This window comes from Pantherophis guttatus, chromosome 3, assembly GCF_059756535.1.
Source record: "Pantherophis guttatus breed Tessera chromosome 3, ASM5975653v1, whole genome shotgun sequence".
Lineage (NCBI taxonomy): Eukaryota > Metazoa > Chordata > Lepidosauria > Squamata > Colubridae > Pantherophis > Pantherophis guttatus.
Genome location: NC_142065.1, coordinates 101,663,413 through 101,951,770, shown reverse-complemented (window position 1 = coordinate 101,951,770; position 288,358 = coordinate 101,663,413). Strand labels below are relative to the sequence as shown.

Sequence of the window (288,358 nt, the reverse complement as noted above, 5' to 3'; positions counted from 1 at the left end):
ATTTGGGAAGCACTGGCTTGGGGGAATCGCACGAGAAGTTCCCATTATTTTGGCACCCCACCTCTTCCTCATGATATTGCTCAAAAAGGTTTTGAGAAAGTTAATTAGTAAGCTTTAAAATTAAATCAGTATATGTATTCATACATATATCTGCTGCTTTTTGCTCATAACATAGGGTTTAGAGTAATTCACAACATATTTTCTTCAATTGGATGTAGAGCAAGACTGAACAAATCCTTTGAAAGAGATGCTTTGGAACATATGGAAGAAAAATGAAGTGGGGTGGATGTGCATGAGCACATTTTTGATGCAACTACGCAAATATGGGGGGGAGGGGAAATGCTGCTTTAATGTTTGAAAAAAGCCATGCTTTGGATTCTGGCCAATTTAGCTTCTTTAAGAATATTCAAGTCATTCTGTATTATTTAAGAATGGAGGTAAAAGCTAGTATCCTTAAATGCTCTTCAAATAGTAAACTAGCCTAAGTCAGAAGAAATAATTCAATTTAAGTGAGTATGCATTTAAATAGATTAAGTGCTCCAAATCATGCTTGAATGGGAATCATTATCTTGCAAAATGATACTATTCTTTTTGCACCCAGTGAACCCAAACCTAAAACTAGGCCATATCAGTGGAAAAACACTTTGCAGTGCAGAACACCAGAGACCTGTTTGTAATGCCACCTTCTTAGGCAATGCAGTAGAGCAGTGATTGAGGAAGAATAATTTTTATGTGAATTAATAAATAAACAACAGGTAGGTTATATAGAATAGACCAGGGGTTCCCAACCCCCAGATTGTGGCCCACTACCTGGCTAGCCTGTTCAGAACCAGGCTGCGCAAGCGGTGGGTGAGTGCATGCGCTTGCGTGCAAAACTCCCATCACACGAGTAGTGGCCATCTTGTGCTTGCGTGCGAAGTTCCCCTCGTGCGAGCGGCAGCCATCTTGCGCTTACCCCCCTCTTGCCACTCGCAAGGAACTATCCCTTCTCCCTCCCCACCAGGCTGCCAAACCCGAAAGATTAGGGACCTGCTGGAATAGATTTAAGAATCTTCATCCATTTTTTTTTAAATTTATGGATATTTTTCTGTATTAACTGGACTCTTTGTACTGTAGCACCAATGGTTAAGGACTAGCATTGTTTGTGAACTTCCAGAGCTTGCAAACAGCGGGGTGAAGTCTGCTGCACCAAGAAGAACATTTCTTTGGGGAGTACACTTCCTTTGTAACTTAATGAGTGTTCAGATATGGTGATCAACGTGCGTTCCATTGGTCCCTGCTACTGGGTTTAGAATCATGGGTTATATATTTGGCAGTGTAATATTGCAACAAAAATGTTCATCTGAAGTAGCAGCTTGAAATACTTAAAGCATGTGTGAGGGCGGGTAACATTACAGGAGCGATGTCATTCACTTTAAGTAAATACAGTATTAGAAACAAAGAATTTCTAAAAATTGCTTGCTAATTTTGTCCTGTTCTGTAGGCCTTCTGTAGATCACAATGTCAGTTGGCCACATGCTACTATGCTCCAAGTATTACTCACAACATATTTGTTATATTAGCTTTTTATTGCTTAGATTTATGTAAAAATGAAATTTTAGCATTTTACTCATAGATATGGGCAATGGTGGGATTCAAATTATTTAACAACCAGTTATGTGGGCGTGGCTTGGGGGTGTGGCTTGGTGGTCATGTGATTGGGTGGGCATGGCCAGGTGGTCATGTGACTGGGTGGGTGTGGCCAACTCGACATCAATCATGTCAAGGGGCTCTTTGCCCAGTCCCTCCCCTCCCAGCCCCTCCCAGCCACTCTTTGTCACCCCCGGCCTCAACATATCTATAGTTCTGTAAAATGATGTTCACTTTTTTCGACTTTATTATCTGCATCTACATACTATAGAGGTACTTTCATGGACCACTGAAAGGAGGAAATGGCTCACATGCTTTGCCCAAGAGTGTGATAGGCAACAGGCTTTTAAGGGGCTGCCACAAAGAAGGGGGGGCAATGTATTTTCCAAAGCAGCAGAAGGCAAAACAAGAAGCAATGGATGGAAACTGAACAAAGAGAGAAGCAACCTAAAACTAAGAAGAAATTTCCTGACAGTGAGAACAATTAACCAATGGAATGCTTGTCTTCAGAAGTTCTGGGCGCTCCAATGCTGGAGGTTTTCAAGAAGAGACTGGACAGCCATTTCTCTGAAATGGTATAGGGTCCCCTCCAAGCCACATCTCTCTCCCTCTCCCTCTCTCTCTCTCTCTCTCTCACACACACACACACGGGTTGGATTGGATATCTCTCTCCCACCCTCCTTCCCTCTCTGCTTTAGGCTTAGAAAGTCTGCCAGTGCTGCTCCTCATTTGGCAATGCTTAAGGAGAATTAGGGGCTAGAGACAGTCTCTGCTACAGGTGAGGCTCTCAGAAAGATTTTTTGGCAGGCACGCAATGCTCTACTGCCCAGGGGAGGCAAAGCATCTCATTTTGTACAAACCATTTGCTGCCGGCGGATACGTGCTATGGGTGACGGGCGGGTCCATCCAGGGCACGGAAGTTCTGCTGCTAGCCTGGCAGCCTGGCTCGAGCCATGGGGTTTTTTAAAAAAAATATTTTCCCTATGGGGGCCTACCGAAATGGGAAGCTTGCCTCTGCCTACATAACTAGGGGGAGACTCTCCAAAGACTCTCCACTTCGCAAAAACCAATGCCTTGAAAGCGGCTCCTCTGCCACCCCCATTCCCCCGCTGCCTTCCCCAAACACCTCTAGGAAAAGCCTGGAAGGCAATAAAGCCCACCAATTCACTTCCTGCTGGCAGGCTGGCTAATGGGGTGAGAGGAGGGTGCCTTTCGGAGCCCTCCGAAAGAAGGGGGCTGAGGGAAAGTGCATGTGCTACAGCATGCTGCGGATGCCCTCGCTCGCCCTTTGCCTGCCTTCCCTCCTCCCACGGTCTCCTCAGTGCTTGCTCGTGTTCCCCCCCCTACTCTAGCTTGATTGCAGGTGGAGCCACATTGCCTTTTGCAAGCCTGCTGTCGGAGAAGCTGGGTGTCAGTGAGAGCTGGCTTTTTGCCTAGCTTTGTCCGGCTGTCGGGGGGGTATGGCTTCCTCCCCAGGCCCCCATCCGTCCCCCCCCCCAACAGCCAGACAAAGCTAAGCAAAAAACCAGCCCTCACCAGCACCCAGCTTCACTGACAGCAGGCTTGGAAAGGTCAATGTGATCTTCTACCTGCGTCAACCTAGACTGGGGAGGGAGAGAGCGCGAGCGAGCCAGAGGCCCTTCGCTCCAGCCTTTGCCCAAAGCCCTGCGCCGCACCAGGAGGCTGAAGTTTGCATTTCTTCCCCACTCCATCCCACGCATACCTTGGCAATGGGACTGTTTCTCTCTGCCCCCTTTTCCAGCTGCTGGATCAGAGGAATGAACCTAGCTTTGCTGCCCATTGCAGCTAGGAATCTCAAAGCCTAGCTTTGAGAATGAACGTTTGTGCTACAACCACCCCCTAGATTGGCCTCCTGAAAATTCTGTCTCTCGAGGAGCCTGGCTGAACTTTTGCGTGCCACTTGCTGAGGCGGAGGGTGGGGCTGGAGCTAATAGGTAGCCAAACTAAGTGCCCAAAGGACCCCATCCCGTCATCAGGAGTCCTGGTGCCTCACTGCCTCGGCCGGGCTCCTCGGAAGACCACGGAGTTTGCAGGCTACCTGCCTAGCTAGCGCCCAGATTGGCTACAATACAAGCATTCATTCTCGGCTTTATTTGAGATTCCTAGCTGCGATGGATAGAAAAGCTAGGACTGACCTCGGTAGCTTTCTCATTTAGGGAGCCTCTGCTGATTGGGAGGGCCGCGCGGCAAGAGAAAAAACATTACATATCAGCCTCATCCGAGGCGAGGAGGGGCAAGGGGCGTGGCCGGGTGTGGTTAGCTACCAGTTTGGGCGAACCGGCTGAATCCCACCACTGGATATGGGTGGCTATATAATGGTCCCAGGAGACAAAGGTTAGTGATTCCATTATTTTTCCAGATCTCCGTTTCTATCCACATTTACTTTTGGTTCTGTGTTCATTCAGTATTTGAAAATAATAAGTAATTCATAGCTCTTTCAAGGACATTCTTTGATCTCATCTACTCTTCTTATCCATTGTTTTCCACTTCCTTCAGTCTTGCTAAACATATACTGTAATCCTTTTCTCTGGTACATTATCTGGAACATTATCTGCTTGCATTAGGCCTCTAAAGTAGCAATTTTTGTTTACTAAGCAAACAAGAAGGAAAAATCAGCCTTGATTTGGCCCAGGACTCACAAATTGGCCCTTCTTGAAGCGCCTGGTGTTTATAGTTATTGTCTTCAAATCTGTAATTGGACAGCATCTGTCTTATTTCAAGGGTTTTTTATTTTTTAGTGGCCAGCTTTCCCAGCCATACATTACTGAGAAAATATTGAATTAAGCATTCAGATTTTTTACTGACATGGAAATAGCCTTACCCTTTATGATCCGAAGTACCGGTATGTCATTGCTTTCCTTCCAAGGCTTAATTTCTTGATTAAGTTCTCCATTGTTCTCTAATTTTAATTGTTGTTAAACCCAAGAAAACAAAACTATCTTCCATTTCCTTTTCTTCTCTATCAAGTAAGGAAAGATACTATTTTTTAGTTCTTAATATTGTGCTTAATGTTTATTTTTCACTTTCCAGTTTGTCTTCATAACAAACTCTTCGAAATCTTTACTCTTGGCTTGAAAAGTGCTGTTGTCTGCATGTTTCACCTCCACTTTTCTTTTGATGTCATCTCTTCCAGTCCTGCAATTCTTATGTTGTGTTCATTCGAGATGTAAACAGGTATCAGGACAACCCTATCTTCTTTCCCTACCCTGAACTTCAGTTTCTCTAAATTTGGTTCTGACAAATCATAAAGGTTTGTCCAGAGAAGATCAGTAGTGCAGACTAACAGATTTTGTTAAAAGGCACAGGTTTTCATGAACTACATAAAAAATTATGCCTTTTCAGAAAATATGTTGGTCTGAAAAATTGCTTCCAAACTCCTGGTTGCCACCACAGGTTAATAGGGTCCTCCTCCTACAATGTCCCCAAAGCAGCAGCAGTTATGAATAGTTTTGGCACTCAATTTTCCTATTATGGAGTTTGTATGAGAAAGAGATAGCAAAGAATTAAAAACTCTTGGCAGAATTAGGTCTGGCATGTTAAAAAAAAAACCAGATGAAATAAATATTTATTCAAATAGTAACTGAGAAAATCAAACAAACTTCAATTACTTCCAGAATTCTATTCTCTCCTTTTCACAAAAAATTGGCACAGTGAGTAGCAGCTTGTAAGGAATGATTAGAGAAGAAGAAACAGAAGGTCTAAGCTGACTGAAGAGAGCCAGTTTGGTATAGTGATCAGAAATGGGGAGGCCATAAGCTCCAGTCCTGCCTTAAGAGACAAAGCCAGCTGGGTGACCTTGGGCCAGTCACTCTCTCACTCATCCCTAGGTAGAAGGAAAAGGCAAATCACTTCTGAAATGCGGCCGATAAAACTGTGCATTTGGCCATACAGTTGCCAGGAGTCAACCCTGATTCAGAGGTACCCTACACACACACCCCAAACACAAAAAGCACTGCCTGAAAGTTGATGAAGTTTGACACTTGCCCGTATTTGTGTTTTGAACTCATGTAAAATTGCATCAAACTCCTGCTTCCACTATCCAATTCCACTAGGCATGCTTTGAGGTTGCATTTTCTTGTTTATGGATCATATAAACAAGAGGAAGAATAGAGGAAAGAAGAGGAAAATAAAAGACTCCATAGGTAGATCTCACTTAATGATCACAATTGGGACCAGCAACTCTGTTGTGAAGTGACAGAGTTGTTAAACGAAACATCATGTGATTGTGTTGGACTCATGGCCTCACTTCTGCTGTGGTCATTGAGTAAATCACCCACAGCCATTAAAAATGATGTCACATGATTGCAACTTGCAGTTTTTCTGCTGACTTCTTTATAGACTCTACTTGTTTTGAAGCCTACTTCACTACTTGTGATCACATAACCATGAAGTGCTGTGACAGTCATAAATGCCCATGGTTGCAAATCCCACATGGCTGCGGGGACTGTGGCAGTCATATGTGCGAGGACCGGTTGCAAAATTACTTTTACAGCGGCATCATAACTTTGAATGGTTTCTAAACAGGGAAGTAAATTATATCTGTATAGAACTGCATTCTCCAGTCCATCCAAGGGGTCAGCCTCAGAGAAACAGGACTGACCGCTAGATGGGCTGGAGAGCAAGTAGCTTCATCTCCTGCATTGCAGTTTAAAAGGTCAGCTGTTGCATCTCTAAAAATATTTTAAACTTCAACGGGTAGTTGATAAATTTGGCCCACACAGTCAGATAATCTGGGCTGTTGCTTAAGTGCTTTAGGAAAGAAAGACTAAAGCATTTAAATTTGTTTCATTAACTTGTTCAGTACATTTTCAGAAATCTGGGTTTTGTTACTTCCCACAACCCCAATGATGGAGTTGACCCTTCCACTTAAGTTTGCTCTGCTTCAGGCTTGGATAGATCCTGCCCAGATATCATCTTGCCGCTTAAATGCAGTGGGTTTTTGTTTTTTGTTTTTGCTGGAGACACTATCCCATAACGTTCTGCTGAGTAGTGAGAAAGTGATCATGAGATAGTTTTGCATCTTATATACATCCTAACTTAAAGGTTAGGCTGTGAATGTGCCTGTTTATCTTTAAAATGAATCCAGAATGCTTTGTTTGGGAAATGTCTGCTAAAGACAGGATGCTTAAAAGATGTTGTTTGCATCAGTCTGAATGCCACAAATTGTTTAATAAAGTGACTTCATTCATTGCTCAAATATAATCATTATGTCTAATTAATAAAAAAAGAGAGCTCTGCTAGCATTTGTAATAATCTGTACTTACCAGCACAGGATTATAGTATCTTCCACTATATCTACATCCAGAGGCAGATGCTCCTAAAATTACATTTCTTAGTAAACTGTTTCAGTTGCTTCTGTTAAAATGGTAGTATTCATTATGTGGTACATGAAATGTGTTATGCAATCTGTTAAACATTGCCTTGTGGTTTGTGGCCTGCATAATGAATATATTCATGGTTTGGGAAGAAAGAGGAAACTGAAATGAAGAGGTCCTAACTGGGAAGTAAAGCAGATGGTTAGAATGAAGATGCTTCCAGGTAAAAGTCCTTTGCCTGTCATGAAAGCGATCCTAAGTATTAGGATTGCAGAATGATCTGTCCTGGACATATGCAGAGCAAATATTGCTGATTTCTCTGTAATATCCCAGGAAACAGAAAGCTGCTAAACATGGATCCCAAACATGGCTATGATGAAGAAAAAGACTGGGATCCTGTAAGAAAGCTGCCAGAATCAGGAATAGGGAACATATTAGTATGGAAAATAAGACACCCAGAACCGCAACAAAGTCTGCATTAGGAATCTTCATTGGAAGAGACCTTTATTATAATTTCTAGGTTCTACCATATCTCATGACCTAAAATGGACACCTAACATTAAAAACATCATCAAAACAGCAAAACAAAGAATGTTCTTTCTGCGCCAACTCAGAAAGCTCAAACTGCCCAAGGAGCTGCTGATACAGTTCTACAGAGGAATTATTGAGTTTGTCATCTGCACCTCTATAACTGTCTGGTTTGGTTCTGCAACCCAACAATTCAGATCTTCAGAGGATAATTAGAATTGCAGAAAAAACAATTGCTACCAACCTGCCTTCCATTGAGGACTTGTATACTGCACGAGTCAAAAAGAGGGCTGTGAAAATATTTACAGACCCCTCGCATCCTGGACATAAACTGTTTCAACTCCTACCCTCCAAACAACGCTATAGAGTACTGCACCCCACAACTAGACACAAGAACAGTTTTTTCCTGAACGCCATCACTCTGCTAAACAATTCCCTCAACACTGTCAAACTAGTTACTAAGTCTGCATTACTATTAATCTTCTCATCATTCCTATCACCCATCTCCTCCCACTTATGACTGTATGACTGTAACCTTGTTGCTGGTATCCTTAAGATTTATATTGATTGTATTCTAATATGATTTTATTGCTTATTTGTTCCCTATGACTATCAATAAGTGTTGTACCTTATGATTCTTGACAAATGTATCTTTTCTTTTATGTACACCGAGAGCATATGCACTAAGACAAATTCTTTGTGTGTCCAATCACACTTGGCTAATAAAGAATTCTATTCTATTCTATTCTATTCTATTCTATTCTATTCTATTCTATTCTATTCTATTCTATTCTATTCTATTGAAATGGATCAGTGACTCAACACTCTCTTCTGATAGTGGGTAGTTCAAAGAAATGGCTGGAGTAGTTTCATTAAGTTTCATCTTAAAGTAAACATCTTTTAGGGCTGTTGAGGTAACAGACGTAATAGGATGAGCTGTTATGACATTGCTCATTCCAGAGGGAAAGATCATCCTAACTTTGAGGCTGGTTCTCAGAGACTGCTGGCACATAAGGTTTACATCTAGTCTGCCTTTTTTTGGTCTTTGTTTGGAACAAGACCCAGTTCTGTTTTATTTGTGGTTCTCTATGGTTTTCTGCTTGCAAAAATATTAGTCCTGGACAAACTATTCTGCAGCTGGACATGTATTCACATCTTTAATTGTTTTGCATTATTCTTTAATTGCTGGTTACGTTTCTCAGTTCCTCCCCCTTAATATTTTGTTCTCGAGGGTAGCAGCAAAGACTACAGTGATGCTTTAACTGCAGTTTTAAATATGTTTAATCAGGTTCAATCATATAAATTAAATGGAGCTTCTTGATTTGGTTTGCATACATATGTGTAATTTAAGTATTTGTTTAGAAAGTTGGGCTGTTAAGAAGTACAACTGGGATAAAAACTAGACATTCTACCTCATTCCCTATTATGTCTAAACTGAATTTGCTTAAACTTTAAAGCACATAACACAAGGTAGCAATTTTTAAAATGTTTTTAAAACTGTTAGGTGTTTGTTTAAATGGACACATGTTTTTCTTGTCTGGTAAATGGCCTGCTGACTTTGGAATCTGAATTAATACTTCCATGCCAAGAGGTAGCTTCCTCTCTCCTTCCCTTCCCTGCAGTGTTCCTTGGGAGTTCAGATCTTCTTTGATTTAGGATATTTGAGTTCAGGAGTAGGGATCTGTACTGTTTTGCAATATGGACATGTGGCCATTTATTTGAGTTATGGAGGACAATGATCCATACTTTCCATGGTGTTCTGTAGCCCAGTTACCCATTGGGATTTCTACAGAGAGATTGTTTTTTAGCTGCAGCTGTGGTATTCTAAAAAACAGAGGAAAATAAACCACACCAAAGAAGCAAAGTAAAATAACAGGACAAAATGTGCTTTGTCAAATGTTTAGACACTGGGCCAGTGAACAGATGTAGCAGATCTACTAAAAGTATGAAGTTGGCAGTCCTCCTGGTGACCATTCCCACCTGCAAAGATGAAGGATGTATCGTTTTCAAGATCATTGTTCAATGATCTTGGCTGGAATTTCAGCCTTAACTTTGCAGACCCTTTTGCTATCTTGAATATTTTGAGTTAGTAAAGGTTTCCTTTTCGACCTTACTAAAATTTGTAGCTTTAATTCAGATGTAAAGGGTTGGTATAAACTGTCCAACTGAATGGGCTACTTCTTGAACTAGGTATAATTTTTGAGGAAAGTGGGAGCAAGCCAGGAGCTGCCTTTGAGATATGAATGTTCGCATACATTTTTTTCCTCTTAAATTCAACTCCTGAAGCATCTGAGAAGCTCCACAAACCCAGTGTCTTCCATCCTCCTCCATTGATCATGCTCCTAGCTAGAATTCACCCTTGAGGATAAAAATCAAAGTTACGAACCAACCAAATGCTTATTACTTAATGCAATCCTGAGTTCTGCTACTTGGTCATACTTGATGGACAAAACCTGGAGAGGGTTTGTTTGTTTGTTTGTTTGTTTTGCTTTCTTTGATTTTAATTATATGAAATGTTGCTCAGACCAATAATATCTGTTTGCAAGTAGAAAAATAGGGACCACCTTTGGTGGGAAGGTAACAGCGTTCTGTGCGCCTTTGCCGTTTAGTCATTCCGGCCATATGACCATGGAGACGTCTTCGGACAGTGCTGGCTCCTCGGCTTTGAAACGGAGATGAGCACCGCCCCCTAGAGTCGGGAATGACTAGCACATATGTGCAAAGGGAACCTTTACCTTTTACTTTTACCTGCCTTATAAATGAGATAGACAGCCCAGTCTTGAAGGATTTGAATTAACAGGAGCTGCAGCATATTTTCAAAATATATTTAAATTCATTCAAATTGGTAGGATAATTTCTGTCATATATCATCATCATCATCCCACCACAATAAAAAAAACCCCTACTCTAACCTAGCCATTGGCCAGGGTTCACAAACATTGTTTACTGCCCAGATTCTTTGTGTTTGTCAAGAAAATTTCTTCAACTCTCTTGACACATTTATGGACCTAGGAAAAGCCAGGTTTTCTAATTTGTACAATCTGTCCTGCTATTTTTAACCTCCTCCAAAGTTAAGAACAAGCAATGTGAGTTTCACTAAAGGCCAAGAGAGCATTTGCTCCTTGCAAGCTGGTGAATATTTGGATGCCTGCCAGCAAATCTGGTCTAGTGACTGACTAACAAAAGTGAAGAATAAGTAGAGACTTTCTTCTAAAAAGTCATCAGAACTAAGCATCAGTTATAAACTGAAATTGCTTGCCAAGAATATAATATAGGAGATTCTTGGATATTTTTGTCTTGGGAAAAGAATTATACATTTAAAAAATGGTCTTGGATGAAAATGGCTATAATTCATATTTTTGTATGGGAAAAAATATAGTATCACATCAGCTGCATGACATTACAAGCTATTATTTTGTTGGCAGCATTCTGATTGCCCAATTCCTTTAAGTCACTTAAATTGTTAAAATTGTTTATCAGTTGTGATTGACAAACAGTTGTCCAGATATTGAACCATTGATGTGATTAGAATAAGGTTTTTTGTTTCATAGTATCTCTTGTACTAGGAATCATCTGCTTTTGGCATATAGCTCAGATTGATAAATTGAATACTCTTTTTAAAGGCTATTTAACAGGTATATGTTAGCATCAAGGGAAATAATTTACTGAATATTTATACCTAATATATTATTGATATCACTGTGTCTGTGATTACATTTGTGGCCAAGAACAATGCAAAAGAAAGTTTTGTAGGCTTAGTAGAGAAGAAAAATATGTCAGGCTGTATGTAATAATTCTTAATACTTGCATGCAGCATTGCATAAACCACCTGCATAAACCCGCACTCTAAAATAATGTAGAAAAATATGCGAAGTTTAACAAGGCTAGAGAAAAATGATTTCCAAAACGTCCTAAGTGAAACAAATAAACCTTGAAAAACTCACTTAAGTATTGTGGAAGATTCAGTAGTTCAAACACTGAAGGACAGTATTTCCAGTGAAAGAAAAGCAGAGGCTGGAAATAGATGGGAACCAGGTGAAAATGTAAGCAAAAAGAAATAAAGCCAAATAATAGAAAATAAGTCATCTTGTATTTAAATGAAAGAGATCTCATTTGAGGCTACAGAAGGCATACTATAAAGCATGGATGGCAAAAAACTGATCTACAAACTGGCTATCAAACCAAAAAGCAATTTTGGCAATTCTCTCAATTTTAATTAGTGATTGTAAAAACATCTGTAGATAATCTGATATGTCTATAATCTTTTGGCCCTTGGTTGAATATAGACACATGCATTTGTGGTAAGACACTATTCTACATTGAATCCTATGTTCAGTTGATCAGAGATAATCAGTTTTTCTGGGCAATCCTGAGAAAAATTTATCAGTCTTGGGTAATCCATTCAATGTGAATGATTCAGGATATTTGTTTTTGGCAATTATTTAGTCAGTGTATGGAAAACATTTGAAGCATTCAGTGGAAGATTTCGCACAATTATTTAATAAAACATGGACTTTCTGTTGAATACTGCTTAACACCCTGATTAAGTGAGTAAGAGAGAAAGATGGAAAGATGGCAACTGGGACCCATGTTACAGCTAAAGTTGTTGAATTCGTTAATTTTATGTTTTCTGGTAAATGCAGAAAACGTAATCTGTATACTCCAGATTTTAAACATCAAGATTTTTGAACTGCAAAGGACACTTATTTGTATAAATACCCTCTATTTCTGAAACTGCAGTACTGTTGTGACTCATAGTTGCCAAAATGGTGTAGCAATTCTTCTCTTTTAGCAGAAGTTATTCTAGAACAGTCATAGACTTTTCCCAGGTGACATATTAAGATGGGGTTATTTCAGTGCACTGTATTGTGGCTGCTGGCCAACGACTCTGTCAGGAGTTGGAAGAGTGTAAAGATGTGGCAGCTTGTGCAGCTTTGAGACATGCAAGCTCTCTCTAAATTCAGTCAAGATAGCATAGCCCTTTTACCTGCTTCCCCAGAGGCAAACTCTTAAACACAGCTGAGTTTAAAATAAAAAGAAGTACCTGTGGGTCGTTGGTCTTCAACTTTAACTCAGGATTGTAGCCAAGAGGGTTTTCTAACATTTGCTATTGATGACCTCATATCATTTCCAATAACGCTGTTTTTATTTCAGGTGTGGTCAGCAACCAAGTAGGGTGCCTTTCAACTAAATCTCATTGTGTTTGCATTAGAATAGCATAATTGTTTCCTTATCTTTCAGGAAAAGTTTACCTTGAATTGCAGCAGTCTCCAGCTGCATTAAACAAGGCTTAGATAATGTAAATGCCACCAGTGCTGGGAAACCCATCAAAGGAAGGAATTGCAATATTTATTTCCCTGCTCACTGGAACATCAGTGGTGAACAGGCTGGCTGATTAAAGTTTGCATCTACTTTTCAAAACTTACAGGGCTCTCTCGCCATCTGCAATGTTTGGCTTTGCAGGAGCCTGATAACATGTCTTGTAATAGATAAAATTAGCAGTTTTAAGTTTTGTTGTCCCAGCTGAAATTATGATCCTTTCATTATTGAGGTGTTCATCTAATACCATGCACTCCATGTTTCTCTCAGTTAATTGCCTTCAATATATGTGCACAGGTAGTCCTTGCCTTACAACGGTTCATTCAACCGTTGTAAGTTTGAAGTTACAACAGCACTGAAAAAAGTGACTTATGACCATTTTTCACACTTATGAACATTGCAGCATCCCCATGGTCGCATGATTTATATTTGGATGCATTTCCTGGGGTCATGTGATCACCTTTTGCAACCTTCTGACCAGTAAAGTCAATGGGGAAACCAGATTCACTTTAACAACTGTGTGACTAATTTAACAGCTGCAGTTAACAAATGTGGCAAGAAAAGTCGTAAAATGGAGCAAAACTTAGTTAACAAATTTCTCACTTAGCAATATAAATTTTGGGCTCAAGAGCTATGTACAATTAGGTCCCCAAAATGGTGCCAGTGATGTTGGCATGCCACAAAATCTTCCTGTTCTCATATTTTCTTCCCCACTTGCATTTCTATCTATTAAAAATGTCCTCAAAAACTCAATACAACAACAGAAGAGGAGAAGCTGGCATGTTCTGAAGCTAGGCAACAATCTTAAGCATCATCTTTGCTTTCTGAAATGTATTTATATTCCCAAATAAGTCCATAAGCTGTTTTTAGGAAATAAAGCTGAAGAGCTCAGTACCTTGTTTGGAGGTCACCCACCTATATGGAAAAGTGGCAAGGATAAGATTAAAGAATGCAGCAGGGGATAGAGAAAATAAAAGTTGGTCTTTTGGTAAATTGGTACTTGGTAACTGCTCACTACAGCATCTATTTTGAATGAGCAGCCTGCCGTTAAAGAGCTAAACATATGCTCATTCTTCCAGGTGGTTATTGTTGTTGTTAGTTGTGAAGTCGTGTCCGACCCATCGCGACCCCATGGAAACAGGCCTTCCTGCCCTCTAACATCTTCTGGAGTCCATTTAAGCTCACGCCTACTGCTTTAGTGACTCCTTCCAGCCACCTCATTCTCTATCGTCCTGTTCTTCTTTTGCCCTCAATCTTTCCCATCTCTAAAAGAGCCAGCATTAGGCTCTTTTCCAGTGAGTCCTTCCTTCTCATCTATGAAGAGCCTTGGTGGCGCAGCAGACTAAACTGCTGTTAAGTAGCACCAGCTGCCTGCAATTACTGCAAGTTCAAATCTCATCAGGCTCAAGGCTCAGCCTTCCATCCTTTCGAGGTAGGTAAAATGAGGACCTGGATTGTGGGGGCAATAAACTGACTTCGTATAAAAAAGAACACCGCTTAGGGGGGCCCGAAAGCCCTACTAAGCAAGTATATACAAAAGTATGAAGGCTATTGCTTAAAGCATTGTAAGCCGCCCTGAGTCTCCGGAGAAGGGCGGCATATAAATCGAACCAATAAATAAATCAATTAGGTGGCCAAAGTATTTTGAGTTTCATCTTCAGGCTCTGACTTTCTAAAGAGCAGTCAGGGTTGATCTCCTCTAGGACTGACCGCTTTGATTGCCTTGCAGTCCAAGGGACTCGCAGGAGTCTTCTCCAGCACCATAGTTCAAAGACCTCAATTCTTTGGCACTCAGCCTTTCTTATGGTCCAGCTTTCGCAGCCATACATTGCAACTGGAACACCATAGCACACTTTTGTTGGCAGGGTGATATCTCTGCGCTTTAGAATACTGTCTATATTTCCTATATTTCCATAGTTTTCTGTCCCAGGAACAAGCATCTTTTAATTTCTTGGCTGCAGTCCCCATCTGCAGTGATCTTGGAGCCCAGGAAAATAAAATCTGTCACTACCTTCATTTCTTCGCCATCTATTTGACAGGAATTGAGGGGGCCAGATACCATGATCTTAGTTTTCTTAATGTTGAGTTTCAACCCAAATTTTGCACTCTCCTTCTTCACCTGCATCAGGAGGCTCTTTAGTTCCTCTTCACTTTCTGCCGTTAGAGTGGTATCATCTGCATATCTGAGGTTGTTGATATTTCCTGGCAATCTTAACTCCAACTTCTCCATTGAGAGTGGAGACAGCAGCCAGCGTGGGTAGTGCCCATCCAATCAGCTTGAAGGACTGAGCCTGCCAATTATTCTTAGTCCCGCCTCTGTTGCCGGGCAGGCCAGCTTTTGGCTCAGTCCTTCAGCGCTGGCTGGTGTGTGGGACTGCTCTCTGCTAAAAATTTTCCTTTTACCTCTTTCGTGTTGGATTTCCTTCGGTTTTTCTTGACTTGGACTGTTTGGCTATTCTTTGGTGATTCGATTGGGCTTTTTCTGCATTTTTCGGCTGACCTGGACTGTGCTGACATCGAGTTGGAAGGTTTTGTGAGTACGATAACAGGCCTCGTTAACATCGGCCTCCCCTGGCCTTGCCAGGGGCGTGGGATTCCTCTCCCTCCGTCCTCTCAAGGAAGATTCTGTTGTCCGTTAATCTGATCTTCGAGGGACAGTCTACCTATTAGGATCTCCTCCTTCCCCTTGTTCAATTCCGTTCCTCGCTTCCCTTTCGTGATCGGCAGTTTTGGCGGGCTTGCAATCAGTGGCGCCCGCCATTTTGAATTACTAATTTCAAACCGTTGGGGGGGAGAGCACCAGTTTTGCGGCCTGCCAGCCTCATTTCCTGCCGAAACGCTCCTTTTGCGGCCGAATTGATTTAAATATTTAAGAGTGGCGGGCCTGTTTATTCTGCTGAGGAGCCTCGCGCCCCCACCTCTGCGCTACTGCGGCTGGCATCTGCGGCTAATTGAATTTACCTCGTGGCCACTCTGCGCAATTTAATCGGATTGCTGGCTGCGCTCTGCAGCTGAGGGGCTTCGCGCCCCCCTCCCCCCCCCTTTTTGTTCTACAGAGACCCTGGTTCGGAGGCCTTCAATTCTGCCCAGTGGGGCTTTACGCCCCCTTCTTATTGCAGCCATTGTGGTTTGGGGCGCTGTCTGCCATAACAGATTAGTGGAGCTTCGCGCCCCCGCTTGTGTTCTTGTTTTATAACGGTCACAAGACTGTGGCCTTGATTGGTCTATTGGCTGGATTGATTGATTTCTTCCTCCTGAGACGTTTCTACAGGCCCCTCTCCCCTCCCACACACTTCCAGACTGTGGAGTTGCTACGCTCCCATTTGATTTCTCTGGCCTTGGTTTATAATAATTAGTTACAGCTTATTCGAGGCTTCCTCGTGTGGAGTTCCTCTCGCTCCCTCTTATCTATTCAGAGTTGATAAGTGAGACACAGTCTGGTGTGTGAGGGGTTACATTTCCTATCCTTTTTGGCTACCATGCCTAAGGCCCTTTCTAAGTCTAAGCACGGCCGTAAGGCCAGTGCAGGTAAAGTTGGCCAATCAGACTCCACGTCTGTTACCCAGCATTCTGCCATGGAAGATTCCAGATCTCATTCTAGAACTTCTCAATCCTCACGTTCTCATCACAAGTCGTCCACTCGTGACGTGTCATCCTCTTCTTCTAAAGTGGAAAAACGTAGAGACAAAGTTTTGACCAGGTTATGTGACAAGGCATGTGCCCAGTTGTCTCCATCCACTCTTCAACCTCCTGCCTCTTCTAATCAACCTCCAGTCGCCGTTCATTCGCCTTCTCCTGACCAGCTTTCCCTGCAAGATTGTCCAGTGACTATTTCCGAGGAAAATTTGTGGGGCCCTGACTCAGTTTCTCAACAACCGGTTCCTGATCCAGCAATAGTACAGGAGGCTCCTTCATCTGACCCTGTTCCTGCCCGATCCTTGGATCCTTCCCTTTTTCCAGATCAGCTGCAACAAATGATCGAGGCGGCGGTTCAACGGTCCTTGGCCGCCCGTTCGGGCCTATCCAGTCGACATGGTTCGGTGAGAGAGACTTCCCCCTTTTCGGCTGGCCGCAGTGAGGAAGGATGTTCACGGTCTGTTCGCTCCGTTTCTCCTACTTCTTCCCATTACAGCCATCCTTCAGCCTTCATCGACGAAGGAGATCCTGATTCTGACCTGTCGGAGGATGAGAACCTTCCCCCGGATCAGCCGGCTTTCACAGGTCTTTTTCCTCAAGCCTTGTTCAAATCGTTGCTCTTCAAGGCCGTCAATACGGCCCGTTTATCCTCTCCGAATGCGGATCCGGTACCTCCCTCGTCTTCCTCTGGATCTCTGGACCCGATGTTCGCGGAACCAGCTAGGCCTATAACATCCGTTCCTACCCCTCCTCTCTTTCTGGACGTCGTAAAACGACAGTGGGAATCTCCGGCTTCTGCTCCCCTACCTTCGGCTAATGACAAGAGAAATTTTCAAGTTTCCTCGGATCTGGAGGCTCTTCTTCAAATTCCTTCAGTGGATGCCCCGGTTGCTGCTCTTCTTCCTAACTCCAATGTTCCGGGTGAGCCGGACGAAGGTCTCCGTCCTGATGAACGCAGATCTGATCAAGTTCTTCAAAAGGCCTTTCAAAGCTCCTCCTGGGCGATTAAAGCTACCACTACAGCATCCTTCTTTAATCGAACAACGTTGCTTTGGCTGCGTCAGTTACAAGATAAGCTTGCCCCCGGAGATGCTCGTATCAGACAAGACCTGAATAAAATCGTAGCTGCCGTCCAATTTTCAGCCGATTCTACTCTGAACGCTGCCAGGTTTTCAGCGAAAGCTCTAGCTTCGACAGTCACGGCTAGGCGTTTGTTGTATCTCCGTCACTGGCAGGCTGATGCCAGACATAAGTGGCGTTTGGCCTCGGTCCCCTTTAAAGGCACGAAGCTCTTCGGGGATGCTTTAGATCCTTTCCTCACAGAAACCAGGGACAAAAAGAAGGTTTTAGCTGCTGTTTTCCGGAGAGGAGCGCCCCGTTTCTCACCCTACCCTTCTCGTTCTTACTCAAGAGGTGCGGATGGCGGGTCCTCCTCTTCTTCTCCCTTTCCCACTTTTAGGAGAGATGGGTCTTTCAGCAGGCAGAGGGGTTCCTCCGATAGATCATTCAGAGGACGCCCCTTTAACTTTAAGCGGCCCTTTCGAGGGGGAGGAGGTCGTTTCGCCCGTCGCCGTCGCTGATTGCCCTTTGGATCCTCCCATTGGCGGTAGGTTGGGTCTCTTTGCTGCTATCTGGGAAGAATCCACCTCGGACAAGTGGGTCCACGCCACCTTAAGATCCGGCTTGGCCATTGAATTTGTTGCCCCCCCCCTCACACCTTTGTCCGCTGTCCGATTTCTCGTAATCCAGTCAAGAAGTCCCTTATGGACTCATCGGTTCAGCATCTCCTGACCATCAGGGCTATCCAACCTGTGCCTCCCGGTCAAGAGGGTTTGGGATTCTATTCAAGGGTGTTTCTAGTCCCTAAGTCATCGGGGGGGTGGCGTCCCATTCTGGACCTCAAACGTTTAAACAGATACGTTGTGTACCGAAAATTTAAAATGCAATCATTAAAATCAATTCTGGACGGTGTTCGGAGGGGCGATCTCCTCTCCTCCATTGACCTAACCGAGGCCTACCTTCATATCCCTATCCTCCCTTCCCATAGACGGTTCTTAAGGTTTTGTTATGACGGGGCTCACTACCAATATAGGGCTCTCCCATTTGGCCTTTCTTCGGCCCCCCGCACCTTTACGAAGGTGTTGGCTTCCTTGGCGGCCCAACTCCGTATCCGTTCAGTTCGTCTCCTGTGTTACTTAGATGATATTCTTTTGTTGTCCCCTTCTGTACAGCAAGCTGTTTTAGATATTCGTCTGACGGTTGAGACACTGGCGGCTCACGGATTTTCTGTTAATTTGGAAAAGAGCCATCTCTCTCCCTCCACTAGATTAGTACATTTGGGTGCCCTGATTGACTCTGTTCAGGGCAAAGTTTTTCTTTCTCCCGACAGACAAGCTAGTCTGAGGCAGTTGGTTTCCCGGGTTGAGGGGAGTCGGGTGGTTTCTCCCTATGTTTTGTCTCAACTCTTAGGTAAGATGATATCTGCGATAGCTATTGTTCCCTGGGCTCAACTGCACGCCAGGGAACTCCAATGGTTTCTCTTACCCTTGCAGAAGGCCGGCAGAGGCACTTCATCGAAGCCGATCCCTCTCCCTCCTGCGGTACGAAGATCCCTTCGGTGGTGGCGCTCCCCCGCTCTCTCGGCAGGTTGCTTCTTCCTCGAGCCCGCGAGGGTGGTGGTGATGACAGATGCCAGTCTCCTGGGCTGGGGAGCCCATTGCCAGGGTCAACTGGCTCAAGGGACTTGGAACCCCTCGGAAGCTCGACATCCCATCAATTGGCTGGAACTGAAGGCTGTCTTCTTGGCTCTAAAGTCGTTCCGCAGTCTGGTCTCCGGAGCTCACGTCCTCGTCCTTACGGACAATGTCGCCGCAAAGGCTCATTTGAACAAACTGGGGGGCACCAGATCGAAGTCTCTTCTGACCCTGGCAGTCGCGTTGGGTATCTGGTCCGAGCGTCACCTGTGTTCCCTTCGGGCGGAACACATCTCCGGGGTGCAGAATGTTCAAGCGGACTGGTTGAGTCGCCGTCAGATAGACAATGCGGAATGGCGTCTCCTTCCGCTCCTCTTCCAGGAGCTGTCTCTCCGCTTCGGCCATCCTGTGATCGACCTGTTCGCGACTCACGAGAACTCCCAACTTCCGCTGTTCTTCTCGCGATACCCTCATCCTCGAGCAGCCGGTGTCGACGCTCTTCGAACTCCATGGCCGTCGGGCCTTCTGTACGCATTTCCCCCGACGGCTCTCCTTCCCAGGGTCATACGCAAGATTCTATCCGAGCGAGCGGAAGTGATCCTTGTGGCTCCTCATTGGCCTCGGAGACCCTGGTTTGCGGACCTCGTGTCCCTATCGGTGACCCCATCGTGGCGCATTCCTCTCTCGGACAATATTCTCTCGCAAGGCGCCCTGAAGCACCCAGACCCGGCCTGGCTCAATCTAACCGCTTGGAGGTTGAGCAGTGCACTTTGAGGGAAGTTCAAGTTCCGGCAGACGTTGTGCATACCTTGCTTTCCTCCCGATGGCCTTCTACGGAACGCATTTACTCTGCCACCTGGCGGAGTTTCTACAGCTGGTGTAGTCAGGTCGGTGTCTCGCCTTTACAACCGTCTATTATACATATTCTGATGTTTTTGCAGAAGGGTCTCTCCCAGGGTCTCTCCCCCAACACTCTCCGCCGACACATTGCGGCTTTATCTTCAGTACTTACCTGCGGCTCCTTGCCGTCTCTGGCTCACCACCCTTTGATCCGGCGTTTTCTCCGGGGAGCAAAGAACTTATGCCCTCCTGTTCTGCATCGCTACCCGACCTGGGATCTCCCTCTGGTCTTACAGTCTCTTACGAGTCCTCCGTACGAACCACTTCGGACTACCAGTCTCAGACTTCTCACCTGCAAGGTTGCTTTCCTAGTGGCCATCACTTCGGCTCGCCGTATATCCGAGCTCGCCGCTTTGTCCACTCGTTCGGACCTTTGTGTTTTCCACGCAGATCGAGTGGTACTCCGTTTGGACCCGACATTCGTGCCGAAGGTGAACTCCGTCTTTCATCGTGCACAGGAGCTGGTCTTGCCAAATTTCTGCCCCCGGCCTTCTCACCCTCGGGAACGTCGTTGGCACTCCCTTGATGTCCGGCGGGCTCTGCGAATTTATCTAAAGAGGACAGCCCCTTTCCGTTGTTCGGAGTCACTTTTTGTCTCCTTCTTACCTACATCTCAAGGCAGTAAGGTCTCGTCTTCAACTATCGGTCGTTGGATTCGCCAGACGATTGCCACAGCCTATGACATTAGATCCCTTCCGCGTCCTTCAGGTTTGACAGCTCATTCCACCCGAAGCGCAGCTACGACGGCAGCTTGGGCAACACAGGCTCCCTTGCTAGAAATTTGTAGGGCAGCCACGTGGACTTCTCCTAGCCCTTTCATCCGGCACTACAAACTCGACCAGTTTGCGTCGGCCGAAGCCTCTTTTGGTCGCCGGGTTCTACAACGGGTTGTTGCCGGGGAGGACAATGCGGTCCAGCGTGATCCCCCCCTGACATCGGGACAGTGAACTTGGGTACGTCCCACGCTGGCTGCTGTCTCCACTCTCAATGGAGAAGGATCGTTGGTCTTACCTGATACGTTCCTTCTCGTTGAGTGGAGACAGCAGCCAGACCCTTCCCCTTTTGTTCCTTTGAGCTGGACTCGGCATGTTTCTGTCTTTCTATCTTGGTTTCTTCTTTGTCCCACACACCGAGTCTGTCTTCCAGTCTTCGCCAAAGCTGGCCTGCCCGGCAACAGAGGCGGGACTAAGAATAATTGGCAGGCTCAGTCCTTCAAGCTGATTGGATGGGCACTACCCACGCTGGCTGCTGTCTCCACTCAACGAGAAGGAACGTATCAGGTAAGACCAACGATCCTTTCGATTCATCTAAATGAATTTCATGATCTGCTCTGCATATAAGTTAAATAGGCAAGGTGACAATATTCTTCCAAGTAAAATCCCCCAATCCAAAAGAGGTTGGAGAACCTGATATAGAATTCTCAGTTAGGCTAGTGGACAGCCATGTGGCATGACAACAGTTTTTGTATTGTTAACTCATTTGGCAAATGGTTTAACTCTTCCAGGCTTCCAAAGATCAGAAATATGTTCTCTATCAATCACATGAAGCCCCTAAAGCCAGAATGGTAAAACAAGTCTAAATCCTGATTCTAACCCTGATTTGGATGGCCTTGTGCAAATAACAAGTTTCCTCTTGGATTTATTTGATGTATATCATGTCTTTTCATTCAGGAGCTTAAAGCAGCATATGCAGCTTTCCCATCTACTTTTCCCCACAACAATCCTATGTGGAGGATTGGCTGAGGAGAAGGATCTGAGTGAATTTTCATGGTTGAGGGTAGCCTAAATCCTCAGTTTCTGGGCTTTTATCCCAGCACTTTAACTGTACCATCACACTGGCTTATAATGTTGGATGTAAAAATAAAACATCCTCAATAAAATCAGAAAGTAACCTTACTAAATAAACAGAACATCAAACGGGAAGTGATAAGGCATCCCCACACAGGCATTTGTTCTTTGTGTTCCAAGCAATTGTCTGGGGCTGATTTTATGCTGCATTTGATCTACGGAATTATTTTTCTATTTGACTTCCTTTTCTCTTGCAAGTAGCTTTACTGTTACTGAGTGGCATGTAACATTTATTTCTGGTCTGATTGTTTTAAGTGTAAGCAATAGGGCTGTGCAGCACTTCGGGTTCAAAGGCAAAAATGTGTTTCAGGGGCTGAAACAGTTTCAAGGAGTTTCAAGGAGTTTCAAACAGGAATCCCTGTTTGAAACTCCTTGAACTAATCGTGCCTTTTTCTGGAATCACACAGTAGCAGTAGAGACCGGTTTTGTGATACCCAGGAAAAGACTAAGCTGCTTTAAAGACATGCAAACATGTGCTACATTCACACCACCATTTACCCCAACCACTCTTTTACTTCTGAATCATTTGCAAAGAAGTTTAGAATCTGGTGCTGGTTCTTCCCTTTGTATTCCTGCCTTCAAGACTACTTCAAAGGTACCAGGTATTTTTTGGGGGGGGGGGAAGACAATCAACATATAAAAGCTTGTAAGCTGTAGTTAGAAGAATATACATCTATAGGCAGTCCTCGACTTACGACCACAATTGAACCCAAAACTTCTGTTGCTAAGTGAGACACTTGTTAAGTGAATTTTGCCCCATTTTATGACCTTTCTTGCCACAGTTGTTAAGTGAATCACTGCAGTTGTTAAGTTAGTAACACAGTTGTTAAGGGAATTTGGCTTCCCCATTGGCTTTGCTTGTCAGAAGGTTGCAAAAGGTGATCACTGGGATACTGCAACCATCATCAATATGAGTCATTTGCCAAGCATCTGAATTTTGATCGCATGACCATGGGGATGCTGCAACGGTCATAAGAGTGAAAAAAAATTAATGAGTCACTTTTTTCAGTGCTGTAGCTTCAAATGGTCACTAAACAAACTGTTGTAAGTTGAGGACTACCTGTATTGTTTTCCAGAGACACATGTTGCAAAGTAGATTTGATACTTGTCTGACTTTATTCTCATTAAATGTATAGCTTTGGAAATAAATTTCCATTATCCTCTCCTCTCTTTTCCCCCACCACACCCCATATTCCAGATTTCTGATTGATTTCCATCAAGTTATGGGCCCAATAACTTATGGATCCCTGTTGATTAAGAATATCCTGTGTTGCTTTCCTAAGCATGAGTAGCTTGTAGTTTCCTCTCCTCTGAATTGGATTTTAAGATTTTAGAAGCAAAATGCGTAAGAAAAAAAAATTGGAACTTTCTGCTTTTTAAATACCACTGTTGTGTCTGCGGATGTGAGAAAGAAAGTGTGCGTGTGTGAAAGAGAGTGAGAGAACACTTTTCTCTGAATGGACCAAGGCAAAAGGCAGCTGCTTCCTAGCGTAACAGAGCGAGCAACAATTATAAGAAAAATTGACTTGAATCAAGAGCTCAGTCTTACACCAGATTGTCACAGAATAATGTGTTAGACAGCTCTATGCTGTCTCAGGCCGCCTACATGCCAAACTCAATGGGCTCTTTGTTCCAGACCACATTAAAAGAATGCATGAGCTAATGGGGTGGTGGGAGTTTTAATGTAGCTTTAGTATCCTGAAGGTCTTGCTAAATTTCCCAGCGGGTCCCACTATTTCCTGTATCCCTTCCTGCTTAAAGATGGAACTTTGTAGATAGCACAGATTTGTTTCCAAATGGCAAGAATGGCCTTCTTTAAATGAATGGGATGGTCTCCCCCTCCCACCTTCTTTACTGCATTACAACAGCCAGTTTTGGTCTTCAAAGCTTGGTGACAGTATTGTTATACACAGTGGGCTTTGTGCTGGAAATGCTTCAAATGGTACTAGCATCTAGAACTCTAAATTATCAATAATGACAATAGGTTTTTTCCTCTCCCCCCCCCAACTAAAAAGCTCTTAGGTCACCAGCGTTTAAGAAGTTTGTGGAAGAATGTAATAATGAATTTGCAACAACAGCTGGTGATTCCTGCCAGGAATTAAAGTCCCAAACACCCAGAGGGCCCACAGTTGTCTATCTATGGTGTACAGAAACAAAAGAAAAGTTTGTGTGGCATTGAAAAAACATCACTGTTGACATCAAGTAAACTGCCCTGGAGAGACAGAGCAGTGATCCCTCCTTTTAAGGGTGGGACAACACCATCAAAAGGTCTTAAAGCCAGACCCCTCCTGTGGCTTCTGAAAAAGAAGGGAGGGAGAGGGAGCCTCAAAGGGGGATTTAATCCTGGATGAGCATGGGCCTGACTCACAAGAGACCATGGTGAGAAGTCAATCTTGCTACGCTTTGCCCATTCAGGTGCTCCACAAAATAACAGGGAAACTTGATGTGTGTGTTTGTGTGTGTGCATGTGCATGTGCAGACATGCACATAGACGTGCTGAGGTGTAGAATTACAGTGGTATACTTTGACACTGTGTTCCTAGCTAGGAACTACATTGTACATGGTCTGCCAGGTTTGAATATTGCATTTGAAGATAGGTATAAGGTTCTGGTTCATTACCACAGTAGGATTCTTGGGGGACAGGACTTCATGCATAGGTACGTTATGTGTTCCATCAGCTTAATATTTGCCCATTTCATACCTTAGATTTAGCTTCTGCTGAAAAGGAGTTTTTTTTAATTTCTTTGAAAAAATGTCCATGTTTTTTTTTTGTCTTCTTCTCTGAACAGAATTAATGTTCATTTAAAATAAGCCTTCAATACTGAGTCAATTAAGTTTGATTAACTTTTCAAGTTAAGTTTATTATCTTCTCAGTCAAATAAGTGCCTTTGATTCAGTAGCTGTTTAGTAGTTTATCCTTTTGAATCTTTGATATTATTTACAAATTCACAGGTGGCTAACATGGTCTCTTTTTTGATACTATATACATGCTATGACATATGCTTTCTTTTAAAAAGCTCGTCTTAATTTTTCTTCTTCACACCTTATATATAATTCTTTAATCATGTTACAGTATTTTGAAAATAACAAATCAGTTTTATGAAATATAGATGCCAGGCTAATCTCCAAGATAACATTAAGACAAATTTTTTAAAAAATAAAATTTTAAATAATTTTTATTTTGAACCTGAGGGGGCTAATCCTAGTAGATGTGTGGATATTGTATATATTATAATATATCCAATCTTGAAATTGATAGTGCATAAACTGAGCCAGTTTATGAGAGTTCCAGTGGTACGGGACAGCTAAGGATGTGGTCACAAGTGAGGGCTGGGGGTGAGGAGAAATGTTGAGCTTAAACATATTACCCTGAGCCAAGAAAAACATCAATGAAAAAAGCAAATAATATAAAAATGTAGAAGTAAAATAAAGTGAAAATTTAAAGATAGGTAGGAAAGAATGAGAATAAAAGTAACCAGTTTAAGGAATAATATAAAACGAAATGCTGTGCAAGAGAAGTGAGATGGATGCTACAAATGAGGTAGAAAAAGATGGAGATCAGAAATTAGGAAGATCCAGAGAAACATTAGCGTGACCAGCTTGAAAAGTGCTAAGGCACCAGTGTGTGTACCATGCTTATTAATGGGGTGTCTCCCTCCCTCCCTGCTTCTGCAATGTGTAATCATTGCTCCAATTCTGTAATTCTGTAAAAAGGGAGATGTACCTAGGTTTATGGGACTAGTGGCTTACTCTGATTATTGTGTATGTTCATGGCAAATTCAGAGGAGAGCTATTAGCCACTAGGATACATTAGACCCGTGATGGCGAACCTATGGCACACGTGCCACAGGTGGCACGCAGAGCTATATCTGTGGGCACACGAGCGTTGCTCTAGCTGAGCAGTGCACATGTGCGCGCTGACCAGCTGATTTTTTTGGGCCTTCCGGTCCCACCGGAAGTTGGGAAACGAGCCATTTCGGGCCTCCCGGGGGGGGGGGGTAGGGAAAGCCGTTTTCGCCCTCCCCAGACTCCTAGACAGCCTCTGGAGCCTGGGGAGGGCGGAAAATGGGCCTACTGGGCCCACTGTGCCATTGCACACCACAAGTGTGGGGAGCATGGGGGGGGTCATGTGTGCATGCGTGGGGGTGCAGGGTGGGGGAGCACTGAAATATGGGTGTGGGCACACACGTGAGCCCCCCACGCTCCCCACACTTTTGGCGCGCGACGGCAAAAAGGTTAGCCATCACTGCATTAAGACTATGTAAACTTTAGAGAAGCTGTATTATTAATGATTAAAATGTGTTCACGCTTCATTCATTCTTGCTTTTGAAACCAGAAGGAAGATTTACAAGTTCTTGGTACTGGATGTAATTGTATAGCAGTGGTTGTGACTCTTAAGTGTACATAGTTGGGTATGGCTTAAAAAACCCAGTCTCCTTTCTGAACCATGTCTGTACTTTTGTGTTATTCTTCATTTCCCAAATGGCTCCAATTTCCAAAAAGATTCCTGCGTGCATGGGTGAATACTTTAGGGCTGTTAGCAGAAGACGAAAAGAAAAGAGGAAAAATACTTTCAGAAAATAAGGATAGAAAAAGTAAAATACTTTCTATAGCCATGGTCAAGTATAAAAATGTTCATGAGGACTGTTAGAAGTAGGGACAATTCTCTTGGGTGAAAAGGGTATGGCTGTGACTTTTGAATCCACTCATACTGGAGTGCAGCCCTATTAATAGTGTTATAGCCAAACATTATGGCAGCATTGCAAAACATTTCCAGAAAATAGCTACCACTTCTTCCTCTGCTCATCTGAGATTTATTTTTTTCTGCCCCCTTCCCTGTTCTGCTTCCTCTCTTCCAGTGCCTCCACAACATATGGAGAACTAGCACTAAAATCTTAGAAAGCTCTTGTTTTCAGGCTCAAACAAGGAGAATGGATAAAATGAAACCACATGCATCTTTGTGGTAAATGTATGTTTTCCCAGTAGAGTAAGTCAAAAGAATAAGGGGGTAAAGAGAAGTCTGATTTCATGTGAAAAAGTGAGAAAAGGTTTAAACCTTTTTCTTGCCTATGCTTGCTCCATGCCAAATTGCCTTCTCCACTATTGTTTTCCCCAATTTTGTTCTGAGATAAGAAAAAAAATATTGGAGTAAAAGAGTTTTAGGACTTCCGTTGTTTGCCTCTTGCCTTAATCATCCTCACTTACTTGACACGATCAACGCACTAACAGGTAAATTGTGTTTTCATTTAGGCTTTCTAATCAAAATTGATGTTTTTTGTATAGATTTATCCAGAAATTACCCTCCCCAGGATGTTTTTAAATTGGTACACTAACTTCACTAGGATTTCTGTAAGAAGATTCAGCATGCCAGCACACTATGTTGGACTCGGCTGGGAGCCATTGCACCGATGGGTGTTAAAAGTGTTCCACACTTTGCACAGATAAAATGTTTCCATTGTGCTTAATCTGAAAGGACCAAATGGAACAGAACATCCCATGTGTGGTCATAGCCCTGTGTTCAAGCTGCATGCCAAACTTCTTATGTCTCACTCTGTACTTTGAAAGAGCTAGCAGATAAAGAAAATGAGGTTTTGGATGGCTGGTTGAGAAACCTTTATTTTCCTTTTATTCTACGGGGAAAATACAGCTTTCTGGCTGCTGTATTCTAAATTAGGATTGTATGTTCACTTGTTATCGTGGACTTTTTTGACGCAGAAATATACTGACACTGTACTCCTTGTTGCAGATGAGTTTCTGTCTACAAGGGTAGGGAGGTAAACTTTTGGAGTATAGATTTGTGTGTCTGAATGGAAGTTGGGATAGATTATTTTAGGGATTAAATGTGCTCAGGCCATCCAATAGTTACAAACAGAAATCAGACTGCAATTCAAGATAGTTCTTAGTACTGCTGATAATCAGAACAAGAGATTGGAAGGGCAGTATAGATAATGAAAATTATATGGTTGATTTTTTGGGTATCTGTTGACAAGAGAGAATTTGTGGCTGTTTTCAGAAGATTGTTATTGTTGGTTGTGGCAGTGCAGCTTGGCAGCAACAAGCTCTTCCCTGACTGTTTTCTTGCTCAAGTAGCATTTTCTCCCCACACACATATATATTTTCCCAAATTTCCTTTTGGCCCCAGATTAGCAGTGGTATTAAGTAATTTGGGCTGGGTATTGGGAAATAGTGCCAAAAATTCAAGCAACAGAGGGAAGAACATAAGACTAGGAGAATTTCAATTCATGCTTATCTTATGAAGGCAATCCTCACAATCTGTCATTTGTAGTAGGCATGCCAGCTGGCAGGGATAGTTTGTGATATAAATTATCCATCCGTTCTGAAGAGCAAGGGAACAAGAGAGCTTTGTGCTTTGAAGACACGAAAGGGGCTTTCTTCCTTTATTCACTTAAACATGGCATCTTTACTTACTTTTTCCTTTCTCTGTATTAATAATAGATTCCAAGGCTACAGCACTTCCTTTAATGTTTGTGTAAAGGCATGAATCTGCCTTGAAACCTCTCTCCCCTCTGGAAGTCATTTCCGTCTGTCAGCCTTTGGTGGACTTTAATATTATTTTAGAAAATCAACCTAATGGCAAAACAGGTAAAAGGCAAACTGGATTCACAAGGTAGTTCTGCATTAAAGCTCTCTAGATTAGTACTGCTTTTTTCAGTCCAATACAATCGCCACAACAATTTGAAAATGATGAGCTGTCTTTTTCCTAATTATTTTTACTGTATTACCATATAGATCTCTACCATAGTTAACTTATTCTGTCCTAAATTATGTTTTTAGGAAACTAGAGAAGAACTAATGTTAAAGTGCTGATTTATGGACCAAGGAATGAGAAATCTATCCCTTGCTGCAGTTCCCAATATAGGTAGCCCTACCCTATAGGTAGTTCCTTTAGTGACAGTTCCAAGTTACAACAGCACAAGAAAAAGGTGACTTATGGCCATTTTTCACAGTTACGACCTTCGCAGATTCTCCATGATCATGTGATCAAAATTCAGATGCTTGGCAACTGACTCACACTTATGACCATTGCTATTTCCCAAGGTCATGTGATCCCCTTTTGACAAGCAAAGTCAATGGGGAAGCCAGATTCACTTAACAACCGAGTTGCTAACTTATCAAGTGATTTGCTTAACAACCGAGGCAAGAAAGGGTCATAAAATGGGGCAAAACGCACTTAAGAAATGTTTCACTTAAGAACAGAAATTTTGGGCTCAATTGTGGTCATAAGTCGTGGACTACCTGTAATGCCAGGAATGATTTTTAAAAAAAACCTTGAAGTGTAGATTTCCCAGGACGTCCATAGACCATCTCTCTCCGTCTCTCTTTCTCCTTTCTGTTTCCCTCCCCCCCACTCTCCCCCCCCCCATGGCTGTCCATTTCATAAACAAGTAGGTCTGGGTGTCTTACAACAAATAGCTCTTTTTATCAAGATCTTGACCTAACTTGTGAAGCATGATAAAAACAAATACCAGTCAGATTTACTTCTAAGCCAATTTTGGTATAGTGGCTACAAACCAGAAACTTGTGAGTTCCAATTCTATCTTGGACATAAAACCAGCTGGGTGACTTTGAGCTAGTTACTCTCTCTCGCTCTCAGCCCTAGGAGGAAGGCAAAGGCAAACTTCTGAAATTTTGCCAAGAAAACTAAAGGGACATGTCCAGGCAGTTGTCAGGAGTTAACACTGACTCAAAGGCAGAGAGAACAGGGAGAGGGAGATGCTTCAAAAGTGTTTAATCCAAACTTAGTTTTTCATTGCATTTATATAGTACCGTATATTTTCTGCCCAATCAGTAGAATTCAGCTAAGCACAGAAGTTACAGGCAAACATAGGTTTGGTAAGCAACTTTTTAAAAGATTTCTTGAATTTGCTTCAGTTCTGGGCTTAACATGTCCAAAGCAGCCTTGTCTTGGGTCTGTAACTAATTTAGTCAGAGACATACTCTAAAAATCTCAGAGCCTCAAGGCCTGTCCTCAAGTGATATGATTGTAGCTATTGTGTCTTCCACTTCCCTTTCTAAGTGGACCAGATTTCATCCAGGGGCTGCCTATGGTCTGGTTGATTCATCACTTGCTATTGACCACAAGGTGCAGCGGGGCAAGTATCACTGATTACCACAGAGCCTACAACTCTCCTATAATTTTCTCCTAATTTAGGGATAGCTGATATTCTCTCTACTAAGTGTTTGGTTGGGAAGACTTTGGAAAGATGCTCCGCCTTCATAAGGTGAATTATAGGAACACCTCATTTATCAAATCAAATATCTTTATTACAGACTATGACCAGACTTAATCTTCATTTAGTGACTGTTTGCAGTTAGAACAGTGATTTAAAAAAAGTAACTTTACAACCAACCCTCTCATTTGTGGTCTTTGCAAGTCTATAAAGGAAAAGGAAAGTTGAAGTAAACTCATAAGTAGTGGCTTCACTTAGTAACAGCTTCGTTTAACAACCAATTTGCTGCTGCTAGTTGCTAAATGAGGGCTACCTGTAATGTTGAGACTGCGATAGCTGGACTGTTTTCATGTATTTTTTGCTATCTTTATAAGTGATGATGAATGTCCTTTGTGGAAAACATTTGAAGTGCTACTTCTACTGTTCAGTGCGTGCATATTTGTGAAATAAAATATTCTAGCTATTAACTAGGGAGGTTAAATACCTTTTGATTAAATGTAAACTACAGCACGTAGGACTCTCGTGTTGGATGAAGCTAATCCTTTTTGCTTCGGAAAGCAGTATTTTCATTTTTAGCAGAAAGCCCATCCTTTGCCCAGCCTTAATATTTTTGGCATTGAATAAAGGCAAAAATTGGGATTGGCCCAATAGTCAATTGGTGTAAGGGCTTTTCACAGGCTGGAGTGATTGAGGAGCTGTTTGTTTTCTCTTTCAAATGCACCCAGTCAGATCCAAGTTTATTTCCCCATGAATTTTTAGTTAAAACCACCAGCATGGAAGCCAACGAGAAGTGAGACGTTTCCCTAAGAAGAACATTAGCCAGTGGTTAAAGGGACTGAAACAAAGTTATACAGCATGCCTGAAAAAAATCAAAAGAGGGATCATTGATCTCTCTGAGCTTGGTTGCTTTCTTGCAGATGTTTCATTCCCCAAACTAGGACTGGCACTGATGATGTTACCTAGTTTGGGGAATGAAACGTCTGCAAGAAAACACCCAAGCACAGAGAGCACCAAGGACCCCTCATTTCAGCCCTGAGCTACTAATATTCTCCTTATCAAAAGAATTCTGGAATGCACTAGAGAGCAGTCTCCATTTGCACCCACTACACTGTTTGAATTGTGAAGCATAGAAAGCGAACAGCCGATTTCATTGAGGGTGGAATCCATGAGGAAGTATTGTTTGAACGATCAAGCCCTGCCATTTGCCACAAAGAAGGGAAACAAAATAAGTTTTGAGTTAATAACACTGAATGTTAGATTTATAGATAGCAGAAGTGATTTGAAATCAAATAAGGGAAGATTATTTTTAGATCCTACAACTTTGGATTTCAGCCGCGCTTCTCATATAATTCCTTGAGATATTATAAATATTATATTTCCCACTTTATTTTTCAATGCACAGTAGTAAAGTTTCAAAGATACAGTCCAGTTATGGAAATGGGGTTCTATTAAAGCCAAATGTCTATTAAAACCAAATTTAATGATCTGTGTAATTTTACATTCATTATGTAGTTACACATAATTTTTACATAAATGTAAGGGCGCTGTCCACACTGATTTGCCAAGCAGTGGCTTTTTGTTTGGCAAAGAAGTCCAAACTCAGATTTTGCTCATTGTTTCTGTGGTCCATTGAATGTGGATCCATAAACTTAAGATTTCACTGTAATACAATGCAATACATTATAATATAGATGAGATGAGCCGCGGTGGCGCAGTGGTTAGAGTTCAGTACTGCCGGCTACTTCTGCTGATCACCAGCTGTCAGCAGTTTGGCAGATCGAATCTCACCAGGCTCAAGGTTGACCTTGAGCCTTCCATCCTTCTGAGGTCAGTAAAATGAGGACCAATAGATTGTTGGGGCCAATATGCTGACTCTAAACCGCTTAGAGAGGGCTGTAAAGCACTATGAAGTGGTATATAAGTCTAATTGCTATAAGTAAGACTCAATGCAAGCTGAAGCATTTAATCAAGTTACACTTGATATTCCCAGTTCTCTAATCTACAGTATCTATTGGCATTTGCACACTTTCAAACAACTAGGTGGACAGGAGCTGGAGCAAGTAATGGCAGCTCACCCTGTCACGTAGTGCTTAGGTCTCGAACTGCCAACCTTCCATTTAACAAGCCCAACGTCTTGGAAATATTGGGAGAGTACTGGCTTGGATATCCTGTGCCTCAGGAGTAGAACCTAAGAGCAGGCAGGAAGGGAAGAAGATATTGGGAAGATTGGCGGGTGAGCCAGTGCATAACTAATACAGGAGCATGCAGAGGCGGAAGGGAGAACTGAATGAGGCATATAAGCCTGGCCAGCTTGCTCTGTCAGATCTTCCTATTTTGTTTTGTTTTGTTTACCTTAACCTGCAACTATCTAAACATTGAGTTTCCGCTCCACTGAACCATCGTCACCCCTAAACAGTTCAAAAGAAACTGTGAACCATTCTGTGTTTATTTTGAGCCCAAACCAAAACCCATTTCCCATTTCAGCCCCCCTGGTAACTCTCCGTGATAATGGAAAATATTGTAAGAAGGAAGAAGCTGAGGAGAATATCTCTTAATAAATTTTGTGTGGATAGTCCAAGAGATTATTCAGCAAGAAAACCAACAGAAGATAACAGTACTACTTATTCAAGAGCCAAGCTGAATTTGCAACACACTGGAGTGAATTCTCATTCCAACAAGGTCTCTTCTCAGCTATAAGAAATATACAATGCAGAAGGAAGGGACAAAATTTGGGTACAGCAACGAGGAGAAGGAATCCAGCATTCACTTAAGCAGACAAAACCAATGTCACTAATTCTACAAAAGTCCACTGATATAGCATGAAGATTTTTAGAGCTTTAGGATCTATGCACAAAAACATCCCTCCCTCTAAAAGGAAGTTTAAGAAAGTCAAGGAAAAAAACCACACACAGGCAAGACACACCCTTTTCTGAACTGTAAATAAAACAAGCATTCCTAAGCTTTGCTGTTCAAGAACACTGGCACGTCTGTTAAAGAAACACTTTCAGAAATTTTCAGCAATGCGGTGACAGCCTTCTATTGCATAGTAGCGAGAAAGGACAGTGCTTATTGTTTCCAAGCTTTGCCATGATGGAAGCTCGGCTGGCTGCCTGGATGGACAACTAGGAAACATTTTTAGTCAATCAAAGACAAAAGAAGTCTGAGCTATTCACAACATGGTAGACCATCCACTACAGCATAGGCTGAATCCTAGGGACATAAGGAAAAATGAACTTGTAAAGCAGTTAAGAACAACGGGAGAAGGGCCCCTGGGGAGTCAGAAATGTTTAACAAGAATTACAACAGTGGAAAGGGCTATAAAAATGCTTCAGAAAAACCACCTTCAATCTCAATCTTTCTTGTCTATGAGAAAATTTCCCAGAAAAAGGTATACAGTTGCACACCAGCTGTTACTATTTCACAACAGGCAGGGCAGATTGCATGCATGCATGTCTGCATACACACACTTATATCCAACCAAATGACTTCTGCAACCACGCAACAGAGAGAGGGGGGAAGGAGAGGGAGATGGGAGGGAGGGAGGGAGAGGGAGAGAGAGAGTGCCCTGTGCCTTAAACCATAGTGGCATTATTTTGCTATATATGCTGTTCAAACGTAACAGAATTACCAATCATACCTGATTTTAATAACACAAATGATCAAACTAGGATCAACCAATAAATCCAACTCCTTACCCAGAACAGGAATTCTAATTCATTAAAGAATCTATGAGAAATAGCTGTTTTAAGCCAACATTTTAATATAGCCAATGCAATGGAGCCATCACTTCCCTAACATAGATATTTGCACTTGGCATGAAATGATTTATTTGTGCATTGTAATATTATTACACAAGCTTCATCTTTTCATATTTACACAGTGATGCTGGCACACAAACATAACAATTAACATATATAATACACGTATCCCTTGACCAGTTTTGGGCATCTGAGTTTCCTGATACTAACAAGATTTTTTTACCCTAAAAAGGGTTTTAGCAAAACACCGAGGATTCCTTAAAAAAGAACTACCACAGCAAGTGTTCATATGCAAAACCCCAATTCACATGGAGATGTGCTTTGCATGCAGTGTGATACAGCACACCCTAGCATGATGGGAGATCCATCGAAAGAAGGCCATCCATCTGGAAGCAGTTCCCAGAATTCCCTGCCAGCATTGCCCAGTTATTTAACTTGCAGATTTGCAATAGGGAAAGAGGGGAGATGCTACAGTTTTCCACCTGTAACTCTATCTACAGGTATTTCGGGTTCATGTGAGGATCTTGTAGCTGGATATAATAATTAGTGCAAACTTCACTAACCCGTTAGCAGTGTTCTGAACTTCCTGACAGTTTACCAGTAATACAATATGCAAAGGAAAGTCAATTTTACACATATCTTCCTTTCCCTCCCTTTACAGCGGCAGCAAAATAAGCTGACACTTCAAATACCATGACACAATAACCAGGGTATGCGTACAAATTATATTCATATTTTGGGGTGGGTTTTTTTTTTTACATAAAGGTACAAATATTTGAGCCCATAGGCAATTGGATGAAAAACTCGAGTGGTTTCTTAGCAAAAGAGCAGCATAACTGCAATAGCAGTTCATGACTGCCTAATGGTTACTGAATGCAGTACTAGCTGCACTGTGATGATGGTAGTTATAACAATAAAATTGTTGTAATTTAAATCCATTTGATATCAGTGGAAAGTACAGGGAGTCTTCATTTAATGACCACAATCGAGCCTGGAATTTCGGTTATGAGTCATTGTGGTCATTAAACAGGTCCTCACTCAATTTTACTACTGTTTTTACAACAATCATTAAGTGAATGATATGAATCCATTCTCTCAAATGGGTGTTTTTTTCTGGAAACCAGCAAAAAAGTCACAAATCATAATGGCTTATGACTGGTTGCAGTGTCCAGTGACTACAGGATACTGCAACCAATCATAAATGTGAGCCAGTTGCCAAGGTGCCCATAATGTGATTGTATAACCATAGTGTGTGTGTGTGTGTGTGTGTGTGTGAGTGTGTGTGTGTGTGCCTGCCTGCACATACATGGCAGTTGTGACTTTCAGAATGAGTCATAAGTAACTTTTGGGGTCATTCATAATTTCAAATGATTGTTAAGTGATCAGTTGTTATATGTGTGGACTACCTGTAAGAGCAAATTACTCATTCTAGATTAACCTCTTTGTGTAATATATACCACAATGTGTAGAAGATACTAATTACATTCTCCTAATACTAAAGCTTGTGTTTGTAGGTGCATGTTGGGTGTGTGCATGTACACATGAATGCACTCCTTTGAGTCACTATTGACTCACATGACCGCTGGAGCAAGTCCCTGCAGTTTTCTTGGCAAGATTTTGGAAATGGTTTGCCATTGCCTCCTTCCTAGGGCTGAAAGAGCATGACTGGTCCAAGGTCACTCAGCTAGCTTCATGCCTAATGCAGGACTAGAATTCAGGGTTGCCCAGTTTCTACCCCGATGCTTTAATCACCATACCAAACCAGCTCTCCGTTAAAGGAAGACACAAAACTGTGGTTTAAGGCTTATAACAGGCACAGGATCATCAAATCAAACATTACATTATTTATTTTTGTTTACTTCATTTTTATGCTGCCAATTCCTGAAGGCCCTGGGCAGATAACAATTGTACCACAAAATTAAACAACATGCACAAACAAGAACTAGACAGAAAGAAATAACAAAAACATTAAAACCAGAAAATAAGAAAGGCTCGTGTTCACAAACTCCATCTTCAATCACAACATAATTTCCTCCTGGACTAGAGAGAACAGATACCTTTCTGACAGCCTAGAAGGGGCAAAGATGACAGAACCATCACAGGGAGGGAGCTCCAAATTTAAGAGCAGATATTGAAAAGGGTTCATATTTAGAGTGTAAGACTTGGTGCAACTATAGGTTACTTAAGTGTACAAGCCAATATTTTCCAATCAGCCTTCCCCAAGCTCCTATCATCTCTAGCCAGCACTACTTACCTTTCAACACAAACTAAGGGAATAATAGTCTGGGTGTGAAAAAAACCATTCAACTACAGTGTAGGTCCAAAATAAGGACTTTGTACAGAATTATACATGGACTAGCTATAGGAAACAAAGTCTGAAAGCAAAAATACCTAAGTTTTGATATGAAAAATAAATAAAAATTATAAAACATTTTGAAAAGTTGTGCGATGCCAACTGAACTGAACACAAATCACAACAGGTTACTAAAATGAATTAAGAATCTAAGAATTCATAGATGATTTTTCTGCCTCTTTTTCCAATAGTAGCCTCAGGCTGCAGCTAAAAACCTATCCCCAAATATTGGCTGGCCTCCGGAGGAACAAAACTTCAGAATCCAAAAAACAAACAAACAAATAAGCAAACTATGAAACCCACTGGAAGTTGCAAGAGTAGAGAAAAGAAATCAGATTAATAATAAGAACCTCTTTATGACTTCTCCTTCCTCGATCAGGATAAAATTGATGCCCCTTAAGCAAAGAAAAGTAAGAGAATCCCCACCAACTCATCCTATTAAGCTTTTTTCTGTAGTAAAGACCTGCAGCCTGTAATGAGATTGACTCTAGTTTCCTGTCTTGCTTTAAAAATCTTCCCAAAAGGCCTATTAGAGACCTTCTGGATGAATCTTTTCTCCCACTGGTTGTATTAATTTAGTTAACCTTAGTTAACCTCAGATTTTGACAATGACCACCATGTGGTGGCTCAAATGAAATAGTTTTCTTTGGCACTTAAGCATGGAAGTAATTAATTTTAGAACACTGAATAGGAATTAATTTTACTGAAGGATCAGTTATTTGGATAAAACTTTCCCCAGTTTTAGGCTCCTAGTTACAGTACTGAGCAATGAAACTTGCAGAATTCCAAGCCAATCTGAAGTGATAACCAATTAATAATAGCCGATCAATTTGTAGATACATACTTTATATCCAGGATTATGTCTATTCTGTACCAAAAGAATAGAAATATTTAATGAATGCACATTCTTTTCAGAAGAAGATCTATAAGGAAAGTATATTTTCTATATAACCCACTTGCCAGATGTCTTGGTCAAACTCTTACATTTTGCCTCCCTTGTATTTGCCTGTTCCTCTTCTGCCTTCCATATTTGAATTGTGTGAGATTTGGGTAGGAGTGCAAAGCAGGCTCTTCTCATCAGTGAAGGCTGAAGAACAGACTTCAAAGCATTCTAGCATCATTAATTTTGTTCACTTTTTCCCAAGGTCCTGTTGTGCATATAGGAAAAGAAAACCACTTTCTCAATGTCCTTCCCTGCAGTCCTTCAGCAACACAGCACAGTTGGGAGCTTTCATGTTACCCAGCTTCCATGGTTGACATACAAAACAATAATGTGTCAGGGTAATTTTTAAGATACTTTGCAAATCTTTCTATGCTTTGCTTTTAACCATGGAAAACATCTATGCTTAGCAGGTCATTTACATTTCATATTAGGGTGAACAGTTTTGCAGAATGAAATAAGCATGGTTGGTATTCAGATTGTTTTGGTAACATCAATCATAATTAGCATATTTCAAGAATAAGCTGTTAGTATTTCAAGGAGTTTACAATGTAGAAATCATGATAGGAAATAGAGAAAGTGAAGGAAGGGATAAAGCCAGGAATAATATTAATATATATATATAAAGAATTGTCCTAAAAATGCGAGTTCCAGGTATAGTTATAGAAGAGGCGATAGACATCACAATCTCCGGACGAAGTCGGTAGGGGCCGACGAAAGCTTAACACAAGTTTTAAAATAAAAAATTTTAAACTTTTAAACGTTCCAGAGATCGTGATGTCTATCGCCTCTTTTATATATATATGTGTGTGTGTTTGTGTGTGTGTGTGTGTATAATGCAAGTTTTGGTGTATTCGGGTCTTTTCCCGTGTAAGATTGAGAGTATCTTGGTGACGTTTTGACGAGGTCCCACTCATCATCTTCAGGCCGGTGTCTTCGGCTTCGTGCTTGTGCAAGGAAAGTGTGATCGGAGCTGCTGTCTCTCCAAGCCAACACCCCACACCTTCCCACCAGTATTTATAGAGAGATGGCAGCTCCGGTCATGCTTTCCTCGCACAAGTACGAAGCCGAAGATACCAGCCTGAAGATGACGAATGGGACCTTGTCGAAACGTCGCCAAGATACTCTCAATCTTACATGGGAAAAGACCCGAATACACCAAAACTTGCATACCTCTACCCGTGAAAATCTACGAAAATAAATAACAGGGTATATATATATATACCCTGTTTTCCCCAAAATAAGACATCCCCTGATAATAAGCCCAATCGGGCTTTTGAGTGCATGGCAATAAGGCCAAGCGCTTATTTCAGGGTTCAAAATAAAAATAAAAATAAGACAGGGTCTTATTTTCAGGGAAACATGGTATATATTTTAGTTACACTTAGTCATACCAGTAAGAAATGGGTCCAAAATCACTTTTGTCAGGGCTTCATGGAAATGGTAATATTTGAAGAGGGATTGGAGAAAAGACTGAATTCTCTCCTTGTTCCTGATATCAAAATTCCCATTTTTCATGACAGCACAGATTTGCAGAATAAGAAGAGAAGATGAAACCACAATAACGTTATATACAAAAGGAAAAATTAGTACCAACCCTTTACTAAAAAAGTATTGATTTCACCTAAGATGCTTTGAAATAGACTTAACTTCTAAACTATGATCAATCCATTACAAATAGCAAAGGGTTATACATTAGCAGTATTATGACATGGGACCAGATTACTTTTGGGACTGTCTACTGTTCTGCCCGGTTCGACAGGAGGAACCATCAGCTAAGAAGTATTGCTGGTAGGGACCAAGAAAAGACCCTTTTCAGACTTAAGTGCCTGGAATTTCACTGCCTCTGAAATTAGCTTAGTTCCTAGTCTACTGGCCTTTTACCTCGGGTCCTGGGTGTACGATAAAGCCCAACTTTTGGCTTGCTTTATGATGCTCACCTGCTATGTATTTTTATTTCTATGTTACTGTATGTAATGTGTCTTTTTTATTGTAAATCATATAGAGTCATGTATATGAGGTGGATTATAAAAATCAAATATAATTAATAAGTAACTTTTTTTCAGAAATTACCTCACAGATGGTGAAGCTGAAAGAAGGCAAGATTCACATAGAGACTTTTAAAGAATAATAATAATAAAGTCATTTTACCCTCAATGATTTTGCCTAGAAACATTGTTTCTGTCTGGAAAGCCTAACTGGACATTTGTCATCCATGTTTCACCGTGCATGCTTGATAGTTAGTTATGCGGATGGAGAATGTCCTTGAAGAATGAAACTTTAAGGCCAGGCTAATTTCCTGCTTATGTACAGTATGTGCGAGTACAGAATGTTGCTGGCAGCAAGGGCCTGACTAAGATGTCCCACTATTATACAATAAATAGGTGCTAAAACAATCAACACCTACCCTTTTTCACAATACAAATTTTCTACAAAGCAAGAAATTGGTTTCATAGAGTCAGCAAAACTGGAAGCATGGGGAAGAGATCTGGAGAGATGTTGACATCTTATACTAATCAGCAAATTGATGATCACTGGGCTTCCAGGCAAAGACGATGTCCTATAAGAAAAATATTTTACTTGCTATAGGGAAAGATTCTTTCCAAGAAAGATCTCGGTAACTATTCATCAACATATACATTAGATAGCAAAATAGATGGAGAAACCAGGATGAATCAGTGATAAGGTACATTCTAGGCATGTGCAAAACTCCCTGATTTATGAAATATTCTAGAGAATGCCAGAATATGATGGTTTCAGTTGTCCCAGACAGCAATCCAGATGGAAAACTCCTGTTTAGGCAGTGGTGAAATCCACATTTTTTTTACTACCGCTTCTGTGAGAGTGGCTTGGTGGGCATGGCAGGGGAAGGATACTGCAAAATCTCCGTTCCCACCCCACTCTGGGGCCAGCCAGAGGTGGCATTTGCTGGTTCTCTCAACTACTCAAAATTTCTGCTACCAGTTCTCCGAACTACTCAAAATTTCCACTACCGGTCCTCCAGAACCTGCTGGTTTTCATCCCTGTGTTTAGGTATTAGATTATCCCTGGAATACTTTGAACCATCTCTGGAATATATTGAAGCAGAACATTTTCTTTAGAAACTACGGAACAGTCCCCGGAAATGCAGGGCCTGGACAAGGTATAATAAGTTTCAATAGGGGAGAAGAATATTTTGGAGTCCTCAGGAACATTCCATTGCCCAGCTAGTGAATATTGTACATTCTTGACATCCTGTGATAAAGTCAATTAAATTTGTGTATTAGAGAATGGGACAGAACTTGGAATATAAGGTACCTGGAAGACTATAGTAGAGGAATATTCAAAGATACACTCTGTCTCTCATGGCAAGAAAGGAGGCATCTTCATGCAGGACTGAAGGACATGCAGGACTACAATCTAGAAGTGGTCTGCACCCCATGATTACAGAGGGAAGGAGGTAGAACAGGTATTGTGGGTTAACTATGGTGTTGTATAGGCTTATCAGTCATCCCAATGAACAGCAACTATACTTAAATAGATAACCATGATGCTTGAATGGAAGAGGATGAAAAAGAATATATGAAGCTAATGATCAAAGCACATAATGGTCAGTATTATGCTTCATGCGCAATTTTGGGAGCATATGGGAATTATCCAGACCATGAAAAGACTGATGACAAGAGGCTCAATATTCAAACCTTAGAAAAGATTTATGGCTCATATGAGGGTGCAGAGTGGAAGGAAACCAGAGAAAAGCATTCTCCAAAGGCAGAATGGTTGCTAGGGAGCTTGTTCTGGTCCAATAATCACAATCCTGAGCGCAGAGAGATAGTAAGGAGAACAATCTATTATGTGTTCTTGTCTCTAAAACTGAGTCTCAGGTTTGAGGAGATTCAGATAAGAATATATAGTCCAAATCTTACTGGTAAGAATCAAAGATGGGAGTAATTGCTATGATCAACAACTGCAATTGGAGTAATTGCTATGATCAACAACTACAGATGTGGTTCAGAGGACAGCTGGTTCAGAGAAACATCCTTCTGTCTCTTTTTCTTCTGATTAGAACTGATTATGAGGGGTTTTTTAAAGATGATTTGGGTTGGGTAAGAGATTTCCTTGGTGCCAGGAGTTTAGAACCTGAAATGTGGTTGAAATAAGGCTCCTATCAACTTTTATGACACAGCAAAATATTTTGGGTGAAGATGAAGGTTGGAACTTCAGGTGAGGATAAATTTCAGACTCTGCAGCTCTAAAAGCTTACTTCATAGTGACCTGAAAAAGAGAAGAGCTATTGCATCAAATGTGTTTGATAAATGCCTGCCAATGCTTAAGACAGTCTATTGTGTGAGCTTCCTCAAACCACAAGAGACAATAGTTTTGTCCATTTGAGGAAAGAAATTTGTTACTATAGGACTAGCATTTACAGAATGGGACCTTCAAAGCCAGAAGGGTGCAAGAATTGGATAAGGGTAATTTGCCCCCAGCTTCCCTCATACCCCACACAGGCAGTAAGTCAAGTAATGAAATATTATGCACATGAAGTACATTAAAACTAAGTTAAATAGAACAAAATGGAGAAAAGAATAGTCTTTCAAAAGAATAATCACATTTCTGAGAACTATCATACTTCAATGTGATGGCCCAAAACAAACTGGATAGATAAAGCAAAAGATGTGCCTAGTCATGGATGTTATGCAGAAGGCAGGACTACTATAAAAGTCTGCAAATATATAGATGTTTATGTGAACCTCCAAAGAACACAATGAAGGTCTTATAAGTAGAATTGTACAATATTTCAATAAGTATGTCAAGGGTGCACTTATGTAAGTGTATAAAAATGAGAGTAAAAGTACTGTATACTTGCATGTATGTTTAATTTTTTCCCCATTATCCAATTTTCCCCATTATCCAGTTATCCAAAGGTTTGAACCAAGGCTGAAATGCTACCGGTTCGCTCTGGTTCAGGCGAACCGGTAGTGATAAAAACTGCCGGTTTGGGCGAACCTGTAGTTTAAAAAAAGCTACCGGTTCCTTGGAACCGGTATTTCTGACGATCAGCTGTGCTGTGCGGTTTAGGTTTGCTAAATCAGCACAGCTGATCCCCCCCCTCGCTGTTCTACTTACCTTCCCAAGCCTCCGTTTGGTGTGTGCTGCATGCGCGCATATGCGCAATATGAACCAAAAGGAGGCTTGGGAAGGTAAGTAGAAACGAAGGGGGATCAGATATGCTGTGTGATTTAGCTTTGCTAGAAAGCAGTATTTCCTGCAATACTGTATTCCTGCAATACTTTAGATTTCTAGCAAATCTAAACCTCATGGCACAGCTGATCCCCCCCCCTCACTGTTCTACTTATCTTCCCAAGCCTCCTTTTGGCATGCAGCGCGCATGCACAGCCAACAAACTGGTAGCAAACCAGTTCAGATTTCACCACTGGTTTGAACACTTAATATCTTTATACAATAGTGGCCAAAATGAAAACCTTTTGGGAAAAGTGTATTTTTGAGGTTTGATGGCTAATAACACCACTTTTTTTTAGAGTAGTACCATAAAATTATATATTTATGGTATTTATGGAAATTTACTAGAAACATTAAACACAATGTTTTGGTATTTTAAAATATTTGTAAACAGAGACAAATATACTTTCTGGGAAAGATAAACTTTATGTTTTGTTTGTGATGGACCCCCCAAAATATTTGACAGAACGACTGGTGCCCTTTAAGATATAAAAACTTGAGAACCTCCCTTTTACACACATTCTCAATTCATGTGAGTGACCATTGTACATTAAGCCAGCATTTGTCCTAGAATAGGCTTTAAAAAGAGCTTTTCTTCTGATTTCTTAGATTAGATAAGAATTGTATACATTTGGTCAAGTAAGAACATTTTTTAAAAAATTACGAAACAGTAGGTGGAAATTTCAGACAACTTTTAAACTCTGTGGAGTAATAGTTGTAGTTTTGGGGGCTTGCAAGAATTTCCCAAAAACTTAGATTAAAATGGAAGAAGGGAATGCAGATACTTGGGAGTGCAATTCTTATTTGTACTAGTTGGTTTTGCTAATGATCAATGATTACAGGAGCTGTAAATCTCAAACAGCTGAGGAATGCCAGGTTGCTTCTTGGATAATCTTCATAGTTCCGGAATTTGTTACACAATATACAGAAAAATTTATCAGAAGGAGAACATTGAATAAACCATTTGATTAAAGAAAGTTTTGAAGTGACGCACATTCCCTGGAAAGAGACTCTCTCATAATAGTTTATGTGACATTTATTAGCTATATTTGGAGATATGCCAGCAACTGAAAGAATCCAGAGTGGTGGCAATGGAAATTTTTTACATCACTATGGGAAAGAAGTGGGGTGCATACTCATATTTTATGTCTTAATAAGGCTTGTAAACCCCATGCTATTATTTATTTCATTATCCACGAAGACATAATGTCAAAGGAGCTTCCTCTGCTTTTTCCTTCCTAGGATAGTTAGGTATTAGCTTGTTAAAATATTTCCTTGATCTCTTCAATACAATGACATGAAATGAGGAAGTGACTGAAATGCCAGTTGGAACACTAGGAGGCTGATAGCACCATTTCTCTGGCTCAGCTTCAGCATTTTTCATATCATCCGTGGACTGTGGGGAAAGTGAAAGAGGGAGTACCATATATAACCTCCTATGGAGGATCTACATTAGAGGAGAGTAAATTTTATTCTTCTAATGTCAGCAGCATTGCGTTCACTTGTACAGGAGTTGAGTTTGTGAGAACCTTCTTCCCCCCCCCCCCCTTAAAGTAAACTGGAAAGTAGCATTTAAATAATCAAAGTGTTCACAAATATTATCTTGACAGTTTTTTACAGTGCCTGCTTTAAATAAATAAATATCAAGCCCATGAGATATATAGATATAAAACTGATAGATTAGCAATAGCAATAGCACTTAGATTTATATATCACTTCATAGTGCTTTTACAGCCCTCTCTAAGCGGTTTATAGAGTCAGCATATTGCCCCCAACAATCTGGGTCCTCATTTTACCCACCTCGGAAGGATGGAAGGCGGAGTCAACCTTCAGCCTGGTGAGATTTGAACTGCTGAACTGCAGCTAGCAGTCAGCTGAAATAGCCTGCAGTACTGCACTCTAACCACTGCGCCACCTCGGCTCGGATTAGTTAGATTAGGACAACATACAATTTAAGATTGAAATGAAGCTTGAACAAGAATTTCCACCTGAGGTTCTCTCAGGCCGCATGCATATTGTGCCACACCAAAAGTTTAAAAAAAAATGCAGTGCAAGAATACCCATTCTTATCTAGGTACTACAACATTTGTGCTTGCCTGCTTGTTTTATTTTCAAAATGTTCTAATTGCTTATTTGCCTGTAAGGTTTCCAAGATAATAGCAATAAAAGAAAGGAGGGCAAATTAACAGTAGTAAAATTTACAACAAAACCATATATTACAATCAAGCAAAAATGTTAACAGCTTTGACTGCATTTGACTGCAATATCTTTTTTTGTTTTCTTCTTTGTAGGAAAGGCCTTTGATATCACCTATGTACGCCTAAAGTTCCATACCAGCCGTCCAGAGAGCTTTGCCATTTACAAGCGCACTCGGGAAGATGGTCCATGGGTGCCCTACCAATATTACAGTGGCTCCTGTGAGAAAACATATCACAAACCCAATCGAGGTTTTGTCAAGAGTTGGGAAGATGAACAGCAGGCCGTTTGTACAGATGAGTTCAGTGACATTTCACCACTCACCGGTGGCAATGTGGCCTTCTCAACGCTGGAGGGAAGGCCCAGCGCTTATAACTTTGATAACAGTCCTGTCTTGCAGGTAAGAAAACTTGGAATCGGGTCAAAGACCAAGACTGACGTGTTTCATGTCTTAACTTCCATATCATCCCAAAATCTCATCATTCTCTTTTTTCCTAGGGAACCTGACCCCTTTCATTCTTTTCAGAGTGGGCCCTATACAAACTATTGGCATGCTTATTTAATATGTGGTCAGCCAGGAGATAATATCAAGAGATCTTTAGTGGCACCCACAAACTCACTTTCTTCCCATTTTTGCCAACTGTCATGGCTTAGATTAGGAATGTGAGGAGAGGGATCATACTTCCTTGCTATCCCTCCCTATAAATCCTTTCCCAAAACCTACTTAACATGGTTGCCAAAGATAATATACTGTACATAGGGTGGAAATCAAGATGGAGGAGGAAGCATTAACTTCCTTCTCTCTGTATGCAGGTTCCTATTTATTCAGTCAGGTCCTCAATTTAAGAGAGACACCTCTGAAAAGGTACTTATGACACGGATTTGAAGTGCCAGTGGCCTCCCCCCATCTTTCCGCAGTCACATGACCACATTTTGGACACTCAGCAACCAGCCCGTATTTACAGCCATTTGCAGCACCTCACAGTCATGTGATCACAATTTACTGTTATTTACTTCTGCTCTCCAACAAAAATTCCCCAGAGCAAATAATGGGTTCATTTAATGACCACAGCATTCGCTTAATGACTTCAGCATTTGCTATATGACATACATTCATATAAGAGTATGTGTATGAAGAGTGGAGAGGTTATTTATATCAATGGGGAAGACTGCGCCCAGGTAGGCAAGAAAAGTATAAAGAATGCTGCCTTCAGAAGTTTCTGTAAAGCAACTTTTAACATGTAACAAAAGATTTTGGATTACGAACAGACCAGTCTGGGCTAGAGGTCACAATTCCTTACTTGTACTAGGCAGTGAGTGCATATATTTACGTGTATACTGAATTCAGAACAAGACTAGTAAAACTAGGATAATGTTTTGATTGCTCTTCTGGTCCATAGTCCAGTTTGTAGCATTTTGGTGGGAGAAAACCAGTGCCAACTTCTAGCTAGTTAAATTTAATAATGATTCACACCTCTAATGAGAAAACCAGAGTTTCCCTTTTAAGGGAAAAAAGTTTTGCACTGAATTGTTATGATGTTTGTTTTCTCTCATGGGATCCATTAACTTCCTTTTCAAGTTATTGTTAACATAATTTTAAATCTATTCTACATGAAATGAACAGGAAGAGTGTGAGATACTGTGAGCACGAATGCTGTTATGCAGTGAATTGTTCAGTTTTACTAAAAGCATGTTACAATAGTTGTTTTTTGTTCTGAGAAACAGCAGAAGTTCAAGCTGGACATCCATTTGGAACAACGATGTCTTAAGCTTGCATTGGCTAGCAAACGAACCATGGCAAAGATAACGAGACTGAGCAAGGAATAAAAATTATACATCAACGCAGCACACAATGTAACCTGTTGTATTTATAGTGTATTTTGGACATTCTATGTGTATATTTGTGGAAAAGCAAAACCCAGTACTTATCTATGTATTTACATTCTTTTATTTTCTCCCCCAATTTTTGGATTGAGAATCGGGAAGCATTCCAGATGGTTTGGAACAGAGGGCAGGGAAGGTGTGGCACAGAGCTAAATTCCACAGTATCCTCACATTCATAGGGATATAACTTGATTATAATGAAGGTAGTGAGATGGCTCCAGTGTAATTCTAGACAGTGACTGGTGGTTCTTTGCACCATGCTTCCATGCTGTCTGTTTTGCTCTCCCTTATATGTGGCAATCCTTGCTTCAAGCAAACGTAACATTTTATTTTGCCCAAGATAAAGAAATATGGAGTTGAAAAAAATTAGAGAAACATGGAGCAAAAAAACCATATAAAGACCTGAGGTTGGAACTAAGCCACCCAGCTTGATTAAATGTCCACTAAATGACACACTGTATCAGCCTCCCTATTGCACCTTGCCGAAGAACCATAATCCCCATCTATGGGTGGAAGGCACCAATTGGGGAGGTTGCTCTACAGTTAAGCTGTTTGCTTTTGCATAATTACAAACAAATGGAACTGCAAAACATTTGTGACTGGGAATATAATGGTTGAGCTTTGTTAGCTGCAAAATGGTGCTAAAATAGTTTGCAAAAATAATGGCAGCCATCTTTACATTTGCTTAGTAGATGATTCTGTATTGATTCGGGTCTTTAAATATAGGCAAGATGCAGTCCTGGAAGATTGTGACTCACAAGATTGACAAAGTCACAGCCCTAGCCATTAGGATTTTCATTGACATACCTTTGCCAGCTCTTCCACTCTGTAGGACAATTAGCTTGCCCTGAACATCAAGAGCTTGATAATATAATGAACAAACTGGACAAGACTTCTATTGACTACAGATACTATCCTAGAGAGTGCCCATTTCTCAGTTAGAAGCTTGGTGGCCAATATGTCCACTAGGAGGAACTCTGGCTGAAGAATTAGAATGTGGACTTGAAATAAAAATTGGTAACATTAAGGTCATTCAAGGGAAACAAACTGAATTTCTTAATTGAGACTAAGGATAAAAGAAAGCCATAATTTAACCAAGAAAAGAAAAGAGCACATGATCAAGTTACTGTAAGTCCCACATTACATCAATCTTGTGGGTTCCAAAGCCTAGCTCAATGGATTATGCCAGAGATTTCAACAGCCATATTAGTCCATGACATCTCCAAGATAAAAGTCAATCCTTCTTTCTGCCCTCATTCTAAAATCTAACTAGAAAAGAATTGGTCCAAACACAACATCATTCAAGCCATCAATATCTACTGAAAGACGAGGAGAGTTTTGAATCTAGACTGTCTCCTAGTTCCTTTTTATAGCATCATTTGGGCTGCAAAGCCTTTCCATTCGTGGTCACCAGGAGGAACAAGGCCTCTATTCCTTTAAGAGACAGAAAATAAGCATGCTCCATGGGGAATTTTGTCCTGTTCCATTAGAAACCCAACCATCTCTGTCTCCTTTAACAGACTCTGGGAAACATCTGCAAGGCTGTCACATGGTCCTCCATGTTCTCCCTTATTAAACTCTACCAGCTTAGTTCCTGCACCTCCACTAAAGCATCTTTCAACAAGAGGATGCTGCAGAAAATAGTTCCTAACAAGAATTAAAGTCTCTTCAAGGATAGATTTGGAATGTCCATATCACTGCTATAAAATATGTGCCTTCATGGGACTTCCAAGAAATCATTCATTCTGCACAGAATGAAAAAAAAAGTGAATATCAGAGTGGGCTCGAGCCTGGGATTTTCTCTCTCTATTTCCCAGTTAGTCTGAAGTCCACTTTATAGGATGTGAGATCCCATATTCAAATAATCCAGTATGTTCACAAGCTTCAGACTTGCATGAAAATAGTAGTAACATAATTTAAATTGGCAATCCACTTTTCACTTTTATATCAATGCAACATAGAGGAAAGTTTTGAAGCATGAGCCACCTAAATTTTAAGATTCTGCTTGTTGAGCTGGGCAATTACTTCTAAGTAATCGTTTGGAGCTCAGAGGATCTGTGCTATGCCTTCTGAAGTCCAGCTTGTAAATTATTAAAATTAACACTGTATACAGGCTAATAATTTTCTCTTCCTTTTATTTCATAGAAACCATGCTCAGTGTCCCTTGTTTGATTTTTCCCAGAAAGTGAAAAGTGGACAAAATTGGGTTTTGAGCATAGAAAATACGGTATATATGTACTGTCATAATCATGTTTTCAAAATTGATAGCAAGTCAACCTTTCAAGATGTTCTAATATTCCAAATATGCAGAGGCTTTCCATTTTGTTATGTACAGAGTCCAATTGATCTTTCTGCTGCTAATCCTTTAAAGTCCAGATAATATCACAAATCTTCACTGAAAATAATTTTTCCAAAAATGTGTAGACATGTTTCCTCCCACACACATAGCATGCATTTCTGATGAATTAATTCATGTTACATGATATTTCAAAATAGCAGTTTTAGGCTGGGGTGTCTCTGTCTCTTTATGTCTGTGTGTATATAGAAACATTTCATATAGTAAACAGAGGGGTTGTTGGCTGACAGCACTAAGTATTTTAGAACCCTTGCAATAATAGTAGTACAGGGAAGCGGGTATCATATTCTTTACAAAATAATTATAAATAGTAATTAATAAACAATTATTAGAATGCACTGAACTAATATTCAAAAATGTAGGGATGCTTGGAGTATTGAATGTCAGTGGAAGTTTGGATTCTGAGATCTATGTGCTGTACTTATATGGATTTAAAATTACTAAAGAGTATTTACAGTGCATTGTATATTTATGCAACTTGTACTAATAAAGGAGAATATTTGTAGCTTGGGGTTGAACTTGTATTAAGGAATTGATGGTCTGGATAATTGTTGGAGATCTGATACATTGCAGCAAAAGTTTGAATGATGTGGTCTCATGCTATAATGACTTTCTTTTGAACAAACCTTATTTCATAACACAATATTAGCTTTATTTTGGAAGATGCACTGATTATTGAAGATGCTCAATTATGCATCAGAGATTTGGAAACCAGCAGGAAGACAATAAAAATGGCTATTGCTTGCTTTTATGATCTCACACAGACACAAAAAAGGGATATCTGTTTTTTGTTAGTTATATCATTGGTCAGAAGAGATGATACTTCTTTATTTAAGTAACTGTTTAACCCAAGAGCCCTATTAGAAAAACTGATGAGAACCATGGACTATGTATGTTAGATTACGGATTTAATTTTGCATTGTTTCCTAATTAAGTAAACTTAAACATGTTAAATTATGCAATACAGTACATCAAAAGCAAAAGTCTGCTCTGGGGACTGTAGAATAAAGAAGGGTGCATGCTATTTGCTTATTTCAGTTTCAACCTACCATATTTTTCAGAGTGCAAGATGCACTTTTTCCCCCCACTAAAAGAGGGTGGAAATGTTGGTGCATCTTATATACTGAATACAGCCATTTTTGGCCTCCCAAAGCCCTGCCCTGTTCGTCCCATTTTTGCAAAAAATGGGCCCATTTTTTGCAAAAACAGGGTGTGCAGAGGGTCTGGGAGGCCTGCAGAATGCTCTTGGGGGTTGAGGGAAGGCAAAAACACCCCCATTTTTGTGAAAAACACCCATTTTTCACCCTTTTTTTGCAAAAACGGGGGCTTTTTTGCCCTCCCTCAGCCCTCAGGAGCACTCTGCAGGCCTCCCAAACCCTCTGTGTGCCCCGTTTTTTGAAAAAATGGCCCTGTTTTTGTGAAAAATGGGGCACACAGAGGGTTTGGGAGGCCTGCAGAGTGTTCCTGGGGACCAGGGAGGGCAAAAACATTTTTTTTCTTACTTACTTCTTTGAAATCTTGGTGCATCTTAAACACCGGTGCATCTTATAGTCTGAAAAATACGGTATTTCATGGCAAATTTGGATTCTTTGGGGAAAAGATACCAGTACTTTTTGGCTGTAGGTGATGTCATATAAAGTTTGAGTCTCCAATAGTATCTTTTACTAAAAAGGAATTAATCTAGTACTTTTAAACTCTATTTAAAAAGATCTTTCTCTGTTTTGTCTTTAGTAAGTGTCCTTTTCTTCCTCATTCTAACCCAGATTTTAGTTCCTTTTCCATCTCTTCTCCACCTCCACTACCCCATATTTGTGGCTCTTAATTTTATTTCCTCCCACTTCCTTTAAATCAGTGTTACTTAACCTCAGCAACTCTAAGATGTATGAGTGTATACACAACTCAGAAGTTGCTAAGGTTGAGAAAGAATGATTTAAATGACCTTGGTTTCTTCATGTTTGGAAAGCAGTGGCTTTTGTGTGTATTAAGCTTTTCCTGTGGTTTTCTTGGTCATAACTGATTTAGATTATGTAGTTTAACTTCTATTTTCTCTTGTAGGAGTGGGTCACAGCTACAGATATCAGAGTAAGCCTCAATCGCCTGAATACTTTTGGAGACGAAGTATTTAATGACCCCAAGGTTCTCAAATCCTATTATTATGCAATTTCTGATTTTGCTGTGGGTGGCCGGTAAGTAATAAATCCCAAATGATTCTCTTTCTAATAGTTTAAATAATTGCTTGCTTAGGGCAGTCTTTCTCAAACTCTCATGAAGGATAGGGTTTTCTGGGAGTTAAAATCCACACATCTTAAAATTGCTGAGGTTTGAAAAACACTATTTTAGGGCTTTGGCGTGATTTCAGCCTCTCTCTGAGACAGGTTTTTTTTAAAAACCCATGTACATTTAAAGAATTGTGATATAATAAACATGTTACTATAGCTTTACATTAATATTTAACTGATCCAGAAATTACTTTTTTATCCATAAGGCGTTTTTGAACTTTATTCACACTAAATTTCATCTCAGTTTGGATGTTTATGAAAATAAATATCTTGCTTTTAACTGTTACATGCTGACCATGGTAAAAGTACAGTCCCTGATTTAAGTACAGTATGTGTCCTAATGTGACTAATATAATCATCACATAGAAGAAATGTCTTTCGTTATTTCACTGTGGTATTTTCCATTAATTACAACTCCTTCTCTACCTTCTGTCTCAGTTTGTAAACAGAAAGTCTTCCTTAAAACTTATCTACTACTTTTCCAATAACATTATTCATAGCAACAATCCTTCTTAGCAATCTTGTAAGATAGGCCAATATCTATATCCTCAAATGGAAATGGGAGAGGGGGAGGCAGATGGGAGAAGGGGAGGTACATCCATTGGTGAGATAAAAGTTGAGCTTCACAGTCCATCATGCATTCCTGAATCTTAGGGATGTGTATTGCTCCTGAAGGTAGTAATATGCATGTATCTCTTCACTTTGAAACTGCTTTGCTGTCTGATCATGTTCATACTTCCAAAAATGTTATTTCTTTGCCCTTCCCCAGTGTTTCAGGGTGAATGGGGGTGAATGGGCAAAGGCATAGTCATGATCTGGTATGCTTGATGAATCAGCATTTCATATTGGCTTTCAATGGAATTTATGGCCCTCATTGTGTCATTGTCCTTGCCTATAAAATGAAAATTGAATAATGTTCACTCCTAGAATCCTAGGCATAACAGATCAACTAAGTTTGTGAAGTACTTAGGCTGCTTCTCAAATTAAATAATTCAGAAGTCAATAAGCAAGAAATGGAGCTTAATATATTCAAGCAGAGACATCTGAGACTAGGTTTTAAACATTTAGTCAATGTATGTCTCTAAGTAACAGCCAACTTCAACAGCTAGCCCTTATTTTTGAGGATGAAATGCAAAAATCAGCGAATTTGGCTTAAAATGTACATTGTATTTTGAAGCAGAATTGGTGAAATTGCTCTTTGTCTATCTCTTGGCTTGCTGGGAAGAAATCTTCTGCAGTTGCAAAAGGAGGACAGGTGTGGTAATTTGGATCCAGATAGGAACTTTGGGAGACCAGCTTTGGCCATGGGACACTGTCAAGACTGCTCAGTGCATACTCTTGCTTGGAAAATTAGAAAAGCACTATTCCTCAAGCACAGTGGGATTTTTAAAAACGCTTTATGACAACCACATTATTAAACCACATTTTTTTAATTGGAGATGTCAAAAGCTTTGGTATTTTTTGAAAGTAATTGCAATCTTGGTTTGGTATGGGCAATCATTTGACAAAACTAAGGTTATCCTCTCAGTCAGTAGTGGGTTCCACTTACCTTCGCTACCGGTTCAGAACTGTGAGCATGAACAGAGCGTCCATGATGACGTACGGATAGGTGGGCGGAGCCACCCATTGGCGCCATTACTGGTTCCGAACCAGGGCAAACTGGTAGAAACCCACCACTGCTCTCAGTCCTTTTTATTAAGAAGCTTGCACTATAGCAAGAGCTTCTCTCTTCCGGTGGGAACATTCAAGTCTTGCAGTCTCTCTGATATGAGTCAGTCTTTGCTTATGTGGGAAGACCAGACTGCTAGAGGACAAACTATATAGTTTTCCTAAAATCTGTTTCTGCCTTATAGATGCAAATGCAATGGCCATGCAAGCGAGTGTATGAAGAATGAATATGGAAAGCTTGCTTGCAGTTGCAAACACAATACCTTTGGGGTTGACTGTGAGAAATGCCTTCCTTTCTACAATGACCGGCCTTGGCGAAGATCAACAGCTGAGAGTGCCAATGAATGTTTACGTAAGCATTATTGGGGTTGTTTTTAAATAATCTGGTTTAATCAGAAGAAGCCAAATCTTTCTGCCAAATTATTTCATCACTTCCTACTATCAAGAGGGTGGCAGCCAATTTTAAGGGCCTTCAATAAGTTTTCTTCCTTTTTTCCTCTTGGCAAATTGTAGTATTTCCTGTCCTGGCTATTCTGTATCAATGCAGAAGCATAGCATATTTTTAACTTTACCCCAGATGTCTTTGTTCACGTTATCTCTTGTTGTCTGATAAAAATGTCTTGGGAATTGCAGAAAGTTAGGTAATTTTCCTGTTGGTATCTCAAAACTAGATCACATTAACCTACTGCTGGTTTGTTCTCTTTGTTTATTTTTAGCAAATCTAACTGTTGTGAAATAAGTTCAGTTCTTGTTGATATAGTGTTGATTTAGTATGGACTTCTGGGCTCAACTAGTTATAACTGAAGCCATTGTTCAGTGTGCCAAAATAAATAGATAAGATGACCCAGATTTTGTAATCTCAAGAATAGGGAAGTATTCAAATTAAGCTGATAAACAGCTGGTCCTCAAATTTTAATTACATTCTGTTGATGCTAATAGTATTAAAAAGTATCAAGATGCCATGAAATATGGTTGAACCTTGTCTCCTGATTACTTGAAATTATATTTTGAAATCTCTGCAGCTTCTAAGGTTTCCATAGATATTATCTCCATCCAGGATGTCCACATCCTGGGGAGTCAAAAGAGTCAAGATGGGAAATACAACTGTGTGATCAAAGCTCCGATTCTTTGTCACACACAGCCTTTGATCACACAGTCAAACCCTCCATCTTAGCATTTATGATCCCTTCTTCACAGATGCCCTTGTTCACATCCATGAACTTTCAAGACATCATAAACTCTTTGGTTGAAAGGTGACAGTGGTAATGGTTTTCTCAAAGCTGGGGGGGAAAAAACCTCCATTGGTTTTTCTAGGGTAGGTTAAATGAGGACCCAGTTTGTGGGGGCAATAAGCTGACTTTGTATAAAATATACAAAAGTATGAAGGCTATTGCTTAACGCACTGTAAGCCACCCTGAGTCTCCGGAGAAGGGCGGCATATAAATCAAATTAAAAAAAAAAAATTCCTGCAGAATTGGGTCAAACACACAATTAAACCGTATCTTTTAAAAGAAAGTATTACAGAAAATAAAGTAATTGAGAAATTGATTCTAATTCACACCTCACAAAGTGTTGATAAAAAGGTAAAATGTAGGGATTCAGTGTAAGATGCTGAATTTCAAAAAAAGAGAGATTGTTTGAAAATTAACAGTTGATTGCTAGAAAGTCAGTTTACAGTCACAGGGTAGATTGAGTGATTTGTGCTTGTTAAAATTAACTCTGAAACCTACAATTTTCAACACAACCAAAAAGGTTCAGGTGACTGTTTTTTTATTAATCAGTCAAGCAACTAATGTTAATATTCTTAGAAATTTGGTGGAATCAAAAAGAATTTTAGAGCAGACTTACAATAGTTTGTTGTAAGTGTACAGCTGAGGAGTGACATAATGACACCTGAACATCTGTTATAAGGTGACAGTATCAGCATATCCTCTGGCAAATATCCCTTTATTCTTTCATAACTTCCTCAAGAATGAAATCTCTGATCTACTTATACGAAAAGGCTTTCAAGATAAGAAATAAAAGCAATTGACTTCTTTCACTTGGCTCCTGGCATGCAGTTCTGTCTTTCTGCTTTGGTTTTGATTTTGTTCTGCAAAGATTTCTTTTGGTCTGTGGACATTGAAAACGTAAAATTTAGAATCATTTTTTGTTTTAGCATTTTGGTTGAACGTCAGATGAAGAACATCCTATTTTTGGTGATAACTGTGTGTTATAAAAGCAGTTCTGTTTTAAGCTCTACTTATTCTCCCATGGAATAGAGCACAATTTATGGGATCTGGCAATGACAGGTAGAGCTTTTTCTTGCTATGTAAATGGTTGGACAAAGCAGCAAAAATAATAATAAAAAAATCAGTAGAATAGTGTAAGGACATGAGGCAAGGTAGGAAAGGAATACTTAGGAGAGGGCTGCTTTCCTGGACCACAGATCTGTATTTCTTATAACATGCAGTTCTGATCTTAAGACACTGAAGATTCCTTAGACCAAGGACTGTGATTTGGCATGTAGTAGTAGCATCAATTTCTGAGATGTTGAGAACAGTCTACTACTCTTAGTTCCTAAAAACTACTCAGTGAGCTGAAAATAACGTAGTTCAACATCTGTTCTCTAGGTCAGCATCTCTAACAGCGATAGGAAGGGAAAAGAGAAAGAGTTTTGCTGCTAGCCCAAATTGTAATACATTGTAGTCCTTGAATTATGACCACAAATGAATCCAAAACTTCTGCTGTTAAGCAAGGCGGTTGTTAAGTAAGTTTTGCCTTGCTTTACAACCTTTGTTGCCATAGTTGTTAATCAAATAACTGCAGTTGTTAAGTGAATCTTGACTTCCCCATTGACTTTGCTTGTCAGAAACTGGCTGGGAAGGTTACAAATGATGATCACATGATCCCAAGACAGTACAACTGTCATAAGTATGTGACAGTTTACCAAGCACTTGAATTTTGATGTAAAAAACTATCATAAATTATGTTTTTCAGTGCCCCTGTAATTTTGAATGGTCACTAAACAAATGGTTGCAATCCATTTTGCAGATTATCATTTGCAGTTGCAAGATGCACCATTGGAGCTTTTTGTCACTCATTTGCCAAACACAGGCTAGAAAGTAGAGAGTGGGTCCAGGAAAGAATTAAGAAAACATTTGAAGCTCAAAAAAATTGCTGCTTCAGGATTCTGTCTTGCTTAAAAATTGATATAAATATAATGCACAAATAATTTCAATGAAAGACTTTTAAGATAAATTGCATTGTTAGGCTAAATCCTTTTAGTAACAAATCAAACTATTGGGACTTTTGATAACCTCTGATCTAGAGCAGGGGTGAAATGCTCCTGGTTCAGACAGGATCACCCGATCCGGTAGCGATGAAGGCGGGTGGTTTGGAGAACCGGTAGCAAAAATCCCTGCTCCCCCCCATGCCCAGCTGAGCCGCGCGATCATCAGAGGCTTTTTTTCTTTTAAATGGTTCTGACGATCCAAGCTGAATTGCCTGATCATCAAAGGGTTTTTAAAAAACCCTCTGCCGATCAAGGCAACTCAGCTTGGATCGTCAGAGCCATTTAAAAGAAAAAAAAAATTTTTTTTTAAAATGCCTCTGACGATCCCAGTTCTGACGATCCCAGCTGAGTTGCCTGATCGGCAGAGGGTTTTTTAAAAACCCTCTGACGATCAGGCAACTCAGCTGGGATCGTCAGAGCCTTTTGAAAGCATTTTTTTACAATCTCTTCGTGGAAGAGGTTGTAGAAAAAATGGTTTTAACAGTTTTTTAAAAATGGGCCATGCCCACCCAGTCACATTACACCCCCCCACCAAGCCACGCCCACAGAACCGGTAGTAACAAATTTTAGATTTCACCACTGATCTAGAGCAATGAGTAATGGGCAGGTATCCTCCTGAGAATTATAGAATGATCCAGGTGATAGCTCAATATATAGCACTTTCTTTGCCCAACCAGGCATGGAATGAGTTAGTGCCATAGCTTAATCATAATCATAAGTTTATTTGTCAAGCATGTATAAGATAACAGGTAAAAGTATAAACATAATTTGAATACATGAAAAGAGTAAGAGTAAACAGGGATATTAGGACAGGGACGGTAGGCACGCTGGTGTACTTATCCATGCCCCTTACAGACCTCTTAGGAATGGGGTGAGGTCAACAGTAGACAGTTTAAGGTTAAAGTTTTGGGGGTTTGGGGAAGAAACCTAGAATGCCAGTGTTTATCCCTGGCATACTTGGTTTGCTACAGTTGCACACCCATTGATCATGGGTTGAAATTACTCTCCACTCTGAAGTAGGTAAACTCCAGAATAGCTTAGTTTTTGAAAATACAGCATACTTTTTTCTTGTTATAAGAAGTGCGCTCTAATCCACAGGTTTGAAAATTCAATAGTAAAGCTTGGAGAAATTAAAAGAATATTTTCAGAAGGATGCTTTGCTTCCCAGCTTTCATTCCAGTGGTCCATGTAAATCTGTGACTTCAGCTGAAAGCGTAATAAAGCCAATGGTTAATGGCTCTTGTTCTGCTTCACATTCTAGACATGAGCAGTTACATCTGTCTGTACTAAAGAAAGCAGAAGTATATATATATATATTTTCTCACAGGATGCAGCTGGGGGGAGTCTGGTCTCATTGTTATCTTTCCCTGAAGTTTGCATGCCAGAGAGCAGAGTAACTGTGTGGGAGGGCTGTGGGAAGGGTAGAAACTGTAGCACAGCTGGGAAGACAGCTTGGTGGAAACTCCAGGGCAATCAGCAACAATTCCCAAGCCCAACATTCAGTCTGTGTGCTAGTCACTTTGTAGTGGGCAATCAAGTCAACCACACCAAGTGGAAACAGTGTAGTTGCACCAAAATGGCACTTATTACAGAATATATACCACCACCACCCCCTTGGGTGATTTTATTCCTTGCCTACTTAGCTGGAAAGAAGAGACCATTTTTAGAATTTGTAAATTTTTAGTCCGTATTCCCAATTATACAGATGTACAAATCGATCACATGGGCCATTTTCTGGTTGTAAGCCAAGGTTTAGCAAAGAATTCATGAATGAAAGGAATTCAGAAGTTCCCCACTGAAGCATCTTCAGTACAGATTCCCATATCTTGATTTGTATTCAAGATTTGGGAGAAATTAACTTATGGAACAAAAATAATTTTTCTAATTATTTTCTAATTATTTTCTAATTTTTTTGTTTTTCATACTGGGAGGGTGAAGCAGGGAATCCAGTCATCGTAGCCCTTCTGTGTTTGCTTAATTTAAAGTAGTGTAACCAAAGGCCATTCTGGCTGTGAATGAATAGGAAATAAATTATGAGAATTAAAGTCCAACACATCTGGATGTTGGGAACGTTTGATATAGGTTTTTTTTTCTTACTCGTTCAAAACCAATTTAAGGTCTTCTGCTGTAGTCGGAGCTTCAGCTTTCTAATCCAGGAGTTTCACTGATACTCTCTGGCTGTGGTACTTGTGGTATTCCTGTGAAGTAGAAAAAGAAACCACAGTAATGTTTTTTTTTGTTTTTTTTATTTTATTTTTTAAAAAAGCAGCCTAAATCTAAAGGGGAATAAAAGAAATGATTCATGTCTTCAACATGATAAAAATAGAATTTTCATTCAGGAAAAAAAATATTCTGTCAGCATAAATAGGACCAACCAAATAGGAATAATTTGGTTGTCCAATCTCTGCCTGTCATTTTTCATTTCTGGGCCATTCTAATTACCTGAATTGAGCAATTTATTTCATAAGAGAACTTGAGTTCCCAGGTCATATTAACTGTCAGTAGTATTGTAGTGGTAAGTTGACAATTTGGAAAAGTATTTTAAGCCCTTCCCCCCTACTTCACAGCCTTTTAAACTAAAACTGGGTTTGCACTCTCCAACATACAGGCTGTAACTGCAATGGACGATCACAGGAGTGTTACTTTGATCCTGAATTGTACCGATCCACTGGCCACGGTGGCCACTGCACAGGCTGTTTTGGTAACACTGATGGACCAAACTGTGAAAGATGTCGGGAGAACTTCTACCGCCTGGGAAGTGAGGAGAGCTGCCTACCATGTAGCTGCAGTCCTGTGGGTAAGTATTAAGGAGACTGCTTTTCTGCATTTTCACTTTTTCTCCGATAATGTTTACCGTAATATTGAAACGAGGGCATTTGTAGCATACTTCCAGGTTTACAAGTACTGGACTTGTATGAAAAAAAAAATCGTATTAAATCATAACGTATGTGATTGGAGCTCTCGATAAATTGCACTAAAGTGGAAAGCAAGGTGCTATGGCCAGAACGGGAAGTATATCGAAACAGTATCTGTATGTTGTAAAACTACACTACACAGATCTAAATTTAGGGCTTAGTTTAGGATCTTAATTAGGGATGGATAACTAGAGGTGGTTATAGGTCACTTATTTTTTTTCCTGCAGCCAAAGGCTACATTGAATGCAAACTAGTCAAGGAAATATTAGGCCCTGTGGGGGTAGAGACGTATTGTTATTTTAGAACCATTTTAAGTTTATTTGAGGGATTTTGGTGGCGTTTTCTAATTCAAAATGTGAGAAAAACATATGGGCAAGTTTTGGTAATTGAGACAGCTGAAAGCGCTACAGATAGTCCTCGCTTTACAAATCTTAATTGGGGCCATCAGTTTTGTTGCTAAGGAAAGCAGTCACAAAGCAAAACATCATGCATCCATCCCAGTTAGTGGTGGCAGTTGCGTTGTTAAGCAAGGGTGTCATGTGACCATGACTTACAAATTCCTGCTGGCTTCCACATTGATTTTGCTTGCTAGAATCTGATTAGGAAGGTCACAAATGGCGATTACGTGACCATGGGACATTGCAACCATTATTAACGTGCAATGGTTGCCAAAAGTCCAAATCACAATCATGTGATCATGAAGATGCTGTGGAAGTCATAAGGGCAAGGATTCATTGTACGTTAATTTTTTCAGTGCCAATGTAACTTCAAAGAGTTGCTAAACAAAGGATCATTGTTTTGGAGGGCTTCAGCTGACCATGTGTGTCCTCAGTTTCTATCTTAATCGCACAATAAGCATGATGTGCAGAGCTTTGCATTTGGACATTAATACGGGTTCTAGATATACGACTGAAAGCTTCAAATAACTTATGCATACTCTCAATCAAGACGTTATCCAATTTTCAGGTTTAAAAATCATTCACGATATCAAGCTGAGATCTCCAAATACCAGGCTGATGCAAATTGTTTTGGTTTTGTTTCAAGTATAAATAGTGCAGCATCAGGGTAGAGTGATACCGGTATATCATGTTTTATCATGCATTCAAGAATAATTTACAAACCTCAGTGAAACCCTTTAATAAATTTTATAGCACACAGGCAATCAGTATGTATTTAATCTGTATGTTGATTTAGGATATTTTGATTTTGATTTAAGATAATGTTTTTGTCTGAGTAATTATTTCTAAATAATTATAGACTAGAAAGAAAAATGTTGATTGTATATGCTAAAGGCTTCATGTAAGCGGAATAATTCCCTCTTGTTTAAATTCTGAGGGTTGATTCTGTTTGAAAAAAAATTGCCTAAAGGTGAATTAAAGACATCTTTGAAAATCAGGAGTTAGTTTCTCTTTGTCCAATTTAACACTCTCTAGAAAAGTTGGGATAGCAATTCCCATAAGTTCAATACAGCAATAATTTCAGCTATATTGATTAGGAATCCTAGTGATCTAAGAATGTCAAAGATGAGGGCTGTAAAATATTGATATTTCCTATATTTAAAAAGCAAAATGCACAGTTGAATGTGTTCCACTTGGAGATATATTTGCATTGTAAATTAGCTTATAGAGTAAAAATAATTGACTTTGTAGCTTAAGTATTGAACCATAGGAAATAACAGAACTCATGCTATTTTAGATATGGGGAAGAGACCATAGCTCCTCTATTGCATTAAGTTGTCTAGAAATTCTATCTATGGTCTACTGAATCAATTTCAGAAATTGGCATCTTTTAGAGAGATTATCTCTCTTTGTAAAATATTTGAAGGACTGTAGGTCAGATGTAATGAAATGAAATAGAAGACTCACAGATGACATCACTCCTGGTCTTCAGAAGAAAAAAAATGCAGGAGCATAAAGATTGTTTTAAATGTCATCAACCAATTCTGAATGAAAACCACAAGTAAAAATACAGAATAAAATCATTAGTGTTGAGTCACACAAAAAAAGATATCTTTGTGACTAATTAAACTATTGGAACATGGATTCTACAGAATTCTTGAACATAGTTATTCTACCCTTTGTCCTGAATGAAGTCACAAGGGAGACCTGAAAGGAATATAAAACCCTACTAGAGTGTTTAAAAATGTTTGTTCTCTTCCAAATCAGCGGAAGCCCTAACTGATTTCTTCAAATCAGATTTCCTCATGTATTTCTTTTTAAATCAGACTCTACTGAGAGCAACTTTTTTGCAAGTTGATCTATGTACATCTGGACTTCACTTCCTTGTGACATTTCTTTTGTGCATTGGATTATATAATCCAGAAGTGGTATATGTTTTACAATTTGCAGCTGCTAGCAAAGTGAGAGAGGGGAGATATTTGTGTCTGCTGTTCAGCACAAGATTCCTGCTGCTGGATCACAAATTATTGTAGCCCTGGAGGTCATCTTTTCTTTGGAACTTCAGGGCTGCCACATTTAGTGCCTGGGAAAACGGGAGGGGGGATTTGCAAAGAGTTGGTGAAGATACATAGCCATAACAACATTCTTTGCTCTGAGAGTCAAGGACGTTCAGCCTGCACTTGGGTAGGAGTGACTGGGGACTGTCTCCAGGTTGGATGGTGGATTGATTAGATCACGTGACCGACATGTGGGTGCAGGGGATGGGTCTTTGACTTTCTTTTTGATGGGGAAAACCCCGGGAACTTTCAGATTTGGCAGGAGTGGGCAAATGTGGCCCTTTTACAACCTGTGGACTTCAACTCAGCCAAGCTGTCTCAGGAATTCTGGGAGTTGAAGTCCACAGGTTGTAAAAGGGCCACATTTGCCCACCCCTGGATTTGGATTTTCCCAGATATGCCAATATGACATATCTAATAAAATGGATCTTTGAGTAATTGCTATCTTCATAGTCTTCTTTAGTTGGGGGTGTTGCTTGGAACCCTGACATTTATCTTATAAAATTCCTCAGATACATACTCAATGATTTGGCAGGTGATTGGGTGCAAAACCATGGAAGTTCAGTTCTTTCTACCTTGTGATATAGTTGTCATCAAATGTAAAATGGAGATTAATCCCAAATTGTGGGCCATTGCGGGGGAATGCCAAATGAAGAGTACAATATGGGAAATAAAGAGGTAGCACAACTAAAGAAGAAGTGTAATAAAAATTGTCCCACAGTAGCAACTGATTTCGTCACTCAGCATGTTTGCAATCCAGTTGTTACCGAATTCTGTGAATCAGTTTAGAGCTCTTTGTGGCATAACATATCTTGAGAAGTATTTCTTCTGCATTTATATTTCAAATTATTTTCATAGTTTATAAATTATTGTTAAATGGTGCTGTTCTCTAAAATGCATTACATTAACCAATTTTTTTTCTAGACTATACTGGAGATATTGTACTCAAACTACTACATATTACTAGTGGCAATGCCCACATTTTGTGGAAATTGAGGAAAGTACTAAACGACATTACTGTACTCTTACAAAATTATAAAAAGTACACTGTGAAATTCACCTTTTCCTGTTTCTTGTCAGATTTACTAATGTGAAATATTGAGAAACTAAATCCATATTTTTTTAGATCAGTGTTTAACATAAGAAATTGCGTTGATCGAAGAATTAATGTAATACCAAAGACTTTTGATGATTTGTATGTAGTGCTTTCTTCAAATATATAGACTCCATTTTTTTTTAGCTTCAAATGGAATATTGCCATCTACTTATGCAGACTGGGAATAGAACTTCTGAATATAGATGTTTAACATGTTTATTTTTCTATTTAAGTTTGCATATATAATGGGAATATTGGTGCTCCCATGTTTAATTTTTCCCTCCCTCCCTCCCTCCCTCCCTCCCTCCCTCATTTTTTTCCAGGTAAAAATATTTTTGAAATGAATTTATTATTTAAAAATAACTGTGACAGAAAAAGCTTCTCCTTTCTAAATTTAGCAAAAGGAATTTTTAAGAGAAAACTAGAAGTGGATTTTTGTGGGAAAGGACTTCTAAGCATACTTCTAGCACTCATTTAAAATACTTGGGCTAAACATATATTTAAGTATCTAAATTTTAAAAGTTTACCCATTTGCAATTATACTTTATATCTGACTTCAGCTTATGGTCCTTAGCATTTCAATAAGGAGCAATATAAAAGGGAAATCCAAAGTGTACAATGTTTCTCTAGAACTTTGCTTGAAGAGGAATAAATCACTATGAGGGAGTACTTTTAACCTTATTTTGTTTTTACAGGCTCCCTCAGCACACAGTGTGACAATTATGGACGCTGCAGTTGTAAACTTGGTGTGATGGGTGACAAGTGTGATAGGTGTCAGCCTGGCTTCCATTCTCTTACGGAGGCTGGATGCAGGTAAAAGTGACCTGGTCCTATAAGTAAAGGTGAAGATGGACAAACCTGTGTCTAGATGTGTGCAAAATATTCTATTAGAGGATGAAACAATCCATATTAGAACATTTGCACATCTCTGGTTCCTTCATTCTTCCCAGGGTTCCAACTAGGCTCTTTTCTTCTTGTTCAGGCGCTGCTCCTGCAATCCAGCTGGCAGCACAGATGAGTGCAATGTAGAAACAGGCCGCTGCACTTGTAAAGACAATGTGGAAGGGTTCAACTGTGAAAGGTAAAACAATTTCTAGTAGGTGGAATCAAGTGCTGAATTGAGTGTGTTCTTGTATCCTCCATACAAGGAAATCAGAGCAACCTCCATGCAGATTACTCAGATGTTTTTGTTCGAAAATCCTGAGGTTGATCAAGCTAAGTGCTACCTGGATAGATCTACCTGGATACATCTAAGGTATCCAGGTAGATCTGTCCTCATCAACTCTTATTCCAGATTGTGGAGAAGGAAAATTTTGAATTGGGATTATTTTGGTTGTTTGGAAATTTCATATTATTGGGGAAGCCACTGTTGGCAGATGTGTCATCTTCCAGCCTGCCTGCCTAGTTTTTTGCTGCCCAACTTGCAGAAGTGCAGCCCATCCAGAACTATTACTCCACCTATTGTTTCTGAAAAAAATGACTTCTGTAGCAATAGCATTTACTATAGAAAATATTAGCATTACCATAATATGATAATATTGTTGTAGAAAACATGGAGTGGATTTAATTGACTGTGACAGATTCAGGTCATTAAACATCCCTGTACTTGAGCATATATGTAGAAACACTTTCCTTCAGTTCGCAGATATAGTCAAAGCAATGATATGTTCACCATAGTTAAATCTCTATAATCCAAGCTTCTTTTGCTTAGTGGTCAGAATGTCAGTGTAAATTCTGCCTTCTTTTATTTTCATCTCACAGCATTTTCTCAGGGTGCTGGCTGTGATTTTAAATGAAGGGAAATGCTACCACATTTTAGCATGAAGTTCTGCTATGGGTGTATATAATGTATTATAGATATGGCTTTTAGCCCAGTTTAAAGTCTTTCCTTAATATATGACTGCAGAAACATAAAAGTCAGATTATGAATTTCAGTGTTTTCTTTTACTTTTAGATGTAAACCTGGCTTTTTTAATCTGGATTCTGACAATCCTAGGGGATGTATTCCCTGTTTCTGTTTTGGACATTCCTCTGTTTGTACCAATGCCGTCGGATACAGTACCTCCAAAATTACATCCACCTTCCAAACAGGTAAATTTAAACTTCAGTTTTTCTTGGATTAGGTTACCATGCCATGTAAGACATAATGCTTTGAACACATTCATCAGTTTATTTTCTTTTGAGCAGAAGCATTGGTGCATTCACAATATAACATGATATAACATACTTGTGTTCCAGTAATAAAAATCAAAACTTGAAATCAATAAAATAAAAGAGGGCAAATTAACTTGCCTATGCTAACTTTAAATAGTCAATTTGTTGAGCAATTAGGAGAATGAAACATGTAATTATACTATAACAAGCTATAATATTCTAAGTAGGTGTTATATAATCAATGGTATCGTACAATTTCTAACTTTCAGCTTCAGTTGCTTCATAGCTTGACTCAGAGTTGTCTGGTGTGCGGCCGAGAACAGCTTTTTAAAAAACTTTGCAATTCTAGAATTCTTCTTAATCAAAGCATAATAGCAAGTTTTGTCATTGTTTTTCAGTTATTCAGTTGCTTCCAACTCTTAATTGTCCAATGGGTATCAGTTCATCAGGACTGTTAGCAATTCTTGTTTGAATTCTCCAAAGCCTGTGTGTTTATGTAATACTCTTGCCATATTTTCTAATTGCCTTTCATTTTCCCAAGCATTGGGATCTTATCCAGGGTCTTTTGTTTTCAAATATTTCCAAACTATTTAAACATAGCTTTATTATTCATTTTTTTTAGTGAGCAGTCTAGTTTTGCTTCAGCTAATATTGAGTAATTTGTTCTTTTTGCAATCCAAGGTATTTTCAGAATTTTTCTCCAGACCAATGATCTAGTTCAGGAGCATCTGTTTTTCTTCATTCTGCCTTCCTGATGGTTCACCTTTCACAGCCATGGTTACAACTAGAGAAACCGTAGCCTTGACAATATTTACCTTTGTTGCCACTGTGATGTCTTTGCACTTTAATCCTATAATGTCTAGTTTTGTCAAAGCCTTTTTTACTTTTAAAAGCATTTTTTCTACAACCTCTTCGGCCAAAAAAATGTTTTTAAAAGTAAAAAAAAAAAGCTTCTGATGATCGCGCGGCTCAGCTGGGAGTTCTAGTCCCACCTTAGGTACAAAAGCCAGCTGAGTGACATTGGTCAGCTACTCTCTCATACCTAGACAAGGAGGTATTGGCAAACTATTTTTGAAATCCTGCCAAGGAATCTGCAGGGATTTTTCCATAATTCTCCTCCGAGACTATATTGTGGCCTTGAGGTCACAGGCATTGACTCACCTTAGCTTTATAGTTGTTGCAACAGTTGTTGTAACAGTTGTTGCATATTTATCATGTGAAAATTTGTTCAGACATTGTGATAACCATCCATTACGACAGAGGGGTGGGGGGTTCCCATAGAAGCTGTCAATTGAAAAATAGTCCTGGAATCCTTGATCAAGAAGCAAATACTAGTTACTGAAAATCGTATTTATTTCTTTATTTAGCCCTAGGGTTCCATGAAACATAGTTTGAAAAATTCTATATTAAGCCATGTACCTCTCTCTCACAAACCATTCCAGGCTACACGAACTAGATAAAACAAATCCCAAATGGGATGTGTTTGCAATGTCAGGCTCTATTTTGAGTTATTGCTCCCAGATTAGCCTAGGATTAGTTATTGGCTTGTGAGTTTTGCTATCTGGTAAAACATTTGATTTCGGAGAGATTTATCTGCTGTAGGTAAGAAGCAAAGTGAGAGAAGATAAATTGCATGAAATAATATGCTGAACATGTGTAACCAATAAGGATAAGCCAATAGTTTTGCTCATGATAACTTGCAAATGATGTGACTGGAAAAGAGTGGAAAAATAAAAATTGGAGCTACTTCATTGTACATATATAAAACTGTGTTTGATCAAATGATCAATAAAAATCCATTGACTAGAAAGGTTGATATTTTCTTTTCATTGCTACTTTGTCAGCAGAATTAATCTCAACATTTGTGAAGGAGGCCAAGTACCAGATGGCTGAATTAGGTCTATTCTGTTCCAGTTTACACTTAATAACACAAGCTTCTCAGCTTTTTATTTATTTATTCATTCATTTATCAGATTTAGAGACCACCCATCTCACTCACAGAGCAACTTTGGGCAAGTCTCTAAATCTGATAAATAAACTCTTGTGGCTAAGATCAAGTCTACTATCTATTCTTACCAGTTTAATAACACACGCAGTGGCAATTTCTATCATCCCTGAAGCAGGATTTTCTCCCTACATGGTTTGTGTAACAGGTTTCTTAAATCACAACAGACTGTTTTCAATCAGTGTTGAAATCTGTTTCCTTTTCATGATAGAATTCACAGAGCAAATGGATATTCAAGTTATTTCTTCATGTATTAAGTAGAGCGAATTCAACTTTTAACATAAGATGGTTTCTTCTTGTGACTTTCAGGAAAGGAAAACTGGCATGCGGAACAGAGAGATGGCTCTGAAATCTCCATTCGCTGGATACCTGAGACTCAAGAAATATCTGTAATCTCAGATACACCTTTTCCCATCTATTTCAGCACACCAGGTACAAAGGAAGAATGATTATTTATACATAGATTATATAAGCATGTTTGCCAAAAAACTTTCTACCTTTTACCTTTACTTGAATGTGGATTTTGTTGCTTTTGTCTCAGGCAAATTCCTTGGAAATCAATTGCTAAGTTATGGGCAAAACCTGTCATTCTCTTTTCGGGTCGATAAGCGAGACACTCGCCTTTCTGCTGAGGACATAGTCCTTGAAGGTGCTGGACTAAGAGTATCTGTACCTTTGATTGCTCAAGGCAACTCCTATCCCAGTGAGAACACTCTGAAATATTCATTCAGGTAAAGGTATCTGTATGTTCTAATCTGGAAAATGTCAGAATTGCCTGGAGGTAAAGATTCTGGTTAAAGTTTTTTATTTGCACAGCTTAAAATATTAGAACAAATTACTATAAGTGGAATATTTCTTTGCCTTAGATTGTAAATAAATAGTGCGAAATGAATGATTTTGATACGACCTTGGGGAATTAGAAATTACTAAAATGTGTTATATCGGGGGGGGGGAGAATATAAAATTGTAGTTTTTGAAAGAAAAAAAATACTAAATTGTAGTAAAAATACTAAACTGAAGTTTTAAGGGATACAACTCTGTTTGGAGGCATCAACTTTTGCTCTGTGATAGTAATAATGTGGCAGAGTACACTATACCGAAATATTTATTTTCTCCTATACTTGAGAGGTCATCTGCTTTTATGATGGATTTAATGGTTATGTAAGATTTTATTTTTAATAATATTTGGGGCAGAACACCCTCCCCCCCATCAATTAATTATCTACAACAGGGAGTGGAGACAACCCAGCCAAAACTAAGCACTTTGCAACCTCATTAACTTTAATAGAGGAGAAATAATACTTGTTATTCCTTTTCTGGTTTTAAAGCCATGTAGCTCTAAGCATTTAACTATCGCTGAGTTCCCAGCTGAACATTCCATTAAAATCTTAAGTTCAGTAATTCAGCATTTCTTTTTAAGTTGATTGAAGCTTCCAATCTGTAAGGTAAGATGTGTGGGGGAGTTCAATGAGCAATATGGTTGAAAGCAGCAGTTGCAAATTGATAGGTAAGAAGCAGCCTTTATCTTGATTTTGCTCATTCTTGCTCCCCTCACCACACATTTTATGTGCTTTTAGCTGATCTCCCATCTAGGCAGTTTAATATGAACAAACCAGCTTGGTTTCAAAGTAAACTCAAGCAGCTTTCTCTAGCTATTCTCTTCCCTGTGCACAATTTTCTGTCCTATCCTGTCCTGGACATTGGAATGATTTTAGATGGGCTTGCTGGAAAGCATAGTCCCCAAGATTTTGCAGACTGAAAGCAAGCCATTAAAACAGAAGTAGACAACTCCAGGCCCCAGAGCTATGTGAGTCCTCAAACTTCATGCTTGTTTTAGAGTTTCCTTCATACAGAATTGCTAAAAATTGAAATTCCTGTCCCTTTGAGTAAAAATAATGTGTGAGAAATATAGTTTTAATTCCCCCCAACCTGCAACAAGAAAAAAAATTAGAAAATACTGGTGCTACTTATGTCTGTGATGTGGCCTTACGTACTTTGCATCTCTGACACCCCTGTTATGGTCCCCATTCTTAATTTCTTCTCCAAAAGGTTAAGCGTGGTTGATCAGGCTTGCATTAAAAATGTCTTAGGATCCTAGTCCTAGGGAACGGGTGAGGAGTAAGTGATACTCAGTACATGCAGAAGTCTTGTTCAGCCTTGAATGTACCTTCCCTCTGTTTCCTCACCAGCAGAGAAGGGAACTGTTTTTAGTTGACGGGTTAGGATGTGGAGCAAAGTACCTCTGCCCTTACCAAGAATATATCCATAGCTACAGTAGGGTGGTTTATGACCATGTTGCTGGGTAGGTGATGGATCCTCTGTTCAGGTGACTAACTACCAGTGGCTGTTTCCTAAGTTTTAATTTGGGTTAGTCTGAAGTGCAAGTGCAGGGAGTAATTGGGAAGTTGTGAATGTGCCTATTTACTTGCCCAAGGACAGCGGAAGAAACAAGGCAAATGCATATGAACTTGTATTTTATTGAATGCTAGCAGAAGGGAGAGATGCTGCTACCCAATAATATCAAGACAAATCCTATTTAAAAGCAACATGTCTACCAGTCAGGTTAATTCTTTGGCATTTAAAACTGTTTCAATGCTATTTCCCTTTAGGCTCCATGAAGCAACAGATTACCCTTGGAGGCCTTCTCTTACTCCCTTTGAATTCCAAAAGCTGCTCCATAACTTAACAGCTATCAAGATTCGTGGAACCTACAGTGAGAGGAGTAAGTTGGTGGCAATTGCTGATGATCAAACTGAGTGAATGTTAAGAAATACCTTTCTTTGCAGTTGCACCTACCTTGCAGAATTCTTGGAATGTTTGTAGTGTTTCTTCCAAAGTTTTGTTGTATGGAAAAACCATTTCGTTCAAACAAGTCTTTGCTTTTATCAGAAAGATGGATCTTGATTAGTCTGTTTTATGTTCCATGCCTGTTTCTTTTCTTTAAAAAAAAAATATTGTAGTGTTAACTATTTTACTGCATAAATGGTGGCCCCACTCATTTATGGTATGATTTTCAACACGCAAAGCCCAAAGGGGTCATTAGACTTAGAGAATGTGCATCCCTATCTTAGAGCATTCCTTGTTTCATTTTACGATCCTTCTACTTATTTCATAAAATTGGTCATAGTAATATCTCCCCATTGAAGATTTGGGATATTAGAAGTCTTCACTTTTTTTCATTACGATGCTATCCTGCCTCATCCCTGAAAGTTTTCAATTTGAATGAAGTAGCTTGCCACCTAGGTTGCCAAAAATATAGCACATACTGTACACATATAGTTGCATTAAAAGGGTCCACATAGCTAAGGAGGAAATGACTTCACTCAAGGGAAAAAATACCGAGATCCTGATAGGATTTACATTCTTCTATTGTTAACGTGCAGGATCACCTAGGGTTGTGGCTGGAACTACCACCCCAAATATTTAAACAACTTTACATCAACAGTCAGCACCATAGAAGTTGTGGTGTACGTGAGGCAGAGCTGTTCTTAAAGCTGTTCTGAGGCAGCAGTTATAGGGCAAGCCCAGTTTTGAAGAGGAATCCCAGCCCTGGTTGGGTTGAAAGTTAAGAGAGAAGGGGGAAGGAAATGCTCTTTTCTCTAGAATGCCTGGTTTTGCTGAACTCCCTCAAAGTGAAACATTAATTCAGCTCTGAAATACCAATCCATCTGTCAATCTGCAAAGGTGGGAGTTGTTCCAGGATTTTTTTCCCTGAGGATATATGCAGAAGGAATGGTGTGTGTAAATAAGTTTCTTGCATTCCTTACCCACCCATGCTTTTACAGGGAGAGTGTTTGGCTGGTTGCCACATCTGTGTGCTTCTCAGCCTTTACTGTACAAAGGCAAGATATCTGCCCACAGTGGTATCTTGACATCATGAGTAGGCCCTGGTCTTAAAGTAATACTGACTCCTTGAACACCTTGCTTAGAAATTAGGAACCAGATAAATAATTTGATTATGGTTTGGCAAAATGTTGTAATCCTTGTTTTTTATTGTATATCACCCAGAGTCACTTCAGGTGAGATGGGCAACTTCTTACAGTAAAAGAAAATGTGCCCTATGGCCTTAACTATAATAACTCTCTTTTCTTTCTAATTATAATTAAAATGTTATTTTTTTAAAAAGTAAGAATAGAATCCTACAAAATCTTTGATTTAAAACTATTGAGGTGCATTGATAAGTCTTGATTGATTATGTGGGGAGCCAGCATCATAATTTCCTTTTGTTGCTATCTAAGGCAAAACCATGATTAAGGCAAAGGAAGGGCTAATCCAGTGAGTAAAAAGACAGCCAGGGCCATCTTCCTTAGCTTGGTTTCAGACCAAGAAGTAATTATAACACATGGTTCATTTGTTAGAAAATAACCTTTGCCTAGGTGTTACTGCTCAAACGTTAATGAGCTCACAAAATATCTTGGATGGAAGTATACCATTGTGTTGAATGGGAACTAAGGGAATCTCCTCAAATCCTTTTTCTAAATCAAGAGACTACTCCGGTTAACACGTTGAAGCAGCACATTAAAGTGGCACACTTGGCAGAGTCAAGCATGACCTGTAAATCCAATGTTTTAACAATCAGAAATGATTGTTAATGATTTATCATTATCAAAATCATTCCCCAATGATTTTTTTTTATATTTTGCCATACAACTTTTTGATCAGTGCAAAAGATACATTTTGATAGGCAACCCCAGTCATCTCCAATTCTGACACAAAGGACAAAGCAGCCAAATTATTAAGAACGCACAATATTTCCTCAGGGTCTTGGAAGCGAGTATTGCTTGATGCTGGATAAATTTACGTGATGCTTTAAATTATGATGACAGGGATGTTGTTCTATAATTGTATTTTATTGTGTGTGTGCATGTGCATGTTTAAATGCTCTGTTTATGTTGTTAAGATGATAAATCACGGGGAATCCTGGATTCTTGAGCCATAGAAATGAGATATAACAATCAATTGGGGATTTATGTCAAGTCGAAACCCACAAGACAGACTTCCTGCTCCCCTCCCAAATATCAATTTAAAAATATGGGAGAAAATGCTGTGAATAGCAACAGAAGGCCAAGGTTATTGGTGACACTTGAGATGTTGGTTCATGGAACTCTTTTCTCTCCTTCCATATCAGCCAATCAGAAAACAATGCTGATGCGAAAGCTAGGAGAAAAAAATAACTTTTTATGACTGATGTGGCTATGGTTGGAAACTCTAAACAAATCCAGCTTTGTAAGTTTGTGTGACTTGCCTGGAAGCAGTGGAGCTCCTTTACTGTGCTATGGAGATTTGTTAACATCTCCTACACATCTTACTCATCTTGATGACTTTGTTTTTTTTCTTCAGGTGCTGGGTATTTGGATGATGTTACTCTTGTGAGCGCTCACCCTGGGCATGGAATACCAGCAACTTGGGTGGAGAATTGTATGTGTCCAGCAGGATACTTGGGGCAGTTCTGTGAAACCTGTGCCCAGGGCTACAGAAGGGAGACTCCAAATCTCGGACCTTATAGTCCTTGCGTGCCATGTTTCTGCAATGAGCACAGTGAAACCTGCAACCCCGAATCTGGTAAAGAGAATCATGGAGATATTGTTAGTGCTAGGTTTTGTTGCACTTTGATGTCCTGGATGTGATGATTATCTAGACCAGTATTATTCAACTTTGATAATTTAAAGATGAATGGACTTCAACTGGTGGGGGAATTCTGGGAGTTGAAGTCCACACATATTCATGATGCTATGGTTCAGAAACATTGACCTAGATTATCTCCTTGAATGAATGCCCTACTAATCTAATATTCTTTATTTTAGTTTTTAAATGTCATATTCCATTCTTTTTATATATAAAAGCATATTGCTTTATCTACTCCTTTCCCTTGTCTATGTCTAAAACAGGATATTGTGCCATATCAGGAGAATCTCCTGTCAGAAAGCTGCTGCCCTAGTGTTTCAGCCTCTGGATGATAAGCTTTCCTCTCTTTATCCCCCAGGAGCATGTGACTGCAGAGATAACACTGCAGGTCCTCACTGTGAGAAGTGCAGTGATGGTTATTACGGTGATGCCACCACAGGCACCTCTTCAGATTGCCAGCCATGTCCATGTCCCGGGGGTTCAAGCTGTGCTGTAGTTCCCAAGACCAAGGAAGTGGTCTGTACCAGTTGTCCAGCTGGAACCACAGGTATGCTCTTGTCGGATTCTCATTATGAAGACACAGCTTTGGCAAGCTCTGTTGCACTGCTGGGTAGAGGAGTAATGAATGGACTTGAATTCGTTCTGTTTTTTTTTCCAGCAAACATAGACTTTTTCAAATATAAATTCAGTTATATTGAATCTCATTTTTATGTAACAAACAAGCAAAGGAGAATTATTTGAATAAGGATGGAAATGCCAATTTCTGGATCAATCATTCTGGAAATGCAATTTCTATGACAGCCCTGGAGCCTGGACCAAAAATATAAATGTAGGAGCTTCATTTAGGCACTCCTATTACAAATTACTGGATGATAGCAATAGCACTTAGACTTATAAACCACTTCACAGTGCTTTTCAGCCCTCTCTAAGCAGTTTACAGAGTCAGCATATTGCCCCCAACAATCTGGATCATCAGTTTACCGATCTCAGAAGGATGGAAGGCTGAATCAACCTCGAGACTGTGAAAATTGAACTGCTGAACTGCTAGCAGCTAGCAGAATTAGCCTGCACTACTGCATTCTAATCACTGCACCACCACGGCTCAATAATTACACATGATAGTAATTTATAACTCCTTCCTTCCTTCCTTCCTTCCTTCCTTCCTTCCTTCCTTCCTTCCTTCCTTCCTTCCTTCCTTCCTTCCCTCCCTCCCTCCCTCCCTCCCTCCCTCCCTCCCTCCTCAAAGGATTTATTTCCCCAGTAGAATTTCATACATTGATCCTGGTTATCCATTCAGTGGAGAAATCAACCTTGCAGCCCATTAAAATGGAAAACCTGTTTCAAAAACATGTGTGGCAAATTTCCAGGAAAGCATAAAAAAATAGCCTTTTAAAATGCGTGGACCCATCCACCATTAGAGCTGGTGGAAGAAATCACACTCTTTTTCTTTTTTATGACTGAACAATGTTAGAGTTGCCCCAAGGAATAAAGAAATTGGCCAATCTTGGCAAATGTGTCACTCTTAGAGAAGGCAGCTTTCAGATGGTTGCACAGAGTGTCTGTCCATGACCCAACTTGTCTGAGTCGTAAAAGTAAACAAAATCAACTTTGCTGTTCATTTCTGAATGCTGGATTTATTGAGGGTGTGTTCAGTGTTCTTTATTTTTTTTTTTCCTTATCATTCTGAACAGCCATGCTTCAGGCTGAGATCCTGATTTCTCCAGTCTTTTGCTTCTAACTCTTTATTTTCTCTCCTATCAATTGATTGCTAGATAACCATTACCATAACCTGCCTAGAGGCTATGGGTTTTACAGAAATGTGGCATCCAGAGCTTAGTGCATGCTTACACTTTTCAAAATTTTAAGTGGATCATCCCAGTCTATAAATGATCCCATGTTGTATAGGGGCCCTATGCACTTGTAGAAAACCTTTTTTAAAAGTGGAAAAATTCATGTAACCTATTTCACATTTGGAAGCCATTAGGAGAAATATTCTATGATGTAGAGCAAAAAGCCTCCTACTAAATATATGATAAATAGGTTCTTCTTTTATCTACCTATTCCCCAAATATTTTTGCCTCCCTCTTAGATTATAAAATGAATTGTGCTTTTTTCCTCTTAAAGTTGCTGTTAAGTCTTGTTTCTTACATCCCAGATTTCCCCAAATTTGGCACCTTTCAGCTGTGTGAATTTCAACTACCAAAATTGTCAGTGGAAGCTCTGCTAGCTCAGAAATTCTAGAAGTTAAGCTCTGCACATTTGGAGAACACCCAGGTTGGGGAAAGGTTGTTTAAGGAAGTTCCTTTGAAACATTACTACACTGTGTTGTTAAACTCTGGTTTCCATTTATCCTTTGATCTTTCCATTCCTCTAATGTTACTTCTTGTCAGATGATGGTTTATGTACTATTTGCCTTTTCTTTGTTTTTGCTCTGCTTCTTAACTCTGGAATTTGTTACCAGCTGTAGCTTGGTAAAAGTAAGTACAGTCCCATTTTCAAAAAGCAATGAATTTATTGGTTGTTCTATGCAACTTCTGCATGTCACTTGAAGTCCATATTGCATGTCAGTCTGCCGTTATGTTCCCTTCCCTTTTATCAGTAAGAACAGTTTTTAAAAGAAACTTGTAGCTGTTTTATTATTCAGCGTTTCCTTCTATTTCTTTTTGCCACCATCATCACCATCTTCACGCCAATAAACACAGATACAAAACTTAAAATACAGGGAAATCAAACTTGAAACAACTAACAATGAAAGGAAAATGCCAACTAATTTTTGCAAGCCATAGCTATTGCTAGAAACTTGGCAACTTTTCTAGTGGCTGCCCAAGTTAAGTCTTGTTAAAAGAGGTTGCAACGTAGTCATTCTATGAAACTACAGAGGAGAGTTTTATGTCTGGACTGCCTCAAGGGTCATTTTCAGTGCTTTGCAGTGGGTGTTTTAATAATTGGAGCATTATTTCCAAAGGATCTGGTTAAAATACTGGATTTATGAATGGAAAATGCAATCCTTATTTCCTAAGTGCTTTCATTGGCTTTGGAAAAGCTTCTTTCTTTTCTTCCTTTTTTGTTGTTATAAGTGGTGTATTACTGGTAAGCCACATTGTGTTTCTGTCCCTGTAGAAAAAGATCTGAATAACAAATAAGCAGGTCTCTGGAAAGCTCATTCAGAGTTCTAGTCATTCATAGAATATAGACTCATAGGCTGGAAGGATCTTTGAAGGTCTTCCAATCCAAATGACATTACATCGATGTCAGGGTCTTGTCATCTTCTGTTTCACTTTTTTGACACAGTATATATGCCTCTTAAGGATGCTGAGTCCTCATCTGATCTGTATTCTTAGTGGGCAAGCTGATTTATTGGGTTTTTCAATTACAGGTAGTCCTTGGCTTACAACAGTTCATCCAGTGATTGTTTGAAGTTATAAGGGCACTGAAAATGACCATTTTTCACACTTACGAATATTGCAGCATCCCCATGGTCACATGATTTATATTTGGATGCTTAGCAACTGGCTCATATTTATGACGGTTGCAGTGCCCTGAGGTCATATAATCCCCTTTCGCGACCTTTTGACAAGCAAAGTCAACGGGGTAGCCAAATGCACTTAACAATCGTGTTACTACCTTAACAGCTGCAGTGATTCAGTTAACTGTGGCAAGAAAGGTCATAAAATGGGGGCAAAACTCACTTAACAACTGTCTCGCTTAGCAAGACAGATTTGGGATTCAATTGTGGTTGTAAGTCAAGGACTACCTGTAATGTTTCTGTATGCCTCGGCATTCCTTGAAGTCTGTACTTTTCCGTACACCCATATTGGCTACACTTCTGTTAGCATTTCACTGTCGAGACTGAAAAATGGAAGGTTTGGGGGTTTTTTGCATGGATTACAGTATTTTTTGTATGTTCTAATATACCTGTTTCCTGGGCTTACAGGTAAAAGGTGTGAGCTGTGTGATGATGGTTATTTTGGAGATCCTCTTGGCCAAAATGGCCCCGCCAGGCCCTGCCGCCTCTGCCACTGCAGTGACAACATTGATCCCAATGCAGTTGGGAATTGCAACCGCTTGACAGGAGAATGTTTGAAGTGCATTTATAACACAGCTGGTTTCTACTGTGACCGATGCAAAGATGGCTTCTTCGGGAATCCCTTAGCTCAGAATCCAGAGGATAAGTGCAAAGGTAGGTGGTGTTTTTTTTTTTCTCAGTTAGTAATGCTTTTGTCACAGTCCAATTCTAGGACATCAGTCTGCCCCTTTCATCAGGAGGAAAGCTCTCCCCTACCCCAAAAAAATTTTAGCCAGGGGATCAGCTGGGAGATACTTCCCAGTACTTGTTTCTTCTGCCTCTGTAACAGAAGATTTGACATGTGCTTTCTTGCCTTAGAACCAGTATCTTATGAGCAAGCAAAGACCTTCCTTCAGAAGCTGCGCTCATAAAATTATGCTTACAGAAATTGTCTAGCACATCTGTGGAGTTTGCACACAAGCTTTGGTGGAATCTGAGGCTGCTGAATGAAAGATAGCTCCTTTCCCCTTCCTTATAGAACTTGGTTTCCTCACCATCTTGGTAGCTTTCCTCTAAACTAATTAGTATTAGAGTCTGATGTTAATGTAAAGGAGCAAATCTAATAAAATAAAGTACAGTCCTCTTAACTTTTCTTTTGAGGCATCTTTCAATATTTGAAGTAGCCCCACACAAAAAATGGACTGCTAGAAAGATGTCTCAGTTACACCCTCAAAGTAGTCTAAAGTCCTCATCCGTCCATCGATCAATGGTTGCAGAAATTTGTGGAACCTGGAGAGAGTGGAGGATTCAGCTGTTCCATCCAAATGAGGGATTATGTTTTCCAACTTGTGTATTTATGGATTGTTTGTGATGTGGTCAAGAAGAAATGGTTCCCCCACCCCCATCCCTGGCAGAACACTTTGTTTATAACTTGTGCCAAGTATTCTTTCTAGCCTATCCCACTGAGATGCATTGCAATATGTAGGCACGTATTTGATGAGCAAAGAGACGAAATACTAAATTGGAGCCTCTACATTTCCTTTGCCTAATAGCCTTCTTGCACTATTTTCAAAGTGTGAAAATGGGAGTCACCATGCCCCCTAGGCTTCCTGCAACTGCCCTCTGAATTACTTCGGGTTGGAAAACCCATCCTGATCCCCTTTATGCTTTTATTCTTGTAGCTTGCAATTGTAATCCTTACGGCACGGCAAATTTACAGAGAAGCTGCAATCAAGTAACAGGCCAGTGTGAATGCCTTTCACATGTCACAGAGAGGGACTGCAGCTCCTGCGAACCAGGTTTCTACAACCTGCAAAGTGGGCGTGGCTGTGAAAGGTGAGCTCTTCTTTCCTGACGCAGGAATTGAACACCAGTGGCCTGGATGGATGGGACATCATCAGAGAGGTTTCCCAAGGGTAGAGGAGCTTTTGTTAAGAGCAGCTGTTAAAAATTTACAACTTGGCTTTTCAAGAAAGCCATCTGCAGCAGGTTGCCTCTCGGTCTCCCCTGTAACCATTTATGCTTCCTAAAAAACCCCGATATTGTCCTGCCTTTCCTGAAATGAAGCCTCAATGAAATTACACGTGTGCACTTTCTTCCCCAGTTACTTCTGCTTCTCCTGCCACTGGTGCGTATTTAGCTGCTAACTCTATAAAGCAGAGATCTTCTCATTGTTACTCTGCGTAGCACTCTCAACTGAACAATGTGCAAACATACCAGATAGTTGCTGTGGCCGTTGACTATTGATTTATTTTTGTTGTTGGATCTTCCCATTAGTCTGCAGCAGATGGCAGCACCTAGTCAACTTTGATGTTCTCTAAAAGCTAAGCAGGGTTCAGTGTGGTTAATACTTGAATGGGAAGCCAGAGAGAATAGCAAGGGGGTAGGATGGACCAGGAGGTGAAAAAACATCCCAGAACACAGTAGGAAACCCCTTTCCTGAGAAAACTGCATGGACATCTGCTGGTAGTCCCCAGAATTTGGATTCTGCTTTTTTTTTTTTTTTTAATTTGATTTATATGCCGCCCTTCTCCGGAGACTCAGGGCGGCTTACAGTGCATTAAGCAATAAGCTTGAAGAGTCTTCACCTTTACCTTACTTTACTTTTAGATAATGCAAATCATTTAAAAGGAAAAGAATAGAAAGCAAACTCTTCTCTAAGGGCAAAGAAACTTTCAACAATAAAGCGGAGGCAGAGGAATTGATCTGAGAATCTAGCTTCTTTGAAGCTACTTCTTTTCAATATTTAAATGCTGGCTTCAGAAAGGGAGGCCTGTGAGGATCTGGCAATCTGTCCTGACTCCCTGATGTTTTTCAAAGCCTGCATCTAATCTAACCATCCCTGGAGCCCATGTATCTGGCTTTGGAAATGGCAACAAACATCAGGCTTTCTCATTTATTCAGTGTGTAGTGTGGGTGCCTCATCTGCTTTAAATTCATTGCAACTACGGAGGTCAGGCTGTCCTGCTTGCAAAGGACCAGAGCCAAAAGGAGTCTCGGATTTTATTATATAACTGGGAAGTTCCATTATCTGTGTCAATTTTCATGTTTAGAGGAAGATAATGTTTCTGAGGGGTTATATATGGAGCAAAAAACCTTGGACTAAAATGAAGGATAGGAAGATTCATCAAGTTTCCTGCCAAACAAGCTTTCAAAATTCTGCCAAGGCTTAGAAGATAACTAAGAGTTCAAATACAGGTAGTCTTCGACTTACAACCATAAATCGTGACATCATAAATCAATGATGACAGGATCTGATTTTACAACCCATTTTTACACTGATAATATCATTGGACATATCATGGTCAAGTGACCGCTGAATACTGCAACTGGCCATAAAGGTGAGGTTTTGCAGTGAGGCAAAAAGGCAGTTAGTTGTTGACCATTGGGGTGTATGCAGCTGTTGGAATTTCGGAACCAGGTCATAAATAGCTTTTTTTTGGGGGGGGGGATCCGTTGTAACTTCAAAAAGTCATTGAGCAAGGACTACCTATATATTCTTATTTTATTTTATAATAGGCACTTTGTGTTAAAACCATTTGATTGAATATTAAATTTAAATGTAAAAGTCTTTATCTGCATTATTGAACTGGTTTAATTCACAGAAAGTAGGTATTTTCTAATTTACAGTGAGTGCTGCATTCCCTTTTGACCAACTGTATAGGCAAATGACACCTGTCTTTCATCCCATACTTACGTCCCTTTGGGCAACATGTTTTTTATTTAGTTAAATTCAGAACATGACAAGCATAATACACAGATGCTTGTTTCCTTACCTGTGTTCATTGATGTTGAGATGCTCTTCCTCTCCTAGATGTAACTGCCATCCTCTGGGCTCCACTAATGGCCACTGTGACATTCAGACCGGGCAATGCGAGTGCCAGCCAGGCGTTACCGGCCAGCGTTGTGAGAGGTGTGAAGGCAACCATTTTGGATTTGGTCCTGAAGGCTGCAAACGTAAGGGGAGTGGGGAAGACGTATTTCCTGTCCCAACCCTTCCTCACCCATTTGTTTTCCATCTCTGTTGCTCTGTATGGAGACTCTGTTCATTGCTACTAATGTGTCCTTAGACTTGGATATCACAAGAGGTTTAATTCTCCTCTCCTCCCCCCCTTTGTCTGCCTCTTGCATGTTTTCTCGTTTCAAGTCCAGCAAGGATGTTTTTGCAGTTGTATGAGTTTTGCTTTCTGTCTCTAGGGCATTCAGATTGCATATACTGGTAGACCATCTGCTGCTCCTTGTCATAAACACTTGCCCTGAATTTTGTCCCAGAACTGACCTGGTTTTTGGCTCTTACACTCCTACGTGGTTGCTGTGGAATGTGGCCTTTAGCAACTAACTCAGATTGAGAACACGGAAAGTGTAAAATCTAGGACATACATTCCTATTTCTTTAATCCTCCCGTTTCCTTACTTTTTTTTAAAAAAAATAAAATTAGTCTTGGATGAATAGATTTGGATATGGTGATCCACTGCACTTATAACACTAGCTTCCTGCAAAGGAAGACGTGTAGAGTTGGCTTTGGGAATGCCAAGTGCATTCTTTTCTGTCATCTTCAAAATAATTACCCAACTTCCTTCTTCTCCTTTTGAGGAATTGCCATTGTTCTGTAGCATAAAACATATTGATGCCAAGCTGTAATGGCAGTTTTTTTTTTTTTTTTAAATTTGATTTATATGTCGCCCTTCTCCGGAGACTCAGGGCGGCTTACAATGCGTTAAGCAATAGCCTGGTAAGATTCGAACCTGCAGAAATTGCAGGCAGCTGTGTTAATAACAGGGTGCATTAAACCACTGTACTACCAAGGCTCTTAGTTTGAAATGTCATTGGGGTACAGCTTGGTGTCATTTAATGCAAAACGGGAAGAGGAAAACTAATTGAAGCATATTCTTTTGTGTCTAGTTTCTAATTCACATACCCTGGTTTGCAAGTGGAGCTGGCATATGGACCATTAGCACAAATTTCAGCAATAGCAAATACAACTTTGAACGTGAACTTATCTTAAACAATAGAAATGTTCAGCAAACATATACTTTTGTCACATTATACCGGTAGTCCTTGACTTACGACCACAACTGAGTCCAACATTTCCTTTGCTCAACAAGGAGCAGTTGTTAAATGAGTTTTGCCCTATTTTATGACCTTTTTGGCATGGTTGTTCAGCAGACCACTGCAGTTGTTAAATGAATCACACCACTGGCTTTGCTTATCAGAATCTGGCTGGGAAGGCTACAAATGGCGGGTCACATGACTCCTTGACAGCGTAACTTTCATAAATACATGCCAGTTGGCAAGTGCCCAAAATCTGGTCACATGACCCTGAAATGCCACAATGGTCGCTAAGTGGGAAAACCAGTCATAAGTCACTTTTTGTAGTTTTGAATGGTCACTATAGATAAATATATTTGGAAATCACTGAGAGGCACACCCTAACCGAGGCTAGGTGGGACAGGTATGACGCATTGAGTCAGAGTATTTACAGATACATTTGCTGCATCATTGTTTTTTTTTTATGGTAACATAATACATGGTAAGTGTATATTCATGATAGAATAGTGAATCAGACAGGATAAAAAATGAGCCATAAGGGCTAGACAGGATCCCTCACTGCTGTTATTTTCTTGGCATGTTTTCTTCAACTGTACATCCACCAGATGTTTTGGGATAGCAACTGCTACAAAGTCCAAACTAGCAAACTAGTCTGGCTGGAAATTTTGGGAGTTCCTGTCCCAAAGCATCTGAAAAATGCTGTTTTGGGCCACATGATATAATAAACCTCCCCTTCATGTGCGTACAGGTAGTCCTCAACTTACAACTAAAGTTCATTTAGGGACAGTTCAAATTACAACGGCACTGAACAAAATTGACGTACAACCATTTTTCACACAACTTTCGTGGCATCCCCATGATCATGTGATCAAAATTCAGATGCTTGGCAACTGACTCCTACTTATGACCGTTGCTCTGTCCCAAGGTCATGCGATCCCCTTTTGCAACCTTTTGACAAGCCAAGTCAATATGGAAGCCAGATTCACTTAACAACTGTGTTACTAACTTATCAACTGCGCTGATTCACTTAACAACTATGGCCTGTATTTATGAGAGTTGCACTGTCAAGGGGTCATATGAGCTCCATTTGTAAGCTTCCCAGCCAGATTCTGACAAGCAAAGTCAGTGGCATGATTCATTTTAACAACGGCAGTGATTTGCTGAACAACTGTGGCAAGAAAGGTCATAACATGGGGCAAAACGTACTTAACAAATGTCTCACTTAACAACAGAAATGTTGGGCTCAATTGTGGTCGTAAGTCGAGGACTAGCTATATAACCTTTTCACCAGCTTTTGCCTCCATGAAGATCTAGTTCAGTGATGGCTAACCTTTTTGCCATGGCGTGCCAAAAGTGGGGGGAGCTCAAGGGGTTTGCGTGCGTGCGTGCCCACACCCATAATTCAATGCACCCTGCCCCCCCGCACATATATGTGTGACCCCCCCCACGCTCCCACGCTTTTGGCACAGTGGGCTTGGTAGGCCTGTTTTTTGCCCTCCCCAGGCTCCAGAGGCTTTTTAGGAGCCTGGGGAGGGTGAAAACTGCCTCCCCCCCCCCGAAGGCTCTCAGGAGGCTGGAAACAGCCCGTATCCTGACTTCTGTTGGGCCTGGAAGAGCCGAAAATCAGGTGGCCGGTGCGCGCATGCGTGCTGGAGTTGAGCTAGGGCAACACTCACGTGCCCACAGATATGGCTCCACGTGCCACCTGTGGCACGCGTGCCGTAGGTTCGCCATCACAGATCTAGGATGAAGACAGGTGTCTGGATCAATATAAAGTATTGACTTGCACGCCAGCTTTTTTTGCTAGTCTCTTTACAGAGATGGGTTTTCACACCAAGCAGGATCAATCCTTAGGCATGATTTCTTGCTTTCTTCCTTAGAAAGGTTTGTCCATTTGTAGTAAGTGTCCATCAGTGTCAAAACACACGTCAAAGTGTCATTAGTAAAGACTGCTGTCTATCATTGTTGCTTCAGAAAGCCGCACTGTCTTCAAAACAACAGCATTGGAGAATCTTTGTGTTTCAGAAGCGCTGGAACTTTCCATATACAGATAGTCCTCGACTTAGGACTACAATTGAGCCCCACATTTCTGTTGCTAAGTGACACATTTGTTAAGTGAATTTTGCCCCATTTTATGACTTTTCTGGCCACAGTTGTTAAGTGAATCACTGCAGTTCTTAAGTTACTTAGTTTGTTAAATGAATCTGGCTTCCCCCTTGACTTTGCTTGTCAGAAGTTCGCAAAAGGTAATCACATGACCCCAGGACACTGCAACCATCATAACTGTGAGTTAGTTGCCAAACATCTGAATTTTGATCATGTGACCATGGAGAAGCTGTAATGGTTGTACGTGTGAAAAATGGTCATAAGTCACTTTTTCAGTGCTGTTGTAACTTTGAATATTCGCTAAATGAACTGTGGTAAATTGAGGACTACCCAGCGGTGAAATCCCCCCGGTTCTATCTGGTTCACTGAACCGGTAGTGCCGGCGGCGGGAGGCTCTGCCCACCCGCCGGGACGTCATTACGTCCCTTTTTTTTACCATCTGGGCATGTGCAGAAGAGGCATGCGTGCGCGCTCCCTCGCACTCCCGTTCCCGAACTTGTAGCAAAGGTAAGTGGATTTCACCGCTGGAACTACCTGTATTGTATGTACAATTTCTGGCTTCATTTAATAGGTAAAAGTAAGAAAAGTCTGATTATTCTAGTAGCTAAAGGCCTCTGTGTAGTAGCACCAATCCATTGACATTTGAAAGAGGTTTAATTCATTGGTCTTCTAGGTATCCCAAGATTAAAGATTTTTCAGATTGTTCTTTTCTCATTGGCCTCTTCCCTGTTCAATATTTAAATGCCTTGTGTTTCCTCAGCTTGTGACTGTAACCCTGAAGGTTCCCGCTCCCTTCAGTGCAAAGAAGACGGCCATTGTGAGTGCAAAGAAGGCTTTGTGGGAATCCGCTGTGACCAGTGTGAAGAAAACTACTTCTACAATCGATCCTGGCCTGGTTGTCAAGAATGTCCTGCATGTTACAGATTGGTGAAAGATAAGGTCATACCGATTACAAAATTTGCTACTTTATAGCTAATTTAGCTAATTTAGAGCTTACATATTTTTATAATGGGGAAAATTAATATGATACACATTTGTGCTTGGCCCAAAAATGTTAAACTGGCAAAAAAATATAATGTTACATACTTAAAAGCAAAAACAGCAATAGGAATAATACAAAAACTACATCAGTCTTAATTCTAACAGTTCCAGGAATCTGCCTTTTGCATATTTTCAGCATCTTTTTCTTCATCCTTTTTATCCGGAGCCTTCAAAACCTGTGTGGTGGTCTTACTGATTTGTTGTTCCTTGGTGTCTCATTTGTTCAGGTTGAGGAGCAACGGGGGAGGCTGCGTGATCTGGAAAATCTTATAGCTAACATAGGAACAGGTGATGACATCATAACTGACCAGGCTTTTGAAGATAGACTGAAAGAAGCTGAACGGGAAGTCATGGACTTACTTCGAGATGCCCAAAGTATCAAAGGTAGCTGGCTGTCATCAGTTAATTGAGTTAGACCATTTGGCAGCCTATAATTTATTTCAGAAGCAATCAGTTCATACACCAATATATGTATATGTGTTTATAAATAAAAGTTTTTCAAAAAATATAAACACTTAACATGAACTAATAAAAATTAAAAGGAAGAAAGGAAGAAAGAAGAAAAGGGAAAATGCAGAAAGAGAGACCAAAAGCAATATATTTGCTGAGTTTTTTCTGTTGCCCAATATTTTCTGAGCCTCAAAACCACAAATCATGGTTGCTTTTGCTTGTTTTTTTCTGTTTCACGCAAAATATAAAGGGTTTCCTATCAGCCATAAATATAGATATTGTTTTTTTTACTCTAATGAAGATTTTAGCCATCTCTGTAGATTTCATCATCATAATCAGACATTCTTCCATTGTGGGAGAAGAGATATAGTTTTGATAGTAATATTGAAGAAAGAAGCCTTCATGTTAGAGATAGTACTAATAGTTAGTTGCAACTGTATTTTACATTTTAATGATTATATTATAAAGTACTGTATCAGGTTAAATTTAAACTAACCTGCTATAGATTATGGTTAAAGGCCATTTTTTAATTTTATGATCCAAAGATTCAGTCACAAAATAGATTTATCTTGAGCATTTCAAAAGTCTCTGTCATCACAGAGAAAGTGGGAACTGATGAATCAAATGCATACATATATACTAATATCCACTGTACTTTGAAATAAAGGATTAAATGTGTACTTCAGTCCTAAACTTTGTGAACAATAGGAACAAAGTTGAGTGGGTTTTCTTCTCAATTTTTTGTTTATGTACATCAGTGGTGCTTCTTGGATTATTATTAAAGCCCACAAAACTTAAAATTTCTGCTTCCAGTTATTTTAAAACTATACTACGTCATTCGGAAGAGAAAAAGATAGCAAAGGTCATATATGTTAGCCGATACATTTAATACGATTTGTGTTAGAGATGAGTGAAAAACTTTACAGAAGAAATAATTTGAAAATCAACAGTAGAAGATTTCTTATTGAAATTATCTGTTGTGTTGCATTTGGTCCTAGTGGAGAATTCTTTCCTCTGAAGATGTACAAAATCCACATTGTTCTAGGGTGAAAGGTGACTTTGTGAAGTTCCTATGTAAAAATCTACGCTCAGCATTTCATATTTTCTATGGTCATGATTTTGGCAAATCACAACAAAATCTTAAGGAAATTCATAATTTCCTTTCATTGTTGTATTTATTCTTTGGATTTATAAGCCACTTGTCTGTTTTCTCATTTCATAAAATCAATTAGTGATAAAAACATGTGATAATAAACTTCTATTTACTAGTTTCTTTCTGTGAGTCATTGTTACTTGCTCATTCCAGATGTCGACCAGGGGTTGATGGATCGTCTGCAGGAAATTAACAGAACCCTTTCAAGTCAACTTGGTCGGTTGAGGAACATCCAGAATACAGTTAGGCAGACAGAAAACCTGGCTGAGCAAGCCCAAGCCCAGGTAGAAAACACAGAGGGGCTGATTGACACCGCTTCAAATATGCTCCACAGGGCAAGGATGGCTATTGCCAATGTGGTGAGTGACATTTGCATTCTCTCTTTACATTCACACCTCGCGATGGAATTAATCAGGGTTTTACGAGTGCTAGAATGATGCTTTTGAAAAACAAATATTGCTCAATCAAATTTTTATTACAGGCATTGACCTGCAATAATGAATGTGGCTTAATTTTTCCCCAAATGTCTAGCCCTTTTTTGGGGGGGGGGTTGTGAAATCATGTTGTGAAATGATGAAAGCTGAGCAATACCTAGTAAAATTGTAAGGTAGACTTATGATGAGATTCTCAAATGAACTAAAGGTGCAAAATAAAGATGCAGTATATTTTTGCTAAGTAAGAGACGCTACACAAGATTGTCCAATGTAAAGAATTTGATGGTTCCCAGTGCAGATCAAAAAATGGCGGTACTGCAGAACGTTTTCAAGCACTGCTGAGGTGGGCATGTGCAAAATCTTGAAGGGTCTCTTGGCCTTGATCAAGCCTTTGACCAGACATTCCTTCAGGGTGGCTTGACGAAACATGGGCCCCCTCATTTAGGTACCAGAGTGATGCTACCACATCATTTGGAAGCACCTGCTGGACTGGCTTTAATAGTCTTCTGTGGAAGATGCTTCAGTTAAACCAAAGCAGTTGAACAATGCAAGGAGACCATCTCAATACTTCATGTAGAAGCCCTGAGAGGAAGAACCTAATTTCTCCTTTCTGTATCTCTTCAGAGATTGGAATTGAATCATCGCCATCAAGCAATGCCCCCACCCCCACCCCCACCCCCTCTGCATTGCCCTTTGGCTGAATATAAAACATTCTCTCTGCAAGATTGCAGATACCAAGATTGGTATTCATAAGGAAACCTTCGTGAAATCATTTGCACTCTCATACAAATAAGCATGGCTGTACTTCATGAAGATGTGCTTTTCTTCCCCTGCACATTTTTTTTCTATCAGTATATCATGTGAAACTGTTTAAGATCAAGCATGTTTTATTTTATTTTTAACAAATACATTGAATAGCCAGAGAAACATTGCCTTCTCCTTGCTTTTCCAAATTTTTGCGTTTTTGAAACAGCTTCATGAATTACCAGTGACTGATTCAGTTTCTTTTACTGTTGCTTTGTAAATGGGGTTATGAAGAAAAATAATATGGAATCTTGTATTTCATCATTGATTTACAAACTGATATCTAGAAGGGAAGGACGCAGACAAAGGATAACTTGATTTTCATCAGTCTGATTAATTTAAGAGTTATTGATTGCTGTGTTGATTTTTTCCATTTTAAACGTGTGGTCATTAATCTAGGATTAATGTCCTGCATGTGGTGGAAGGATGCAGGAAATAAGGGCACTGCAAACTTCAGCCCTGCAGGTTCCAGAGAAAATAAAGGAAGAATACAAGATTGCTAGATTTAGCAACACCTCTGTTTCATATCTCTGATGCAAGCAACTGTTATCTGCTTATAGTATTGTAAAATGCAAGAGATGGCTTTTGAAAGTATTATGATTCCTCTTTCAGTCTATCACTCCACCAGAATCAACCAGTGACCCCAATAACATGACTATCCTGGCAGAAGAAGCTCGGCAGTTGGCTGCACGGTGAGAGATGCCCCCTTTATCTTTATTCCCCTGGATAATCTTAACCATGCCTCTATTTGGCAGATTGTTGAGGAACCCAAGGCTACCATCTCCCCTCTTTGTTTAATCTTTTCTCCAAGTCCATCATGCATTAAATGGTAACTTCTCTACATCACCTTCAGCTTAAGATCTCCTCCTCAATCCTGTGGAGGAAGTGTTGTCTGTTTCCACATTCTTTCTATCCCCAAATCTCATTCCTGTAAAAAACATTCTCTTTTCTTTTCTGCTCTGAAAAGAACTGATTGAAAGAAACCCATAATGGGGCAGTTATACACTATTACTCTTTTTTGAATTGCTTATTTAAGTATACTTTAACCAAAGGTTACATCTTATCTACTGTATACATACACATACATGCATTATATATACTGCATTATTTGGAAAAAAGCATAAACTGTATGCAGCTTTTCTCTTTAAAGTTTATATGTGACAGGCATTAGCTTGGAAAGAATGGGCTGTCCAATTGTTTTTATTTAAAATGAAGGAATCCCATGATTTCCCCATTCATGGAAAATGTGGGCCACACTCGTATTTTATATTTTAACATAGTTCTAATTCTTAATAGATTCATTCTGATTTTGAATACAAGACATTTTATAAGAAAGGACTCTGAGAGATTGAAAAATCCTCCTTCTAGTTTACACTATGTCTCTAGTGTGATTATGGTATTCTGTGACTCAATTGCTCAAACTGACTACAGCATCAGACAGGCCTTTTTCTCCATCTTCTGGTTTGAGGACACTGACATGTTCTAGCGAATTGAGTTCCAATCTATTGTCATGGCATGCCCCTCCTTCTCCCCCCCCACTACTATGCGTCACTCATTTCCTGTTTGAGCAATACTGTTGAACAATGGGGATGAAGTAATCTGCCACAAGATTTAGAACAGAATCTTTGTGGTAATCCTTTCCAGCAGATGGGAAGGCAGGCATCTGCAGAGTTAGGTCAAAGGTGGAAATCAGAGGTGATGGAAGCATGGACCTGGGATAGCCTGGAATAAAGACTGCACCGCTGCTTGCTCTCCAGGACACGATGCTAGGCCAGAAATCAGCCCACTCTCAAAATTTCCATGATGGTGCATTTTCCACACAAACAGGTTCTTGTTCAACTTGGATTGAGTTAGTTATCAACAGAAGCACAATTCAAGCCATGCAGTTGAAGAATGATGAATTAGAAGCCATGCATGATGATGATGCTTGGAGAGCAAAATAAATATAGTAGCATATTTCAAATCATGTTTTCCATTTTTTTGGCCCAGGCATAAAGCAGAAGCAGATAATATTGAGAAAATAGCTAAGGAAGCAAACGATACGTCATCACAAGCATATAAGCTACTCTTGGACACACTAGCAGGAGAGAATGAAACAACTAATGACATCAGTGATCTAAATAGAAAGTAAGTCTAACAAGGAAACATCTAATGCTTATGGTTGTTTTGTTTTAAATATCCGAATTGCTTTTCAGAGTTAGAATACTCCTCGTGGTTTAAAGAATTGTGAAGAGAACCTGTTTTTCTTTTTATTCTTAATCCCTGTCTCAGTCTGAAGAATTCAAAGAGGGATATCTATGAATATCCCTATTCAATACAGGAGTATTGAAATGCACTTTAATTGTATTTTACAGGACAAGAACTTTATTTTTCCCTCTTTATTATATGTTTGCTGCTGAGGTTCTCTTATTGAAATGAAACATTATAGCAAGATAACTATATCTTGACCAAATATACTAAATAGAAATAGGCACACCCTTTTTATTCATCATTTAATTTTGAATTGTAACTATACAGTAAAAGCATTTGTATGACAGAACATTTGGTCTGTAGATTTCCCAAGCTAGTGCTTAAAGAATCAGCCACCCTTTAAGTATCTTTTTCAGTGTCCTATTTCAATGATGACCAACCAATATAATAAATTATCAAATAAACATAAGATGGCACACAACAATAAAGAAGGATGGGGGGGGGAGTAGATTATTAATGGACAGGAAAAGAAAGAAGAGAAAGAGTAGACCGAAGTGGGGAGGATTTGGTTGGAGAAAAAGTTTCTGAAATCCTTTGTAAGCTGCTCCATGCAAACAGATCTCATATACTGACTATTTCTTGCTTATACTAGTAACAAGATGGAAGGCAACAACTACAATAACAACAGCAATCCCCAGTGGGACCATCTGATCACAAGCATTGCTCTCTATGACAGCAGTCTTGTGACTCTTAAAACATGGTTTCCCCTGTCTGAGTACGATATTGCAGTCAAGAGTGGTCAGGATAAATGATAAGCAGGTGAATTTTTGTGAAATAAATAATTGTTCAGATTTCCCACAAATTGTGACCAATCAGCATTACTCACAACCCATGATTTCCTTCTTAGATGGCTTTCAACCTGCAGAAAGATGACCACTAGCAATGTATATCAAGCAAGAAATATGTTCGAGCTTGCTATTAAACAGCTGCACTGGATACATTCCATTAAGTTGTTCAGAGTTGGCTGTCTTCTGACAGAGACAAAACTTTGAAGTATTTCCAGGATTCCAGTCACGGGAAACAATGAGACTCCTTGCTCTGAAACCAATATATGTAGAAATCCATATTTGAAACTATACCAAAGTCTTTTCTCTGAAAGGAAAATATTAATATTTACTAATATTAATATTATTAATATTTGCTAATATTAGCAGGCTCAGAGCAAATCTTCCCCAAAATTCAACAAACCAACCCAGACTTTCTATTTGGAATAACCTACTGAACCCCATCTTCTTTTATCTGCTTTTTTTTCAGACAACGCTGTCTGCGTAGAAATAAATAAATAAAAACAACACCCACCCCACCCACCCCATTTTATGCAAGGAACACACATGAATCCTAGCTTCCGATAGGAAATGCCTTTTAAAAAATAGCAGTAATTTACTAGGCAAGCTGACAAATCTATGGCTATAAGCACTTTTCTTCTGTCTGGCCTTACCTGCTGTTTTTCTCTCAATTTACCTGCCCCATATTATTCAATTCAGTGTAAACAAGTAACAGCAGGGGCGTTACTGATCCTGCTGCTATACTGACTCGATCAGGAAAAAAAAAGGAATGAGAAGAATCACCTCAGAACAATCAACCCACTTGAAACAATGCTGCTCAAACCATTAAAGCCAAGACTTAGAATACACGTGTTCAGCTTTAGGCTTTAGAATCCCACTAATGACATCATCCAAAGATATTTTGCCCAGCCCTAACAGCCTCTTGGTAAATACCTTGTAATAGCAGCGCTACACACTGCATATGAAACTCATTCCAAGACAGCACAGGATCTGGCAGGATCTCCTTGCAAGCTGTATGGAAAAAATGAGCTATTTTTTTTTTTAAATAATTTTTTTTGGGACCAAGTAAACAAGATCCAGGATGGATTCAAAGCATTTCTCATGGGTATTGAGTAGTTAAAGGCTGTGTATAGCTCTCAGTATCTTGAGATCAGGCTGCTGAAATTAAATTACGAAATTAAAATGGCCACTTTTAATATCTCCAAATTGTCCTCCCCCCTTTTTTTGGGGGGGGGGCTGTTTTGGCTTGCTTTGGAAGTCTTAAGGGTAAAAATATGAATATCTTTCTAGGAAATGCATTGTTCTTATATGTTTCTAAGAAATACGTTGCTCAAATACAGGTTTCTAGGAAATACGTTGCTCTCATACTAATCTATAATATGTGGAATTGAAGTCCACATACCTGAAAGCTGCTAAGGTTGAGAAATATTAAGTTTAGATGTATTTCCCAGAGATGTAGGTCTGTGAAGCATAAACCTGAAGGCAAATGGTTTGTTATAGCTTTTGTAGAAAAGCTGGTAGCTGTCAGCTCCAATAAACTTGGGAATGCTGACTGAATTTGGAAGCTGGAAGATTAAGGACTAGATCAGGGGTGTCAAATTCTCATCATCACGTCGTCGTCACATGGCATATCACTACTGTTCCCCCCTTCGTTAAACTGGGGATGGGCGTGGCCAGCACATGATGCATCTGGGCCACGAGTTTAATGCCCCTGGACTAGATGATTCAAGCAAATTAATACTAACTTTCAGATTTATTTATTTATTTATTTATTTATTTATTTATTTATTTATTTATTTATTTATTTATTTATTTATTTATTTATTTATTTATTTATTTATTTTGTATACCACCCTTCTCCCAGAAGGGACTCAGGGCAGTGAACAGCCAAAATTAAAAAACATACAAATACAAAAGTTAAGATAATTAAAAAGAATTAAATCACTAGCTTCCCAATTTAAAACCCCCAAATCTATAAAATTTAAAATCCCAATTAAAAACCATTTAGGCTAGGCCGGCTTGATGGAATAAAAACGTCTTCAGGGCTTTATGGAAGGTCCGGAGGTCCGGGATCAATCATATTCCAGGAGGCAGCTCATTCCACAGGACTGGTGCCCCCACAGAGAAGGCTCTCCCCCTGGGGGCTGCCAGCCGACATTGCCTGACCGATGGCACCCTGAGGAGGCCCGCTCTGTGAGAGCGTATTGGCCGATGGGAGGTTATCGGTAGCAGCAGGCGGTCTCGCAAATACCCTGGCCCTAAGCCATGGAGCGCTTTAAAGATGAGAACCAACACCTTAAAGCGCACCCGGAAGACCACAGGGAGCCAATGCAGCTCACGCAGGAGAGGTGTTACGTGGGAGCGCCACGTCGCTCCCATAATCACCCGCGCGGCCACATTCTGCACCAGCTGGAGCCTCTGGGTGCTCCTCAGGGGGAGCCCCATGTAGAGAGTGTTGCAGTAGTCCAGGCGTGACGTGACCAAGGCATTAGTGACTGTGCACAAGGAGTCCCGATCCAGAAAGGGGCGCAACTGGCGTATCAGGCGAACCTGATAAAAAGCCCCCCTGGCCACGGCCGTCATATGCTCTTCTAAAGACAGCCGTGTGTCCAATAAAGAAGGCTATAAAGTGAAATTTGGCTTGATTGTTGGGAATTATCCTATAGGTACTTAAATACTTGTTTATTATGTTTGAGTCCCACCTTTCTTCTCAGAATTCAAACCAACATACATAATACTCCTTCCTCCTGTTTCATTCAGAGCTCTCTGAGGTAGATTAGGCGAAGAAGGAGTGGCTTGATGTCAACCAATAAACTTCCAAAGCAGAAGGCAGATTTGAGTCTATTCTTTCTTCATTTAAATCCAGCACATTAACAGTTGTATTGCCTTGGGTTTTTTATAGTACAGGTAGTCCTCAGCTTACGACCACAGTTGAGCCCAGAATTCCCATTGTTTAGCAAGGCAGTTGTTAAGTGATTTGTGCTCCATTTTACAATCTTTTTTTATTGCCACAATTGTTAAGTGAATCACTACAAATGTTAAGTGAATCATGTAGTTGTTAAGCGAGTCCAGCTTCCCTCATTGACTTTGCTTGTCAGAAGCTGGCTGTGAAGGTCACAAATGATGATTACATGACCCTGGAGCAGCCCAACTATCATAAATACACAGCTATTGCCATGCACCCGAATTTTGATCATGTGACCATGTAATGTTCGTAGGTGTAAAAAAAATGGTCATAAGTCATTTTTTTCAGTACCGTTGTAACAGTCACTAAACTAACGGTTGTACGTTGAGAACTACCTGTAAAGATATAACAGAATATGCCATGTTTTTGTTCTCATGGTTCAATTTGGTCTCATATTGCCTCCAGAGGTCAACTGGAATGAAGGAAAGTTTTTCTTTCTCTCTTCTAACAGATGATAGAAGGGCTTTAATGAAGATTTTCTTGTGGGAAAACATTTGTGTCCTGCCATCGAATGCCTCTTTCCATTTGCATTACAGTTTCTCTTGACAAAAATTGAATACCAAGACAAAGAAAAAAATATTCTTAAATCAAAATTGAGGAGTCTTCATGTTTTCGTGTGACACATGGTCCTACTCGTGTTGCAAATCTCAACATCCCCCAAAATAGCCAAGAATGATCATTGGCTATAAAGACTTTTCTCATTCTAGCCTTAGACCAATAAACCACACAGAGCACTAATGGAATACTTTTGTTTCTTAGGTATAACCAAGCAAAGAATATTGCCCGAGACCTAGAAAAACAGGCAAATAAGGTCTCAGCAGAAGCAAAAGAAGCTGGGGAAAAAGCTCTACAGATCTACGCAAATCTCACCACTCTGCCATCCATAGACACTGCAGGACTAGAGGTATTTTGAGATGAGCTCCTTGCTGAAGGCACTTAGACATTATGGTTAGCAAATCTTGAAAACTGTACTGGCGTATCGTAGATGACAATACTTGAAGTTTAACTTCGGCTGAGGAATTATTTATGAAATGCTTTTAAAAACAAATCATGTGAAAGACAGAATAACCCCAAGTTTAGATCAAAATATATAGAATATTTTAAAGCTATCTAACATGGATACAGTTTGGCAAGTAGGTAAAGTTGTTCTCAAATGCATCCAGCCTCGTAATGATTATGCAGACACATCCATGTCCTTTTCTTGAAAATGCATATGTCACTTTTCATTTTCTTCTGAATGTATCAGCATTCTTGGGTCTGGGAAAGGGAAAAGTGTTCAAAACAGAATAAATGAGGACCAGAAGGACTTTTTTCAGATTTAACTCTTAAACAAGGCATCTGTCTATTAGGAACTCTGTGAAAAGGATGGCTCAGAGTTATTCTGTCTTAATGTACTAACCAGTAAAAGAGGGCTGTAGTATACTTACCTAGTTTCCAAGACAGTGTAAGCCAACCCCTTTTTCTTGGCATTAAATCTGATTTAAAATTCACTGTGTGAATCTAGCTTCCATGGTCATCTGCTAAGGACTTGATAATAGAATGTTTTTTTACTTCCCAATCTAATTTACCACCCAGCATTTCCTAAAGATCTTCTTTCCAATTACTAATCAGGTTCATCCATGATTTGGCCTTTTTTTTTTTTTTTTTTTTTGAGGTCTCTATTTCTATGACCTCCTATGACCAACAAACAAATACATAGATTGGAAAGACACTGATGAAATATCTTGGCAACCCATGATTTTTCCTTGCAGAGAAAAAGGCCTCCTTATTTCGGCTTTCTGTTTTTTGGGTTGTTCAGAAATAGTGGAAACCATCTGCTATGTTTTGGTTACTCAGGCTTACACCAGCACCCAAGGCATATCTTGAGGCCTTATTAAAACATTACAAAACCCTCCCTTTCATTTTAATACATTAGGGAAATAAAGGATTTGAAGGAGAAGGCCTACACTGAGCATAGTGGCAAGTGGCCAGTCCATTTATTTTGTGCAACATTTCAAAAAAAAAAAATTGTGGAAAAAGATTATGATTCTTGAGTATTCCTGAAGACAACTTCTTCAGCATTCCATTAATCAAAGATGTTGCTACAGAGAGCCCAATGTGATCTGCATCAGGTCTGAAAACTCTTTAAGGGGTGTGTTTGATCCAGTTCATCAGCTGATAGTTTTATAAGAACAGTCTCTTAAATGTGCAGGATGATATACCAGTTTAGGTCTTAAATCCATTGAAGCAGTTTTTCTTCCTTCCTTTTTTCCATATGCAGAATGAGGCGAAGAACATCAAGGAAGAAGCCCAGGAGTTAGAACTGCTCATTAAAGACAAACTAAAGAATTATGAAGATCTGAGAGAAGATATGAGAGAGAAAGAATTGGAAGTTCAGAATCTTTTGGAGAAAGGCAAGACAGAGCAGCAGGTCAGTTATAACTAGCATAAATTCTTGTCCCTGATATGTCAAGAATACATGCTGTGTTATCTATGTATTTCTTCTCATAATTACCACATATTGCAGAACTGTAATGATTATTCATTATGCTCTTTAATCATTTTCTTTAAGATATAGAGTCTGTCAACATAAAGATTGCATTGTGTGGTACACATCACTTGTTTTTAAGTACAGTTTTATTTTCCTTTTATAACTACTGGAATGATACCATGTGATTCCACATATTTTTCATATGAGAATGATTGGCTAGAGCTCTGGCTGGTTTAGAGACCTTATCCTTTCTTGTATCTAGTTATCCTTTCTTGACAAAAAAACCCCTCCCTTTTTATCCAAGTCTAAGTCTTCTTTTTTTATAAAGGATCATAAAATTTTATTTTTTAGACTTACCTCTGCAGGTAAAATTAAGTTAATGAAGAAAGTGGGATATCAGTAAATTAGATTTGCAAATTTTTATCCTGCCCCATTTTGATAGTATGGGGTGCATATAGAATAGAAATAAATCTAGAAAATAACCTTGGATTTTTGAACAGACTACTTTTCTCGTGCTTGCACTATTTGAGCATTAGAATTTGACCAGATATGTCAGAAGGGAGCATATGATAAATTTCTGTGTATTTGCTTAGACTGCTGATCAGCTTTTGGCTCGAGCAGATGCTGCCAAAGCTTTGGCTGAAGAAGCTGCCAAGAAGGGAAGCAATACACTCCGGGAGGCCAATGAGATCCTGAACAATTTGAAAGGTAAGCAGCCTGACTGCCAGAGGAGCCATGTGACAGAATGGCAGGATGTCCTGCCAGGAAGCAAGGTGTTGTCTTGCTAAGTCTATTATTTTGGTTCTTACCATCTCTACCTCTACGGTAGAATGTGTTCTGTTGAAAGGATAGTTGTGTTTCATTTTGTGAGAAAGGCAGAATTCAATTTCCTGGGAATGGACAGGAGTCTTGGGAAGTAAGGCTAGGAACTAGTAATTGAAATCAGCAAACAGACAAGGGCAGAGGTTCCTACATCCTTTAAGACTTTTTACTTGGAGGATATTGCAAGCTTTGTGATACTCTTGCAAAACACATGCCATAGTGAGTGCAGCCAATTATAAAACATGGACTTTCCAGAAAAACAAACCAATAGGCTAAAAGGAAAATAATTTCTCTCCAAGCCAAATGTCAATCTCCAGATCCTAAGACTACTTTTTTAATTTAAAAAAAAATCATTATTTGTTTGCTATGCTATTTTATAAAAGGAACAGTGAGACACAGAAACAAATTCTTAATCAAGGACTTGAATACAAGGCAGAAGTAGGGTCTGAGTCCCAATGCCAAACCATATTTACTTCCATTTTTTTTTAAAAAAAAGTTAATTCTGAAAGATCTACATACCAGACACAAAAATCTATAATAGATAAAGTACCTCTATACACACAAAATAGCAAAATGCACAATAACAGGCAAGAAAAAACTGGGCAAGGCAAAAAAGTATCTTAGAATGTTTCAAAATAACCAATATTTTTTTATAAAAATGCCTTGGCAACTCATGTGCAGCCCATACTTGTTCTTGGAAATAAGGGCAATGCCTGCAACACTGAAAAATTCATTTCCTTGCTTCGCACTGTGTTCCCAGATTTTTTTTTAAAGGAGGAATAAGCAACCACGTTGTTTTCCAGGAATTGCATCTCAGTGGTGGAGCATGTATTTTGCATGGAGATGTTCCCATGTTCAATTCCCACCATCTCCAAATAGTAATAAGAAAGACACCTTCTGTCTGAAACTGTGAATAGTCACTGTCAGCCTTCCATGTCTTCATTCTTCCAAAATTTTGGGTCACAGTTCTCATCATCTCAGATCATTGGTTGGGCTGATGGGAATTGTGTTCTAAAGCATTTGTAGGGCATAACTGTGCAAGGCAAGTACAGATAATATAATGTTGGATGTTACAGTTATTCGATGCAACTTTCCATCATGCATTTCAGATACAAGCTAACTAATTCCTTCAGAATTTATAGCTATATATAAATTAAGATTTATATAGGTGGGGGGTCCTATAGAATATACTGCAGGGAGAGTATATCAGCCAATGATAGCTAAATAATATTTCAAGATGCTGAGCTTGTCAGCTGGAAAGCTGATAGACCGGGTTTGAAACCCAAGTACCGCATGATGGGATGAACTCCCATTACTTGCCCCAGCTCCTGCCCACCTAGCAGTTCAAAAGCATGAAAATGCAAGTAGATAAATAGGTACCACTTCAGTGGGAAGGTAACAGAGTTCTGTGCACCTCGTCATAAAGTCATGATGGCCACATGACCATAGAAGTGTCTTCGGACAACATTGGCTCCCTTGGCTAAGAAACAGAGGTAAGTACCACCCACTAGAGTTGGAAACAACGGAAAAAGGAAAAACTTTACCTTTATTTCAGTGTTGAAATAAAGTGTTGAATAGTAACAAATAGGGATGATTATGACATTCTGGAACTAATCATAAAGAATACTGTGATTTTCATCTTTGCTTTTGCAAACTGCCATTGGGTTTAATTTGACTGCCATTGAACTGAAAAGTTGGACTGAACAGATTGTTGTATGATCTGCTGTAGCTGCATTTTGCTTTTCCCTTGGTTTCAGACTTTGATAAGCGTGTGAATGATAACAAGACCGCTGCTGAGGAAGCTCTTAGGAAAATTCCTGCCATTACCCAGACCATTATGGATGCAAACAGTAAGACCCGCCAAGCAGAACTGACACTAGGCAATGCGGCTGCTGATGCCAGAGAAGCGAAAAACAAAGCCGACAATGCCGAGAGAATTGCTACGTCTGTAAATAATGTAAGTCATGGGAATGTCTCTCTCTCTCTCTCTCTCTCTCTCTCTCTCTCTCTCTCTCTCTCTCTCTCTCTCTCTCTCTCTCTCTCATCTGTCTGTCTATCTATCTATCTATCTATCTATCTATCTATCTATCTATCTATCTATCTATCCCCACACACACCATATTTTTTGCTCCATAAGACACACTCCCCACCCCCCAAAAAAAGTGGGTGGAAATGTTTGTGTGTCTTATGGAGCGAATATTGCAGCCGGGTTGTGGTGGCAGGGTTCTTTTACTGTGCTGAAGCCCTCCGGAATGCAGGAGTCAATAGGCAGAGCTGGCACATCAGAGGAAACCTCTCTGTGGTCCTCTCAGGCTCCGCCTCCTGTCCTCACTATACTGCTGCTCCATATTCGGCGTTCCATATTCACAGTAAGAAGGTGCTCCATATTCATTTTTTTTCCTTTGTTTTCCTCCTCTAAACCTAGGTGCGTCTTACGGTCAGGTGTGTCTTATAGTGTGAAAAATACTGTGTGTGTGTATGTGTGTATACACACACACACACACACACACACACACACACACACACACACACACTTTTAGGGATATGTTCACAATTACACTGGAAGAAACCCGAAATATTAACTGTACACACACACACACACACACACACACACACACACATATACACATACATACATACATACATACATACATACATACATACATACACATACTGTATTTAGTAGCAGAGTTCTGAGTTATTCAAAAAGCAGTATCTTCCCCCAATCCTTGGCAGAATTGCGTTGTCTATGAATCCAGGCCTCTATAGTTCTCTTGGAGAATGTAAAACCTGTTAGCAAGACTGTTGCCTAGCTCTTCCTGGAGATGGGAAGAGAACATATGTAGCCCAGCCATATCAGTTGAGCAATTAAGAGAATTTCAGTAGCCCGTAGGTCAAGTCACTATGTGTAAGGCAAAAATTACTGCAAGATGCTCTGACATGATGATTTCCCCTTTGGTTAAAGAAAATTATGACAAGGACTACCAAGACAAATGGGACAAGAGGACTGTTGTGATCAAATGTCACAGTCACTGACAATTTTGGATTGCCTGGACTAAAGAGCTTGAGGTCTTTAATAAATGTTCTTGTGGCGTTGATGAGACTGTTAAATTAAGGAACCGTTAAGTGCAAATGCACATGGGTCTCTGTTGAAATAAGTAAACAGTCCTCTATGTTGCTTGGCTTTTGGTGTCTAATTTTCAAATCTTGGAATATGCTCAGTACCTTCAAGATTTTGATTTCTGCCAATCCTAGAATGCTAGTGCCACAAAGGAGATTGCTGACAACACCTTTAAGACTGTTACCGAGTTGGACAAAGAAGTTGATGACATGCTAAAGCAATTGACAGAAGCAGAGAAAGAGTTAAACAAGAAACAACAAACTGCTGATCAAGATATGATGATGGCAGGAATGGTAAGTAACTATGTTAAAAAACAACCATTTGGTTGTTTAAGATTCTCATCCATTATAGAGATTATAATGTGCTATTCTCGATCTTTTTAACTAGGTAAAAGTACATATGTTCCTTGTCATAAGATTGCAAAACTCTTCTTACCACTGAAATCCTATAATATTCCTCCTTTGACTACCTTGTTCCTGATGGCATTTGCCATCCTATGAAAATGACATGAGATCAAGCATCAATGAGAGAAAATTGATATTAGTGTGATCATTAGTTAGTGATTTTAACATGGCATTTGTAAACGTGGACATCCCAATTCAATCTCTTAAATTTGGGTGGTAGGACATGGCATCATTCCACGTAACTCATGAGTCATTGGATAAGATGAATACTTTACATTTAATGTTACAGGCTACACAAGCAGCTCAGGAAGCAGAAGATAATGCAAAGAAGGCAAAGAGCTCTGTGAACAATTTGCTGAACATGATTAACGACCTTCTTGAAAAATTAGGTATATTTCTCTCTCTCTATATATATATATATTTCCTTTCAGCTGATGATTTACTAGAAAATTCTGCCCTAAATGAGTCAGGCTATTCTTCAAGGTGTTTTGATCATCAACCTAATGAATCTTAGCTAGCAAGGCTATTTGGCAATTGGTGTTTGAAATTATAGTCTAAACATTTGGAGGATATATTGTTTGTGAAAGATGGATAATAAGTACTTCTCCACATGACTGATTACCTCTACACTTTCAACCAATAACATTGGTATGTATCCATGGCTATGTTAATCATGAAAGCAACTGGGAAAGTTGATCTAAACATCTTGTGGACTTATTCTAAATATTAAAATATACAAATCTAGAATGGGGTGTAAGTCAGTGGTGTATTAACCATTAAGCAGACTAAGCACATGCTTAGGACACCAGGCCCAAAGGGGGCACCACAAAGTTGAGAAAGAAAAAAAAACCCTATGAAGATTGGTTCTTCATTGAAAGGAGGGGGGCACCAAGATTTGTCAGTGCTTAGGGCACCAGTGAGCCTTAATCTGCCACTGGGTGTAGTGATTTAAATGAAGATATAAAAGCAGGCAACTCCACAGCTATCAAGTAGATAGTAGATAGTATCAAGTAGATAGTGCCTTAGACCACTGGTAGTACAGTGGTCTAAGGCACCCTGTTATTAAGCTGGTTATTAAGACCAGCTGCCTGCAATTACTGCAGGTTCGAATCTCGCCAAGGCTCAAGGTTGACTCAGCCTTCCATCCTTTCTAAGGTAGGTAAATTGAGGACCCAGTTGTGGGGGGCAATAAGCTGACTTTGTATAAATATACAAAAGAATGAAGGTTATTGCTTAGCGCATTGTAAGCCGCCCTGAGTCTCCAGAGAAGGGCGGCATATAAATCAAATTAAAAAAAAAAAAGTAGACAGTATGTCATTTGCAATACAAATTTCTGATTAATTAAAATATAAGTAACAGCCTTCATATATTCATATATCATTGCGGAAGGAGGCTATGTAGGCTAATGAAAAAAATAAAAAATGATGTGAGTAGTAGACCTATAGTAATGTCCATAAAATTGACGCTATACTTGATGCCAGCTTATTAATTTCTTAGATGAAATACAGAAGCATTTTTGATGGCCATTGCTGAATCATTCATGTATTGAGCTTTTTTAAATATCTGTGTTTATTTTTTGTCTTTCTGCATTGGCATGTAAATTGAACATTACCTGTGGATGTCCTCTTATTCATATGTTGATACACCTCTTTTTTCCCCTTTCAATCTCATCATTTAGCAGAGATTTCCCTGGCCAGAATCCAGAAAACACAAAACTTATTTTATGAGCCGAGAAGAACTTTCATTTGTTTTTGTTTTTGTTTACACAGCATCTCTTCATACAACAATCTAGCAATCTAGTTTTGTGAAACTCAGGACCATATATTTGGTTTATCATATACAATATTTTGATCTGCTTTTCTAGAGAGAAAAATAAGTTTTATTTGAGTATCACAAGCTTTCTAGAACTCTTTTAAGTTTTTATAATCCTAAACAGAACTGACTATTTCTCCAAAATTTCAAACATCCTACAATAGAATCTAAAAGGTCAGAGCAATAAAACGTAGGGTTGGGTAGACAAATTCCTCCCAAGTATCTCAAGGTAATACAGAGAAGGTAATACAGTAGTATATTTTGCTGCATAGCTTCTGGTATCCTGCAAATGGCTGTGATCTTATGTGGTTCAGGTTGGACTGATGGCTGTTCTGCAAAATTAAAGTATAATATGAGAGAGAAACTTTAGGGAGTGGCACAGTGGCCTAGAGGTGGAGGTGTCTCCTCACAATCAGGAGGCTGAGTTCAATCCTAAGTAGCAATAGATATTTCTTTCTCTGGGCACAGTGAGCTATTATCTGCTGCGAACTCCGCATAGGTGTCAGGAAGGGCATCAGCCAGTAAACACTCAGTCAACCCAACTCCACCCCAATGCAAGGGATTACAGGATTGTTAAAAGAAAAAAAATGAGAGAGAAACCTTAATGGTGAAATGTTGGTAATGAGCAAGAAACTGCATAAGTTCATGTAAGAAGAAAAAAGTACATACACATGTAAGTGGAAAAAAGAGATACTATAGCACAAATTAAATAAACATCAGTTGATAATATAAATATTCACAGTATGAAGATTTACAAATTCTACAAAATTTGAATTTCTGAGGAGGCATTTAAAAAAAACTTTGAATTGGGTGAGTTTGTGGCCCAGTACAAATATCACTGTATTTTGATTCACAGATATTTTTTCCCCAGCTGAGAATTTCACAATTGGAATGCAAAGTTAAAGAAAATGTTCCCTTCTAGTGTAGCTTAGCAAGATAGGGTGATCTTATAAACACACAATAACAACAAGCTTAGCAAAAGGCCATTCAATGTTATACTGCTATTAGAGATTCAATCTTTCTCTCCAATCTGGTAATCAGAAATAACTTTTTGTAAGAGATTGAGGGGGCTTCCTAACTCTTTACTTTTCTATCTCTGTAGCACGAGTGGAACCTGTGGACCAGAGTCAGCTTAGCACCATTGAAGATACTTTAAATGCTGCAAAAAATCAGATGAAGGATAGCGATCTAGACCGGAAAGTATCTGAACTAGAGAAAGCAGCTGAAAAGCAAGCTAGTGCCATCAATGAATACAACAGGGACATCAACACCATTTTGAAAGACATTAACAATTTAGAGGACATCAAGAAGACCTTGCCAAGTGGCTGTTTCAATACTCCATCCATTGAAAAACCCTAAGGGTGTGCCAAGGGCAGGGGGGGGCATTCCCTCAATGACTGGTGAAACAGTTTTGGCTGCGGAGTGCCTTAATTCCTAGATGATGTTCTTCAGGACCTTGACCTCATCTCCCACACAGTTCAGTCGTTCATTCTTTCCTAGTTCGGGGGTTGGGAGGGGGAATGCAAGTTTATATGAACTAAAAGCAATTTAATTACCAGCCTTGGGGCACCAGAAAGTTATCAAGACATACACTCTATACGCTACTTTGCTCAAACACTCTACATTCTTTTTCTGAGAAATTTTAATTTTAATTTACAGTATGATGGACTTTGTACTGAGAACTGAAGTAAGGGAGGGCACAAACACAGGCTCTTTTTTTTCATTCCCTTTTCCATTCCTGTATCTCCTGCCCTCCTGCAAATTGTTGTTGATCTATGAAGGAAACAGTTTGGCTACCAAAGTATTAAATAGTAATGGCCAGGATAACCACCTATTCTGAGAAATGCAGGTGTGTTTCAGAATCGGCATTCTCCCCAAAGGAGAAAGGGCTTATTCTTAAACTAGTAGCCACTCGACGCTTTGGTAGCCAGCTGCCAGCTTTTAAGAACCTTTCTAGTGTGCAATATGTATATGTGTATCTTGTTTCTGAGGCAGTTCTCAGAAATGCTTTTAAGGAGTCATGAGGAAGGAGTGGTATATTAGTTTTCCATGGTGCTAAAGCTTGGCCTGTAAAGCAGGCATGCATTTGGGCCTGTAAGGATAAAGTCAGGTGCTTCAGTTTTAATTGGGAAAAAACTGCTTCTGGCCAAAATTGTTCCTGTCCCTGGATTAAAATGGACAGATTTTTTTCTTCTCTCTTAAAAATGAAAAAGAGATTTTAACATTTCTGTTTGCATTGGGGAGGAAGCAATTTATTCAGAAGGAACTTTACTTGCTAGGTTTCCCTCCAAAATATGAAGCTGTTGTAACTTTATCTGGTCAAAACAAGCCCAAAGGATTTTGCAGTTCTCTTTATATCAAGTCAGAGGTGATTTTGCCATGAAGAGTATGTCTTTTGCCTGAAAGTACTGAATCCCAATAAAGTTTAGGCTCTTTTTTTCCCCCTGGCAAAACAAGAAAAATGGTCAGACCTCATTCTAGGGACAAATATTTAGAAGTTGCAGTATTGACCAGCTGAGTTGCTTGCAACTCAGTATGAATTGTCTGTCCTGTTTAGAAGTTTTGCCCCTTTTCTATTTGGGAAAGCTTTTTGGGTGGAAGGTGGTTTTCTTCATAATCTCTCATACATCATCTTGAACTAGAGGAAATCGTGTCAGCCTCCGTTGTTTCCTCATTAGTGTGGTCTGATGCTTCCACCAACCCCACCCCATCCCCGCCTTTTGAGAACTGTGTGTACCAAGCCTTCAACACTATGCAACTTTGTACGTTTGCGTAGAGGGGAAGAAATTTTATTATCTGACACACACTGGTGCTATTAATTATTTCAAAGTTATATTTTTGTGTGAATGTGGGGGTTTCGTGTCTTTGTTTCAAATCATGGCTATTTGTGTGAGGACATCTGTTTCTCTCTCCTCTTCCCCTGTGTAAATATAATTGGTCTTGTTTCTAGAGAGGAACAGTTCCCTTCACCTTTTCATAATTAAAACTCTGCTTATTCCCTTTCTTCCTTCCTCTTGATGTGCCTTGCAGGGGGGGTGAGGGGTGGCAGTGATGAAACATTTCCTCTGTCCAGACCTGCCCCATTGCATTCCCATACTGGCCTTTAATATGTTCTGTGATACTAACTTCAAATGGTTTTTTTTTTTTTGCCCTACATATTCCCCAGAAGGCCAACTTCTTGCCCATCTCTTCTAAAATCAGCACTGATGCCCAAAGGATTTGGGGCCCTATCACTCATGAAGTGCTAACATATTTTGGGGGCCTTTTAGTGATATTTTGGCCGCTGAGATTCTACATGGTGCAAAATAGGAAGCAGATCTGGATTTGTCTCCCCTTTTTATAGCGGGAGCAAAATATCACTTGAATTCCAAAGCTTCTCTGGATTGTCTTGTTGGTTTCTATTAACAATTTGAATTGATTCTGATGTTATGGCTATGAGCTTCTTTCTAGGCTTCTGTAGAAAAGGTAATATTGCTCTTCTTTTCACAGATAAATCTCCCCCAATGAAGACAATCATGTCAGGGAACAGGTTGAACTCTAGATCCCTTCCTCCCAGGCACACCATATTTCTACACTGAAGGAAATCAAGAATGGTTTATAAGCACATGAGCTATTTTGTGTATTTCTTGAACTGGTATCAGGTATACACAGTCACACCACTATACTGAGGATGCTGTAGGCCCGCTAGCAAATCTTGAGTTCATTTTTGAACATGTACCTTTCGTGTAGAAAAATCAAAGTTCAGTTTCAGCTTTGGTTTATGTTTTCCTAGTGCCTTCAATTCTAACAATTCACCCAAACTGTACTTGTATCCTCCTTACATTCATACATGAAGCAGTTAATCAAAAAGTCACAACAGTGGTTTCCATTTGACCAAGCCAATCATATGGCTGCATTCTAACAGTATCACCTGCCAAAAAGAAAAGAATATATATATATATATATATATTTTAAAGTAAATAACAAAATTGAATTCAAATTGTGTGCTTCTGGTCTTTTCATTGCCTTTCTAGCATTTTCCCTTTTTTCCCCTTAAAAAAATAAACAAACTGGGTTTAAGTAACAGATTTTGTTTTATTTTTTAAATAAATGAGACTTTATATGGAATCTCTTAATTACAAATACTGTGTTAATAATAGCCATTATCACATTTGTATAGGTCCAAGTTATTACTTTGCATAACAAAATAATGCAACAGCTGCTCACAGAAACATACAAATAGGTGCCACAGGAAACACCTCCTGAAGAATTCCCCTCATTTTAAACACACACACACACACACACACACACACACACACATACACACACACTTCTGTGAGCACCTCTTGTATGTGCCTTCACTCCCCCCCCCCTTTTTTTTTTTTTTGCTTTCAACCTCTGGTCTTGCTGCTTAGGAGCAGTGAACAAAAACAATAAAAATGCAACACTTGGCAGTTTTTGTATAAAACAGTATTTCTTATTTATAATAAAGTCTGAATATTTGTAACCCCTCATATTCTGGATTCTTGAGTGTTCATTTGGAAAGTCGATTCTAACACATCTAAATGCATTGCTGGTCTTCCAGGATGGGATAACTGCAGAAATGAAGCAATCACTGTTGGCAACAGATTCTGTATAGGAGGTGAATAGGGCTCTCCTAGCTGTTTCTTCTTAAGTCCCTGATTGTTTCTGCTCTCGGTAATCAGAGTCCTAGTTAGGGTCAGTTAGGGATTTGACTATATCACACTTGCTGTGGTTTGCCCTGATATTCCATCTCAACTGCTGGGGTATCTCTTCCTCCTGACCCAAATTGACCTCTCCATCTATGAGGGATATGTTTTCCCTCCACAGCCTACTTTTTTCCTTCCTTCCAGTATGGAAAATTTAATTCAATAACACCTCCAGGAAGAGGTAGAGCAGATTATGTTGGCTTTGTGGGAGGTTTTCACAAGGGCTTCCTATGCATACATGTTTTGGGTCTGTCTTTTTCAAAATGAAACTGAGTGCTGGTTCTCTTTTTCAATAAAGACATACCCTGTGGCCATTTCTGCTTTTTTAACCTTTATTGGGAGGGCCTTTTTATTTTAAGCCTCTGATGAAGCATTCTGTAGAAGGCTTACCCAATGTTTCTATCATTTCTGTCTTATCTAAGGTAAAAGACCTGGCTCCATGCTTATTGTCCTCTTTTCTGCCCCCACTCCAACCACACAAAGAGAGAGAGTAACCTTTTTGGCATCTGTGATGTCACGTTGAAAAGCTGGTATCTTCAAAAGAGAGACTCCTACCCTGTTTTTCCAAAAATAAGACATCCCCTGATAAAACCAATCCGGCTTTGAGCGCATGCGCTAAAATAAGCCTCCCCCCGAAAATAAGCCCTCCCTCAAAATATTTAAACACAGAGCTGGAAATCAGGTAAGATGCAAGAGGAGTCCCATCTTGCTCCACAAATAATAAGACCTCCCTGAAAATAAGGCCAATCGCTTATTTCGGGGTTCAAAAAATATAAGACAGGGTCTTATTTTCGGGAAAACAGGTATGTTTTTCATAGGTAGTTATAGTAGTTATTTGCCCAGATACTTTCTTTCAGGTTTGATTTCAGCCTGCCACTTGAATCAAGAAATATTACTTTCAACTTCTGAGTATCAGGATTTCAAATCTGGGTTGTCTGTCATGCTCTCACTTTTCTATTCAAACTGTTCAGCTCTATGTTGCTGGGACTAGTGTTTATTCCTGGCCATCAAGACCCATTGATGGAATGTTGTTTCTCCTGTATTGCTCCAAATGGATTGTGCCCATTGTTCAACTGTGATAGGAGCTAGCCAAAGAGCCTTGTCCCCTTCTGTTCTGCGCTCTCTTCACACGAGAGATGGCAACATCAGCAGCCCTTTCTTCCAGGTATTTTCCTATTGCAATTCTGAAGATCTGGCTGGCTGTCCTCTTCTGTCACTTTACATTGAACAGACTTGCTCAAGTAAAGAGCAATCTATTTATTCATTAATCACAATATATAAATGGTTACTATAACTGCAGTTCTTTGGCTATCTGTGAATTCATAGTCCAGCCAACTATCTTGCTGGGTCTTGTGACCTCACTGATCCTTTGGATCCACTGTGTCAGTTTTAGGAACTGAAAGGGTTTGGAAGGAATCAGTCCTAGTAACATCATGTACAAGGGAGTCAGGCACCTGCCAAATAATTCTATAAGCTTTAGGAAGCTCTATTTGGGACACAATCCAACTAATAACTGAATTCACAGTTGATGACTCAAATGATTGGTTATAGGCAACTAATTAAAAAAAAACTGTCAGCATTGAATTGATAGAATTGACCGAGATCTCTGGGAATAGCTAGGAATGCTGTTAAAGATTTCCCCTAGTGGAATTTGGTTTCCACTGATAAAAAATGCTGCAAAATTCAGTGTTTCAATTTAATATGTTTCCAATGAGCAGAAGACAATGGACACAGATTGATATTGGAAGGTATGGAGGCTTCATTGTTGTGTGGACTGTTCTTTGATTTGGTTTGTTGACTAAACTAGGCAATTAAGTTTTTTAAAAATAACCACAACAACAGTCTGCAAAATTATGTTAGAGAAATTTTTAATTTTAAATTTCAAATGGTAAAAGATAATAGTATTGATTTTGAGCATCTGTCTTTCAGACATCTTGCAGATTTAGGCAGATAGGGCCAGTAAGAGGAAATCCTTCAGGGGAATCCTGTATCAATAAATGGATACAATTCAGAATAATGTCTCTAAATATCCAGGACTAATTTCCCATGCAGAGGGGGAAGGCACACCCACAGACATTATGTGACATTATGCATCAACTCTTGAAGCCTTTTACCATTCTTGGGATGCCTGGTTTGTTTCTGCTGCAATAAAACTCATTTCAGCAAAGGCATCTGTACAGTTCCTTTATCAAATGCTATTTATTCCAGCTTCTCAGGATGAATCTGTTCAGTCCACATTTCCTAAAAAATATTCTTCAAGTGCCTTCATGGGAGTGGGACATTCACCTTTCTGCTGGTTTCCCCATTGATGTTGCATTTGGGAAAGTGCAAGGAGCACAACAAACTATTCTTTTTCTCTCTCCCCCTTTCCTCTTCTTTCTTTCATTCCCTTCTCCCTTCCCCCACTCTTCTTTTCTCCCTTCCCATCCTCTTTCCTTCCTTGTTTCCTTAACTCCCTTATTATACCTTCAGTCCTTCCTCCCTTCCCTTTTTTCTCCTTTCCTTCTCAAACTTCCTGTTTCTCCCTCGCTCCCCTTCTCATTCTTTCCTTCCCTTCTTGTTCTTCCTTCCCTTCCTTACCCCAAAGGCAGTAAGCAGCTATTGCTGGATAGGGGAAGGACAAAAGGGATGTGCAAATGTCTAGTGCAGCATGAGTGCAAAGGGAGTGGAGGACACTATGGTGGTGGGAGAGACTCCCCCAAGCGACTTGTGATCTTCCCTGCTGGATTTTCCACTGATGTTTTCCCTACAAGCTTCCCACAAGCAAGGACTTTGCTAGTGGGAAGATAGCAAGAAGCATCCACAATCATATCAATTTCCCCATAGACTTATGGGAAGCATCAAGGAACATCAAAAATGAGGACCATGTGAGTGCAGCTGACCATGCTAGGAGGCAGTGATGCTGAACAACAACAGTGCAGTAGCACTGAAGAGGGAACAACTTCCCCAAATTTCATTTCTATGGGAGTCATGGGTCTTGGCACTGTGTTAAGTTAGTCCATTTGAGTTACCTTCATTCCATAGTTGTTGTCCTATCCCTTCCAATTTCACCCAATTGAAGATTACAAATCAGACATGAGAGTTTTAGTAGTATATAGATCATGCAGACATGAGAGCCAGATTGTTCTAGGCCAGGGGTATCAAACTCACGTCATCATAGTGGTGTCACATGACGCATCGGGATTTCCCCCACTTCTATAAACCAGGCATGGGCGAGGCCAGCGTGTGATGCATCCAGCCTGCAGGCCAGACATTTATTTATTTTTAAATTTGCATACCGCCCTTCTCCCTGAGGACTCAGGGCGGTGAACAGCCAAGTAAAAGCATAAACTACAAACATTAAAATACAATTAAAAAGATATATATAAATTTGGCCCCATGATTAAAAACAATAACAAACAATTAAAAACATTTTAAAAAGTGTTAGGCCAGCCCGGCTTGCTGGAAAAAGAAGGTTTTAAGGGCACGGCAGAAGCACCGAGGTCTTGGATTCTCCTTATCTCTGGGGACAGCTGATTCCAGAGGGTAGGTGCCCCCACAGAGAAGGCCCTCCCCTGGGGGTCACCAGCCTACATTGTTTGGCTGATGGCACCCCGAGGAGGCCCTCTCTGTGGGAATGCAGAGGTCGATGGGAGGCCGTCGGTAGCAGCAGGCGGTCTCAAAGATAAGTAGGTCCTATGCCATGGAGCGCTTTAAAGGTGATAACCAACACCTTGAAGTGCACCGGAAGACCACTGGGAGCCAGTGCAGCTCACGCAGGAGAGGTGTTGTATGGGAGCGCCATGCGGCTCCCGTGACTACCCGCGTGGCCGCATTCTGGACCAGTTGGAGCCTCCGAGTGCTCTTCAAGGGGAGCCCCATGTAGAGAGCATTGCAGTAGTCCAGGCGAGAGGTGGCGAGGGCCTAAGTGACTGTGCACAGGGAATCCCGATCAAGAAAGGGCCGCAACTGGCAGATCAGGCGAACCTGATAAAAGGTCCCCCTGGCAACAGCCGTCAGATGTTCCTCCAAGGAGAGCTGCGTATCCAGGAGGATTCCCAGATTGCGAGCCCTCTCCGAGGGAGCCAAAGACTCACCCCCAATAGTCAGTGATGGAGTCAACTGACTATATCGGGATGCCGGGAACCACAGCCACTCAGTCTTGGAAGGGTTGAGCTTGAGCCTGTGTCTCCTCATCCAGATCCGCACAGCCTCCAGGCACCGGGACATCACTTCAAGGGGATCGTTGGGGTGGCCTGGGGTGGAGATGTACAGCTGGGTGTCATCAGCGTACTGATGGTACTTCACCCCAAAGCCATGGATGATCTCGCCCAGCAGCTTCACATAAATGTTGAACAGAAGGGGCGAGAGGACCGACCCCTGAGACACTCCACATATAAGAGGCCTTGAGGTCGACCTCTGCCACCCTGCCAACATGAACTGCAACCGGTCTGAGAGAAAGGAGGAGAACCACCATAACACGGTGCCCCCCATCCCCAACTCTTCCAACCGGTGCAGCATGATACCATGGTCGATGATATCAAAAGCCGCTGAGAGGTCTAACAGGGCCAGAACAGAGGAGCAACCCCTGTCCCGAGTCCTCCAGAGATCATCTACCAATGCGACCAATGCCGTTTCCGTGCTGTGCCCGGGCCTGAAACCCGACTGGAATGGATCTAGATAAGACGTTTCCTCCAGGTACTGCGGAAACTGTCATGCGACCACACTCTCAACAACCTTCGCCACAAAGCGAAGGTTGGAGACAGGACGATAGTTGGCTAATAGTGCCAGGTCCAAGGAAGGCTTCTTGAGGAGAGGCCTCACCACCACCTCTTTCAAGCCCCCCCCCCCGGTTCTAGAGGTTAAGGCACTGGGCTAGAACTGGGAGACTATGAATTCTAAATCCTGCCTTAAACATGAAAAACAGCGGAGTGACTTTGGACCAATCATTCTCTCAGCCCACATTAGGCTCCGGTGACAATCCACTCAGTCAATTTCTATCGCAACCAATGGATCAACACTTGATTGATCTGAAAAAAGCAGACCCTGCATTTGCAGGAAAAGCATTAGAAAGAAAAAGAATTATAGAGGCAGTTTATACAAGGACTTTTGACCCTCTCTGGGGAGATTACTTCTCCAGAGAGGAAGTAGACAGGGCAAGGCCAAATGAGACTCTACTTTCCTGCCTTGTTTGACAACTCAGCCTCAGTCTCGCCAAGGATGTTTCATATTGCTTGATCACTGGAATTGAGCAGCAGGGTGTGTCTTCTCTTTTATCTGCCACAGCCCTGCAGCAATGGAATTTGACTTCAACCTAAGCTTAAGAAGGGAGTCCTTGAGGCTAATTTATATGAGTGGAGAGGTAGTCATTAATGCCTAGATAATGTCACCGTGAAATGTATTTTAGCAATGCTTGCAAATAGTGCTTGCCATAGTGAGAATAATTCAATGTGTAATATTGTTGGGGACATCCACCAATGTAAATCATCTTAAACATAAGCAGCAATATTTTCATTTGGTTAAACATTTTTGGGGGGCTTGGGGGGGAGGGAGTGTGTGTAGCCTGCTTCCATTCAAGTATGGACCTCCTGACTAAAGGAGGTGTTAGCTGCCATTACAATATTGAATTTTGAGACAGAGCTAGGAATTCACATCTTTTATCACCAAAGACAAAGAAACACATAGATATAAATCACATTTACACACCATTCAAAGCAAACAATTAAAAAGCTAAGAAGAAAACTAAAAGACCCAGAAGCACTCCCTCTCCACTAGGCAACACCCAGATAAGCAGGAATTCACACCAGACAAATAAGCAGGAAACAATACCTTAATCAAAATACTATCAAGAACACCTCACCCCCACCCACATTAATGAGGCAAGTTACTGTACATAAACAGGAAGCAAACCCAATACTCACTAGCCCTGATGATATTACCTGGTTGACTAATGAAAATCTGCAAGCAAACAATGGAGCTCAGAGAGCACCAAGGGCTCCACAGTTCAATTCCAAACTACAAATATTCTTTTTTATTGGGTTCACATCTTTGCCCAACCTTTTGTTTATAACCACTTGTCAGCCAGAATTGGCTGTGAAAATCACAGTACAGTATCTGAATTCATCTCACCATTATTAAAAGTAGTGGGCTATATGGATGACTGTTTGAAAGTTTCATCTAGCCAAACCACTGAGATACAATGTATATAATGCCTAGACAGTCACTTGGATAAGCAACCGGTTTTAGATAATCTTTACCTAGAGAAATTGATCTTCATGTGGGGAGTCTGGGCATCCTATAAAATGAAATAGTTATGGATCAAATATGAAAACACAGAGAAGGATTTCAGAATGTTTTTTCTGCACTTAAAGACATTATCTTTCTCAATCAGCCTGCAGTCTTTGAAAAACAAACTTTTGCTAACCACAATATATTTTTTTTGGTCTTTTATCACTCCTTTAGGAAATGGATACTCCGAAGAGATGGCCAAGTAATAAGTTGTAAACTAAATTAAAGAATTTATGAACGTATAGTAAATATCTAGATAAATTAAGAGCCTTGGTGGCGCAGCAGACTAAAAGCACTGTTAAGTAACACCAGCTGCCTGCAATTACTGCAAGTTCAAATCTCACCAAGCTCAAGGTTGACTCAGCCTTCCATCCTTTCGAGGTAGGTAAAATGAGGACCTGGTTTGTGGGGGCAATAAAATGACTTTGTATAAAAAATAACACCGCTTTGGGGGGGGGGGCGAAAGCCCTACTAAGCAGGTATATACAACAGTAGGAAGGCTATTGCTTAACACATTGTGAGCCGCCCTGAGTCTCCGGAAAAGGGCGTTATATAAATTGAACCAATAAATAAAATAAATAAAATAAATAAATTCTAAATGCTGAAGCCAAAGACAATATTTTGCCCACAAAGCCAATTAGCAGAAAATATCACAAATTGTAACTAACCAACCAACTGTTCCTGGAATTCCTCTTCTCAATAGTTTTGAGGCTATTTGGTGATCTAAATATTCCTCAAGATACATCTGAAGTTCTTGCCCAAGATTAAAAAAAACAGTTATGAAAAATTTTAATCTGCCTTAGCCGTTTCTTGGGGAGAAAGGCAGCCAGGATAAACCAAGGAAGTAGATAATCCTTGATTTACAAACCACAATTGAGCCCAAAATTTCTGTTTCTAAGTGAGCTATTTGTTAAGTGAGTTTTGCCCCATTTTACATCCTTTCTTGCCATAATTGTTAAGCAAATCAATGCAGTTCTTTAAATTAGTAAGATGTGAATCTGGCTTCCCCATTGATTTTGCTTGTCAGAATGTCACAAAAAGTGATCACATGTCTCAGGATAGTGCAATCGTCATAAAAATGAGTCAGTTGCTGAGCATCTGAATTTGAATCATGTGACCATGAGGATGCTGCAATGGTCGTAAGTGTGAAAAATAGTCATAAGTTACTTTTTTCAGTGCCATTGTAAGTCACTAAACTGTTGTAAATCGAGGACTACCTGTATAATACAAATAAAAGTGATAATTTGTTGCAAGAAAGATTGTTTGATCATAGTGGTTTGACTATTTAATAAACAAACTTTGTCCCCACATTTTACGCTGCCCTTTTCCTCAATGCATACATTATACACAGTTGATTAGAGCAGCCAGCAACTGAAGTTTCATGGCTTACTAATTTTCCAAAACAAATTATTTTTTTAAGAGGGAATCAACTGATTGACTTCAAGATTGAGACATGAATCCCCAAACTCAAATCAACTGCCAAGACAACTGAAGATCATGCTTGATAGGGACAAACCAGAATCTGTTGAGAAAAGGGAGGGAGAACTTACTATGATTTAAGTGGCACTTAGATTGTACCTAAATAAGTAGATAGTTGTTCACATTTATTATTTATTATTTATTCATATGCACAAGATCCGACTTCCATATGTGGCATTTCTTCAGAATAACTCTCATCACTTAATTCCAAATTTGCAGTGATAATTAATTATGAAAGCAAACTGGAACCACCACCATCCCCTTCACTCTATTAAAAAATTATTCTTTAGTAATTCAGGTTAATTTTATTAGCAATGTTTAAGCAGGTGGTCAGATTTTTCTGTGGTCCAAATTGAGAGGAACACTTTCTTTTTTCTCCAAATAGAAAACTTCATGTGCAGGCTCTTTAGGGTTCCTTGGGGACAACTCTCAAGAAGGCATTATCAAAGAGTGATCTGTTCAGCTCCAGTTGGCTTTGCCAGTCTATTGCTCCTTCCTCAACAAGTCACTGGGCACAATGCCTCCATGGCTATTTTCGCTTTGGATGCTAATATAGTTATAAATCATTTAGAATAGAATGGAATGATTTATTTGGCCAAGCGTGGTTAGACACAAGCAATTTGTCTCTGATAAAGAAGCACTCAGTGTACCTACCAAGAAAGCCAATAACTTGGAGAAAGTCTACATGTTTTACAAGTCCAAAATTAGCAGGTTACAGCTTGAGCTGGTCTCTTGCAGCCAGAAAAGCCAAAAGCAAGAGCCACAATATAAGACCTACTTATGTAGTAAATTGATCAAAGACTGAGTAGTTGCACACAGTGGCAGAAGATCCCAAATGAAGAATGAATTGCTGAATGAATTGCTTTACAACTGATAAGGAAGCAAGTGGGATGGCTATCCTTCATGATGGGAAAGCAACAGGGGTGAAATGCTACCAATTTGGGCTGGTTTGCCCGAACCGGTAGTAAAAAATGCTACCGTTCGCCCGAACCGGTAGTAAAAAAAATGCTTTAAAAAGTGTGACAATCAGCTGTGCCAATCGTTGGAACTTTATTTTTACTTTTTTAAAACATTTTTTTTTACTACCTATTCGCTCAAACTGGTGGTAAAAAAGTGCTTTAAAAAGTTTTTTAAAAAGTTCCAACAATCAGCTATGCGACAATCAGCTGTGCCTGATTGTCTGTGAGGTTCCTGCTTGTTGCAGGAGCCATTTTGTGTGAAGTCCAGCTGCTTTTGCATTGTGTGTGAGTCGGTTGTGCAGCCACACCCACCCGGTCACATGAACACCTAGCCACACCCACCAAGCCATGTCCACAGAACCGGTAGGGGAAATTTTTGAATTTCACCACTGGAAAGCAACATGCAGTAATAATGTTGATAGACAATATAAACTGAGCCCTAATTGTTATTCTAAAAAGCTGGCCTTCATTCACATCAGGAAGAGATAAGGTATGGCAACATGTATCTTTAAATCATGCCTCCATTAAGGGCATGAACTCTCTGAACAGTTAGTCATTCACAACTACAGATGGCTACTATGAGAAAATTTCCTTTCTTAAGAATACAAATATACAAAGAAGGACGTATGTGAACTTAAACATATAGTAAACATACAAATAGATTTTATCTCTGTTTTTATTCCAACCCATTATATTAGCAAGATCAGATACCCGTTCTAATTGTCTTTATACTGGAACACCAAACTTGTGGGTATCCTGCTATTTCTTGCATAGTGTGTGTGTGTACATATTGGATGTGGATGGGGGCTTTAAGATTGTAAAGTAGAGAAGGTGTGTGAGATACATCCAGAGAAATTTGAAAAATGTGGCTGGATGGGAGAAGAAAGTGATTCTGCCTGACCAGAACTGATTTGAGGAGAAATCTGCTTCAGGAGGGAAAGAAAAGTCCAGAAGAACAACAACAGTGAGAGTCTCAGGTTCAGATCTCTTGATTTTGTATTTCAAATCAGCTTTTCATCATCACTCAGATAAGAGCTTTGGGTAAAAGGCAGACTATTTTGTCTTCTGGGAGAGTGCTAGTCCTATGAAATGATTTCATAGATGTATCATCTACATGTCATACAGATTGGAATTAGTTTCTGATTCTGAAACCTACAGGTCTCTCCTCTTGCTTCCTTGGTTTCTTGTTCAGATTTTGTCATCGGATTCAAAATCGTTGTCATCTCCCAATTTTTTTCTTTGTCCCTGAAATTGCTAATGACATTTTCACTTTTCAGTTCCTGTGGAGACACTTTGAAGCTCTTTGATACTTTCCATCTCTGCTGCCTTAGTGTTCTGCTGCCAGGCCTCATTTGCCAATCTGACAGTCCAAATCAAAAGGGGATGATCTTACGCATAGTCCTATAGCGGTGCCTTTCCTTATCCTCCCAGCCAGGAGCAACCACAAAACATCACCCTGTCTGAACCACCACCAGAAGCTTAAGGCTGAGGAAGCTGTCAGACAACTCAAAAGATTAAGAAAATCATCTAAGCATTAATTATATAAAATTAGAGTTAGAAATCAGCAGCACTGATCTTGGAGCTGTGGGAGGTCTTGCGTGATGTCACCATCAAGTTGGCTTTTGATGTAAAGAGGCTATGATATAGGGGTTGATATAGCTATGATGTAGCTATGTAGGATTTCCTCAAGTAAGTAAGCCTCAAGTAAGGACTTCTGCTTTTCATCAAAGCAGAAATGTGGGGAGGAACGTATTTATTATTACTGGTACAGCAAGAGCTGGGACTTAGGTGCCATATGTTTTAAGAAGGTATTACTTGTGGAAAAAGTAAGGCTAAAACAGAGTACATAACTTTTTTCAAAGGGTTAGCTTCAGCTCTAAAGCTATCCATCTGTTGTGCTTCAACAGATGGATAAAACCCGGCAAGGCAAGAACTAAAAAAGACAAAAATTAAATCAAAATTTCTTTCAAATTATATATTATTAAAAGGATAAGACATCTGGTTTTTTTTAAAATTAAGAATAGCTTAATTACTATTTATCCTTTATTAAATAGGACAATAAAGGGGCTTTGGAGAAATTTGTCTAATGGTGGTGGTAGAGGTAGTGATGGGTTACCCAAAGCTCTTAAACTCTAAATTGTATAATTCTGGGCTAAATGAATTATGTGCTTTCGTCTTTACTCTTGCATTGCTGGTAACTATGGAAATACAAATAATTGCTCTTGAGGATCAGTGGAACTCTGAAAGCTGAAATAAAAGAAGATGAAGTTGCTGGATTATTCTTAAATTTCATAAATCATAGTCTGGAAAATGGGCTGGCTGGGAAATACTGGGAGTTGAAGTCCATACATCTTCAAGCTTCCAAATTTAAAAAATACTTCCTTAGCTGATCTTGAAAAGCTAAGCAAGATTAGACCTGATTAGCACTTGGATTGGAAGCCATCTGGAAATCCTGAGCCTACAGGCTAGGCTGGAAAGTTGAAAAATAATGCCTGAAGGAAGTTACGGCAAACCAATTCTAAAGGCTTGCCAAGAGAGCCACACAGAGACCTGGATTAAGTCATCAAGAATCCAGCTCTTGGATTAATAAAGAATTCAGCTTTACAAATATTGTTGTAAAGAAGCTGAAACTCTTTATTATTTGAGTTTTTTAGTCAAGGAGAAAACAATTCCAGAAAGTAAATGGTTCTGCTTCAGCTCCTGCATTTGATCCAGAGGTGGGTTTCAGCAGTTCTGAAACCCACCAGTTTCAGTGGGTTTTGACCAGTTCTGGAAAACCAGTCACAGAAATTTTGAGTAGTTTGGAGAACCGGTAGTAAAAAGTCTGACTGGCTCCACCCCCATCTAGTCTCTGCTTCCCAAGTCCCAGCTGATCGGGAGGGAATGGGGATTTTGCAGTATCCTTCCTCTGGAGTGGGGTGGGAATGGAGATTTTACAGTATCCTTCCCCGTCACGCCCACCAAGCCACACCCACCAAGCCATGCCATGTCCATCAAGCCACAGAACCAGTAGTAAAAAATTTTGAAACCCACCACTGATTTGATCCATTGCTCTTTGTTCTTGTCATCTATGAAAGTAGCCAAATTCTGGTAATAAATATTCAGATGTAGTGCCTGCCTTATCTAAACATTGATATAAAGATATTGTGCACTTAATATCTTTTTATTCCCTCTCCCCACCCCCACCCACCCCCAAAAAAGCACTGAATGTAAATGGATATAACTTTAATATCAGAATTGATAAGAAGGAGCTTGTAATAATATTTCCCCCCCTAAATATGGCTTGTGTTGTTAGTTGTGAAAAGTAAAGCTGAGATCAAAACTTAAAAAAAAAGAAAAAAAAGAATCCAGCTCAATTCAGTCATGTTACTTATTTCCCTAAATGTATATACAGTACCAACTCTGCTTCCAAATATGTCCAAGTACTTTAATCTGAATGGATCAAGCTATCTAATCTTCCTTTGCATTGTAAATTCAAAAGCTGGCAAACATGAAGTCTGCTGCAGCATTCCCTATAATCATCAGGCTGAGAGTCTTCAAAATTACTCTAATTGACTGGAGGTGAGTGAGAACATGCCCAGATCACTCCAACATCTGGAAAACAAAATGTAGAAAAATGGTGTGTTCCTTTTCTTTGGGAAGTGAAGTTGACCTTCACATAGCTACTCTAAGCAGCTCCTCTTAGAGGAGGGAAAGCTCCAGGCTTAAATCTTACTTCCCATCCTCCTGCTGCCATCCCACTCCCTTCTGGCTTGTGGCCAGGGGCGGTTGCTGCTGTACTCTGTAGAGAACCGCCCCTCTGAACAACTAAGAAGAAATAGTTAAGTATTATACCTCCTTGCACTGTACATGGGCTGCTCCCTCCTCCCCCCCTTCTTTTTTTAATTCACAAGGTGAGTCAGAGTGGAGACAAGCTCCTTTCTTCCTGTTGAGAATGATTCAGGCAGGAGAGGCAATAAAAATTCCCTGAAAGAAGACAAGGAGGCACAGTGGAATAGGCTGCAGCTGAAAAGCCACCAGAGACTACCTCTCCATTCAAGACCTCCGCTGGGAAGAACGTTGGATTTGAGTCACCTCTGGAGACAAAGCTAGTCCTGGGTTGCCCGAAATGTCTCTACCTTGGCTGATAACTCTGAGTTGCCTTGCAGCTTCACTTTTCCCTGCAACTCTTGGCACCCAAAGAAGAGAAGGTGAGAGTCAAAAAACTTAAATTAAAAGCATCCTGCTCTAGTTTTGGAAAGGGGTTCCATTTAGTTCCATTTCTCTTTTTCCTGTTTTCCATGTGAAGGTTTCCCCTCAGGCAATTCTCCAAGTTGCAGCGCATCTGGAGGTGCAAAAGAGGGTGCATAGTAAGCAGGTGGGGTTTATCAGGAACTAATAGCAGAGCGCTTTGATGTGGCCAGCTCTCAACAAGTGGATGATACAGAAGACAAGATTAGCTGTTCAACTATCTTTTCTTCCCCGGGTCTTGACCCCTTTCCTCTCCTTAAACCAGTTCATTTCATCCCTCATTGAAGTTTATGAGTAGTCACCTAGCAACTAAAAGAAGCTACCTCATATTCAGATGTTTTGTTTGAGTGTGGGATAAAAACACTGCAAGGCTGTTGTAATCATTGAATAATAGCTAGGATTGAGAGTGTTTCATTCATAAAATAAATTGTTCATTCTAAATTCCATGAAAATTCTGTGCATTCTATTTTTCTCTAATTTTTCAGTTGGCTGATAAGTCTAAAACAGACAATTTAAAGGCCTTTCTATATTTTGTACATAATTTTGCAGGCAATGCAATCATCTTTGAAGGGAATGCTGTAATTATTTATTCTGGCTTTCAAGTTTGAATGAAGTGGTGGAGCATTTGTAACGTATGTTCATACAATTAATTTCATGTCTAGGGTTGCCAGGTTTGCTTCCAAAAAATAGCGGACAAGCGGGGTGGTGGTGGTGTTGGTTAAGTAGTAAAAAAATAAAAAAAAATTTACAATTAAATTATATATTTTCTTACAAACATTTTAACACGTATTAAAATAATCACTTCAAAACTTTACTTAAAATTCAAAACATCAAATATATTATAATAATATGTAAAATATTAAATTGCATTTTAATTTCATCATAAAGCTTTTGAATAAAAAAAATGTCCACTATTTTGTGAAAAAAAATAGTGAACATAATGTGAAAAAAGCGGACTGTCCGCTCAAATAGTGGACACCTGGCAACATTATTCATGACATAATTTTACTAGGATTAAGAAGGTGTTTCTATCAGGATGCCTTTGGATAATATGTGCAGCTGACACACTTATCATCTTATAACTGATAATATATAACTCTAGCTATCAATATTACAAACTGATGTGTATTTTATACCATTGTAAATATTTTTCCTTTAAGCATTGTAGGAAATGTCATTTCACGGGGATGCTGGGAATTTTAATATAAAACCTTATTCTACATATCATGTAGGGACATCAGTCCCTCTTCTCATTGCCCCCAATTCCCAAACTTTTTCTTTGCTTGTCTCTCCAAAAACAGAATTTGGAAAAGAGAGTATCTTCTCTGTATATAGAAGTTCAACTCACCAAGTGTGAGCTATTATTATTAAGAAGTGTGAAAATAAACAAATAAATAAATCAGTACCAATCAAAACTAGAGATATGGCAGGAATTAAAAGACTGTATGGAGTATCCTGAAAGAAGGAGCAATTTAACACAACTATTTTCTTGACCTATTTCTAATTATTAAAGCTTTAAAAACCTTTAAGAGAAATAAAATCTGACTCCGATTTCTCTATTATCTCTTCATGGATATTAATCTTATCACAAGTTTTGAACAATGTGTCTGTGATGGTTGGAAATGCATTATATGCTCACTAAAGGCAATTAGTAAACTAGGAGTAAACTGCTCCAAGGGTAGGCAACTGAATTTTCCTTAGAGTGCCCAACCTTAGGGTTGGAAAATCCCTCCACGAATCCAAGAAAATGGAAGAGTAGACTTTAAAGACAACTTAAGAACAAACCAGGCATGCAATATTTGTTAAACAGCAGCCCATTGAAGAATATGTGTTATCATTGAATGACTCTGTGGAATTGAACAAAACTTAATCTTCTCCTGCTTTACCAATGGAATTCTGTCTCCTCCACACTTCTTCAGCATATTACTAGTCATTCTCATTTGTTTTCTACCAACATTTACGCATCTTCAGATTTCTGAATGCATTTTCCCATTGTTAATAAACATTCAGCATATTACAAGTAGTCCTCGATTTATGGCCGCAATTGGAACCAGAATTTCCCATTGCTAAGTAAGGTGATTAAGTGAGTTGCACCCAAATTTTACAACCTTGTTTTGCCATGGATGTTAAGTGAATAATTTCAAGTTGATAAGTGAATCACACAGCCGTTAAGAGAATCCAAATTCCCCCATTGACTTTGCTTGTCGGAAGCTGGCTGGGATGGTCTCGAATTTCAATCACATGACCCTGAGAGGCTGCAACCATCATATAGACATGCTGGTTGCCAAGTGCCTGAATTTTGATTCACATGACCATGGGGATGCTGCATAAGGTTGTAAGTGTAAGTCATTTTTTTCAGTGTTCTTGTAACTTTGAATGGTCACTAAACTAAAATAGTTGCAAGTCAACGACTACCCGTAATCTATTTGCTCCATTTTATTTTTTTTTGCCGTTTATGTGTAACTTGCTTTTAGTCCTTTTTTTCCCCTGTCAAACCAATTGTCTTGGTCTTTGATAGAATGTTACTCATTGCATTGTGCACTTAATCCAAAATTTGCTGCAAAGTATTCAAGTTCTCAATATATGACATTTCTGCATATAATATACATTTATCTTCTCTTCCCCAATTAACACACCACTTATTTCACCCCAATTGGCACAATGGTTCACAAATACATGAAACAACTAAGAGCCCCCACATCATTTTTAATACCCTGCTAAATGCTGAACAATTTATTCATCCATACTTTAATTTCATCAGGACCATATTTCCACAAAACATCTAAACATATGTTCATAAACATTCAAGCCTATTCATTTGGCCATACATGTTCTCTAGATCTATAGTGAAACGATAAATTTTCTTTTTCTCATTTATAGTCTCAGGGACTTGCTGAAGAACAAAAATTTGCTTGCTTTTTTTTTTCAAAGTGGAAGCTCACCAAACACTCCATCCATTCTTGAACTTTCTTATTTGTTTGTTTTAAGTTTATTGGATGCCCAATGTAGTGGATTGTGGACAGGGTGTAAACTAAAAAGAGACAAAAAACACTAACCACAGGCAGCTTTGACTAAATTATTCTAATAATAAAATCCATAAAACAAATTAGCGGCCATTAAACTAACAACAAACATCAATCCTAGGCCTGGGACCAAAGCTAGGTTTCCAAAGTTTTCTGGGCCCCTATGAGAGAGGATGCTATCCTTATCTCTGGAGGAATATTGTTCCAGAGGGTGGGAGCCACAACAGAGAAGGTATGCTTCTCGTTTGCACAAGATGGCAACATTTAATGGAGGGGACCTGGAGCAATCCGCTCTCCTGGAACGTATTGAGTGGGCAGAAACAATTGGAGTCATAGTCATTTTTTCTGTACTCACTCATCTCATTCCTATACACCTATTAATAATCTTATACACCTATTAATAAACCTAAAAATCTTGTACACCCATTGGTGTTGGAACAATCACCCCTGTGGATCACATCCATTCACAATGTTGCACATTCCAAATCATAATCTTTCATATGCTATGGTCATCATCAGATGGTCCCATAGCTTTTAACTTTTATTACCCACCATCTATGCACACAACAGAGAGAGAGAGAGAGAGAGAGAGGGAGGGAGGGAGGGAAGGAAGGAAAGAGAGAGAGAGAGAGAGAGGCACGAAAGCTGGTTGGGTGACTTTGGGCCAGTCACTCTCTAATTATTAAGGAAAATGGTAAAGATGGGTTAAAAAAAAAAGAAAATGAAGACTATAGTTCAGTGATCTATAACCTCAGAATATGATTTAGCACAAAGTAAATGTGTATTTTTAATCCTGGCTAGGCTTTATTCTAATGGCATATTTGTAAAAGTTTCACTATATCCTGAGATTTGTTCATTTACAATTTATAATATAGCATTGAATATATATAATGGCTTCACAGGTTCAGAATGTTAACTAGAAATAAGGAAATCTAATGGATAGTCATTCCCAGATTACTGGAAGTCACTGTCCATTAGATTACCATACTAGGACATAGACCTAAAGAAGAGAAAGGTAAGACATGGGAGCTAACATGGAGAGAAGGATTTTATTTATGAGCTTACTTTATACATCAACGTTAGTTAGGGGCTATGAAGTTTGATTCCTGGTGACTGTATGAACAAAATGCTCAGCATTTTACCTCCAATAATGATTTGTAATTCTTCCCAAAATTATTTTTGAAATTTCTTTGATCCTGTCTATCTTATCTATTGTCTTCTTGTTCTTTTACTACCCTCTATTTTGTCAAGCATAAACATTTGTTCCTAGTCCATCATCTGCTTATGTCATATGCACATATTATAGTAATTTCTACTTGCTGATCATCACCACAAACAATCCCATATTTTTACTTAGTCAAGGACTGATTCATCCTTCTTGAAGATCATGGTATTATTAAAATGTTCACATTCATAATTTGAAGACGCAAACCATTGCTTTTACTATTCTGATTTTTGTTATCATGAAAATATCGATATCCTTCAAGATGTTGTCTATCCTTGTCTTCCTTCCTAGGATTAAAATCCTCTTCAGTTTTCCAGCATATTGCTCATCTCTATCTAGTTTTCAGCCCAAGAAAATTAAAATAGTCACTTTTACTTTTCTAGTTAACAGTAAACATTTTGATTCCCATTGTCTCTGACATCTATTTAATGACTTCTTGCCATAATTTTCTTTCTGGAATGTAAGAGGAAGAGTTCCTCCATTACTTTGGTTCTGTGCTCAATAATGTCCTCAATATTTGAGGGGCTGCCACAAAGAAGAGGGGATCTACCTATTTTCCAAAGCACCAGAAGGCAAGACAAGAACCAATGGATGGAAAATTATCAAGGATAGAAGCAACCTAGAATCAAGGAGAAATTTCCTAATGGTGAGAACAATCAACCAATGGAATGCCTTGCCTTCAGAAGTTGTGTGTGTCCCATCACTGGACATTTTCAAGAAGAGACTGGACAGCCACTTGTCTGAAATGGTATAGACTCTCTTGCTTGTGGAGGGAGTTGACCTCCCTTTCAACTATGTTATTCTATGTTCTAAACTGTGGAATAATCTATTGTCTTCTTCCAGATGTTTTAAAATCCCAGTTTAGACTATAGCCCTGGGATCTCCTAGTAGACTCCCCTCCAGATACCAATCATGAATGACCCTGCTTAGCATTTTGAGACCAGTTTAGATGGGCTACCTGGATTGCTGCCACCTGCTATACAGGTAGTCCTCAACTTATGACCACAATTGAGCCCCAAAATTCTGTTGCTAAGTGAGATAGTTGTCAAGTGAGTTTTGCCCCATTTTACAACCTTTCTTGCCACAGTTGTTAAGTGGATCACTGCAGTTGTTAAGTAAATAACATGGTTTTTAAGTGAATCTTGTTTCCCTATTGACCTTGGTTGTTAGAGGGTTGCAAGAGGTGATCACATGACCTTGGGACTCTGCAACCATCATAAATATGAGCCAGTTGCCAAGCATCCAAATTTTGAGCACATAATCATGGGGATGCTGCAATGGTTGCAAGTGTGAAAAACGATCATAAATCATTTTTTTTTAGTGTTGTTGTGACTTCCAACAGTCATTAATGAATGGTTGTAAGTGAAGGACTACCTGTATATCAAATTCCAGCCAGTCAGCTTCTGTTACAAAATGACTGTGCTTAGTGTAGGAAGGCTTCACTACCATGTAGACAGATTCTTAAAACAACACCTGTTCTCTCTCCTTTCTCTTTACTCATCATAAATAAAAAGAGACATGAAAATGCAGAATGCTTAAGTTGGAATGTTAGAAGCACATTGAAGTAAACCTTGTACTACTACAATTAACAGCCCAATTGTGCCTAATAGTGTTGAGTGCTTCTAGTTACTGAGCAAATATCTTAATCCTTCTGCCTGAATGAACAAAATGAAAAGTACTGACCCCAAAATACTCCCTTTGTAAAGATTGGAAGGAGAAAAAATAAACATTCTTTTTTTGCCTGCCAAGATCCTCAGAACCATAAGTAGCAACTTGAATTACAGCCAAATCCTACTTTCCTAGAAGCAGGGAACTTTTGTCATCTCCAGCCAATCTAGCTAATAGTGAAGGATTGAAAGTGTGATAACCCTGAGTTCTGGAACACCCCAAATCAGCCACCGAGACTGCCGGCCAGTGTGAAGTCTTCAAAATGGACTTGTATTTTTTTAAAAAGAAAGAAATAGAGGCTTATTTCTTACCTATGCTTCATCATCAGTAGAACAGGCTATCTGATTTAAATTGCTTCCAAAGTTGTGTGTGTGTGTGTGTGTGTCTTCAAGGTAAACCAAAGTGCCAGTTATGATACTACTTTTATTATACAGTAAAAAAAAGTCTCAAGGTACTTCCCCCCACTCCCCATAGATTTTGTTCATATGATTTTTGCCTTGGTTGCAAGGTTGTTCCTTAAAATTATACTTTCTGCCCATTACAACATGTTTTAGTTCTGTGTTCCATCCAATTGTATCTTTTATATTGAAGGAAAAATGCAGAGATTCCTTTAAGGTTAATGGCAGGTGTAAAGAAACTTTTTTTTGGGGGGGGGTGAGGAGGATAAAGATCAAATATTTGGATGTTGTCTTACTTTTATAAAGTGAATGAATAACAATGCAATCACCAAAACATACTGAATTGTCCCTTAATAGTAAACAAAAAAAGTACAACATTACTAGAGAATGAGCACCATGCCCAATATTCAGAAAAACAACATAGACCTTCATGGGGTTGAGGGAAGTGAGCCACAGTACAATCCTATGCACGTCAACTTAGATATAAAACTCACTGAATTAAACAAAGCATTGTTCTTGATAAGATTTGTCTCTCAGGATCAACTGCTCTTGCAGTTGTATGTTATTTTTTCAGCAAACATTAATATTGGTGTTAGGGTGTATGTAAAAAGTATTTGTTGCTTGTGCAACGAGCACAGCAGAAACACACAGGGAAGGAGATAAACGTTCAGCTCGTGTGAGAAAAATACTTTATATACAAGATAATAAGCAGTCTCGGTGTAGGTAAAACAGTCCAAGGTCATAAAACAGTAATATCAGTCCAGTAAGTATCTTCCCTTACCAAAGCAAACAGACTTTAGTAACTCTTGGTATACAGTACCATATAACAATTCAGTCTAACATCAATCAGCAGAAAGATGCAGGAAGCAACAGGAGCAATCAGGAAGGAAGAACGCTTCTCTGCGCTGCTTATTTATGCACTGTAGCCTAATTACAGGGTTCAGCAAACCCTGATTACGTGGCTCAGTTGTTTCTTAAAGAAACAGATATATTGCCTGACCAACAAGTTAGGAGTAAGCTACAAGCTGAACCTAACAATTGGCTACTGCCTTTCCTTCTGGAATCCCTCTCTGGAAATTTTGTGAGAGTATATAGTGTTATAGGAAAGTCTGGAAAGAACATTTCTTTTCTTCATTTGTTCTATGTCTTCTTAGCTGAGATCTTGGATTCTACTTTGGCAAAATTATAATACAGCTTGGAACAGCAGCAGAAAACTATTCTGGGTCCATGAACCACATTAAAGATTTTTAGATATTGCCTTCAAATCTATAGCATTTAAAACACCAGAAATCAAATATGTTTCATGAAATACATTTTAAGGTTGATTTGTTCATCATCTCCTTAACTTTTTCCACAAGCAGATGATATTATTTTTAAAGATAATTTGCTCATTTATTGAGCTATTTTTCTGCTTATCTCAACCATAGGACTTTCCAATGGCAAAAAAAATGTCTAGAATCATATTGAAGATAGGAATATAGTTTTAGGAGGAGAACCCATTTCAGAACTGAGAGTCTCATTCAAAGTGAATAAACAAAAATCATGAAACAACTCGATAGGCACAACAAGATAGGCAAGAGATGTGGTTTAATGTTGTAAAAATTACAGACAGCCTTATCATGATGTCATTGTCTTCAAGGCTGGTATTTATTTTTTTTATAAATATATATATATATTTACAAGTTGCAGCAAAACCCAGACATGATAGATTGATGTCATCCATAAATGAATCAATCTGTTGGATAGGAAAATTGCTATAATTATATGTGGACAGTTAACTAACTGGACATCATTCCCATATTTGAAGTTTGTAGTTTTCCAAACAAATAAGCAAGAGGTATCACATCTTGTAAAAACCTGGATCTGAGTAATACCTGTTCAGAAGAACAATGAACAAGGCACTGGAGGAGAAGAGCAGAAAGAGTTGGGAGGGGGTGGAGTTAAATGCACCATCAGTTTAGAGATCTTGTGCTGCCACAAGAAATCCAAATCCAGCCTCCCTTGAATTCTATTGACCCTTATCTAGTGCCAATTTAAGGCTTACCATTAATTGACTGGATTCTTATATATAGGTTTAAATAAATCTTGTATGCTGCAGCTTTATGAATGATCCTGATTCTTTGCACCTGACAGGCACCAGCAAATGTTGCTTTGTGCATGTTAGCATCTCTCATTGAGCAAAATAAACATAGAACCAAAATAATGGAGAGGTTCTTACATTCCAGGAAGTAGAATTTTATTCCTGAGTGTAAATTCTTGTCAAAATTTTATGGCAAGAAATGGGAAGACTTTTAGATGTAGTCAATCCAGCATAAAATTTACCAGATCTACTTGTGGACTACTCCTAGACTCTGCTCTCCAAACTATACTCCATGCTCAGGTTCTTTTTTCCATTTGTTGTAACAATATGTGAAAATTGTATAATCTTTGAGGAATCATTGTCTCCCTGTGTTAAGACTTTTAAAATTTGAAAGATATCACACCAAATTTTTCCTGATGCGTTAGGTTTTTGTGGGAACCTTTTTTCAGACGTATTTTCCATATTTTTTTGTGGTCATATAGTTATTGACTTGAATTTTGTAACTCTGATTTAATACTTTACTATACTGTAGTTGGTTGATGGGTTGGCTGATTTGGCAAATTAATTCCAATTATGATTTGGTGTGATTTCTAAATAGATCAACCTTTCTATTATTGTACCACAGAAGAAATAATTAAAACATAAAACTTCATAGTGTGGGATAGAAAAGAACAGAGAAAGTCTTCTCAATGAACATATGCCCCTTACATATTTGGAACTTTAGAGGGGATGTTTAAATGGGGTTGATATTCCCAGTTTTTATAGCTAACATTTACCCTAAATCACCATTCGTTTAAAGAAACAGAAGGCAAAGAATAAAAGGCAAAGATCCTTTTATTCCTTCCAGTTTATGTTAGAAAGCAGTAGTTACAAAGTTGTTTTATGCTTAACCTTGCAAGCCATAGTTAACTAAATCTCCTATATCAGTTGTGGATCACCCAAAAACAAAACAAAACCACAGATGCCCAATAAAATTCAATATATATGAGTGTGTTTGGTTTTCACTCTCAATTCATCTAACTTTCCCACTAAGTATCAGGATTACATTTGACCAGGTGTTTGGAATTTAGGCACTTCCAGATACAACATAAGTTTTTGAAAAACCCCTCCCCTTAATTCAAAATATTTTGCCAACTAATCCTTGGTCAAAAATGCCTCTTTGGGGGAAATCTGAAAGGATATGTGCTTTGTACCTGCAAATGTCTTGAAGACATTATCTCATCCCTTTTCTAATCTTGACTGAGGCCTGAATTATGAGATTAAATGAGATAAAAACCATAGTCTTCTTGAGGGATGAGTTCTTGCAGAAAGAAGCACAGAGTGAGCCTCTTTTAGTCGTACAGAAGCCTACAGTCTTCTGATTCTGCTGACTATGTTATCTCTCTGGACCATGTTTGTGAGTTGGAGACTGAGTAGTATGTTCCTTGCAGGAACAGTCTAGGAGAGAAATTTTACGTGGCACTGCCTCTCTTGTCCATGGTGCTGTTTAATATCTTTGTGAAATTGGTGGAAGCAGGTATCAGACATCTGGTGCTGAGTATCAGCAGTCTGAAGATGACAGTCTTTTTTCCATAGCATCTGAATCAGAAAAGGTTGTGTGTGTGTGTGTTCTGAATCAGTGCTTGGAGGCTGTAGAAGGGTGTGGATGAGGGTTAACAAATCAAGACAAAATCCCAATGCGGTGGAATTTCCAGGCAAGGGAATTTTGGACTTTACCTGTTCTAAATGGAGTTGTACTTTCTCAGAATGAAATATCCAGAGTTTGGAGATACTTCTAGAATCATCAATTGGTGATCAAGATACTTCTGTGAGATCTCCGCCTATGACTAGTCTCAGTCAGTATGTTAGGTATAGACTTCACAATCAGGAATAAACTACTTACAATGGTTTCACCATTTGGTAATTGGCAGAGACTAAAGAAAATGACCTTGACAAAGATACCACCTAAGCAAAAGGAGGTGAAGCATATTTTAAAGTCCAAAATAACCAGATGCCATTCAGAAGTGACTCCAACAGAAGCCCCACCCCTAATTCACTGAACTAAGGAGGAGAAAGTACAGTACAATCTGACCTGCATGATTCTGTTATAATAGTCGATCTCAATAAAAGTAATTTTAGTCTTCATATGGGGTTGTTTTGGTCTGGTTCACCTAGCAGGGCTGATTTCACCTCATGTTTATATTATGTAATGTGCTGTGTATAGTCTATCCTTGTATTCGGTCTGGAAGCCACAACAAACTATGCAAAACAACCCAGTGAGCTACCTGGCCACTGGCATCCTTTCCTTCATGAAACTTGGGAGGTCAAAGCGTGTGTCTGGGGAGCAGAGAAATAGACATTGCAGCAGAAATTGGTCAGTGGGAGAAAGATCTTGCACCCCTTATTTGTTACTGTTTCAGCATTAATTTCATTCCTTCACAAAATTGCTTTTCTCTAATAAAATATACTGTTGTGGCAGCAGATTCGGCACAGTGAGGAGGTTGGGGAGGAACGTGGGCCAGTCCTGGAGTCTGGGGAAGGCTTGGACGATGGCTCTGAGTCAGAGGCAGAAAGGGGGCCAAGGCCATCTGGTAGTTCTTTGCTGCCTCCGGAGTCTCCCGAGTCTGACATCAGCAAGGCAGAAGAACAGCGTGAGCCTGTTCCCAGTGTGCGCATGTGCAGAGCTGCCAGGAGACAGGAACAATTAAGGAAACAGGGTCAACTTGGGAGTAAGGCTTGGAGATGATTGGCCCCTCCCATAAGACATAAAAGAGAAGCAAACGGGACATGAGCTTTTGCAGGAAGCAATTAGTTCATCTGGCCGATTCAAGATTTGAAATTTCTTCTTGTGACTCTGTGCCAAATTTGGCCTTGCCCTGTGTCTGGAAATTAGCTCTTTGGCAGTGTTTTCTCCTTGGACCCATACAGTCCAGCAGCAGATGCAAATAATATAAAATTGGATGCTCTTTGCTACTGCTCCATCAATAGGTGAGGTCAAATTATGGAATTAGAGGGTAACAAAGGACTTTAGAGCTCCAGGGCAGGAATACTCAGACTTTCACAAGCAAAAGTTTGTCCAAACTTTGAAAGCCTCTAGCAATCGAGTGCCCATGACTCAGGAGGCAGGTTTTTTCACTGCTTAACAGCAATCATGGTCAGGAAATCCCCTATTTCAAGTTTGGATTTCCCTCTGCAAAGCTCTCTCATGTTGTTTCTTGAAGGAATACATCCTTCTCCTCTTTCCTGTGACAACCTTATTACCTGTCCTTATTAGCCTTTTCAGGCTGTTGCAGATATAGATCCTTTTTTTCAGCTGCCTTGGCGAGGTTGCCTCTGCCACTCCACTCTTTCCTGCTGAAGACCATGCTGTACCATCCTCTCTTTATCATACAAAAGAAATTAGCATTTGTGTGCATGTGTGTGCGCGCAGGGGTGAAATCCAGCAGGTTCTGACAGGTTTTGGAGAACTGGTAGCAGAAATTTTGAGTAGTTCAGAGAACTGGCAAATACCATCTCTGGCTGGCCCTAGAGTGGGGTGGAAATGGAGATTTTGCAATATCCTTCCCCCAGGAGTGGGGAGGGAATAGAGATTTTGCAGTATCCCTGCCACGCCCACCAAGCCACACCACGCCCACCAAGCCATGCCCACAGAACCGGTAGTAAAAAAATTTGGATTTCACTACTATGTGTGCGTGCAGCTTATTTCACACCGTGAAATCATTCACTTTACTTTTTATCTGCCAAGGGAAGGAAAATAGAAATTCATCACTTCTCCACTTTTCTGTATCGCTATCATATTCAATAGATGTTTTTCCACCATTTGGGGATGCTGACAAGGGGAGAGAAGAACCAAAGCTGGAGGAATCAACCAATGACTTTGATTATACAGATGCGTAATCAGATCTCGGTATTTGACAGGTAGGATAGGGATTGCTTACAGGGACTGCAAAATTCATGCTGGCAGATAGTTTTCTGCCAATTAAACAATGGGTAGAGAGTATATTTTTATAGCACTAGGGAATGATCTTAGATGTTAATTTCTCCATGTAATGTGTAATGGACTTCAGTCCAGTTTTGTGCAATTGTTATATTAGGTCAATCGGAGCATATATTATAAATGCCGATAAAGCAATAGATAGTGACCAAAATGATTTCATTCTGAATTTCTAGAAAGGCCAATTTCTTTGGAAAAAGTCAAGTTCTAGCAAGACTTACTTTCAGCGGCACTGAAGAAAGTTTTTGGGGCTGCTGCCAGACATGTGAGCTGCAGCCGTGCCTCTGGCAACCTAGGTAAATTCCAGGTGGTGCAGAGTGAGTGCTGAAGAGAATGAGATCAGCTTGGCAGCCATGGCAGAACCTGGGCAGGTCTGAATTGTAGGATCCTCTCAGGAACTTGGAATGTAAGAGTCATGCCTGAACTTGATAGTATGCGTTGGCAGCCAAAGTGAAGATTAGCTAGAGCAGCTGTTGATGACTCTCTGGGTTTCTGACAAATATGTGGTTATTGTCAGTGAGATGGATATCAGGTTGGCAGCGTAGGTGACAGAGATGGAGACATGTTTGCGGTTCAGGGGGTTGTTTCTGCTCAGTACTAATATCAGAATTTTCTCCCTTTTCATTAGGACTTGTTCTTATTTTGCATAGTGCTACATGTTTATATACATGCAGTAAAGCTGAAAGATAAAGGATTCCCTGCGGATTTTACTCCACTAGTCATAGCTGACTTTGGGGGGTGGAGCTCATCTTTGTTTCAAGATCATTGAACCAGTGCTGTCCGAAGACATTTCCACAGTCATGGGGGCAGCATCACATCACAGAGCACTGTTACCTTTCCACCGAAGGGGGTACCTGTTTATATACTTGCATTTGCATGCTTTTGAACTGCTAGGTTGGCAGGATGGGAGCTCACCTCGTTTTGTGGCACTTGAGTCTCGAACCTGGACTACCGGCTTTCCAGCCGACAAGACAGCATAGTAACCGCTGAGCTACCACACTGCCCATATATAGTACACTCCAGTGGTGGGTTGCCCCCGGTTCAAATTGGTTCTATAGAACCATTAGTAAAACCGGTGGGAGGCTCCGCCCACCGACCCCAACGCCATCAGGAAGCTTCTGCACATGTGCAGAAGTGTGCGTGTGCGTGCGTGGCCCCGTTGCAAACTGGTAGTAAAGGTAAGTAGAACCCACTCCTGGTACATGCAGATGCTCAGTTTAAATCCTATTGCCAAAAAAAATATCCTAAAATGAATTTACATTGCTAAGAAACTTCCTCTTTTTACAAATCTTTCTCAATCCATCTCAATATCTCAAAGCAGAACTACACTAGCAAAATGCCAATGGCTATAGGACTTCTAAGGATCTAAGAAAAAGATTTAGGCCCAACAAATCTTTATTATATACATCTATGATTTTGTTATACAATATATTTATCTGATTGGAGGAAGCTTCAGTTATAACTGTACCCACAGTTTAAGGAATTTGAATCCAGTTCTGAATTATACTACATTTTCTGTTGGTTTACCTTATATATTCGTGCATAAACCTATTCACAGATTAATTGTCCCTCATATTTTTAGCCATAACATCATGAAAAATGTGCTCTCTGTAAATAAGATGATTTCCCAACTCTTCATATGTTTTAATTTTCACATTTGGCTTATTTGAGGTTGGTGCATTTTTCATAATACTTGGTTAAAAATGCGAGGGGGTCTGCTGATCTGCAGATGGGCTTATGCACAAATTTATATAGGATATATGGATATTTTTAAAAAGCTGAGGAAAAAATCTACCACATATACTTGTGGATAAGCCCATCCTTGGTTAAACCAAACCCAGTTTTTGTGTGTATTTTGGCACCTAACATTCTTGACTTATCTGTGAATATATATGATTTATCTCTTTTAACAGTCACAGCTTTTCTGTGAGTATATATGATTTATCTCTTTAATAGTCACAGCCTTTGCTCTATAAAATCTCCAGATACTGAAGTGTAGACACTGAGAAATCTAGTAGAGATTCCTGTGGTCTTCACATTTTATGAACAATCTTGGGATTTCCAAAGACTGTAAACGGCTTAAACCATTTTATATACTTGGCTGTGATGTTTCCTTTAATCCTGCTGAAAGTAAAAGCTAAGTCTATCTTAACACATTTGTACACAATTCTGAATAATTGCTTTCCTGTCCCTTGCTGTTCCTTAACCTTACTTCTCCTTTTTTATCATTTACCTATTGCCCTGCTACTGTTAAATTTTAGATTATAAGATTTCCTGAGGCAGGAAAATGACACAATACATATAATAATACAACCTAAAGGTAATTAATACATTAACTAATTTTATGCTGCTGTGCAAATGTGAACTTTCCCTGATTTTGTTGGTCAGAGCTGCTGTATCTGCCGAAGCAAGGAAATTTAAATGAGGAGCAAGGAGGTTAGGGATCAAAACTAACTTCCTTACTGTCCCAGTTGTAAGTTACTTCTGTGTTTCAACATGGGAACGTCTAGTTTTGCTTCCCTCAGGAACTTCTACATACTAAATTAGGATATTCTGTTTAGCTGTGTGGGGAAAGAGAAAAGGGTTTGAAACTTGGAAGACCAAAAAGAATGAGAAATGTAATTCATCTCTGCTCTTCTAAATTACATTGTTTCCAGGAAGGAAAAATCACATTATCATTAATAGTGTTGCAAATAAGGCATTTCTAATATTTCAATAAATGTAAACTGCACAATAAATCTAATCACCCCTGCCTCTTTTGCCTAACGGTAGTCGTTCTGTTGCTTTGTCTTCCAGCCTGCAACTGCAATGGGAAGTCCAGATACTGCATCTTCGACCCTGAATTGCTCAGGCAACAGGGAAATGGGTATCGGTGCCTCAACTGTATTGACAACACGGATGGAATAAATTGTGAACGATGCAAAGAGGGCTTCTATCGCCGGTCTCAACAAGATCATTGCATGTCCTGCAACTGCAACCTCAGAGGTAGGCAGGCACAGATTTAGGAAACGAGGAAGAAGAAAAAAAAAGCTTTGACTCATAGTTCATCTCCCCACTTGCACACAAATATGCAAGTAGCTCCAGGCAATATCTTTTCTGTGTCATGTTCTCGTAGCTCTGCTTTCATCTTGGATTTAAAAAATGAGCTACGGTGGTGCAGTGGTTAGACTGCAGTACTGCAGGCTACTTCTGCTGACTGCCGGCTGCCTGCAATATGGCGATTCAAATCTCACCAGGCTCAAGGTTGACTCAGCCTTCCATCCTTCCGAGTTGGGTAAAATGAGGACCCAAATTGCTGCAATATGCTGATTCTGTAAACCGCTTAGAGAAGGCTGTAAAGCACTGTGAAGCAGTATATAAGTCTAAGTCAGAGGTGGGTTTCAGCAGATTCTGACCAGTTCTGGAGAACCGGTAGCGGAAATTTTGAGTAGTTCAGAGAACTGGTAGTAAAAATTCTGACTGGCCCCACCCCCATCTATTCTCTGCCTCCCAAGTCCCAGCTGATCGGGAGGAAATGGGGATTTTGCAGTAACCTTCCCCTGGATTGGGGACGGAATGGAGATTTTACAGTATCTTCCCCTGGAGTGGGGTGGGAATGGAGATTTTACAGTATCCTTCCTCTGCCATACCCACCAAGCCACACCCACAGAACCGGTAGTAAAATTTTTTGAAACCCACTACTGGTCTAAGTGCTATTGCTATTTTGTCCCCAGCCCTTCAGTGAAACAGGCCTAGGGTTAAGGTGGGGGAGGCCAGGGACTCCTAGAGGACTGGATTATTTTTATTTATTTACAGTATGTATTTGTCAAATGTATATGGCCGTGCATAACGTAACACTGGATGGATTACAATTAAATCTATTTATTCAAACTAACTACAAAACCAATTAAAAATGATAAATAAAACAAGACCACAAGGAGGAGATTACACATAATAAAGCCAAAGCACGGGCTCCCTATTGCTAGGGGATCTCCAGACTTGCTGAAAAAAAATCAAGTTTTAAGGGGTCTCTGGAAGGCTAAATTTACCTTGAAAGGATGACATTCTGGAGAGCGAGGGCCTCAGCAGAAAAGGCTCATCTCCTAGGTCCTGTCAGATGGAACTGTTTGGCAGATGAGACCCACAACATGCCTCTCCTGATGGACCTGATGATTGATATTCCCCTGTATCTTACTTTCTTGTTTATTTTTTATTATGTTTATTGTTTTTTATTTTTATTATATTTACTGTTTGAAGGACTTTAATATCATGATATTGTTTTAATTGTTGCTGGTTTTATGGTGCCCAGAGTACATCCAGCGAGATGGGCAGCTGTGTAATTTTATGAAAGAAAGAAAGAAAGAAAGAAAGAAAGAAAGAAAGAAAGAAAGAAAGAAAAAGAGAGAGAGAGAGAAGGAAGGAAAAAATAAAAAGAAAGGAAGGAAGGAAGGAAGGAAGGAAGGAAGGAAGGAAGGAAGGAAGGAAGGAAGGAAGGAAGGAAGAAAAAGAAAGAAAAAGAAAGAAACATAGGGGTTCACTCAATCACATGAGAGGTGATTGTTGGCTTGTTAAATATGGATACTTTAAATTTAAGTCTTTGTTCTCGGCATATGTATATTAAATGAAACCACTAGTTTATAGTCAGAAATTCATATTTAATGGGTCAGTACCAGCAACAATAATTATAACAAAACAGAAATAAACATTTTGTTTTGTGCTGTTTTCTCATATTCAAGCCCAGTATTTTTTTTTCTTTTGTTTATCTTCTTCTAATTTGTTAGGTTAAGTCAGTGGTGGAATTCAAATTTTTATACTACCGGTTCTGTGGGTGTGGCTTGGTGGGCATGGTGTGGCTTGGTGGGCATGGCAGGGGAAGGATACTGCAAAATCTCCATTCCCTCCCCACTCCTGGGGGAAGGATATTGCAAAATCTCCATTCCCAACACACTCTGGGGCCAGCCAGAGGTGGTATTTGCCAGTTCTCCAAACTACTCAAAATTTCCACTACCGGTTCTCCAGAACCTGTCAGAACCTGCTGAATAGCACCCCTGGGTTAAGTGTGTAATACTATGCTGGGGAATAAGTGAAATACATGTTTGATTGCAATTTACTCATTCCTTTTCTGTACAAACACAATATGGTCTAAGTCTAAAACATTTTTTGTTGTGCAAGCCAAAGTCAAAGATTAAATGAAGTTTTTGGTATTGAAGTTAAATTATTTTCACATTGTTTAGTATTTAGTTTCTCATTCCATTCAATCTTTAAAATTTGCATCATGAATTAATTGATAACAGATATTTATAAAAGCTGATTGTGGATTTTTGGTCTCATAGGATTTAATGATGTTCTCTAATGACTCAGGCATCTCTGAAATTGAAACTGCTGTCTAATCTAATGGAGATGTCAGTAAACATAATTATAAATATTGCCAGGGGGCAGTAACTGACAAATGGTATTTATTTTATAACAGAATATAAACACTCATCATGATAATCTACTAGTTGATCTAACGCCCAGCATCCATCCTTCTCTAACAATGCCATCACAGTTCTTTCTGAATATTATTTATTGTTGTAATTTAGTTCTGTATCACTCTTCCTCCTAGAGTAGAAACCACAGAGTATACTTGTAACTGACATTTCAAGAATAACTTCATCTTTATTCTACATTTTATGATATATTGCTTTCATTTTTCTAAAATGAATCTACTTGTGTTTGTGTCTATTGCCTTGCTGCTGACTCTTTTATTTAACATTTTTGATGCCTTTTTTTGTATACAACTCTAAGTTTGCACTCTAGGAGGAACAATGATATAGAACTAAAATAACAGGAAGAATAACAATAAATATTATATTGCAATAATCCAAATGTGTGGTTATTAAGACATAAAACAATAAGTGAGTCTAGGCTAAACTTGGGATACATAGGGCTGGTATACTAGCTGAAGCCAAGTAGTCCTCAACTTACAACCACAATTGAGCCCGAAATTTATGTTGCTAAATGAGAAATTTGCTAAGCGAGTTTTGCCCATTTTACAACCTTCCTTGACACAGTTGTTAAGTGAATCATTGCAGTTTGTAAGCTAGTAACATAGTTGTTAAGTGAATCTGGATTTTCTATTGACTTTGCTTTTCAGAAAATCACAAAAGCTGTGCACATGACTCCAGGACACTGTCATATGTATAAATCAATTGTAAAGTGGCTGGATTTTGATCATGTAACTACGTGGGATGCTACAATGGTCGAAAATGTGGAAAACGGTCAAAAAACACTTTTTTGAGTGCCGTTGTAACTTTGAACATTCATCAAAGGAACTGTTGTAAGTCGAGGACTACTTGTATAGATTGGAATCAAGGAGAGTCTCTAAGCTTGAACTTGGTTGCTTGGAAGGAACGGTTGCATTGACCAGAGCAGGCCATCTTTCTAATTCCAAGAGAAGCACATATCTGTGATACTTACCTTATGGAATTCAGCTTCAGAGTTTTTGTTCTCCTCTGTTGCCTTATTGCTTCCAAACATCAGAAGAAAATTTCTTCTGAAATGTTTGAGATCTCATAGACAAGTTGAGAATAAATCATACTGTCAGAAATTAATTTACAGTATTATATTTCCATATTTCTTCTTCATAGGTTCTGTCAGTGCACAGTGTGATAACCATGGCCGGTGTCACTGCAAACCTGGTGTGACAGGTGATAAATGTGACCGATGCCAGCATAATTTCCATTCCTTCTCTGAGGCTGGATGCATAGATGTTGGGCAAATACAGTAAGTACCTTCAGGTTTATGGAACTGTCAAACACGGATAATTATGTCTTTGTGGAAATTCAGATTTCCTTCAATAAGGCAATAAAAATAAATTTGGTTGATTTTCTATGCTTTTACATAAAGAAGTTCTGAATCAAAAATTTCCCAGTCTATTTGCTAAAAATGGTATATAGCAGTGATGGTAAACCTTTTTGGCACCAAGTGCCCAAACTGGAACGTGCGTGCATGCGTGCGAGTGTGCCAGATCCCCACAGACCCAAAGACCAGCTGGCTGGTGCACATGCACACTGGTCACCTGGTCTTCGTGTGCGCCAGAGCCCCAGAAACCCAAAGAAGAGCTGGCCAGTGCGCATGCCCGCGCCAGCCAGCTGGTCTTCGGGGTTTTAGGGCTCCAGCATGCGCAAAGATCAGAAACCAGAAGAGCAGTTGGTGACCCGAATGTGCTCACATAGCGGGCTCTGTGTGCCACCTCTGGCACACATGCCATAGGTTTGCCATCACGGCTATATAGACTGTATATCGGAAACTGTATTTTTCAATTTTGTTGGTCTTAGTGGGAATATATGTTTGAATTGCTCCATTTTTAAAAATCTCTTTAGGCCTACTGCATGTAGATTGCAAAAGTCCAAAAGACCACTAGATGGCAGGGAAGAAGTAGAGTCTTCACTATTTCTTTACCACCCTCTTGTGGTCACTCAGATTTTGCAGCCCACATATAGTAGGCCTAAGCTTACTTATGCACTGGAAGATATGAAAGAATCAGAGGACACTGTCTTCTTTGTGCAGATATAATTTTTTTCAGAAGGGACCCTGCAGTTGAGAAACAATTTGACAGTCTGTGTTTTATGGATGGTGTGATATTATTAGGAATGCTGAAAGAATTTGATCTTTCTGTGCTCCATGGTGAACTGAACTGAACTGACCTCCTTTGCTGATGACAGGATCAGAACATCTGGTCTATACAATTTTTCAGCATGAATGTTGCAGTGAATATTTGGCTCAAAAACCATAGTGCATTAAATATGCATATTTTGAGGGAAACTGCATTTAAAAGCAAGCATTTAAATTCTATATGTTCTATGTATAGAATGAACTCAGCAATGAAAGAACATTTGAAAAAGTGATGCAAAACAAAAATAATTCCATTTGCTCCTGGGACTGGCCTGAAGACTATAAGTATACTATTTAGAAAGTGATATATTCTCATCTTTCCATTCATGTCACAACAAGAGCAGTTCGGTACAAACATTTTTACCCAGCCCAGTGACATATATGTCACTCGCACTTTGCATGATACAGTCTGTAACCCAGTGTTTCTCAATCTTAGCAACTTTAAGATGTATGGACTTCAACCCCCCCAAATTCCCCAGCCAATAAGTCTAGCTGGGGGATTTTGGGAATTGAAGCCCAGTTATCTAAAAATTGCTAAGATTGAAAAAACACTGCTCCAATCTATCACTTTGTGATAGATGATTTCTATCAACTATTTTTCTTTTCCTCTGTCTGCTTATAGTTCATTGAGAAGATCAAAGCTTTTAACTACTGCCAAGTAAAATGGGTTTATCTTTGTTGCATTTAACATCTTGGTAGGGATAGATCAGTGGTGGGTTTCAATTTTTTTTACTACCGGTTCTGTGGGGGTGGCTTGGTGGCCGTGGCATTGCTTGGTGGCCGTGGCTTGGTGGGCATGGCAGGGGACGGTTACTGCAAAATCCCCATTCCCTCCCTATCAGCTGGGACTTGGGAGGCAGAGAATAGATGGGGGCGGGGCCAGTCAGCATTTTTACTACCGGTTCTCCGAACTACTCAAAATTTCCGCTACCGGTTCTCCAGAACTGGTCAGAACCTGCTGAAAACCAACTCTGGGATAGATGCTGTCAAATAAATATGTGGACAGTGGCTGGGAAGTATGATCTGCTTTGAATATTGAGGAAAATGGACACATTAAAAAAAAGAAATCAAGGTACCCAGGGCTACCAAGGCCGACACTGGAATTAGCTTTCCAGGAACAACATGATCCATGATTTTAAAACTCATGTTTTTAATGGCGGCTCAAACAAGCAACAATGACATATTGCTACCTTTTTCAACTTTGTTACTGTCCATGACTTTAAGTAGGTTTTGGATTTAAAAAAACAACAACAATATATATATGATGATACCAGAATCCATAACTGCAGCTACAATCTTGAAAACTGCAACTACATATCTTGAAAAACATGGTGCACTTTAATTCTGATCATATAGATTGAGCAGCAATTATGTTTCAGAAAAATACCATCATCAATACAAAAGGAGTTTCAGTAAAGATTGTGTTCTATACTGTTCTATTCGTTTTTTTGGATAATTCCACTATTCTCTCTCATCAGATGATAACAATGTGAATGTCCTGGTTTTTCTCTCTAAAAAAAAATTGGATATTAAGGATGAAAGAAAGTGATCAATAGCATGCTCAGACAATACATCTGTAAAACTAGTAGTCTTAGTCTGTAATGAACAGTCAACTGAAGAAAAGAAGTCCAATTGCCATGTCTCAATTTTTCAGACTGTTTTGTTATTATTATATTTTAAACTATGATGCAAATATATACATTCTCAGGAAAAAAATGCATAAAAGTGTTTTAAAACAGTGAAAAGATAAAATATATCACTATAACAGTTAACAATTACAATTCTATATATACGTATCTAATGTAAATATTCAACCTGTCTAATGGATGGACAATTCAGTACTGAAGTATTCAATAGTACAGTACTGAAGTATTTCCATCTACAGTATGTTCAATAGTTTGAGCTGATTAATTGGGCTCAGCCTTGTTGCATTCTGTTTGTTGTTTATAGAAATGCTTGCAAATTCCCTGAAACCGAAGTTAGATATAAGGGTGTGTTTTATTTTCCCAGGAACATTCAGTGTAATTGTGATCCATCTGGAAGCACAGGGCAGTGCATTTCTGGACGCTGTGTCTGCAAGACTGCAGTTGCAGGAGAGCGATGTGACAGGTGTGAGCATGTAGTTTCTATGGCTAAAAGGTTTTGCTTTGTTTTTTTATGGGAGGGGGCATTGCTATGATTTCTCCCCAAAACACATCAGAGAATCTATGCTTAGTGGTTCTAATTCACCTTTCAATCAGATTTTAGTGAATGAGCCCACATAAATTATCCTGTATCTGATGCATTACTAATCAAGATTATTGAATAGAGTGAATCAAAGATAATTTCCTCAACAGCAATTCATAACACCTGGAGTCATCCAACATCATTGGAGCAAAGGAACAGTAATGAGGGATGCTATATTGCACGGATATCAAACTTGCGCCATCACGTTGCTGTCACGTGATGTTTCATGATGTTTTTTCCCTTTGCGGAACTGGGGTGGGCGTGGCCTGCTTGTGATGCATCCGGCCTGCAGGCCACCAGTTTGACACCCCTGCTATAGTGCTTCAGTGATGGCTGCTTGATGCTAAAATGACATTCCAATTTAGTGTTTCTCTAGCTTAGGAGTTAGTAACTTTATGATGCATGGACTTCAACTCCCAGCATGGTGGCTGGGGAATTCTGGGAGTTGAAGACCATACATCTTAAAGCTGCTAAGGTTGAGAAACACTGCTCTAATCACTAGCATAGAACTAGCCAAAGTCAGTACATAAAGTAAGAAAGCTGGCATGTCAAATTATAATTTTAAATTCTGACAATTTCAGTTTCCTTGAGGAAAGATTTGTGGGTTTCAAGGTTTTTGAAAATGTGCTTCTCTATAATGTCCAATTTGATAGAAAAGAACTTTGGGGAGCCAAGATATATTTTTCTTCACTGCAAAACATACTATAAAACAACTGCGTCAAATAACTAGAGAATAAATGAAAAGCAAAGCCCTGCCATTGGGGAGAAGGAGGCAGGAACTTGCATCAAACAACAATGCAGACAAAAAAATTGTAGAGAAATTTACATCTTTTCCCAGATAATTTGGTATCATCTACTTGGCCCAGACCTCAGATGAGTAAATGAACAAATTCCTTCCACCTTGACCTGTCCTTAATGACTACAGCTTTTTGAAAGACATTCCATTGATAATTCTCTTGCAATCAATCCACATTGTCCATTATCTTACCCTTCTACTTTACTCAACTTTGCAAGCATAGTTGTTCATCTGCCTTCATCTCATATCTAAAATCATTGTCTCCAGCAGAATTGTCAGTCTTGATTTCATCTAGAACCAACTGATTATTTGCTCTTTTCCAAAATCACAATTCAGAACTCTCTTCTTTCTCTCACCCCTTTTCAGTGTTCATCTTTCACAGCCTTACATAGAAATATCATTATTCCTTCACTGTCCTGTCTAGGTTTGTCATTGCTGTCCCCTCTAGGATTAATCTCCTCTTGACTTCTCTACCCCATTGTCTATCTATTATCAAGCTCATGGAAACAGAACTGTCTACTTCCTTTATTTCTACATCAGATCTGAATTCAGCAATAATACTGGTTGGTCTCATTTTTGTCCTTTTGCTATTAAATGTAAATCCTGATTTTTTCTCTTTTCCCATTTTTATTTTTCCAACAAGCCTTCTAAGTCTTGTGTACTTTGACACCATAAGAAAATGGTGCCCTCCTTCTCAAATTGTTAGTGAGTCCATCACCAATTTTGAATCTAGCTGTCAGTTCCTCCATTCCTGTTAGTCGTATAATGGATTTACTGTGTAAGTTAAACAGATAACAGATATGTATTTATCTCACTCCAAAACAATTTCTTACAATAGGTTTTTGTTCATTGCAAAGGTTTCAGAATTATCAAGTACTCTGGCAAACTCACTAGCCTTAATATATTCCATATTTTAGCACAAATTATTCAATCAAAGGCTTTTCTATAGTAAATAAAGCAAAAGTAAAAAACCTCCATAAATTTTCTTGGTGTTTTAGCCATCAACTATTTGATCTCTTGCCCTTCTTAAAAAGATACTTGGACATTTTGCATTTATCTTTCCATGTATAGCTCAACTGTTCTTTGTACGATTGTAAGCAAAAGTTTGCTCACACCAAGAAGGAACTGGTAATTTGCACATTCTCTTGCATTCTACTTTCTTAGTATAATTATACCAATGTTTTCACATTTCTCGGCCACAAATAATATCGTTCCTTATTTGCTGACAAGGAGTATTTAACACTTGCTTCTTCTCCTACAGTTTTAAATAATACCATAGGTATTTCATTCCAGGTGCATTGATTTCTCCAATATCCATAGACCCCTGTGATGAGCCAGAGGTATTCAGAAGTCAAGATGCAACATAACTATATAGGTTCACACTTCAGCATGCTTAGTCTCTGAGTTTCCTTTTTTTTAAGCAAAAAGAGGGTAATATTGTTTATGCCATGTCTCTGAGGGACTAGAAATACTGGGAAATGGTGGAATGGATTGCACTGGGAAGAAGAAACTGGGAATTAGGAGGGGGGGAAGAAGCTTTACAGGGCAACTTTCTCAGAAGAAGCTCCACCATCAAGTCTACAGAGTAAGATAACTACCTGCTCATAGAAATACAAAACTGCTACCAAAATAGCTGGTATCATTATGGCTAGGAGAAGTAAAGGAAAGCTCAGTTCAGTTCAGAAGGTAGTTTGAAACTATGTATTATAAAACAGAAAGAGGGATCTCTATATAAGGTATCATGTTTAGGTCTTAGAGAGCTAGGATTGATTGCAATATTATTGTAGAATTCATAATCAACAAGTCTAATCTAACTTTTTGCCAGAGCAGCAATCTTAGGACATTGTCTCCTGCATCCAGCTTCAAAGACTTCTTCCCAATTTTTTCTTTAAAAATCTGTAGGCAGGCAGCTGGTATACTGTATGTATAATTGAATTTTTTACAGAAGAAACCAAAAGTATTTGTCAGCCAAATATTTGTCTCTGTAATAAAGTTTGTCTTTAGTTAATTTGTCAGAAGGCAACTTGATTTCTTCCTCAGAAACATCCAAGCCAAACCTATATTAGATCTAAGTACATTCTGTCCTTTTGAAGCCAGTTATTACAACTTTCTCCAAAACACATACAAGTGAAGGCATCTCTTCTTGTTGCAAAGATTCACACGTCACAAAGATCTTAAAACAGAACAACACATATTCATTTCGTGTTATCTAAGATCATGAGTCTTTGAGTCTACATGCCTGTGAATGTTTTGCAAAGAATGAAGTATGAAAACAACCAAAGGGCTGTGATGTTTTGTTTGTTTTCCAGCAGCAGCCAGCTAAATGTAAAATTCCACTTTGCTTTTGTGTCTAACAACTTTTGATTACTAATACCAGTAACTTCTCTATACTTTGGGCTTTTATATTTGTTGACATGAACATGAAGAACATTTATCGTGTTTACAGCCTAACGTATACTTATATTATGGTCTGCAAATATACAAAATCCACACACTGAACAAGGGGCAAAGTATCTGACTGTATCCTTAGATAAAATTTATTTGGCTATTTCAATTTCTGATGGATGATGAAAAAGGGTTGATATTTGCAACGTGGGGTGCCGCTATCTGGATGCATGAATACACTCATGTAATTGATCTTGATCCAATATCAAAAGTTATGTTATTAATACACAAATTAAGTATGGGTTGGAATTTGCTTGCTATTCCAGATGGCTCTATACCTGAATTTTCCTGCAAACAATATAGATAGTGGCTTTTATATGCTCTATGTGGGGTAAATGATAGCTGTTCTACCATCAAAGGATCATTTGACTAGAAACACACTGCTTCTTCCCAGTGATAGCCTAGATCCGTGATGGCGAACCTATGGCACGCATGCCACAGGTGGCACGCGGAGCCATATCTGTGGGCATGCGAGTGTTGCCCTAGCTCAGCTCCAGCGCACATGCGCATGCAGGCCAGCTGATTTTCGGGCCTTCCGGGCCCACCGGAAGTCAGGAAATGGGCTGTTTCCGGCCTCCGGAGTGCCTCCGGGGGGGTTGGGGAAGGCTGTTTTTGCCCTCCCCAGACTCCTAGAAAGGCTCTGGAGCCTGGGGAGGGCGAAAAACGGGCCTTCCGGTCCCACTGTGCCATCGCGTGCCAATAGCAGAGAGAGCGTGGGGTGTTGCACACACATGCATGGTGGGGCGGGGTGCACTGAATTATGGGTGTGGGCACATGCACGCACGACACCCCTGCGCTCCCCCCGCTTTTGGCACGCGATGGCAAAAAGGTTAGCCATCACTGGCCTAGATAGAATATCTAATGATGGCTAATCTCAAAGTCCAGAAAGGGTTGGGTTTTTTCTTTTTCTTTTTTCTTTTTGCTGGTTAGAGGTTTCTTAAGGCTAGATACTGAAATATTTTCATATCACAACAGTTAAGCAGAGAAATCCAAAATAGAAATGTGTCAAAAATGTTTAAGAGATCCTGCAATTCATTGTCTTGATTTTTCTCTCACACAGATGCAAGGAGGGCTATTATAACTTAAATGCAAGGAATCCAGAGGGCTGTTCTCCATGCTTTTGTTATGGACATTCAATTACATGCTCCAGTGGGGAAAATTATAGTGTCTATAAAATTACATCTACATTTCAACAAGGTAAAACACTTCACTAATTTGGTCTTTTCTTATTTGCATGATCTGCATTCTTTTCCTGATTATGCAACTTTTGTATAAGCTTTTGTTCCCCACATTTGCTTTATTCTGTCTGAGAAGAGTTTAGATTGATCCATACTTAGGGACAGCCAGTATCTGAGTGCGCTCTCTCTCCCTCTCTCTCTCTCTAGCTCTCTCTCTAGCTCTCTCTCTCTCTCTCTCTCTCTCTCTCTCTCTCTCTCTCTCTCTCTCTCTCTCATCTGTGATTTATTCTTCTCTTTCAGTAAATCAAGGTATCACAGAGATGTTGAATACAGACCACAATTCAGTATATGATTACATCAGATATTACTAGCATAGAGACTGGCTGGCAACAAATGACCTTGGGTGAATTTCACGCAGAGATCTGACTCGGTCCTTGCTGAGACATACAGTCTCCAATCCTCACCCCTGCTAGTCAAGAAATTATCTTCCTATATTTTCATTCCCCTCGGCATATTTAGCATATCATTCCCTTCTGTTACTTATTTGCATTTTACTGAAGAGCTCTTTGAATTTTAAGTGAACTTTCAAGAGTCTCCATACTTTTTTTCAGATATGCCAATCCAGACAGTTAAATAGGGTGTGATTCGGATTTCTTTACAACAAAATAGTAAAACAGTATAAGGGCTTCTTACAGATGTCAGTGAAGCAGCTATGGCTGGACTTTGGACAAAAATCTAGGGATCTGCAGCCTTGGGTTCCCAAATGACTAGCAGATGTTGGGAACAAGACAGGGATGAAATGTAAAATTTGTTACTACCGGTTCTGTGGGCGTGGCTTGGTGTGGGGGGGGTAATGTGACTGGATGGGCGTGGCCAACTTTTTTTTTTAACTTTTCAAAGCATTTTTTCTAATTCTTTGAAAAGCCTCTCTGACGATCAGGCAACTCAGCTGGAATCGTAAGAGACTTTTCAAAGCATTTTTTTTTACCACCTCTTCGGCCAAGAGGTTGCAGAAAAAAATGCTTTGGAAAGCCTCTGACGATCCCAGCTGAGCTGCATGATCATCAGAGGCTTTTAAAAAAAACTTTTAAAAGCATTTTTTCATCGGAAGAGGTTGTAGAAAAAATGCTTTTAAAAGTAAAAAAATAAAAAGCCTCTGATGATCGTGCGGCTCAGCTGGGCATGTGGGGGGGGCATGCAAGGATTTTTGCTACCAGTTCTCCGAACCACCCGCCTCCATCGCTACCAGATTGGGCGATCTGGTCCGAACCGGGAGCATTTCACCCCTGGAACAAGAGTAAATGGGCCATCATCAATAACTGGAAATGCTCTGGTCACCCGGTCCTGATTTATAAAACTGTTCTCAAGGAGCAAGGCAGAAAGTGATAGCCTGCTTCGAGCATACTAGCTTCATATCTCTAAAATGTTCCTGTGTTCTCAAATAGTATGTTTACAAGCAAGAGATGCGCAGGAACATCTTTACTGTAGAAAGTAATTTTTTTCAGCAAGGAACCACTCTATGCAAAATCATCTTCTTAGCACAGAACCAGACAGTACTGGCTAGAAGTGCTTCTTCTTTGCCTCCTTCAGAAGGACATTGTATTCAGAAAGTAACTACAGGTAGTCCTTGACTTACAACAGTTCACTTAGTGACCATTTGATGTTACAACGGCGCTGAAAAAAGTGACTTATGACATTTTTCACATGACTACTGCAATATCTCCATGCTCAAGTGATCAAAATTCTGATACTTGGCAACTAACTCATGTTTATGATGGTTGCAGTGTCCCGGGGTCATGGGATCATATTTTGCAACTTTCTGATAAGCAAAATCAACGGGGAAACCAGATTCACTTAACAACTATGTTATTATTTTAACAACTGCAGTGATTCACTTAACAACGGTGGCAAGAAAAGTTGTAAATGGGGCAAAACTCACTTAACAATTACCTCGGTTAGCAACAGAAATTTTGGGCTCAATTGTGGTCATAAATTGAGGACTACGTGTATAGTAGGAATGCATTGACCTCAGTTTGTTACACACTATAGATAAAGTTGTTTTTCTCCTATCACATTTCCTGAATCAGTGACTGTGGATTGGATTTCCAACTTAGTTCAGTAAGCTGTGCTTTTCCTGTATTTCAGGTAATGAAGGTTGGCAAGGTCAAGAAAATGGATCCCCATTACAGCTCCAATGGTCTCCACAGCACAACGAAATTTCTGTGACCTCTAGAAGGCTGGGTTCCAGCTATTTTGTAGCTCCAGGTGCATATTTTCATATCCCAGTGTGGAGAGGCACACCTCTAAAGGACCATTCAGCAAAATATACCTTTAAATTGTTCATTTGTAGTCATATATTCCAGCTTGGGTCCCATTTATAGTCACATATGTTTTTTTCTGATCTTGAGGTGATGTACTGTATTATTTTAGTGTAGTGAAAGTAACACAGAGCATGTGATAGTTTTCCCAAGGATGCTTCAATATGGTTTTTTTTCATCCTTTTGCCAACATTCCCCATAGTTAATGTAGCTACATGAAAAAAGTGAAAAGATTCTAACCATCTCCAAATATTTCATTTTTAGGAAAATTCAATTTGACCAGTTAGGCACTTCTAGTTTGAAAAGAAGTCTGCTCTTTTAGCAAGGAGCTACATAGGATATAAAATGATCTACCTTGTATATCAATATATAAATTACCCAAAGACTTGAATACTGGTAGTTATGGATCCTAAATACGTAGCAAATATTCAATGAATAATTATCCTGCTGAACAAGGAGGTTGTCTTAAACTTGTTGGTATATACATACATTTACTCTTCTTGGTTAATTAGCTTTATAGAGAACAGGGAGATTCTTAACACTAAGATCATTCATCCATCTAGTTCGGTATTGTTGACACTGATCAATGGCAGATTTTCCAGATTTGAGATTGGAATCTTTCCCAACGTTATCTAGAGATGCTGGAATAGATTTTGTATGCAAATGTGTTTTCAGCCATTACTGTGGCATTTTCCCAGCAATGAGGAAGACCAGCTCTGAAATAAATCAGAGTAATTTATTCACTTCTAGTCAAACTTGAAGTGTCTAAACAAATCAAATTAATTGTTTAAGAGCACTTCTACAAAACTGTCATTCCTCAAATGCCCAGAAAGGTGATAATTCTTTTTTAAACTTCTAACTACTGGAAAGGCTAACATAAATATAGAATCCCTGCCATGCCTCAATAATCTTCTCACAGAGGAAGGAAGTAAGTTCAGTAGCCTAATATTTGGAACAGAAAGAAAAACATGACATATCTCTGCTCAATTTCATCTTGCTTCTTATTCTTTCCAACCCAGTGTTGGAAAGAAATTAGGAAACAGGCTTGTCAAGCTGTCAGCAAAATGACTCTCTGAAAACTGACTAAAACAGAGCAAAATTTGATTGGGTAGGAAAACTGACAAAACAAAAGTCAAGTTTGAAAATTAACTGGATTCAAATTCCAGAAAAAAAGAGCCCCTGAAGCATCCTTACAGGAAAGGCAGTTGGACATATCTTGCAATGTCTCTGCCTCTTCCATTCTAAATCCCCCCCTCCCTCTTCCATCATTTGACCCAAATAGTTTCTGAGATTTTCTCAACACCTTTGCAAAATAATGACGGTGGAGACATCTGCAGTTTCTTCAGGGGAGCATATCTGTTTCTATCCTCTCCTTATGTTACATCTCTGTGTTTGTGTCACTATGGCCAAGTGATACAAGAGGCACAGGAAGCACAAGAGAAGCTGCAAATGCCTTTCCCATAAGGATGCCTTTTCCTGTAAACTTGGCTGGATTCAGCCCATTGTCAAACCTCAATCTTTCTCTTGTAGGTTACAAATTCGATCCCATTCTGATCTGCTTTTACAGAGTTATTCTAACGATAGATAGAATAGACAGATGCAATCCTGAGTCCTTGTACATAATTTCTTTCTAATATATTCTTGGGCTGGGGGGAAAATGAAAAGCATAGCTTTGAAGAAGATTCAACTATATATCAGTTGAAGTTGAAGTAGACGTCCACAATACCGCTGACATCCAAAGGAACACATGTCCAGCCAGTTTAGAAAATCTATTTGGATGTACCCAAAGAGCTTTTTGGTAAACTTGACATGTTTTTGTCTGAAACAGATTCAAAATATACAACTAAGTAAAGAAGCAAGCCAACCAACAAACAGACAGATTGTCCCAAAGGTGCTTTTTAAAAGGCAACTGGGTCCCCCCCCCCTCCGAAAACATTTCTCTTTTCATCCAAAAAGCTTCTCCAGTTCTGGCTGAATAGTGGGGAAATGATTGATTGGATGATTGAGAATCTCCATAGACGCCCAGATTTTTAACTATGCCATAACCATGCAATAAGCTATTAGATGTTGCCCTTTAATATTCATTGATTCCTTTGAAGTCCTCTCTATTGCTCTAGAATTAAGCTGATACTGATAGATAAAACTTTTCTATGCTATTTTCTTTTAAAATGTCATCTGTGGATACTTTAAATTCTTATTTGATTGCTCTTTTCGCTATGCAATTTTTTTGTAGCCAGATTCCTTGGGAACCAGCAGCTAAGTTATGGACAGATGCTGTCTTTTGATTATCGAGTGAACCGACCTGGATTTCGCCCTTCACAGCATGATGTCATCCTGGAAGGAGCTGGCTTAAGAGCCATGACCCAGTTCCCATCTAATGGCAGGATGCTGCCTTGTGGAATCAGGAAGACGTACACATTCAGGTAAATTGCCTGGGGCTCTCTCAAATATTAAAGACAACAGTACAGCTCCCTCAATGACACCCTATTACTAACTCTGGGTTCACATGGTTCACTTATTCTGAGTCGGCTCTTGATGACTTTAACCCAAAATGATGTAAATTTGAATGAACTATCACAGATTTATTAACTCAAACAGTACTTCCATATCATTCAGTATCACCTTAATGGTTTTCCAATATAGGCAGTTTACCCATCAGTAAGGAAATGTCAAATAATCAAAAGCTGTTTTGAAGAAACCAGGTAGTATATGTTACTATGTAAACAAACTCTGTAAGGTTTTATTTTACAACAAATTGATTGTTTAGATATGTAGCTTTCTAACTACGTCATGTGAACCTCCCAATTTTATGGAAGTGTGTTAGGAATTCTGGAACAAGAAAAACTGATCCTCCCTCATAGCATAGAGGAACCTGTGATGATGTAGTCCAGTGATGGCTAACTTTTTCCGGACCAAAGCGCGCACGTGAGCACGCAAATGTGCATGTGCGTGCCCAAACCCCCAAAATGCAATGTGTACATGGCCCCCTGCAAGTGCCCTCCATGCATGCTTGTGTGTTCCCCACATGCGCCCTGCACATGTGCACACGCCCCCACACACGCCCCACCCCCACGCATGTGCACACGGACCCCGCATGCACCCTGCACATGCGTGGTAGAGACCTGAAGACCAGCTGGCTAGTGGGAGGCACACGCACATGAGCAGCAAAGCTGAACTGGGCAATGGCTTGCGTGCCCACAGAGAGGGCGCTGCGTGCCACCTCTGGCATGCGTGCCATAAGTTTGCCATCACGGATGTAGTCTATGCACTGACTCCTCCAAAGTGACACAGAACCATAGCACAGCACAGCTGGCTGGTACCTATTATGGTACTTCAACATTTTCCACCCTGGCACCTTCATATTCAAGTCTTGGAGTAGAACTCTTACACTTGCATGCCATCAGACATGCCAGCTGGAAATAATGGATTTGAAGGAAGCTTACTCCAGTCTTGTAAAAAAATTTGTGTGTAGGGGGATCACTTTTATTTTTGCTTTGGTTGCAATTTTGATTCCTTGATATTAAAGAAGGATACTTAGCTCTCCTAACTATTGAAAAAATATATTGATTTATTAGGGAGTTGACTTTTGTAACCTTATTTATTTATTTATTTATTTATTTATTTATTTATTTATTTATTTATTAGTTCAATTTATATGCTGCCCTTCTCCGAAGACTCAGGGCACCTTACAATGCACTTATAGCAATAGCCTTCATTCTTTTTGTATATACCTGCTTATTAGGGCTTTTGGCCCCCCATAAGAGGTGTTTCTACAAAGCCAGTTTATTGCCCCCACAATCAGGGTCCTCAATTTACCTACCTCGAAAGGATGGAAGGCTGAGTCAATCTTGAGCCTGGTAAGATTTGAACTCACACTAATTGCAGGCGGCTGGCAGCTAAGTGCTACATAACAGCACTTAGTCCACTGCACCACCAAGGCTCTTTGACTTTCTGAGATTCACAGAAATACAGTATATGCCTTATTTACAGTTCCTCCTTGACCTTACAATGCTATTTTCTCATTCTTTATGGTCATTTTGTTGATATAACAGTGTTCTGTTTCTTTCATTTCTAACTGTGTTTATGGAAATATATTTTATATGCAATGATGGCTAGGCATGATTTTTTTAAAATATAATTTTCTTTCTTTATCTCTGGTCTGCAGGTTAGATGAACACCCAAGTAGTAACTGGAGCCCTAGGCTTAGTAATATTGAGTATCATCAGTTAATTGGGAATTTGTCATCAATTCGGATCAGAGCCACTCATGGAGCTGGTGAGCTGGGATTAGCAACCGGGCATAAAAAAGGGGCCTTCATATAGCATTTGATTGCTTATTTGAACATTTCTGTCCTATTTTATTATCAGATAGAACACAAAGCAATAAAAACATTTTAAAGAACACAAAGCAATAAGCTAATTTAAAAGTAGGTTAATGTCAGCCAAGTGAAGCTATGATTTAAGTCATTTTTACACTCAGAAAATTTCCCAGAGTTGCTTAGTGTTTTTAGCACAGAACTTCTGCATCACACAGAAGGTTGCAAAGAATTTCTCTTGGGGATAGGGTAGGCTTCTCTCATTTAATTGAAGAGCCAAAGACCGTGCTGCCAAGAAGTTATGAGAAGTGAAGTCCAGCACATCTGGAAACATCAGTTTGGACAAGAACTGTCAGAGGATACTTGGGGAAGGTTAATCATTCATGTGTATCTAGTTTTCTCTCAAATGTTTAATTTTTGTTAGTAAAGATTAATGCAGAAATAGGAGAGAACAAATGTTGAAAGAAGACATGTAGAAGACATCTGGAAATAGATCTCTGACATCTCTAGACATAGTCTATTCTCAGTTAAGACACGATCCAGATGCCATTGCCTAATTTTGTCACGATTTCTTCTCTGGAATATTTTCTAGAATCACTTTCTGTTCTTTTAGTCCCAGGGTACCTCAGTAATGTCATTTTGGTTTCGGCGCTGCCAAGCACTGGCTCTCCGGCCCCCTGGGTGGAGCAATGCGTATGTCCAACTGGATACCAGGGGCAATTCTGTGAGAAGTGTGCTCCAGGGTACAAAAGAGAGAATTCACGTAACTTTGGGGCCTTCAGGCAATGTGTTCTGTGCCAGTGCAAGGGAGGAGGAACTTGTGATACAGAAACAGGTAAGCAAATCCACAGTCTAAGGTTCTGTTATGGTGGATATTTATTTATTTATTGGTCCATTGGACTTTATTTGAAAGGGCAAGAATGTCAAAATCACTGTGGGGTCACTCTATATGATGACCAGGAAACCCTTTCTTTGTGAAGGAGGACCAGGCATGAAGACATATATTCCATATTATATGTTCACTATTTTAGATAAAATAGAGATAGAGTCGCATTCATTAATGTGATCCCTGGCTGTGAAGAAACCCTGCAAAAACTATGAGAGTTTTTGTGTCAAATGTTCAGTACATGGACACTCAAAAAGACCTGAAGGAAGATCTTTTGGAATGCACATGGTGTTTAGTTTTTACTTGTTTTTTCCCTTGGTTTTTGCCCACTTGGCTTGCCAAAAACCAGAAATACTGCAGCAATAATAATAGTAAGAAAGCTGCTATAAAGTTTTTAATCTTTCTGCCATATGAGCAGCTGACAGCTAAGATTCTTGTCATTGTCATGACTTGTCACTGTCATTCTTGCCCCCAAGTTCCAAACATGATTACTTAGTAGTGTTCTGTACCATTATATCATATTTAATAATGTTATTTTAAATTATATAAAAGTTCAATTCCTACACAAAATAAACTATCTAACGTGCAGTTCCTTGGATGTCAAAAGGTTCATTTTGACAGTTGTTCCTTTCCCCCCTCTTTTCTAAGAATTTCCTGATACTTTATCAATTGATGAAAAACAATTATTTTCAATAGAATCCTTGATCAGGAAGGGCAACATGCTCATTCCTGAGTTTTAGATCCCACATTTTTCCAGATTGAAAAGCTGTGATTCAAGTAATGAATAGATCTTCTGTATCACTTATTATGGATGTGCCTGAACACCTACAATAAGCTACCATTTGTGAAATTAATGGTAGTATTCGAACCACAAAAAATGAAAGTTGCTCTTCAAAAGTCTATTTATATTTTTCAGAAAAAGCTGCTTTAATACTTGTTTGCATAGGCCAGCTTAGATATATCAAGATCTGTTCTACATTTAATGGTTTCTTCCTTCAATTTTTTTCTTTTTGTCTCATCTGTTACATCTCCATAAAAAGAAAGCAAGCCAATGGGTTCTGATACAAGGCTCCATTCAACCAAATCCTCTATCTTTTCTTTTTCCATCTTTGCCCAGGAGAGTGTTATGCTGGAGATGAAACTTTGGACCATATAAGTACTGCTTGCCCAAATGGGTTTTACAGCCTTCCTTGGGACTCAAAGAACTGCCAACCATGCCCATGCCAAAGTGGCTATGGTTGCTCAATCCTGCCGGGCACACAGGAAATTGTTTGTAACAGATGTCCTCCAGGAACCAGTGGTAAGATTCATATTTTGATGTCTGACAGTCCTCTTTTTTCCCCCCCAGCTTGCTTTCTGCAAGGGAATAGCAGGAGTCTAGCCAAGGAGTGGGAGGTTGATATGTGGCAAGACCATAAGGCATCCAGAGACATGTCTGGGGATGTCACTCTCTGCCCATCTGCAGAGAGAATATGTGATAGCAAAGAGAGGAATATGCCATTCTCTTCAATAGTTAGGATTTCCAAATAATCCTTGCAGCAACTGGGAATTAAACATTGGATGGGGTTGGGAAGGGGTGAAGAACCCCTTTGTGTAACCTTCCTCTATCTCCACTGTCTCTCTTTCAAATGCATTCTCCCTGTGCTGCTTTTTAGAAACTCAGTAGAAGGTAGTGATCTGTATAGGGGAGGGACCTAACCAGTGGTGGGATTCTGCCGGTTCTAGGTGGTTCGGCCGAACCGTTTGTTAAATTGCTGTCTCGACCCGCCCCTTGCCCCGCCCCTCCGCATCACTGGGCGAGGGATGGGCGAGCCAGCAATTTAACAAACGGTTCAGTGTTTTTTTATAATTTTATTGGCCTTGCAGCTGCCGCGGGGCTTCAAAGAGCCGCCCTACAGCTGATCAGTGTTAAAAGAAAAGAAATGAGTAGACCGACGCCTGCAAAAATAAATGGGTAGACCCAGTCACCTATCTAAGGGGAGTCAGATTGGTGCCGAAGCATTGTGTCATTGTGATGCAAGCTCCACCTCTTTTCTATGCACAAATTACTGTGGAATCATCATGGTTTCCAAATCTGGTTTTTGCTGAATGACTAGACCTACAGTCAATGAAATGTTAGTCTCTGCTGGGGCTGAATCACTTCCAAGTAGAAGTTAGAATTTAGGATTAAATACAGCCTCCATTTAAATTATTTCTTGGACAATCAGTGTAGTATGATGGGAGAATCTAGGAAAGAGCTTTTCAGCCTGACATTTATTTATTTATTTATGGAAGCAATTATTTTGTATGGTTTATTTTATAAATCTCAACCTGTAGCCTGGAGTGACATACCAAGAACATAAAACAAATTTGAAAGAAGGGATTGTATGACTCAAAGAGAAACATGAGTATTGCTGGTCAGATGGAATACAAATATCTTGCAGATATCTTCCTACCTCAGAAAATCCAATTCTAGCCTGAATTAGCAAAGAAAGGTACTACACTAATGCTATACTACATCTGTAGTTCGCATACTAGTAGTCGAACACGTCATTCAAGTTCTACAAGTCCTTGTAGACATTTTTTGGTTGACCATTTAATGCACTGAAAACAATAATAAGTTAAAAGAGTCATCAAGAAAAATAAGAAGGCTTTTCTATGATGCGTGATTTTAGAAAAAGTGTATGCATGTGTTTAAATATTTTACTTTGCTGTGGTATTGATATTTTATTGTTGTGATGCATTATTTCAGGCTTTCTTCATGTAACTCTATTGTTTTGGTTTAATCAGGTTAAACCAAAACAGGCAAGAGTTTCCTGGACTTTTTGAGGTATTGAAGGCAAGAAGAATTGCTCTTGCAAGTGCATATAATAAAAACTAGTGGAGAAAGTGTAGCAGATAAACAGCAGATAATAAAGCTCTAAGCACCACTACTTTCTCCATTAATTTTGGCAGTACATAGCTTCTCTTTCTGAAATTATTCTTAAAACTTGAGCCTCCAGGTTTTTTTTCCCTTTAATATACTCTGTTCACATCCCATTACCCCAATAATTTGTTCTAAGCACTCATGTACATATTTTTGTAGCCAAAAGTGTGGAAACTGCAGATCTTTTTTGGTTTTTTTGCCTGGATTATACCCCTGGATAACACATATTAAGAGAAAGAATTCAGGAATAATTCAAACATATTGTACAATCTGAATTGCAAGTCTGTGAGCCATTTGTGTGCATATGGAATCCCACTGATTAGAGAATGTGGATGCTTATTTAGATCTGTGTTCCAGGTAGAATTCAGGGGGAGTTCCTATGTAATTGGCTCAAGATTTCCTCTGCTTGTGTTTCACTGTTCTTTTTCTTTCTAGGTTCTCGCTGTGAGTTTTGTACCAATGGTTATTTTGGAGACCCCTTGGGTGAGAGTGGACCTGTACAACCCTGCCAACCATGTCAGTGTAACGCTGTTGACCCAAATGTTTCAGGGACTTGTGACCACTTGACAGGGGAATGCAAGTGCAAGGATGGATTCTTTGCACAACCTTTATCTGCAAACCCAGCAGAGAAATGCCAAGGTACACCATTATCTTGCACAAATGAAGGTTGGTTTCAAAGTCAATATAACCAGAGAGCTTTATCTGAATTATGAGGATAAACCAGTACAAGGGCAATCAAGGAACAGCTAAAAGGCTAAGTATAAATTGTTTTCAACACAAGATGCTTGCCATATATTATTGGTTTTAGCCAATAATGGTTGGGCTACTTGTGTAACATTTACAGGAAAGTTATAAATTAGGTTACTGACCCTATAGACCGAAGTTTATGGGTTGGAGAGGCAGTTCTGTCTCTTAGAGTTAGTTATTCCCATGCACAGGTGGACATGGGAACTAATAACAATTGAGGTAATATATGCACTAACATAGCTTGCTGGTCTGACATACCATCATGTGGTGCTCCATACTGTGCATGTTTTATTTCTCTGGTTTGGCACGATCCTGAGAAGGTATCTAAAGACTGGAGAGCATTGGTTAATGTGTGACTTATCCCCGTTCAGTTGGCTTCCGGGTGTTCATAAATAATAGAACAATAATTCTCATTTAGTCTTGAGATTTTTATCAGCAGTATTGATTTACCAAGCTAGAATAATATAGTTCATGTCAACATGCATTATAGAGATAGCTCCTTCTGTCATCCATTTTTCCCAGTTTAAGAAAAATCTAATTATTTTACCTGTACAGGATGGATTCTGCAAATCTGAATGCACCTTTCCCCTACCTGCCTTTATCATTTTAAAAAAAAAAAACTTAGGGAGGGACAAGTTTATGACATTTTCTTAAATGTTCTTCCCCGTGCTTGTAATGCTTGTCATTACCTTCTGAGATGTTTTTGGTCTCCCTAGCATTTCTTGGTTAGCTTCCATCCAAGATCTAATTAGCTCATCCCTGCTTAATTTTTGGAGATAAGCCGAGGCAGGCTTGCTTCTGCCATCTGTTATAGATAAATGGCAAACCAAAACTAAAGTGAATTATCTAGCTATCGTTTACCCTTGTTTGTTTGTTTTTTGCCTTTCATAATTTGACATTTATTAATCTTGCCCATAGCAAAAAGTTGTAAATATGACCAAACCAATTTCTTCAATTCTGAAGATCTGCATTCAGCAAATGGAGAGGATTATTTTTTTTTTAATTAAAAATTTAAATCTCACTGATGGATTAGAAAAGAATTTGGGGTGAGAGGGAATATTCTATCTACTTTACAACATCACATACCAGTTGGGAAGAGCATTATAGGGTATAAAAGTTATGCATTAGAATCCAGTTATGCACTAGGATCCAGAGCAATTACAATAGAGCAGCATAGATCACAATCCACTTAAAATTATGCATTATGAAGTCCAATTGATTTTCAATTGTTTCACCTTCAGAACTTTCATTTAGCTTCTAAGACAGATACTATCATTACTAAGTAGATAGGTAAAGTGGTTGAAATGAAACCATTGGTATGAATAGCCATTACATTTCTGTCCATTTTTTAAGTTTCAAGATATCAGAGGAAAAACTGAAATGCTTATGGTGTATAAGAAAAAGACATCTCAAATAATATTTATCATATTATTCCTCAAAGATAAGGTGCTTGTGTTAGTACAGCTTTTCATAAACTGTTGTCTTCTAGATGAATTGGGTCTGAAGCTACCAAAATTCCCAGCTGCTGACTGTACTGAGTGCAAATCTCTCCCCATGATCAGGATCATGTCTTGGGTATTGTCTGCTAAGGAGTGTCAGCCAGCAGGGCCCAGAAGGAAAACATTTTCTGCCATGGCACCCACCCTCTAGTATAAGGGTCTCCAACCTTGGCAACTTTAAGCCTGGCGGACTTCAACTTCCAGAATTCCCCAGCCAGCTGGCTGGGGAATTCTGGGAGTTGAAGTCCGCCAGGCTTAAAGTTGCCAAGGTTGGAGACCCCTGCTCTAAAATATCATCATCTCAGAAATTAGATTGACCCAATCTTGTTGCCTTTTGTAAGGCCTTGAAAATTTGGCTTTGGAGCCCAGACTGGGGCCCTGGCCATTGGATACATACAGCCCATCTAGCTGGATAAAAGTGAGATGGGTGGCTATGTGGATGGATGGACATATGGATGAACTGAGCATTGTAATTACAAAACATTTAGCTTGAAGTAAGCTGCCTTAGAGGAAAAAGAAATTGCTTTTCTAGTTTTACGTGTTCTGGTCAGGCCATCTCTAAATATTCTGCTTTTTTTCCAACCCTTTGTAGCTTGTAATTGCAATTCAGTAGGTTCTGAGCCCCTACAGTGTCGTAGTGATGGCAGCTGCATTTGTAAGCCAGGATTTGAAGGGCCTAGCTGTGAACACACTCGTTGTCCAATCTGCTACCAGGAAGTAAAGACTCAGGTAGGCTTCTCTTCTTGGTACTTGGTACCATCTTTATATCAGTTGATGGTGTGAAAATATTTTCCCCTCCCTTGCCCTTCATTCTTTGGAAATAGGACACCTGAAGTGGCTACTGTTAGTTAGAATCTGCAACGAACTTAACCAAGGCCACTTTGCAATTATGAGCAAAACCAGTATTCTGTTCAGAAGGGAGGGGGAACCCCCTTTTCTCCCTCCTTAAATAAGACACCCATGTTCAATAGGCATGATATTGGAAGAAGCACTTTATCCTGTGTAGGATAATTGGAGTAATGCTCTACTAATAAGGCATCTGCTGTTGGATTTTTTAAAATTAAAATATTTAAAAATACCTATGTTTTTCCAATCCAGATTTTTAATCAGATTAATCAGTAATAAATGAATGGCTCACAATAAGCCCATTTTTAGGTTAATTAACTACTTTTGGCTCCACAGAAATGAAAGACATCCCAATAATTGCATTTTAATTGTTCTGAGGGTTTCAGAATTGAGCACCAGGGCAATGAATAAGCAACCACAATGAGTAAATGAAATAAAAGTGACACATATGGGAGATTTGATTCCTTTGAGCCTCATTTCTGTGGTTCCTTAAAGGTCCCGGAGTTCTAATCAAGTTCTGAATGTTATTTTCTGGATGACTTTTAGTCATGTTTTAAAATTCACTTTAGCCTGCTAACAGAGATGATATGCTTTGCTTCCAGGTAGATCAATACCTCCAGCAGCTGCAGGGACTTGAGATTCTTGCCTCTCGAGTTCAGACAAGTGGACAGCCAGCAGACTACATTGAGCTGGAAAGGAAAATGAGGGAGGCAGAGGAGCTGTTCCAGAGGATTTTGAGAGACGCAGAAATTTTACAAGGTAACTCATGTCTTCCCAAATCGCTTTGTGGTCTGCAGAGAAAACAGATGTTACAGAAAAAAGGTCACAGTTGATTCATCCAAATTATATACTGTATAAAAAATAACAATAATGCATTTAATTTTTCTTCTGAAATACACCAAATTAACATTCACACAAAGACAGATAAACGATCTTCGCCAACTACTAGAGAAGGATCTGCTTTCTTCCTTTGTCAGGCTTCAGCTTTCACGGGGCACGAACTGCCGATCTTCAACATAGAACCACATGGAATTTTATCCCCAGAAAAAAAAATCCCGCCTTACTGAATCTCTATTAGTCCCCTGAGAAATGGGGCCCTTTCCACTGCTTTTCTACATTCCTCAACATGGAGTTTCATAACTCTTTAAATATGTACTGAGCCGTTAAAAATTTTTAAGGAAACTCAGTAGTTCTCCAATTCATTGCAGAAAGTACAATCCAGCCAAAGTTAATCCCCATTTCATTCCTGTTTTTTTAAAAAAATTGGGAATGTTTTAAAGATGTTTCATATTCTATTGGAATCAGTATTTTTCGACAGTGTTTAATCCTGGCTTAGTCATGGCCACAGTAAGGGACAAATAAACAAAACAGTTTATTTTAAAAGCTGATGAAATGTAATCATGTAGCTTTATTGAGGGAAAAAAAAACACTTTATGGATCCTAATTTTCCAGCTTTTTCTAAAACTGGTTTATTTTCAAAGCAATGATGACATTGAAGGAACATTTGAAAAATTGATAAATTTATTATTACTGTGGCTGTGTTTTTTCCAATCATGTATCATCAATTATTTAAATGAAAGCCAAAGTATGTAATGTAATGTATATATGTATGTAATGTGCAACATTTAGCCATGGCTATTGTTTTAATACAAATGAATTAATACAAACTGCTTTTTAATGCAAATATTCTTATTAGTATCAGTTGATGAGATATGTTCGACTGGAACATGGATAAACAGGAAAGCATTATGCCATTTTTCTTATCTACTGTGATCCCAATAACAATCCTTATCTGACTAATTTAAACAAACAACATGGGAACTACAGTCTCTTCACACAGGGTAATGTGAAGTTAGGGGGTAAAATATGTTAAACTGCATTTAAAATAGCCTGTCCACTTTATCTCTGATAATGATGAAGAGTAGGCAGCTATCTCTTCTCCTATCTGTTCACCGTGAGACATTGTGGCAAAAATGGTCTTTCTAAGTGGGATTTTCCAGAAATCATATGAAATCTATCTGCTTGCTAAGTGGACTTCACTCCAGCCATATACTTCATTTTTATGTCAGTATGATTTATGTTGATTCTTGTTCTCATGTGTTTCTCATCCTTTTCTTATGATGCATTAGCTACTGGCAGGGCTTTGGGGAACCGATTTTCTAAGATGAAGTCACAAGAGTTCACTTATCAGAGTCATCTGGATGAGATCAATGAAATAGCCAGCAGTGTGAACTCTCTGCGCAGTCAGTACCAGAGTCAGGTACAAGATGTCCGGAGGCTGATTGAGAAAGCCTATTTGGATTTGGATCAGAGTAAAGCAAAGATAGAAGGCGTGGCAAGTATCTTCCCTTGTTCAATTTTTTTTGGCCAGTTGGAGTACATGAAATTTAGAAAGCGTGAGCATATTGTAAATCATGAATAGATAACTATGACCAACAGTTTCCATGAAGTCCCTGGCACTTTAAGAATGTGTTGCCAAAATCCAGTGGCAAAATGGATGTATTTTGATGGAGCTCCCCCCCCCACACACACTTTAAGGGTAAGCATTCCTGTAAGAACTTTAGGGTGGCAACAAATACAGGAAGCTTCTAGGACAGTAGCCCCCATCCTTTTGGGCACCAGGGACCAATTCCATGGAGAGAGGTTTTTCCGTGGACCGGAGGAGGCATGGTTTCATGTGCTGCCTGCATCCTGCAGATGGGTCTTCGCTTGTTTGCACAGTCAGGTTTCATGCCACGGACCAGTGCTGGTCCATTGACTGGGTGTTGGGGACCCCTGTTCTATGAAGAACCTGCCCAAAATAATTTTGGATAGTGAAATGGGCAGCATATAAATGTAATAAATAAAATGAAAAACTTTCCCCATTCCCACTCTTATTACACCATAAAACCTCCTTTGCTTTGGACTTCCAAAGCAGAGATTGACAGGCACATTGGAGTTTATGGGTACCACCGTGGAGAAATATATTTGTGCAAGTGCAAGAGATCTTTATAAAACCTGCAATTTTGAGGAATGTTTTAATCCTTGTGGAATTTATGCCTTTGAAGACTGTGCTACTCAGTATCAGGGACTGCAACTAAGGAAACATTTTTTTGTTTCTCTTGGAAAAATATTGCCAAGTATAGGTCTTCTGTTCCATGTTTGTGGTCATGATGAAATCACAACTTATTACTTTTTCCCCTTCCTCAGATTGTTCCATCTTCAGATGCCACTGGAAGTAGTTCGAACAGGTTCTTAATCCTAGCCAACGAAGCCATGAAGTTAGCAAACAGGTGAATCTGTCCCAGACTGACAAACATTGTTTCTGTTACCCAGGCTCATTTTAACCAAACAACTTTTTAAGAAGTTGTCCACTGTAAAATCCTGAAGCTGTAAGTTAGATCAAGAAGTTTTCTAAAATGTCCAGTGACAATGGTGAATTGCTTCATGTTTTTGCCAATATGATTCTCCCATATTCTTTGGGCAAGAGAGAAGGATGGTAACTACCTATGGATAAGCTTCACTCTCTCACCACCTTGTTTATTTCTTCTTTTTTTCTTCAGTCACCTGCAGATGGCAGATACCATTGAGGAAGCAGCCAGGGCAGCAGAAGATGCCTCCCAAGAAGCACTGGCATTGCTGCAGGCCTTTGCAAGTGGAGAAAGTATTGGGACAACATCTGTGCAAGGGCTCCAGAAAAAGTGAGTTGGTGAGCTTTGTTGGGGTTACTGTAGGAGATGACCAGGCTGAGCCTGAGGGAGGTGAAATGTGTCATCAGCCTCAAGTCCAGGGGTGAAATCCAGCTGGTTCTGACAGGTTCTGGAGAACTGGTAGCGGAAATTTTGAGCAGTTCGGAGAACTGGCAAATACTGTACCATCCCTGGCTGGCCCCAGAGTGGGATGGGAATGGAGATTTTGCAGTATCCTTCCCCCAGGAGTGGGGTGGGAATGGAATTTTGTAGTATCCTTCCCCTGCCATGCCACGGCCACAGAACTGGTAGTAAAAAAAAATTGGATTTCACCACTGCTCAAGTCCCTTCGTGCCCATAAGAGATCTAATTCCAGCCCACCTTGAATTCCATTAACTCTTATCCACCACCAATTTGCTTTGATCATTAGTAGTTCAGACTCTTGTAGAGAGCTTAAGCTTGCAATAAATCCTTATATTCATTTGAACTGCCTGGGTTTCTACCCTTGACAGTCATCATCTACTTTTTCTCTAGATCTCATCATATCAGGTCAAAATCTTAATGTTATTGTTAAAAGCAAACCACATTTATGGGGACTATATATAGATTGGTAATGTTATTATAAAGTGAGACAGAGATCCTCCTCCTCTCTGAGGGATTCCTCCCATAGGATGCCAAGATTAGTCCAATATCAGAAACTGGTATGTGTTTTCAAATGACTGCCCTCACTTATAGTACCTGAGCCCAGTTTCTCCTCCTCCTTTTTTCAGTAAGAAGGCAGTAACAAGAATGAAAACAAAAAGTAGTAACCTCTGCTTGCCTCTCCATTTGGAATTAGAGGGCCTAAATCAGTGGTAGCTAACTTTTTTGGCACCGAGTGCCGAAATTGGAACGTGCGCCGGAGCACCGGAACCTGGAAGAGAGCAGCTGGCTGGTGCGCATGCATGTGGCAACCAGCTGCTCTTCCAGCACATATGCACTCCAGATAGCTGGTCTGAGGTACATGCACACTGTACAGTTGCTTTCTTCCGGGTTCCATCCGGGTTCCATCCATTGTACTCTGGGTGTGCACAACGGAACCCGGAAGAGCAGCTGGCGATGCTGCACATGCCCACAGAGAGGGCTCTGCACGCCTGCCACAGGTTCACCATCACGGACCTAAATCTTAAAGGATGCCATTCTAAACAAAGAAAAAGTCTGATTGAAGACATGATTTTGAGAATGGTTTTAAACATGAATTAGGCTTCTTAAATTTTCCATTAAAAGCAAAACAAAACCTTATTGGTGTCTCTGATGCTGCACTGCAGAACTTCAGAAGACCCCTGCTCGTCTGGAGCCATGGTGGCTCAACCATTTCCACAAATGGTTGATCAGTTGCCATGGAAACCCACATGCATTGAATAGCATCCTTCCACTCCTGCTTCTCAAAAAGCAAACAATTTCTAATACTTCTATATATACACATATATTTTAAAACTACCCAAAGTAACCTCCTCAGACTGTAAGCTCAAAAGTTTAACTATTGTAAACATTTTTTTCCTTTTTTCCTCTCTTTTTTCCGCTCTCTCTTTCCTCCCTCACATTAGATATTCCTGGCTTCTAGTTTTTTAAGAGAGGCCTATCATTACTTTTATTTTATCTATTTCCTTCTATTAATCCTTGTTAACCTTCTGCTAAATTGAAGAATCCTTAAAGTGTAAATTTCCTAATAGGAGACTTTGCACTCCAACTCCTATAGAAAATGGTAATTTTGGTGCTCTTTTATGTACCTTGTCCAGAACTGGACTTTTCTTTCTTGAAATGTGATGACTTTTTACTATCTCAAGAGTAGTAAACTTAATTTTGGGGTGGTGGCTAATAGGACACTTTTAATGCAGTGTTGAAGACTATTTCTGTTCCGTTATAGATAGCACCGTGTAGGTTCCATTTCTTGATTGCTGAGGGAATACGATAGAATGGTGGAACTTGACTTTTATTGAAAATGATGAAGATATGAATATGAATTCTCCATATGGCTTTTTACCAGTTATTTTGAATGATTAAAAGGCGAAGCTCAGAAATCCAATATTGAATTTATTATTATTTCTTTATATATGCTGGGCTGAATATAATGAATGGTTATGAAAAAGAGATTTAGTTACTCTTGGTTTCCCAACCTTTCCAAAGGGCTTTCCTCTGTGCTATGCTATGTGAGAAAAATAAGAGGAAAAGAGGAGCAACTCCAACACAAATAGATAGATCATCTTGGTGAAATGTATATTGTCATAGGAATAAAAAAAGCACATAATTAATCAAACACAGCAAAATCATATTGGCACATCTCTTCTTCTATTCCTGAGGCGGAGGTGGGTGGGACAATGATGGGGATGTCATCTCATGAAATAACTTCAGAAGGATCATGGGATTCATCTCCTGACCTGGATTCTTAAGCAAAGAAAAATCAGTAGTGTGTAAGGTAACCAAACGTAGAGCAGGTTTCTCTACTCTGATTTTGCATTCTCCAAATTACATGTGAGTTAAGCCAAGATGGGATAAATCAGGATAAAGCATTAGGGGGTGAGAAAGAGAGACTTCCCCCTTTTTAGGCTCAAAAGTTTTACTCTGATCTCCAGATATGATGACCTGAAGCTGCTGACGAAGGAAATGGAGGCTGATGCTAGCCAAGCTGCCTCTAACGCTGAAAGGGTCTATCAGGATAGTCAGCAGCAGCTTGGCTCCCTGACTCATTTAACAAAGACTGACACAAAAGTTTTTCAGGTAAGGCTTGTGTTTGTGATTAATTGTAGTTCTTCCAAGAGATTCCTAGAAATGTCTTTGTTTTACTTCATGCATTCATTTCTTCAACAACGGATATTCTGGCAAGGGGAGAGAGAAGCTCTGGCTGTATCCACAAGGATGCTTTGCTGTGTTCTTCTGACAGGACCCCATGCTGCCCACAATGTGACTTTACCGCCCACCCAGAAATGGGTCTGTGCGGTGCTGCTTTCTAGGCACCTTAACCTATGACATCCCAAGGGTCATGATTAGTTGTCTCCTTGGTTATAATATCTATGCTCTCTGTAATCAGTGGAACAACTTGCCTTCAGAAGTTGTGGGTGATCCAACACTGGAAGTTTTTAAGAAGAGATTGGACAACCATTTGTCTGAAATGATATAGGGTTTCCTGCCTAGAAGATCTCCAAAGTCTCTTCCATCTCTGTTCTGTAATGATATGTGGGAATGATCATGAGAGATCGGACGAAGAGATACAATGAAGGGAATAGTCAGATAAAAGGCAACTTAGCCCTCAGTAGGAATGTGGACAGGGCCAGTGGCTCAGAAGAGAGCCTCCCTAGTTTCTTGGGCTGTAAAGGGAACCAAGGAAGAAATGTATTTTCAGATTTGCAAGATTCTGTCAATCTTTATTGTAACCATACAATAAAGTAGAATTGGTTCATTTGCCATTTATTCCTGTTTGGTCTGCCTTGCACGGCTGACACTTCCCAACATAGTCCATCTGCCCAATACTGTCAACTATTCTTTCACCACTCTATCAGTTAGCACTTGGGTTACTCTAATTTTTCCCCCTATTTCTTTCCATTTGTACTGTCTACTGACTGAACTTTTTGACTGTATGATCTTTTGATCATTCACTGGCAGCAAAGAGTTAGGGGGATTTTTTGTATCCTTTGGCTGTCATCTAGTGTTCAACCAGATTTGTACAAATGAGATACAATGTTTGGATAAGTGTTCCTGAAGAGCTGGAGTTTTAAAAAGGGGTTTACTGCCAAGGTCAGTGTGGGAACATTGAAGTATCCTAAGAACATGGTGTGTGAGAAGAACTGAGAAACCAGGACCTCTCTGGGAGCAGTGGACATTGGAAACAGAATTACCCACCTTTCAAGTTTCAGAAGTACAAAAGCCAAACTTGTAATTACTCTTTGGGTTTTGTCCAATCAATTTCAGAGCTTGCCCTCTTTAGGTTAACTGTTTTCCCTCACTTTCTCCTCTGGTGTTTTAGGAGGAGGCTGGACAGCTCCAGCAGAAAATGGACTCTTTATCAGGCTTCATAGAGACTTACATGGCAGAGTATAAGCAGCTGAAAAGCAACCTAGGGAAGTGGGAGGAAGAGATCAAAGTGTTATTGGAAAAAGGCCAAAATGACAGACAGGTAAGTAATCAACATAAATATAAATCGTACGTTTTGTGGTCCATAAAGTATTTACTCTTCAGCAGAGAACTTTGAACCAAAATTTTAATCACAGATTTTATGACATTATGGCATGTTTATGGTTTGTTCTTTGTTTCTATATGAACATTAAAAATATTGACTAGGTTTATGTCACTCTTAGAAACCCCCACTAGAAGGCACAGAGACATCCCCTGAAGTATACGAAAAGTCTGAACGTGGTCTGTAAATAACTGTTGACCTTCTGAGTCTTAGGTGAAAGGTCCCTAGTAGGCAAATCCTTTATTTCTGTACACAGCACAGATGTAGAACTGAAGTTTCAGGCTGTGCATTTTCATGCTCTTGTCTTCCTTTCTGCTTACAGTCATCAGTTCAATTGTTGTCTCGTGTCAACCTTGCCAAGCAAAAAGCCCAGCAGGCAGTGACTGCTGGTGATTCTGCTTTCAATGATGTTGAGAATATCTTGAAGAAGCTGAGGGGTGAGTTGCACCTGGATCTAAACAAGTTGCAAGTTTCTGATGGGGCTTGGGAGTAGTGGGTAAGATAGTGCAACCCTTTGGATTCAGTCCCAAAAGGTATTTCATCTCTGCATCTGCTAGATGATCTGGTAGGAAGACAAAGCTGGTGTAAACTGCAGAGGTTATACACTGTATGTGGAGTTTCACATACTCCCTTTTTGGAATCAATTTTACTGTGTGTAATAATGGGTGAGAACTTCATTGAAGGACAGGCTAGAAATAGCTATAATGATCATGTAAAAACTTTAACAAGAAACAGATTCACATCACATGAATATACATCAAGAAAAGAGGTGCTGAATTCTTTACATTCTTTAATGTGATGTTTATTTCAGTAAGCTCTTGGATTCTTTTAAAAAGTTTGTGTGTGTGTGTGTAAGTAAGTAAGTAAGTAAGGGAAAGATAACATAATTGTATAGATAGAGAAATTTGGTTAGAGCCATGAAGATCATCCCACAAGTGCTTGTTCAAAAGGCAACTGGACTTTTTATTTTTGCTTGAAAACCTTTCACTTCTCATCCAAGAAGCTTCTTCACTTCTTCAGTTGAATGAAGAAGCTTCTTGGATGATAAGCGAAATGTCTTCAATGAATAACAAAGAAAGTCCAGTTGCCTTATGAAAAAGCACTTTTGGGACAACCATGACCTGGGTGACTGAGAATCTCCATAGACATTGAGCCATTTTTTAAAGTTTGCTGGCACATTTTCAAAATCAAGGTTTTACATTTCTTTTCTAGGACAATGTAGCTTGAACATTGAACATTCTTTTAAACCATCTACATGATTATTAGTTTTGCATTTTTGTAATATTGTGTATCAATGATTATGTTGACATATTTCCTGAATTTCTTTATTCTTACAAGTGTAATTCTGAACATCTCAGTTTCCCCCATTTTTGCTTTGCTTTTAAAGGGTTGGGCAGGATTAGTATCTTCCTATACATTAAGACTTTCAAAAAAGATTGAAAATGGGAACAGTTTGGAGGTTAGTCTGATAATCAGGACAAAATCTAGGCTTTTTCAGTGATGTTAGTTTAACATTTGGAAATTCTCTCCTCAAGAAAACATGTTCCTCTTTTGTCCTCATCATTTAGTAACCAGTAAAAACATTTTTATCCCAGCAGTCATTTGAGGCAAAGTTTGTAGTTGAAAATTCCAGATTTAGGGGAGATTTTGTCTCATGAATGAAGGCAAATATACATGTCCCAGGATAATGTTGCAGGATCCAGTCTGGGTCGGTCACTGGGACCAGAGGTTTTGTCGCTCGATATTCAGATTCTAAAGTTGCAATATCACAACATCTGGCTCCAGTTCTCTGCACGAAGTCCATCTTATTCTATATCTTGTACCATTTTCCTCTTTAATCTACCCAAACTTTTAATCTCAAAGTATTAGAAAGTGATAATTCAACAAAGCTGAGGCACAAATAAGATAACTTACTCTGTTCATTTGATTTTTTAAAAATTTATCTTTATTTTCTCCACCTTCTGTTTATAGATTTTAATTTTCAAGCAGGTGACAAGCAAAAAGAAGCCTTGGATGCTATGCAAAGATTACCATTCATCATCAATAAAGTTGCAAGCGCCCGTGAAAAACTGAGGCGTGTAGAAGCAACCCTGGGCAAGGCTGTTAATGAAGCAGAGTCAGCCAGGAGAATGTCTGGTGAAGCAAGGGAGATTGCTGAGAACATTGATCAGGTACAGAGGAGTGGACAAGAGTGTTAGGGTTAGCAATCTGGATATGGAAGAACTAGTGAGCTTGAGGATGGATGACAAGTTATTTCCTTTCATTTGACTTTATATCATTGAAGGTTTAGATTGAATAGCGTGCTGTCCTTCAAAATTTCAGCAACTATAGGAAGTTCTTTACTTAGCATTTGGATATAACTTCAGATTATTCAGAATCTGTCACAGATACTTTCATGTATTCATTCTTACAAGAAATCTATTAGAGGTCAGAATAATTGAGAGCCAATTTGGTCTAGAAGTTAAGGCACCAGGCTAGAGACTAGAAGACCATGAATTCAAGTACTGCCTCAGCCATGAAAGCCAATTGGGTGACTTTGGGCCAGTCACTCTCTCTCAGCCCAACTCACCTCACAGATTTGCTGTGGGGAAAGTAGGAGAAAGATGTGTTGGATATGTTCACTATCTTCAGTTATTTGTAAAAATAATAAAGGTCGGATACAAATATATAAATAATCATCTCACATTGTGGATGGACAATTGAAACTGGGAAATATTAGTTTTCCTGAGACCACTGGACATATTCTGGCAAAGTGAGATTTACATCAAAGACTTCCCATCTCTCATTTGAGTTGCTTATCATTATTGCTATAGCAGCTTTCACCTTATCCATAGATGGGAAAGAAGTATTTGGCAGGAACTGGAGTGATCAACTGATCCTTTGTGGTTATGTACATCTGATATTGCTCAAAAATGAATATTGACTTGGGTTTGACTCCATAATTAAAGGTACCATTAATTATCAGCAATGGGGTAAGATAGAAAAAATACTGAGAGTAAGGAGGCTTCCTGTTCTAGTTCACAAAAAATTCATTGGGAGATATTAGCTCCATCACTTTCTCTCAGTCTGGGGGTTCAAACTCAAGGCCCATGGGCCAGATCCAGACCATGAAATGCTTAGATCTGGCCCACAGGGCCACCCTGGAAACAATGAAGGACTGCTCCCAAGTGTTCTGCCAGTGAAAACCATCTCCCAAGCTCTATTTCCGGCTGCGACGGCCTCCTCTGGCAGAGGGTTACAGGCCGTTGCAGCCAGAAACGGAGCTCAGGAGCTGGTTTTCACCGGTAGAGCATTCGGGCTGCCGCAGGTGCCGCTGGCATGAGTGACATCAAGCAGGCCACACCCACTCTGGCCACACCCACCCCGGGCCCCCTGAGGTCAAACACAAACCTGATGCGGCCCTCAATGAAACTGAGTTTGACACCCCTGGTCTAATCTATCTCCCAGGGCTTTAATGGGAAAAAATGAGGAAGGAGCACTATGTATGGAGTCTTGAACTTCTCCATAAATTTGGGGTGTAAACCTGAAAAATAAAAGAGGTATCTGATAGAACCATTGTTTTGGGGATTTTTTGGGGGGTTAATGTCTCAGATTTGTGGGTTTGCTTGAAAATTGTTACAATTGCTTATTACTTCTGCACATCAAGCCATCAAACTTGTTTCTTCAAATATCCATCAGAATATCCTCTGTTGATTTTCTTATATTTTTTCCCCTTGTATTTGCATTTCCAGGAGATAGGAAGGCTGGCCTTGGAAGCAAATCGGACAGCAGATGGTGTGCTTATCTTGGAGAGTGGGATCATGTCTCTGAAGCATGAGGTCAAACTTGTGGGGGAAGAATTGCAAGAAAAGGGAAAGGCGATTGATATGGATGCCTCCATGGCTCAAGGGGTAAGTTTCCAACTTTGCCTTTTTTATAATGGGTGCTTTGAAGAAACTTCTGTTTCTATTAGAAAGCCTACTGAGCAGGTTAACATAATCTAGTACTGATATTTCTCCAGATAACTGAGGCATCCCAGAGAGCCAGAGCCAATGCTGTTAGTACTGCGAATGCTGTCCAAGACATACTCAGATTCCTAGAAGATGTTTCACGCATGATAGGTAAGAAGAAAGTGGTTTATGGCTAAAGTGTAATTTGGTTTCATTACCAGATGATTCAAGAAAAGTTAATTAATCAGGTTAAGTCAATTATAATAGACAAAAACAAACATGTGTTGATCATTGAACATGAGGGCAACAGGAGAGCAAATAATTTTATCATCATTTGAATTCTTATGATATTCTGTAAAAGTATGAAAGGGATATTCAATGTGTATTTTTTGTTTACTGTATTTGGGCTATTTCACAAAGGTAACCCTCTTGAGGTGTCAATGATAGAGAATATATGATGATATTATGCCTTTAATAAAAAGTTGAAATCTTCACTTAAAATTTTCGATCTTCACTTAAAATCTTCATTTAAAATGTAAAAGCAGTTTATCAAATTTATCGCTCAGATAAACTTTATAGATGACAACCAGCAGCTTGAATTGTACCCAAAAGCCTACTGGGAGCCAGTGCACCTCCATGGGGGTGGAGAAGTATAGTTCAGCATCATCAGAATACTGATGATACTTCATCCTGTGCCTTCAGATGACCTCATCCAAGGAGTTTATGTAAATATTAATCAGGAATGGGGCAGGGGTGGGTTTCACTTACCTTTGCTACTGGTTCGCATGCTCATCACGTCTGCGCATGTGCAGAAGCTTCTGCACATGAGCAGATCGTATTTGATGACGTCTGGGCAGGTGGGCGGAGCCTCCTGCTGCTGCTGCTACTGGTTCGCCCAAACCTGGGCGAACCGGTAGCAACCCACCACTGGAATGGGGTGAGTGCCAAGCCCTGAGGTCCTCCACCCTCCATCAACACCAAAACTGATTCCAGAGGAAGGGAGTACAAGATAACAATACTCCAATCAACCCATTAAAAAAAAAACCCATACCCAATCAGACCCCACATAAATACACATAGAACAGCTCAAAGCACACATTCTGATAGAGAGAAGTTCCCTAAGGATGAACTCCACATGAGTCCAAAAGCTTGGAAGACTAAACCTCTGGTCCTTGTGACTGACCCAGATTGGATCCTGCAACAAGATAAAACTCCCAATTTTTAAATATGGTGTTGGTCCAAAACGATTCTATAATTAATAGTATCAAAAACTACTGAGAGATTAAGGAGGACAAGGATGGATAAACTACTTCTATCCTATTCATAAGTCATGCATAAATACTGTGTTTCCCCGAAAATAAGATGCTGTCTTATATTTTTTTGCCACCAAAAAGGCACCAGGTCTTATTTTTTTTGGTGGGGAGGGGAGATGTCACCCACTGACTCATCTCACTTGCATGCATCACCCCTGGCCTCTTTTTCGCTATCAGAGGCCTTCAGGAATTTCTTCATCCGGCAAGGCTGGCACGGCTTTCCTGAAGGCCTCTGTAGCCGATAACAGAGCTCTGGATTGATCCCTAGCTTTGTTTTCGGCTAGAGAGGCCTTCAGGAAAGCCTTGCCGGCTGCAGCAAAAGAAATGGGCTGAGGTGTGCGTGGCCTGGTTGCAACTATCCGAAGGTAAGTAGTAGGGCAGCTCCACCGCTCCATCCCCACCCTAGTTTAATTTTTACCCCTGCACCGTGGAGTGGGCGAGGTCTTAATTGGGGCTTATATTGGGTGCACATGTAAAAAGCAAGCTAGGACTTACTTTCAGAGTAGGTCGTATTTTCAGAGAAACACAGTATGTTCAATGCTGTCTTAGTCCCATAGCCAGATCTTAAATCATATTGAAAAGAGTTTAGGTTATCTGCTTCCTCCAGCTCTCCACTCCCTCTCTGAAGCGCCAACATGACCACTTTCTCAACAACCTTCCTTAAAAAGGGAACATAAATTATCCAAAATGGTCACGTCTAGCAATGCATCTTGAGCAAGGGGCAGACCACTCCCTCTTTATGTACCAGCTAGACCACTCCCTTTCTCAAAGATATGTTCATCATAACCATTGTCATTTTTCAGAGGAATCTGAGAAAAAAGTGTGCATTCGCTAACAACTTCAGTGGCTTTGATTCTTGGATTATGAGGCAGCTACTTATGTAGCAGTTTGGAATTATGGGTTTAGCAGAACATATTCTTCTGTTACTCTTTTGCTAGGACAACTAGAGGATGTGGATGATCAAAGTGTGAACAAGCTTGAAACTAATCTTGGCAACGCCAGAACAAGAAACAACCAGTTGAAAAAAATGATGCTGCAACTGGAGGAAACAGCCAGCTGGCAGAAGCTTCGACTCCAGACACTGGATAGTAGCATTACTGAGATCCTTGCAGATATCAAGAACTTGGAGATGATCCAAGATACTCTTCCTCCAAAATGTTACAATGTACAGGCCATTGAGAGACCTTGAAGACCTTGCTGCGAAACCAGACTTCCATCAACCCCATTTACCAAGCCATGGACAAACATCAGGGTTAGAGAAATGATTTTGGGGTGAAATGAAGAGATGCCAGCCTTACAAGAACGGCTGCTTGTGACTCCACCGAACAGGTCCCTTGGAAGGTCTGTTCATCAGGCTACTCTGCCTTGTGAGGCAACCACTACCTTTCAGCAGCAGCACAATTCGAAGGGAATGTAATTCAAGCCCCAACACTCTTGAAAAAACAAGGGGAAAAAAAATCTGTTGATATGACAGAGAAGCCAGCCCATAAAGAACAGTGTGGAAGAGGCTGGATAAGTAGGATATGTATTTTCCAACATATAAAATCCTATGTATTTTTCTTGTTTCACCTGAAGGTGCTATCCCAGATGGTCATCTACTATTGACTCTCCACTTTATTTAGCCCTCGATCTTCCTTTCAACTGTGATTCAGTAGAAGAAAATAGATATTGCTGCACCCTGATAAATTTATTCTGCTCTATTATCAAAATTCTAGGCAATGAATAATTTGTTCCAATGCAAAGATCCAATGTGAGATGGCTTCCAGGCCTGACATAATTAACTTTTCCAATAACATTCTAGAAATCCTTTTTCTATCCAAAAACATTTTTCCCCCACTACCATTTCTGTGCAGCAGTGAAATGCACTTACCTTCGCTACCGGTTTAGGGAATGTGAGCATGTGCGCCTCTTCTGCGCATGCGCAGAGGGTCAGAAATGGGATGTAATGATGTCCCAGTGGATGGGCGGAGCCTCCCACCACTGGCACTACCGGTTAGCGCGAGCCGGATAGATCAGGCTGGATTTTACCGCTGCTCTGGTGGCTGTTCAGATAATCATATAGGAGATGGAACATGTATCTATCCATAGACCTAAACCAGTTTTACAATAATTACCTCAGGCCAGGGATTCTGGTAACTCTCGTTCTGCGATGGGAAGATTTTAGTAGAATGTTCAGTAAACTGATGGAAAGACAATCCCCAAGCAGGAAAGTGTGGGCCTTTATACACAGGTTACATAAGCTTGTATAAATAGGCCTGCCTTCGATAGATGTGTTTTCTTCATTTTCCTTTATTTACTTTCTCTCCACTTACTAAATGACAAACTAGGACGGGAAGAATTTAATAAGGGCAGTGGTCCAAAAGGTGGATTTTTTTGGAGGGTGGGTACCGATGTCACCTCAGTCTTGGTGTGGCATTCAGATCACTTCTTTGTCAATTTAGATGATTCAACCGTTGTCCCAAGATTTATTACACACTATGGTTCTATTCTTTCCTGCTGAGGTTCAGAATCAGTTCCTGAAATACAAAGTAGGGTCTGCTGAGTTAAATTAAGAAAAAAGATAGGTTGAAATTGTGGCACATGAAAAATCTTAATGGTTTGCTGAATTAGGATTAATATGAACTAAGCTTATATTTTTGCTTGTTCATATTAATAAAGCCCTCTCTCCCACTAAAACAGCAGTTAGGGTGTATCCCAGCAGGAAGTTCCTTCAAAAATATAGTGCTCCATCTACTCTCTCAGGCAACCTTAGTTAGAACAAATGATTCAATAAAACCCAACAGGAAGAAACCTTACAGACTTTCATCTTTTTACTGGCAACCTCATTCAGTTACTTTGGACAGTCTCTGGACAGTCCTTTGCAAACGATTGTATCTGGGTCCATACTGCAAAGTATGTGCTGTACTGTTCAGCTACACCAGGGGTGCCACGTTGCCGTGATGTATCGTAACTTCCCCCCTCCTTTGCTAAACCAGGGGTGGGCATGGCCAGAGTGTGACGCATCCAGCCCATGCCCCGTGAGTTTGACGCCCTTGAACTACATCAATCAAATCCATCCCCTACCATTAATTTTTTGGGATCAGTCACAGTCTCTCAGTCTAGTTGTACAGTACTCCAACAAATTTGTTGTTACAGGAAAAATTGAAATTGAAAGACCATAGTCCTGGAGTAAAAGCGGGATATCTCTTTGTTCAATAAAAATATAAATTATGCCATTATACAAAGGTTTAATTTGAGAGATTTTGGGGAAAAACAATACTTTAATGATGCGTTGCTTTCTAACAGGATTCTGCTTCTACACAAAATAGTGTGTTCAGCCTAGGATATTTGCACAGCTGATATTCTGTCTGGTTTGTATTTAGTTTGTTTTAATCTTTTTTTTAAAGAGAGAAGAAACCTTTTGTCATACTGTAAACAGAAAATATGTCCCCAAATTCCCTAACATCAAAGCAACATTAAAAGCCAACAAAATTTAATTAGCATTTTATTTTTTATATCCTTTTAAACATTTTTTTCCAATTTCAACATTGTCTTTGTGATTATGACCATTTTAGCAATAATGATCGAACTCCAGCATATTACATCAGTGTAAAACTGACATTTTCAAATCTTTTTTTCCTTTTAACATTTTTTTAAACAAAGCGAAGTTTAGTTTAAAAGGGCAGGTTCAGTAACGATAAAGAATTTTCTTCCTTCCCCATGTAGCTAAAATCCATATTTTGTGTCAAGGTAAAATCAGTCTGATAGTCAATCTCCAACTTTTACCAAAGCAATCCCACTTGCGTGTTCCGAATCACGGTTTCTCAACCTTAGCAACTTTAAGAGATTTGGGCTTCAGCTCCTGGAAGCCTGGCTGCTGGCTGGGGAATTCTGGGAGTTGAAGTCCATACCTCTAAAGTTGCTAAGGTTGGAAACGTTGCTCCAAATGGATGCTACACCTGCTCCCCTCTCCCCCACAATCATAAGCATAACTGAGAATATGAAGGCAAAGAGTACTGTAGTAAGACTTTATATACATAATCTGTATCACAATGCTACGTTTCTAAGGCATGCTGTCCTAAACTGGATGAAATTGGAAAGTGGCCCCAATAATCCATCTTTTTTTTGTTCAGAGAAACGGAGATATCATCCTGTTATTTCCTTGTCATGTCCTACTTGTTTGTGTCCAACCAAAATTGTCCTTTACGCCTTTTGGGAAGTCTAGGTTTACAGTCACACACACATACAACCACACACACAGAATCACACATGCGCGCACACAGAGTTGACTATGTGGTTGATGGGCATTGAATCTTGTAGCTTGGCATTAAGACCAATAGTGGATTGTAGCAGGAAGTGAATGAGAAAGTGCTTCAGAAGTTGTAGCTGATATGTCTCACAGGACAGCGGGAGGGCGATTTATCTAGTAATGTAGGCTATCTAAGCCTTCTCTGAGTAGAAAAATTCTTATCAAAGACACTGTCTCTTGTACATCTGCCTATGCTAGCAGTGAGTACCCAGGAGTACTCAGTACTTTGGATGATGAGGATGAGCCTCATCAAGACATCTCTATCCTCAGCTATTCTGTCTGGTTTCTAAGTGCTTGTTTGGATGGCAGCTGGTTCTCATAAGCAACAGTTCACATCTGAGATTGTGCGCACAAGGAATTCAGCAGGACATTGTCATACCTTGTTTGCTCACATTTCACAGGGAAATCCACATGACGTTACCAGCCATCTGGTATTTTTTTTTTCCCCAGTGCTACTTCTGCCGCCTTCTTACTTTATAAAAAACATCATTTGTGAGAATAAAAGAGTAGCATAATAGCCACAGATGTAAATGCTGATTGTGATAGTCCATCTTTTTTAGGGTATGGTTTAGATGCAGGCACTGACATTAATTCTTGCAATGGGTGTTAATTTAGAAACCCATTTCCCCCCCTCATCAATCTTAGTACTAAAGTGCTTCCCTGGCTATAGTTTTTTTTTTAAAAAAAGAAAGAAACGACATAAATAGAAGAGTATTAAAACACGGTAACACTTCAACTTTGTTTTTTTGTTTTTTTTTTACAAAAATCCCCATCTTTCTGGCTGGTTTTTTTTTTTTTTTTACCAGTTCTGTCCTTCCTAATTAAATACTTCTAACTTTGCAGTCTGAAATAGGCAAACTCATTTCAATGAATAAACACACAGCACAAAATAAACAGGTTATTATCATTACTTTTTTTTCATAAAAAGGATCATCACTAAGGTTTCTCCCCATAGCTGAACTGGATCCTCCTGCTCTATGTGCTACACTGCCAGTCGTGTGGAAAACTCAAGCTGTTTTCCTAATTGTGAAGCTGCCTTTTCCCACCACTGATATTCTCTAATGATCCTAGTCCCTCTCAGTGTCCATAACACGCACACACTACTAAACAGCCATATTAGTGGACCATTTAATCTACTCCAGCTATTAGGCAGCTTCTTTGTAATTGTTGTGTTTTGGAGGGGGTTTGCTTTTCATATGGAGGATAAAGTGTCTATTTTACAGCATAAACTCGAGCAGCAGTTTCCTTCCGTCAAGGGAAAGACGACCCATGGAAAACAAGCTGCCAGACTGTAGGACCATGTACAATTGTTGCCTACAAGAAATATACATGTACTTCCCTGACAGAAGAAAATAACAAACTGAAAGAGCCTACAATTATAGAACCAGCCACGGTACACCATGACAAGTAGTTAAACTCCAAATGGGTTTCTGAAGAACATGAAAATCCAGGAACAGACAATTGAGGGCCACATCACTAACTATCATTCAAGAGACCTGTGTTCTGTGGCTCTTTCCCCACTTTTAAGAAATGCTCCTTTTAAAAAAGATGTGAGAGTACAACAGCAACCCAAATAAAAACATGTCATCCTCTCCTTCGGAAACAGATTATCTATTTACAATGGGGGGAGGGGAGGGAGAGATGCTAAATACGAAGCAAACTTGCTTTCTGAGCTTTTTACCCTTAACCTTTAAAAAAGAAAAAAGGTTCCCGTTGCAGAAAAGCATTACAAATGAGCAGTTCTATTTTTCTGCTTTCTCTTGTTTTCTTTGTGTTCACTTCAAAATTCTTCTATCAATGACCTAAAATATCTGGTGGGCGTTTTAGTTTTTAATAACCTTGCCACCTCATTGTCATGGTAAAGGATGGCAATTATTAAAAAAGCCAATTTGGCGGTGGGGTGGTGGTGGTTGAGAAAGCCAATGAGAAACAGTAAGAATAAAGAGCCCCACCCAGATTTATTTAGCCAACAGTGGGAGAGAGGAAGGGAAACAGAAGAGCCATCATCCTGCTTCCCAAACCATGCTGGAAAGGCAGGTGATGTTGTTTCCTCTGTTGCATGCTGGGAAGGGCAATCCGAATCTTCTCCCTTTAAGCAATAGTGCCCGATATTCTTTACTCTTTTCCCTCCTAACTGCAAGGGGAGAAGGGTTGCTTGATGGCATATGTACTTGGCTGTTAGCTGTAGGCAGCAATTCCCGGGGCTGGACAAAAAAAAAAAAACAAAACAACCCAGAGTGGAATAGGCAGATGCACGCAAGAGGCATTGAGAAAAAAAACAAGAGTGAGAAAGAGAACCGTGATGAACAATCATAGGAAGGTGGCGCCACATGGCAGCTTTGCCACAATGCCAGCATGAGCTTTAACCGGAGGCATTCAGGTACAGCTGGCTCTTAAGGATGTAATCAATGACTGGCTGAGAGAGGTAATCCACCACATGCCCGTCGCCATGCTGAAGGGCCAGTCTGTGAGGGGTGGGGAGGGAAAGAAGGAGGAAGAGAAATCATTAATCAAGTTACTTTCGAGCCAGATAGGTATATAGTCCAGGCTACTCATCTTCTGGTTCTTCCTAGGCTAACTAACTCTGTATAATTTGCTAGCTGGCCCATTTCTTTCTTTCTTTCTTTTTTAAATTTGTAATTTTATTACAAATATATGTATTTGTAATAAAATACATATATATGACATTCACATAACATACAACATATACATAGCTTATCTCTTTTAAGCATTGTTTCTTTGTGGTCTTCTTTCTGTTATTTTATCTTTCTTCCCCTATGTCTTCATTTCTTTCTTCTTCTTCCCCCCCATTGTCCTCCCCCCCCAAAAAATCTGTTTTTTATCTTTAACAAGCTTAACTTTGTACTCTGCAATTATTATCTACATATTTTAGTTATATCTTTGCTATTATACATTTCTATATTCTTGTTATATACATTTTTATTCCATTCCATACATTTGTTATATATATATTTTGTACTTCTAATTTTCTCCCCTGATAGTTATGATAGTTATTATTCTTTATTTCTAGTTTTAAGCCATTTATACCATTTATTCCATATTCTATAATAGTCTGTCTCTTCTTTTTCCTTAATTTCTTTTGTTAATCTGTCCATCTCAGCACATTCTAAAATCTTATCTATCAATTCTTCCTCAGTTGGAGTTCTTTCCTGTTTCCAGTTTTTGCATAAACTATTCGTGCTGCCGTTAAGATGTGTAGCATCAAATATTTTATTTCCTTGGAATATGGTCTTGTAAAAATTCCTAACAGGAATGTTTCTGGTTTTCTTTCTATTTGTTGGTCTGTTACTTGTTCTATCCACTTCTTAATATTTGCCCATTTTTGCTGCCGGGCACATCCACCATAGATGGTAATATGCTGGCCCATTTCTAAGAGACCCATTGAAGAGCAGAAGCAAAAATGGTCCTAGATTGCAATGAGCAATCTTTTGATGGCAAAGAGCTTCACTTAATGTTGTTGGGAGAAGGGAATTGAGGATTGCAAAGGAGAGGTGGCTAGATGACACCTGTGGGCAGAGTGAGCTTCATCTGTGACGAATCTATTTCAGATCCTGCACAGTTTTCATCAATTTCCCACCATTCAGTGTAGGGAATTTGGGTCACAGCTTGCAGCAATAATGGTCAGAAGATTCTCCAAGGCCTGCCAAAAAGGGGAATTGGGCTGCATGTACGTCTAGAGCTACAAGTTACCCATCCCTATCCTAGTAGATGATATCCAAAATGGAATTGCCTGACCCTTGTGGCATATCTCATATGGGGGAGAATCTTTTTTGCTTAACATTATTAAGAAATAATATATGCAAAGAGCAATTACTGTAGCAAATGGAATCCAGCATGTAATTTTTCTCCAACCCACACCTCATGCCAAACCAAAGACAGGAGCCCAGGGAGAATTTAAATTGCCTGCTCTTTATGCAACAAATGTGGGCAGATGTCTTAGTGAAATATAAGCAAGTTAAAACTAATTGAAAGTTCTCTCCTTTGCCAGTCTATTTGACAAAGTTGTAAAATTCTGGATGAACTCAGCTGCAGGTTCCACAATTTATTTCTTGTCAATTCTGCAGTGCCCTTAAAACCATCATCAGAACTCTAGTGTTATTTTGTATAGCAAACTTCCTGCTACATTTAGGGTTTCCACAACAGGCAAAAAAGGTGAAGGACAGGGGGAAACATTATTATCGTAGCTCCAATAAGCAGGCAGGATTTATGGATTACCTCCCAAATTTTTCTGCCTGTTCATGTGCCTGTATTTTATTCTGTATGCACAGTTGGCCACTTTAGGATCTGATGTAACAGAGGAATAAAAAGAGTGCTGCCATAAAGGTAATCCTTGACTTACAACCAAATTTGGGATCAGACTTTCCATGGCTAAGCAAGGAAGTTGTTAAGTGAGTCGCACCCAATTTTATGAACTTCTTTGCCACAGTGGTTAAGCGAATCATTGCCATTGTTAAATCAGGCAGTCATTAAGCAAGTCTGGCTTCCCCATTGATTCTGCTTGTCGGAAGCCAGTTGGGAAGGTTGCAAATGGTGATCATATGATATCTGGACAGTGCAATTGTCATAAATATGCACCTGCTGCCAAGCATCCAATTTTTTGTCGGTTGTTAAGTGTGAGGACTAGTTTTAGTTTTTTCAGTGCTGTTGTGACTTTTTTTTACTGTCACTAAACTAATGGCTGTATGTCGAGAACTACCTATATTATCAAATACTCTGTCCTTGAATAGATGGCTTCCCCTTCAACCAAACCAGTTTCTTAACAATTATCTTGCTGCTATTTTTTCCCTCCCCAGTAAGTCACCTTCCCCATTCATAGCCCATTTCCCCTCACTCACCTGCTTTTAGTGGAACTGACAATAGCCATGGGGTGATTCACATCATCCTTCACAACCAGGATATTGTTCTGCGGAGGAAACATTGCCAAGGATATAAGCATGAAACTTTCCACATGCTCTCTGAAGCAGGATATTGGCCTTTAAGATTTGTAAACTCAATAGAAGGGCCTTTTCAGTTATGGCATCCTTACCTTAGAATGCCCCCCCACCCCAGTCCCATTGTTTCTAAGCTCTATCTTTTAAAAAAATAAAGGAATATAGATGAAAATAGAGGAAAGTGAAGTTGTATTGAATCAGTATTTTGAGCGGAAGAGTTGAATATTTTTACTGAGAGATTATCTTTCGTTGTAAATGATTTTAAACTAACCTAGTATTTATTGTACTCTTATCATTTTTAATGTTTTTTTTTAAAAAAACCAATGAATTGTAAATCTCTGAAAGTGTTGTATTCCAGCTATCTATCAGAATTAAAAAAAAAAAAAAAAGGGAAAAGCTACTGCAAAGCAAAACTAATTGTATTCTATTTTTTCTCTCTCTAAATAGCTCGGATTGAGATTTGGTTACACAAACCATCAAGTCTCAGTCAAACTCTAGGTTATTTCTACTCTTCTTTTGTTTGCCTTTCAGATAATAGCGAAGCCTTCAATTTTTCCGAAACAAAGACCTAAGCTGAAAATAATGTGACACTTGCTCACTTTTGTCAGAATCCTTGCATTTTAAAGAAGGGATTAAAAACATATTACTGCAGGTGAAAATCCAAATTAGAGAGACTAAAACAATTAATGACTTTATCTTGAACCTGCTTAGGGAATGTTAGACCTTCAAGGAAGCCCACAAAAGGAGCACAGTTATGAGTGCTAATTTTGTTGTGAGGTTTTGGAATCTTGCAAGACTGAAATTATCCCTTCTGTCCTCTCTAGGGAGTGTCCCTGCTAAAATGTTTCCCTTGCACCTTCCTTCTTCTGTAGATGGAAATCTCTTTTATATGATGATGTGGCTGTCCTTTCTGTCTCCCAAGATAATTTCAATGTACCATTAATGGACAAGGAAACTATTCTTATCCTTGATTATTTGTAGGAGATGACCAGGCTGAGCCTGAAGGAGGGGGTCAAACTCATCATAAGTCACGAGTCCCTTCATGCCTGCAAGAGATCTAAGTCCAGCCCACTTTCAATGCCTCTCTTATCTTCCCTGCATTTTCCTTAATGGTCAGTTGTCCAGATTCTTATAAAAAGCTTAAGCTTTCAATGACTCTTTATACTCATTTCAACTGCTTGCATCTCCTGTTTTCCACGACACTTGACACTATTTCCAGGCAAAGCTCTTCTACAGTCCTGGCTGCAACTTCCTGAGAGACCTAGAAGACAGAAGTCTAGTAGAGTTCCTGCCCCCTATGTAGACAAACCTGAAATGGGCAACTGTACTGTAATGGAAGGGACATGGTTGCTCAGTGGCTAAGATGCTGAGCTTGTCGATTGAAAGGTCAGCAGTTCAGCGGTTTGAATCCCTAGTGCCACATAATGGGGTGAGCTCCCATTATTTGTCCCAGCTTCTGCCAATCTAGCAGTTCGAAAGCACATAAAAAACACAAGTAGAAAAATAGGGACCACCTTTGGTGGGAAGGTAACAGTGTTCCGTGTGCCTTTGGTGTTGAGTCATGCCAGCCACATGACCACGGAGACGTCTTTGGACAGCACTGGCTCTTCTGTCTTTGAAACAGAGATGAGCATCACCCCCTAGAGTCGGGAACAACTAGCACTTATGTGCGAGGGGAACCTTTACCTTTATCTTTTTATTGTAATGGAATGTGTGATTGATGTTGAGGTTCTAGGGGAAGAGTTGTTGCCTAGGAATCAATCAGACAAGAGAAACTGGAACCCCAGCAGATTAACGCTCAGAGGAAGAAATTTAGGAAAAACCTGCCATAATTGTTCGGGCAGCTAAGAACAGTGGGAGGAAGTTTGTACCTTCAGACTTGCAAGATCATGTTAATATATCTTTACAATAGCAGAATTAGCATATCTAGTCACGTTTCCTGTCCGGTTTACCTGGGAGAGCTGACATGTATGCAACCAGAGAGTTTCAGGAAAGCAGGTCTGAGTACCAGCCTAAAGTCCATTAATTATATGACCTTGTAGATGACCCTCACTCTGTCAAGGATCTTGGAGTACTCATATCTAATGATCTAAGTGTCAAAGCCCACTGTAACAACATTGCCAAAAAGGCATTAAGAATTGTAAACCTAATCTTGCGTAGCTTCTTCTCCGGTAATATCACACTACTAACTAGAGCATACAAAACATTTGCTAGATCAATTCTGGAATACAGCTCAGCTGTCTGGAACCCACATTAATACAATTGAACTTGTCCAGAAATATTTCACAAGAAGAGTCCTCCACTCCTCTACTCGCAACAAAATACCTTATGCCACCAGATTTGAAATTCTGGGCTTAGAAAACTTAGAACTACGCCGCCTTCGGTATTTTATTTATTTATTTATTTATTAAATTTATATATGATATGGTATGACCTAAGCGTAGCTCATAAAATTATCTGCTACAATGTCCTACCTCTCAATGACTACTTCAGTTTCAACCACAACAATACACGAGCACACAATAGATACAAACATAAGGTAAATCACACCAAACTCGATTGCAGAAAATATGACTTCAGCAACAGAGTGGTCAATGCCTGGAATACACTACCTGACTCTGTGGTTTCATCCCAAAACCCCCAAAATTTTAACCTAAGATTGTCTACTGTTGACCTCACCCCATTCCTAAGAGGTCTGTAAGGGGCATGCATAAGAGCACCAGCGTTTGTACCGTCCCTGTCCTAATGTTTCTTCTATTTTTACCAGTGGTGAAATCTAAAATTTGTTACTACCGGTTCTGTGGGCGTGGCTTGGTGTGGGTGGGTAATGTGACTGGGTGGGCATGGCCAATTTTTTTTCTTTTAAAATCATTTTTTAGGCGAAGAGGTTGCAAAAAAATGCTTTCAAAAGGCTCTGATGATCCCAGCTGAGTTGCCTGAACAGCAGAGGCTTTTTTTCTTTTAAAAGCCTCTGCCAATCAGGCAACTTAGCTTGGATCGTCAGAGGCTTTTAAAAGAAAAAAAGCCTCTGCCGATCAGACAACTCAGCTGGGACCATCAGCTGACGATCCCTTTGACGATCCCAGCTGAGCTGCACGATGATCGGAGGCTTTTTTTTTTACTTTTAAAAGCATTTTTTTGGCCGAAGATGTTGCAGAAAAAAATGCTTTTAAAAATTAAAAGAAAAAGCCTCCGATGATTGTGCGGCTCAGCTGGGCATGGGGGGGGGGCAGGGATTTTTGCTACCGGTTCTCCGAACCACCCGCCTCCATCGCTACTGGATCGGGTGATACAGTCCGAACTGGGAGCATTTCACCCCTGATTTGTACCTATTTTATGTATCAAATCCATGCTTATTATACATATTACCAAATACATTCTTGAGAAAGAAAGAAAGAAAGAAAGAAAGAAAGAAAGAAAGAAAGAGAAAGAAAAAGAAAGAAAAAGAAAGAACAAAACTTACTTTATACTTGCGAAGTACAGAAGAGTGGTTCATGATTTTCTCGGTGTCAGTACCATCTCGTGGCACAACAACAATGCCAAAATCCCCCACTATCACCTCCATCTGTTTAAATTAGAATGAATATCTTTTATGAAAGCATATATTTACAGAAATAAATTCAGTTTTCTTCTAAATCTGAATCAGCTTTGGAGTTATTGTCTTCCAGTGAAGGTGTATTCTCAACAATAGCTACCCTAATGGGTGAATCTGGGAATTGCAGTCCTCAGATTTTGAGAAAACTCAATTTAAAGGCTGAACCAGCATATGCATTCATAAGAACATTTAATCAAATCCTTACCCAAATTCTTGTGGGTAAATCATTTTAAAAGAAATTTGGCAAGGGTTGTTTATTTTCTTGATATGGTTGTAAGAGTAATCAACTAATAAACTCCTACTACTGAAATAGGAAATTATATTTATTTACATTACAAACAAATGCCTCTCTAACTGCACTATAAAAATCACCATTGTCCTTTTACTATTGTCAGAACTAGAAAAGAAAGGGTCACGAACAGAGAAGGTGGAAATAGACTGTCAATCTATAATTTCCCAAGCCATCACAAAGTAAACAAAACTCCCGAGGAAGTATATTTTGCTAAATCATTATTTTCTGTGTGTAAATGGAGAGGAAGGGAGGGAAGGAAGGAAGATCACAGCTTTGACTGTCTTCTGTTATCTACTCACATCAGCTTCATTCCAAAGGCCTGGGATACAGAAGGACTCCAGAAGATCACTTCCACACAGCAGCAAGATTCGAAGCTCTGAAGAAAAGAGATACAGCTACTGAGATGTTCCCCTGGATAACCACTCCCCACTAATCTCTTTGCCTTGATGCAAAGGCTTGAGAAAAAGGAAGGAGAGCAGAAAAGGTGGGTGCTTTGAATCAGAGTTGTGGTTCCTGTGTTGTGAAAACATTCTAGAATTGTTACCATCTGTCTATCAGTCAGGTTATCTACTTCACTGACCACTAATATTCCTTAAGCAATGTCAGTGTTATCTTCATTTTTGGCAATTTTGTGCACCAATGTAATGCATGTGGCAATGACTTTTCTATGCCTGTGTAAACACAAAAGCAGAAACAGAATAACACAGTTGGAAGGGACCTTGGATGTCCACTAATCCAGCTCCCTGATCAAGCAGGAAATCTATACGATTTCAGACAAATGATTGTCCACTCTTCTTAAAAACCTCCAGTGTTGGAGCACCCAGAACTTCTGAAGGCAAGTCGCTTCACTGATTAATTGTTCAAACTGTTAGGAAATTTCTCCTTAGCTTAGGTTGGTCCTCTCCTTGATTAGTTTCCATCCATTACTTCTTGTCTTGCCCTCAGGTGCTTTGGAGAATAGGCTGATCCCCTTCTTTGTAGCAGCCCCTTAGTTATTGGAACACTGCTATCATGTCACCCCTAGTCCTTCTTTTCATTTAACTAGACACTTCCTGCAACCGTTCTTCATATCATAAAACTTTTGATGCAGTTGACTACTAGAGAGAAAATATTCTTCTGCCTTATGTCTGAAGATGACTCAGCTTATGAAATGCAGGAAAGTGTTCAAAGAGTTATTTCCATTATGCCATGTTCCACTACCTGTCACTCCACTCTGTAATGGCAGGGCTCAGTAGAATTTCCAGGTAGGTTCCCATAAAGTTATATTCAACATCAAGGGTATAAAATCTTAAAAATGTGGAATCTGCTATGGACTACTAGCTTCTGTCGTGTTCCATTCTATGGATTAGAACACACACAAAAAAAAATGTATTCCAAAGTAGACTTATTTGGAAAAGCTGAGTACAAAAAAATATTGATTGAGTAGTTATTTTTGGTAAGTATACATTAGGGTAATGCATAATTCCATCTGTTAGGATGGAAGATTACAGTGATAATGAATGTGGGTTTTTAATTGTAAGATTAATTTACAGACTACAGTTATAAGTGAAAATGAGTGTCAATGCACATGAAGCAGATTTAGAATGATTTTTCACACCCTCAACCCATTATTAGGTGCTTGTCAGTCTGAAAGGCAATGCTGGATCTTTGATGTCATATGCATTTTATTATCTGGGAAGCTGCATAGTATACAGCATGACAAATCATTTGGATTCAATCCAAAAAAGATGGTTTTGAAGGAGACACATGAATGTTGTAAATGACAAATTTACAACTCTTCAAAACACTTAAATCCTTTCCTAAAAGTTCACTGCCTTGGAAGAGTTGCAACCATTGTTTAGAAGTTACAGACAACTGCTACATTTATAATCTCTTCATGCTCTAAAGCGCAGACTGAAATCAGTTCCAAGTAATGCACAGCTTTTCAAGAGTTTTTGCAGAATTCAGTAGTATCTTTGTAGATAACATCATTCCAGTCTTCCCCATCATGCAATACAGCCCTCATAAACTCCCTGATCTTTGCATATATGTATTGTTTTCCCAACTAATATAAGGTGACCAGACGTCCCGCTTTGGAGCAATTTGTCCCGCGTCCCGCGGCGTTTTAAAAAAGTCCCGATTTTTCATTCTGTCTCCTGAGTCCCCGCTGATGGCTAGAGGGAAAAAAAACTGTTTAAACTCTTGCCGCAGGGCTTCAAAGGGCCGCCCTACGTTGATTAGCTCAGCTTCCCCCTCTCAGCTGATTTGCGCAGGGCTCTGCTCTTCCTAAATTGCTCCAGCAGTTTTTTTTTCTCTTTGTGCAAACCAAGCTCAAAACGAAAATGAAAGTAAAACAGGCTGTTGGCTTTGGTGTTTGCTTGCAACGTTGGAAAATTAGGCAGCAGATTTATTTTCCTTTTCCTCACCAAAAAAGGTAGGTGGAAACAATGGGAAATTATTTAGGGCAAAAGAGGAGAGTTCAAGATTTTAAAACACAAAAGAAAAAAAAGCTCTTTTTAACTAGGGAATTGTAATAATTGAGATACTATTAATTGTATACTGTGTTGAAAGCAGAAATGGTTAAGTTCTGGTTTGGAGGAATATATGGGGGAAATTATTTGGTTTATTATTATTGGTAAATATAATTAATTGATTTGTAAGAAATTGGATTGCATGGAAATAATTGGAATATTCATGTTCATATTAATATACAAAAAAGATAGTTATATAACTAATTGATTTATATTAAAATGTTGAATTTGTATTAAACAACTGTATTACATAATTACATAATTAACCAATGTGAGGATGGATATAAAAATAGATGACAATGGAAAGGGGTATAATATAGAATAGAAGGGAAAAATTGAATTTGATTAAGATTAGAGATGAGGATGAAGGGTAATATTGTTTTTTTTAAAAAAATAGATGAGGAATAAATATGGCAAAAAGGAAATATAGAAATTGTAAATTTAATTGAAATGACTAAACACTGTTTAAATTTGTGAACCAGCCAAATATTCTGTTCAAAGAAAATACATTGTATGTTTGTATGTGTGTTTCTAATTATTGCTATTTATTCATATTTGTTCTCTTTTATTCTTTAAAGTTTAACAATTCATTCTTTATCTTAATATCTTTATATTTGTTTGGGGTTGGCTTTCTTCCCTTTCATCTTTTTTATTGTACAGCAATCTTTCTCCTCAAACCTACCACCTCTCTTTTCTTTCCTTCTTACTTTCTCTTCCCCCCACCCTCTTCTTCTCCTCCCTATTTCCTCTTCCTTTCTCCTTCTCCTCCTCTCTTCCTCCCTCTCTTACCGTCACTCCTACTCTAATTTCCCTTCCCTTCCTTCATCCCTCTCTATTGCTGTATCCTTTTGTGCATATGGACTACTCAGAGGGCTGAAAAAGTTATTTTTGACTGGTCCTCGCACTTTTGACCAGTCCTCGAACTTACGACTGTCCTCACATTTTACATTTTTGCCCTATCTTGTCATCATGGTGAAGAGAAGCAGTTGTGAAATGAGTGACATGGTTGTTAAGAATGCTGCATGGGCATAAATGTGAGGATGGTCATAAGTGTGAGGACCAGTCAAAAGTGCGAGGACCTGTCAGAAATGACTTTTTTCAGCCCTCTGGTTAGTCCTTTTGTGCATATGGACTACTCAGAGGGCTGAAAAAGTTATTTTTGACTGGTCCTCACACTTTTGACCAGTCCTCGAACTTACGACTGTCCTCACATTTTACATTTTTGCCCTATCTTGTCACCATGGTGAAGAGAAGCAGTTGTGAAATGAGTGACATGGTTGTTAAGAATGCTGCACGGGCATAAATGTGAGGATGGTCATAAGTGTGAGGACCATTCAAAAGTGCGAGGACCTGTCAGAAATGACTTTTTTCAGCCCTCTGGTTAGTCCTTTTGTGCATATGGACTACTCAGAGGGCTGAAAAAGTTATTTTTGACTGGTCCTCGCACTTTTGACCAGTCCTCGAACTTACGACTGTCCTCACATTTTACGTTTTTTGCCCTATCTTATCACCATGGTGAAGAGAAGCAGTTGTGAAATGAGTGACATGGTTGTTAAGAATGCTGCACGGGCATAAATGTGAGGATGGTCATAAGTGTGAGGACCAGTCAAAAGTGCGAGGACCTGTCAGAAATGACTTTTCAGCCCTCTGAGTAGTCCCTATACACATAGCCATGGCCACCAGGTCACATGACCAGCTAGCCATGGCCACCAGGTCACATGACCAGCTAGCCACGCCCACCCAGTCACATGGCCTCCAAGCCACGCCCACACAATAAGCCACGCCCACAATGGTGTCCTTCTTACCAATGTTAAAATCTGTTCACCTTACCCTATACACATAGCCATGGCCACCCAGTCACATGACCAGCTAGCCACGCCCACCCAGTCACATGACCAGCTAGCCACGCCCACAAAATAAGCCACGCCCACAATGTCCCTCTTTACCAATGTTAAAATCTGGTCACCTTAAACTAATATCAACATCAATTGTGCAATAAAGTAACCACAACTCTTCTGCCCCTTTTATATGCAAGTATGCCCACTTTTACAAGGGCCTATGGATGATGCTCACTTACCAATCTCTTCATATCTCATCACAGTCCCCAAATTAGCATTTTCATCTAGAAAGCAAGAAAAGAAAATGCTGAAATTATATTTCACAGGATGACCTCTACAAAAATCTGAGCTACTAACGGTAAGGGAAATGAATGGGAATTAAGAAAGCATTCAAGCTGGGCCAGACTTAGATCTGGGCCAGACTTAGATCTATTGTGGGCACACTCCTGACTGATGACATGAGTCCCTCCCTCAGGCTCAACCTCCCTCAGGCTCAGCCTCCCTCAGGCTCAGCCTGGTCATCTACATCTAGGAAAGAATCTAATTTCAGTCACAGGTCACAAGTTTTAGCTGGCTGCAGACAACCCCTTTTTAACAACATACCCACAAAGGTGAAACGCTCCATCGGGGGACGAACACAGCAAATCCTGCTAAGGCTTTCTCCCACCTTCCCCAAAAATTTTGCTAAGGAAAGAAGGAAAGCAAAGGATAAAACAGAAAAATCTGCATTTAATACAGCTTGGAAGTTCGATGGTTTACAAATGAAACATTATTTTCCCTCCATTCAGTGGCTTTCCTGTACAATTTAAAATAACATATGTGGGTTGTGATTTGATCACCAGAATTTTTTAAAAATCCTTGTTTTGACAAAGTGTTACTGCTGTTGTCAACACAACACAGAACCTGAATTTGTTTCTGAGAACTACACAGCAGATAAAAACAGGTGGCCTCTTATTCAAATGGAAATCGCTAAAATGCAATTTTCCCCTCTGCAGTTTAAGTATATAACAAGAATCCAATTTGACCCATGTGCTTAAAGTTATACTAAATTCATTCAAAATTAAAATATTTATTTAACTTAGAGCACCAACTACAGAGTTATTTTGACAATACAATGAAAAATACATTTAAAATGAAACTCAGTGACAAAGATACTTAAAAGAAAAAAAATAATTAAAATCAACAATGAAAATAATATGTGGTAAAGAAAGTATAAACCAAAATCCATGACCTTCAACAGCCATTTCTAGCTAATGAGCAGTTACAGCTATTATTCAACTACTGAGTTTAATTCATTTTGATTTTTTTAAAAAAAAGATTAGTGTACCATCTTGAGCATGCACATTAAAAGTAAAGTAAAACAGAAATAAAAATATATATTTACAAAGTATAAATAGATGCTGTAATGTATCTCAGAATGCCAGACCTGAGGGCTGGTCAATGCAGAGATGCTAGACCAGTGATGGTGAGCCTATGATGTGTATCAAAGGTGACACGCCACAATGTTTTGGGTACCACACAAGTATTCAACAAGACCCAACTACTATTCTAGAAAGCACGTCCTGTTCTTGCACAATTTTCAGAGGCCACAGAGGGTGATGTGTGCTCTTGTGCACCTTCCAGATCCTCCCAAAGTCACATGAAAGGGCCGTGCTCTCACACGATCTCCAGACTTTCTGAAAATGAGTTTTAACCACATTTTATTTTTGTAACTGTTTGATGTTTCGTTGTATACCACTGAGTACCACATGATTGGACTGTTTTAAAAAAAAACCTGAATATGTAAAGAATTGTTTCTCTTTTGTTTGTAGGGCAGGCACCAGCAACATCAAGTTTAGCATTTTCCAAACTTGACACGCTGAGTCCAAAAGATTTGGCATCACTGTGCTAGACTAAATGGGCTCTTTATCAGATCCAGCAGGCACTTATGTTACATTTAAAGACAATACCACCTATTGGATGGTCAAAAAAAAAAATTGAAAGGATCTGTTTTCCCCCTTTTTTTCTTCTGTCCCCAGCAGTTGTTTATATTTGAAACCAATATTTTAATATCCAGTTCTCTTTGGATAGTCAAGGTTTGCAAGACAAAACTTCTCCTTGCGCCATCAAACCCACTCCAGAGTGAATCATTGCAGCTGTTCCAGTCAGTTTTTCTCCTACTTTCTTATGCACTTTCTACCACCTGCGGAAGCCAAGAGTAAACCAGGTGTGCCAGTCAGAAGGTGAGAAAGAAGCAGATGAAAGGATGAGGGATGGCTGAAATGTCTCAACATGCAATTTAGTGGAAGGTTTATAATTAGGGAACTGGCAGCTATCCTGAGTACAGGTTATAAAGATGAATGAGAAAGTCTGACTGAAATATTTTGCTTACTTTGGGTGGAACAGGACATGGCTTTCCCCTCCAGATGTCAAAGTGCCAAAAATCTAACCTAGCCAATTATTTTGGCACCTCAGGCAGGAAACACCATCACAGGTTCTCTTCTCTCACCTGGGTTACCACATTTATTACTGTTGTGTTTTCAAGAGCTTCTACATTTGGACTTTCTACTTGCCCTTACCTGCAGTTGGCTTGTTGGAAAGGTTGCTGTTCTGGTAAATAGGTTGTGGGGTCTCATTCTGGGGCTGTCCAATCACTGGGGTCAAAGAAGGTGTGTTCACATTGGACAGGATACAACCAGTAACTCGCTGGAAGAAATAACAGAGCAGAATAACAGAATTCGCCTGGACCTTGGAAGTCTTCTAGTCCAAACCCCGGCTCAAGCAGAGGACCTTATATCATTTCAGACAAGTGGCTAGTCAAACTTAATTTGCATTTTCATATGCTTGGTTGATAAGTAGCTACTGAAAAAGGAAAAAAAATAGACTTTTGCCTTGTTTTACAAAGCTGCCCTTACCCAATTTTATTTCCCTATTGGCAATTCTAGGCCACATTTTTCTCCATTTTGTTCCTCCACCCTCTGCCAGCAGAACAGTGTGAATATAGTATTCCTGTGTTCAGATCAGACCATAGCAAGTTGTTTAGGAAAAGTACTATCATAGTCCTAAACAGGACTGAAGTTTTCCATATATACCTCTCAATTATCAAGAAAGATAAGACGATAAATGGCTATTAATCTCAATGGCTATATCCTATCACCAGGCAATAGGTTTGTCAACATCTGTAGCTGGGAAACCCTTTGCTGAAAGTTTAGTTTTAGTTTGTTTAATGCGATTTATATGCCGCCCTATCTCCAATGGACTCAGGGCGGCTCACAACAATAAAATGCACAATTGCACATTAAAACAGTATGAGAGTAAAAGTCCAAATTAAAACAGTTTAAAATCAATTTAAAAACTATTAAGAACCCCTCCCCCCATCAGTCCAGGCTATGAAACAACCAGGTCTTCAAATCACGGCAGAATGAGCGAAGGTCAGGGGCCATCCGGAGCTCCAAAGGAAGTTGGTTCCAAAGGGTGGGTGCGCCCACAGAGAAAGCTCTCCCCCTGAGGGTTGCCAGCTGACATTGTCTGGCCGACGGCACCCTGAGGAGGCCCTGTCTGTGGGAATGCACCGGGCGATTGGAGATTGTTGCTGGCTGCAGGGGGTCCGACAAGTATCCCGGGCCTAGGCCATGAAGGGCTTTATAGGTGATAACCAGCACCTTGAACCTCTCCCAAAGGGCAACCGGTAGCCAATGCAGGTCACGCAGGAGGGGTGTAACATGGGAGTGTCGGAACACTCCCATCACAACCTGCGTGGCCGCATTCTGCACCAATTGAAGAAAAGGTTTTCAAGGGCAGCCCTAGGTAGAGAGCGTTGCAGTAGTCAAGACGGGAGGTGACCAGCACATGAGTAACGGTGCGTAGGGCATCTTGGTCCAAGTAAGGGTGCAGCTGGCGCACAAGGTGGACCTGGGCAAATGCCCCCCTGGTCACAGTTGCTACATGATCTTCCAGAGACAACCATGAATCCAGAAGGACACCCAAGTTGCAGGCCCTATCCCCAGGGGGTAACACCTCACCCCCGATGGTCAACGATGGAATATCTCGATTGGACCCAGATGCCGGTACCCAAGCCACTCGGTCTTGGCGGTCAGAGCCTATTCCTCCCCATTCAGGTCCGTACTGCTTACAGGCAATGGGACATCACGTCGAGGGCATCACTAGGCTGGTTCGGGGTGGATATAAAAAGCTGGGTATCATCAGCATACTGATGATACCACACCCCAAAACCACAGATGATCTCCCCAAGGGGCTTCATATAGATGTTGAACAGGAGAGGTGAGAGAATTGACCCCTGGGGCACCCCACAAGTGAGGGGCCTCACAGCCGATCTCTGCCCCCCTGCCAACACTGCTTGCGTACGGCCCGAGAGATAGAAGGAGAACCACTGTAAAACAGTGCCTCCCACTCCCAACCCCTCGAGTCGTCGCAGCAGGATACCATGGTCGATGGTATCAAAAGCCGCCGAAAGATCCAAGAGGACCAGAACAGAGGAGTGTCCCCTGTCCCGAGCCCTCCAGAGATCATCCACTAGTGCGACCAATGCCGTCTCCGTGCTGTACCCCGGCCTGAAACCCGATTGGTATGGATCCAGGTAGTCTGTTTCCTCCAGGACCAACGGGAGCTGCCGAGCCACCACGCTCTCAACAACCTTCGCAACAAAGCGAAGGTTGGAGACCAGACAAAAGTTATTCAATATGGTTGGATCCAAGGCAGGTTTCTTGAGGAGGGGTCTCACCACCGCCTCCTTCAGGGCGGCAGGGAAGATCCCCTCCCCCAAAGATACCATTATTACTGCCTGGATCCAATCACCTGTCACCTCTCGGGCCGCATAGGCAAGCCAGGAGGGACATGGGTCCAGTACACATGTGGTGGCACTCAGCCTCCCCATAATCCTGCCCACTTCCTCAGGGGTGACAGGATCGAACTCCTCCCAAATCACAAGACCAGCTGTCTCCTCACCGTCTGACCCTGCCCAGTCAGAGTCCAAACCGTCCCGAATCTGAGCGATCCAGCAGATGCTGACTAAACTCCTTGGCACGTCCTTGCAAAGGATCCTCCCCTGCCCTCCAATTCAGGAGGGAGCGGGACACCCTGAACAGGGCGGCCAGGCGATTATCTGTGGACGCGATGAGGGCGGAGAAGTGTGCCCACTTCGCCGCCTCCATCGCCACCAGATAAGATCGTGTGAACGATCTCAATTAGGAACGGTCAGATTCGGAATGAGTGGATCTCCAACCACTCTCTAGGCCTCTTCTATGGCGCTTCATCTCCCGGAGCTCCTCCGTGAACTAAGGAGCCAACCGGGATCTGCGTTGAGTCAGAGGCCGCAAATGAACGACATGGTCGAGTGCCCCGGAGGCCGCCTTGTGGTCTGGTATCTATGGCACAGGTTCCAGGGTTCAAAGGCTTCTACCTGGGAATGAAACAAAAAAGCAGCCCTAAAAGTACAGTATTTTTCAGAGTATAAGATGCACCTTTCCCCCCCCCCAAAAGAGGGTGAAAATCTGGGTGCTTCTTATACTCCGAATGTAGCCCAGCTTCTCAAACGGAGGTTTCAGAGGCTGGAAAAAAGCATCAGAAACGAAGCTTCAGAAAAGAAGCCCCCAAACAGAGCTTCAGAGGCTTTTTTTCTGAAGCTCTGTTTCGGAGGCTTTCAGAGGCAGGAAAAAAAGCAAAAAAAAAAAAAAGCAAGGCACAGAGCTCACAACCAAGGAACCTATTGCTAAAATTCACCTCTGGGAACAGCTGATTGGGGGTATTCTGGGAGGCCCAGCCACCTGCCAATCAGCTTTTTTCTTATTTTCCTCCCCCAAAACTAAGGTGCGTCTTATACTCCAGTGTGTCTTATACTCCGAAAAATATGATAATCCTTTAGACAGATTTGACAAAGTATCCCTGAGGCTGTTAAAGAGAGAGTTAGGGGGTTTAGGCCTCTGGTGCAGCAGTGAAATCTGGCCAGATCTATCCAGATTGCGTGATCTGGTAGGGCTGGTGGCGGGAGGCTCTACCCACCCACCCGGATGTCATCACATCCCGTTTTTGGCCCTCTGTGCATGCGCAGAAGAGGCGCGCACGCTCACATTTCCGATTCGGTAGCGAAGGTAAGTGCATTTTACCCTTGCTCTGGTGGTCATTTTGACCCATGTGCAGCTGTACTGAAAGTGTAAGTTTTTATTCCAAGCTGTGACAATGGTAGCAATGTCAGTGTTCATGAGTACAGGCTAAGAAAGATGCCTAGTTCAGCCAAGACCTATGGAAGCAGAGGAAGATTGCAAGCAAAATCAACATGCTCTAAATACTCATTGGAAGCACTGAACCTGGCTTGGGACAGGAGTGTTGACTTGACTAAGCCGTTTTTGCAAGGAATCACAGGATACTAGGCAGCAGGGCCGGATTTAGATGAAAAGAGGCCCTAGGCTATTCCACTTATGAGGCCCTTTCACCAGTGGTGGGATTAAATTTTTTAACAACAGGTTCTGTGGGCGTGGCTTAGTTGGGGGTGTGGCTTGGCAATCATGTGACTGGATGGGCGTGGCTAGCTGGTCACGTGACTGTGTAGGCGTGGGTAGCTCGTCATGTGACCGGGTGGGCGTGGCTATGTGCATAGACTTTTTTCAGAGGGCTGAAAAAAGTCATTTCTGACTGGGCCTCGCACTTTTGACCGGTCCTCACACTTATGACCATCCTCACATTTATGCCCGTGCAGCTTTCTTAACAACCATGTCACTCATTTCACAACTGCTTTTCTTCACCATGGTGACAAGATAGGGCAAAAACGTAAAATGTGAGGACAGTCGTAAATTTGAGGACTGGTCAAAAGTGCGAGGACCAGTCAAAAATAACTTTTTCAGCCCTCTGAGTAGTCCATATGCACAAAAGGACTACCCAGAGGGCTGAAAAAAGTCATTTCTGACTGGGCCTCGCACTTTTGACTGGTCCTCACACTTATGACCATCCTCACATTTATGCCCATGCAGCTTTCTTAACAACCATGTCACTCATTTCACAACTGCTTCTCTTCACCATGGTGACAAGATAGGGCAAAAATGTAAAATGTGAGGACAGTCGTAAGTTCGAGGACTGGTCAAACGTGCGAGGACCAGTCAGAAATAACTTTTTCAGCCCTCTGAGTAGTCCATATGCATAAAAGGATACAGCAATAGAGAGGGATGAAGGAAGGGAAGGGAAATTAGAGTAGGAAAGAGAGGGAAGAAGAGAGGAGGAGAAGGAGAAAGGAAGAGGAAGTAGGGAGGAGAAGAAGAGGGGGAGGAAGAGAAAGTAAGAAGGAAAGAAAAGAGAGGTGGTAGGTTTGAGGAGAAAGATTGCTGTACAATAAAAAAGATGAAAGGGAAGAAAGCCAACCCCAAACAAATATAAAGATATTAAGATAAAGAATGAATTGTTAAACTTTAAAGAATAAAAGAGAACAAATATGAATAAATAACAATAATTAGAAACACACATACAAACATACAATGTATTTTCTTTGAACAGAGTATTTGGCCGGTTCACAAATTTAAACAGTGTTTAGTCATTTCAATTAAATTTACAATTTCTATATTTCCTTTTTGCCATATTTATTCCTCATCTATTTTTGTAAAAAACCAATATTACCCTCATCCTCATCTCTAATCTTAATCAAATTCAATTTTTCCCTTCTATTCTATATTATACCCCTTCCCATTGTCATCTATTTTTATATCCATCCTCACATTGGTTAATTATGTAATATTAGTTGTTTAATATAAATTCAACATTTTAATATAAATCAATTAGTTATATAACTATCTTTTTTGTATATTAATCAATATGAACATGAATATTCCAATTATTTCCATGCAATCCAATTTCTTACAAATCCATTAATTATATTTACCAATAATAATAAACCAAATAATTTCCCCCATATATTCCTCCAAACCACAACTTAACCATTTCTGCTTTCAGAAATATACAATTAATAGTATCTCAATTATTACAATTCCCTAGTTAAATAGAGCTTTTTTTCTTTTGTGTTTTAAAATCCTGAACTCTTCTCTTTTTCCCTAAATTTCCCATTGTTTGCACTTACCTTTTTTGGTGAGGAAAAAGAAAAGAATTCTGCCTGCCTAATTTCCCAACCTTGCAGCAACAGCAAAGCAGTTTCAGTTTCGTTTCTCAGCCTAGCTAGGGGGAAAAAAATCAACACTTTGCACGGAAGCAGAAGAGCCCTGAGCAAAACAGCTGAGACAAATCAGCTGAGAGCCGGGAGGCCAATTAGCCTATGCTGAAGCTCCCGGGGCCAATAAAATTACAAAAAAACCACACCAAACCCTTTGTTAAATTGCTGGCTCCCCCGCCCCTCGCCCACCACTATTTATTGGCAATAAATAGTGGTGCGGAGGGGCGGGGCAAGCCAGCAATTTAACAAAAGGTTCGGTTGCACCACTGGCTCTAGGGCGGCCCTTTGAAGCCCGGCGGCAAGAATTTGAAGTTTTTTTTTCCTCTAGCCATCGGAGGCAGCAATAGATGCGGAGTGGGCGGGGTAAGCGAACGGCCGGCGATCCAACAGAGCAGAGTGAGGGTGAGTGAAGGCGTGGAAGCTGCTTTCTCCATCCTGCTCTCTTGCGTCCGGAGCCCACGTGGATCCCAGGCAGCGGAACTCAGGCTAGGGAAGGGGTGGGCAATTGTGGCTCTTTTACAACCTGTGGCCTTCAACTCCCAGAATTCCTGAGACAGCCAAGTTGTCTCAGGAATTCTGGAAGTTGAAGTCCACAGGTTGTAAAAGAGTCACAATTGCCCACCCCTGACTACGGTAGGCTGGCGCCGCGCGGGTGGGAGGCGAGGGGCGGGCAAGCCAGCAATTTAACAAAGGGTTCGGCCGAGCCCCCTAGAACCCCCAGAATCCCACCACTGTGTAGGCCCCTCTTGATCTTGAGGCCCTAGGCTGAAGCCTAGTTAGCCTATAGGAAAATCTGGCCCTGCTAGGCAGGGAGTGGGTTAGGGGGTTTGATATCTCCAAAATACAGGTGACTTAGCATAGTTGTTTGAAAGAGATTATGTCTGGATTTACGCCTGACTACAATAACCATTTTTTATTAATCAGCTTATTTTCTGATTGTCTTTATTCCTTGTTAATTGTTGCCTATACTTTGCTCAATACCTCTCTGCTATTGAAATGGAGATACATTAACAAATAAAACTCCTTCCATTTGCCTAAATTGTCCTTTGAGGAACTCCAGATTATGCAATCGTAATGCTGGATGTAATGTTCTAGTAACAGTCTGGTTAGAAGAAGCAGGATGATCTGACTCACAGGCTTTGAGAACAGGACATCCTCATGGTTATATAGCACAAATGCCTAAGATTGCTTGGCGAATTTAAAATGCATTGATGGGTCAAAGATGCATTTATGTATAAAGTCTTTAAACCCTTGGTAGCCTAAACAGACATCCTGCCCATGTATGTTTTCAAAGGCTGAGTTTTTCAAATCCCTTACATTGTGCAATTGCAAAAAACGGGTTTTAAAAATGTATCTGAAACAAAGCCTAGTTGATTTCCCTCAAATCAAGGCATTTTTATTCACCTTAACATTTTAAATTCACAGTAAAATGCTTATTGCAATAGATGCATTATTATTATACTGTAGTGATGTAATAATTACAACTTTTTAAAAATATCTATTAAAAAAAGTTCTGATGGGTACCTCTTAAAATTTTGAGTAAAACATGGCATAGATACTTTAAAATGAATAAATGCATAAGTAATTGCAAAATGAAAAAAGCAAAGATTGCATTTACCTTGTTCTTTAAAAATAATATAGTAAATGCAATGTATTATTACAGTATACAATAACAGGAACAATCTTTTTTTTTCTGCCACCAGGGGGTGCTGTATTCTTTTGCAAAAGGCAAAAATAAAGAGGTGGAACATTATCAAGCATTGTTGAAAATTGAATGTGCATCCACAATGGAACAGAAAAGTTTGACCAACAAAAGAATTATTTGGTATTTCTTTGAATATATGGATATACATATGTCTATAATGCACTGCAACTATAATGTAGGAGTTAGCTATCACATGTTCCTCCAACAGCCTTCCCAAATGTACTGCCCATCATAACTCTCAAATTCTTCTATTATCATCCCCCAGCTAAAGGTAAAGGTAAAGGTTCCCCTTGTACATAAGTGCTAGTTGTTCCCGACTCTAGGGGGCAGTGCTCATCTCTGTTTCAAAGCCGAACAGCCAGCGCTATCTGAAGACATCTCCATGGTCATGTGTCCGGCATGACTAAATGCCAAAGGCGCATGGAAGTAGAACGCTGTTACCTTCCTACTTGCATTTTTTACATGCTTTCAAACTGCTAGGTTGGCAGAAGCTGGGACAAGTAAAGGGAGCTCACCCCGTTACATGACACTAGGAATTCGAACCACTGAACTGCCGACCTTTTGTTTGAGAAGCTCAGCGTCTTAGCCACCGCATCCCCTTAGCTACTGCTGTCATATTCATAAAGAAATCAAATATCGTTTTAAACATATTACCATATTCTTCTTAAACGATTTGCTAAGTTCAGTTTCGTGTGCGCTGCGACTTGCAGTCAACAAGTACCTTACCCCTGGCTATTTTGTTGTATCTCTCAAAGATTGGATAAATCCTTCTGTTTTTAAAAGAACAGATGAGTCAAACAGACTCAAAATGACCCTATAAATTATTTCTGACAAATAAAAGGAGAGAACACTGGGGTTACTAAAACAACAGCTAACCATTTGATGCCCCTTCCAAAATGTGGCCATGACCCCTTGACTTGTCAGAATTGGTCAAGCTTTCCAATTGTTGTTTTTTTAAGAACAATGAAAGGAACAAAGGTGTTTAGTGGAATTTTCCTGGGCAGGAAACACGGCAGCCACCGGAACCGTGTAGGGCCTTTTAATCATACTGAGAAATATGCAAACAAATTAGATGTCATAAATATTTGGGGGGAGAGGACTGGGCTTCCTTCCTCCTTAAGCTCATTTTCCCTCTTTGCAAAGCCAGATTCTGAATCAAGGAAAAGGGAGGGGTAAGGGGGGGGGACTCTCCTCTCCTCTCCCCTGTTAAGTATGACTTTCTAATATATTGCTTCTCTTTTCCTACAATATTCCCAGGGTTCTCTTTCTCATTAGCAGAATCTGAGAGCTAAAATAAGCGTAGCAGTAAATGTGTCTCTCTTTAATTTTTGCTTTATTTTAATAGTTAAGAGCCACTGTGAGAAGCTCTGCTTTTACTGAGTTCATGGCACATGGGAAGGTAGGTTCTTTTTAAAAAGTGGAGTGATTTATTCTCTGCCTTTCAACATTTACCAAAAGAATTAAATCTTTTTTTAATCTGGCCCTGCTAGAAAATCACTCCCATGTGATAGCTATTAAGCCCCACTAGCATCAGTTAGCTTCAGGAGCAATATTCATCAAGCCCACTACAAATTAGAAAAAAAAATTGCTTTTTTTCCTCCAATATCTCATATTCTTTCTAAACATTTTCACACACTCAAAGACAAGGCTTTGAAGGTGGTTGACGGGCATCTCCAGGGTGGGTCAAAAAAAGACAAGATGGCAAGTGGTGATTGCATAATCAGAACCTTCGGATTTTTTTTAAAAAAAATGTGTGTTATGCACATTTTTAAATTTTTAAACATTTTTTAAAACCCTGCATCTTTGATTTGGCTGACATCTTGATTTTTTTTTTTTTGATCCCGCTGCAGACCCCACCAATGGTGGCACTTTTAGCAGTGCCCACAGTCAAATACAGTATGTGGTCTCTCTCTTTTTTTTCCCTGGCATTTTTTATTGTTTGTATGCTTTGTTTTTTGAGGAGCAGGGCAAGATGGGAAGCAAGCAAGGGACATGTCAATGTGTTAACACATTGATATTTGAAATTTCTTAGAAGCTGGAAGGCAAAATGTATATGGATTTATGCACACTGTGTAGAAAATGGAAAGGGAAATAGTTTGCTCATTCTTTTAAGACTAGAACTTGAGTTTATTGAATGAAACAGCATGTGGTGAGAATTAGGAAATATTTTTTTCATACAGTGCTGAATTAACCAATTGAGCTTGCTACCACATGATATTGTGATGGACATCAACTTGGACAACTTTAAATGAGGAGCTGTAGCAGACAATGCAAATCTTCCATTCAGGATATGATTCAAAACTGATTTGGTCAAGTATCTGAACTGTAGGAACCAGACTGGAAGCAACCCCTATTAGACAGATTCATGGAAGGTAAGGTTACTCATGATTACTAATAATAATGGATAAATTGTCTCCAATAATCAGAGCCAAATAACTTTCATGGCAGTTGATGAAGAACTCAAAAAGAAGGACACTGTTTCCACAAATATCTTGTTGCCCATTCGTGAAAAGAGTATTGGGCTTTATGGATTGATGGTCTGATTAAAAAAAAATTGTGTACTCAAGATAAGATAACATATACACCTTTACAATCAGATCAGAGCAGATCTTATGCTTCCAATGACAAAAAATATTACAAGGACTAAAATTACAGTTGTAATCAGAGTTATATTATCTACTTTCAAACCAAAAGGAAAGAATAACTAATACAAGTCCAGACCTTATTCATATTCACATCCCAAACTATTAGAGGTCCATAATAAACTTTGATTAAGTGTTTGTTGAAACATTCCATTAATAGTTTATATTAGTGGGATGTCGGGTGAGAGTTGATCCTGAATTAAGAGTTCAGGGTACAATAAGGAGGCAGAATGTTGGAAAACAACCATTCCCCCTTTAGAGAGAAATAGATAGTAGTGATTTTTAAGTGACTTGTACTTCCATACCTAAAGTATTTGCCAATCACATTCATAAGAAAGTTCTTATTTGCTCCAATTTTGTTGATGGGAAACAAAGTACAAGAAAATAATGCTAAGGATTTCTAAGTCTGATTCCAATAACAAGTACTATGGCCTTTTGCTGGGGTCATTCGCACAGCCTCTTTGCAGAGGCTGAAGAAAATCATGTTACATAGTATAGACATTGCCCATACATCGTGCCCTTAATATACATTCAGAATGGGGCTATGCAACGCTGCTCTCCATATAGCTCCACCGTGTGACACAACAAGGACAGTTACTGGCTGAAATTCAAACATTGCCAACCATGGGGAAAATCACCACCAATCACTGTAGAGAACATATGGTGATGCTTCTAAGGTCAAGCTGCTCCAACCAATCAATTTGTTTTCTATTTGACCTCCAAAGATTAGGTCAACTATTGACCTAATGGCCACTAGATGGATGTAAAGAGACTGTCTTTTGGAGTCCTGATTGGAGCAATGTATAAAATCCCTGTAAATGCAGTGGTCCTCTGGCTTAGTGCAGCCCAGATGTAGGGATCTGATAAATGGTTTTGGAGCTGGATCTCACAAAAAGTGTTTTGATATGATTCTGGGATGCTCTTGGGTACATAGACTTAGGAGAGGGGGAAAAAATTTGTGGGGTTGTATGTTGATGCCATACCTGCACCAAGTTATGTTTTATGTTGAAATTAACCTCTTAGAGAACATCCAGTGAGAATGGAAACTGAATTTAAGAAGTAAAAATATCTTATTGTCAGGGTACAAAATGTCTGATTACTCTTACTCACTCTCTGGTTGTAACTTAAAAATTCTAGTTTTGGAAGTGAAGTCACTTTCCATTATATTTTTGATAAATAACACAAATTTAACATCCCTAGCCCAGTAGTCTCGATCTCTGCCATTAGCTTCAGCCATTAACTCACTTTCATCAGATCCCGGTGATGTTCCAGTACACTGCAGGTGGTCTGCCAAGTATCCTGATAACATTCCCAGGGGTCCACCCTACGATGAGGAAGAAATTAGAAAAATCTGATTCAGCAATCGCAAATAACAATTACAATTAAAAATATCAATATATATATACCATTTAATTGCATATTTCATCTGAAAGGAAGTCAACCCTGAATATGAGGCAATCTCTTGCCCCAAAGAAATCAGAGAGGGGAAAAGTGCACTTGGTTCAGGTTCTCTATCCGTCAGTTGAAGTGTGCTTCTCCCCATTGATATCTGTTTGGGGAGGGTTTTCTCCCTCCAATCAAATGTATCTGATCTATTTGTAATATGTAAAAAGCAGGGGTGAAATCCAGCAGGTTCTGACAGGTTCTGGAGAACCGGTAGCGGAAATTTTGAGTAGTTTGGAGAACCGGCAAATACCACCTCTGGCTGGCCCCAGAGTGGGGTGGGAATGGGAATTTTGCAGTATTCTTCCCCTGGAGTGGGGTGGGAATGGAGATTTTGCAGTATCCTTCCCCTGCCATGCTCATCAAGCCACACTCACCAAGACACACTACGCCCACCAAGACACACCATGCCCACTAAGACACGCCCACAGAACCGGCAGTAAAAAAAATTGAATTTCACCACTGGTAAAAAGCTAAGTAGGAAGATATCATCCTGAAAGGGCTAAAGCAAGTTTTTAAAAAAACATCCCAAGAAACACTATGAAAAACCAGGTTCATATGGTTGCTTAGAGCAGGGGTCTCCAACCTTGGCAACTTTAAGACTTGAATTCAACAGAATTGAAGTTCTGTTTCAGAATTGGGAGTTGAAGTCCACAAGTCTTAAAGTTGCCAAGGTTGGAGACCCCTGCTCTAAGCAACTATATGGAATGTCCATGAAGTCATTAGAAGCCAAACTCAACATGAAGAAAACTTTTCATTTACATTTTATGGATTTGTCTATATACAGTATGTACTGGACTGTGGCCACAATCCCCTCCCAAGGGCAAACCAAGGAGAAGATGAAATGACTACCAATTGTAGAATTGTGTTGCTGACAGAGTGAAATCAACTGGTAGCAATTTGGTTGCATACATTCTTATACTGGGTTTATGATACATTTTATGCTTTGCTGAATTGTTTTGCTGGTATCATTACACTGTTTGCTGACTTCAATTTTGCAGGGCAGAGAGTAGCCTGCCTTTCTATAAGATGGCTTTTGAAAAATAATATAAAAGGAACAGATACTGGGGCTAGGAACATCTTGAAATGTGTAATAGAATTTACACCAGTTCTACCAATTTAAAGTTAAGATGATGAGTAGATTTCATAATGGACTTGTCATCTGATTGCAGGATAGTCTACTTGTTCCTTGGCAAAAACTTGTTTAGATCAACTGGAAAATGCTAACTGTCATTTCTTCTTTATCAAACATGACAGAATATGTAGTAATAAATTGTTGTTTATTACAGCAACAATCCTGTCATGCTTGCAGTCTTTCGATCAAACTAATTGTAACAGAGTTTTTCCAATAATGCTGTGTTATCATCAAATAAAACCGAGCAGCTTTCCATCCTGGATATTTAGATTCTTATTTCTAATAGCAAATATTAGGGTCTACTTCATCTTGAACAAATCTAGTTCTGAGTTAAGCCTTCATGTCAAAATTTGAGGTGAGATGAGGGAGGAATGTGGAAAATGTGTGACATTAACCCACACAAAAAAAAGGTCCAGCACAAGCATGCTTGCACTTAAATGTGTATGGGAATTGGTTGTAAGGAAAAGGTGTTGGTTGCACAGGGTACATGTTAAGATCTCCTTTATTTGTTAGATTTATATCCCACCTTACTTCAGGACCTCAAGATGGTATACATAGGAGAAGGAAGCCTTAATTTCTCCACAAATCAGTGAGGCCAGAAGTAGGTTCTACTTACTGCCGCTACTGGTTCGCAACGGGAGCACGCGTGCACACTTCTGCACATACACAGAAGCTTCTGTGCATGTGCAGATCATCCGTGATGACGGCCAGCTGGGTGGGCGGAGCCTCCCGATGCCATTACTACCGGTTCGCAAGAACCGGACCGAACCGGGACCAACCCACCACTGAGTGAGGCATGTTGGGTTGAAAGAGAGTGACTGAACCAAAGTCATCCAGTGAGTTTTGTTGGCTGAGGGTAGACCCTAATGATTACAGTAGTCCTTGGCTTACATCATTCATTTATTGACCGCTTGAAGTTATAGTCGCACTAAAAAAGTGACTGACTATTTTTCACACTTATGACCATTGCAGCATCCCTGTAGTCATGTGATCAAAATTCAGATTATTTGGCAACTGACACACATTTATGATGGTTGCAGTGTCCTGGGGTCATCTTATAATAAAAATAGCAATAGTTTTTGTGACATTCTGGCAAGCTGGGAAAACCAGATTCACTTAACAACTGTGTTACTAAGTTAACAACTGCAGTGATTCACTTAACAACTGTGGCAAATAAGGTCATAAAATGGGGCAAAAGTCACTTAACAAATGTCTCAATTAGCAACATAAATGTTGGGCTCAATTGTGATCATAAGTTGAAGACTACTTGATGTATGAGACACTGAAATATGGAACGAAGATGACAAACTCATATAATATACTATGTACATACAGTATGTTAAATTGCCACAATATTAGCATATTATCTCAGTATGAGAGACAACTCTAGTAAGAATGGATTAATACAGATGGATTTGGATACTGACAAACTATATACTGTATTTTTCGGAGTAAAAGACGCTCCTTTCCCCCCCAAATAAGAGGGTGAAAATCTGGGTGCGTCTTATACTCCGGATGTAGCCTTGCCCAGCCTCTCAAACAGAGCTTTCTAAAAAATCCTCTGAAACAGAGCTTCAAAAAAAAAAAGCCTCAGAAACGAAGCTTCAGAAAAAAAAAGCCTCCAAAACAGAGCTTCAGAAAAAAAGCCTCTGAAACTTGTTTCAGGCTTTTTTTCTGAAGCTCTGTTTTTTCGAGGCTTTCAGAGGCAGAAAAAAAAAGTTTTTTCTGAAACAGAGTTTCAGAGGCTTAAAAAAAAGCAAGGCGCAGAGCTCACAACCAACAAACCTGATGCTAAAATTCACCTCTGGGAACAGCTGATTGGGGGTATTCCGGGAGGCTGATCCACCCGCCAATCAGCTGGCATGCTGACTACTAGTACATTTCCAAAGGAATAATATTCCTAGAAAATACATATTTAAAAGGTTGTAAGAAGAAATAAAAAATGATAAAAAGGGTGGTGGGTGGAATTCGATTGCTTTATACAAAAATTTGACCAAATAAGGAACAAACAGTTATGCTAGAATATGCCTATCCTGGTGTTCCATATTTGTTTGTTTTACAGTGTTTCTTAGCTTAAAGGAGCTGTGGGAACTGAATCCTACATTACTGATTAAAACTAGCCCCTATTTGGCTCCATGTTTTATCAGGCTCTTATTGAATCAAACCTATTAGGTAGGTGGCCTTCTGGGTTCCTATCCATCTCCACATGGTACAGTTTTTGAAATCCTGCCTCCTCATTCACCCAGTTGTATCCTATTCAGGAAGTAAAGCAGTTATACACTGCAGCTATGCCAGTTTCTCACATTTGGACAAGTCAGCAAGTGTACTGTGAAAATATGCCCAAATCCCCAGATTCTCCATTACCAGCCTCTTTTTTAAAAAAAGCATCCAAATCTGATAGGCCAAGCTAGCAGTACCAGCTCTTAATTGAATACTTGATGAACTGCTAAATTGAGCTGTTTCTCAAACATGTTCTTAGCAGCCAATTTTTTTTTCTTATGTTCTCCATCTGAGGTTCTCTGAGATGTGAAGTCGCTAATTAAAGCATTCGCTAACAATGTTGCTAACTGCTCATTCATGCAAAAAAAAAAAGGCTATTCAAGATAATTATGGTGGGGAGGGGTTAATGAGTTAATCTAAGGTTGAATTACTTAGTAAGACTTCAGTCTCATGACTCCAAAAGAAAACAATTAGACCAAGCCTGAAATACCTGCAAATCTTGCTATTGAAATAGGCCAAGCCCTCAGGGGTACATGAAATGAGAGACCTGTTTTGCTGGCAACACGAAACATTTTCAAAAATGTGATCATGGATCTAATCAGGGGTAGGCACTTCACACAGCTCCCAAACCTTTGAAAAAAATAGATCAAATTTAGGCAGTACAATTTTATATTTGCTTCCTATGAGAATCCAAAGGGTTTTTTTTCAAGAGGCAAATGGACTTTCGTTGAAGACTTTTTGCTTCTCCAGATCAAGAAGAGCTGAAGAAGCTTTTTGGATGAGAAGCGAAATGTCTTCAAAGAAAACCAGAAAGTCCAGTTGCCTCTTGAAAAAGCACCTTTGGGACAACCATGACCTGGATGACTGAGAATCTCCATAGACTTCCTATGAGAGGATTGCCTATAGATGTAGACTTTGTATTGATAAATATAATAAAATATGGGACTCATTGATGTCAAATATGGAAGGTAAAAAAAGCATGCTATTCAAGTATAGTATAACATATTTTACTAATTTTCCATTGTATTTTTTCACTTATTTTTTAAGCACTTGCTATGTATTTGTGTGTGTGTGTGTGTGTTTGTGTGTGTGTGTGTGTGTGTGTGTATCTCCGAGGGGAAGCTTTATCTTTACCTATGTATTTTTGATGATGTATATATCTGGGTTTTTTCTGTTATTTTAAAAGCAATAATTTTTTTATAAAAAAATAGTTCATGCTGTCTGATCATACTTGGGACTAACAAACCACAGATCCTAATATAGACCTAAATGAATGCTTTCATGTATATTCTAGCTTGGCTGTCTCAAATCTGATCCAAAGCAACAAGCTACTGATATGCCTATCAGTAACTTCTTGCTTTGGGAAGCTTCTGTGAGGGGTTATTCCCAGTAAAATCAATGTGCATTTGAAAAAAAAAAACCTGTTCTTGCAAGAGTGATTGGTGCAAACATTATGCCAATTTAGGAAACCTTCAGATATCTTGACTTCCCAGAATTTGCATGACTATTGGTTCATGATGTTGTAGAAAGTTAGCACCCACCCTTCTCCTAGAAAAATGAAATATTCTAGGAAATATTAAAAAGGCAGAATATTATATTTCCCTGGATGAGAAATGGAGAAACATGTTTTTTTTTAAGCAGGAAGCAGACTCACTCTTAATAGCCCCCACCCTCCTCAATAGCCACAGCAGATGTCAGCACGTAAGAGATAAAAAGATGGCTAGGTCTATTCATAAGCAAATACCCTCACCCAAGATCCAACAAAGGTGGAATTAGCCCTCAGCCATAATAGGAATTGCCCAAAGCCCCTTCATTACATCATCACCCAGCAAGATTCAACCAAGCCTGGGACTCAAGGCAACCTACAAAGTTACCCCTGCATGGCCCCATGGGAGTCTGACAACCAATCAGGATATCTGCCCTTACACAGGAACAGAAAGCTCCAAGGCAGGGCCCAAGAGAGGGTATAAATCTCTCTTTCTCTCTCTCACCCATGTGCTCAATTGCCCAGGACCTCAAACTATGTGGTTCTGCTTCACCATTAAAACCATCCTTCCAAGCAGTCTCCATGTTTCTAGTGTCTTTCTCCCCACTTGGAACTGAACCCAGACGGACATTTCTTCCAACAATGTTGAAGACCATGCATGTGGAGGTTGCCCAAGCTGCTGAAGGTATATTTCATTTCATTTCAAATGTATGTATCCACTCACTTAAGAACAATTATAAAGAAAAGGAAACTTCCACATCTCCATCAGGCTTTAAAGACTGAAAAAGTTGTCTTCTTGTTGCATCTGGCATTTTAGTTTGCGAACCTGCTGCATGTTAGCATTTCATAAGAGAGAACTATGTTCTGAATCAGAAAACCATGGACCCCAGACCCTGAACCAGGGACATTTGCTGGAGAATCAGAAGGTCAATGACAACTTGCAAAGCTTGACTTCACAGTCAAGACAACTGCACAATCAAAGCACTGCCCCTTTTTATATCTGTAATATAAGCAACACCTGTAAAATGAGGGGTAGGGCTTTGATCAGACAGTTGTAGCCAATCATCTGGTCTTTTCTTTAAAGACACTGCTGATGTCCCTGCCATGAAGCAGCTTATCCTGAGTATCTATGGAGATGCTCAGTCATCCAGGTCACGGTTGTCCCAAAGATGCTTTTTCAAGAGGCAACTGGACTTTCTGGTTTTTCTTTGAAGATGTTTCGCTTCTCATCCAAGAAGCTTCTTCAGCTCAGACTGGATGGTGGGGAATGGAATGGGAAATACTTATCCTGAGAACCACACAAATAGCAGAATTCAAGCCACTGCAGAGAACATGAGTGATGAGGTGTGCTATTATACCTTATCCAGTCAGAACTCTGAACAGCCAACTGACACATTGCCAGGCGATGCCGGCTGGAAACCAAACCCTGTAAAGAAATACATATCAGAATTAATGGAGATTCTGGATTACTAGATTTTTTTAATGGTTAAATTAAGGAATAACTGCTTTATTAGACTTAGGCTTCAGAGTCCAATTCGAACTCATTTATTGTGATATTTGCTGGGTAAACTTAATGTTCCTCAGTTCTCTAATTCAGATATGAGCAGTGCCAAACAATCATGAGACATGATGGACTTTGGCCTGGAACTTTCCTAAATCACATTGCTAAATTTCAGCAGCAAACTACCAAGAACAGAAGCGAAGATTTTTGCCAATATTGGTAGGAAAAAACTAGAAAAAATACAGGTTCAATGCAGCATTAAAAAACTGCCATACTCTTAAAATGAATCCCCCAAAGTCTCACTCTTGCCATGTCATCATCTTTGCAGATTTTGCTGCTCCAACTAATTTTTGAAGAACAGTCCCTAATACATATATATATATATTCCTTCCTATCTGTTTCTAGATTGCCAATGTTACTTATAAGCTACTTAATCTAAAATCAACTAACTATAGAGTGGTCAAATGTCAGAGAAAAAGTTGGACACCTGCATTTCTAATAAATGTGTAGGAATGGAATTTCAGGTGATTAACCTTGTCTTTTAATGGCACAAAAAATAAGGAACATCTCCATCTGACTAGCCTGTTCTTTACAACAGTACAGAATTACAAAACAAAAATGGAAGTGAAATGTTTTGTTTTTTTTTTTTGCTCAGCTATGTGTGATCTTTTTAAATGGAGATGGTAACAGAAAGAAATCTCCTGTCTGTGAAGGATTACTCCACTCTGTTGCATTACGTACTATGGGCATGTTTGATGAAAACAGTAAAGGAGGATCTCTTGCTCCTTTCCCCAAAGACTACTACAGCTAGTTAATAGGGATCTGTGGGAATTAAGTGATAATTTTAGAAAATGAACTATCGCATGATGACATTGGCATAGAGCATTGTGTTTCGGATCATAATTTAAAAATCAGAAGAAATGACAAATTAATGAAGAAAAAAATCATTTAACCCATTAAAGCTTGCCACGTTCATGCTACAGATTGCTTACGCTAATTGCCTTCTCCAACTAGTGCATGTCCTACCTGAAAAAGGTAAACATTTTAATTAAGAGTTTAAGCAACAGATGTTACACTTATTCATCTTAAGGTGCCTAGTGTCCATTCCCCACAGTTGTGATTATCTTTGTGAACAAGAAAAGAAAAAAATAATACACCTACCTGTTTTCCATATGAGTCATGTACAGGTGAGACTATTCCACCAATGACGATGAATCTTCCTGTCTTGTGTAGATAATCTCGGGCTCTTTCTAGTAAAAGAGAGACAGGAAGGAAGAGAGGCACGAATTAACACTTAAACTCTGATCACTGATGAAAAAGCCAGCAAAATGAATAGAAATATGTTCCTGTTCAGGACAGGCTGTTCTTCCAAAATGGTTCTCAGTTACCATAAGAGAGCTACTGACTCTAATGTGCATGTAAATTTACAGGATTCATTACCATGATTCATTTGGTCATGAATCATATATTTAGCTCCTCATTTTAACAATTCAAGTTATTGGTTATTAACAACCTTCATCAGCCTAAAACATCCACATTGGTTCCTCAGAGTAGATTCGATGCTATAGAGAATTTTTTCCCGAACGCCATCACTCTGCTAAACAAATAATTCCCTCAAAGCTGTCAAACTATTCACTAAGGCTGCATTACTATTACTATTACTATTACTCTTCTCATTGTTCCTATCACCCATCTCCTCCCACTTATGACTGTATGACTGCAACCTTGTTGCTTGTATCTTTACGATTTATATAGTTTTCTAATATGATTTGATTGCTTATTTGTTCCCTATGACTATCATTAATGTTGTACCTTATGATTCAATGAATGTATCTTGTTTTTTATGTACATTGAGAGCATATACACCAAAGACAAATTCCTTGTGTGTCCAATCACACTTGGCTAATAAAGAATTCTATTCTATTCTATTCTATTCTATTCTATTCTATTCTATTCTATTCTATTCTATTCTATTCTATTCTATTCTATTCTATTCTATTCTATTCTTATTTCCTTCCTCTGAAAGACTAGGGCACAATATAAGGAGTTTTAAAGCCTTGGGTACAAACATGACAGTGTCTTCAAAAGTTGTTGCCAGATTAGAATACTTAAGGTAATAGAGAAATTATCAAATAACTGCTTTCCTGCAGTGTGCTCATGAGGAACAGCTTTATGGGTTGCAAGTGGGCAATCTTATGAGTTTTCTTCTTTTTTCTTGAGAATCTTTGGTGGCCAGTATTTGCTGTCTGACCACCAATCTCCACTGCCATGTTGTCTCCGCTCCTTCAGGGATATCAAGTTCATCATGAAATTTTTGTGATTTGCTTGTGAGTTGGATGCTGTGAGGGATTTCAATCAAGATCACAAGTTTAATGCAGTCTATATGGACAAAAGGTTTGCACATTATAAGCCTAATTTCTTAACCATTGTCAGATGTTGCTAATTTACAGTTAAAGATTTTCTGAGCAACAGGATAAAAATTCCACTTGATGAGTTATTATTCTTTCTGGATTACAAAGATTTTGACAAAAAGCTTGAAAAGGAATCAATTCAGGAAAATTTAAATTGGATAAAGGAAATAGTTATTTTGAAATATGTGCTTTTGAATAAATTGGAATTAAAATAAACAAGCAAATTGGAGTTTTATGGACATATTTTTGTTTACTAAAATATGACAATTGACATTCTCTACAAAACAAAAGATAAAAATAATATAAGCCAGACTCTAATCTGACTGTAACTATGGAGATATTGACTATGATGCTGTCTGTAACTATGGAGTGCAATGAGATCAAAATGTTAAGGGCACGGGAAAACAAAATAGAAAAAATAGGGATGGAGAAACTTGCCTTTTTTTTCTTTGTTTCAGACACTTTTGCTTTTAGATTATAATATAATGACAATGACCAGAAGGGCAGCAAAAATGGAGGAAAGGAGAGAATCATTAGACTATCTGCAGAGAGATAGCAGCAGAGATATCAGTTATGTTTTGTGCAGAAAGTGAAGGATTTTTTAGAAAAATTTAAAGAGAATTAGAGGAAATTCAAATATCAGATGTGACTACACAAAACTTCAATAGATGCAACAGGAAACCGAAAGGGATAATATTGAACTAGGCAGCTACAGGTATAAATTTTTGTAAAGTTTTGGCTTTATTATAGATTACAAATATTTAAAAAAATATAAATGAAGGAAATGCTCCTCAAAATAGAAAAAAAGTCATTATTTAACAAAATTAAACCAAAATTTAATTTGTCTACAGGAGACACATAATAGAAAAGTGGACCTAAAGTATTTGATTTATAAAAATTTAAGGTGAATTTATTTCAGCGGAATAAAAAAAAAAAGAATTTGAGTGGTTTTGTACATAAATCCCCAACTAAAACCATAATTTGTGTTGACTGATGAGCTTAGCAGATTTGTTAGGGTGGAAGTTAATTTGCATGGGTTAGAATTTCAATACAGGAATTTATGTCCAAAACTAAGACATAGTATTCTTTTACAAAGAATTTATGAAGAGATTAATAGGTTTTTCTAATGATAATGTATGCTTCATGAAGGATTGGACTAGAGTGATCTCTCCACAACTGAGTAAAAAAAATTTTTTTTGGGAGGGGGATATCAAAATCACTGAAGGCCAATTACCAAATATTTTCTTTGATTTGATGGACAGTTTAGGACTGGTTGATATACGAAGATAGAAAAATGGCAATTCAAGAAACTATACTTACTTTTCTGAAAGACATATCTATTCTTTTCAAGAATAGACTGAAATTGTCAAAGAATGTGGTTACTAAGCTTTCTAAAATAGAAATATTATCTTTTTGTTTTCGGGATGATACTCCTGTTACTCTGGTTTACAAATAGAAATCTAGTTCTTTTAGATGGAGACTAAATGAAATGTTATTACAGAAAGAAGCAATAGTGGAGAATTGTAAAAAGAAATTAAAATAACTTTTTGAAATTTCAGTAAAGGCACAGATTTAAGAATCATTTGGGACGCAAGTAAAGTTTTTGTTAAGCAGTCTTAAGAAGAAGAGGAAATTAAAAAAAAACTATTTTGAATTAAATAAATGGGAAAAAAAGAAAAATTAAAGTTATTTCCAGAGAAGATACATATTTCTCAACAAATTAAGCATTTACAAAATGAATATCTATCTTAATAGTAAAAAAAAGTAAATAAAAATGAATTATGTAAAGCAAAAAAATGTATTTGCAAATAAGCAGGGAAGTGGCTAGCATATAAATTATGAAAAGAAAGAAAAAGAAAGAACATGATATTGAAATTACAAGAGGCGGATTCTCTATAATGGACCATGAAACCATACAGAAGTGACATCTCTCTGGAGAAAATAGATGAATAATCTAAAGAAATAAAATTTACTGAAGGTTGTAGAGGAACAGAGACAGATTACGAATGGACCTATAGCAATAAGGGAAGCTTTGGAAGCTATAAAAAAGATTAAAGTAGGAAAAGTGCCTGGACCAGGCTCTTATAAATGTCTGGAAGATGAACATTTTCAAGATTTAACTGTTTAAAATAAACACAATAAACTCTGTCCTACAGGGGAGAAGATAGAGAATTGTAAAGAGGCCAAAATAACATTAATACTTCAAGATGGATAATATGATTTGTCTTTAATAAGAAATTGTAGGAAAATATCATTACTGAATAATGACTATAAGTTGTTCATAATGATTCCAGCTAATAGACTGAAAATAATTTTTCAAGAATTTATTCTTGAGGATCAATGTGGGTTTTTACCTAAAAGACAGTTAAAGGACAGTGTTAGTAATGTGTTAGACATTTTATAACATTTGAAGCATCATAATAAAAAAAACAAGCTGCATTGATCTTTGCAGATACAAATAAGGCCTTTGACAATCTTGTTCAATGTTTCAGAAAACATATGAATTTTGAAGAGAACTTTATAAAATTGATAAAGTAGATTTACATTTCACAGAAAGCAGAAATAATTGTTAATGGAGATCTAACAAAACCCCATGAAATAGAAAAAGAAAATCAATAGAGGGAGCCCACATTCTTCTCTCTTTTATATTTTGGTTCTTGAAATTCTGAACAGCATATAAGACAGGATGAGAAGATTGTGGGGGGAAAGTTTTTTTAAAAAAAACTTATAAATAATGGGCTTTGGCAGAAGACTTGCTGTTGGTTTTGAAAGAACCTTTAGAGGGAATTGAAATATTAATGGACAAATTAAAAGAATTTGGTGCATTAGAAGTTTCAAGATCAATAAACAGAAGGCAAAGATGTTAACAAAATATGAAAATAGAAGATCAAACAGATTTGATGAATAAAATGGGTTTTAAGATTGACATATATGAACTACCTGTTATTTCAAAATAACTAGTTAAGATATAGAATGAAGTTTAAAAAAGACATGTTAAGATGGGATAAACTATAACTGTCATTGCTGGGGAGAATTTCTGTGATAAAAATGAATGTGTTGCCTATAATGATATTCTGTTTCAGAAAAGACACATGTTAAAAGCGGATGCACCATTAAATAGTGGTAGAAAGATATATCTAAATTTGTGTGTCGTGGGGGGGGGGGATGTCGAGTTCAATATAAGATATTACAAGATGGAAAGGAAAGAGGAGGATTGGGTTTACCAGATTTAAAATTGTATTTTGCAGCTTGCTGTAAGAGTGGATGTTGCTGAGAAATAGGAAGCTTTGGAATTAGAGGGACATGACCTGAGATTGAGAATAGATACAAACCCAAAGGTGTTTTGGGGCCCAAAAACACCTTTGTGACTCTCAGTAGAAAAAGGATTTTATAGACGGGAAATAATAGGCAAACATAAATGGCTAACTTTCTGTAAGAGACTAAAAAGGGAAGGGAAGTATAAAATAAAATCAAGGCAAGAACTGGTAGGAAGAGATATAGATGTCAATGGTTTTCTTATTTACAATTATTAGAGAGATGATAGACTAGTATATAATCACTCTAGACAAAGGAATTTATGATTTTGAACACTGTAAAACAGACTTTGAAACTAAAATGTATAAAAATTTATTGAAATTTGAAATGGAAGAAGAATAACTGAAAGAATATAATAAGATGGGCTAAAAAAATGGTTATAATAAACAGATGGAACACTGTAAAACTATGGAGTTGAAAGGGTTGAAATTTACACTATTTTATAATCTTAAAGCTTATAAAATGATGTTCCATTGGTACATGTCATCAGAAAAAATTGTCAAGAATGTCATTAATAAAAATTATATATAAAAAACAAACATGATTAAATACATGGACAATGAGTAATTGCATTTTGTTGTATTTTCACTGTTATGAAATTTAAATGTAAATGGAATCAGATTAGTTAGTTGTGTTCCAACATGTTTATTTGTCTAGTACCATCTTTTTTAGAGTGAAGCCCAATCTATAGGTGGACTTTATGTACCTCATTCCTATTTCTTTAGTATCTTTTTGAGGCAGAATGCCCAAAATTCTATATTTAATTTAATTTAATTTAATTTCCAATTTATATACCACCCTTCTCCCTGAGGACTCAGGGCGGTGTACAGCCAAGATAAAAAACATAGAATACAAATATTAAAAAACATTTAAAAATATATATAAATTTTGGCCCGAAAGTTAAGAAATCACAGACTGATTAAAAGAATTTAAAAATTTAAAAATTTAAAAATTTTATATATAAAATTCTATATCATTCTATATATCATTCAAAGATATATAACATTCAAAATTATATACATAAAGGTCAATATTTTGTGCCACAACATGTATTCCACTGAACCATCTTTGCCATTTTATGAGCTTATAAATTTAGCTCAAGTTTCTTTCTTTTTAATGTTTTTTATTACCATGAATAATTCAATGTACATCTACATATGTGACCATTGGACCTCTGACCCTAATTTTAGAGAATAAACATTGTAAAATACAGCAGCTTTAATACAGGTTCATGGAAAACCTATATTCTTTTGGAGCTGGAAGAAGAAGCAAAGAAATTTGGGGATCACTTCTTCAGGTTACGTATTTGTGCTTACAGTGGGAGCTGGCATGGAATAAATTCTTTCAGCTGAAAAAGTAGAGCTGCTCTGTTTCTCATCTCTTCAACCATTGCAATTGATAAATCGGTTGAAAAAGCAAGAAGTCACCTAGATCTGGCTTATCAGCAAAGATTACGGTGTGGTCTTCTCCATTTTTTTCTTTCTACCAGGACGCCATTCAACTATGCATAACTGTCCAGTGCAAAAGACTCCTGGGTCTGTCAAGACAGTGCTTCCTTCAACAAATATAATATTTTAAATGTGTGCTAGGCATAAATTGAATGGTTACTGAATGATTTCTTGTTCTAGTTTCCAGTTTCTACAGCTAGCATTACCATGCTGTGAGCATGTTGCACTGACTTTTCTATTAGCTCAATTACAGCACTGCCTAAGCATACCATTATATTGTTAAAAGGGAAGGAAAATTATTCATCACTCCACAAAGACTACTCTAATTCTACTAACACAGTAAGCCTAGCCTACTAGTGAATGTAGGCTTGCCATATTGGCTACAATACGACTTCCTGGATTTTAGAACATTTGATGAGCAGAAAACAGCAATAGAAAATAGTAATTTTCAAGCCACAATGCTGAAAGGACAGGAGTACAGTAATTGAAGCTTGTCCAAATAAGAGTGATGGCAGATGAAGGATAATCAGCCAGCATGGTCTCAACAATAGGAGTTTTATGTGTGTTTCAAGCCACATCATTTAAAGGATCTGTATGAATGAAACATATAATTCTTTAATTAACTGGATGGTGATTTAATTGTTTTCATTAAAATACAGTAAACTTTTGATATAACGAAGCTCAGTTTAAGTATAAGACAAAATGTGTTCTGTATTTTATGCATTCATAAACTTCCATTCACTAATTAGTAAACACTGGACAGTGTTTACTAACAGACATCTCTTTCCCCAATTCCTTTATTAAATTGAGGGTTTAATGGTAATTATTTTAAAAACAATCGATTACCAAACAAAGCAAACACAATGATATAATCTTTCCAGAGACCTATCTAGGATCTTGTGAAATGAGGAAATAGGTTAAGTGTATCTTTTCCCCATATATTTCCCACGTTATACCATTTTTTAAAGTATCTCATGATATTCTGGTCTAAAAACCTGACTGGTAACTTTTCTTATTTCAAATAGATATTCAAAGATCTGTGTCTCATATATAAGTTGTGAAATGGAAGTCCCAAATATATCACAAAATGATCTCAGTGTATGGTTATTTATGAGTTTCCTATGTGCTTCCCGTTTGTATTTCTTTATTTCAATGTCTCTTTTACCTTGACAATGTGGCTCCTGCTGCTTTAAAAGAACAGCTGCATTTAGAAGGCTCAGGTCACATTTTTCAAAGTGTGATACAGTTCTTAGCCTCTGTTCTCATTTATCTCTAACACAGTCCTTTCAATATTATTTTTAATTAACTCCTTAATGTCTGAAAGCCACATGGAATAAAACTACTAAAACTACTTGGAATGCTCATTTTCCCAGCAGCTGTTCACTTTTACCAACTATGTAGGACTACAAAAGGTTGATACAGAAATAACCAAAACATCCAAGGGAGCCACACTATAGATGCTACCCATTCAAAGAAAAAACTCACTGTGACTTATTTTATGTAATAATAGCAAAACATCTATGAGAATCACATCCTGTTACAATTCCAGCCAAAGATATATAGATGTTGAAAATGGCATAGATTACTTACATCTGAGCTATATAAAATGACCAGGCTCACCAATCAAGATGAACTCAAAAGCTTTGAATGTATGAACAAACAGAACAGTGCCAAGAACCATATTCCACTACCTATTCTGGCCAAAGATCCATATAATCTGAAAACAGACTGGAATAGAAATTGCAACTGACCAAGGAAAATTTAACTAGGGCTTGATGCAAACAGCAAGACATGTTACAACTTATTCTCCATAAAAGTAACATGGCTATGACAATTGAACAATCAAAGCTGAACAAAGACAATTTGATGTTTTTGAACTAGGGTGAGATAAATTGTTTGAGGATACCATAGACCACAAGAACAACAAATCACTTAATACTAGATAAAATAAAATGAGATAGCTGTTCACTGGACATGCTAATAAAAAAATTAAAGCTTAGATGAGAGCTGGTTTGGTGTTAAGGCACCAGGCTAGAAACTGGAAGACTAGGATTTCTACTCCCATTTTAGGCAAAAACCAGCTGAGTGTCTTTGAACTAGTCACTCTCTCTCAGTCCTAGGAAGGAGGCAATGGCAAACCACTTCTAAAGATTGTCCAGGCAGTCTCTGAGAATTGTGCATGATTAAATAGAAGGGGAAAAAAGGCTTAAGTGTTTTGGATATATACAGTAATATGGAAGTCAGGTCTATTGAATATATCTTTGAGGGCAATTGAAGAAGGCAGCAACTACCAATCCAAGCATGAGCTGAAGCAAATTCTGGCAGATTTTTCTTTTTCTACTTGTCCTGAATTTCTTTAAAGGGCACATTACCTCTGTCTAATGTAAACTTGCTCCTACAGCTGTGGTGTCATTATGTGGTGAAATTTTCCGGAACTATTGCAAGAATGTATTTCTGCTAAGAATAATTTTTACTACCTTTTTTCACATTCCTCTAATAAGGAACAACCTGATTCTGCATATAAAAATGTGCAGTTTTGATTTACCACTGCATCTAGTAAGTCTTCCATTACTTTGATTTGTGGTCTCCTCTTGAACTTCAGACTCATGTTCTTCTGGCATCTTTCTTAGTTTTATAAAATATATAAACTAATCTGAAGAATGTTAATCTGCTGGAAACTGCATCAGGGTTTTATATTCTGATATAATGTTCCAATAAAAGATATTTTTTAAGTCCATATAACTCTGTTCATAAGTCTCTTTGACAGACTATCCAAGGAAAATAGAAAAACAGGGCAATTTCATTCACATTTATTTTTCACTAGAAAGCCTCATGAAATGAGATTTATTTTGTCTAATACATTTCTGGAAATGCCTGACTTTCCTTTATGCATTCCTTTTTCTCCCTGCTGCCTCATACAAGATCCATGTGTCACAGCTTGTCTCAATACATTTTCTCAATTTTTAAAATAAATTTATTGTTTTAGCATAGACAATAAAATATAAAACAGTAAAACAAACAAAATGAAGCAAAACAAAAATATACATTCAACGCTAAAACAACAACAGACTCAGGCTCAACCTGTCCAAGACCGAGTGGTTGTGGTTTCCGGCGTCCCAATATAGCCAGTTGGTGCCATCACTGACTATTGGGGGCGAGTCGTTGGCCCCCACAGAGAGGGCTCGCAACTTGGGTGTCCTCCTGGATACATGGCTGTCTTTAGAAGAACATCTGATGGCTGTGGCCAGGAGGACTTTCTATCAGGTTCGCCTGATTCGCCAGTTGCGTCCCTTTCTGGATCGGGACTCCTTATGCACGGTCACTCATGCCCTCGTCACTTCCCGCCTGGACTACTGTAATGCTCTCTACATGGGGCTCCCCTTGAGGAGCACCCAGAGGCTCCAACTGGTCCAGAATGCGGCTGCGTGGGTGGTTATGGGGGCGACATGACGCTCCCACATAACACCTCTCCTTCGCGAGCTGCACTGGCTTCCGGTGATCTTCCGGGTGCGCTTCAAGGTATTGGTTACCATCTTTAGAGCGCTCCATGGCTTAGGACCTATGAGACTGCCTTCTGCCACCGGTAGCCTCTCACCGGCCAGTATGCTCCCACAGAGAAGGGCTCCTCAGGGTGCCGTCAGTCAAACAGTGTCGACTGGCGGCCCCCAGGGGGAGAGCCTTCTCTGTGGGGGCACCTGCCCTTTGGAACGAGCTCCTCCCGGAGATACGGAGGATCCCGGATTTACGCACTTTCTGCCATGCCCTCAAGACTTTTTTATTCCAACAAGCTGGGCTGGCCTAACTCTTTTTAATTTAATTTTAATTTACTTTTTAAAAAGGAGTGTTTTAATTAGTATGGGCCAAATTTGTTTAATATGTTTTAAATTGTTTTTAAATTTTATACTGTATGTGTTTTATCTTTGGCTGTTCATCACCCTGAGTCCTTCGGGAGAAGGGCGGTATATAAATCCAAATAAACCTAAACCTAAACAACAACACTTTTTTCTCAATTTCTGATCAAAAGAATCTAATAATCCCACTCTCCAATTTCTCCAGGAATGTTAGAAAATCTTCTTCACTCTCACTGTTCAGCTGCTGAAGAATATTATTGTCGCAAACTTTCTGATCAACATTCCATCCACTTCATAATCACAACCTGAATTTTGCATAATTTATATGATTTGAGGCTAAGACATACCTTCAGGCTCTATAGCAGGGGTGTCAAACTTGTGACCCGCGGGCCGGATGCATCACGCGCTGGCCATGCCCACCTCCGGTTTAGCAAAGGGAGGGAAAGTCATGATATGTCACGTGATGACATGACGACCTGAGTTTGACACCCCTGCTCTATAGCTTAGGTAAGAACATCTTCTCTCTCTGTGATCCTTTAAAAGAAGGATGAGGAATAATTAAAAACCTCTCTAGTAAGCCACTTTTCCCAATAATTATGATAGGCTGTCATCAGTTAGACTGAATCTTCTGAGCACCCCTAGGTCTAACCAGCTGGCAATTTCTAAGACTTCTCCCTTCCCTCAGTTCTAAGAAAAGAAAAATCTGCTTTAGATCTTCCTGCTGAAACCCCAGAAATACAGAATTTAATAACCCTTCTGCCAATACTGATAAACAAGTAATAGCTTTATAATTGCAGTGATGTGGTCATGGGGAAGATTTAAGTGATAAATTCCTTTACAAAACCAAAGTACCCACATTTCTAAATGGAAAAGGGGCTTATTAGGGAAGGCAACAGGTACACATAGAAAATTCCAAATAAAATCATTTTAGTCAACCAGGATAAATCATTTCCTTGGCATAGTTTTGTATAAAGTCTTGGGTTTGAAACACATGCTGTACCTAATGGTTGGAGAAAGATTGTTTGGGCCTCCTGCTTCTACAGTTTCAAGTATTCATTCTCAATTTTACATAATGAAGGGCATAAATGAAAAATAACTTCTTTGGGAAGACTGAATGTTGCCTTGCAATTCAAGAATGATATTTTATCTCCAATATATTTAGGGAACAAAACAGAAATTATCTAAGATGTAAGTTCACCTGCTAACTACCCTTAGTGGAATGACAAAGGTATAGCCTAGTTTTTACCTGTTGTGCTTTTATGTAAATGTGATTGCATTGCATGGGAGAAATAAGTTGAATCCCACCAAGCCAAGGGAGCCGGCATAGGGTCTGTTTCTCAGATGCTTCAGGAGATACTATGGTACCATATTCCAAATAGAGGTTGATTATGGTTATTATCATTTTTCTTATACATAAAAATATATCCTGTATCTTCATGCCATGCAAATCATAACATAACATAACATACCGTACCACACCACACCACACCAAACCATATCACAACATATCATACTAAGCACAAACACCATATTTACTGGTATCGGTACAGCCAAAATATATTGCAGGGGGGTCCTCAAAGGAAGCTCACTAGAGAATGATGAAAACACACAGAAATCTCCAAGATGTTATATTGTATTGTAAGATAAGCATTAGCAAAATTAGAGAAACGTACCTTCGACTCCCAGCATTTTAACATTAAATTACTATCATTTTAAGCCATATGAAATAATATTGCTTATTGCATCATTGCACTACTGATGAATTTTGCTATAAGCCATCCCTATTGTTGATTTACCTTCTCCAAAGATTGTATGTTGGCCATTTTCAAAAAATTCTAGTTCTATCCAAGGTGAAATATTATTGCTTGGGGTTTTTTTTTTTTCTTGTGCTTTTGAATTAGTATAGACTCTGATGACTGCCTGGGCAACTCCTTGCAGTTTTCTTGGCAAGATTTTGGAAGTGGTTTGTCCTTCCTAGACAGAAGTGAGAGAGAGTGACTAGCCCAAGGTCACCCAGCTGGATTTGTGCCTAAGGTGGAAGTCCTATTCTCCTTTGTGCCTAAGGTAGAAGGCCTATTCTCCTAGTTTCTAGCCTGATGCCTTAACCACTGCACCAAACTGACTCCCATTTTAGCATTTAAGCCACTTCAATCCTACGGTTATGGCAGCTTTATTCTAAACCTGGTTGGGTGGAGGCATTTTGGAAAGAACTCCCAATTTATTATATTCACTCCAAACTGCAAGCTATCTTTGTCCTCCCATTGGCCAGTTCTCTGGGGCTGATGATTCCATCGGCATTTGCACTCTGACACAAGTGATCCTGAGGGCACAGATTAAACCCCCAAGTAACCTCAAGAGCTCTCAGGGAGAGTGGTAACCAGCAGATGACTAAAAAGAAATATAATCCTTCAAACAACCCCCCCTCCCTCCTGTCAGAACTAATCCTACCATCACCCCCACCATCCTGCCAGAACCAGTGAAGCTTTTTGAATGAGATGCAAAATGTCTTCTTCTTCCTCAAGGAAAAAACAGTCCAGCTGCCTTTTGAAAAAACACCTTTGAGACACTTTTAACTAGTTGTAATAGCAACTAATATAATTGTTGCCTTCTAGGTGAAAATTTGCTATTTTGAAACACAGCATTTTTTCAAATGTATTACTATGCTTTCTGAGAGTTCTACTTCTCCCATAGCTTTATTATTTTTTTTCCATTCTACTTTTTTCTAGTTATCTGAAATTTAAGTGTTTACCCTTAGCTCCCAAATAGGTCATAGTCAGCCCATCTAATCAGCATTCTGTTCCACAAAATGCAGTTAGGAAGCCCACGTATAACAAATTAGGGCAATCCTCCATGCCTATTGTTATTCCTTTGCTTTTAGTGAGTAGAGCCATACAGTTTCCATGGCTGGAGGCAGTAGTTAGTCATGAAGTCTTTTTTTTTTTTAATAAATACTTTATTGAATTTTCCAATTTTTTAAAAAGACAATGTACAATCACAATCTTGATCCAAGGTGCAATGTTTACACATTTCATAGATCAAACATTAAGTGAATTCCATCCATAGCTATACAGTATACAGTTCTATACAATTCTCTACATTTCTATACAATTAAGTCCATTTCGGGTGTCTAACAAATCGTAGCCTATTATCATATTTTTATCCTATTCTTTAACCAGTTATACCAAATTCCCCATACTTCGTAGTACTTGAAGTTCTCTTCATTTTTTAGCTCGCTCGTCAATTTAGCCATCTCTGCACACTCTAGAATTTTATTTATTAATGCTTCTTCAGAGGGGGTAGAGTTGGATTTCCAGAGTTTCGCAAAGGCTAATCTAGCCGCAGTAATAATTTGAATTGCCAGTTGGGTTTTATTGTTGTCGAGTTAGTCATGAAGTCTAATCCATTAGTCTTTGAGAGATCTGTCTGAATTTATTTAATCCTTTGGAAGCCATCTATACCAGCAACCAAACATTTTATTTTTATGGCATGTCCTGGTCAGTTTCTTTGAATAGCCTCCTTCGTAATTGAATGGGCCTAGCCTCTGGATGTAATAGCAATAGTAATATAATAGTAATTGAATATGAATGCTTAATAAGAATATTAATAATGCTATTCCAAACATAAGACTTTTTGAGTACTTTCTGAGTGTTTAGACTTATAGTAACCATGCCAAATTAAACAAATTTACATCACTATGAGAGGCTATGACAGAGAGTTGGGAATACAATTGAAGAAAATGCTACTTTTTATATAAGAAAAAGGGTTGAAGCTAAAATTTTCTAAAGCTTCTGCACTTAGAGAGCTCAAACTGTCAGTTTGTCTTAATTTCATCCTGGGTGACCTTGAGGAAACTTTGCACATTTGTCTCTAATAACTCTACTTTGAGAAAGACTGTCAACTATAGCTTTTAATGCAGCTTTCTAACTTCTTATGTCACAACCTTTGCATCAGGCTGGTTGTGGCTTCCCACACACACAGATAAACATGTGTATATATCCACAAAAAATATGACTGCAGGTCAGATAGGAGGGATGCCTATGATTGTCTCTGAATTCTTCATATCTTATACAGTATAGCAGTTTTTCAATCTTTTTTTCTGCTTGGAAACTGGTGGAGGCGCTACAAAGGATATTGTAATGTCATCAGAGTGCATGGGATTGACTTTTTTAAAATCCTTTAAAATTTCCTTTACTGAGGTTAAAGGGGAAAATGGCTCAAGACAACCATTTTCTTTTGCCAAGCAAAAAAAAATAAAAAATCTGTATATTTGAAGGCATTTAAGAGCCGCTATGGCTTAAGCCTAAGCCATTTATTTATTTATTTATTTATTTATTTATTTATTTATTTATTTATTTATTTTATTATTTCGATTTCTATACCGCCCTACTCCCGAAGGACTCAGGGCGGTGCACAGCCAGACAATAAAAACACATCCATATAAAATTTAAAAGTAGAATCAAATCAAATCAAATTAAATAGTTTTGGCTCCGACAAATTTAAAACCCTGAACTGTTTAAAACCAATTTTAAAATTGGATATATAAGATACTAAAAGATATTTGTTTATAATTTACCCATAACAAAATGTACTGGTCATTCCCATCCAGTGCTTTCCTTTAAAAGAGAAAATGTGTGTATGGAAGCAAGGATGTGGCAGAATTAATTGAAGGCAGAGGGTTTTTTCTGATTCATTTTTCTTCTGAAAATGCCATCTGTAGATATTTTGAATTATAGACTCTGAACCAATTAAAGACACAACAAAAAACTGAAGAAAGTAATCACACTTCCCATTTTTTAATATTTCACTAATTCAGTTCCTGCTGTTAAGCTACTTTAACCACAATAAGCTTGATAATCACACTTTTAATAAGTCAAACTCGTAGTTCCATTACAAATGTCTCTTCAATACCTAAGAAACCAACTGGGATCTCTCTTCAGGAGCCAATTTAAGATTGCAATTCTTCACTGAATTCTTGAAATCTCCTGTTTTCCATTCTCTGAATTATTTTTTCTCACTCTGTTCATCCCAACCATGTTTCATTTCTTTGGTGTTTGTCATCATCATACTTTATTGCGGTCATAGACCAAAGAAACCAAAACATCCAAAACACATAGCTGGCACACAACCAGACTGAAGTTCTTTTGTGTTAATAACATGCACTTCCCCCAAATTTCTCTTCATCCATTTGACATCATTATTTCTTTGTTTCTGCTCCAAGGTTTCTATGGATTTTACTGTGATAATTCTGAAGGCTTTGAAAAAAACCAGAATATTATTTGTGGAAAAAATATGCCCAGAGCAAGGCTACTTAAAGTTTCTGAGAAGACCAGGAACAGAATGTTATTTCCTTCTTATATCAAATGTAATTTCTTTTGTTTTCCAGTGTTCTTGGTCTACTTGAAATAAGTGATACTAATAAATGAAATCCAAACTATTGCAAATACTAAAACCAGGGGTGAAATCCAGCAGGTTCTGACAGGTTCTGGAGAACCGGTAGCGGAAATTTTGAGTAGTTCGGAGAACCAGTAGCGGAAATTTTGAGCATTTCGGAGAACCGGCAAATATCACCTCTGGCTGGTCCCAGAGTGGGGTCAGAATGGAGATTTTGCAATATCCTTCCCCCAGGAGTGGGGAGGGAATGGAGATTTTGCAGTAGCCTTCCCCTGGAGTGGGGTGGGAATGGAGATTTTGCAGTAGCCTTCCCCTGGAGCGGGGTGGGAATGGAGATTTTGCAGTATCTTTCCCCTGCCACGCCCACCAACCGACGCCCACCAAGCCCACCAAGCCACGCCCACAGAACCGGTAGTAAAAAAATTTGGATTTCACCACTGACTAAAACATACTTGAATGATGTACCTTCTGTGTAATTGAGCTCAGAATAATTGAAAATGCCCTGGATCCAAGCACAAATTAGACATACTTTTGACATTGGTGTGAAGTATAAGGGTTTTTTTATTTGGGGAGGGCGGTTCCATTGATCCTTTTTTTTATTTGTTACACTGAAATGTTGGCAGAAATTATGTAAAGGGGATTGGGATTCTATCTATGAGCAGCATAATTCTCTAAACATTGAACAGAAGAGGACCAAAATTGGTGTGGAGGAGAAATCAGCAAAACAATTACCAAGGAAGCTGTTGAGAAAAAGAACTGGAAACTTTCATCCTAAACCTCTCCTTTGTGATCAGTTGCAGCATGAATTACACATTAACACAAACCATAGACAGACAGACAAACACACACACACACACATATACACACATACCAGAGGTGAAATCCAATTACCTTCGCTACCGGTTTGCAAATGGGAGTCACGCGCAACACTTTGCACATGCACAGGATCTTCTGCACATGCGCAGAGCATAAAAAACAGGACGTGATGACATCTGGGTGGGTGGGCGGAGCCTCCCACCGCCGATGCTACCAGTTCGCCCAAGCCGGATAGAACCGGCTGCATTCACCACTGACACACACACACACTCACACACAGAGCGAGACAGAGAGCCAGCACATTATTATATTGTGCAGAGTAACATAATATTTCCTGTGGCTAATGCTAGTAAAGGCATTGTAAAAATTCCAGATGTTGAAAAATGATGTACCCTTTAAACAATGGCAAAAAAATTTATCAAATTTTATATAGAAGGGGGAAAACTGAGAGTAAGATATAAGATTTTACAGAAAGCAAAAGAAAGAGGAGGATTAGAGCCATTTAAATTGTATTTTGATGCACGTTGTTTAGTATGGATGAAGGAATGGATATTGTTAAGAAATAAGAAAATATTGGAATTGGAAGGTCACAATCTGAGGTTTGGGTGGCATTGTTTCTTATAGTATGAAAAGTTTCAGAAGAAGCTTTTTATAGAAGAGAAACAGCAGATACAGAATGATGGTTAACATATGTGACCCAAGAACATCATTTTCAATTGTTCTCTTATAATCAGATGAAAGTGAGGTTTGGTATGGACAAAAGTTTAGTTTACTTTATTGTCATTGCACCTCGTACAACAAAATTAAATGCCATCTTCAGTGTACATCATACATAAGAAAACTATAAAAATAAAACAAAAACACACATCCTTTACATTCTATATAACTGAATTGAAAACCCCTGATACTGCATTACATTATACAGTAGAATTCAATATAGTTACTGTTTTTCAGTCTATTTGTCCTTGTTTTTATTGTCCTGTACTGTCTGCCAAATGGTAAAAGTTCAAAAAAAGGGTGCCCAGGATGAGATAGATCTTTAAGAATGTTTTGAACTTTCTTAAGGCAGCAGGAGATATAAAGCTCTTTCAAGGAGGGGAGAGGGCAACCAATGACCCTCTGGGCAATGATGTTAACCCTCTGGAGCGCTGTCCTATCTGCCACTGCAATTAGCAAACCATACACAGGTGCAGTAAGTTAAAATACTCTCTATAGTGCAGCAGTAGAAAAAGGACAATTGGAATTGAGAAGAAAACTGAATCTGAAGTAGAGTTATGTACAAATATTGAACATATAACTGCTAATATATATAAAATTTAAATTTGTATACATTTTGCATAAATCAAATAAATATTTGTAACAGAAGATGAACAGGTTAAAGATTGCATAGTGAAATGGCCTGCAAATTTTGGTTACAATATAAATATGGGCATACTGTATGGAAGAAAATGTAAGAAACTAGTACTAAGTTTACAGTGTGTCATAAATTAAGACAGAACTTTTATAAAACGATGTATCGACGGTATATGATACTGATTAAACTGCCAAAATATATTTTAAAAAACCACAAACAAGCCAGTGTTGGAAGTGTGAAAAAAAAAGAAGACTATTTGTCATGCTTGGTGGACTTGAGAAAAAAACAAAGAAATTTTGAATGCAAATTCATGGAACAATGCAAAAGATAATGTAGATTAATATTACGTTTGAAACCAAAGTTATTTCTATTGAGTTTTATGGACACTGAACTAGAAAAGAATTAATTGGGAAATGAATTGTATATGATTCTATATGATAATTGTGACAAGATTACTTTTATTGTATTAAAGTGTGTGTGTGTGTGTGTAAATTAGATGGTCGCTTTCCTAGATAGACATTGTATTAATGCTGGAGAGAAGTATTTAACTGACAGATCCACAGCCTCCATCTTATAATATCTCAGTGGAGAAAAGGAGGCTTGCTTTTGAAGAATAACTCTTCCAGGCAGGTGCCACCAGCTGCTGTGCTATAGGTCACTTCCAGTCAAACTAATTTCACCATTTCTGTGGAGACTGATGGTGGAAAATAAGAGCACTGCATCCTAAAAGCTGACAGTGCCATTAAAAATGCAGTTTTATATCTGAGGGAGCCTGGTGCTTGTTTCAGATGGACACTTAACACAAAAGCTAGCATCTGTGAATAGGACTGCAGTTGCCATAGGAATTAATTCACACTGTCAGAACAAATGCAATAGATCACCTCTGGAATCATAACTCTCTGATATTCCTGGTCTTCAACCTCAGAAATACAAAATGATATTAGATCCCATATAATTTCTCTCTCCAGTCCCCACCTCTCACCCCTCACTCTCTCACTGAGTTGCTGTTTGGAACCTGAACGGGAGTCCCTCTTCTGCCAATTGCCGTTCACATGTCTGCCAACTCCTCTAGAAATTCAAGACCTTTGCTGGGTAAATCAAGTGAGCCTGGAAGAAAATCCGAGCCCAAGAACATTAAGACACCCCAAGCTAATTGATTCCTTTATATGTATTTCTGCATGAATTCTGGTTACCTTGTGCACATAAGCCTTCATTCTAAATTTCTTTTTAGAGGAAAAATCACTTACTTGTCTCCTGTATGCTGAACAAAATGTAAATGAAACATTGCATGCTGTGTCTGCCATGGTGCTACTTGTATAATTTGTGCTTTTAGTCTTAGAAAACAAAAAGTCAGAATTTATCCAAATCTGTTGGGTAGAACTGGACAACCCTATTCTTTGCTCTCAGCCTCTCTGACTAATATACTGCAACAGCCGTTTATTATCCTATTAAGCCTGGGATGTAATGGCAGTCACCACTGCAGGCTAGTGAATAAGAGATCACTGCAGTAAGGGATGGATATGAGCAAAAGATATTCTACTGATGTTAAGATTCCATCAAATTAGCTGAAGGGGGGTGGGGTGGGGGAGGCTGCGTAGATTTACTGTAGAACTTGTTTGGATATTGGAAAAAAGTACGAAGTTCAATATTGCAGGGGTTGTTGTGTTTATCTAACTCACACTTACTCCACACACTATTCCAATAGTTAAAAGTATTAGTATGTTCCATTGGAGAGATCCGTTGATTTCATTTATTTTATTCATTTGATATATATGGCCTTCAATTTACAAAAAGCAACTCTGGGCAGTTTACAATTTGTACACGTCTAACAAAGATAAATTCAATAAACATACAAAATAGAACAGAGTAACAGAGCAACAGACTGACAGAAAGGCCAATAATGCATATATTATTCAAGATTATTCATTCTAAATGGGGTCATCCCACATTCTGGCCCAATGCAGGTTTTCAGGGTCTTACTTAGGCAGAAAAGTTGAGGCCATCTGAAGCTCAGGAGACTGTCAATTCACAAGGCAGTCTCCATGACAGTGAAGGCATGCCTCCTGGGCCCTATCAGGTGGCAGTTTTATAGATGAGATCTAAAGCATGCCCGCTGCATGCAGGGTTTCAAGAGACTGAGCAGAGTTCATTGGTGCTCTCACATATTATTTGGCCCTGTGCAATGGAGGGCTTTATAGGTGATACACCTTGAATTGTTCTGGAATCTTATAGGGGTCAGTGCAGTGAAGAATTCCTAGGATTTTAGATTGATGATGAGGGAGCATATATTTTCCTCAATTTAGAATGCTAGTATTTTAGACACAAGTTTAGGCAATTATGTACTTAAAAGTGGAGGTGGATTCTGTCTGTCTGTCTGTCTGTCTGTCTGTCTGTCTGTCTCTCTCTCTCTCTCTCTCTCTCTGTGTGTGTGTGTGTGTGTGTGTGTGAAAAGCTACATCAGAATAGCTTTCTGATGTAGGTATTTACTTCAATCCTTTTCCTTGCTATTTTCTGCATCCGCCTCCCCTACATGAGCCATCCACATACTCAATTGTTCTTGTGGAGAAGGGGGTTCCCATTCCTCAAATAATGGGAATCTTTTCTCACGAATGAAGGCAATTTTTTTTCTCTTTATGCAAATCTTGGGGTTTTTGAGACCAGGTGAAATCTCTCATGTGCTCAGATGTTGCCAATTAAACACCTGTTACAAAATATTGAGGTCAGATTTTTTTTTTCCTGGCACATAATTTTTTCCTGATAGCATTTTAAAAAGGAAGGAGAATAACAAGAATGAAAAGAAAGGGAAAGTCATGTAATTGGTTACTTATGTCTGTAAGGTGAAAGTAGGATAACTATTCTCCTTCTGATATAATTAAATTCTAGCACCCATCATCCCCAGACAGATTTGAATTCATTTCCACAATCTCCTGTACTGCTTAGGAACTGTTCACAGGTTAAAAATCCTATCTTCTCCCTGATATGAGAATTTTTTTAAGACAGGGTAATTTTAAGGAAATTAAAAGGGAAAGAGAATAGAAAAATTTCCCATGGTGGCATTTGCATTAAACATGCAATTCTTCACCCACAGAATTCTAACGTGGTCACTTCAGGATGTTTGTATTATGTGATTCATTTGAATTTATAAAGTGCCCAGGCTATTGCTGAGGTTAAAGGGGATCGTGTCCCTGCTACATTTCACAAATGATGGCTTCAGGCCAACCTTATGCTCATGTAATATTTTATATTCTCTTCTTGGGGCTTTGGTGACAGGCCTGCTTTCATTTCTCACTGCTAGAAAAATCCCACTGCTACTACAAATTTTCTAGGTAAATCTGTTCTCATATTTTATTATTAACGTGTGCATTTTGATCTGTGACCCCGAAAGAGCTTTTTAAAACAATTATTTATTGGTGCCAAACTTGTGAAATAATAAAGTTGCTGCTCCTAACAGTTCAGAATTTTTTTTTTTTAAAAAAACAAACTTTAAAAAGGACTGTTACAATACAAAGCCAACATCTGAAAACATACCAGGAGGCCTCCCAATTCAGCAGATTTTGGTTTTCATTCTTAGTAGGTACTTGCAGATGATTCATGGCACTCCACATACCTCTGGCAGTACAATAGCAACATACACACATCTGAATATTCCCTCTCCCAAGTTACATGAATAAATACCTTATTTGGAAAAGTCTGTTCCTGGGTCACTGATTCGTACATCCTCTTAGAAAGTTAAGATCTTGACAGGCGTCACAGAGCTAATTGTATTCTTTCTTACTTGGTAGTGAGTTCATTGTTTTAGAGACTAAAAATCATTTTAACTGTAAGGGCAAAAGGTCATTTTTGCTCCTGCTGAGCTGTCATTTTGTTAGTTAATCCAACCATACCATCTCAGTAAAAAAAGAAAAAGGAAAAAAGGGGGAAAAAAGAAACCTTTTAGATCTTGGTTCTTAAGAATAAAGACCTCTTTATTCTTAAGAAAACTGGCCTCTTCTGTGACTTTTTCAGAGTCTAATTAATGTCACATCAGTGCATCTGTCCTAAAATATAAAGTGAATGGTTTTCATAAACTTTTGTTTTAAAAATGCAACCCAGTTGGACTCCTGGAGATATATAAAACATATATAAACATAGTTTCTCAAAAAGTACACCAAAAATAATTATGGCTGCCCAGTCAAGACCTCCACACCAATCAAATCCCAAATGCAGGCTCCTAATTGGCTTAGAAAAGACCAGTAGGAAGGTTTTAAGACATATTTTCTGAGACATACTACATTGACATGGACGCCAATGTAGTATTTGCTCTATACCACCAGTTTGAGAGCTAGCCTTTTCAAAAGTGGGATCAACATTCAGTTTTTCAATGTCAGCACCCTTTCTCCTTCTCTCAAAGAGGCATTCAAGTCATGCCCTTGATAACCACCCAAAAGATCTAGGAAGGGCATGGATCCAACTCCCAGATGGCAGTGCTATCTCTACAAGTCACACCATTTATTTGGAGATAAACACAAGATCTTACAAGGAAATACCAACATGAATTGTAACCAAGATAATGTGTGAAAAGCCCATGGTTGCCTTGGAGGTTATGAAATCCTGAATGCATATTTCTATGGCCTGGAGTCCTTCCCCCTGGCCCCCATCCCTAAGAATAGACATTAAAGTCCAAAGCATATCAGTATAAGGGGGTTCCACTATCAGCCTTGCAAGTATGTCTGTGAACTCAGCAGGACACTACTAATCAGCAGAGCGGATAATACATCAACAGATACACCAACTTGTCCTTATAGCCCAGTCTCATATAAAGGCATTCAGTGTGGGCACTAATGAAGCAGTGCATATTATATTAACATCAGAGGTGGTATTCAGCAGGTTCTGACCAGTTCTGGAGAACCGGTAGTGGAAATTTTGAGTAGTTTGGAGAACCGGTAAATACCACCTCTGACTGGCCCCACCCTCATCTATTCTCTGCCTCCCGAGTCCCAGCTGATTGGGAGGAAATGGGGATTTTGCAGTAACCTTCCCCTGGAGTGGGGTGGGAATGGAGATTTTACAGTATCCTTCCCTTGCCAGGGCCACCAAGCCACGCCCACAGAACCAGTAGTAAAAAAAATTGAATCCCACCACTGATCAACATGTCACATAGAATCACCAAGGTATCACTCCACTTTGGTGTCTCGATTGCTGATCCTTGTCATTGCTCAGCCATGTTTTGTAATACATGCCAAGTATGTCTATCAACCACCACATAATTGAAAGAGGTTTTGGAAGGGGGTTGGTGCTTACTACCAGAAGCCTAAAGCCATGGCTATCAATCACTATGCTTCTGGGCAAAAAAATAACCTGCTCCTACCTTCACACCTCCCTCTGCCCACAGTCATGGAAATCTGCCCCCCTAACCCTAATTCAATGTTAGCCTTGGATACCTCAATCTACTCCATAGGATTGTTGAGAGAGTAACTTTGGAGGAATTAATATTTTATAAGTCACCTTGCAGTCCAATAGGAATAATGGAATATTGATAAAGATGATGATGACAATGATGATTGATCATGATTGACAACGATGACAACTTTGATGAGTGCCAAAAAAGCAGTTCTCTTTAGCCATGAGTGCAACCTGTCTCACTTATGTTGCCTCATAGAATTTAGTGGAGATCAAGCCAAACCTTCATTTGCATACAGCTTTGCCAAATACTATATTTCTTGGGCCTAGTTTTCTAATAAATCAAGTGTATATTACTTTATTTCACTTTCACTAGAGGCAAAATAACAGAATATTCCCATGCAATAATCATAATTTTACATAGAAATAAAAGCATTAAGGTAGGGATGGACAACTTTGTATCTTTTTTAGAGACTACTGGGAGTGTGGCTCGAGAAATTGTTATATCACCAGAGACAACATTATCAATTTGTTTGTTTGTTTGAAGAATCTTGTATCAGGAACAATTAATAACTTTACCTGTTATCCAACCCAGGCAGGGGTAAAAACAGTGTGAGGGAGAATCAGTTTTATGAAGATTTATTCATTAAGCCATCTCACGAAATCGTTTTGAGGAAAACAGGAAAAAACACTATGATAACCATTCTGAGTTCCTGAATGAACAGCTGGATATAAATCTAATAAATAAATAAATAAATCCAGCTCCAAAGGAAACTGGCTATTCTGTGGTGACTTCTCTGAGGGCCATGAATGGGTTGCTGAGAGTTCCTTACCATCTTCAAGCATGGGACAATTCATCCCAGCCAACTTGCCATGGCCATCTAACCACAGATATCTTACTGTGGCCAATTTACAGTGGCCAACTCACCGCAGGTCAACTCGCCATGGACAATTCCATGCGGGATAATTCAACACACAATAAATATGGTTTTAGACATTATTTCCACTGTTTTTTCAACATTATTTCCGTTTTTATCATTTTTGTCAATAATGTTGCGGTGACAAGATGATCATGGCAAGATGGCTATAGTGATTTGGCCATGGCAAGTTGTCCTAGATCCTTACAGCATACAGATTTTTCATCTCTAATGTAAGGGAAAACACTAGAATTTTTCAAGTATAATTTTAACTACAGCATTTTCTCTTACAAATGACCTTGTAAGCTCTTGCTTCAAATTTATTTTATTTATTTAGATTTTTAAAAAAATCTCTCCTATATTATTTTTTATAAATAATTCAAAAGTGGTGAAAAGGTATAAACCAGACACTGGTATTCAGTTGCTATATCTCAGCTCAAATTCTCTCACAAGGTGGTTCTGAGGACAAAGTGAAGAATGATCTCCCAGGTAAACTACCTTGAATTCCTGAAGGAAAGGAAAGGTACATATCTAACAAATAAATAAGTATGCCCCCCCCAACTATTTTTCATTTTCATTCTAACTTTTACAACCCAATCTGAAGCACCAAAATCTAGTCTCAATTGTCTAATACATCTTGCTACTGAAGGCTTTGATTCAATGAAGATGTCCTGCAAATCATGACAGCTAATAATTTTCATGTCCAAATTAACTGCGCCAATGGTTTATTTTTCCTCACATCATTCCATATATAATATTGGCCTGTCATAAGCTTCTGCACAGATCATGATGTGGTGAATTTATTTGTGTAGCTTCCTAGACAAACAAAAGCTTATATTCCCAGCACAATAGAACAAAATCGCTGCACTTCCACTCACGTCAAAGAAAAGTACCTCATGGTTATTCTTAACATTTTAGAGCTCTGAAGAAATAAATATTATCCTCTACATGTTGCACAGCAAATTCACCCTCCCTTCTTATCACAGATTAGCTTTGGTGTTCAAAAACAATCAGTGGGATTTTTCCTTCTCATTTACCAAGATGCCCAAATTAAGGATTATTCAAACTCCAGTAGGTTTCTATCAAGGTCAAAGAATAGAGGTGTACTGTACTGCTTCTGCTCTCTTCAGTTATATCAATTTGTGTCCAGCATACATATTGAAACTACTTTATGACCTTTGTTAAAGTGATTGTTTCCAAAAAATGAAATTCTAAAAAATTTGTTCTACAGGAAATATGGATAAAATTTTGTGCTCAGGGGGATGCACAACATTAAAATCACTCTTCTCATAACTCTTAATACATCATATTGGAAAATAAATGAATTTTTCACGAACCCTAAGGTAATTGAAAAACAGAAAGTGCACCACTGGAGGATTATTTTGAATTTTTTAAAAAATGGAAAAGTAGGAAATTTAAGGAAACAAAAAGTTGCTTAGCAGAATTATTTTGTATTTACAAGGCAAAAATGATATCCATTGTGCTATTACAAAATTCCCAGGAGGAATAGATCTAGTGGTGGGATTCCAATAATTTAACAACCGGTTTTCTGCCCTAATGATTTCTTCCAACAACCAGTTCACCAAACTGCTCAGACAGTTAACAACTGGTTCTCCCAAAGTGGTGCGAACTGGCTGAATCCCACCACTGAATAGATCTGTAAGAATACAAGGGTTCTTGTATCCTTGTTCCTGTCCTATTGAACAGCTTGTCCCCTGAGACAGCAGGGTTGGCCCCAGTGGTGGGTTGCTCCCGGTTTGCACTGGTTCACAAGAACCAGTAGTAAAAATTTGTAGTAGTTCAGAGAACCAATAATAACATTGGCTGGCCATGCCTCCGAACCGGTCCCCAGCCTGGTCGCCACTCACTTACCCGCCTCATCAGAGGCTTTTTTTTTCTTTTAAAAGCATTTTTTTCTACAACCTCTTCGGCCGAAAAAATACTTTTAAAAGTAAAAAAAAAAAGCCTCTGATGATCAGCCAAAGAGGTTGTAGGAAAAAAATGCCTTTAAAAGCCTCCGGCGATCCCAGCTGAGTTGCCAGATCGTCAGAGCCTTCTAAAAGCATTTTTTTCTGCAACCTCTTAAGTTGGCCATGCCCACCCAGTCACATTACCCCCCACCAAGCCACGCCCACAAAATAAGCCACGCCCACAGAACCAGTAGTAAAAAATTTTAGAACCCACCCCTGGTTGGCCCCCAATTTGCTAGCTTTCCCAAAGAACATCAAGACCTGGCTTTGTCAACTAGCATGAAGATCTAAGAGGGGAACACAATCATGTGGATGGCTGAGGGCTTGAGGGCACTCTCTCCAATCTTTTTACTTTATTTTTGTATGGATATTTACATCGATTTTATTGTTTCTTACTTGAAAGCTGCCAGAATCACTTGGGCAGTATATAAATTTGATAAATAAATAAATTGTATGAATTCAAATTGTATGAATTGTATTTATCCCAAATAAATAAATCACAGTTATTTTTCCAATACATTCTTCAGCTTTCACATGTTCATTTGGGCAAAGTAACAGAAACACTAGGTTATAATGTATCTAATTTAAAAAATATATAACCAGGAAAGCAATAATTCTGCAGCAACGATCACAAAAGGAGAAGCTGGCAGTCTTCACACGCTTTAATTTTTGATCCCAAAGGTTTCTTTAATGAAGGTTAACTTGATATGCAGGGCAATAAGCTCAGAGCTGTCACAGGTAAAATGCTAATAGTCTAATTCTTATAGATTCAAGAGCCCACGGAGAAGGGTACCCCTCTTCCATTTTAATGCACTTTGAAACTTTCTATTTTAATACACTTTTCTTCCAGTCCAACCTCAAACAAGAATAGGGCTAAAAGAAACCTGTTTACCAACAAGACGATACAACAAAGAAAATGGGGCAATAGGTGGATTTTGCTTGATCTCTGACACAACACCTTAAAGTGTTGTGTAAGAAAGAGATCCCCACTCCTAATTTACAAGAGAACCTATCCTTAAATTATATCTGATTATCCTATATAAGAGGGAGCAATGGCTCAGTGGTTAAAGGCCCTGAGCTTGTCAGCTCAAAAACTGACAGTCTGGGCTTGAGACCCGAGCACTTTGTGATGGGGTGAGTTCCTGTTACTTGCTCCAGCTACTGACAACCTAGCAGTTCGAAAGGATGGAATTGCGAATACCACTTTGGTGGGAAGATAACAGCACTCCATGAACAGTGTTTTGTACGCACCTCAGCATATAGTCATGCTGGCCATATGACCATGGAAAATATGTTCAGATAATGAACACTCCCTCAGAGATGAGCATCGCCCCCTAGAGTTGGACATGAATGGACAGGAGAAACCTTTACCTTTATCCTACATAATCTTTACCTTTCTCCACAATACCGATGAGCAGGATTCAGTCTTCCATTTGGAAGATATATCTTCGAGACCGTCTTCTGCCGCATAGCTCTCAGAGACCGGTAAGATCCCACAGAGTTGGTCTCCTCCGGGTCCCGTCAGCTAAACAATGCCGGCTGGCGGGCCCGTGAGGGAGGGCCTTCTCTGTGGCTGCCCCAGCTCTCTGGAACCAGTTACCTCCTGAGGTCCGGACCATCCCCACCCTATTGGCCTTCCGAAAAGCGGTGAAGACCTGGCTTTTCCGGCAGGCCTGGGGCTGTTGATTTCACTCTTGTGATCTGGCGAGATCCGGCCATGAATGGAGTGAATGAGTTTTTAATGTTTTTAATGTTTTTAATTTTTCAATGTTTTTCAAATTATTTTTTAAAATGTATTGTGAGCCGCTCTGAGTCTTCGGAGAGGGGCGTCATATAAATTTAATTAATTAAATTAAATTCATTTAATTTAATTTAATTAATACCAGAAATGAAACTGTAGTTAACCAAATGACAATAAACTGAATTAACCTAATTGCCACTAATGGCATAGTACTCTGAGCCATAAATTAGTAAATGACTATATTTTTTTAACGTGCTGCACAAATGCAGCCAAGCTGTCACTTTTCTTCTTTTAAGACAGGAGCAGTCAAATTTTTATATCAGCTGAGGATAGCATCCTTTCATGAAAAACTGGAAAGGGGGTAACAGTGAATGATGGATGGGATTTAAGCAATCTGTGGATGGATTCAGACCCAGAATGAAGAGGCTATCCATTGCTCTTATTATTTACTTTCCTGTGTTTTTGTCATTCTGTCTATAGTTCTTTCTGTCATATGAAATTAATCAGAGGTCAATATGCAGGTTTTGGGAACAGATTGTCTCACCATGTATTTAAACATGAATGTAAATTTCTTTTTTCTTCTTAATGGTTGAATTGCTGATATATTGTATAATTTAACACAACAGCTTTGAAAACAGTAGTAACTTTGATATTGTTTATTACATGAGTTCACCACTTAAGCCAAGTGCACAGCAAGCTATCTTCACAACTGACTACCAAAATTCTTGCAAGCATCAGATATGAGTTACTGACAGCACATAGTATCTTTATGCCATTTTTAAAGCCTATTTATTATAAATTGTCAAAATCCTTTGCTAATCCCCTGTATATATGACGTTATTCCTACATATGAAAACTTTTTACCAATACTACCACCTGAACAATTTCAGGATCTGTTTTGAAATAAAGGACACTGAAAGATCCAGAGACAAATTTATGAATATAATGTCCAGTTTGTCCCTCTGGCTATATTAAGCCATAAACTCAATATGCCACTTGACAAAACTTATGAAATATTCTTGAACATGATATCTAATCAGTTAACATTACCATGTTTTGTGAATTTCTCCCTCTCCCTTTTTCTTTCTGTCTACGTGTGTGTGTGTGTGTGTGTGTGTGTGTGTCTGTCTGTCTGTCTGTCTGTCTGTCTGTCTGTCTATCTATCTATCTATCTATCTATCTGACAAAATCTGCAAAGAGTAGCATGAAAGCTAATAAACTTTGCAAGTGCACAGTTATTCTTGTTCTTTAAAATTATTTATTCAATTTCTATAACTACACACCTCAATCAAGTGACTCTGATAATGGGATTAGTTTGAATCTGAGATTGGCTAATAAGCGGGGATATAAATAATAGAGTAGTTTCTACAATGTTTCAGAAAACCAAGTGATATACTTTGAAGATTATGTTTCTTCAATTTTTTAAATTTTTGCAATGCACTATGAAAGTTTAGATGAAATAGACATTTTTTTAAGAAAGATAATTTAGCTTCCTTTCCCATTTTTTTGCTGCTTGGCTGCATTTGTAATACTTCCTGTTAGCAAGGTTTTGCAACAAAACCTCATGCAAGTGTTCTGCCCCAGCTCCGGATTTCTGAGGATATTGACACACACCAATGGTCCTTATCAAATTTATTAAGTAGCAAGAATAAACAAGACCGGCAAAGGTTGGCAACCAGCCCAGAAAACAAGATATGATAAACCAAAATACTCTGATAATAATACGAGTTGTTTCCTGCAAGAACGCACTAGCTGCGTGCGACTTAAATAGGCTAAGGGAGTGGCCAATTATCCTCAAGCCTTAGTCTCGAGGAGACCTCCTCCTCCTGAGTAACCACTCCTGCCTTTTGGCAGCCCTGCATGCCCAAGCATTGAGGAGAGGCTCCTCCACTTCGCTCTCTCCATTTGAAGGAACCTCTGGAGGTTCTGAAGGCCCTGGCTGAATCTCTGCCTCTGGCACCACATCCTCTTCAGCCTCCTCTCTGTCTGACGCGAGCGCTGGCTGTGCAGGCTGCTGACGTGACACCACACCAGCCTCCTCTTCATCGGGATCAGCCATGATCCACGCAGGCCGCTGGCAGGCCACAACAGCAAAGCTTTTCACAAATGAAAGAGGAAAGAAGGAAATTTTCATTCTTACTTTATGGTTCTGTCTCCGTATATACTTAACCATGTTGACAACAAGCATTTTCCCCTTGGTCCTATGACACTGCCTTATTTTATCCTCCATGTTTGCTTGTAATTAGTTGTATAGATGTAAAAACAGTACTTTTCCCCTTATCCCAATACCATTCAGGAAAATGGTAACCAATGGTAGGTATGTTCAGAAGTCTTTGGAGAGTCCTGAGAGATGTAGGCATGCCCACCCCATTCTGGTCACTGGCAGCTGCCATTGCTATGTTTCTCTACCATCATTTTATCTCAATTACCACTTTGTTTTCTTTCGCATTTGTCATTTGCCCCATCTTCCAATTCTGTTTTGACACCAGCTTCGCTGTAGGGCCTCATCAAGGTAAAGAAGAGGAAAGCAGAACTGCCAAGCATAATTACCATTACCCACATTAAAATAGATAACTTTGCCTTAAAGGCAGCAGTCCTCCTTTTCCACCTGGCAATGTATAGAGCCGTGATGACGAACCTATGGCATGCGTGCCGGAAGTGGCATGCAGACCCATCTCTCCAGGCATGCGAGCTGTCGCCCGTTGCTCTTCCAGGTTCCCGCACGCTGGCCAGCTGGTCTTCATGAGCGCAGGAGATCCAGAAACCAGAAGAACAGCTGCCCGGTGCAGCACTCGGTGCCGAAAAGGTTTGCCAACACTGGTATAGAGCATAAGTGAGGGTTGGTGAACTGTGCTTGTATTGCTTATGTCAAAGGCAAACGAACTAGCCTTGAAAAGACAGAATCTTGAAGTCAGACTGTGCCCATGCTGTGCACAATTTCTCTGCTGACTGATAAAGTGTTGAAAGAAACCAGCAACCACGTATAACGCATAGCAACTCCCAGATCAGGACAATGCCATTCACCAGTGGCTTTGAACTGACACAATAGAGGGATGATCAGAACTGGCATGTGGGTGGATACCACTTCAATTGTATTTCATTTGGTTTGCAACTAAGTGCCATTCTGTTGTGGTCTGCCAGCAGCCTGCAGACCTGGCAGCGGAGTCAGACAGTGAGGAGGCTGGGGAGGACAATGGGCCAGTCCTGGAGTCAGGGGAAGGCCCAGATGAGGACTCTGCATCAGAGCCAGGGCCATCTGGGAGCAATGCATGGACTCCGGAGCCTCCAGAGGCGGACAGCAGAGAGACAGAGAAACAGGAGGAGCCTGTTCCTAGTGCACGCATGTGAAGAGCTGCCAGAAGGCAAGAGCAACTGAAGCAAAAAGGATGACTCAGGAGTAAGGCCAGAAAATGATTGGCCACTCCCATAAGGCTTAAAAGAGCAGCAACGAGCCGTTGGGTTCTTTGTAGAAAAGGAACATTGATTCCCGTGCTTCTTGTCAGCATCTCTTGAACTTTGTGGGGTTTTTGCCAAGAAAAGCCTTTGGCAGGTTGCCAAAGACATCAAAGGTTGGTGATAAGGCTGATGGACTGGTTATTAAGAATTTTGTTTTGGACTAAGTTGAGAATGAATTAATTCTCAGCTGTTTTAATAAAATAAGTTTGTTGAGGATTGAATTGTGATTGGTAATCACTACTTGGGCCTTGGTCACAACCCATTCATCGCAAACCAGAAAGAAGAAGGAAAGCCTAGTAATTTTTTTTTTCATAATGAAAATCAGGCTTTTCCTTAAGAAATTACTCCAGTGGGATTCCCCCCCCCCTCCGAATGTTAATCATCTTCATCCATAGCCTAGTACAAATAAGGATTGGTATTGACAACAGTTTCCAAATCCAAATTGAGGAGTTCTGGTTTTGGATGACAAATCAGACACAGAAATCACAATAGTCTAATCTTTCCTTCCCCCAATTCTACTATTTTTTCCCTACCAGAAATCAATTTCCTGGCTATCTAACAGTTGATTTAAAAAAAAAAAAAAGCATGTGGCTGTATCTAAGGTATACATTAGACAAAAACATGGGATGAAACAGTGACAACATGTGACTTGCAGCCTATGGGACACCCACACAAACCAAAGCTTTTCTGATACTCTTGGAAATCAAAGTAATAGGCACCACGCATAGTTCTCTAGTGATTCACTGAGAAGTGGGCTGAAGAAGAAATGGATAAATTCTCATCATCAGCATCATCTCATCATACAACATCAGTTCTGTATGAATTTTGTATGAGTTCATGGCAGAAGCTAGATTAATATGGCTGGTGGCTTTATTATTTATTTAGTTAAGAGAATATTAAATACTGCTATGCAAAAGGTGAAATTTAGAATGTGAAAGAAAAAATAGGAAAAAATAGGTCAAATGCTCCTATGACTCTTATATTCTTCTCTGATGGGAAAGAACATCTATGAAATAAAGAAACCAACAGATAGATAGATAGACAGACAGACATACAGACAGACAGACAACTGGCCAATACATTCTGAGTAGAACATAGTATCAGCACAGGTTGATTTTTGTCCTAAAATCCACCTGTATATAAAAAAAAGTCTTAGACTTTTGGTTAAAACCTTTCTATATGTTTAATACTTTTCTTTCCATATTACAAATTACAGTTTGGGGGTTACAACTAAAAGGGCTGCATCTATAGTTTTGGGGGGCCATTTGAAACACAGATTATGGCTCTATTAGACATGTTGTCTGATGAGAAGGATGGAGAGGAAGAGGAGGCAGGTTCACCAAGTTATAGTAGTCTTGGTGTCAATATTTTCAATAGTGGCAGAACCAATGACTCCATCTAGTGGAGAAAATTCTAGCAAGACCCTAGGATGTCTTGCCTGTTCCCAGTGATAGCCTTTCAAATTATGAAGTCCCGTCACTCAGTTCTAAAAAGAGGCATGTGAAAGATAAAAGAATGAAAATTCTGTAGAATTCTGTAGATTGTAGAGACTTCTCAAGAAGTACATTTTCAGAAGAGCCAATGCTGAGGAGTAAATTGCCATAGTTGTATAATGGATGAAAGGTCAGCTGGGCTTATTTACTACACTGCTCTTACTCCTTGAGAAAAAACACAAGGAACAACTTTTCAAACTTCACTCAGTTGTGCTTAACTTGCTATGCTATGCTTTGATGTCTGAATTCCACTTCACCTTTGTCTCTTGCCATTTCTTTCAGATTTGTTGCTTGTTTATTAGATTTCAACCTGTGCTAAACCTGATACTGTTACTATGCTACAATTGTCATCTTTTTGGCAATTGTAAAAATGTAAATTGTAAAAGGATATAGATAAAAAGGACTGTCTGAATTACACAATGTTGCATTGTGCTAGGCCCCCAACTTGCTATCTTGTTAACTGATAGCCACCATGCCAGCACAGATAATAAATGGCACAGACAGTGTATCCTTAATTATAATAAAATGATGGAAGAGAGAATGGAATATAAAAGAAGAGTTGTGTGGAATGAATGAATGTAGAGGAACAAAGGAAGACGGGAGGTAGAGCCTGTGATTAAAAACAAAATGACTAGTGATGTGCTGATGTGGAGGCCAGGTGGCCAGGAAGTTTTTATTTATTTATTTATTTAATTTGATTTATATGCCGCCCTTCTCCGGAGACTCAGGGCGGCTTACAGTGCGCTAAGCAATAGCCTTCATCCTTTTGTATATTTATACAAAGTCAGCTTATTGCCCCCACAAACTGGGTCTTCATTTTACCTACCTTAGAAAGGATGGAAGGCTGCGTCAACCTTGAGCCTGGCGAGATTCGAACCTGCAGTAATTGCAGGCAGCTGGTCTTAATAACAGGGTGCTTTAGATCACTGTACTACCAAGGCTCTTTACCCAAAAGGTTGAGAGAAGAGACTATTCAAGTCTTGCAAACAAGTAAAATAGCAATATGAGTGGCAAGAGATATAGCTTTGGATAGTTGAAATTATCTGAGAACAAGATAGCCTTAAAGAACAGCAATAAATGCCATATTTGAAAGAAGGGATGAGAAGAAAGACTTCCAAGGAAGAAATGCTGAAGGCGTCTCCACTAAAAGCAGAGTCAATGATTGTAGTAGAATGAAGAGCTGAATAATAAACCAGTAATTCCTCTCTGGACGAGAAGAGGACTTGAGATTGTCCACAAATTCTCCTGACAGTTTCTCCTCCAGATAGTTGTTCCAGCAGATTTAGAGCTTTGCGAGAACAGGAATACCCATCTTGCTCAAACCATGGTCAGCACCTTTATAAGGACAGTGAATTAACACTATTAACTTTTGGAAATTACTTGTTAACTGCTTTTTAGCTATTAGGAACCTTTGGATTGACATATTTTACAGCACTGGGTGAGTTTCCTTGAATGTTAGTGATATAAATTTTAAATACAATTTTAAGGACTTGTATTTAAGGATGTGGGGGAGTATAATGGCATAGTGGTTAAAGACACTGAGCTTGTCAGCTGGAAAGCTGACAGCCTAGGTTTAAGACCTGAGCACCACACAACTGGGTGAGCTCCTGACCTTGCCCCAGCTCCTGCCCACCTACCAGTTCAAAAGCATGCAAATGCAAATAGATAAATAGGTATCACTTTGGTGGGAAGGTAAACAGTGTTCTGTGTATCTCAGCGTGTAGTCATGCTGGCCACATGATCATGGAAATGTCTTCAGACAATGCTGGCTCTCTCGGCTAACAAACGAAGTTGAGCACCACCCTCCTAGAATCGTTCACAACTGGACCAGGGAAACCTTTATGTTTACCTAATTAGGAACTTGAGATCATTTCCTAAAATTGCTTGTTATTTATGATGACTGTAGAAGGAAATGCTTTATAGATTTCTTTTCTTTTTCATTCCTATATAGTTGTTTTTCCTTTTATTTTACTATTTTTTTATTTTCTATTTTTTTTAGTATGTATTAGTTTTTATCTTTGTAATTGTAATTTTTAATAACATTACTGGAAAGAAAGAAAGAGAGAGAGGAGGAAGGAAAGAGGGGCCAGGGCCACCATAGAAGAAAAGCAGAATATTTACAATGAAAGTGGTTTTCTTTTTAGATGGGAGACAATGCTAGAGGGATTTAGAGCTGGAACATATATGTTTAGAAGGATATGAGGACAGAGAAATAAAAGAATAAGAATGACTTTGAGTATATGGATGAAGAGTTTGTGTCTGAATCAAGAACAAATATGAAGGCCATATTTCAAATGGTCAGAAATTGTACAGAACTTTAGGCCTCTTATATTACAGCAGATTGGATAAGTATAGATTGATTTCATTTGATTAAAGTTTGCAGCGCTTTTAACACATCAATGGGGTTTTGCCTAAATCAACATCCACCTTTGTTTCATTTTTACCATTGGTAATCAAGTGACAATTAAAAAGGGGATTTGGCAAGGTCTAAGATTGATTTATAGTGGAGAAGAATTTTATTTGGGAAAGAATCTCCTTTTCGTGATGCCATTTGTCATCTTATTTGCCAGGATAAGAAGACTTCTTCTCACACATTAATGACAAAATAATTACCCAGAATAGCATTCATGCAAATCCAGATGGTTTTCTTTTTTTTTTCAAATTGCATTTTATTTTCCTTCAACATAAATGTATGCAAAAATATGCTAATGCAAAAACCTCACAGCCATACCGTTCATTTTCACACCCTCTGGGCATCCAGTCTGTTTAACATAAAAAGACATCTGTGTGACTGAAATACAGTAGAGTTGTTTGGTGATGTTTGTCACCTAAGAGAGTCTCGTTCTCATTTTAGCCAAGTTCTTGGATTTAAAATATTAGCAACTGTTTCTTTTTTAAAGTATTCCTACAGATCAGATTTATTTTTATGCCTCAAACTATTTTTCTTTTCTTTTCTTTTTCTAATTATCTACAAAGTATTTTGTATATTTATATCTCATCCTTCCTTCAAGAACCCCAGGAACTATATCTCACAGTTGTTGTTTTTTCCAGTTGAATGTTCATCAAAATAAAATGAGTTGAAAATGAAGGAGAGAATGAATTTACATCAAGAGAGTCATGATAAAATGCATGAAGCACTACAAAATAATGGAAGCGCACCATACCTGCGGGGACATCATTGCTATTTATTCGCTGATTTGAAACTACAGAATAATGTTGTGCTTCAGGTGTTGTCAAGCGATGTAAATGTTCCACCTTTGTTGTCAGATCTCAGAACCCTTTATTTCTTTATTATATTATTACTTTTATTACAATAATCTAATAATCAAATGGAACTCTCAACAAGGCCAAGCATTTTCAAGAAATCTATTCCTCTTGCTCCTGTCATCCACAACCAATAAAGTCATTGTTAAAAAAACCCAAACATCCCAAGCTGATAAAGTCATATTTAATGCAAAAAAAAAAAATTGCTCCAGTAATTACCAGGAGTAATAGAAAATGATGCTCCTTTAAAAATCCCAGTCTAAGAAACTACAGAAACTTGATGTTCAAACCTGAATGCCTCCTATAAGAAGAAATGATGTTTTGAAGAGAATCTCTTATATAAATCTTTATTGGCAGGTGGAAAATTTTTATTCAAGAGCATTTTTGTCTCCTTAGAATGCAGCACAGTTATCGATTAAAGAATAATTCTGCACTGAAAGGGACATTTTACCATTGTATTCTTGTATATTATTTGTCCTTCAGCAGCAGGATAAAAAAAGTTTTATTACATTATTGTGAAGAGGGGCAAAGTGCCTGGTTGCTCATACTACCAAACCTCCACTGTAAATGCTAATGCCCACAACTAGAAGAATCACATACTGTATTTTTTCCTAGATAGTTTCACCACAGTTTACAGATGTGTGAAATGGGTTACCACATATAAAGGCTCCCACTAGTGGAATTCCCTGCACACACACGCGCACACACACAGAGACACCCGTCAAATCAAATAAACGCTAGAAGAGATTCAGCCAAGCTCACTAGAAAAAACACTGGTTTTTCACACGCAGGAAGAATTGCTTTCATTGAACTAGAATTCAGGTAGGTAATTCCATGGACAGATTTTCATAAGATCATAATACTGGGGTCTCAGAGGGTTTCTTGTTCTACCTTCTACTTAGTGAAGAATCTTCTAAAGCATTTTGGACAGACAGCTATCTAGATGAATACCTCTAGTAAAGGGGAACACATCACTTCACGACACAGCCCTATTTCACTAGTTAACAGCTCTTGTCCTCCTAACCTGAATATTTGTCCCTGTAGTTTCAACTACATACATGCACACACACATGTATGTGTGTGTGTGTATGTGTGTGTGTGTAATTTATTCATTTATTTGTCAAACATGTACATGATAACAAGTATAGGTATGAACATAAACATAAACAAAGGAAGTAAATACAAATAAATAGGGACAGTAAGACAGGGACGGTAGGCACGCTGGTGCGCTTATGCACAGCTCGTCAGCCTGGAACCTACACTGTATTTCGGATATTAACATGATTGAGCGGGTTCAGAGGTATTTCACAAGAAGAGTAGTCCACTCCTCTACTCACAATAGAATTCCCTATGCTACCAGTCTTAAAATTTTGGGCTTGGACAATCTGGAATTGTGCCACCTGCAGTCCAATTTAAGCATAGTACACAAAATTGTCTGTGACAACATCTTGCCTGTCAATGACTTCTTCAGTTTCAACCACAATAGTACACGGGCAAACAATTGATACAAACTCAAGGTAAATCGCTTCAAACTCGATTGCAGGAAATACGATTTCAGCAACAGAGTGATCAATGCCTGGAATGTTCTACCCGATTCTGTTGTTACATCCAATCCTCACAGTTTCAACCTCAAACTGTTTACCATGGACCTCACTCCATTCTTAAGAGGTCCATCAAGGAAGGCTGAGATCATATCTCCCCTCTATCTTTACCTTTGCAATCTAAATATACCTAATTCTTTTAACTGCTTGTCTTAGGACAGTTTTCAGTTGCTTTATCATCTTGGCTTTTCTGAACTAATTTTAGCTTGCTGATGCCATTTTTAGATTGAAGTACCAAGAATGTAGGGCCTAACCAAAACAGAGAAGGCTGGGACAATCATTTTCCATTATCTGGAATCTGCTTCTATTAGTTTATACCAAAATTGTCTTCTTAATAGCTGCATCACACTGGAATCTCATATAGATCTGGAGAACATGCAGATCCTTTTCATTATACAGTCAAGCCAAGTCTTCTCTATTCTATATCTGTGCCTTCCATTTTCTCCAGGCTAAGTTACCTCTTATTTGACCATTCTCTTGGCTGTGTCTCTTCACCCTGTCTCCCAAGGTTATTCCTACATACCATTATAGCCCTGGAAACCTTGATTGATTTAAATTAGGTAAGTATTTTATCCTCTTCTTATCTTCCCCAAGTTTCTTCCTTCCACTAATAGTACAATGATTACCAACTAGGGTTTCACTTCCCTTCAACTCAAAGGACCCAGTCTCCACAAAAGCTAGGGTTGACAAGGCTTCATCAGGTAGCTGAGGATTGTCTTCAAAAATGGGACTCTGTTTCTGAACTCCAGTGGCACTGAATGCCTCCTAATATTCTTTCTTTGCTGGGACATATGCTTCCACTTATCTTCCGGTTTGTGTTCTTGGAATTTACTTCCTTTTCTGCCCTCTTCACTCATCCTGTTGAACAACTTCTCACCTTCTCTGATATGTTCCAGTGTAGAAACTCTCTCTGCAACCTTGCATTTCTAGCATGTATAGTTGAATTCAGAACAAAGTTTCCTTCACTGTTCATACTGCTTGAAGTTGACTGAATTCTCTCACAAAAGACTCCCGTTTGATTTTCTTGTTCACTGATCAATGTATAGTTCCCTATTTTTTTTAAAAAAAACCCATGCACTTACATTATTTTTAATATATGTATGGAAGGTACAGAGAAACATGGAGTTTCACCAGAAGCAACTATATCGCAGAATGACAAAAACCTTTGATGAATAAATATTTAATCACATGTAACATTTTAAAGAGGCATGAACAGCTCTTGCAATGTCTAATCTTACAGGTGGTAAACATAATACCTGATAGAGTATTATTTTTAGATATATTGTAAAAAGAACAAAACTTACATTTATTTTGCCATCCATATATAATATTTGTAATGTACAATTCTCAATGCTACTTTAGTTTTAATTCAGAAAAACACTCATGGGGAAGAACGTAATAATTATTTATACCATTTTTAAGCTTCCACTTGCAGTTCTGCTGGTGGCATTCACATCTTTTCTTCCATTTATTTAATTCAAGCAGGAAAGTAAAGGGAAAGAACAAATGAATTACTTATTCATTAATCTGCTTAATTCAGTTCACTTGCAGAATGGAGAGATCCCCCCCCTTTTTTTGGACTGTGTTTCTGACTGAAAAACTTCTAATGTGAATTACTGTGGAATTTAATGGTCTTCTCAATGCTAGCAATTTGTAAAATAATCCTAATACGGGATTGTACTGTAAGTAGTCAGAGTTGGTGATTTCTAAGAAAAGATTTGTGGCTTAGTGAGTAATAGTAAAACCTTGGAAGAAGCTGTTTCTTTCACTTTAGATCACAGATTACCAGGACTTTAATCCTATGCACAATTACCTGAGGAATACATCCTACTTAATTTAATGAGTATTACTGCTGAGTAAACGTAAGTTTGGACTGTCACACTGGTACATGGAAATGGGAAGACTAGTTAAAAAAAACTTTTTAAAGCTTAGTAAATTTACAAATTGGAAAGTGAATTCATTAATTGTCCTATAGTTTGAAAATACGTCAGAAAGTAATTTATGCAATTTGTAGGTTGTTTAAAGAATGGTAAATAGATTTATCACTTTCATTAATATGGTAGCTCCCACACTGAATGCATTTAACATGACAGAAGCAGGGTATCTAATATATTATCTCTATATCTATCTGATATCTCTTTACAATAAGGAACACATCTTTGTAAAAGATTTGTAAGATTGTATTAGATATATAACATATGATGATGATGCTATCTGTTCAATCATGTCCAATTCACAGTGATTCTATGGACCGGCTCTCCACACATTTTCCATTTTTAAAAAACGGATACTTTCAGTTGTTTCGTGCTCTGGCTGGTATTGGCTTTGATGGTGTCTAGCCACTGTGGGATATGGTCTCCTCATTTCCTTTTACTGCTGACCATTCTAAGCATAACTGCCTTTTCCAGTGAGTTTGAGCGCATTAAATGGCCAAAAAAAGTAAGGTAGAATTTTGTGATTTTTTTTTGCCTTCCAGTGATACATCTGATTTTATACACTCCAGTACTTGCTTGTTTGTCTCCTTTGTTTTCCAAGGAGCTTACTCCAACACAACAGCTTGAACAAGTTGATTTTCCTCTTGTTTAATTTTTTTCATGGTCCAAGATAGCTGGACTGTAGGTAGCTATGGGAAACACAATAACGCAGACTAATCTGCATTTAGTTGCCAGGCTGATGTCCTTGCTTTTCCAGATTTGATTCATGTTTATCATTGCTGTGCAACCCAGGGCAATTTGACACTTTATTTCTGGACCTTATTCACCGCTTTGTTCAATCTGCATCCTAGGAAAGTGAATTCTTGCACACATTCAATCTCTTCACTGTCAATTGTTATTTTGACATTACGACATTACCCTTCCTTGCAGGAAAATGCCAAGTTTCTCACTTTCTTCTTTAATCCTTATGATCCTTATGCAGGGTCGTGCTGAGGATTTTGTGCAATTCCTGCACGATAAAGTCGCTCAGATTCGGGATGGCTTGGACTCCGACTGGATGAGTCCACGGGAGGAGACGAGGGCAGGTCTTGAGAATGTTATCTGGGAGGAGTTTGATCCTGTGACTCCCGAGGATGTGGACAGGGTTCTGGGTAAGATTAGTGCCGCCACGTGTTTATTGGACCCGTGTCCCTCCTGGTTGGTGCTGGCCTCCCGGGAGGTTACACGAGACTGGCTCCAGGGGATTATAAGTGCTTCTCTGAGTGGGGGTGCCTCTCCTGCCACCTTGAAAGAGGCGGTAGTGAGGCCCCTCCTCAAGAAGCCTTCCCTGGACCTGGCTGAATTAGCCAACTATCGTCCAGTCTCCAACCTCCGTTTTGTGGCGAAGGTTGTTGAGAGCATGGTGGCACGACAACTTCCCTGGCACCTGGATGAAGCTATCTATCTGGACCCGTACCAGTCGGGCTTCAGGCAGGGGTACAGCACAGAAATGGCATCGGTCGCGTTGGTGGATGATCTCTGGAGGGCTCGGGACAGGGGTTGCTCCTCTGTTCTAGCCCTATTAGACCTCTCAGCGGCTTTTGATACCATCGACCATGGTATCATGCTGCAGCGATTGAGGGGGTTAGGAATAGGGGGCACCGTTCTGCGGTGGTTCTCCTCCTTCCTCTCCGACCGCTCGCAGTTTGTGTTGGCAGGGGGACAGAGGTCGACCTCGAGGCATCTCGCATGGGGAGTGCCGCAAGGGTCGGTCCTCTCGCCCCTCCTGTTCAACATTTATGTGAAGCCGCTGGGTGAGATCATCCGTGGTTTTGGGGTGAAGTGTCATCTGTACGCTGATGATACTCAGCTGTACATCTCCACCCCAGACCTCCCCAACGATGCCCTTGATGTGATGTCCCGCTGCCTGGAGGCCGTGCGGGCCTGGATGGGGAGGAACAGGCTCAGACTCAACCCCTCCAAGACCGAGTGGCTGTGGCTTCTGGCGCCCCGATATAGTCAGCAGGTGCCATCGCTGACTATTGGGGGTGAATCTTTGCCCCCCACAGAGAGGGCTCGCAATCTGGGTGTCCTCCTGGACGCACGGCTGTCTTTAGAAGAGCATATGACGGCCGTGGCCAGGGGGGCCTTTTATCAGGTTCGCCTGATTCGCCAGTTGCAGCCCTTTCTGGATCGGGACGCCCTGCGCACGGTCACTCACGCCCTTGTCACCTCCCGGTTGGACTATTGTAATGCTCTCTACATGGGGCTCCCCTTGGAGAGCACTCGGAGGCTCCAACTGGTCCAGAATGTGGCCGCGCAGGTGGTTATGGGTGCAACTCGTTGCGCCCACGTGACACCCCTCCTGCGCGAGCTGCACTGGCTCCCAGTGGTCTTCCGGGTGCGATTCAAGGTATTGGTTACCACCTTTAAAGCGCTCCATGGCATAGGACCCGGGTACCTTTGAGACCGACTTCTGCCACCAATAGCCTCCCACCGACCAGTCCGCTCCCACAGAGAGGGTCTCCTCAGGGTGCCATCGGCCAAGTTATGTCGGCTGGCAACACCCAGGGGGAGGGCCTTCTCTTTGGGAGCCCCAGCCCTGTGGAATGAACTGCCCCCGGAAATATGTAAGATCTCCGATCTCCGGGTGTTTTGCTGCGCACTGAAGACCCTGTTGTTCCGCCAGGCCGGGCTATTAACATAACGATTTTAAATTGGGGTATTTTAAATTTCTGGGATTTTAATTGGAGCCTAATTATTTAATGATTTTAAATTTTAATTGTTGTTTTGTTCTGTGTTTTTAAATAGGCTGTACACCACCCTGAGTCCTTCGGGAGAAGGGCGGTATAGAAATAAAATTATTATTATTATTATTATTATTATTATTATTATTATTATTATTATTATTATCACATGTTTCAGATTTTCTTTAGTTTCTGAGAAGAGAGCTGTATCATCAGCATAATGAAGATTGTAGATGTTCCTCCCTTCAATTTTTCTCCTTTTTAAAAAATTCTTCAGGATCCAGCTTACTCGTAATCACTTCAGCATACAGATTGAATAAGAAATCTGAACGAATGTAGCTTTACCACACTCCTTTCTCTATCTTGAACCAGTCAGTGTCTCCATATGGTGTTCAAGCAGTGGCTTCCCAATTTGTGTACAATGATTGCAGCAACTTGACCAGATGTGTGAGTAATCCCAGGCCTTCTAAGACTCTTCACAGCTGATCATGATCAGCACAATCACAGGCTCTCATGTAGTCAGTAAAGCAGGTATAGATATTCTTTTAATGTTTTTGAGATTTTTCCATAATCCAGCATAGATTTGCAGTATAGTCACAACTGTCATGAACCCTTCTGAAGCCAGTTTGAACACCTGGTCTTTCAATGGTCAGCATCAGAAGTTGTTGTATGATCTTAAGGGGAATCTTGCTAGCGTGAGGGATGAGAGCAATTGTGTGGTAATTGGAGCAATCCTTGGAGTCACCCCTTTTTGACAATGGAACGAATACTGATTGTTTCTGATCCTGTGGCCATTATTCATTCCCCAGATTTTCTGGCACAAGGCTGTGGTGATTATGGGTGTACAGGCCTCAGCAATTCTATAGAGATAGCAACACCTGGGATTTTGTTGTTTGGCAGTTGACTCATTGCCCACACACTTTCTTCTTGCGGGGAGAGAGGGGGGCTGAGTCTCTTTGTTGCTGCCATACAGCTATTCTCTATATTCTTGCTATCTGTTCTTCATACCTTGCTGGTCAGACAGTTCTTTCCCCCGATCGCTTTTGATCATGCTTTTCTGAGTAGAAAATAGTTTTCAAATCCTTTTGAGTTGTGCAACTGCATTTCTGGTGTGTCCCTTCATGCAGTCTTCCCCGCCCCTCAAATAATGGTACAGACACAACTTTGTGCCTATAAACATAAGAGATTGTCAGGAAAAAGAATTCTAGGAATATTCATGAACATTATTATCTCTTGGGACATAATTGGAGTTCAATTCTGAGAAAACCTGTTCCTCATTTGGAATTAGCTAGAATTTTTAAACAGAGGCAGAGAAAGAGAGTCTTCACAAATCACAAGAAAGAAAAGTCCAGTGAATAATAAGTAATGCACATGCTTTGCATGTTAAACATGGTTTTGGTTATGTTCTGGAAGGTTATTCTTTTTCTTTTTGTATGAGGTAAGCTCTTGGTCATTTAATTTCTATACCTAGAAAGGTTATTACTGTTGATGAAGTCAGTAGGAATTGTGCTTCATAACTGAAACAAGTCAGAACTCTACTCAAAATAGAGACAGATATTTAAAGGAGTTTGGTGTGACATCAGCTCATCCTTCCTGTTGGTGGAAAGCTCAGTTTATAGTTATTAAAACAATTACTTGAATTGTAACTGGTTGGAAAAGGGTATGGAATATGTACACATGAGAACTCAGCTAATAATAGATCATTTTAAAATTAATTATTTCTATCAGTGTGGATTAGAAAAAAGGCACAGTATAGCAAAATAATTTAATTGGCATTTCAGAATAATGAGTCCAATTTGGCTAGTTCAGCTATGCATGCTTATCAAAGGAAAAATTGCATTATACTAGAACTATAATTGGAATAATTCCATATTTCAACTGTTTTACATTTGCTTGCTCATTACTCAATGACTTCAACATCTAGCAAGGATATGCAGATGTAAATGAATCACACCAGACTAGAATCACATCACATTTCAAGCAAAAACTCTTTTTTTTTTCAATGAAATCATGACTCAGGACTACTTTTGGCAAAGGCCTCAAAGTCATATTTTGTATATAGACTTTGCAACAAAAGATCCTAGTTCTGTGTATGGGATCCTTGCCTTTTAAATCATTGCACTGGATCAGACCTTTATTAGAGACTTTGTTCACTCTAATCAGAACTATACTATAGCCTACAAGAGTAGGCTAGAGAGATTAATTACCTAATTCATTATACATAATCTTCCTATTATTTATTAGACTTTTATATAACCGTAATCAAATCTAAATAGTTTATAACTCAATAAATACACATAATTACAAATAAAACAATGAACAGTGACAAAATGTATGTGTCCTACTATAATTATCTCACCTTAAAATACAACATTCATGGTACTGCATCTCATTCAGGACAATACATTCTAACCTTCCAAAATAACTAGATTTTGACTAGCCTTTAAGAGAACAGGGGTTATTCTTGCCTCTGGGTGAAACTGTTCCAAAGAAAATGTTTCATGCTTTATTCTAGTACATAATGCAACAACTTAAGACATTTTTCTTCAACTACAGAAATCATTATAATTGATGGAATGAAAGCACAGTATGAATAGTACCAATGTCAGTTGTGTATGTTAATTCAAACAGCAGTTCCAATAATTACAGGCAGATTCACAAATGCGTATGTCAATACAATCATCAAAACTATTGTCATAGTTACCATACACTGCTACTGATAATAATAATTTATTAAATTTGTATTCTGCTTGACTTACATAATGTCATACATAAAACTTTTATATCCATGAACATTGTCTCAAACTCCATACCTCAAATCATACTCTGATATGGAAACAAAAAGGACAAGGAAGGAAGGGAGAAAGTTTCATAGGAACAAATGTCTGTTTGGGTAGCTGAAAAATCTAAATTTTACAGTGAAATAAATGCCCACCACATCTTACAAGACATTATAATTAATTTCTGTCTTAAGATGTATATGATGACTGGTATCTGAAAGGATGCTAATTACTTTGAACAAAATAATAATATCACCAATCAAATTATATGTAATTAAAAAGACAACATTCATGCTAAAGCCACTTTCAATTACACTCTCCCAAGAAAGGAAGGAAGGAAGGGAGGGAGGGAGGGAGGCAGGCAGGCAGGCAGGCTAGATTTCACCTGGGATGATTTCGAAGATGATATTATTATTATTATTTTTAGCTTTTAAATTGTCAAATGGGTTTTAGTTTTTAATGTTTTAAATTTTTGGGCCACAGTTATTTAATTCTTTTAATAATTTTAAATTTTGTATTGATATGTGTTTTAGTTCTGACTGTGCACCGCCCTGAATCCACTAGGAGAAGGGTGGGATACAAATTGAATAAATAAATAAATAAATAAATAAATAAATAAATAAATAAATAAATAAATAAATAAAATAGATGCCTGTTTCTTTAAACACTTTGTTTCGCTGGTTCTCCACTTCCATTATTACTCTTATTACATCACTCTGCTAAACAAACAATTCCCTCAATACTGTTAAACTAAGTCTGCACTACTATTAATCTTCTCATCATTCCTATCACCATCTCCTTCCACTAATGACTGTATGACTTTAACTTTGTTGCTTGTATTCTTATGATTTATACTGACTGTTTCCTAATATCATTTGATTGCTTATTTGTACTCTATGACTATTATTAAGTGTTGTACCTTAAGATTCTTGACGAATGTATCTTTTCTTTTATATACACTGAGAGCATATGCACCAAGACAAATTCCTTGTGTGTTCAATCACACTTGGCCAATAAAATTCTCTTCTCTTCTCTTCTGTTCTGTTCTGTTCTGTTCTGTTCTCTTCTCTTCTCTTCTCTTCTCTTCTCTTCTCTTCTCTTCTATTCTATTCTATTCTATTCTATTCTATTCTATTCTATTCTATTCTATTCTGGTCCTCAAGGACAATTCTAGAGATTCTTGAATTATATGACAACTATTTTCTACCATGAGCAACTAATTGCTCATACCAGTAAGACAAAACTGAATTGTGGATAGTACTGTAGATTACATTGGCAAATGAGCAGACAAGGATTTACAAGAATTTGGGGCTCAGGACTACATAGAAATAATTGTGTGGTAAATATGGACCAGACTTCCCCCCACTTTGCTGACAAGTGGAAAATCAAAGGATTATTCAGAAGGAATATTGGCTTCCTTTCTTTTCTTGTATGCTAATATTGACATCACAATAATACCACATGCTCTTTAAAGAGGGGGGGAGAGAGAGAGACAGAGCATGCAGATGTGAAATCCTTTATGAAACGTTGCATTAAATGAGGAAAAATGGAAATAGAAGTATCTACAAGCTCAGCAGGCTTCTGGAAGAATATAGGGGAAAGAGACGGATTTTTAGTTCTGATTATACTCTATTGTCCACTCAACACATATATCACTAGACTCATGAAAATCTATTTTAACTGCAGAGCACAATTAGCATATATTGGTTTATGAAATCAAAACATTCCTATTCCTCCTCCTAAAGTTGTAAATATATTACAAAACATATTACAAAATAGCATCCCTCGTACATAAAGAAGTAGGATAATCTTACAATGTTGATACAAAAATAGTTTTTAACATACACAGTATATGCATTATTTTCAAAGTACTCTTTCCCATGATTTGGTTGAGAATGTCATCTTCTATTAAAAGTTCCACTTAAATTAGAGTCTAAAATGCAGTTTTCTGAAAATAATATTTACCTCCAAAGTGAAAATGGAGGGAAAGGATATGAATAGCTTTTCCTGAGTGTTAAAACACCCTGTGCTGGGTTAGAGCTGCACAATTTCTTTACTAAATTGTCTTTGCAAATGTTATTGAGAGGAGACACGTACACACTTTTCAGTGATGTACAATAGATAATTATCTTATGAACTAAGTGCACTTGGACATTTGTTTTCAATCATTATACCTATGGCTAGCTCATCAAAATGTCAATCTCTAAACTCCCTGATATTGGTAGGAGAGGACTACAGTTTACTATTCTTCCCATGAAGCCATTTCAGCACTTGGAGCTGCGGACAGCAAACCACCTTAACTATTCTGCCAAAGCATATTAACGGCCATTATAATCCATTATCTTATATAGAATAGACCTTGAAGGATAGTCACAAATCACATGGGGTTTGGTACTCCAGTTCACTAGTATGGATTAGTTCCACTGCCATCACACACACAAATATATATTAAGGGGGAAAACGAGTGAAGAAAATGAGTGATGCCTTGAACCAGTACTTTTTCATTCTTTACTTTCAAATTGCACATACACTAGCATGTATGGCCAATAAGCTTATAGGACTGAGACCCAAAATCCAAGTATGTAGCTAAAAATGCAATTTTAATGACAGTTATATTTGGCAACTCCATCCAAAGTAAACAATACATTGAATTTTTTTTTTCTGAGATTGTGTCTTAAAAGTATTGCTAGCCTCCAGATCTACTAGCAATATAGAAAATATTTCCTCATCTCTTTCCTTCACATCTCTGAGCTGCAAAATGCTCCTCTGATTCTCCGTTCTCTCTCCCTCCCATAACCAGTACAATATATTACTCCCTATGATAAAGTACACAATTGTGTTTACAGCCATTTCCCATATAACAGACACATTGTAGAGGTCCAGCACAGACATCTGAAAGAAAGGAAACTAGGAATGCCAACAAACCCTGCTTTTCATATCTAAGGATTCATACATTCAGGCTTTTCCAAGTGCAGTGTTAAGATTAAAACTCCCAGCAAAGTGCACCCAGAGGAGCAAACCAGAGCTTCTGGGTGAAATGCACGTTACAGTAAATAGGGGCTTTGCCCCCGCTTACGCCATAGTGGCGGGGTGGGGGTGAGGGGGAATTGAAGTGGTCCAGTTCTTGCCTCCTCCCCCTCCACTGTCCATTTCTGCGTCAGAGCAGGTGGGAAGGTAGCAAGGCTGACATTTTCCCAAGGAGAAGGACTCCCTGAACAACCACCCACCCTCCCTTGGCTACTGGACAAGGCTACTCCTCGGTTTTTCTGCCTAGATCCATCTGGCATCCCCGCCCCTCATCCAATCCTCTCTCTAGCTACCCGCTTTGGACCCCTTTGGAGAGCACCCCACCCCCCGCCCAGCCCAGTCCCTGCCCTGCCTCGCGCCCATCCTGGGGTGGTATTAAAGACCCTCAGTTCTCCTCATCCCCCTCCCGCCCTCCTCTGACGCCGCTCCTAAGTGTTCTCCAAACAGCCCCCACCCCCGCTTTTATTTCCATCAATAGGAGCCGCCGCCCCTCCCCTCACCGCGGGAGAGCAACAGCAAACGCCGCGCAAAACCTCTCGGACGATCTCTGCCCTCGCTCCCTCTGAAGTCTCCGCAGCCTCGCTGCCGTTTCAGGACCCCCTCCCAGAGGAAGCGTCCCGGGGGGTCGCCGTCCCCCCCCCGCCCCCCGGGGACCCCGAGCCACCCCGTTCAAGCGCACCAGTCAGAAAACACCGAGCGAGATCCGATCGGATCGGGCTGAGCCCAGGGCGGGGACTCACCAAACATCTGAATGTGGCCTTTGGTGATGGGGTTGAAGCTGCCGCAGGCCAGCAAGATAACATGGGTTTTGGTGGTTTCGGTCATGGTGGCGTCTGCTTGGTTTGGCGCTCCCTCGGAATCCCGCTCGCCCGGCCTCTCCTCTTCTTTTTGTGTGTGTGTCAATGTGTCTGCAGAGGCAGGGGAGGCGAAGAGCTCCCAGACGCAAGCAGCGTCATTCTCTCCCTCCCCCTCCCCGCCCCGCCGCCCAGTTTTAACGCCTTCAGCGCCAGGCGGAGTTTACTTAACTCTGGGGCACCTCCAGGGCGCCTCCGCTCTTCAGGCAGATGGTGAAATAAACTCGTTTTTGCCCCCTAGGATATTGGAATCATTAGTGGTACTTAATTTGTTTTGCCCGGAAAAAAAAAAAAAGACGAATACGTACTTATGTTCAAGCCAGACTGGAAGCTTAAAAGACAATTCAAAGAAGACAAGCTCCTATATTCTGGTGCAGATAATTCAGGATAATGATTTACAATACATGCTGGTCTTGTCTTCACACTCACTAAAGTAGATTATATTTCCCATTTTTATCCTCTTATTTGAATATAAAGTATAATGGGGGGGGGAGGAGCCATTGCTAATGCTTACAGTCTTACAACCTCAATCCTGCAACTTTCCTGTCAAATCCATGTAGTGCTACATTCTCTCTAGGGAGGGAGAGAGGAAGGAAGGAGGGAGGGAGGGAAGGAAGAGAGGGAAGAGAGGGAAGGGAGAGAGGGAGGGAAGGAAGGAAAGGAGGAAGAAAAGGAGGAGGAGGGAAGGGGGAAGGGAGGGAGGGAGGGAGGAAGGAAGGAAGGAAGGAGCAATTTAAATCTTGGTATTATATACAGCATCCATAATGCCAACTCCAGTGAGGATGAGGATAAATCACAGGCGTAGTGCTGCATTTTGTACCTTGCAGCATCTCATCTTAAAAGAGCAAATAGAGGCTCAAGAGACCACACACAAGCAAGGTAAGATGACAAAGGAAAACAAGCCCCAGTAAGAGAAAAGATCTTAATATGATTCTGCTGTTAAAGTATATCAAATACACTGATATGCCACCATCAATGTCTTTTCTCATTGTACTTATCTACTGATCTGATGAGTTCAGCTTCACTAACTCACTGGTTATTTCAATTCTAAATTTAATAATCTGCAACTACTATGATCTCCTTTTAGTCTGTGCTAGAGGATATGTAGGCTTCTCTGGAGCTTTCCTTTGTCAGAATTAACCAGGCTTACTTTTGCTTGGTTTCTGCAAAGTAAGGTAGCCCAGGTAAGGTTAACTGGCTATTGTCTCCTATTGAGAGTTTGATATATGTGCATGTGTGATTGATGTGTTTTGATTATGTGCCATCAGGTTGCTGCTGACTCATAAGGACGACATAAGCAGACCCTCCTCATGATTATCTGTTCCTAGCCCCGCCATTCAGTTCTCCCAAGAGGGTATTCATATTTGCTATAATTGAGTCCATCCACCTTGCTGTTGGTTGCCTTCTTTTTCTCTTTACTTCTGACTTTCCCGCTATTATAGACTTCTCAAAAAAACTGGGTCTTTGCAAAATGTGTCTAAAATATGATACTTTGAGGCTGGACATTATGTCTCAAGTGAGAACTCTGGATTGATTTGTTCTATGATCCATCTGTTTGTTTTCTTATATATTCACAGTATTCTCAGGAGTTTGCTTCAGCATGAAAGTTCAAAAGCATTGATACTTTTTCCAATCTTTTTCTTCTCCTCCAAAATCCAACTTTTGCTTCCATAGAATATCAATTCTTTAATTTTGTCTTATTCCTCGATTCAATACTTCCAAAGCTAAAATAAATAGCAATAGTGATTAGGCACATCCTTGTCTTGTTCCCTTCTATATTTCACAAGGTTTTATTACGTCTCCATTCACAACTATCTGTGCCTATTTTGAAGTATAAATCAATCTCACCAAAATCCATGTCCTCCAAAATTTTAAACAAGTAAGTCCAGTTCAGATTCTCAAAAACCTTTTCTGCATTAAAAAAAAAAATCAATGCAGCTTGTTTTTTATTGTGTTGTTCTATAGTATTCCAAAATATCCAATACATTTCTAATATTGTCCCTCAGCTTCTTTTTAGATAAAAACCTGCACTGATTTTCATGAATAAAATCCTGTTGTCACTCTCTTGGCTAAACTCATCATAAATAACTTTTAATCATTATTCTGTATCAAGTGGTAATTCTTTTTAATAAAGTCTTGACCTTCTTTAGATATTAATGCTATATTAGCATCCATCCAACCATCTAGTATCTTTTCAGTCTATAGAATAGAGTTCATAATTTTTTGTAGCATTTGTAATAATTAATCTTCAAATGTTTATAATAAGAGGTTGGTAAACTATTAGGTCCAGTTACTTTTACTACTCATTTATCTTTGGCATTTATCTGATCTCTTCCAATCTGCACTTCATTCTTCATTCTCCAGATCTATGGACATAGTTAGTTACAACCTTTGCTGACTCTCTTTTGATTACTCCCCACAGTTCTGTAGCTACTCACTGGAGTGATGAATCTAACTTTATTTAATCTCCATTTCTAGTATTGTACAGATGTCATTATAATACTGGGATTTTTTTGAAAAAAATAGTAGATCTCTGAAATACTTTGTTAAGTTTCTTCCTAAGATCTTTGTCTTTCTTGGCTTTGGCTTTGCTTTTCTTGGCAATTTCCATCAACTGTTCTGACATTCATTTTGGTTTCTTCTGTTTCTTGTCTGTAGCAGTCTCTTTTCGTATTCATCCTTGACAATGTCTTTGATCTCATTCCAATGTTCTTCTGATTCCATTTTAATGAAGCTCAGGACTTTAAAGGGATCCCTGATGCATATGCACACAATCATATCATGGAAACCAGTTGCTTTTATTCTTCTCATTTAGTTTGACTTAGAATTGATGTATGAGCAATTTATTATCTGTTCTATAGCCAGCCACACTTTTGCAGCTATAACTAAGTGTTTTTATTTCCATTTACCAATAATATGGTCAATTTGATTTCTATGCATTCTTTCTAGTAATATCTTTGTACATTGGCATCTTTTTGGTTATCTGAAGACTATGTTAACACTCAAAAATATTCTGTCAATTTCAGATTTAATGTGAACTATTAAGTTAGTCTTCTTTCTCTTCTTCATCAAATGTTAGAGCATAAACTTGAATAATTGTCATATTAAAGGGTTGTCTGCAAAATCCAACTGATATTATTCAGCCCTTGATTGCATTATACCCAAATACTGTCTTTGCAGTTGCCTTCCTGATTAAGAAAATAATCCTGTTCCTTTGTTTTGTTTGTGCATGCATATATATGTGTATATCCTGCACTGTGTTCTTTTAGATGAAAATGTCCAATTCTAATTTATTTCAATTCATTCATACCTAAGATATCAATCAGTGGTGAAATCTGAACTCGTTTGCTACCGGTTCACTGGCCGCACATGCACGCTGCACTCATGCATGCGCAATATGCACCAAAAGGAGGCTTAGGAAGATAAGTAGAACAGCGGGGGGGGGGATCAGCTGTGGTGCGCGATCTTGGGAACCTTTTAAAAAACTTTTTTAAAGCATTTTTTTACTATCTATTCACCTGAACCGGTAGTAAAAAAATGCTTAAATTTTTTTTAAAAAAAAAGTTCTGACCATCAGCTGAACATTGCACAATCGTCGGAACTTTTTTTTTTTTTACTTTTTAAAGCATTTTTAACTACAGGTTCTGGTGAACCAGCCCGAACTGGTAGCATTTCACCCCTGATGTCAATGTGTACTTTATTCATTTCATCTTCCACTATATTAAGTTTTCCCATATTCATGTTTCTTATATTCCATGCTTCTGTTACAATTTTGTCTTTGCAGCTTTGTGTCTTAGATGGTGGCATTAGCAATTAGACATCCCAAAGGCATTTATCTAGCCACCTCATGAACACTATTAATACTATGAAATATCTTAGACCTTCCTCAGTAGCATCTGATCAAAGGGGCTGATCATCTGGGACTATATCTTCAATCATTTTATCTTATCTATCGATTTGATTTCCTTGGTAAAATATGGGAGTGGTTTACCCCTGACTTCTACTGCCATTTATGAAATTATGCCCTTGTTGTTGTTACTAATCATAAGCCTTTGGCACCTTACTATATCACTTCTGTCCAATATAGTTGCTTGCTTTCACTGGGCCAGTATGATGACCTTTGCATCTTGTGTGACACTGCTGCAGGTTTATACTCTTGGTAAACACTCCTGGCGTTCTTTACTCATCCCTGTCAAATATACCTCCTCCAAATAAAACAGCATAGCAGAACTGATTGATTGATTGATTAGGTGCCATCAAGTCAGTGTTGACTTTTAGTGACCACCTAAATTTAGATTTAAGGAAGATATATGTAGTCCAAATATTGGTGTCCAGTGTTTTGCTTATATATTGCTTTGAAAAACTTAATTTCCACAGATGGCAGAGATCCAATAATGGATTGATATTTCCCTTCTCCAAGTCCAGAAAGTTTCCGTATGCTTTTTCAGACTAAAATTCAGAAGCAAAAGGAAGAATGTAGAACCAATGAAAAACTGTCATTCTTGTAATCTTCCCCCATCACTGTCACAGTAGTTATTATTTATTTAATGTCTACACCACCTGATTTCTAGAGGCATACATACAAACATAATACACGTGCATATGTACAGAATATTTCTGGCTTCTAGTTGATTATCCATAATCCATAAGGGAATATAATAATTTGGAATGCAGATCTCTCTTTAATACCCATTATTTTATTTAAACAAGAATTTATTGTATCATAAAAGTAATTTAAAATGCTAATGCAAGATGCTGCTGGCTTTTTCTTTTTATTGCATTTTCATTTTTGTTTTCAGTCTGAGAGCTTTTCATTCCTGATACCAGTAAATTAAAGATATATTTCCTGTTAATGGCTCTCATTCCAAATCAGCAAAATCCCTTTCGCTTTCTGAAAAGGCTGAGGTAGTTTTGGTTTTAGTTTTGGAAATTCACTGGAAAGCTTTCATGCAGCCAAAAGCTGAACAGATCAATGTCATAAAATGCTAATCACAACAAGGAGGAAGAAACGGAACTCAGGGTACATTTATCCCTTTGTATTGCATCTCAGCGGTTCTTGATATTTGGAAAGCTATTAACTTTAAACAGACAGAAAAGGTTATGGTTAAATTCCTTATGAAAAATCATCAAACTCAAGCTGCAGAAAGGCCAGGCTAGCAGAACTTTATTTTCAGGCACAACAGATAAGCCTACAAATAGGTTCCGGATTGTATCAGGATCCAAGCAAGTCCAGAGTGTGGTGGCTATATTTTTACAGAAAATGTTTCTCATTTTTCAATGTCATTCTCCTTCAAGTCCATTTTAGAATGAAAAAAAGAGAAAGAACAGGAGCCTCAGATTTATGAAGGAATCCTTGAGGAGTAGACTGAGCAGATCAGTTAATCATGATCTTCTCCAAAAAGCTAAAACATACTGCCTCTTATTTAAATTATAATAATAATGCTTACATTTTTCTGAACACATGTACAACAGCACGTTATACTAGTCTGTGTGCTAGGCATGTAGCCTTTGTGTCTAGAATAGAATAGAACAGAACAGAACAGAACAGAACAGAACAGAACAGAACAGAATTCTTTATTGGCCAAGTGTGATTGAACACACAAGAAATTTGTCTCTGGTGCATAAGCTCTCAGTGTACATATAAGTAACAAGTGATAAATCGTGATCATAATCATCATAAAATGCATTCATCATAAATCATAAGATACAAGACTTAGTAATAGTCATAGGACACTAAATAAGCAATCAACATAAATCATATTAGGATACTAAATAAAACAATTATTATAAATTGTAAGATACAAGCAATGAAGTTATAGTCACAAGAGAAGGAAATAATAGTATAATAGGAAAGATGAGAAGAAGAATAGTAATATGGCCCTGTTAAGTAGTTTGACAGTGTTGTGGGAATTAGTTGTTTAGCAGAGTGATGGCATGGAGGGGAAAACTGTCCTTGTATTTAGTTGTTTTGGTGTGCAATGCCCTGTAGCAGTGATGGCTAACCTTTTTGCCGTCACGTGCCCAAAGCAGGGGGAGTGTGTGAGGGGGGTCGCATGCGCGTGTGCCCACACCCATAATTCAATGTGCCCTGTCCCCCTGTGCATGTGTGCGACACCACCACCCTGCGCTCCCCCCGCTTTTGGCACGCGATGGAACGGTAGGCCTGTTTTTCACCCTCCCCAGGGTCCAGAGGCTTTCTAGGAGCCTGGGGAGGGTGAAAATGGCCTCCCCCCCTGCGGAGGCCGGAAACAGCCTGTTTCCCGACTTCCAGTGGGCCCGGAAGGCTCGAAAATCAGCTGGAGCTGAGTTAGGACAATGCTTGTGTGCCCACTGATATGGCTCCGTGTGCCACCTGTGGCATGCGTGCCATAGGTTCGCCATCACGGCCCTATAGCGTCATCTTGAGAGAAGAAGTTGAAACAATTTATGTCCAGAATGTGAGGAACATTATCAAGCTAATAATGATAATAATAGATCATGACATTATCATTATCAAGCTCTTTGGCCAAAGAAAGAAACTGCTGTACCAGGAAACCAAAAAGATGATTAAGAAATGCCAGAAATGATGATTAAGAAACAAATTGTGCCTGACTTAAAAAAAAAAAAAGTTTGTAGCTAAAACTGTACAACCCAGCAGTAGCTGAGAAGAGGGATTGGGTAATATAGTAGAAAAAACATTGAGGAGATGATGGAAGTACACCCAAAGTGTATGGTACAGCTTCCTTACCTCAAGCAGTATGTGTGGTTTATTAATATTAATTGAGATTGAAATATAGTTTTTCCTTCAAGATAGAAACCAAAGTAGATTGCAATCAAGTGAACAAGCAAAACTATAATACTATATATTAGCTGTAAAAATTCACAGTGATTATTTGCAAGGATAGGGACATCAAAACATCAGATAAGATTATACTGTTATATGCTTTCTTGCCTTGTATCTTGCTAGGCTTTTGAATTCCAAAGCTATCCTACATTTTCTATTTTGTCAGTCAATTATGCTTTAGACAAAATCAATCCTTTGGGATTGATCATAGCAAGACGTTATAATTCTCTTTTCAGAAGCCAATACTACTATCCTAAACTTATTATCATAGGTTAGTCTGAATATTCTCTACCTCCTCTTTCTTTACATATTGACTAGTCTGGTTGGTGTTTTATTCCTGTATATATTTACTTAAACACAAACTACGTTGATTTATTTGTTGTATTGTGTGTAGTGATGACATACACATAACTATTTGATTTTTTTGCATTAGTTCAGGGATCGGCAACCTTAAACACTCAAAGAGCCACAAAGGTCCTAACCGGAAGCCCCCCATTCAATTCTGGAGCTGACCGGAAGTCCGGTTCCCCCACCATAGAGTCTCTCCCTAGCACGGCGTCCTTTTTCCTCTACCTGTCCTAACCAAAAGCCCTATCAATTGTGGGGCCGATGGGCGACAGGGAGCCACAGCAGAGGGATGAAAGAGCCACATGCGGCTCCAGAGCCGTGGGTTGCTGACCCCTGCACTAGTTTGTAAAAACCTATGTGTAACGTGCATTCTTTTTCTTTCAGCAAACTGTATAGAATCATTTGTGCTGGAAATGGCCCTGATTAGTGTCATGCTGCTATAAGAACATCATAACCTCAGATCACACAAACAGTTCATCTGTCATAACAATTCACTTCCTTATAGTGACTGTGAATTAACACTTCGGAAAAGTACACAAATTGAATAAAGCTTCAGCAAGTTGTTTTGGGATGCCCTTTATGCTTGCCCACTCCCTGAGTCACAGCATTAAAATCAATCCCCACTATCCTCAAAGTGAACAAAATGCATTGTAAATGTAGTTAACGGGTTTGCTAAACACTAAACAAAAACAATAAATACATTTTATACGTTGCCTAGAATTGTAAGGGATTAGAACTGCTAATAATTTTTAAAAACCCAAATAAAAAACTGAAAGGGGAATTTGATCAATGATTGTTAATAAGAATCAGTAAGCAATAGTATGGGGTTCAAATAGAGAATTTGAGTGGGGGATTTTGTATTTATATGTAACTGTCCCAGGGGTGGGTTCTAAAATTTTTAATACGGGTTCTGTGGGCGTGGCTTATTTTGTGGATGTGGCTTGATGGTCATGTGACAATTATTTAGGATTTAGCAGAGGTACTGGTCTACCAGGCTTTTAACTGCTTGCAAAGCTGTACCGATCTACCCATTTATTTTTGCAGGCACTGATTTACTCATGTATTTTTGCAGGCACTGGTCTACCCATTTATTTTTGCAGGCACTGGTCTACCCATTTATTTTTGCAGGCACCGGTCTACTCATTTGTTTTCTTTTAACACTGATCAGCTGTAGGGCAGCCCTTTGAAGCAAGAGTTTTTTTCCCTCTAGCCATCAGCTGGGACTCAGGAGGCAGCAATAGATTGGGGGTGGGGCCAAATAAAAGGTAAGAATAACGCAGGGGGGTGGGGGCAGGGGGTGGGCGGCAGAACCGGTTCAGTGATGTCATATCATTACCGCTACTGGCTCGGCGGAACCGGGCAGAACCAGGAGGAACCCACCACTGAACTGTCCTGGATGTTTATTGGATCACATGGAGCTGCCTCTGGCTAGTTGCTCAACCTCAGGTTCTTTCATCCTGTCTTGTGTATTTTTGATTCATACTTGATCCCATCCTTGTCACCACATAGAACAAGTTAGTGTAGCTTGTGTACCATAATGAGTTTCATAAAAGAAGGCATATAGGAGGCACAGCTTGTTGTGCAAAAATTAAAAAGTTGCCCATTTATTTTGCACAGCATTTATTATGGATGCTAGAATTATGTTCTTTGATCTTCTACATCCTGCACTGTTCCAGCACTAAATTAAGATGATATTAAAAAGAAAAAAAATAGGTTTAAAATGTATTGGAATAACAGACCAGCTTGTATTATTCCAAATGTATTGGAATAATAGACCATCTTGTCTATTTTTCTATCATAGAAAAAAGTGAAATTATTATGCAAAATGTTCCATATATTTCACAATGAATTAATCAGTTACAGTGGAATATAATGATTAATCAAATGATTAATGCAATGTAAATGAATGATTTATCATTAAAAAATAGAAAATAAAAAATAAAATGAAACATAATCAATGACAAAAGACATTTAATTTAAATCAGACACACACACAAAATACTAAATCCAAACCCTTGCTGGCCTTAGTATAAACATATGGGATTATTCTGTTAACTGTAAAAGAAAAGGTCATATCCCAGAGAAGGCTTAAAATTCTGAGATAGCTTTCAGATTAAGATGAAAGTGCCAAAACTGCAGAGAAACATTAAGAAAATTAAGGAAAGTCCTGTAGTTCTAAAGGAGGAAAATGTTCCTATCAGCTAAAAGATTTCAATGTACAGAATGACTTATCTCTCCTTCATAGGACAGAAGCTAAACATTAAGGTCATTTTCTCCATAGTAACATATACTGCAGCATATTCTATGAGATGCTTCTGATGTGACCTCAAATTTCATTGGTCACCACTTCTTTGGATTCCTATTGGCTGTTGGTTGTGCCTCAGGATCTGTCAATTAACATTAATACTATGATGGTGGTTTGTAAGACCAAGATTTTATAATTTTCCTTTATCCCAATGTTTTTCAATTTTTCTTCTCACAGCTGAGTATTTTTAAATATTACTCATGTCATTAATTTGTCCATTAATTTGGTTCATGCAACCAAAATATTTCTTATTGCATTGACTAAATCCGATAGTATTTCCCACTGGGGCCACTTTTATCATGTGAAAAGCAGGGTGTGATCCATTGTGCCTCATCAGACAGCACCTAATCTGCAGGAAAGTAGAGTGAGTGGCTTCAAACAAATCAGAAAAACAGGTGATGGATAGGGTTGCCCATTTAGGATACTGTAGTACTATGCCAATCTGTTTGGTAAGGTTTACACACATCCACTCCTCTACAATTCCTGATCTTCAAAGGCACAGGTAACTGGATTCTGTCTAGTAAAGCTAGAGCCTTTGCTGCAGAGAAGGTACCAACCACTCTACAAATCAGATGGTTAAATCCCCTGTATATGAGCTTCCTTACATTTTACCTGATATTCTTTGTCCTACCAACTTCTCAGGGTTTGTTTTTCTATATAGAAATATGCTTTCTAGCCTTGGTGCCTGAACCACTAAACCAAACTGGCTAATCTAGTCAGTAAATAATTTGTCTTCATTCACACTTGCCATCTCAGTCATGAATATATCATTCTTTATTTTTTCCATCCTTGGTTATCAAAGAGACTTCTCAGAATAATGCTGTCTTCTTTCATTTCTATGCTGTTGCTTCTTCTGTAGTTTAGACACTTTTGAAATATAACAAGCTCACTTTGAACTTTTTTATCTTTTTGTCACATTTCTTTAAACACCCCCCCCCTCGGTCCCTATTAATTCCAAAGCTCTTTTTGGTAGCCATAGATCTAAATTTAGCAAAACTAAAAAAAACCTACAACCTGATAAAGAAAAACATCTATCTGAAATAGAAAAAGCTGTTACAGGGAGGTTTGGTATGGGATAAATTTTATAAATGGCTAGAAAAAAGGAAAGTAAATCCCATTTTAGAGGAGGAATGATATCTGTTGAGAAACCTATCCTATATAAGATAAGTGAGGTCGGACAAACCTAATTGATATATTAAGGCATGTAAGTTGTTTTGTCTTCCCCGGATTATAATGTAGAGATACAGTACCAAACATTTATGTATTAAGGTACTGCAAAGAAGCAAGGAAGTATGTATGTTTATTGTTGTTTTGTTGTTTTGTGTGTTATCTTTTTATGATGTGTTGTTTCTATGTTTTTTAACGAAAAATGTAAATAAAGATTATTTTAAAAAAAAAAAGCTAGCTGTAAGCATGGTTTGCATAAATGAAGCATTTAAATCTTTGGGGGAAATGCTTAGAAAATGCTTTGTGGCAAAGCAATTATTTCAGGATCATAAATATCTGTTGATGTCTCTAGAAGAAAAATCCTTTTGGGAATGGAGATACTTCAAAGTGTATCTGACATATGCATACAGGCATGAAATAACACAGCATGCTTCCAAGATGATAACATTTTGTGCATTTCAAAAAGCCAAACCCTTTCTAATGGGTATAAATTTCTACAGCTAACAACTAAGAAATTTGTGAATGTTGAAAGAAATGTGGTTTGGGGAGTTGTTGTTTTTTAGCTAAAATTAACCACATAAAGCTGCTAGGACAGATCATACCAGTCTTTCAGCTTGAATGTAATCAATATGCTCCTGGCACAAGGCTCCATGTTTTCACAATTACAAGCAAGAGTCTAGGCACTGCAGCTCATATTAGCTATCCAGACCATCATGAAATCAATAGAAAGAGAGAAACTAATGGGGAAGAGGTAACTTGATTTGAGAAACAGGAAGGCAGTCTATTGATATTGGTGGGAATATAGATTGAGTTGGATTCTAGACTAAAATGGAAGCATAATAAAATGTCAATAGAGGATCCTACTCCGAGACAGTCTTTCACCTCCTAATAGTCACTAGTTATAAAGCTTGTTATTTTCTAGGAACTCTTTCCATCAAATTATGTCTGCAAAGGCACAATTTGAATATCTACCACAGAATCTTTCAACATGCATATTGTCGAAGATATTGTGACATCTTATGGAATGCAACAGAGCCTTAGCTCCCTTCTCCAACCTTTCCCCAAATAAATGGATATATACATATCATACTCTTCGAGGGCTACCCATATTTCATGCTTTACTTAATTGCAAATCATTCTTATTACATTCAGCAAGCAATCATCAATACTATGTTTGCACAAGACAGTCCATAGTCCATCATTAAAACATCACAGGTTTTTCCCCAAATCAACAAATGTACTATGAACCTACTTTCTCATAACCGTACATTGTTCAATCAATTGCTAAAGAAATAAATCTGGTCTGAACACACTCTGACCAATATATAAATGCTCTGCAATATCTCCATTTTTGTTCATTGTCACTTCACACTTGTTCATCCAGAATTCTGTCATGCAGAATTCTTCCCAGGCACACTTAACAAACTAATCAGTGGTGGGTTGCCCCTGGTTTGCACCGGTTCTATAGAACTGGTAGTAAAACTAGTGGAAGGCTCCACCCACCGACCCTGACATCATCAGAATGCATCTGCACGGCCCTGTTGCGAACCGGTAGTAAAGGTAAGTAGAACCCACCCCTGAAACTAATCCACCCATACTTTTTGTATCCCCTGTTGCAATCTTTCATTTAGTACAAGAGAACATTCATGAGATCCTTCCAATTCTCAGGCACAGATGTTTTACATAATACCCACATGCTGAACCACAAAATACCTGTCCCGTTTTAGAGTAATCAGGAATGTTTTAGGTTAAACTAGCACAATCCAGGCTTGGCACTAATCTTTAAAGACTGAACTGGCTTTGGGTCCAGTGTATAAGCTACAGTTTATTGCTACCAATTGAGATTTGCTTATAAAACATGAAGATTTACCTAGTTCTCAGTGATGATTAGAGTGACAAGAGATATGACTGGACACTTCACGTTACTCTTTTCAATTTATTTTTTAAAAACTCTTTTCACTTAACTTTATTCCTCTGACTTCCTGTCCCGCTACCGTCTGCTATTTGTAAATTCTCATTATTATTGAGATATTGGCAGTTAATTTTATGTTGCTTGATTAATTATGTTAATTAAGTCTCCAACCTACCCTTTGTGGGAAAGGTTGTAGAGAAAATGGTGGCACTTCAGCTCCTGTGGTCATTGGAGGTAACGGATTATCTAGACCCTTTTCAGTCTGGCTTCAGGCCTGGCTACAGCACAGAAACTGCCTTGGTCACGCTGATGGATGATCTCTGGCGAGCCCGAGATGGGGGTCATTCATCTTGGTGCTACTTGACCTCTCAGCGGTTTTCAATACTATTGACCATGGTATCCTTCTGGGACGACTAAGGGAGTTGGGAGTGGGAGGCACCGTGTTACGGTGGTTCTCCTCCTATCTCTCTGGTCGGTCACAGTCGGTGTTGGTAGGAGAACAGAGGTCAATCCCTAGGCCCCTTGTTTGCAGGGTGCCTCAGGGCTCAGTCCGCTCTCCCCTCCTATTTAACATCTACATGAAGCCACTGGGTGAGATCATCTGACGATACAGGGTGAGGTATCAGCAATACGCTGATGATACCCAGCTGTATATCTCTACCCCGCGTCAATTCAGTGAGGCGGTGGATGTGATGTGCCAGTGCCTGGAGGCCATGAGGGTCTGAATGGGAGTCAACGGATTCAGACTTAAGCCAGACAAGACCGAGTGGCTGTGGGTATTGCCTCCTAAAGACCATGCTGATTGTCCATCCTTGGTTCTGGGGGGGGGAGAAATTATCCCCCTCAGAACGGGCTTGCAATTTGGGTGTCCTCCTAGACTCACAGCTAAGATTGGAACAACATCTGTCAGCTGTGGCTAGGGGGACCTTTGCACAGGTTTGCCTGGTGCACCAATTGCGACCCTACTTGGATCAGGAGGCTCTCCTCACAGTCACTCATGCCCGTGTCACCTCACGGTTAGATTATTGCAATGCGCTCTGCATGGGGCTACCCTTGAAAAGTGTTCGGAGACTAAAGTTGGTTCAGAATGCAGCCGCGAGAGCTGTCGTGGGTGCACCTAGGTACACCCCATTACACCAATTCTCCGCGAGCTGCACTAGCTCCCTATTGGTCTCCAGTCACAATTCAAGGTGTTGGTTATTACCTTTAAAGCCCTACATGGCTCAGGGCCAGGGTATCTTCGAGACCGCTTTCTACCGCATAGTTCCCAGCAACCAGTAAGATCCCACAGAGTTGGTCTCCTCAGGGTCCCGTCAGCTAAACAATGCCAGCTGGCGGGTCCGCAGGGGAGGGTCTTCTCTATGGCTGCCCCAGCTCTCTGGAACCAGTTACCTCCTGAGGTCCGGACCATCTCCACCCTATTGGCCTTCTGAAAAGTGGTAAAGACCTGGCTCTTCTGGCAGGCCTGGGGCCGTTGATCTCGCTGCTGCAATTTGGCGAGATCCAGCCATGAATGGTGTGAATGGGTTTTATTTGTTTTTAATGGTTTAACTTTTAATGTTTTATATATGGTTTTTAAATGCATTGTAAGCCGCCTTGAGTCTTCGGAGAAAGGCGGCATACAAGTTGAACAAATAATAAATAAATAATTATTATTATTTGATTTCTTGTGCAATGTCATGGAATTGTTTAGTCAAAAACAATGTACATTAAAGCATACTATTTCATTTTCTGAGTCTTAGGATATTATCATACCTTTGTTATTGTAGGAAGTTAGCACCCACCCCTCTCCTGGAAGAATGAAATATTCTAAGAAATATTAAAAAGGCAGAATATTATATTTCCCTGGATGAGAAATGGAGAAACATGTTTTTTAGGCAGGAAGCAGACTCACTCTCAATAGCACCCACCCTCCTCAATAGCCCACAGCAGATGTCAGCACTTAAGAGATAAAGAGATAGCTAGGTGTATTCAAAGGCAAATGCCCTCACCCAAGATCCAACAAAGGTAGGATGAGCCCACTACCTATCTAGCAACAGAACTCACCACATGGCATCTGGGGATTACATCACCCAGCAAGATTCAACAAAGCTTGGGACTCAAAAGACAACCTACAAAGTTACCCCTGCATGGCCCCATGCGAGTTTGACAATTAGTCAGAATACAAGCTCAAATTCAAAGCCCAACAGAGGGTATACATCTCTCTCTCTCTCCCCCCCCCTCTCTCCTTCCCCCCCCCCATGTGGTCCTGTCCACCATAAAACCATCTTTTCAAGCAGTCTCCATGTTTCCAGTATCTTTCTCCCCACTTGGAACTGAACCCAGATGGACATATTGTTCTTCCAACAATATTAAGCTACGCTTTCACAACTGGTATCTTCTTCAGCAGTGTTGGATTTCAGGCAATGCAGACCACAGACAGTTAACTGAACAGGGACTAGGATCCTGCTTTTATAGCCAGGTTCCTGACGTTTGATTGGTCTTCAGTCAAACTGGCTTCTGATTGGTGCAGGGTTGTGAGACCACCTTGCTTCTGAAGATGCCAGCCACAATTGCTGTGAAATATCAGAAAATCTGTTGTCTTGACCACATTCTTGAAACACCCAAAGTCCAACACCGCACTACCGCTCTTCTTTCTAAGAATTTACTTTTCCCTGTAGATATTTTTTAATAAAGTGCATTTCCACTTATTCACTATTTTTCCAGTCACTTGAGATAGAGGGGTTTCACCCCACTTGCCTGTTTCCCATTGTTATCAATATTTTAGATACGTTTTCAGCAAAATTGAAACCAGCAGGGTTTCACTGGATGCAGAAAGGGCTTTTCTTATAAATTTTTAAAACTTTGGTCAGATATGACATTTTAAAACTAATCTGATTTTATGTGGTTCTCTAATCCTTTTCCCAGGATTATTATAAATGAAATTACTTTTTCATCTTTAAAAATACCTCCCGGGACTCATCAAGTCTATCTTTTATCTTCTCTTATTCTTAGTTTGGTACTGGAGCCATCAGCCGGCTTATTAGAATAACTTCACTGGCTGAAATTGAACATACATATTGTATGTGCTATAGTAAATGATATTGCTTTTATGCAAGAGCTTAATAAATTATTAATTACATATGGTTCCTATATTATATGAAATCAATAATTTACAAACTGTTGCACAATGTATTTTATTATTGAACATACAACATAACATAATATTTCTATTGAAATTTTGAATATTGAAATTATTTGAAGGAAACTTCATTTCTGACACACACACATATGTATATATGTATATGTATGTATGTATGTGTGTATATATATATATATATATATATTCTTACTTCTTCGAAGGGTTTATGTGTGTTTTTCCTCTAGCCAGGTTTTCCCTACGTAACCAATAATACCAATACGTAATACTTAACCAATAATGGATGTGATTCTACTGAGCTGGTGCTGCAGAAAAACCTTGGTTACGTCTCATTCGTCATCTTCAGGCTGGTGTCTTCGGCTTCGTGCTTCTAGGAGCAATGTGTGTGATCGCAGCTGTTTCTTCCTTTTAACTGCCAGTGGGGGTATGAACTGATTGGGTGGGAGCTTGGCTGTGTTCTGATTGGGTGGAGGTGTGTTCTGATTGGTTCGGGGTTTGGCTGTGCTCTGATTGGCTGGGGGGTTGGCTGTGCTCTGATTGGATGGGTGTGCCTTCTGTTTAAGTGGGGGCTTGGTTGTGCTCGGGTTAGTCTGAGTAGCAGGGGGATTTGAGCTGGTGAGCTGTGTTGCTGTTGTTTGGCTTCGTGTTCGTGGCTGTGCTACCTCTTCATGGTGGGTGTCAGTCTGCTTCATGTATGGATTGGAGGGGTTTAAAGGGGCTAATGATGCAGCTGTGGTCTGGCTTCTGGTCCGTGGTCATGCCTGATCATCAGTGTGGGTTTGAATCTGCTTTCTGCGTGGATGTGTGGTGGTTACATCCTGTGTGGTTCTCGTGAGTGTGGGTCTGGTGTCATTCTTTGTGTTAGGGACTCGTTTGTCAATAAGGGCAGGTTTCCAAATGGCTGGCAGGCGGGAGGTATCATCTCGTTTATTCATGCTGTGTGGACGTTTTTCTATCTCGATGGCTTCTCTGATTATTCTGTTGTTAAAGTGTTCAGTTTTGGCGATAGTTCTGGTCTTTTTAAAGTCAATATCATGTTCTTCAATGCGTGCACTTATTCTTCTGTTGGTTTGTCCGATGTACGTGGTGGAGCAGGCGGTGCAAGGGATTTCATATACTCCTTGATTTTCTAACTCAATTTTGTCTTTGGGGTTTCTTAGGATGGTGGATATTTTTCAGTTTGTGCAGAATGCTGTCTTGATGTTGTGTTTGTGGAGGATCTTGCTGATTCTGTCTGTGGTGCCTTTTATGTATGGGAGGAGGGCTTTGCCGTTTTCTTGTTCTCTGTCTTGGATTTTAGTGGGGGTTTCTTTTTGGATTAGGTTGGTGATCTTATTTCTTTGGAATCCATTGGATGTTAGTACGTTAGTGAGAGAGTGTATATATATACATATACATATACATATACATATACATATACATATACATACACATACACACACACACACACACATATATATATATATACATATATATATACATATACATAAACATATAGTTAGTGAGAATATATATATATATACACACACACACACACTTATCACATATGTTTAAATTCCACTTATTCTTATGGACAAAGGTAAATGTAAAAATAAATATCACGTCAAAGTTGATATATTTACTCAGAGACATTCAGGTATTTTAGCTGAAAAATAAAACATTATTATTATAGTTTGTTGCACAGTCAGCCAGATGTTTAGACTGGTTCTTGGCATTTTTATCCAGCTGCTGAGTATTTCCCAAGGACCTCGGATAGGCAGTAATTGCTTGATGGTATTAAAGATATTGTCAGAGCATATAAACTGCTCCAAGTAAAGCTGCTTTTTTCAATTGACTGATGGTGATCTTTTTTTCAGCTCCATCAGGGAATAGAAAGCATAAATAATAATAATAATGATTAAGGGGAAAATCAAAAAGGACTCTGTGATTTCTCTGATATCATGGCACAGGGTTGACTCCATTGATAGTAACAATTCTATTGCATTTCTCACATTAAGAATTTCAAAGCATAACTGGAAGGTGTTTGAGCCTAAGTATGAAAACCTTCTCAATTCTAAGATAACATGCGGCCTTCTGTCCCAGAATTTCTCAAGATAATCATTGCTGAGAATTCTGGGAATTTATAACCAGAACTGGAGGACATAAAGGTTGAGAGAGGCTGTTCTTGTTCATGTTTCCATTTGTGATCAGTTGGAAACATCTTGGAAGCATCATTCTCAACCATTTTGGCCCCAGCATTCAGCATTTAGAAGTATGCTGCTTTGGAAAATGCTGCTTTGGAAAATAAGCATGGTTTGGAAAGTAAGTATTGATATGATTGGTTCAATTAATGAAATTAATTCTTTTTAATCTTAGGGAATTTTATACAATGCGTTGAATGAGGAAGTGCTTTAATTTGACTTAAACAGAATCTATTCCAAATAGAAACTGAAAACCAGTGCTGGCAATATTTTAACACATGCTTAAGTATTGGCAGTTTAAATTGTTGTAATTTCAGAATGGTGAACCCTATGAAATGATCAACCTTCAAATCACATTGGACCCAGAGGACATCCTTTTTATATCAAAGAGCTTGGTTATTGATCTCATATTATCCTGGCACACTATTGTGATTTCATTCCCATTATTGTCATGATTGCAAAACAAGTTCCCCCTGTGATTGTGTAAGATCAAAACCTTGGAGAGATTGGCTGCAATCTCTGGACGGTTGATTTTGATGCTGATCATTCCCAGTCTCTCATCCTTCTGTTGATTTAACATGGACCAGAAATTGCAATATTTCATCCAAGTGAGTATATTTGAAAAAGGTGTATATGGTTAAGTCATTCCCTCCAATCCATCCAATTTACTTTAGCCTGTGACAAATTTCTTCAAGAAAACGGAGCTAATTCCACCACTGCACTGTATTTTAATTGATTGCCTTTGGGCTCATAAAACATTTCCCATACTGCACAGATTCCCTTATAACATAAATTCAAGGTGCTGGAATTCACATTTGTAATATACACATTTGAAGAATTTGAACATGACCCATAATGCATAATGCCAGTTTTGCAAAACTGCTCAGAATTTCATTTAAATGTTGGATCCTTCTCTAATGGAACAGCAACATTCAATATTTTTGAAAATCTCTACTCCTTTTTGATGCCTGGCTGAATGGAGTAGGGCATTTTTATTTTTATTTTTGTCATTTCAGCTGGCATCCTGTGAAAACAGATTAATTAGCTTCGGCCAAGGTTTAAGAACAACCTGTAATAGCGAACCTATGTTCTGCTATATTGCTTCTGTTTAACTTTTCAACCTGATTGGCATTTTGGTACGACTTCATATAAATTTTCAGCAAAACTACTTAAAGCTATTAAAATTCTGCAGCATTACATGTTATCAGGTAAAGGGAATGTTAGTAACCCATCATATGGTAATAACCCAAGCTGTTTTTCAGGTAGCAAGAAAGAAGTAAAGGTCATATCAATTCTGTTCCCTTGTAGCCTTTATTAATTTTCTCTGCAACCTAGTTAGATTGATGGACTGTCACTAAGGAAACTACCATCTGGTGAGCATGTTAAGATTTATATTTCATCTGTTGGAACATCTTTGCATCATTTTCACAGAACTAAGACTTCCAAGATTTCCTAGTCTGAAGAAAAATCTGGTTAATCATGCTTAAAGCTGTGTTATAGAACAGTCTTCCTCAACCTATTGGCCTCCATATTAAGCCAGTTAAAACTGTGACAATCTCCAGTTGCCCATCAATTTTGGGTGTTTTAGCCCAACACATCTAGAGGGCACGAAGTTGAGGAAGGCTAGCGTACAGACTTCACATTTCACTTCTGTTCTTATTAGAAAACAATATTAAGATTTAATATTTTCATATTATTTTATTAATTTAATTTATATGCTGTCCATCTCTCTGGTAAGGTCACTGGGCAGCTTTCAAACCATAAGAAGATAAATAGAAAAACAATTAAAATAAAAAAAAACTATGCAAAAAAATGGAACCAAGGAGATGGACAGCATGGGGATGAGGTCTTACTCTGTCAGCCACTTCCAATGGTGAGTACACCCTTCAGAGCCCCAAGCCAACTGGCAAAATCAAATTTTAATACCCTTCTGGAAGGCCTAAAGAATGCAAGTAGTTCTTGCCTCTGTGGTAGAGTGCTCCACAGGGCCAGGGTCACAGAGGAAGAGGTTCTTCTTGACCCCATGCACTAGAATTTCTTAGCAGATGGGGTCTGTAGCAGACCTCTTCTGCTGGTGTGGGGTGGCCTAGTTTCATTGGGGTGAGGCAGCTCCTTAGATATCCTAGATCCATGCCATATGTGGCTTTAAAGGTAATAATTACTATCTTGAATAGGACCCAGAGGCAAACTGGCAATGATTTCATCTTAAAATCTACCCCCAATCTTTACCAGTGATTTAGAGATCAGAAACTAAACTAATAGAGAAGCTTTATAACAGTAACAGAGTTGGAAGAGACCTTGGAGGTAATCTAGTCCAACCCCCTGCTCACGCAGGAGACTTATACTAGGGATTCGAACCACCGACCTTTCTGATCAACAAGCTCAGTGTCTTAGCCACTGAGCCACCTAGCCAGGCTTCTGAGCCATCTAGCCAGCTTCTTACATCCAAGTTCTGTACCTTCTAAAAATGTGACTTCTCCTATGCATATATATACATATATACTGGGGTGCAACCAGACTGAAAGATATATTTAGCATCACTTGATTTCCTTGCATTCTTTCACTTTCAACATCAGTTTTCAACTTTATTTTATCAATTACCTCATTCATTCTTACACTGAATCCTGGTTGATACTTTTTGTCACTTTCATGACAAGGCAGAATTGTTTAGGATATCAGGATTTGTTATCTCTGTTATGATTGGAATATGAATTTATTTGCTCTACATAAGAGAAGCTGAAATTGCCCATTATTGTGGCACTTTTCCTTCGGATGCCTCTGTAGATCAAGATCTTTAGGAGTATTTTGGTCAAAAGATAAAGAGGGCTAGGTTATTCATAGTTATCCAAAATGAAGTTAAAGATGACTCACTCCTCACCCTCTCTTGAATAAAATTAGTTTGAAATGGATTAGTCCATTCATTTAAAACTATTTGTAAGAAAAATAATCTTCGAGATTAATGTGAACGTTAAAAAAAATCTTCATAAATAATGATTCTGTGAGGATCTTTCTCTTCCAAATTTCATTTTTTAAATAAATGGTATCATTTTTCTCATCCATGTAAGATATATTTAAATTTGACATTTCTTCCACAACACAAACATCCTTTTCCTGCAGGTCACCAGAAATCCAAACCTATCAGTTCAGTACTCATAAGACTGATCTGTAATAGACTCCCTTGAATAAAGCTTATTCATGCTTCCTTCTTGCATGTTTTTTCAACTTCCTGGTTTAATTTAAACCTGGGATCTCCTAGTGGAAATACAACCAGCTCAACCTTGTTTAGATTGTTTTGGGATCATCCAAAGTTGACTGGGTGCTGCTATCTTCTGTAGTATATGAAAGATTCCATGGTTGCTCCATGGCAAATTTATTTATTTGTTCAACTTGTATGCCGCCTTTCTCCAAAGACTCAAGGCGGCTTACAATGCAATGTTAATTGCTCTCCATTCTACCAAGCCATGAGATGTCTCTGGGTTGCAGGAATAGGAATCTAAATCTGCGTAAGGTTTAAGGCAGCAAATCTGAAGGATATTTTATAACCTAATATTTTAATAATAGTATAAAACAAAGAACATCATATTGATTCAAACCCCTGATTTTTCTATATGTGAGAAATAATATCTTAGGAAAAAAATGAAGAGAAAAAGATACCTTAGTGGAAGAATACATGTTATACAGAAAGTTCATCTTTAAGATGTTAGAGGATCTTAGATAGAAAATCTGGAAGGTGAATAGCCTGCATGAGATCCTGAAGAGCTGCTGCCAATCAGATTAGAAAACCCAGATTTGCAAATGGGCCAAAGGCAGGGTTGGCCTTATCATAGAGTAGAATGTGGCTGCCTCAGACAAAATATGCAAAGGTAGAGGAGCTACAGCAAGATGCTGAGAATAAAATTGTATGTGCACAAATCACCTGCCCTGGGTCTCTTTGCTCAGCCTAAATGTCTATGGAGATTCTCAATCATCCACATGATGTTTCACTTCTCATCCAAGAAGCTTCTTCAGCTCTGAAGAAGCTTCTTGGATGAGAAGCAAAACATCTTTAAAAAAAAAGAAAAGAAAGTTAAGCTGCTTCTTGAAAAAGCATCTTTGGGACTTTGCTCAGCCTGTTGCTCTAGAATTGCAATTACAGCATTTGATTTTAAACAGTATATGTGGTACCTTGCTCAATAGTAGTAACTGTGAGAGGGATCTTGGAGTCCTAGTGGACAACCATTTAGATATGAGCCAGCAGTGTGCAGCAGCTGCCAAAAAAGCCAACACAGTTCTGGGCTGCATAAACAGAGGAATAGAATCAAGATCACATGAAGTGTTAATACCACTTTATAATGCTTTGGTAAGGCCACACTTGGAATACTGCATTCAGTTTTGGTCGCCATGATGTAAAAAAGATGTTAAGACTCTAGAAAGAGTGCAGAGAAGAGCAACAAAGATGATTAGGAGACTGGAGGGTAAAACATGAAGAATGGTTGCAGGAACTGGGTGTGTCTAGTTTAATGAAAAGAAGGACTAGGGGAGACATGATAGCAGTGTTCCAATATATCAGGGGTTGCCACAAAGAAGAGGGAGTCAAACTATTCTCCAAATCACCTGAGGGTAGAACAAGAAGCAATGGTTGGAAACTAATCAAGGAGAGAAGCAACTTAGAACTAAGGAGAAATTTCCTGACAGTTTGAACAATTAATAAGTGAAACAATTTGCCTGCAGAAGTTGTGAATGCTCCAACACTGGACATTTTTAAAGAAGATGTTGGATAACCATTTGCCTGAAGTGGTGTAGGGTTTCCTGCCTGGGCAGAGGGTTGGACTAGAAGACCTCCAAAGTCCCTTCCAACTCTGCTATTCTATTCTATTCTATTTGATTCGATTCGTTTCGATTCGATTCTAGTGTGTGCATTATCAGCCTGAATGAATCCACAGCAGAATTAAGGCCTTTTTCATTGAAAATTATGGATCATAGTTTATCATATTGGCCTAGTGCAGGTTAGTACATAGATGTTTTTCAACATAGTATAGGTATGAAAGAAAATGACTGGCCCAAAATCATCCAGCCGACTTCTCTATCCAAGGGAGGACTAAAATCTGGGTGTTCCTATTACTACTCTAGCAGCTTAAACACTAACCACAATGACTGATTCTCTCTTTCTCCCCCCCCCACTTCATACACATATACATATACATTTAGAAAGGGAGAAAGAGATACACAAAAAGAGATAAGCAACCTGTTGCTGGGAAGCAAATAAAGACCTGAACTATCATAGAAGGATGGGATTCTTACTATAAGAAATTACTATAAGCATTCTATTTCTACTGGAAAAAATAACTTTACAAAATTTTAGGGGATTATCAGGCATAAGTAGATACCTTTTTTAAAAAAACAATCACTGTAGTTCTGCTTTTAAAATGCACTTCTGATCATTAGAAAACTCAGAATTTAGCTTTGTGTCAGAAAACTACCTAGAAGGAATGTACTTATTAATATATAAATGTCCATTCCACTTCAGCCAATAGCTCTGGATGGCTTACAAGAAGAAAGATAAAATTAGAAAATCATTTACAATTCTAAAACATTATTAAGACTAACATCAACAACTTAAAACTTGAAAAAAATCCTGGATAATGAGGAGAGATAAGCTTTAAGCTGCCTCCTAAATTGTCACTTGAAGGACTCCAGACTCAACTTCAATGCAACTTTGTTCCATGGTATGAGCTCAACCACAGAAAAAGAAGATTACCTGTTAATCTTAAATATATGTGGGGAGACTTTTAAAGCTGCTCTGTGGAAGACCTAATTTATGCCAAAGAAATGGGAACAGGGATGCAAGAAAACGAATGCATCAATTCAGTACACAAATCTAAATCTCTAAACCGTGTCCCAGTGATTGGGTCAGGGACAGGTAAGTCTCTAATTGCAGGGAGTTCGAAGTTGGTTTTATTCAGGGACTTCTCCCTGGAGAACTACATCTTATCCTCTGATTTTATGAGCAGGCTGCTTCAAAGCCTATAATTCTTTTTGCTCTCTGATATAAAGGAAGATCTTTCCAAGGCTTGCGTATAATAAGGTCATGCACAGCCTCACAAGAAAATAGAACTTATGGACATTTAAGCTATAAGACATTCAGAATACATGGGCTTTTTAAATCAAACCAAGGAAGAAGCAAAAAACACATTCAACCTATGCCAGAGTACATTGTGTCTTTTTGGAGGCCAAGACTGACAGATCTGCTTTTAGTATTGTGCTCAGACTATTTTTGTGTCCTCAGTTTCAAGGAAAATAAAACGTGAAGGAGCAAAACAATAAGGAGCAAAACAAAATCTGGTCAATTTGGGGAGCTGCTTTCCTTTGTTTTAGCTCTTCCTTTCCTCACATCTATTGTGAGGTTTGGAGCTTGCCTTGAAATTATCATGATTTTATTTTTAGATCTATATGCAAACATTGTATCTTATAGAATAATAATGTGAAGAAAAGCCATTCAACTCCTCAATTTGGTTTAAATACCAGAATTATTGGGGTCACACAATAACCCAGGCTCATTTTTCCCCTCAAGCTTTCCTCCATTTCAATAATGTGCTGTAGAAAATGGGGGAAATTGTTATACTGCCTGTGTTAAATCACTGACGATCAGAACTGCTTTGTGATGTACAGCAAAACTGCTAGTAAATCTTCAACTATTTTTTGCCCAGCTGTGAAATAGGAGGGAGTTCTAGGCAAGGCAAGTTTGTTCTTGTAATACACAATTAAGAAATATTGTTATTCTTAGTAGTTTGCAGCTGGGTAAAAGACAGTGGTTTTCACTGGCATAAATATAATGAAAGAATACAGAATACATAATAACAGGGTTGGAAGTGGTCTTCTAATCCAACCCCCTACTGAAGCAGGAGACTCCATTCTATTCTGGACCGATGGCATCTATTCTTGAAAACTTCCTGTGTTGGAGCTCCACACAACTTCTGGAGGCAAGTCATTTTATTGATTGATTATTCTCACTGTCAGGAAATTTCTTCTTAGTTCTAGGTTGGATGTCTCTTTGATAAAGTTTCCAACCGTTACTTCTTGTTTTGCTTTAAAGGAAAGGTGTCCCAAAACAAATGATTCCACAGATGCAGTGGACCTTCCAAAACCATGTATTTGCCATGTATTCTTTTCTCCATGCATTCAACAAGCCTGATCAAATGGGATAGGGTCACCAGACAAAGACTGCAGATCTCTGAACAAATGCTAGATGACAACAGAGGATATTCTATCTATCTAACCAAGGCTAGTGGTCATCCAGATTCTTGCAGCCCAGATGTAGGTGCCCAAGGGCAGGACTCCATGGCAGCTTTGCTGGCAGGGAGCTGTGAAATACTATCTTGTGTTCTACTGCCAGTTTTCTGCTAATCATTGTTCAAGCAGCAGCCCTGGATGCAGAGCTTTTAGAGGCTCCCTCAGCAACCATTGCTGTTTCCTTTGCTTCAACTTTCTATAGTGAAGGGATCAAGAAAGGGAACAGGCATACTGTATCAAGGCTGAAAAAAACCAGACCAGATGGTAGCAAAGAAGGGCGGAAAACTGCACATTTAATTGTTCAGCGGTAAAACCCTGCCCATGAGATCCCCATAGTCTTCCAGAAACTTGATCTGGAAATTCTAATGAGCTGCAAGTCAATCCGCAGGAGCCATTCCCAAATAGACGAGTCTCCATAAGTGCTAGAAATCATGAAAGGAGTTGTAAACTAACTCATCTAAAGAGCACCAGATTGGGGAATATTAGTCCAGAAACTAATATAGATTTTATCAAAACTGCTGTTCATGATTTGAACAAATGTCTCAGTGCCTCTAGCCTGTCTCTTAACAACAGAAAACCACAGATGCAAATATTCCCGTTTGCCAGTGTGACACATTTCAAAATGTACACTATCTGTATGGGGCATCTGGGGCAAAAGAATCTTTTATCATGGATGTGCCAAGATTTAAAAAAATGTAACTAAACTCTTTCTCCTTTTTCATAATAATTTAATGAACTCTGTGATCTATATTAAGGCTATTCAGCACCACAGCCATAATTACTTTTAAATCAGAAATAGGCAATGACTCTACTCTATGAAGGATTTTGAGATGAGACATAGATCATATTGTACTGTGAAAGTATTCTCAGTGAAATTGCCATGACATGTGCATCAAAAAGCTGCCTCATGCTCTGCATTAAAACTGTGATACAGCAGAAAATACTTTCTGACTTGTATTGAATTATAACTGGTTTTTGTTCTCTGAATGGTTTGGGAGGATGTAGTGAAGGAATACTGGGGACCATATGATATTTAGAGTGACATTAATGTATGGTTTAATTATTTTACAATTGCCCTTTTTCTTTGTCTACTTGTGCTTTTCCTATGAAGCTTCTAGCAGGCTTGGAGAAGGAAGGAACAGTACAGGCACCCTTGGGTGCTGACACATTTATTCATAATAAAGGGATTTGCATTGGAATGTCAGTATCTTAAGTTCACATACAATAATAAACAATGATTTGTTCCCAGTTTCTAGGCATAGAAAATTATATCTAATTATTATTAACTTGCCCTCAATTGTCCCAGATCCTGGAATAAAGTAAGACTATAGGTATTATTCCATAGAGGGAAATGAAATGCATTGCTAGTATATCCCTCAGTCCCATCCATGTCCTTATCTCATGTTTTGTGCATTTGTTCATATTTTTTAAAAAAAATCTGATCAGTTGAACAGTTCAGCTACAAAGTTATCCATCTACTGTTTTCTTTCAAGGACTTGTTAGAATGGAGTGAGTACTGTACAGGAGTCAAGAAATGTGGAGAGACAGATGGTGTCACCAACTGTGAACAGGACCATGGTTAGCTCCATTGCCTTGCACTTCAATGTGACAAAGATAAACATTAGCTTTGCTGTGGCTTCAATCTTGCATTATAGTTGAGCCAGAAACAAATAAGCTCTGTTTTCAAACTGGCACAAAGAGCTTGTGCATACATGGCCACAAGTAATTATATCTCCTTACCCATATTCTACTATCACCTTGATGTGCAGTTGATTTCTATGGGGGAAAAGAGATATGGAAACACAAATCATGGAACTTCATATTATACCTTGTTTGGCTCATAGTTTAGAAATAAAGACGAGTTAGTCAAGATTGCCATGATTTTTCTTACAAAAATATCTGGAATTATAAGAAATGGAGGCCCTGAGCCACTATTAATTGAAATATTCAACTGTGTTACCCGTCCTCTTCCCTCTATAGAAATAGGGAAGTGAACGAGATAAATAAGAAAATGGCATGGACAAACTGAATTCAAAACTTTAGGCATGCTGATAACTTCTCAGAGTTGCCAAGAACATCAAAGAAATTATTGGTGTAAAATTTATTTAGAAAATGGATATAGTCATCTACTTGCTCACAGCGACAAGCAGCTTACCAATGTTTTACGGATAGTACACAACTCTATCAATAATTTCCACAAAGCTAACAGCATAAATCTATAATAAAAGTTAACCAAATTCAAGCAAAAATGAATAGAAACAGAACACAAAACAGCAAGGCAAACATGTATATATGGCTTTTAAGGGAGTCTATCTAAAAATGTTTATAAACACTGTAAAAATAACCGGGAAAATAATTTATGACAAGAGAATAATGAAAGACACTGTTAAGTTCTTGGCTAACTGTCTGAAGCAAAAGAAATATAGGACAATGATTCCAAATATCAGAGATGAAATGAATGAAATGTATAAAACTTCAAAGGATACAAATTTTAAAAAAATTATTCAGAGTTATACAGCATACTAGAGAATATATCAAGTGAAGATATAAAGGCATTTTTAAATAAAGCTAACATACCAAAGTTAGATGATACAGGTAGTCCTCAATTTATGACCACAATTGAGCCCACAATTTTTGTTGCTAAGCGAGACATTTGTTATGTGAGTTTTGCCCCATTTTCTTTCTTGCCAGTTGTTAATGAATCACTGCTGTTGTTAATTTAATAATACAGTTGTTAGGTGAATCTGATTATTAAAAATGACTAAGCAGGGTTTATAAAAACTAGACAAGTATCAGACAATTTAGTTGTAGATATAATAGATTTGAATAAAGATCAATTTATAATGTTATCATTAGATGCTGAAAAGGTCTTTGACAAGATATATATAAACAGTATATGAACAGGTTCAGATTTCCTTTTGAATTTATAAAATGGGTCATGATATTATATGAGTCACTTATAACTAAAATAAAGGTTAATGGTATGCCTTCTTCTACTTTCCCTCTATTTAGAGGAATAAGACAAAGATGTCCAGTTTCACATTTGCTTTTTTAATATTTGAATGGAACCCTTGGCATGTATTATTGGAGAACATAGAGATTTATGCAGTAGTACACAAGTCGGTTGAATACAAATTGTTGGACCTGCAGACCTTTAGCTTCTGAGACAGCTGAGATACTGGGATTAGGACTGTTAAATCCTTTAAAATTAAAAAGGCTTGGTATTAGTTTTTATAGATATTTGTTATCAAGAAATCAATTTGATATGCAGATGCTAAGAAATAAATGAAATAAAGAAACAGAGGTTCCTATATTGCCTAGACAATGGGAGAATGATTTGGCTTCTATAGCAAGCATGCTAATAGATCTCAAATTATG

General features: G+C 39.2%; 3 protein-coding genes across 3 annotated transcripts in view; 2 read left to right on the top strand and 1 right to left on the bottom strand.

The window, feature by feature from the left end:
* Positions 1 to 105,922, top strand: part of LAMC1 (laminin subunit gamma 1) — a 139,358-nt gene extending 33,436 nt beyond the window's left edge. The window contains exons 2-28 of the mRNA XM_034409644.3: positions 44,643 to 44,947; positions 50,843 to 50,973; positions 52,920 to 53,086; positions 58,617 to 58,805; positions 63,170 to 63,287; positions 63,457 to 63,555; positions 64,429 to 64,565; positions 66,943 to 67,065; positions 67,175 to 67,364; positions 69,243 to 69,355; positions 71,974 to 72,195; positions 72,617 to 72,805; positions 76,193 to 76,438; positions 77,446 to 77,599; positions 79,578 to 79,720; positions 83,679 to 83,857; positions 84,187 to 84,343; positions 85,716 to 85,921; positions 87,413 to 87,492; positions 88,790 to 88,927; positions 93,560 to 93,704; positions 95,061 to 95,210; positions 95,864 to 95,978; positions 97,850 to 98,049; positions 99,348 to 99,506; positions 99,907 to 100,006; positions 102,532 to 105,922. Coding sequence (XP_034265535.2) covers positions 44,643 to 44,947; positions 50,843 to 50,973; positions 52,920 to 53,086; positions 58,617 to 58,805; positions 63,170 to 63,287; positions 63,457 to 63,555; positions 64,429 to 64,565; positions 66,943 to 67,065; positions 67,175 to 67,364; positions 69,243 to 69,355; positions 71,974 to 72,195; positions 72,617 to 72,805; positions 76,193 to 76,438; positions 77,446 to 77,599; positions 79,578 to 79,720; positions 83,679 to 83,857; positions 84,187 to 84,343; positions 85,716 to 85,921; positions 87,413 to 87,492; positions 88,790 to 88,927; positions 93,560 to 93,704; positions 95,061 to 95,210; positions 95,864 to 95,978; positions 97,850 to 98,049; positions 99,348 to 99,506; positions 99,907 to 100,006; positions 102,532 to 102,788 — 4,412 coding nt within the window. The 3' untranslated portion in view covers positions 102,789 to 105,922. The remainder of the gene's footprint in view (positions 1 to 44,642; positions 44,948 to 50,842; positions 50,974 to 52,919; positions 53,087 to 58,616; positions 58,806 to 63,169; positions 63,288 to 63,456; positions 63,556 to 64,428; positions 64,566 to 66,942; positions 67,066 to 67,174; positions 67,365 to 69,242; positions 69,356 to 71,973; positions 72,196 to 72,616; positions 72,806 to 76,192; positions 76,439 to 77,445; positions 77,600 to 79,577; positions 79,721 to 83,678; positions 83,858 to 84,186; positions 84,344 to 85,715; positions 85,922 to 87,412; positions 87,493 to 88,789; positions 88,928 to 93,559; positions 93,705 to 95,060; positions 95,211 to 95,863; positions 95,979 to 97,849; positions 98,050 to 99,347; positions 99,507 to 99,906; positions 100,007 to 102,531) is intronic.
* A 12,704-nt stretch (positions 105,923 to 118,626) lies between these two features.
* LAMC2 (laminin subunit gamma 2) lies at positions 118,627 to 175,832 on the top strand. The gene is made up of 23 exons (XM_034409642.3): positions 118,627 to 119,033; positions 134,237 to 134,425; positions 138,049 to 138,184; positions 141,086 to 141,184; positions 145,603 to 145,739; positions 147,866 to 147,985; positions 150,272 to 150,461; positions 152,204 to 152,313; positions 152,967 to 153,188; positions 154,357 to 154,539; positions 156,580 to 156,783; positions 158,983 to 159,119; positions 159,839 to 159,995; positions 161,366 to 161,571; positions 162,426 to 162,508; positions 162,779 to 162,916; positions 165,517 to 165,661; positions 166,905 to 167,054; positions 167,437 to 167,551; positions 169,086 to 169,285; positions 170,846 to 171,004; positions 171,115 to 171,214; positions 173,295 to 175,832. The coding sequence occupies exons 1-23, from the start codon at positions 118,952 to 118,954 to the stop codon at positions 173,543 to 173,545; spliced, it is 3,513 nt and encodes a 1,170-aa protein (XP_034265533.2). The 5' UTR covers positions 118,627 to 118,951; the 3' UTR covers positions 173,546 to 175,832.
* Positions 175,828 to 259,970, bottom strand: NMNAT2 (nicotinamide nucleotide adenylyltransferase 2). The gene is made up of 11 exons (XM_034409643.3): positions 259,724 to 259,970; positions 211,271 to 211,359; positions 209,967 to 210,034; positions 203,570 to 203,648; positions 192,390 to 192,516; positions 190,435 to 190,515; positions 190,071 to 190,115; positions 185,783 to 185,859; positions 185,060 to 185,161; positions 181,501 to 181,568; positions 175,828 to 179,109 (listed from the first exon to the last, which is right to left on the bottom strand). Exons 1-11 carry the CDS (start codon positions 259,806 to 259,808, stop codon positions 179,007 to 179,009), a joined length of 924 nt encoding a protein of 307 aa, XP_034265534.1. The 5' UTR covers positions 259,809 to 259,970; the 3' UTR covers positions 175,828 to 179,006.
* Positions 259,971 to 288,358: the final 28,388 nt, after the last annotated feature.

What these genes read in the sequence shown, in the direction of transcription:
- LAMC2 (XM_034409642.3), top strand. Translation starts at nt 118,952, where the DNA reads ATGTCTCTACCTTGGCTGATAACTCTGAGTTGCCTTGCAGCTTCACTT. An exon ending in CTGCAACTGCAACCTCAGAG is followed by an intron (nt 134,426 to 138,048) that starts GTAGGCAGGCAC and finishes TCTTCTTCATAG; the next exon opens with GTTCTGTCAGTGCACAGTGT. An exon ending in GCCATGAAGTTAGCAAACAG is followed by an intron (nt 162,509 to 162,778) that starts GTGAATCTGTCC and finishes TTTTTTCTTCAG; the next exon opens with TCACCTGCAGATGGCAGATA.
- NMNAT2 (XM_034409643.3), bottom strand. Translation starts at nt 259,808, where the DNA reads ATGACCGAAACCACCAAAACCCATGTTATCTTGCTGGCCTGCGGCAGC. An exon ending in CAGAGTTCTGACTGGATAAG is followed by an intron (nt 203,649 to 209,966) that starts GTATAATAGCAC and finishes TCCTCATCGTAG; the next exon opens with GGTGGACCCCTGGGAATGTT. An exon ending in GGAGCGTTTCACCTTTGTGG is followed by an intron (nt 190,116 to 190,434) that starts GTATGTTGTTAA and finishes CTTGCTTTCTAG; the next exon opens with ATGAAAATGCTAATTTGGGG.